At 40.7% G+C, this 215,421-nt stretch overlaps 1 protein-coding gene across 2 annotated transcripts; it reads left to right on the plus strand.

The window, feature by feature from the left end:
- The first annotated feature begins 52,843 nt into the window (after positions 1 to 52,843).
- DENND11 (DENN domain containing 11) lies at positions 52,844 to 212,629 on the plus strand. Of its 2 annotated transcripts, none has more exons than XM_053718996.1 (9): positions 52,844 to 53,114; positions 66,027 to 66,126; positions 68,944 to 69,102; positions 73,961 to 74,114; positions 107,983 to 108,121; positions 121,047 to 121,178; positions 121,858 to 122,008; positions 131,130 to 131,198; positions 211,486 to 212,629. In XM_053718996.1, exons 1-9 carry the CDS (start codon positions 52,901 to 52,903, stop codon positions 211,550 to 211,552), a joined length of 1,185 nt encoding a protein of 394 aa, XP_053574971.1. In that variant the 5' UTR covers positions 52,844 to 52,900; the 3' UTR covers positions 211,553 to 212,629. The 2 variants fall into 2 exon arrangements, with proteins under 2 accessions (XP_053574971.1, XP_053574970.1); XM_053718995.1 differs by lacking the exon at positions 211,486 to 212,629 and adding an exon at positions 172,673 to 177,467.
- Positions 212,630 to 215,421: the final 2,792 nt, after the last annotated feature.

Below are 215,421 nucleotides of genomic sequence, written 5' to 3' on the forward strand. Positions count from 1 at the left end.
TACCGTAGCAGGCGTCTTCCATTTCTTCTCATCATCCAGTTTAATTCTGACAGTTTGTCCCGCATTTAGTTCCTTTAAGGGCCTGACAGAATGTCTCCTGTCGTAGAAGAAACGATAACCCTTTTTGGCCTCTTCATCCCTCCTAAGGACTTCGTCCCGAGGAACAGGGCCAGGCGGCTTGAAGACACCCACTGAGGGTAAAGTGGTGCGAATCTGGTGTCCTAGCATCAGCTGTGCCGGGCTAAACCCGGTAGCTTGAATGGGCATCTCCCTGTATGACAAGAGGGCCAGGTACGGCTCAGATTGCTTTAGAATGAATTTTGTTGTTTGAACTGCCCTTTCAGCCATTCCGTTGGCCTGCGGATAATGTGGACTTGACGTGGAATGTACAAAGTCATATTCCCTGCTGAAAGCACTGAACTCTGTAGAAGCGAACTGCATACCATTATCACTCACCAGCTCCATTGGAAGGCCCCACCGGGTGAACAAGCTCTTCAGGTGAATGATAACGGCTTGACTTGTGATTTCATTCAGGGGTGCAATTTCCAAATACCTGGAATAGTAGTCGATCACAACAAGGAACTTTTTTCCGTGCAGTTCACACAAATCAGCAGCTATTTTCTGCCACGGCCCCGCAGGCAGCGGAGTAGAAATCAAGGGCTCCCTTCTCTGAGTAGGCCGGTGTTCCCGGCAAAAGGCACATTTATACACGTGATTTGCAATGTCGGAGCTGATCCCCGGCCTCCACACAGCTGTAGCTGCCCTTTCTCTGCACTTTGTAATGCCCAAGTGGCCATTGTGAATCCTGTTTAACATCTCCTTCCTCATGCTGACAGGAATTACAATGCGGTCTTGGAACAGCACCAACCCCTCCAGCTCCGTGAGATGCGACCTCTCTGGCTGGTAAGCACTTAAAGACATCCAGGCTGCCCGGCCCTCGGGCCAGCCTTCTTTTATGTACTTTATAACCTCTTGCAGATCTGTGTCCAAATATGTCTCTTTCTTTATTTCCTCCAGTTTCCTTGAAGAAATGGACTTAGAGGCCAGAACTGAATCAACATATACTTTCACATCAGATTCTGTGGAGGATTCTTCAGCAGCAGCCAGCGGGAGCCTGGATAGTGTATCCGCCAGAACCAGTTGTTTTCCCGGCACATGCACTGCCTGAACATTGAACCTGAGCAGTCTCATTAAAAGTCTCTGGTATCTCAAGGGTGTTTTGTTAATGTCATAAGAGTTGATTAGAGGGACTAACAGTTTGTGGTCAGTTTCCAGACTAAATTTCTCCAAACCCACTAGATAACGCTGAAAGCGCTCACAGGCCCAAACTGCAGCCAGGCACTCTTTCTCAATTTGAGCGTATTTTGACTCCGCAGCCGTGTGCAGGAACAGTAGGCGATGGGCTGTAATTTATTTTCATTTAACTGCAGGAGTGCAGCCCCCAACCCATAACTGCTTGCATCGGCACTAACCACAGTCTTTTTTGAAGGGTCGTAGAACCCCAGCACTGGGGCAGACCCCAGCAGGGACTTGGCCTGCAGAAAAGCTTTTTCTTGTGAAGGTCCCCAGACCCAGGCAACGTCTTTCTTAAGCAACTCTGTGATAGGGTGTAAAACTGTTGATAAATCTGTAAGAAACTTGCCCACGTAATTTACAAGGCCCAATATCTGTCTCAGCTCATGTACATCAGAAGGACTTTTCATCTGTTCAATAGCACGAATTTTCTCGGGGTCTGGCTTGATGCCATCCCAGTTGATGATATGCCCAAAGTAACATAATTCAGTTTTCCTAAAATGACATTTTTCTTTATTCAGCTTCAGCCCAGACTATTTGATAGCCTGTAGCACACAACTTAAACGCTGATCATGCTCTTCCATTGTAGACCCATACACTAGAATGTCGTCCATGACGACTGCTGTGCCCACGTGGTCACTCAGGAAAGAACTCATTTCCCTTTGAAAGATTTCAGGAGCGGAGGATATCCCAAAGGGGAATCTGCAGAAGCAGAACCGACCTACCGGTGTGATAAAGGTAGTCAGTTTGCGGCATTTTTGATCCAGTGGGATCTATAAAAAAACGCTAGAAGCGTCTAATGTGGAAAAGAACTTCACCCCAGCCAACTTTGGAGCTATATCTTCTAATGTCGGCAACACAAATCTCTCTCTCTTCACTGCCTCATTCAACCTTTTCGGGTCCACACAGATGCGCACCTTTCCGTTTTTCTTTGCAACTGGAACAATGGGGCACACCAATCAGTCGCTTCAACAACCTCTTCAATAACCCCCATAGACTTCATGCGCATAAGCTCTTTCTCCACTTGAGGCATGAGCGGGAACAGAATTCTACGGGGAGTAGAAATACTGTATGGGACTGCGTCACTTTTAAGTGCTATATGGACTGGTTTGCAATTCAGTAGGCCCAACTTGCCAAACATATCTTCGGAAATCTCATTCACTCTGGCCACGAGGCCCAAGTCACAGGCTGCTTTTCTGCTCAATAAATTAACACACTGACCTCTGATCACATGCACCCACATGGTGAACTTCCTTTGCTTGTACTCACAGCTGGCAAGAAATTTCCCCACACAATCAATGCGGCCACCAGGACTATGGACATTTGTAGTAACCTTCACCAGCTGGGGCTGTCGAGGCAGTTTCATGAATTCAGCAAAAGACATTACAGTGATATCTGCTCCTGTGTCAATCTTAAAATCAACTTTGGCTCCCATTACAGTAAAAGTAACTTTCCAATCTTCCTCTGAGCTTGGCCGTTCCACAACGGACCCCACAAAAGACACTTCCTGACCCTCCTGGTCACAGTCCACCTGCATCTCCTTAATGTATTCAGTTTTACACACCACTTCAAAATGGCCCATTCTGTTACATTTTCTGCATCTTTTATCTCTGACCGGGCATATAAGACTCTGATCATGGGCCCGGTAGCACCGTGTGCATCGGGCATGTTGCGCCCATCCACTTCTAGGCCTTTCCATTACTTTAGATCTACCGCTCACACTGTGCCTTTCACTAGCAGTTTTCCTGGACTGTTGCACTTCATCCACAATACTCTCAGACCTCAGATCAGCACTCTGCTTTTTCACCAGTTCACTCTGGCGGGCCATCCTAATAGCCCCATCTAATGTTAAATCAGGCTCTAACTGCAGCTTCAGTGAGACTTCAGCATCTGCAATTCCAATAACTATTCTGTCTCTGATTTGCTCTTCTTTAGCAACACCAAACTCACAGAATTCAGCTAGTTCATACAGGCTGCGCACAAATGACTCCACAGATTCTCCCACACGCTGGGCACGTTTGTGAAAACAAGCTCTCTCATGAATCACATTTCTTTTGGGCACAAAGTGGGCACTGAGTTTATCCATAACTATATCAAAGTTAAATTCTTCCCCTTCTTGGAAAGTAAAAGCATTGAACACTGGCTCCACATCTTTCCCCATAGAGTATAAAAGAGAATTAACTTGTACATCACCACTCTCCTTGTTCAGTTTGGAAGCAATCCTGAAGCGCTGAAACCGCTGACGCCATGTGGGCCAAGCTGCAGGCTGAGAGAAGTCAAAAGGCTCAGGTGGGGTAAACTTTGACATTGCAATCGATCAGGAACAGAAGCGCAGGCCAGAACTTCTGACACCATTTCATGAGATGCAGGACATATGCAGGACACAGCAATGATGGTACAATTCTATTTTATTACAGAGCACAGAAACATACATCTAGTCAGGTTGATTTCATTAACTAACTGCGACACAGACTACCGGACCTAAGCCCCGCCCCCAACTAGTGAGATCACATCCTGCTCTCATCACAGGACCTACAACCTGCACTAATGAAAGGGTCCCCTGCATTAGGATTGTAAAAATTCTGCACACAACTATGTATAGGCTGGCTGTTATGGGCCCCCCAAGCTCTTGGGCCCTGGTGCGACTGTACCCGCTGCACCAATGGTAGTTCCGCCCCTGGGGACAAACATGCACTTAAATTACATGTCTCAGTGCCCACATCTGCTGCTGCTTTCCTGGTCTTGGGTGAGTTATATACTGATATGTCCAAACACATAGGGCTCAATTTATCAAGCCGTTCACTGCATTACGACTACAGCTTCTCACAAGAGAACCTGCAGTCCGTATTTATCAAGCAGTGGTCATCAGACCGGTGCTTCCTACCATCTTTTTCACCTCTTAGGTGGAGAATTTCAATCTCCCTGGTCTCATACAACCTGGGAGATTGACAGCTCCTGCCCGCGCGTGATTGGCTGTGCGCGGGCATGGGGCAGTGTTGCACAAGAGAGCAAAATAGCGCTCTTGTGCAATGCTGAATTCTGCCAATGAAATTCTGCCCACCAGGGGCGAGCTGCGGCGGACAGGGGCGCATATGTATGTCCCTGTCCGCTGTTGCTTGATACATCGAGCCCTTAGCCATATCTCCTTATGGACTTATTGTTACTACATATTTCCCTATGCCCCCCCGATGGCCAGTCATGAAGTAGCTAGCCACTCCAGCATTGCAGGAAATTTGTGGCTTTTCTAATTCCCAGAACTAAAATAGCACACTGGAAACTTCTCAAGGCTTCTGCAGATAGTAACTAAAAACATTATGACTGTGCCTAGACTTGTTGTCTGCTAACGCAAGCCCAGAGTGCCTCTTCTAAATAAGGCAAGTGGTGGCTGAAATTAAAACCAAAAACAGATCTTAGTGATCTAGCCCTACTTGGCTGGTTTCCAGGTCATTGGATACAAGTGGTAAAGATTCTAGGTCATTTTCCCTATTCAAGAGGTAGTCTGGAGCCCGAGAGAATATAAATCATTTCTAGCGTTAAATGGATTTTATTACAAGGACAGAGACTCCTATTTTGCATAACTTTTTCCTTTACTGCTCATACAGCACTTTAACGAATACATATAATTTAAAAGGAAAAACCATTACAGATAAAGAAAAACATAAACCAATGAGAACATAGTTTGAATGGTTAGTTATAAGTCCAAATGACCATAAACAGTGTGCCAATCTTCCTCTTTTCTCTTTGCTGCTCAGAGAGAAAAGTTAAGTATTCAGTGCTCCATTTCTGTTTTATAATAATAAAAAACTATATATATTTTTTTATTACTTTCATTTTATTCTACTGTATGTCATTTTAATTTTATTTTATTGCTTATTTGCCTGTTAATTGTTTTACATTAGTTTATTTGTTTATCTATTCGTTTTTTCTCTCTTATTTTCTGTTTTATTTTTGTTGGCTACTTTATTTTGTGTCCCTACCTATCTGTTTTCTATTTCAGGTGTTTTTAGAGTGTTTCCTATGTTTTTTCTTACCATTTTCTAGCCCCTCCGTTTTTCCTGTGCACTTCTATTGCAGTAGCCATCTTAGTTTCTCTTCTTCCTTCTTCTTCCTTTTAACTCCTTAAAAAAATTAAATCCAACACCAAAAAGATTTTCAACCAGTTCCAAAGCCTCAGAGAATTTTTGGAAGGGCTGGGAAAGGAAGAGACCGCTTTTCCAGCCGCTTCCCCTCCAATTCAAGGTCTCATTTCCAAAACTTTGTTCCCCAAAATTCCTCATTTACCGGTTTCTTCCCATCAAGATCAAGGTATCAACCATCCAGAAATTTCAGATCATATCGAAACAGATCATCTAGAAGACCCTTCCAGAGTAAGTTTTCTCACCTCTTCTTTCACAAATTTTTACCATCAAAGAATCGGAGTGGCAAAAAATTACAGCAGATCCTTGGGTTTTACAAGTGGTTTCTGGCCTTTCTCTAGACTTTATTCACATTCTTTCCAGGAATTTTTTCCCATACCAATAAAGTTTTCAAAAGAAGACCAAAATCTTCTAGATATAGAAATCTCGGATCTAGTTTCAAAACAAGTCATAGAAATTGTTTACTCCAATGAAAATTCTTTCATAAGCAACATGTTTCTAGTGAAAAAAAAAGAAGGTTCTTTCCGTCCAGTAATAAATCTAAGATATCTCAATCATTTTCTAGTTTACAATCATTTCAAGATGGAAGGCATTCATCTTTTAAGGGATTGCCTGTACATCAAAGATTGGTTAGTCAGATTAGATTTGAAAGATGCTTATCTTGCAGTCCCTATTCATTTAGATTTTCAGAAATATTTAAGATTTTTCTGGAAAAACAACTTTTGGCAGTTCACTTCCTTTTGGTATTTCATCTGCTCCTTGGGCATTTAGGAAGATTCTCAGGCCTGTTGTTGCTTGGCTTCGCAAAAGAGGAATTTATCTTATTATTTATCTGGACGATATTCTAATTATTCATCAATCTCCATCAATTCTCAAGGAGCATTTGAATATTTCTATTCATCTCCTTCAATCTCTAGGTTTCATTATAAATTTCAAGAAGTCTTCTCTTATTCCTTCTCAGATTCTGACTTTCTTGGGTTTCAACATAGATACCTTGACAACAACTCTCAGTTTACCTCTAGACAAGATAAAAAGAATAAAGAAATAGATTTCTTATATTCTATCCAAATACAGTTTCCCTATTCGTCTTTTAGCTCGAATTATAGGTCTCCTGTCTTCATCTATCCAAGCTATTTTTCCTCCGCCTCTTCATTACAGGGCTCTTCAGAGATTGAAGATTCATTATCTTCGGAAAGGTTTCTCTTACCAACACATGATTTCCCTGTCGGAAGAAGCAACAGAAGAACTGAATTGGTGGCTTCTCAATATAGAAGCCTGGAATGGCAAAGCAATTTTCGGCAATACTCCGGATTTAATAATAGAATCCGATGCAAGCAATTCTGGTTGGGGTACAAGATGTGGTTCTTCTATCACTGGTGGGAAATGGTCTCAGACAGAGAAATCTCTTCATATCTGTTTAGAACTTCTTGCAGGAGCGTTTGCAGTGAAAAGTTTTGTCAAATGCAATCATCCTATCTCTATTTTACTTTGTATGGACAACATTTCAGCAGTCCGTTATAACAATCATCTTGGAGGAACGACTTCAAAATCTTTATCAGATTTAACAAGTATTTTCATTCATTATTGTCTTGCTCAAAATATCTCGGTTCAAGCAGAATATATTCCTGGTCTCAACAACCAATTTGCAGATTGGGGTTCGAGATATCTTAAGGATTACAACAATTGGAAATTGAATCATGTAATTTTTCAGAAGTTTGCACAACTAAGAGGTCCTTTTGTAGTAGATCTTTTTGCATCTCGTCTGAATCATCCCTTATTTCAGTTGGAGACTAGATCTGGAGGCTCTATCCATGGATGCTTTTTGTCAAACATGGCCAGTTCAAGGAGCTTATGCTTTCCCTCCTTTTCTGATGATTTTCCTTTTTTGCCAAGAGACATTTGATCTCCCTTCTAATAATTACCCCATTTTGGCCAACTCAAGTCTGGTACCTCTTCTTCTGGAGATGTCTTACCTTCCTCCAATCTTGCTTCCAGTTCAGCCGAATCTTATTACAGATCCCAACGGAGAATTTCATCTCATTCTTCAAGGCAAATTACAACTCGTTGCCTGGATGGTTTCAGGGGTTCTTGGTCAGGCGTCGGTCTTTCGGAAGAGGCTAAACTCCTCCTTCAAGACTCCTGGGCTCCTGGAACCAAAAAATATTACTTATCCTCCTGAATTAAATGGTCTAGCTGGTGCAATCTTAGGAACTTGGATCCCATTTCAGCTTCTTTGAGTGAAGTTATTAATTATCTTTCTTCACTTTATCAAGCTGGTTTGGCATATAGATCTATTAATGTAGCTAGATCAGCTATATCCGCGGGTCATAAACTTTTAAATAATAATCCAATAGGTCAGAATTCGGTCATTTGTAGACTCATTAAATCCATTCGTTTAAAACATCCTCCTTCTTCTAGGTATTCATCTTTTTGGGATGTTGATTTGTTTTTTTCCCTTTTTAAAAATTGGCCAGATAATAATTTTCTTTCTTTAAAACTTACTGTAAAACTAACTACTTTATTATGTCTTTTGTCTTTCAAAAGGGTTTCTGATGTTAAAGCCATTGATTTTAATTCTAAGATTTTTTCCCGTAGAACCAAGACTCTTCTACTTCCTAAGTTATTTGTAGTTCTTTGTTTAAAAAAATATGAAAAAATAACTCTTCCCTTTAGGCTTCCTTCTTCCAATCAATTACTTATTTCTTACGCTGTTCCTCATTTACCAGTTTCCTCTCCTATTATTAATAGATGAGTTAAATGGGTCATGGTTCAAGCTGGTGTGGATAAATATTTTTCTCCTCATTCCATTAGAGGAGCTTCTGCGTCAAAGGCATTTTGTAAATCTGTTTTGCTCCAAGACATTTTAAATGCTGCAGATTGGTCATCTGATAAAACTTTTAGACAATTTTATTTTAAACCAATTAATTCTATTCTACATCAGCTGGTTTCATGATTTAGTTTAATTGTATTTATTTCATGTTATTTTTTATTTAAACTAGCAAAATAGGAGTCTCTGTCCTTGTAATAAAATTCTGATTATCCTAGTGAAAGAATAATCTAGATTTTATTAAAGAGACGAGTATTTTCCCTCCTCTTGTTTGTTGTTCCCTCCCTTATTTTGATATATTATATATTTTTCCTATATTTACATTATCGTTTATGTATTCTAGTGCCAAATCCTTCTAATCCAGGATTCTGAAGATGAATATGATTCCTGTCATGGATTTCATCCTTTCCTGCAAGTAGATTCATCCGATTCTTCAAGCAACTTTACTGGTTCCAGAGAGAAGATTCGTCTCTTCAATCAAATTGTTTCCTGTTCCTGTTGGAGGATTTTTTCACGTTTTATAATTCTGGGACTTGTGTTTCTTTTTTTTGAGATGTTTGTTTATTCATTCGCATCAAAGTTCAAAAAGAAAGATTGGCACACTGTCAGACTGTTTATGGTCATTTGGACTGTTCTCATTGGTTTATTTTATAACTGACCATTCAAACTATGTTCTCATTGGTTTGTTTTTCTTTATCTGTAATGTTTTTTTCCTTTACATTATATGTATTCGTTAAAGTGCTGTATGAGCAGTAAAGGAAAAGGTTATGCAAAATACTCGTCTCTGTCTCTTTAATAAAATCTAGATTATTACTTCACAAAGCTAGGATAATTGGAATTTCTGTCTGTTCTATTATTATTGATATAAACTTTTTTTTTCCCTGTACCGTGAATTTGGTTAAGAAATAAAAATGAAAATAAAGTGGTGGGAGGGGTTTGGCTACTAAAACAATTGCAGCAAGCAAGTTGTTTATTTAAAAAAAGTTTACGCTTGGCTGATGTGTTATTCTAAAGCAAGACAACAAAAGAGTCTTGTAATTACAAGGGGTTCTCTGTCCCTTTAAAGGGACAGTCAAGTCAAAATTAAACTTCCATGATTCAGATAGAGCACACAATTGTAAACAACTTTCCAATTCACTTCCATTATCTAAATGTGCTTAATCTTTAGACCGCTGCTTCATAACCTCTGTTTCCGGCGAGCCTGAAGGCTCGCGCAGAAACAGGGGCATCAAGCTGCTTACAGAGCTTGATAAATCGGCCCCTATATCTGTGTATTAGCTTGGGATTGGTTGGCATTGTTCCTTTGTTCTGGGGGACAGGGAAATCAGTGAAAAGAAAAAACATAATAATATGTTCATGTGACAAAATAAAGCATTGCAAAATTCTTCTCAGAAATGAAGGTACTTTGTTATGCAGCTTACAATTTGTGTTTAATGTCCCTTTTATGCAGCCCATGCCCTTTAAGGTGACAAGTTAGTGTAATTATAAAATGATTTAATTAGATCATTAATATAGCTTTGTAACTAAAAAGTGTAATCCTAAAAAGGAGTTTAATACATATCTAGAATCACTCTCAGTGTGCTGCAGTGTATTGGGGCACTTGCCAAGGACAGGACTGGCTCGGCACTGTTCCTACTGAAGGTGCTTTAAAGGACAGTAAAGTCCAAATTAGACTTTAATGGTTCGGATAGAGCATGACATTTTGAACAACTTTTTGAACAACTTTCCAATTTACATCAATAATCAAGTTATAGTTAACATTAGTTAAAAATCATGCCTTCACCGTCCCTTTAACTATGTGTTTAACCCACTGGTACTGCCAAGCGAGTTACTTTAATTATTGCACCAAATTGTCCCTTTATATATATACCTGGATATAATATTTTCATACACAGTTTAAGCAGGTGTAAGAAAAGCTTAGACTGTGTTTGTGCTTATGCTTGTATACAAAACCTAGATAAGCCGTGAAGCTCCTTTTACATTAGTGATAATCACTAAAATGCTAGGGCGGTTAGTAGACCTTGAGAACTGGATTTTGACACCTCTGATCTAAGATCTGATCCCTTCATGAGTGTGTGTGATCTCTGTCACATGCTGCTTGGTCTAATTAACACTGATCTTTCATTTCCTTGTATTTAGCTGCAGAAGTTATGTTCATATTACAAGGTGTATGTATTGGCTGCGAAATGCGTTGGGGCAAGGAGTGTGTATTACTTATCCCAGTGTCAGGAGAGGAGGCGGGTCTGTTTGGTTTAATTTTGCCGGGTGCTGACGTCACACACCGGCATGGACTATCAACAGCTGACAGACTCAGAGGAACTCCGGACTCCATTAGCAGATTGGGGTATTACAAGCCTGTTTTTATCTATGTTTGTGAGTAGATGAGTGTGAAATATTAAATCATTTGTGTCTTACATATTACACTATTTTAGGGCCTCTTTGTTTGTGCTTTCAGATTGGAGGACAACTGATTAGGAATCATTTGGACTTAAAAGGACATTTGTGAAACAAATTGTATTTGTCCCTTTTGGTCTTTCTAGGGAGCGTGGGACAAAGAACAATATTTTACACAAGGTAAAAGGTGTTTGATGTCCGGTTAAAGGAACATAAACTTGTGTCAGCAAATATTAGGCCTCCCTGATTCTGCACTGAGTTTGCTGAGCCAGCACCCTAACTGTGGGCATTTTCCCCATAATCTTGCCAAGTGAAGAAATGGTTGAAATAAACCAGCGCTGATGTGCACAAAAATCTCCTCCAGTGGAGCATTATGATGAGCTCGTGTGCATAAGCTTTATAGTGAGCTCACAGAATGTATAATGATACATTATAAACAATATGTCATGCGTTTAAAGTCACCTCATCTGCTACTAGTAAAAGTTAGTAAAGTCATTGTGGTTGGAGGTTTTTTTTTTAAATTTCTTTATTTATTGAAAACCCAAATGGGTGTATCACAACAAGAAGTAATAAAGTACATGAAAAAGCAACAATTCAAATTTCACATTAACGGAATCATAGTGAAAAACTTACATCATGGGATACATGCAGGTCATATATGTTCCTGAAGTGACTAGCACCCATCCGGGCATTTTTAATTTTTCTGAATAACCAGGGAAAAAATGGGTGTCTGGAGTTTTCAATGCATGCAAGGCTAATAGCACATTCATAGAATTTCTCATATTGCATTTCTTATATAATGCTTTTGAATTGTTGACCCCCGCCCCCGGGCCGGGAGATTCTGAGATAATTGTGAAAAAAAAAAAAAAAAACAACAAACAAATGTTAAATGCAGTACAGTTTAAATAAATTATATTGGCCCTGATAACAAGTGGGGCTGATAAAATATTATCACTATTGTGCGCTAACATGGATAAATTATTATTATTATTATCAGGTATTTGTAGAGCGCCAACAGATTCCGCAACGCTGAATTACATCAATACCACTATTATTTCGCGCTAAATCCCTCACAAAAAACTTGTGCGCAAAGACGAAGGTGTGCTAAGCTAAAGGAACGCTCCCACATTGAATGAATAAGTCAACAGCTTTATCCAGAGCAGGAGAGCACTACATTAAGGTGAACAGCGCAATCAAGCGGTTTGTGATTTGAGAACAAAAAGGTTCAGCGTCAGACAGGAGCAGAGGCGGAACTGGAAACCACAGGGCCCAGGTGCAAGAATCTAAGAAGGCCCCCCCCCCCCCAAAAAAAAAAAAAGTGAATTTGATACATATCTCTTTTTTTTTTACATTTAACACAGGGAAAAAAAATGTGAGTCAGATTACATGTCTGCAAAAGGAGGTACCCTGTGCCCACAGTCTGTGAGATGGTCTGACCCCCTATTACTGTATATAGTGACACTGTTTAACCCCCCAGTACTATATATAGTGAGTCAGTGACACAGTCTGTAATCTATCGGTGAGATGGCTGCCTGACCCTACCTGACCTATAAAGTGACCACAGTAGTCTGTGACATGGTCCAGCCCCCCCGTACTGTATATAGTGGTACTGTATAGACTGACACGGTTTACCCCCCGCCCCCGCCATGCTGTAGTAACAAGGTCTGTCATTTTCTGGTTCCACAAACATACACACACAGTCACACATACACACACACACACACACATACATGCATAAATACACACACAGTCACACATACACACACACACACATACATGCATAAATACACACACAGTCACACATACACACACACACACATACATGCATAAATACACACACACACAGTCACATACATACATACACACACATACACATAAACACCAATGGGTAAAAAAGACACTAGTGAAGCATCACGTCACACTCACATAATATCAGTGCAGGCATTAGCAGGTCAACATTTTTTATTGAAAAAAAAAAGTTTTATTTTTTAAGCTGGGCCCCCACCCAGTCACAATTGCGACCTCTGCACCCCCTGTAGTTTCGCCCCTGGACAGGAGGACTATAAGCAATATGTTATAGGATTTTTTTTTTTTTTAAAGATAAGACTTTTATCGTGCCTATCATTTGTGCACATACTGCACGATGATCTAAACAATATTTATCATTCACTGGCCCTTTATGTTTACTGCACGTGTGCACAGCGCTAAGTCTCTCTTTTTTTACCCATTCCCATTTAATATCATGGCCCAAGCATTTATAGACTCTGATTGGCTTTATTGACCCTCCCTTCTTTTGAAATAAGATGCCAAAATAGCCCATTGCTGCAGCTATTATTAAAAACATTTTATAACTAAATTGATACTAAACACAAATTTTCTTCATTCTCTTGCTATCTTTATTTGAAAAGCAGGAATGCAAAGCTTAGGAGCCAGCCCATTTTTGGTTCAGCACCACAGTAGTGCTTGTTGATTGGTGGCTAAATGTAGCTACCAATAAGCAAGCACTATCCACGGTGCTGAACCCAAAATGGGCCGGCTCCTAAGCTATATATTCCTTCTTTTCAAATAAAGATGGCAAGAGAACGAAGAAAAATTGATAATAGGAGAAAATTAGAAAATTGCTTAAAATTGCATGCTCTATCTGAATCATGAAAGAAAAAATGTGGGTTTAGTATCCCTTTAAATGCAGCATAAATTATATGTACTGTATCTCTTATAAAGGTATTTATTACTTTAAGCGACATTTAAATTGCTCTCCATACAGATCTATTAATAGGTTCAGAGCTATGTGTGTGAGCTTAATAGTGCCCCTGTTTTTACTCAGTAATGGATTCATACAATATTCATTAGACAGATGCATGTGTCATGTCTGCAGGCCGTGAATGATACTGCATGTGTGCATCAGCTTTGTGATATATTTAGTTTAAGACAGATGAATCTGAATTTAGGGCATATGAATTGAATGCTCTTTCTTTCTCTGTCAATATATCATCTCTTGGTATTTGTTAAACTGTCTATTTAGTTGTCTCTAGAACTGGTGGTCTATCAGTTTGTTTGTCTGAACCAATAAATCTATCTTTCGATCTGTTAATCTGTCAGCATGTCAGTTTATCTATATATCTGCAAAAAGCATAAGAAGTGCCAAAACACGCTTCTCATACGGCTAGATTTGGAGTTCGGCGGTAGATGGGTTGCTAACGCCACGCGTGTTTTATGTCTAACGCACGGCATTGTTTGACTCAGGTATTTAGAGTTCAAAAAAGACCATCTAACGATGCTCCTAACGCGTGTATGTCACACGCGGAATACTGCCCGCGTTAGACAGTCTCCCATAGAGATCAATGGGAAAGCAAAAAAATAGCTTTTTTCACCTAACACTCGATCTCGCGAGAATACGCACAGCTCGGTCATATGACGCATACCACATCATGCACAACAATAACACGCCGCAAATGTCACAACAACAATCAATCAACAAAGCACACAAGCATTACACATTCACAAGCGGGGGGATTTTTAATAAAATTTAATACGGGGAATACGCATATACTTTAAGATGCGGAAATTCGCAAAATAACAACAAGGAATAAAAAATATATACATACACTAGAAAAATAATCGCATTCAATATCACTATATATTAGGACAAACATACATATACAACACTTCACTAATACCACACCATCGCAAATTCACATTTAAAAAGAATACTATTGGACAATGTTAGAGAAAACGACCACTATGACATCATCGCATTCTACACATTCCACAAATACTAACTCCAAATGAGCATGCGCAAATTCACACAACTAATACACATTGCACTAATATTAATTGCTAATAAAGCACACCTGAACACAATTTACAACGGAAATTGGTACATCATTAAACATTTACACAGGGTATATAAGCACCACACAAGCAGGGCTTCTTTGACTGTGTTGCTGTTGGGTCTTTGGAGATTGGAGGTTTAAGATTAGAGAGTTGGTGCATTATTGTGAGTGAGTTAGTGTTAGCGTGAGAGAGTCAGTTGTTAGTGTTATCGTGAGTGAGTTAGTGGGAGTTAGTGGGAGTGGGAGAGAGTCTGTTAGTGGGAGCGTGAGTTAGTTAGTGGGAGTGGGAGTTGTTAGTGAGAGTTGTTAGTGGGAGCGTGAGTTAGTGGTAGTTAGTGAGAGTTAGTGAGAGTGTTTGTTAGTGAGAATTAGTAGTAGTGTGTTAGTGAGAATTAGTAGTAGTGTGAGTTAGCGAGCGAGTGATTTTTCTGTACACGTAACACATTTACACGCAAACACATTCAATACATACATACACTTATCAATAACACTACATACACTCCATACCCCCTACCCCCTCATACTACACTCCATACCCCATTCCCTGTAGTCCCATTCCCTTTCATCCCATTTACTCTTATCCCATACCCCATACCCATCCCATACCCATCCCCTAGTTACATTTAGTTTACATATCCTCCTTTTAGTCGTCTTCTTCTTTTGGTTTATTTAAATACTCCTTACCCTCTTTGTTTTTTTACATCCCTCTCACACTTTCAGCACTTTTTTTGTCTTTTTAGTTCTTTATTTTGACCCCCTTTCATTTCATAATACTCACTTTTTGTTTGATTATTTGGGGTTTAGTTTAGGGAACAGATGGAGGCCAGGCAGGGGAGAGGTAGAGGGGGGAGGAGAGGGAGGGGGAGAGGAACAGGGCAGGAAGGGGGGCAGGAAGGGGGGCAGGAAGCGGGGGTGGAAGCGGTGGGTGGACCCAGCCACTTGGTTCAAGATGAACAAGTGGCTGGGCCCAGTGGCGGACAGAGTAGGGCTTCACAGTCCAGGAAACAGAGGGCATCGTCACAGGGGAAGGCCAAGGCGACTAGGGAGGCGAGGTTTTCGATGGAGGAGAAGGAGGCCCTCGTAGAGGCCTATATGGCCAGGTATAGGAGGCTGCAGCACCAGAAGACTACCCCGACTGACAAGAGGAGGCTCTAGAATGAGATAAGAAATGCAGTCAATGCAGTGGGTGGCCGGAACAGAGATCTGGATTCGATAAAACATCGCTACCGGGACTGTAAGATGGATCTCAAGAAAAAGTTAAGCCTGGAGGCCCGACATGCCGCAGGAACCGGTGGTGGACCTGCCCTGGAAATAGAGTACTGCCGATGGGAGGAAATGTTGCGGCCCAGCATCTCCGAGGTGGAAATAGTCGGTATCGGAGGAATTGATACCGGGAACCTGCCACTCTCATCTGACGGTAAGGTCATTGAACAATAAATTCACATACGAATGTATTTCAAGGGACACTATACGCAAACCTTTACTTTCATGATTGAGGTAGCGAATACAATTTGACAAAACATTCAAATGTACTTATATTACCTAATTTGAATCATTCTTGAGATATATTTTAATGAAGAAATAGCCATGCACACGGTGAAACAATCACAGGAGGCAGCTATATTCAGCTAACAATCAGCATCTTATAAGCATATTTAGATATGCTTTTCAGCAAAGAATATCCAGAGAATGAAGCTAATTAGATAAGAAAAGTACATTAGAAAGTTGATAATAAATGTATGCTTCTAAATCATGAAAGATAAAACATTGGGTTTCATGTCCCTTTAAGGATCAGATTAATGCTATAACGTTGTTTACACGCATTAAATTACTTTGCGGTTACATCAGTATCTAGGCTATAGGTTAGGTGTGCATTTAAACAGACTGAAAACAAAAGCGAAAACATTCAGATTGACCAGAGATATCACAAACACGGTTTAGAAAATGCGGAAATCGTATTGATTGTTTGTTAGATTTCAAAGTGGATTAATGATTCTGCATTTGTAATTGTATCGTAAACTAAGTCATTTAAAGCTTGATTTGCAAATATGCTAATATATACATTTTTTTTTTTTTTTTAAATATACAGAGTCTGGGGAGGAGGCAGCACAAGAAACACAGCCTCATCCATCTCCCCGGGATGAGAGTGGTGGGGAGGAATTTCCACTTCGGAGGGAAGAGGCCCCCGTGACGAAGAGCGCACGGAAGCTGATGAAGAGGCCCCGGAAGCAGAGGCGGAGCCCGCGGAACCAGAGGACCCTCAAGGACCCGCACACCGCCGTGCACGGGCACCCCGCCGTGCACGGGTACCCCGCCAAGCACAACAAGAGGAAATAGCGGAGGTGCAGGCTCTACTGGACTACATAGACCAGATGCGTAACTCCCGGATACAAAATATCGAAGGCCGAACTCGAATTCTTGATGGACAAAATCAAATAATTGAAGGCCAAAACCAAATAATAAACATACTTAATAGAATCGAACAAGGCCAAAACCGAATCATTAATCTGCACCAAGAGATGTTCAATTTTTTCCGGGAGGCGCATGCTGGTCTACCTCCTGGTCCGCCTCCTGCTGCTGGGCCTCCTGCTGCTGGGCCTCTTGCTGCTGGGCCTCCTGCTGCTGGGCCATCTCCTCCTGCCGGCCCATCTACTCCTGCCGGGCCATCTACTCCTCTTCAGCCATCTCCTCCTCTTCAGCCATCTCCTCCTCTTCAGCCATCTCCTCCTCTTCAGCCATCTCCTCCTCTTCAGCCATCTTCTCCTCCTCGGCCATCTTCTCCTCCTCAGCCATCTTCTCCTCCTCACCTTGGTCGTCCCAGTACTCTTCCTTCCACTCTTCCCACAACATCTCCAAGGAGAACTCTTCAGAGTCGGCAGTTGCCCCTCCCAGAGCCTCAGCCCCGTGGGAAGAGGGGAAGGAAGAGGAAGTAAGTATTTCTTTTCATCTTTAATGTTTTTTTTATTTAATGTGTAATGGATAGGTATGTGATGATGTGGTTTTCATACACTTGTGGACCACACTCTGTATATAATCTACTTCTATGGGGCCGGGTCCATGAAGGCAGATTGTTTGCAGAGTGTGGGTTATAAGTGTGTGAAAACCATATCATCACATACCTATCCTTGTTCATGATATTGATTGGTTTCTGTGATGTGATGTCCAAACTGTTTCCCGAATCGCAAACAAAATTACCATTACAATTATCCATGATGGCATATTACTGTTTGAATGCCAATAACACAGCTTAAAGGGACAGTCAGAAAATTATTGATTACAAAGAAAACACTGTATTACGCATTATCAAGTTGGAAACAACAAAACATGGAGAAATACGTGTGACTTATGTGCTTAACCTTGTATCTATGACTAGGAAAAATGACCACTTATTTGTTGTTCTGACATAACAACATTTTAGATATCAATGATCAATACATGGTAAATAATATGCTGTATGAGCACAAGGTTTTACATATACAAATGCTATCCAAATGCCCTCTAGTGGTCAAATTGTATAATGATTACATGCACTCTTCAAGCTCGAAGAAATGAGCACACGAACCTCATAGGTTTAGCTAGCAAATTTAAAGAAACACAGACAAATGATTAATTGGTGAGAAACATTTGATATCATTGATATTACAAAATTGACTTTTAGAATAATGCAAAACATTATTTGTTTTCTAAACTGTCCCTTTAACAAAATTACATATGCTAACACATATTTGAAGCTTGTTGGTATATCTACATGTACTTGTTCAAAAAATAAATATTGAAATCAGATTTATATTGACGTGTTAAATAAAGTCTATTTTCTTAAAGAGACATTATTGTGTTAATTTTTTTTTAGAAAGACATTTGTTTTAACAATGAATATGGTTTAAAGTCCTTTTAGGAGTGGGGGGTGAAAATATGCTAACAATAATATATTTGAAGATTAAACAATGTGGAACTCATACATGATACAAAAATCAACATTTGCATTAAAGGGACAGTATACTATATTTTTAACAGAACTGTATGTAATAGACACTACTACAAACAACAAGATTAACATATACTGATATCAATATTGCAAAGCTTCAAACACTTTCAAAGAAAATCGGGTTAGCTCTATTGAAAATATAGATGAACCCCCATTACAACCGTAAAACAAGACAAAACACCATCATACACAAAACAGGAGAAAGCTGGAAATGGTACTCACATGAAACTTAGAGGCTTGGCGAGGAGTCTGATAATTAATTACATTTTATTTGAACAGAAGCAAAATGAAACGTGTATTTGTTAAACAATGGACTATCTAACTAGAGACCAAATTAAAGATTTCATTTATAATGTGAGTGTCTAATGAACCTTTAATAAAATATACAACGAAATTACATTTAGAAGAAGTCGGCATCATATATTTAGCATATGATAAAGCTAAATGCATATTGATTACTTTATTCTAACACAATAGCGCATATTTATTAATTAGATATCTTTAACATTAAACACAACAGTAATTTTTCTGAAAAAGGAACATATTGTTGACAAACATATTAAACAACATGGACTATAGAGATTTGCACTTGCCTCGAAATATCATATGCATGAAAACATTTTGCTTTCGTTCGTTTATTCAACCAGACATCCAGCAAAAGAGAATGTGGTGGTCTTTATCAGCTACGGGTCAACAATGTAACATGATGCAAATAATACATATTCGCAAGGTTTTTAAAATTGGCTGCAGTCACAAACGTTTTTAACATGCACAAACAAATATTGCGGGACTACGTAATCCAATCAGACGTTTTTTTACCTTTGCATGTGACGTCTTAACATGGCGCTTCCTTGATCACGTAAGAACGCCATCCAATAAAAGGCACATTCTTGATCACGTAAGAACATCAGTCAATACAAGGAATCATTGGACAGCCTGGCAGGTGACGTCTTAAGCAACATGGCGCATCCGAGATCGCTGAAAAACCGCAGCCAATACAAGGACTCAGTTGACAGCTTGGCATATCACTAAGAAACATATTTATATTTTAGGAACTAGTATGTGTTTAGATTGCTATCTAGGAATGTCACCAAATCATGAATCATCTTTTCGGACTTGACTGTCCCTTGAACTATAGCTATGGTGTATATCTTTAACATTTAAAAGATACACATGAGAAATACATATGCCATTGATGTTTTAAGATATGTTTTGATTGTTTTGGAATAACAATAATTATACATGGATTGATTAAACGTGTCATTTATTCAAGTTTAAATATGGTCAGCCTACCTATAGCCATATATGGGAGGAGAAGTATTTTGTTAACATATTTGTTAAAAAATATTCATCATCTAAAATATTTGCATTACACACAGAGATTTATTTGGCTACACTTTTCAAATAAGATAGAATTGAAAATGAAATACATGTGCTGTCAACATTACAATAAGATTGTTTATTAATAAGATTATATGTCCTTGTTTATGTAAAAAGGACAAAAACGCTTTAGAAATGGAAATACATTCATTAACAATTGTGCTCACCATCACTTAAAGGGACATGATTTTGTTTTTAAAAAGAGGATACACATAGACAATACTATTTCAATAAAATGAACCCTTTACAGGAATTATATCATTGTATCAATCCTCAGATCATTTGTTAAAGGTGCATCAATTCATGCAGAGTTTCTAAATACACATATGGATGTGAAAATTGAAATATACATATATACACAAATAACAATCTATATATACATATATAAAACAATTACTATGCTAATCATAATCATGCAATGATAAAGCTAAGAGAAAAATATATAAAGACAAATAATAAGATTACATTGGAGATGTTAATCTTAAAGTCATTTACAATTGTCTTACATATATGATTTTTTATAAAAAAATATTTTTGGTAGGTCCCTTTAAGGATCAACAAGATAAATTAGAGCTTTCAAAAAATAACATGAAGAATGAGGACAAAGAATCGTGCAATGACATGTCTTTTATTAGTATGTAAGAAAACATCAACAACGTTTAGAAATAATCTTGTAAAAATAAGGAATATTTGAGCCATATGACAAGGTAACAGAGTGCATCACAGTCCATGAAGAGAGTTGCCAAGGGCCACCATAGCCCCATTGGAGACATATGACAAGGTAAAAGAGTGCATCACAGTCCATGAAGAGAGTTACCAAGGGCCAGCATAGCCCCATTGGAGACATATGACAAGGTAACACAGTGCATCACAGTCCATGAAGAGAGTTGCCAAGGGCCACCATAGCCCCATTGGAGACATATGACAAGGTAACACAGTGCATCACAGTCCATGAAGAGAGTTGCCAAGGGCCACCATAGCCCCATTGGAGACATATGACAAGGTAACACAGTGCATCACAGTCCATGAAGAGAGTTGACAAGGGCCACCATAGCCCCATTGGAGACATATGAAAAGGTAAAAGAGTGCATCACAGTCCATGAAGAGAGTTACCAAGGGCCAGCATAGCCCCATTGGAGACATATGACAAGGTAACACAGTGCATCACAGTCCATGAAGAGAGTTGCCAAGGGCCACCATAGCCCCATTGGAGACATATGACAAGGTAACACAGTGCATCACAGTCCATGAAGAGAGTTGCCAAGGGCCACCATAGCCCCATTGGAGACATATGACAAGGTAAAAGAGTGCATCACAGTCCATGAAGAGAGTTACCAAGGACCACCATAGCCCCATTGGAGACATATGACAAGGTAACACAGTGCATCACAGTCCATGAAGAGAGTTGCCAAGGGCCACCATAGCCCCATTGGAGACATATGACAAGGTAACACAGTGCATCACAGTCCATGAAGAGAGTTGCCAAGGGCCACCATAGCCCCATTGGAGACATATGACAAGGTAACACAGTGCATCACAGTCCATGAAGAGAGTTGCCAAGGGCCACCATAGCCCCATTGGAGACATATGACAAGGTAAAAGAGTGCATCACAGTCCATGAAGAGAGTTACCAAGGGCCAGCATAGCCCCATTGGAGACATATGACAAGGTAACACAGTGCATCACAGTCCATGAAGAGAGTTGCCAAGGGCCACCATAGCCCCATTGGAGACATATAACAAGGTAACACAATGCATCACAGTCCATGAAGAGAGTTGCCAAGGGCCACCATAGCCCCATTGGAGACATATGACAAGGTAAAAGAGTGCATCACAGTCCATGAAGAGAGTTACCAAGGGCCAGCATAGCCCCATTGGAGACATATGACAAGGTAACACAGTGCGTCACAGTCCATGAAGAGAGTTGCCAAGGGCCACCATAGCCCCATTGGAGACATATGACAAGGTAACACAGTGCATCACAGTCCATGAAGAGAGTTGCCAAGGGCCACCATAGCCCCATTTTAGACATATGACAAGGTAAAAGAGTGCATCACAGTCCATGAAGAGAGTTACCAAGGGCCAGCATAGCCCCATTGGAGACATATGACAAGGTAACACAGTGCATCACAGTCCATGAAGAGAGTTGCCAAGGGCCACCATAGCCCCATTGGAGACATATGACAAGGTAACACAGTGCATCACAGTCCATGAAGAGAGTTGCCAAGGGCCACCATAGCCCCATTGGAGACATATGACAAGGTAACACAGTGCATCACAGTCCATGAAGAGAGTTGACAAGGGCCACCATAGCCCCATTGGAGTCATATGACAAGGTAAAAGAGTGCATCACAGTCCATGAAGAGAGTTACCAAGGGCCAGCATAGCCCCATTGGAGACATATGACAAGGTAACACAGTGCATCACAGTCCATGAAGAGAGTTGCCAAGGGCCACCATAGCCCCATTGGAGACATATGACAAGGTAACACAGTGCATCACAGTCCATGAAGAGAGTTGCCAAGGGCCACCATAGCCCCATTGGAGACATATGACAAGGTAAAAGAGTGCAACAGGCACAACAATAAACTTTGAAAAAGGCCAAATGGCAACAATAAAAAAAAACATCAACATGTGGACGGAGGATTCTTATCTGCCACCTTGGAGCATCTCCAGATCCTCCACTTACTGGTCATCCTCTTCATCGTCCTGTGCATGTCCAGCTCCAGATTCAGGCCTTGAACTTAATCGCATGATTTCACGCAGAGTCAAGTCCTGAACCCGGAGCTAGGCCTGCATGGTGTCGTTCATCCCTCTCAGGACAGCTGCGTTCCTCAACACGGCCTGCTCTACTCTTGCTATACCTTCTAGCATGAGCCATGCTGAATCACAGCCTAAAATAAAGAATAAATTAAATATTAAGGATAATTACACAACAGACGAAAGCAAAGATACATTGTCATCATAAATCATTCTTTACATCAATTAGTTTAAATTGATTCTTTACACATGAAATATGTTATTCAGACAGACCGAAATCATTAAAGGACAGTTTACTCAAACATGTTGTCCCCTTTAATTGGTTTTCGATGATCCACTTATACAGCTTGAGTGTATCAAATCTTGTTAAAGGATTTACATTGTTCTTACATTAGCAATTTAAATATTTTAATTATACTGTGGTAGGCACACCTATCCTTAAACATTTTGGCATTGAGGACAAGCTGTGTAAACATAGCAACCTGAAGAAATTACATTCCCACTGGGTTAGACAAGAGATAATGTATAAACATTTGTACATAAATTGTTGGATCCAAGTAGTGGTGATTGGTATATGTAGTGATATCAAATTAAAGGGACACTGAACCTAAATATTTAATTGACTGATTCAGATAGAGCATGACATTACAAATATTTATAAAATTACACATATTCTTTAAATGTTTGAATTCTATAGCTAGATTTTGAATGCAAGAATGTCGTTTTTTAGGGCAGGCCATATTTGTTTATCAACTTTGTTTGTCCCTGCTGGTTGATGGATACATTCATCCAACAATAAAGAAATGATGTCCACAATTATTTTCTATTTAAAATTAATTATAGGCTTTTCTGTGTTTCAATAAAGATAGCAAGAGAATGAAGAATAATTCATAAGAGTAGTAAATTATAAATTTGATTAACATTGCATGCTCTATTTGAATCACAATAGAAAATATTTACCTTCAGTGTACCTTTAAGTATCTTATAATGTTGATTTTGAATGATACTTACAGCTGTGCCTGGGAAGGACAATCCGACACCCAGGACAATGAAGGTTGAGACAGGGGGGAGGGATGGGATTGGGTTGGGGAGGGATGGGATTGGCTTGGGGAGGGATGAGCTGCTGCTCCGGGGTAGGCCGTACAGCTGGGGAGTGGGGAGTTGGGGTCTGGGCAGCTGTACGGGCCATAATACGGGGAGAGCGGCGAAGGGGGTTGTAGGGGCATTTTTTGGGAGGGGCAGGAAATGATAAATGGGAAGGGCCGGCAGGGGTCTGGGCATGGGCAGTGGTCTGGGCATGGGCAGGGGTCTGGGCCTGGGCAGTGGTCTGGGCATGGGCAGGGGTCTGGGCATGGGCAGGGGTCTGGGCATGGGCAGGGGTCTGGGCATGGGCAGGGGTCTGTGACTGGTCAGGGGACTGGGCAGGGGCGGAAACCAGATGACCAGAAGTGGCGGATCCATCTGAAAATTTAAAAAATATATATTAACATCTCATACATCATGAAATCAAATCAACGCATTTCAAATTGATTATGTTTTCAATATACTTAGAAGTGTGTTTGAATTTGTAAACAATTATGAAATGAGGATATGGTATGCATATAGGCACTCAGATGAATATCAATTACTGTCTGTACAATTATAACATTATTATTGTGTTTTGGCCTGGAATATGCATGTGACATAATGATGGCATGAATTATACATTTTTAAAAAAAATAATATTTTCATGCTGCCTGATATAGAAAGGGGGCAGTAGTGTATTTGAACAGACAAATAATATTCCTTTTTAAAGTGCAAAAGCTGTAGACTTTGAATGTCTTCAATGAAATGATTTCAAAAAAAGCAACATGTTGGAAACATGATAGATATATTTCACATACCATTAGACTCCAAGGCAGCCTCTTCCTCCTCCGTCACATATGTTAAATCAATCTCTGTAAAACATAACATGTTGTGTACACGTTAAGAACAGATATTATAACATATGTTACTGTTGTTCAAAGACACACATCAATGTTGTATTAAAGATATACACACCCAAAGTTATGATTTACATCATTTTGATGGAGCATACAAATTACATTAGATTTGTTATTCTCAATGATTCATATTTTCGATGTATTGTTTGTATTAATTTAAAAATCATAAAAGCATAGTACATAGAACATTTAAGATTTCTCATGTGTGTATCACTTGATGACTGTTGTCAAAAATGAACATGGAAACCAAGATATGCTATACATCTTCTGAATAACAAATGTGTAGACTAATAAAGTTTTAATTATTAATCTTTCAATATTAAAAGAAAATTAATATATAATCAGAAGAGAAAATTATATGTTTGTTTCAAATGTTATGCTTCATCAGAATCATGCTCATAATATTGATTACCAATACACCTTCAATGACATATAAATGAGTCAATGGACTTACCAGGAGACCGCAAAGGCGGCTCTGTGTCACTGCTGGATTCCTGTGGGCTCCCCACACCAACTCTCTCTATGAATGATATAGATATATATTAGTAAACACATTTGGGATATCACTAAATCACATCTGTATCGAATTTTAAGATTAATCAACTTGAAAATGTGAAGAATAGAGCAGTCATTAAACCAAAAAATGCTTGATTGAATCAAGGGGATTCTGTTAAAAATGATGTATTGAACATATGTTTAATTTCAGACTATATTAGACATCAAACTCATCTCATACGATGCTATTGCATATCTAAATATACCCATTGATCAATGTTCTTAAAAGAATACACACAAACCACATTTTGAAGAACAGCTGTTGACAAATCTAAACAAACACATGTGGCACATCGAGCCATTTGTGCAATGTACAGTAATCTTGTTTAGGACACAACACATATTTATCACAATACAAAACCAAATTGATTAGTACAAATATGTAATCATGGTGCTGTTAGAGTATGCTGATATCTATAAAGTAACTCCAACAGTGAATATGTGAATTATATATCAATATTGTTTAATCCAAAGAATGTAAAGATGAATGAATCTATTGTTTATTAAAGGGACACTGACATGATTTATTTAAATCATTGATTTCTCTGTTCAAACTGTTCAAAATGAATTAACATTGACTCCTATTATAATTTGAATGTTGCTACATTTTAATCTTAAAGGCAGATAAACAATATTGTATTCAATAAATATTGTTTGTTGAAGGTATCCACCAATCATCAATAAAAACCCAGGTTGGTCAACCAAAATTGAGATGCAGATAAACGTACATTCTTGATTTTAAAATACATTTAGCAATAGAATATTTCACATATGATGATAGTATTATATTTAAATGTTTATTAATATTGCATACTCTATCTGAATGACAACATTAATAATTGTAGCTCAGTATCCCTTTAATATAAAATTATATTGATTTGACAATGTTGGTGTTAATGAATTCTCTACCATATGTTGATGTAATGAATGGGATTGAGCATGCAATTCAAATCTAATATGTTATTTAAGGATATCCGAAGAATTATTTAATTTTCATCTATTAAAGGGACATTACATATAAATATTGAACAATGTGGATTTAGTATGTAATGTTCTGTCCATGTTTCTAAGACAAATGTCAATTAAAATGAGACATACCATACTGTGACAAGCCCTGCCTTAAGGATCCAGCAGCAACATCCATATCTGTAATATATTAAATGAGGATTGCATATCATTAATACAAATCATGCCATGTTTAAAATCTTTACATTATTAGCAAATCAATTTAAAACTATTAATCCTTTGGTAGTCCCATGAGTTAATTGTTTCCTCAATTAAATTCATGATAAATATATCCTGTACTCTTATTTTCAATCAGTTGTGTTGTTTACTGTAGCTTTAATTATTTTTTGGTGTTATTTCATTCTCATCAATTGATGGGCATATGTTATAATTTATTTGGATTCTTCTTTTTTTATTATGTATAATATTGAAAATAAGAATACTGTATTCTTCACATATATAATAATTAACATTTCATTTTGACCAACATGTATAAAGCAATGCCACTTACAGCAAAGCCATGTTAACGTGTATGCGCAATTCCATTTTCGCGATCATTGCGCAATGATTCAAAGCGGAATTACGCATCCGTCATTTGACCAACATGTATAAAGCAATGCCACTTACAGCAAAGCCATGTTAACGTGTATGCGCAATTCCATTTTCGCGATCATTGCGCAATGATTCAAAGCGGAATTACGCATCCGTCATTTGACCAACATGTATAAAGCAATGCCACTTACAGCAAACCCATGTTAATGTGTATGCGCAATTCAATTTTCGCGATCATTGCGCAATGATTCAAAGCGGAATTACGCATCCATCATTTGACCAACATGTATAAAGCAATGCCACTTACAGCAAAGCCATGTTAACGTGTATGCGAAATTCCATTTTCGCGATCATTGCGCAATGATTCAAAGCGGAATTACGCATCCGTCATTTGACCAACATGTATAAAGCAATGCCACTTACAGCAAAGCCATGTTAACGTGTATGCGCAATTCCATTTTCGCGATCATTGCGCAATGATTCAAAGCGGAATTACGCATCCGTCATTTGACCAACATGTATAAAGCAATGGCACTTACAGCAAAGCCATGTTAACGTGTATGCGAAATTCCATTTTCGCTCTGTGACGCATATTCTGTAGAGCGCAAGACACATCATTCCTATTTCATGTGTCACTAATCTAAAATCAGATATCTAAACATCATATGTAGTGTATGTTGTGAGATCTGTATAGGTTTAGTATCTGACTATATACACATTTTTTGATTAAAAAAAAAATATTAAGATATTATATGAAGTTGGATAATTATCTGGTTCAGATTCTCCATCTCCTCCCAGGCCACCGGACGGAGAAGCAGCTGCCCTGGCCCCCGCGTCAGGACTTTCAGATCCCGCAGCTGGGAGGGAAGAAGAGGAGGCAGAGGATGGCGAGGATCTGAATCTTTTGGGGACCCGGAGATTGAGGAGCTCGCATAAAGTCACCTCATAAGGGAGTAGGTACAGTTTCCGCGGGGCCTCTCTTTTGCCACCTCTTTTACGGGCTTGTACCCAGTCCCTTATGAGGTTGACTTTTTTTGTTAACCGCAACCTCATATCTCCGAATCTCCTCATGATCTGATCCTGGGTCCTCTGGACGTCACACACCAATCTAACCGCATTGGTGATAGACTCCCAGAGGGCCTTCTTAACAGGCGCATCTGTCAACCTCCTCTTGTTCCCAAACAGCTGGGGATAAAAGTCCTTGACGACGTGGACCAGTGCAGCGCTCTCCTCCTTGGTGAACCTGGGAGCTGACATGCCTGCTGGGTTGTAGATCTTTTTTTTTATAAATAATCAGATATACTGCCTGCAGGCATTAGAGAACTGACAAAGATGGCAACGTGTAATGGACTTTTATATGGTGAAGTAAACATGAGATGCACCATGGGACAAGTTATCTGTACATCTGATTGGATAAAAGTTTGAAATATTGTTAGAATGTCTGTGAGACCATCCTGACTCAAGTTGTGTTTGTGTGATGAACTCTGATTGGCCGTTCCTTAATGTTTCATATCTTAGTAACTTCCTTACACATACCTCATGGTGGTGCTGTTACTTCATTTTTCATGTAGACTTATTTGTAACTCATGGGCCTGTCATGCGGATATGTGTGACGCAGATTTAATATCCGTGATCCGTTAAATATTAATGATTAAATTCTCTTTAACATCTAATACTGTCACATTATTAAATGTTGTAGACATTTCTTGGTTTAATACAAATACACATTTAATATTGTATGTCTTTATTGTTCATAAAATCCATTTATTGACTTATTGTGAAGTATTGATATTGCTCTATTAAATGTATTTCATAATGCACATTGATTGTGTGCTATTGCGTGACATTAGACTCTAATGTTTAAAGATGCTAATCTGGTGTTTCAAGATGCGTTTCCCACGCAATATTTCTGAATGTTCAAATTCAGGTTATAAGGTCAGTAACTTGGATAATCTGTTTATAAATGTTAAACTACAGGTTTGTTTGTTATTAGTAAATAAACCTTGAGCTTGTATTTGTCTGAAGTGCTCATATATGTTATTGTGCAATGGCGTCTTTATTTTTAAATAGACATTACAAACAAACAATTGTATCAAATGATCTGTAGAGATAGAAGATTGTTTAGACTTTAAAATGTAAATCAATTTATCTTAGTATTTAGATATCCTCAACAGAAGAAATTTAAATGCACATGGTTGAGCCAATCACATAAGGCATCATTGTGCATCCACCAATCTTCACCTACTGAGCCTATCTCGATATGCTTTTCAAGCAAAGTATGTCAAGATAGGAAGAGAAGTAAATACACTATTTAAATCTCTTAAAGGGACACTGTCCAAACAAATTTAGCGTTGGTGATTCAGATTGAGCATGAAATGTTAATCAACGTTATAATTTAATCCGATTCTCAAATGTTAACAATTATCTTGTTATCTTTCTTTGCAAATCAATAATGATATTTGAGATTACGGACAATTGTTTCAAAAAACCTGGGTTGTCCTTGATGATTGTTGGATACATTAATCCACCACAAAAAACCAAGTTCAGTCCAGAGTACTGAAGCAAATAAATTATCTATTTAATGCATTATTTTTAAAGTAATGATAGCAACATCACAAGGAGCATTCATAATATGAGACAATTTTTAAAGTTGCTTAAAATAGAATACTCATTCAGAATGTATAAATCATTAATTTTTTAACAGTCTCCCTTTAAGTATATTTTTAGTTCATGTCCCTTTAAATAAACATTTCACAATAATGCTTGAAATATCAGAAACCTAGGCACCTTCCTTTTGATAAATTAGTATAACATATGAGTAAATAAAATTTAGATTAACTTCTGGATTGTTTTACACACTGACTGAAATATATATTGTAAAGGAGGTATTTCGGAGTCTTCAGCTTAGAGGGACATTAAGCTATATGTTATGTATGCATTTTGGATAAGATTATAATATTTGAACAACTTAATATGTTTTGGTATTCAATCATTAGATTGTAATTATATATATTTTTGGATTAAATACATATCTACATAGGCTATTTTGATGCTGATTGTTGGTTGCACATAGATACCTTATGTAATTGACTAAGATATGTGCATTGATGTTTTTTTTTCTAAGTATATTTAAAGACTGAATGTAATTCTATAGTACTTTCTAAATATGTTTAAATTATTTTATGAATTATTTAAAAATCAATACACAATATACTTTGTGAATGTCCCTTTAAGGACAAAAACATTTGTAATGTTGATTTAACATTGTCAAAATAAACTAAAGGGGAATGAAAATTATATATAGATATGTGATGTCTAACCCAAGAGGTAAGATTTTAAAAACTACATAATATTATTAACTATAGTTAAATGACTCCACTAGAAAATCAAATCGATTAACCTGCCATCCAATAACTAGCTTGTGAAAAATATCAAGTTAAATGACCTACCATTTATAAATGTAAAAATTAAAATAATTTAGCAAATAATGTTTTGAGATACCTAAGGAAGATACAAGATCTTATAAAATTAATTTTACATTCAACAACACTGTCACTTTAATGTAATTGAACCACTTCCCCTTCTTAAAAGTGAAAACAAATAATTTTTGAGAAATTGACTACATATCCGAAATTATTTTAACATCTAAGAATTTCAAAAGAAAAGCATCGATGGATCTCACTCCCCAATGAATGTTAAAAAAGATAGTTTAATGTAATATTCTCGGAATCAGTGGATTTTCCACAATTAATGCATTATTTGATCTTATGCATGTGCTTGTCAAATAGACAACTACCAGTCATGGGAGTCAAATTGTTTTTTATTGACAGATTATATGGATATTTATTATAATATGTTCCAAAGAGTGTATTTAATACTAAAATGTTTATTATTACCATTTTAAAATTTAATAGTTTCTGAACCAAAAAGAAAAAAATATTCCTGGAAGTCATCAGATGCCAATCTGAAATGTAAACATTTTTTTTTAACAAAGTTAATACACACGTAGTCAAAGATTCATAAAATACATTTACAATCATCTTGTGTCTATGCTCTAACTTTGTTCAACATTTTTTAAAGATATTTATTAATTATATTTAAAAAAAAACAAAAAAAAACCATTATATTGTGTAATAAAATAAAAAAAAAAATCTGATTTTCTAATTATACATAATAATGTATATCACATTTCAATAATATATATGTTGAACATAAATGTCATATTTCATGTCCATTCAAATACCTCTATATCAACTATAATATGTATTCCTTTTTCTGATTGTGATCCCTAAATATCTAATGATGAAATATGTATGACTAATGTATGTAAGCTACCAATAATCAACATTCTTCCTGTGATTCTTAACTAGCATGCATTGGTACACCAACCTGGATAATGCATGGTCTTTGAAAGTCAATTCAGGGGTAAACAGTTGATCTTCAATAGGTGTCTTATTCATCATTTCAAAAATAGAGGACTGAAATTCCATCTAAAAATTAGAAATTCATCTAAGTGTCTGATTGTGATCCCTAAATATCTAATTAAGAACTAAATATGACTAATGTATGTAAGCTACTAATATTCAACATTCTTCCTGTGATTCTTAACTAGCATGCATTGGTACACCAACCTGGATAATGCATGGTCTTTGAAAGTCAATTCAGGGGTAAACAGTTGATCTTCAATAGGTGTCTTATTCATCATTTCAAAAATAGAGGACTGAAATCCCATCTAAAAATTAGAAATTCATCTAAGTGTCTGATTGTGATCCCTAAATATCTAATTAAGAAATAACTATGACTAATGTATGTAAGCTACTAATATTCAACATTCTTCCAGTGATTCTTAACTAGCATGCATTGGTACACCAACCTGGATAATGCATGGTCTTTGAAAGTCAATTCAGGGGTAAACAGTTGATCTTCAATAGGTGTCTTATTCATCATTTCAAAAATAGAGGACTGAAATCCCATCTAAAAATTAGAAATTCATCTAAGTGTCTGATTGTGATCCCTAAATATCTAATTAAGAACTAAATATGACTAATGTATGTAAGCTACTAATATTCAACATTCTTCCAGTGATTCTTAACTAGCATGCATTGGTACACCAACCTGGATAATGCATGGTCTTTGAAAGTCAATTCAGGGGTAAACAGTTGATCTTCAATAGGTGTCTTATTCATCATTTCAAAAATAGAGGACTGAAATCCCATCTAAAAATTAGAAATTCATCTAAGTGTCTGATTGTGATCCCTAAATATCTAATTAAGAACTAAATATGACTAATGTATGTAAGCTACTAATATTCAACATTCTTCCTGTGATTCTTAACTAGCATGCATTGGTACACCAACCTGGATAATGCATGGTCTTTGAAAGTCAAGTCAGGGGTAAAAAGTTGATCTTCAATAGGTGTCTTATTCATCATTTCAAAAATAGAGGACTGTGAAATACCATCTAAAAATTTGAAAATCATCTAAGTGTCTCCAATAGGATGCCTCAACAGCCTTATTCTATCAAATAGTTGGCACTTACCATGTGAACATGTCTTTGTATGGTTTTCAAGGTCAGCAGATTTGAAAGATAATGCCAGACATGATCCCATTGGTATACTTCAATTTCAATCTTGGCTTTTTCCACTGTCAGTCTGGGCAATCTTCACTGTCAGGCTTCTGATTATTCCCTTTCAGTCTTTAGATTAAGTCAGCTCCCTAATGGCATAAAAAGTTTATTCAAAATTACTACAAGTGTGTGAATCATTTCTGTAGCCCTCTCCCACCCCCCATTTCATAAGAAATTTCTGTCACTAGCTTACTGTGTAGCATCTTGTGTTATGTTCTATCAAGTGTGAAGATGAGTCATATTGAGCAGAACAAACCTCTAATGTGTGACATTGAACCATAGTCATGCTAGAGGATCCCTTTCTGAGTATTTACATTTTAAGTAATGTGTAAACTAAATACTAGTTTATAAAATGTATGCCATATGATGTATTTGTGTACAATTCATGCCAGCAACAGTCCAGACATTTATATTTACCAGCTGATGTCCTCTTTAAAAACCAGGTGGCAAAGACTCGCTACAGGACCCAATGGCCAGAGCATCACCTATATTAATAAATGAAACACATTTTTAGCATTTGATGAACAATCCTAACATGTTTGCACAATTCTCTACTTGTCATTTCCCTAGAGTTCACATCTATTGATAATACTCCAGTCTAACTTCTATTCTTTACCGTCTAAATTTGCGGTTGATGATGTCTGCTCTGACATTGAGCCCCTCGTCCCGGAATGGCCCCTCTAGAACAGGATCATCCTCCTCATCTCTGAGGAGGTTTCTGTCCGGCCGGACGGCCTGCAGCATCCCAGCCCGCTGTGCAATATTATGCAGGACGCTACAGGCTACAATGATCTTAGCCACCTTCTTTGGGTTGTACTGGAGGGCTCCTCCCGACCTGTCCAGGCACCTGAACCTCATCTTCAGGAGCCCGAACATCCATTCAACCACCGCCCTGGTTCTCTTATGAGCCCTATTGTAGCGCTCCTCAGACACATCAGTCGGGCTACGCAAGGGGGTAATGAGCCAAGGCCGGCTCATGTACCCAGAATCACCTATAAATTATGAACAGAACATAATTCTAACAGAATCCTCAAAATAGTATTTGTAGTACAATAAAAAGTTTTGTACACGATAATCCATTAACAAATGTTTATTTTAAATTTAAAATATCTAGTTCAATATTATTCTCTATCTTCCCATTTCAGCTAAGACATGCTACATATGCGTATTTCTCCTAAATCAAGCCTTGTGTAAAATGCTAACTACATGGTTACATTACATTCTCTATCTGAGCATTTAAGGTAAGACATGCTACATATCTGCATTGAACTAAAAGACATTTGCGGAAAGAGACAATGACATGGTTAAATTGCATTAGCTAATATCTTCCCATTTCAGCTAAGACATGCTACATATGCGTATTTCTCCTAAATCAAGCCTTGTGTAAAATGCTAACTACATGGTTACATTACATTCTCTATCTGAGCATTTAAGGTAAGACATGCTACATATCTGCATTGAACTAAAAGACATTTGCGGAAAGAGACAATGACATGGTTAAATTGCATTAGCTAATATCTTCCCATTTCAGCTAAGACATGCTACATATGCGTATTTCTCCTAAATCAAGCCTTGTGTAAAATGCTAACTACATGGTTACATTACATTCTCTATCTGAGCATTTAAGGTAAGACATGCTACATATCTGCATTGAACTAAAAGTAGACATTTGCGGAAAGAGACAATGACATGGTTAAATTGCATTAGCTAATATCTTCCCATTTCAGCTAAGACATGCTACATATGCGTATTTCTCCTAAATCAAGCCTTGTGTAAAATGCTAACTACATGGTTACATTACATTCTCTATCTGAGCATTTAAGGTAAGACATGCTACATATCTGCATTGAACTAAAAGACATTTGCGGAAAGAGACAATGACATAGTTAAATTGCATTAGCTAATATCTTCCCATTTCAGCTAAGACATGCTACATATGCGTATTTCTCCTAAATCAAGCCTTGTGTAAAATGCTAACTACATGGTTACATTACATTCTCTATCTGAGCATTTAAGGTAAGACATGCTACATATCTGCATTGAACTAAAAGACATTTGCGGAAAGAGACAATGACATGGTTAAATTGCATTATCTAATATCTTCCCATTTCAGCTAAGACATGCTACATATGCGTATTTCTCCTAAATCAAGCCTTGTGTAAAATGCTAACTACATGGTTACATTACATTCTCTATCTGAGCATTTAAGGTAAGACATGCTACATATCTGCATTGAACTAAAAGACATTTGCGGAAAGAGACAATGACATGGTTAAATTGCATTAGCTAATATCTTCCCATTTCAGCTAAGACATGCTACATATGCGTATTTCTCCTAAATCAAGCCTTGTGTAAAATGCTAACTACATGGTTACATTACATTCTCTATCTGAGCATTTAAGGTAAGACATGCTACATATCTGCATTGAACTAAAAGTAGACATTTGCGGAAAGAGACAATGACATGGTTAAATTGCATTAGCTAATATCTTCCCATTTCAGCTAAGACATGCTACATATGCGTATTTCTCCTAAATCAAGCCTTGTGTAAAATGCTAACTACATGGTTACATTACATTCTCTATCTGAGCATTTAAGGTAAGACATGCTACATATCTGCATTGAACTAAAAGTAGACATTAGCGGGGGGAAAATATATGGTTAAATTGCATCCTATAGCTGAACATTACGCTAACATTTTAAAACTACAGTGGCAATTGTCAAACTAATTAACCATGTTGTGCACAAATACTCACCAACGAGATAACCAGGGGGCATTTGTCTTTCCTCAAACTGTCTCCACAGGGACGACAGAGAGAGGATGCGGGCATCATGACAAGCCCCTCCAAAATTCGCACACACATGCATAATCCTCATCTGTGCGTCACAAACATACTGCACGTTGAGGCTATGAAAATGTTTGCGATTTCTGAAGGGCGAGTCATCAATTGGAGCATGCAGCGCAATGTGGGTACAATCTATGGCTCCCAAGACATTGGGCAATTGAGCAATATCAAAGAATTCCCGCTTCAGGCGCCTCCAATCACCATCATTCTGTGGGAATCCTATGTATTGCTTACTGATACGTACCATGGCGTCCAGAAAGTTATCAAACACCCCAGAGAATGTACCTTGAGCCAGGCCATGCATGTACAGTTCTCCGGATTGAAAACTCCCAGAGGCCAGGACGTATAGACAGCTTAGCATCTTACTCATGGCGGGAACAGCAGTCCTTATTCTTATACGTGGCTCCAAATGAGGTTTAAGAAGATCGTAAAGGCCAATGAGCTGTTCGCGATCGAGCCGATACTTATCATAAACCTCAAAGTCGCTCATGTTTTCCAAGGTGGGTCTCACCCTGTAGACACGAGGACCTCGAACCAGATGACCCCTTCGTCTCAGTCTGAGCCGCCGAGGCTGCCTGATTCGACCAACAGCTAGTTCGCCAATAGCAGCACCAGCAGCGTCTACCATGTCATCGTCATCCATCTTTCAAAACAGCGTAACAAGGTAAGCACTTGATCTGATGTGGATCACAAGTGATGCATTGGCCATGTTGTTTGGGGGATTTATAGTACAATTAGTCCAATGGTAGTGAGTTTGTAATGATTGCTGATTGTATTCACCTGTTTGTATGTGAGCGGCGCGAATGCTTTCACAGTGGGCGTTTATTTGTTGTTTGCTGAAATGTTATTTTCAAACAATGAATCTCAATGTGAAAGTGTCAAATATCACACATACAGTGCATGTTTGTAATGTTTGTTCATATGCGTAATCAATATTTCTTAAACGCGATCTTATAGTAACAAGCACACGTCCAGGCTAACATGAATGAAAGTGCATAGTTGTGTATAATGTGCATCGAATGTGATCGATCAATGTTGCTGCAATATTGTTTGTAAACGATAAAGTAACAGCTGCCATCTGTAGTATTGTATATATAAGTGATTGCCGAGCTGTCAATATTGTATGCGTCCCTTTAAAATCGCAATAATAATTCCGAACTTCCCGTGTGCCATCTGTAGTATTGTATATATAAGTGATTGCCGAGCTGTCAATATTGTATGCGTCCCTTTAAAATGGCAATAATAATTCAGAACTTCCCGTCTGCCATCTGTAGTATTGTATATATAAGTGATTGCCGAGCAGTCAATATTGTATGCGTCCCTTTAAAATCGCTATAATAATTCCGAACTTCCCGTCTGCCATCTGTAGTATTGTATATATAAGTGATTGCCGAGCTGTCAATATTGTATGCGTCCCTTTAAAATCGCAATAATAATTCCGAACTTCCCGTCTGCCATCTGTAGTATTGTATATATAAGTGATTGCCGAGCAGTCAATATTGTATGCGTCCCTTTAAAATCGCAATAATAATTCCGAACTTCCCGTCTGCCATCTGTAGTATTGTATATATAAGTGATTGCCGAGCAGTCAATATTGTATGCGTCCCTTTCAAATCGCACTAATACTGAATAACTTCCGGCTGTCATCTGTAGTATTGTATATATAAGTGATTGCCGAGCTGTCAATATTGTATGCGTCCCTTTCAAATCGCACTAATACTGAATAACTTCCGGCTGTCATCTGTAGTATTGTATATATAAGTGATTGCCGAGCTGTCAATATTGTATGCGTCCCTTTCAAATCGCACTAATACTGAATAACTTCCGGCTGTCATCTGTAGTATTGTATATATAAGTGATTGCCGAGATGTCAATATTGTATGCGTCCCATTCAAATGTCACTAATACTGAAGAACTTCCGGCTGTCATCTGTAGTATTATATATATAAGTGATTTGCGATCTGACAATATTTATTAATTGTCCCATTGAAATCGCCTTAATAATGCTGTTCCAAACTGTTGTTTACGTATATGTTGTATTGTAGTATTGAGTGTTAAAGTTCCGAAAGGGGCGGTACAGTCGTGAATCTGTGATGTGTATGGTTGAATCTTCTAATGACGTCATGATATTATTAACCTGCCTATGTAGTTCTGAAATCCTCATTGTGTTGTTGTATTTGACTACATTGTTATTGTGTGCTGAATAAAATCTAAATGTGTGCTTTGTGGTTGCGTGATGGGTGATGCGTGTTATGTACATATACGTATATATTGTGATTGTGTCCCACATATGCTGACTTCTATATAGCGGTCTGGCATTGTTGTTCCTTCCCATAAAGTGACATCTGTAATCTGGTGTACTGATGTTCTTGTTGTACGTAATTCCTAATGGTTTCTGGTGATGGAATCATGATGTTAAAAGTACAGTAAAATCCATATGTTGTGTTTTGTGATTCCTCGAGAGAATGTAATGTGTTTTTCCACCATCATTTGAATGCACATGTATGAGTGAATGTTAAAAGTAATGTATGTGCATCCATGACTGATCATGTGTTAAGCCTATGGGCGCCATGTACTAAGGCGTCAATTTTTTCGCACAGACCGTATCGAAATAACCCGCCGGCATTCGCACCATGCGGATGGCACTTCGTTACATGAATGTACTAAAAACCAAGCCGTAAAATTTTGCGTCTATTGTGTGTCGAAGACAATCGGATTATTGATAACTTTGAAGCTTCGTTCGGCGCGAAAGAGCAAAGTTAAGAAGCAGCCTGCGACCTGATTGGTTTAGTTCTTTACCCACGTGACGATCTAGGTGTCATAATCGCCAGACAAGCGGCAACGTCTGGCTGCTGACATGTATAAGAATGTGCATTTTGCCAGAAATCTTAGAATATTGTTTATTTACTTTTCGGTATTCGCTGATGCCAATTATAACGCTAGACACAGCTTGGAATGAACCGGTGGCAAAAAAGTGTAAGGCTGCCAACAGTTTTAATAGTCTGGGTATGGCTTGTGAACGCGCTGTCATTGGTTCAAGGTATTCTGCTATTTCATTGTAAAGTTGCATAATAGCTTCTCTGTCCAAACGGAATCTCTGGATAATCTCTCGATCAGAAATGCTTTCCAAACCCATACGTGGAAGGAAAACTCTAGGGACTCTAATTCTTCTACCTCTCCTTCTTTGCAAGTTGTCAACCGGTGCCTGTATAGCCCTTCTTCCTCGTAATTGAATTAATCGGAAAAGAAACATGTGTAAAAGTGTCTCCATCTTCATTCACTGATCCAAAAACCAATAATGCTACAATAGTAGTCTAGTCCTTTCACTTAAGTACTTCTACCTGGCGTCAGGTTGATACCCCCTATAGTTTTCTATTGTATTCGCTACCTAAATGGTCGCGAAGCAAATCACGCGAAGTTACAGTGAAAGTTGGAGCGGGCGGATTAGTTGTAACATTCATAATTTCCGATTACAGCGAATTTACGTGCGATCGAACATGTAGTAAGTGGAAAAAGGCTTCGGAACGATGAGTTGAGTAAAATTACGATCGCTGATGAAAATAGTGTTTTTTCGAGCAGATCGCAGATTGGTACATACGAGAAGCAGATCGTGAGCAAATTTTGACGCGGAAATACAGACGGACGGTCACTTCGAAGCTTAGTACATGGCGCCCTATGTAGATATGCTGTTGCTGCAAGCATATGAGTTGAATAACTGAAATGCAATAATAAAGGTAAATGAGAATTGTTTCCCATTGTGTAGTGTTTGTGAATCCTGAAAAGTTGACATTATTTTTGTGTCCGTTTAAATGTAATATTTTTAAAACAAAAATGTTGTTACTAGTGATGTTGATTTGTAGTTGATGTAATATAAAAGTCTGAAAGAATTTAATGGTGTTGTGAATATTCAAACAGTAAAATCCATAAATCCACCATAGGGAAATAGTCATTTCTTGATCTATTCATCATAGCTGTGTCTAACGCATGAAATCATGTCTTTTCTAGCGCTGGTATTTGGAGTTTTTCTGTCTACGCTATTTGCGTGCGTTAGGGAAATGAGGGTTTCGCGTGCACAAGCACGTCTTCCCAATAGAAGTCAATGGAGGCTCTAAAGTTTGTTCATTTTTTTTTTCTAAGACTGGTTTTCCTCGTAAAGTGAGTGACGTCATGAGCTTGTGTGAAAAAGTAACTAAATTGTGTTCTTTTTGTGATAAATAAATATTTTGGGTATGTCATGTGGTGTATATTGTTTGTATGCATCGATGAGTGTATGTTTGTGATAATGTTATTAGTTAGATGTAGGTATATGAGGGTCTTTTCCCGTGTGTCAATGTAAGTCAATGGGAAAATGGATTTGTGTTGTTTTTTTTCTAACACCCGAGATCTCGCAACTTTAATCCTTTGTATTTTGATGAAAAATTATTAAATATGAAAATTAAATAGTGTCGTGTTTGTATGAGTGTAAGTGTACTTTGTGCAATATTTGTTTTGTGATTCGTGGATTTTTTTTGTCGGTATATGTTTACTACTGGTTCTGAGGTGTCGGTAGAAATTTGAGCGTTAGGTGATTTTTGAGTGTCGGTAACTGAACTCTAAATACCGGAGTCCGTAAGAAACCCGCGTTAGGAGCCTCTAACGCTGGTTTTCACGGCTAACGCCGAACTCCAAATCTAGGCCATAGTGTGCTTATCTACAGAAGCAGTTTAAAGGAACATCAAACTCAGAATGTAATTCCCCGTGAAAGATTTAAATGGTTAAAATGTAAATGTTTCTGAGTATAATTGTATATTTCCCCCTGCTTACTTCATAGAAGCTGGGGAAAAAAATCAGAATGCTGACCTTAAAGGGACACTCAATCAAAATTAAACTTTCATTATTCAGATAGAGCATGCCATTTTAAACAACTTTCCAATTGACTTCCATTAACTAAATGTGCACTTTTTTTTTTATATTTAAACTTTTTGAGTCAACAGCTCCTACTGAGCATGTGCAAGAATAAGTGTGTATGCATTTGTGAATGGCTGATGGCTGTCACATGGTACGTGTATGCATTTGTGAATGGCTGATGGCTGTCACATGGTACGTGTATGCATTTGTGAATGGCTGATGGCTGTCACATGGTACGTGTATCCATTTGTGAATGGCTGATTGCTGTCACATGGTACAGGGGGAGTGGAAAAATAAATAACTTTTAAAATTGTCAGAAAAAAAATCTACTACTCATTTGAAGTTCAGACTAAGTGCTATTGCATTGTCTTGTTATCTTGCATTTGTTGATTATGCAAATCTACTGTGTTGATCTGTACATATATGGCCACAGCAAAAGTGATAAGATAAATACCCAAAAGGGGTGTGTCTGTGGACGGCAAAACTTTACTCATTTTGCTAACAAAAAGGCCAATTTTAAAACCTTTTAAAATATTTTGGGCAAGAATACAAGTGGGGCGCTATTTTAAAGTGCGCCAGTAAAGAGGCAAAACTATCCGTTTACAGGTGCACGTTAAAGGGATACTAAACCTACATTTTTTTCTTTAATGATTCAGATAGAGCATGCCATTTTAAGCAACTTAAGCTGGCTCCTAAGCTTTACAATCCTGCTTTTTAAATAAAGATAGCAAGAGAATGAAGAAAAATTGATAATAGAAGTAAATAAGAAAGTTGTTTTAAATTGCTGCTCTATCTGAATCATAAAAGAAACAATTTGGGTTTAGGATCCAAAATGCACGAAGCAGGATGTAGGGTGTTAGAAAATAAAACGGCACTGAAAAGTGCCTTCACATTTAAGTCTATGGGGACTGTGTTTTTAGTTAAAATAAATATATATACGCTTATATACATATATTTTTAATTTGCTGCCCAAAGCTGCATTGTGCTGGGTTCTTTGCCGTGTTTCACGGCATGAGAACAAGGCTCCCATTGGAGCCTATGGAAGCGCGCTCTAGTGAGCGCAAGGCTTCCAGGCAATCCGAACGCAAGGTCTCATTCGCATTGCACTTAACTTGTAATACCAGCGCACTTTTGCATGCGCTAGTATTACTGAGTGGAGTGTGCATATCGTGCTTGCAAAAGCTCAATTTTTCACTCCACTCGTAATCTAGGTCTTATTTGGTATACAGGTATTTTACAATACATTGATGCATTTATTTAATGTCCCTTAAATATAACAAAACCCCTTATAGATTTGTTGTTAAGTGCTGCAACTTGTACTAAGAGAAAGTTTAAGTGTCTTTTAGATTATAAGAGGTGCAGGATAAATTGCCAGAATCACTCATTAATTAAGATAATAAGAAAATTAGATGTTTTATAATTAATAGACATGAGGTACTTAAGAATTAGCACTTTACAAACAATAGAATATTATCACACAGTTGACAAGGGGGGCCTAAATGTGATCTTTAAACAGAATTTCTTCAGAAAATTTAAGAATGAAACTGAGGCTGCAACTGAAGTTCTGATTGGCTGATTTGCTTGTCATATATTTTAATTTTGACAATATTATTATTATTGTCAGTTATTTGTAGAGCGCCAACAGATTCCGCAGCGCTATAAGCATAGTCATGGGATGCTAGGTAACATTTATAGGGATCAAATGGGTAGAGGGCCCTGTTGAGAGTTTCACTGTTGTAGCCATCTCTTATGAAGGTGATCTGCAAACAGCTGGGCTCATAAGCTTACCTTCTAATGGGGGTTCAAGGGGATAACAAAAGAGATGAGGAACTGAGGTTAGGAAAGTTTATTGTAGGTTGTATGCATCCCTGAACAGTAGAGTCTTTAGGGAGTACTTGAAACTTTCAAAACTAGGGGAGAGTCTTGTGGAGCGAGGCAGAGAGTTCCACAAAATGGGAGTCAGTCTGGAGAAGTCCTGTAAACAGGAGTGTGAGGAGGTAACAAGAGGAGGAGAGTAGGAAGTTGTGAACAGAGCAAAGGGGATGGGAGAGAGAGTATCTGGAAACAAGGTCTGGAATATAGGGTGGAGCAGTGCAGTTGATGGCCTTGTATGTCAGAATTTTGTGTTTAATTTTGGAGACTAGAGTTGCAGTAGTCGAGGCGGAATGGATGAGAGAGTGGATTCAAATCTTAAAGGGCCATAATACCCAAATGTTTAAACACTTGAAAGTGATGCAGCATAGCTGTAAAATGCTGTCTACAAAATATCACCTGAACATCTCTATGTAAAAAAGAAAGATATTTTACCTCAAAAGTTCCTCAGTAGCCACCTCCCATTGTAAAGGATTTCTAAGCAGCATTTTAGTGTGTCTGTCCTAGGACAGCAGAAGGGATGAGCATTGTGCACGCTCATATTATTTCACCAATCAGGTAAAGGACGCTTACTATGAAATCTCATGAGAGTTAAGTCAAATCTCATGAGATCACAGTAAAAGAGTTCATGACCTCAGCACTGCTGATGCTGATTGGCTGCTGTTCATTTCTTCATTTTTTTTTTATTTTTTTACCTGCAGCTGGGAGCAGCTGAGTATAACTTTTTACACAGAACTTACTCTCCTGAGCTGAGGAGATTGTGAGGTAAAATATCTTCCTTTTTTACATAGAGATGCTCAGGTGATTTTTTCCTGTCAGCTTCTTACAGTTATACTGCATCAGTTTCAAGTGATTTAGCATATGAGTATTATGTCCCTTTAAATGTGTCTTGTGTAAGGAAATGTCTAATTTTAGAGATGTTTTTTTAAGGTGGAAACAGCAGGAATTGGCCAGAGACTGAATGTGAGGAGTGAGAGAAACATCGGAGTCAAGTGTGACCCAAGACATCGGGCATGCGGGGTAGGGATAATGATGGAGTTGTCGACAGTTATAGAGAGATTGGGTGGTGGAGGTTTTGGAGGAAGGGGGGGAATAAGGAGATCAGTTTTGGAGAGATTTAGCTTAAGGTAGTGAGAGGGCATCCAGGATAAGAAAGATAAAGATATTTAGTGACACGCGTTAGCAAGGCAGGAGCTAGGGCTGGTGCAGAGAGGCAGATTTGGGTGTCATCAGCATATAAATAATATTGAAACCCATGCAACTTTATTAAGGAACCTAATGATGACATGTAGATTGAGAAGAGACGGGGACCAAGGACAGAGCCTTGCAGAACCCCAACAGAAAGTGGTAAAGGGGCAGAGGATGCACCAGAGAAGTCTACACTAAAGATACGGTTTGACAGGTAAGAAGAGAACCACAAGGAGGCTGTGGGGCATATGTATCAAGCTCCATATGGAGCTTGATGCCCCGTGTTTCTGGCGAGTAATCAGACTCGCCAGAAACAGCAGTTATGAAGCAGCGGTCACAAAGACCGCTGCTCCATAACCTGTCCTCCTGCTCTGTGCAGGCGGATAGGCATCTCCGGAAATCAACCCGATCGAGTACGATCGGGTTGATTGACACCCCCCTGCTGGCGATTGGCCGCGAGTCTGCAGGGGGCGGCGTTGCACCAGCAGCTCTTGTGAGCTGCTGGTGCAATGCTGAATACAGCGAGCGTATTGCTCGCCGTATTCAGCGAGGTCTGGCGGACCTGATCCGCAGTGTCGGATCAGGTCCGCCAGACCTTGATAACTATAGACCTGTGTCTCAAATGCCAAAGGATTGGAGGGTTTGGAGCAAAAAAGGTGTACAACAGTGTCAAAGACTGCAGACAGATCGAGGAGGGTTAGCAGAGAGAAGTGACCTTTCGATTTTGCTGTAAGTAGGTCATTGGTAACCTTAAAGGTATACGAAACCCACATTTTTTCTTTCATGATTCAGGTACAGCATGCAATTTTAAGCAACTTTTTAATTTACTCCTATCATCAATTTTTCTTCGTTCTCTTGATATCTTTATTTGGAAAAGCAGGAATGTAAGCTTAGGAGCCGGCCCATTTTCGGTTCAGCACCCTGGGTAGCGCTTGCTGATTGGTGGCTAAATGTACCAGCCTGATTAAGGTGTCCTAGTTCTCCACAACTCTAATACTGTAATAATAAGGTATATTTTGCTGTTAAAGGACCAGTAAATGCAGTAGATTTGCATAATCAACAAATACAGGATAAAAAGACAATGCAATAGCACTTAGTCTGAACTTCAAATGAGTAGTAGATTTTTTTCTGACAAATTTCAAAGTATAGAACAGGCCAACAATATTATTGAGCTGGTTGTTCATTCCTGTGAGTGCGCTTCTCTCTGTGTGTATTAAGTCTCTCTAATGGATAAAGGGTCAACCAGACGTAGACTCCTTGCTCAGTGTGCTTAGAGGAATATGGCTGCACCTCACTGACGAGGCCCAATGAATGCCGAAATTATCGTCTGGGGTTGTTGTGCTCCTTGTTCAGAGAGGAATTGCCTGGTATTTCGGTGCTGGACTGACTGTAAAAGGCGGGATCAGATTGATATACTATAGGAAAGTTCTACTCTGTGAAAAGCATTACTGGGCTAAAAAGCTGCACCCAGGTGGTTAATTTGCATAGAACATGATAACAATGTTATTGAGATGGTTGTTTGTTCCTGTGAGTGCGCTTCTCTCTGTCTATATTAAATTTCAAAGTTATGTCTATTTCCCCTGTCCCTGTTTCATGTGACACCCATTAGCCAATCACAAATGCAGATACATATATTCTGCAAATTCTTGCACATGCTCAATAGGAGGTGGTGACTCAAAAAGTGTAAATATAAAAAGACTGTGCACATTTTCTTAATGGAAGTAAATTGGAAAGTTGTTTAAAATTGCATCTGAATCATGAAAGTTTAATTTTTGACTTGAGAGTCCCTTTAAGATGTACTCATCCATTAGTCAAAGGAACACTGACAAGATAAGTGTTGCTAGGAAACAGTTAATTGTAACAAATGTGAGGTTGATCACAATCTTGCACTTGATTTCAGCAGATAACGATTTCTGAATGCAGGACAGTATTGTCATTGTGTTTTTCCAACTCCAAATGATTCTGCAGTTAAAGGGACATTAAACACTAAATAAATGCTAGATAGAATGATGCATTCAAAGAAAAGATTAGTCTGAGAATAAGATGTAAATGTATTTTTTAAAGTTTAATTAGCTGTTTAAATATTGACAAAATAAGTGTAAAGTTTTAGGCCTAGATTTAGAGTTCGGCGGTAAAAGGGCTGTTAACGCTCCGCAGGTTTTTTTCTGGCCGCACCATAAATTTAACTCTGGTATCGAGAGTTCAAACAAATGCTGCGTTAGGCTCCAAAAAAGGAGCGTAGAGCATTTTTACCGCAAATGCAACTCTCGATACCAGAGCTGCTTACGGACGCGGCCGGCATCAAAAACGTGCTTGTGCACGATTCTCCCATAGGAAACAATGGGGCTGTTTGAGCTGAAAAAAAACCTAACACCTGCAAAAAAGCAGCGTTCAGCTCCTAACGCAGCCCCATTGTTTCCTATGGGGAAACACTTCCTACGTCTGCACCTAACACTCTAACATGTACCCCGAGTCTAAACACCCCTAGCCTTACACTTATTAACCCCTAATCTGCCGCCCACGCTATCGCTGACCCCTGCATTACACTTTTAACCCCTAATCTGCCGCTCCGTAAAACGCCGCCACCTACGTTATCCCTATGTACCCCTAATCTGCTGCCCTAACATCGCCGACCCCTATGTTATATTTATTAACCCTTAATCTGCCCCCACAACGTCGCCGACACCTACCTACACTTATTAACCCCTAATCTGCCGAGCGGACCTGAGCGCTACTATAATAAAGTTATTAACCCCTAATCCGCCTCACTAACCCTATCATAAATAGTATTAACCCCTAATCTGCCCTCCCTAACATCGCCGACACCTACCTTCAATTATTAACCCCTAAACTTCCGATCGGAGCTCACCGCTATTCTAATAAATGGATTAACCCCTAAAGCTAAGTCTAACCCTAACACTAACACCCCCCTAAGTTAAATATAATTTTTATCTAACGAAATAAATTAACTCTTATTAAATAAATGATTCCTATTTAAAGCTAAATACTTACCTGTAAAATAAATCCTAATATAGCTACAATATAAATTATAATTATATTATAGCTATTTTAGGATTAATATTTATTTTACAGGCAACTTTGTAATTATTTTAACCAGGTACAATAGCTATTAAATAGTTAAGAACTATTTAATAGTTACCTAGTTAAAATAATAACAAATTTACCTGTAAAATAAATCCTAACCTAAGTTATAATTAAACCTAACACTACCCTATCAATAAAATAATTAAATAAACTACCTACAATTACCTACAATTAACCTAACACTACACTATCAATAAATAAATTAAACACAATTGCTACAAATAAATACAATTAAATAAACTAGCTAAAGTACAAAAAATAAAAAAGAACTAAGTTACAGAAAATAAAAAAATATTTACAAACATAAGAAAAATATTACAACAATTTTAAACTAATTACACCTACTCTAATCCCCCTAATAAAATAACAAAGCCCCCCAAAATAAAAAATTCCCTACCCTATTCTAAATTAAAAAAGTTACAAGCTCTTTTACCTTACCAGCCCTGAACAGGGCCCTTTGCGGGGCATGCCCCAAGAATTTCAGCTCTTTTGCCTGTAAAAGAATAAATACAATACCCCCCCCCCCCAACATTACAACCCACCACCCACATACCCCTAATCTAACCCAAACCCCCCTTAAATAAACCTAACACTAAGCCCCTGAAGATCTTCCTACCTTGTCTTCACCATCCAGGTATCACCGATCCGTCCTGGCTCCAAGATCTTCATCCAACCCAAGCGGGGGTTGGCGATCCATAATCCGGTGCTCCAAAGTCTTCCTCCTATCCGGCAAGAAGAGGACATCCGGACCGGCAAACATCTTCTCCAAGCGGCATCTTCGATCTTCTTCCATCCGGTGCGGAGAGGGTCCATCTTGAAGCAGGCGACGCGGATCCATCCTCTTCTTCCGATGTCTCCCGACTAATGACGGTTCCTTTAAGGGACGTCATCCAAGATGGCGTCCCTCGAATTCCGATTGGCTGATAGGATTCTATCAGCCAATCGGAATTAAGGTAGGAATTTTCTGATTGGCTGATGGAATCAGCCAATCAGAATCAAGTTCAATCCGATTGGCCGATCCCATCAGCCAATCAGATTGAGCTCGCATTCTATTGGCTGATCGGAACAGCCAATAGAATGCGAGCTCAATCTGATTGGCTGATTGGATCAGCCAATCGGATTGAACTTGATTCTGATTGGCTGATTCCATCAGCCAATCAGAAAATTCCTACCTTAATTCCGATTGGCTGATAGAATCTTATCAGCCAATCGGAATTCGAGGGACGCCATCTTGGATGACGTCCCTTAAAGGAACCGTCATTAGTCGGGAGACATCGGAAGAAGAGGATGGATCCGCGTCGCCTGCTTCAAGATGGACCCTCTCCGCACCGGATGGAAGAAGATCGAAGATGCCGCTTGGAGAAGATGTTTGCCGGTCCGGATGTCCTCTTCTTGCCGGATAGGAGGAAGACTTTGGAGCACCGGATTATGGATCGCCAACCCCCGCTTGGGTTGGATGAAGATCTTGGAGCCAGGACGGATCGGTGATACCTGGATGGTGAAGACAAGGTAGGAAGATCTTCAGGGGCTTAGTGTTAGGTTTATTTAAGGGGGGTTTGGGTTAGATTAGGGGTATGTGGGTGGTGGGTTGTAATGTTGGGGGGGGGGGTATTGTATTTATTCTTTTACAGGCAAAAGAGCTGAAATTCTTGGGGCATGCCCCGCAAAGGGCCCTGTTCAGGGCTGGTAAGGTAAAAGAGCTTGTAACTTTTTTAATTTAGAATAGGGTAGGGAATTTTTTATTTTGGGGGGCTTTGTTATTTTATTAGGGGGCTTAGAGTAGGTGTAATTAGTTTAAAATTGTTGTAATATTTTTCTTATGTTTGTAAATATTTTTTTATTTTCTGTAACTTAGTTCTTTTTTATTTTTTGTACTTTAGCTAATTTATTTAATTGTATTTATTTGTAGCAATTGTGTTTAATTTATTTATTGATAGTGTAGTGTTAGGTTAATTGTAGGTAATTGTAGGTAGTTTATTTAATTATTTTATTGATAGGGTAGTGTTAGGTTTAATTATAACTTAGGTTAGGATTTATTTTACAGGTAAATTTGTTATTATTTTAACTAGGTAACTATTAAATAGTTCTTAACTATTTAATAGCTATTGTACCTGGTTAAAATAATTACAAAGTTGCCTGTAAAATAAATATTAATCCTAAAATAGCTATAATATAATTATAATTTATATTGTAGCTATATTAGGATTTATTTTACAGGTAAGTATTTAGCTTTAAATAGGAATAAGTTATTTAATAAGAGTTAATTTATTTCGTTAGATAAAAATTATATTTAACTTAGGGGGGTGTTAGTGTTAGGGTTAGACTTAGCTTTAGGGGTTAATCCATTTATTAGAATAGCGGTGAGCTCCGATCGGAAGTTTAGGGGTTAATAATTGAAGGTAGGTGTCGGCGATGTTAGGGAGGGCAGATTAGGGGTTAATACTATTTATGATAGGGTTAGTGAGGCGGATTAGGGGTTAATAACTTTATTATAGTAGCGCTCAGGTCCGCTCGGCAGATTAGGGGTTAATAAGTGTAGGCAGGTGTCGGCGACGTTGAGGGGGGGAGATTAGGGGTTAATAAATATAATATAGGGGTCGGCGGTGTTAGGGGCAGCAGATTAGGGGTACATAGGGATAACGTAGGTGGCGGCGATTTGCGGTCGGAAGATTAGGGGTTAATTATTGTAAGTAGCTGGCGGCGACGTTGTGGGGGGCAGGTTAGGGGTGAATAAATATAATACAGGGGTCGGCGGGGTTAGGGGCAGCAGATTAGGGGTACATAAATATAACGTAGGTGGCGGTCGGCAGATTAGGGGTTAAAAATTTTAATCGAGTGGCGGCGGTGTGGGGGGACCTCGGTTTAGGGGTACATAGGTAGTTTATGGGTGTTAGTGTACTTTAGGGTACAGTAGTTAAGAGCTTTATAAACCGGCGTTAGCACAGAAAGCTCTTAACTCCTGATATTTTCAGGCGGCTGGAATCTTGTCGTTAGAGCTCTAACGCTCACTGCAGAAACGACTCTAAATACCGGCGTTAGAAAGATCCCATTGAAAAGATAGGCTACGCAAATGGCGTAGGGGGATCTGCGGTATGGAAAAGTCGCGGCTGAAAAGTGAGCGTTAGACCCTTTAATCACTGACTCCAAATACCAGCGGGCGCCCAAAACCAGCGTTAGGAGCCTCTAACGCTGGTTTTGACGGCTACCGCCGAACTCTAAATCTAGGCCTTAGTGTCTATAAAACAATGGGAGCTGCCATGTTGTAACTTAGGTTACCTTCTCTGCTGTGGCCAATTAGGGACAGTTATAAATAGGTCACTAGAGGGTGCAGCCAATGGCTGTGTGGAATATAACAGTGTTCTGCTCTTCCATTTCTAACAGGAACTGAAAAGCTCACAATTTCAGAATGGAATTACAGGATACCAAATAAATAATGAAAATATATTGCAGACTTATTTATATATACAGTTACCTCCTGAAAACAACGGAAAATCATTATCTTCTTCGTTAATCTCCCAATTGTGTATATGTTATTTGATCCCTTTCGATAGTGTACAGTGAGGCTAACAGATGACGTGTGCACTGTTGTGCTACAAAAGATATATGTGTGTGCATCTTTTTAAATGATTTGAAGAGGGGCATAATTAGTATAGTTTGCATGTGTGTTTCTTTGGTTATGGATCTGGCTATTTTTTTTATTTTCGTGCTTATTATTATTATTTTCTTTAACTTTATAATTGATTGAGTAGGTAGCAGTGACATTGCTTCATACTGTCGTCCAAAAGGATGGGGTAATGCCAGTGAGTTTTGCTTATGTACAAAGCCAATGTTCAATTCTAATAGGTTTTGTGGTACTCAATCATTCTGGCACATATTAAGTACAAGATTTATTATGAGGCGAATGCCCCCATTTATGAAGAAGAGGTTTAAACTGCTGCTTCATAACTCCTCTCCACCAAACTGGAGTTGGCGGATGGAAATCACCCTAGTTTCATTTGCCTAGGGTGATTGACAAGCCCTGCTCTCACGCAATTGGTTGCGTGAGGATAGGGGGCGGTATTGCACAAGTGTTCCCTTGTGCAATGATAAATATGGGGAACACATTTGCCCCACAATTTGTGAAGAGATGCGAACAGTTTCACAACATGTGAATCCTGTCCGATCGCAAATTCATAAACCTTGCCCTAAGTATAGGGCCATTTTTCACAAAACCAAAAATAAAAAAAAATTGTTGAAGATAAACAATATTTTTGATCATGTGACATTTAAAAATAGCTTATTTGCAGCCATCAACATGCAGATAAATTAGCAAATGATAGATTGTGATCTATATATAATATTTATTAACATATGTGTGGGTTAAAAGGGAGATAGAAATCAAAATTAAAGAGATAATCTGGGAAATAAATGATATGCTATAATTTGTTACAACAATGAAATGTTTGCATTAGTGACCTCCAAATCTATGTGTTTAACTCCTGCAAAGGGGTTAAACACATATGTAAAGTCATGTCCAGGAGCTATAAACTTTGCAGAACTATAGGCAAGCTCATACAGTGATTAGCAGTGATTCTTATTGGCTCACTTGCTTTCTGGTGCTCAGTACAAGCAATTCTCTATATCTCAAGGAGAGGAGTTATGTTTTGAACCCCTTTGCTAGGCTTAAACACAAAGAGCTGGAGGAACAGGAGTGCATACATTACGAGAGCATTTAATTTTTGCACTAAAATGTAGCACTGAATATTCATGATGCAGGCAGAGTGTATGGCCCCATTGTGTGCAACAATGCTATACATTTAGTTCTCCATCCATGAGCAAGCATTTAAAGGGACATGAAACCCAAAATATGTATTTCATGATTTAGATAGAACATACAATTTTAAACAACTTTCTAATTTACGTCTATTATCTAATTTGCTTTGTTCTCTCTTCTTTATTGGAAAGGATATCTAGGTATGCTCAGAACTGTGAGCTAGCTGCTGATTGGTGGCTGCACATTTTTGGCTCTTGTGACTGGTGTACTGATATGTCCAGCTAACTCCCAGTAGTGCATTGCTACACCAAAAATTAATGATACCAAGGGAATGAAGCAAAATTCATTACAGAAGTAAATTGGAAAGTTGTTGAAAATTGGATTCTCTGAATCATGAAAGAACATTTTTGGGTTTTATGTCCCTTTAAGGCTACCTAGGTATGCTATTAAGGGATGGAGCTAACAAAGGATACCAAAAGAAAGGTGTTCATTTTATAATAGAAGTGAGTTATTATAAACATGCGGCATAGGAAAGCGTCTGGCAAACAGATAGAAACTGTGCAGTATTTAAACAGATCTATAAGTGCAAAAAGAAAATGCACTGGACAGTTCACCCAAAAACTTTCTCCCCTTTAAATTATTCCCAATGATCCTTTTTACCTGCTAGAGTGTATTAAATTGGTTGCAAGTAGCTCCTTTACTCCTATTTTAGCATTTGAAATAGCTGATTTAGCTTGTGGTTTCCCAACCTATACTGAAAGTTTTGATACTGGAGTATATGCTATTGAATAGCCTAAGTAAACACAGTCAGCAGAAGAAGTTACAATCTCAGTGGGATGCAGGATTGTTAAGTAATAAAATGATCATTTTCCATTGTTCTGTCTTTGTATTGAGCTATGCTGTTCCAGACAATTATAAGATAAGGAAGCAAGTCTGTGTACACAAAGTGATAACATAAAGAGATCTGATATTACCTTAAATTCAGCCCATTGTAATAGGCTGTGGTTTCAAAGCACAAAACCAGCTACTTCCTATACACAAATAAACCTGAAAATGCAATTTCTCAAATATTTTATACTCTGCAGGTGGTATAACAAGTCATTTAAAATACATTAATGGAAAAACAATTTTACAGTGTACTGTCCCTTTAATTCACTATTGTTTGCATACAAGTTTGTGTTTAATGCCTGAAAGATGATGTCAACCTCAGAGCAGCAGTGCACTATAGATCACATCTGGTGAGTCAATGACAAGAAGAGTATGTGGGTGCACACTGATGCTCCTGAGCCTACCCATGTATGCTATTCAATAAAGGATACCATGAAAACAAAGTAAACGAATAAAATAAGTATATTGGAAAGTTTATTGTTGTTCTCTAGCAGAACCACTTAAGTTTAATTTTGGCCATTTAATTGCTATTGTTGTGAACTCGCCTATACCCACCCCCATATCTGTTTTAAAGAGGTGTACAACAATGTAACTATTAAACGCGGTATAAGTTTATCTTCTGATGCAGCTGTTTCCAATTGCAACCTTTCCCTTTATACACAAGACACATGTTACTAGGAGGCACCGCGCACTGTGGGTTTTCTCAGCACTGACGGCTCCTTTGTGTCTCTGAATCACACGTAGCTTTGTGCTGTACAGCTGATAGCTTCGATGCACAGCTGGCTCCCGCCGGAAATGACGCAAGTACCTGAAAATGCCCTATCTTTTACTGTATTAAACACCAAAAAGAATAGGATACAGACGTTTCTATAGTACTGACTACACGCAGTCTCATATCGGATGTGACGACAGAGCCTGAAAGTGGTCTATCTCTGATAATGTACACTAGCCACGACATGGACTAGAGTGTAATCCTAGGTATCCTGATACCGCCCCCTGGCTTCCGCCGCCTGGGCTGGACTCAGCTCTCCGCGGAATGGCCGGGCGGACGGACCGGGCGCCGCTGCTGGACTGGGCTGAGGGTCCGGGTTTGAGTCCGGTTCCCGAAGTCGAGCAGACGGACAAGTGGCCCCGTGGCTACGGAGCTAGCTGGAGTCGCCAACCCGCGGGGGAGGTATCCCCGCCACTGCCGCAGCTAGAAGACGATCACATAATAGCGGTTTTTGTGGTCACCTTCGATCCACGCAGCGGTGAGTGATGAGCCCTAAGTGTGCAAGGGAATTCCTTTGTTTGTCCAAATATTACATCAATGTGATAGTGTAATGTAAATATTATATGTATAGGTATGTGAACATTAATGGTCTATGAGAGACCTGAATCTGGTGGTGCCCCTGTTGCTATCGTTGTGTGTTGGCTTTTCTACAGTAGTCTGAGTGATATGGCGTGTTTGTGTCTGTGCCCATGTTCTTGCGTACCAGGTGTCTGCACCTCTGTGTAGTTGTGCTCGTGTGTGTCATATTGCCCCTGTGCGAGCGGTGTGACAGTTCACCTCTATGTGTGTGACAGTGCACCTGTGTGTGTGTGTGTGTGACAGTGCACCTGTGTGTGTGTGTGTGTGACAGTGCACCTGTGTGTGTGTGTGTGTGTGACAGTGCACCTGTGTGTGTGTGTGTGTGTGACAGTGCACGTGTGTGTGTGTGTGTGACAGTGCACCTGTGTGTGTGTGTGACAGTGCACCTGTGTGTGTGTGTGACAGTGCACCTGTGTGTGTGTGTGACAGTGCACCTGTGTGTGTGTGTGACAGTGCACCTGTGTGTGTGTGTGTGTGTGTGTGTGACAGTGCACCTGTGTGTGTGTGTGTGTGACAGTGCACCTGTGTGTGTGACAGTGCACCTGTGTGTGTGACAGTGCACCTGTGTGTGTGTGTGTGTGTGACAGTGCACCTGTGTGTGTGTGTGTGTGTGTGTGACAGTGCACCTGTGTGTGTGTGTGACAGTGCACCTGTGTGTGTGTGTGACAGTGCACCTGTGTGTGTGTGTGTGACAGTGCCCCTGTGTGTGTGTGTGTGTGTGTGTGTGACAGTGCACCTGTGTGTGTGTGTGTGTGTGTGTGTGACAGTGCACCTGTGTGTGTGTGTGACAGTGCACCTGTGTGTGTGTGTGACAGTGCACCTGTGTGTGTGTGTGACAGTGCACCTGTGTGTGTGTGTGACAGTGCACCTGTGTGTGTGTGACAGTGCACCTGTGTGTGTGTGTGTGTGTGACAGTGCACCTGTGTGTGTGTGACAGTGCACCTGTGTGTGTGTGTGTGTGACAGTGCCCCTGTGTGTGTGTGTGACAGTGCACCTGTGTGTGTGTGTGTGACAGTGCACCTGTGTGTGTGTGTGACAGTGCACTTGTGTGTGTGTGACAGTGCACCTGTGTGTGTGTGTGTGTGTGTGTGACAGTGCACCTGTGTGTGTGTGTGTGTGTGTGTGACAGTGCACCTGTGTGTGTGTGACAGTGCACCTGTGTGTGTGTGACAGTGCACCTGTGTGTGTGTGACAGTGCACCTGTGTGTGTGTGACAGTGCACCTGTGTGTGTGTGTGTGTGACAGTGCACCTGTGTGTGTGTGTGTGACAGTGCACCTGTGTGTGTGTGTGTGACAGTGCACCTGTGTGTGTGTGTGTGACAGTGCACCTGTGTGTGTGTGTGTGTGTGTGACAGTGCACCTGTGTGTGTGTGTGTGTGTGTGTGTGACAGTGCACCTGTGTGTGTGTGTGTGACAGTTCACCTGTGTGTGTGACAGTTCACCTGTGTGTGTGTGACAGTTCACCTGTGTGTGTGTGACAGTTCACCTGTGTGTGTGTGACAGTTCACCTGTGTGTGTGTGTGACAGTTCACCTGTGTGTGTGTGTGACAGTTCACCTGTGTGTGTGTGTGACAGTTCACCTGTGTGTGTGTGACAGTTTACCTGTGTGTGTGTGTGACAGTTTACCTGTGTGTGTGTGTGACAGTTTACCTGTGTGTGTGTGTGTATTACAGTTTTACCTGTGTGTGTGTGTGTGTGTATTACATTTTTACCTGTGTGTGTGTGTGTGTGTGTATTACAGTTTTACCTGTGTGTGTGTATTACAGTTTACCTGTGTATTTGTGCTTCAATACAGTACTGGAACCTAGCTGAACCCATCTGGTAGCCAATTACAAGAAGAACATATCCACCAATCAGCAGCTAGCTCCCAATAGTTAATTGCTGCTACTATACCTATCTATGCTTACTCTTCAACAAAGGATAGCAATATAACAAATCAAATTTGATAATAGAAGTGATTCGGAAACTGTGTTTTTTTTTTTTTAATTGTATGCTCTAGGTGAATCATAAAAGTTTTTAATTTTGAGTTTAAATCAGTCACTATTTCATTTTTCAAGAAGCAGGATTGAAATAACAAATTTATTTAATCCCCACTACACTGTCTAGGTGCATTATTCTGATTATGTTTTAGAAAAATGTAAGAGCAAATTACATGCAATGGGGCTCTAGGAGTTTTTGCTTCCCTTTGTTGGACTGAACAGACAATTTTTTTTTTGTTTTAAATATAATTATTATGTTAATGTAGAGATGAAATTAAAACTGCTACCTCCTGAGTGCCTCATATATTGGGCAAAACTAAAATGTTCTATAGTCCCCTATCTTTGTACAGGTTAATACAAATTGTGCAGTACCCTTTCTTCGAGATAAATAAACATGCCATTGAGTTTTAAATTGGAATTCTGCCCTCTCTGACTTTTTTATTATTAATAATAATAATAATAATAATAATAATATCATCATCATGATCATTTATTTGTATAGGGCTGTTAAATTTCATAGTGCTGGGTACAGACATAGGGGTATACAATGACAAAGATTTTTATTTTTTTAACCCTTTCATACCGCCATGTGTTTAACATTGGAACAAAGTTCTGTTTTAAACACTTGCTTGAAAAATGAAACCACGCGATCGTCAATGTGATCATGTGGTTTTAAAGCAGAGATCATTGGGGACTGCCTACAATGCTAGACACGACCCCCCAGTCGGATTTGCTTTTGCTTAAATGGTGGATCCTGCATGACACCAAAAAAGGTAGGACGTTCCATGCCGTCCTGACGATGTTAAAGCCCTGCGCTGTTAGGGCGGCATAGAACGTCCTAACGGCTTGAAGGGGTTAAGATTTTATGATACGACACCAAAACATAACAGTCTAAACAAAACTAGTACAGGAGTAGGAGGGCCCTGCTCCTAAGAGCTTACAGTCTACACGTTGAGGGCGCAGAAAACATCAGGTTCTGGGTAGCTTGTCATATGGATTTTAGTTGCAGCAGTGAGTTAAAGGGACAGTCTACACGAAAATGTTTGTTTAAAAAGATAGACAATCCCTTTATTCCCCATTCCCCAGTTTTGCATAACCAACAGTTATATTACTATACATTTTACCTCTGTGATTACCTTGTATCTAGGCCTCTGAAGACAGTGTTTTTTTTTTTTTTAACAGACTTGCATTTTAGCCAATCAGTGCTGACTCCTAGGTAACTCCACGTGCATGAGCACAACGTTATCTATATGGCACACAGGAACTAACACCCTCTAGTTGTGAAAAAAAATCAAAATGCATTAACATAAGAGGCGGCTTTCAAGGCTTCCTAGATTTAGCTTTCAACTAAGAATACCAAGAGAACAAAGCAAAATTGATGATAGAGCTAAATCTCAATCATGAACGTTTTTATGTTTGACTAGACTATCCCTTTAAAGCAGTTAAAGCTTTACTTTGGGCAGGATGAAAAACAGCGGATATAGGTGAGGTTTTAAAGAGTGTCTGAAGCTGTGCAAGGTTAGAGGCTGTCTGATGGGTAGAGAGGTCCAGGGGACAGGAGCAGCGTGTAGTGCAAGTGACCGTTGTCCCTCTGATCAGGTGTGCCGCCCACGTGGCTGGCTGACTCTCTGTGTCTCCTTTGTTTGCCAGTAATCGGTATCTGATCTTATCTGGCACCTGTTCTTTGTGCTTCCGCTACGTGTTCTTTTAAGGCTTATGGAGAATTTTCACCTCGAGGCAGAGGAAACATGCTGCTGAAGGATTACTGCCTGACATTCAGGGGTTAACCAGCTCCCGGTGCACTATAAAAAAAACACAAGCACCGTTAACTGTCTAATTACCAGACATGTTGGATTCCTGCATTTGTACTTCAGTGATCAGTCATTTAATATAACTTAGTACTTTACACTCATTAAGTATTTTCTGATCTGCTATTTCCTAAATTAAAATGCCCTTTGGCTGCTTTCCTCATGCTGACCCTAGACAGCTCACAGTGGAACTGAGAATATGTAATGTTCAGTGATTAAGCTGGAATCACACTTGTTGCTGTTTTTTCATTAAAAAGCCACTTAATGGGACATGAAACCTTCCATGATTCAGATAGAGCATGTCATTTTTCAATTTATTTCTATTATCTAATTTGCTTAATTTTTTTGGTTTCCTTTGTTGAAAATAATGCTTAGGAAGGCTCAGGAGTAGCAATGCATTACTGGGAGCTAGCTGCTTTTTGGTGGCTGTACAAATTTGTCTCATCATTCGCTCACCAGCTGTTATCAAACAGTGGCCAGTAGTGCAATTTTGCTCTTTCAACAAATGATACTAAGAGAAGGAAACAAATGAGATTATAGAAGCAAATTTGAAAGTTGTTTAGAATTGCATGATCTGTCTCAATCATGAAAGAACATTATTGGGTTGCATGTCCCTTTAAGAACTAAAGGGTGTTGAACTCAGGACTCTTCCCCCCCGCCTCACGAAAGTGTTAAATATGTATGTATTAAGGAGGCTGTATTTAAAGTACACAGAATTAATTTATCTGAAACATATTAACAATATGCAAAGCTGGGGAATGGGTAGTAACAATCAAGTAGATTTTTTCCTTTAACGTAGAGAATGATACAGCTCCAAAATCACACAATTTTGTGCCAAAACTCATCATTTCCTTTGTAAGCAAAAGAGTAATGAATAGATATCACAGCCTCTGTAGCAGCCCATGGGTTACACATAGTAATGAATAGATATCACAGCCTCTGTAGCAGCCCATGGGTTAAACATAGTAATGAATAGATATCACAGCCTCTGTAGCAGCAGCCCATGGGTTAAACATAGTAATGAATAGATATCACAGCCTCTGTAGCAGCAGCCCATGGGTTAAACATAGTAATGAATAGATATCACAGCCTCTGTAGCAGCAGCCCATGGGTTAAACATAGTAATGAATAGATATCACAGCCTCTGTAGCAGCAGCCCATGGGTTAAACATAGTAATGAATAGATATCACAGCCTCTGTAGCAGCAGCCCATGGGTTAAACATAGTAATGAATAGATATCACAGCCTCTGTAGCAGCAGCCCATGGGTTAAACATAGTAATGAATAGATATCACAGCCTCTGTAGCAGCAGCCCATGGGTTAAACATAGTAATGAATAGATATCACAGCCTCTGTAGCAGCAGCCCATGGGTTAAACATAGTAATGAATAGATATCACAGCCTCTGTAGCAGCAGCCCATGGGTTAAACATAGTAATGAATAGATATCACAGCCTCTGTAGCAGCAGCCCATGGGTTAAACATAGTAATGAATAGATATCACAGCCTCTGTAGCAGCAGCCCATGGGTTAAACATAGTAATGAATAGATATCACAGCCTCTGTAGCAGCAGCCCATGGGTTAAACATAGTAATGAATAGATATCACAGCCTCTGTAGCAGCAGCCCATGGGTTAAACATAGTAATGAATAGATATCACAGCCTCTGTAGCAGCAGCCCATGGGTTAAACATAGTAATGAATAGATATCACAGCCTCTGTAGCAGCAGCCCATGGGTTAAACATAGTAATGAATAGATATCACAGCCTCTGTAGCAGCAGCCCATGGGTTAAACATAGTAATGAATAGATATCACAGCCTCTGTAGCAGCAGCCCATGGGTTAAACATAGTAATGAATAGATATCACAGCCTCTGTAGCAGCCCATGGGTTAAACATAGTAATGAATAGATATCACAGCCTCTGTAGCAGCAGCCCATGGGTTAAACATAGTAATGAATAGATATCACAGCCTCTGTAGCAGCAGCCCATGGGTTAAACATAGTAATGAATAGATATCACAGCCTCTGTAGCAGCAGCCCATGGGTTAAACATAGTAATGAATAGATATCACAGCCTCTGTAGCAGCAGCCCATGGGTTAAACATAGTAATGAATAGATATCACAGCCTCTGTAGCAGCAGCCCATGGGTTAAACATAGTAATGAATAGATATCACAGCCTCTGTAGCAGCAGCCCATGGGTTAAACATAGTAATGAATAGATATCACAGCCTCTGTAGCAGCAGCCCATGGGTTAAACATAGTAATGAATAGATATCACAGCCTCTGTAGTAGCCCATGGGCTAAACATAGTAATGAATAGATATCACAGCCTCTGTAGCAGCAGCCCATGGGTTAAACATAGTAATGAATAGATATCACAGCCTCTGTAGCAGCAGCCCATGGGTTAAACATAGTAATGAATAGATATCACAGCCTCTGTAGCAGCAGCCCATGGGTTAAACATAGTAATGAATAGATATCACAGCCTCTGTAGCAGCAGCCCATGGGTTAAACATAGTAATGAATAGATATCACAGCCTCTGTAGCAGCAGCCCATGGGTTAAACATAGTAATGAATAGATATCACAGCCTCTGTAGCAGCAGCCCATGGGTTAAACATAGTAATGAATAGATATCACAGCCTCTGTAGTAGCCCATGGGTTAAACATAGTAATGAATAGATATCACAGCCTCTGTAGTAGCCCATGGGCTAAACATAGTAATGAATAGATATCACAGCCTCTGTAGCAGCAGCCCATGGGTTAAACATAGTAATGAATAGATATCACAGCCTCTGTAGCAGCAGCCCATGGGTTAAACATAGTAATGAATAGATATCACAGCCTCTGTAGCAGCAGCCCATGGGTTACACATAGTAATGAATAGATATCACAGCCTCTGTAGCAGCCCATGGGTTAAACATAGTAATGAATAGATATCACAGCCTCTGTAGCAGCAGCCCACGGGTTAAACATAGTAATGAATAGATATCACAGCCTCTGTAGCAGCAGCCCATGGGTTAAACATAGTAATGAATAGATATCACAGCCTCTGTAGCAGCAGCCCACCGGTTAAACATAGTAATGAATAGATATCACAGCCTCTGTAGCAGCAGCCCATGGGTTAAACACAGTAATGAATAGATATCACAGCCTCTGTAGCAGCAGCCCACGGGTTACACATAGTAATGAATAGATATCACAGCCTCTGTAGCAGCAGCCCATGGGTTAAACATAGTAATGAATAGATATCACAGCCTCTGTAGCAGCAGCCCATGGGTTAAACATAGTAATGAATAGATATCACAGCCTCTGTAGCAGCAGCCCATGGGTTAAACATAGTAATGAATAGATATCACAGCCTCTGTAGCAGCAGCCCATGGGTTAAACATAGTAATGAATAGATATCACGGCCTCTGTAGCAGCAGCCCATGGGTTAAACATAGTAATGAATAGATATCACGGCCTCTGTAGCAGCAGCCCATGGGTTAAACATAGTAATGAATAGATATCACAGCCTCTGTAGCAGCAGCCCATGGGTTACACATAGTAATGAATAGATATCACGGCCTCTGTAGCAGCAGCCCATGGGTTAAACATAGTAATGAATAGATATCACAGCCTCTGTAGCAGCCCATGGGTTAAACATAGTAATGAATAGATATCACAGCCTCTGTAGCAGCAGCCCATGGGTTAAACACAGTAATGAATAGATATCACAGCCTCTGTAGCAGCAGCCCACGGGTTACACATAGTAATGAATAGATATCACAGCCTCTGTAGCAGCAGCCCATGGGTTAAACATAGTAATGAATAGATATCACAGCCGCTGTAGCAGCAGCCCATGGGTTAAACAGTAATGAATAGATATCACAGCCTCTGTAGCAGCAGCCCATGGGTTACACATAGTAATGAATAGATATCACAGCCTCTGTAGCAGCAGCCCATGGGTTACACATAGTAATGAATAGATATCACAGCCTCTGTAGCAGCCCATGGGTTAAACATAGTAATGAATAGATTTCACAGCCTCTGTAGCAGCAGCCCATGGGTTAAACATAGTAATGAATAGATATCACAGCCTCTGTAGCAGCCCATTGGTTAAACATAGTAATGAATAGAAATCACAGCCTCTGTAGCAGCCCATGGGTTACACATAGTAATGAATAGATATCACAGCCTCTGTAGCAGCCCATGGGTTAAACATAGTAATGAATAGATATCACAGCCTCTGTAGCAGCAGCCCATGGGTTAAACATAGTAATGAATAGATATCACAGCCTCTGTAGCAGCAGCCCATGGGTTAAACATAGTAATGAATAGATATCACAGCCTCTGTAGCAGCAGCCCATGGGTTAAACATAGTAATGAATAGATATCACAGCCTCTGTAGCAGCCCATGGGTTAAACATAGTAATGAATAGATATCACAGCCTCTGTAGCAGCCCATGGGTTAAACATAGTAATGAATAGATATCACAGCCTCTGTAGCAGCCCATGGGTTAAACATAGTAATGAATAGATATCACAGCCTCTGTAGCAGCAGTCCATGGGTTAAACACAGTAATGAATAGATATCACAGCCTCTGTAGCAGCAGTCCATGGGTTAAACACAGTAATGAATAGATATCACAGCCTCTGTAGCAGCAGCCCATGGGTTAAACATAGTAATGAATAGATATCACAGCCTCTGTAGCAGCCCATTGGTTAAACATAGTAATGAATAGATATCACAGCCTCTGTAGCAGCCCACGGGTTAAACATAGTAATGAATAGATATCACAGCCTCTGTAGCAGCAGCCCATGGGTTAAACATAGTAATGAATAGATATCACAGCCTCTGTAGCAGCAGCCCATGGGTTAAACATAGTACTGCCACTTCAGGTCTAAATGTCACAAAACGTAACTGTGCCACTTTCTCTGTACAGTTCTCATGTAATATTTACTCTCACATCAGCCAGTGATGACATAACTCACACTAGCTGCTGGCTTCCTCATGACTTGGTTCCTGTTTGAGGTCAGTCAGAAGAGGAAACTGCTTTCTAATCTGAGGAGGATGGTTATTGTGGCTTAGCTGGTGTTTGTAGCTTGTGTATAACGCTGAGATCATTACTTCATTATAGAAATGTTATGGTATAGCTAAATAATAAGACTGGGTGTGGGACTAGTGCTGCTTATTGGATCAGTACTTTAACTATGAGTTTATCGCCTTTGTGGGGGGGTTAAACACAATGCTTTGCAGCATTGCTAGATAAAATGACATGCTCTAGTAACTCAGGGGTTAATAAAAAGTGGTGAAACATAGTTATGTTCAGCTCCGTAGCAGTAATTCACTACTGGGAGCTAGCTGAAAATATCTGGTGAGCCAACGACAAGAGGCATATGTGTGTAGCCACCAATCACCAGCTAGCTACTAGACGTGCATTGCTGTTCCACAACCTACCTAGGTATGTTTGTCAATAAAGGATACTAAGAGATGGAAGTAAATTAACAGCAACAAATTTAAAAAGTAAGAATGTTTAATTTTTACTTCCATATCACTTTAAAGGTCTGATTCAGATAAAGAATACAATTTTAAACAAATTTCCAATTTCATTTATCTAATTTCCTTCTTTCTGTTGGTATTCTTTTTTTAAAGGAGAAGCAATATACTATTGGGAGCTAGCTGAATGCATAGGGTGAGCCAATAGCATGAAGCATATATGTGCGGCCACCAATCAGCAGCTCCTGAGCCTACCCAGGTATACTTTTTGACAAAGGATGCCAAAGAACAAAACAAATTAGATAATAGAAGTTAATTGCAAAGTTGTTTTTTAATCAAACGCTTTGTCTGAATAATGAAAGAAAATATTTTCTTTCATGATTCATATTGAGTGTGCAATTTTACACTTTTTATTTACTTCTACTTTCACATTTTCTTCGTTCTGTTGGTATTTTGTCTTGAAAATCAGGGACTTAAGCTGAGGAGCGTGCACGTGTCTGAAGCACTATATGGCAGCAGTTTTATAAGAATATTATCCATTTGCAACAGCACTAGAGGGCGGCACTGTTTCCTGCCATGTAGTGCTCCAGGCGCCTATCTAGGTATCTCTTCAACACAGAATATCATGGGAGCAAAATACGTTTTATATTAGAAGTAAATTGGAAACGTTTTTACAATGTTATGCTCGTGTTACTTTAATACATTACCCTGTGTGTTACACGTCATTGTCACACGTCTAATTAGCGGCCTTCTTTCCCCTGCACCACTGCTTGTCTGTGTGTTACACGTCATTGTCACATGTCTAACTAGCGGCCTTCTTTCCCCTGCACCACTGCTTGTCTGTGTGTTTACGCGTCATTGTCACACGTCTAACTAGCGGCCTTCTTTCCCCTGCACCACTGCTTGTCTGTGTGTTACACGTCATTGTCACACGTCTAATTAGCGGCCTTCTTCCCCCTGCACCACTGCTTGTCTGTGTGTTACACGTCATTGTCACATGTCTAACTAGCGGCCTTCTTTCCCCTGCACCACTGCTTGTCTGTGTGTTTACGCGTCATTGTCACATGTCTAACTAGCGGCCTTCTTTCCCCTGCACCACTGCTTGTCTGTGTGTTTACGCGTCATTGTCACATGTCTAACTAGCGGCCTTCTTTCCCCTGCACCACTGCTTGTCTGTGTTACGCGTCATTGTCACACGTCTAACTAGTGGCCTTCTTTCCCCTGCACCACTGCTTGTCTGTGTGTTACGTGTCATTGTCACATGTCTAACTAGCGGCCTTCTTTCCCCTGCACCACTGCTTGTCTGTGTGTTACGCGTCATTGTCACATGTCTAACTAGCGGCCTTCTTTCCCCTGCACCACTGCTTGCCTGTGTGTTTACGCGTCATTGTCACACGTCTAACTAGCGGCCTTCTTCCCCCTGCACCACTGCTTGTCTGTGTGTTACGCGTCATTGTCACATGTCTAACTAGCAGCCTTCTTCCCCCTGCACCACTGCTTGTCTGTGTGTTTACACGTCATTGTCACATGTCTAACTAGCTGCCTTCTTTCCCCTGCACCACTGCTTGTCTGTGTTACACGTCATTGTCACATGTCTAACTAGCGGCCTTCTTTCCCCTGCACCACTGCTTGTCTGTGTGTTTACGTGTCATTGTCACACGTCTAACTAGCGGCCTTCTTTCCCCTGCACCACTGCTTGTCTGTGTGTTACACGTCATTGTCACATGTCTTACTAGCGGCCTTCTTTCCCCTGCACCACTGCTTGTCTGTGTGTTTACGTGTCATTGTCACATGTCTAACTAGCGGCCTTCTTTCCCCTGCACCACTGCTTGTCTGTGTGTTACATGTCATTGTCACATGTCTTACTAGCGGCCTTCTTTCCCCTGCACCACTGCTTGTCTGTGTGTTTACGCGTCATTGTCACACGTCTAACTAGCGGCCTTCTTTCCCCTGCACCACTGCTTGCCTGTGTGTTTACGTGTCATTGTCACATGTCTAACTAGCGGCCTTCTTCCCCCTGCACCACTGCTTGTCTGTGTTACACGCCATTGTCACACGTCTAACTAGCGGCCTTCTTCCCCCTGCACCACTGCTTGTCTGTGTGTTTACACGTCATTGTCACACGTCTAACTAGCGGCCTTCTTCCCCCTGCACCACTGCTTGTCTGTGTGTTTACACGTCATTTTCACATGTCTAACTAGCGGCCTTCTTCCCCCTGCACCACTGCTTGTCTGTGTGTTTAGACGTCATTGTCACATGTCTAACTAGCGGCCTTCTTCCCCCTGCACCACTGCTTGTCTGTGTGTTACATGTCATTGTCACATGTCTAACTAGCGGCCTTCTTTCCCCTGCACCACTGCTTGTCTGTGTGTTACACGTCATTGTCACATGTCTAACTAGCGGCCTTCTTTCCCCTGCACCACTGCTTGTCTGTGTGTTACACGTCATTGTCACATGTCTAACTAGCGGCCTTCTTTCCCCTGCACCACTGCTTGTCTGTGTGTTACACGTCATTGTCACATGTCTAACTAGCGGCCTTCTTTCCCCTACACCACTGCTTGTCTGTGTTACATGTCATTGTCACACGTCTAACTAGCGGCCTTCTTTCCCCTGCACCACTGCTTGTCTGTGTGTTTACGCGTCATTGTCACACGTCTAACTAGCGGCCTTCTTTCCCCTGCACCACTGCTTGTCTGTGTTACATGTCATTGTCACACGTCTAACTAGCGGCCTTCTTTCCCCTGCACCACTGCTTGTCTGTGTGTTTACGCGTCATTGTCACATGTCTAACTAGCGGCCTTCTTTCCCCTGCACCACTGCTTGTCTGTGTGTTTACACGTCATTGTCACATGTCTAACTAGCGGCCTTCTTTCCCCTGCACCACTGCTTTTCTGTGTGTTTACGTGTCATTGTCACATGTCTAACTAGCGGTCTTCTTCCCCCTGCACCACTGCTTGTCTGTGTGTTACATGTCATTGTCACACGTCTAACTAGCGGCCTTCTTTCCCCTGCACCACTGCTTGTCTGTGTGTTACACGTCATTGTCACACGTCTAACTAGCGGCCTTCTTTCCCCTGCACCACTGCTTGTCTGTGTTACACGTCATTGTCACACGTCTAACTAGCGGCCTTCTTCCCCCGGCACCACTGCTTGTCTGTGTGTTTACACGTCATTGTCACACGTCTAACTAGCGGCCTTCTTTCCCCTGAACCACTGCTTATCTGTGTGTTACACGTCATTGTCACACGTCTAACTAGCGGCCTTCTTCCCCCTGCACCACTGCTTGTCTGTGTGTTTAGACGTCATTGTCACATGTCTAACTAGCGGCCTTCTTCCCCCTGCACCACTGCTTGTCTGTGTGTTACGTGTCATTGTCACATGTCTAACTATCGGCCTTCTTTCCCCTGCACTACTGCTTGTCTGTGTGTTTACGCGTCATTGTCACATGTCTAACTAGCGGCCTTCTTTCCCCTGCACCACTGCTTGTCTGTGTGTTTACGCGTCATTGTCACATGTCTAACTAGCTGCCTTCTTTCCCCAGGTAACATTGTAGAATGGTGCTTGCCTCAAGATATAGATCTAGAAGGTGTCGAGTTCAAGTCCATGGCCAGCGGCTCCCATCGCGTTCAGTCCGATTTCATGTAAGTGAAGGAGCGGTAAGATGACAAATGGGACATGAAAGCCATGTTTTTGTTTGCCATTCAGATAGCGCGTGTCATTTTAAACAATTCTCCAATTTATTTATATTATCCAATTTGCTTCAGTCTCTTGGTATCCTTTGTTGAAAAGAATACCTAGGTAGGCTCAGGAGCAGAAATGAATTACTAGCTGCTGATTTGGTGTCTACATGTCGTATATGCCTCTTCTCATTGAAGCTGGCTGAACGCTTCAGCTGAACCAAGTAGTGAAGTGCTGCTCCTTCAACAAAGGATACCAAGAGGACAAAGCAAATTTGATAAGTAAATTGGAAAGTTGTTTAAAATTATATGTCCTATCTGAACTATGAAAGAAAAATGTTGAGTTTTGTATTTCTTTAATTAAGGAAAATGCACATATATTAAAGTCAATACTTGTGATACTGTGATTTAGACATAACCTTTGTGTTAAGTGGAACAAATATAATTAGTAATGTTAGCTTTTGCTAAATTATTTCTCTTGACATAAATAGTTTATTTATTCATGTGGATATATTTCTATACGATTTAATAGTAAAGATAGATCTCTATGTAAATGCGCGGTTTTTATTCTGTTACTATGATTAAATAGTATTATATCATAGGTATTATAAATCTGGTTTATTCTGTTAGGTTCACATTAATTGTAGGGACAATGTACTTTAAAATGTTCTCCTTTTTTTTTTTTTTTAAAAAAGGTGCTTTTCCAGGGGGAAACCGCCACCTATACTGGATACTTCTGTACTGCAGTATTAGCTATAGAAAGCTATGTGAACAAGAGGCAGCAACAGAATTCAACCCCTGAGTGTGTGGGTGGGGGCGAGGAGAGGAAAGCACCTACCTGATTGCCTGAGAAATTGTTTCATTAGAAATGTTACGTATACTATTACTTGTGAAATCGGTTAATGCATCTCTTGCTAAAAAATATGGGCATTTTATTGAGGATTTTTTGTTATAGATTTATTTTCATTTAGTTTCCTATAATATTGCTGATATGTATGATTGTGCTTTATGACGACGTGGGTCTCATTGATGATGTCATATGTAACATTGGACGTTAGTGACGCAGCTGGTGATATCACTAGTGACAAACATGACACAGTGTGAGGGGCGTATGTAAAATTTTGAACGATAACGTTGTATTAAACGGTCATGAAACCCAAAAAAAATCTTCTCATTTTATTCTGTGTTGAAGATATATTTATGTAGGTAGCGTGCACGTGTCTGGGAAATCGTGCTGCCATCTAGTTCTCAATGTATAACATTGTTGTAATCGAATTTGCTTCATTTTTTCCGATATCCTTTGGGGTCGATTTATCAAAGGCTTCACAATCCTTTTCGACCCATTCGGCTGCAGGTTCTCACAAGAGAACCTGAGCGCCGTATTTAACAAGCAGCAGTCATGAGAACGTTGCTTCCCTAATCTTTCGCCACCTCTAAAGTGGCGAAATTCAAACTCCGCGGTATAGGCCGACCAGGGAGACTGACAGCTCCTGCCTGCGCCTGATTGGCTGTGCGTGGGCCGGGGGCAGGATTGCACGCGAGCGCAAAATAGCGCTTGTGTGCAATGCTGAATTCTGCCAGGAGAATTAAGCCTGCGCCCCTGTCTGCCTCCGTTTGATAAATTGCCCCTTTTTTTTTAAAGAAATAGCAATGCACATGAGTGAGCTAATCACACAAGGCATCTGTCTTTGTACAGCCATTAATCAGCAGCTACTCAGCCTATCTAGATTTCAGCAAAGAATATCAAGAGAATTAAAGGGATAGGAAAGTCCAAATAAAACTTGCATGATGCAGATAGAACATGTAATTTTACGGCACTTAAAGGGACATGAAACACAATTTTCTTTTCATGATTCAGATACAGCATACAATTTTAAACAACTTTCTAATTTACTTCTATTATCTAATTTGTTTCATTCTCTTGGTATCATTTGTTGAAGGAGCAGCAATGCAATAATGGTTTCTAACTGAACTCATGGGTGAGCCAATCACATTCGATATATATATATATATATATATATATATATACAGCCACCAATCAACAGCTAGAACCTAGGTTCTCTGCTGCTCATGAGCTTGCCTAGATAAACCTTTCAGAAAAGGATAACAAGAGAAGGAAGCAAATTAAATAATAGAAGTAAATTAGAAAGTTGTTTAAAATTGTATTCTCTATTTGAATCATGAAATAATTTTTTGGGTTCCATGTCCCTTCAAGTTCACTTCTATTTTCAAATGTGCTTCGTTCTCTTAGTAACCCTTGTTGAAAAAGAAACCGCACACATCATACACTAGTGGTAGCCAGCTGCTGATTGGTACCTGCACACATTTGTCTCTTGTGATTGGCTTACTAGATGTGTTCTGCCAGTAGTACAGTGCTGGTCCTTCAGCAATGGATAACAAGAGAATGAAGCAAATTTTATAATAGAAGTTAATTGGAAAGTTGTTTAAAATTGTTTGTTCTATCTGAATCATAAAATGTTTGGGTTTACTATCCCTTTAAGCAAATGAGATAATAGAAGTGAATGTAACATGTTTACTTATGATTCTGTGGATTTTAATCACATTTGTTTGTGCAGCAGATTCCGTTTGTGAAGTTGTTGCTGGCAGAGTGAATGCAACTTGCATTTAATAACGTAATAGATTTTCCTTATGTGTGACACCTGCCAGATGGTGTTGTCTGAGTGCTTTGACTCATTTGTAGCACAGCTATATATATGTTTCCTCATAGCCGGAAGCCATCGCATTATAAGTTACATGTGTGTTTTTTTTTTTTTCTCACAGTTACTTCCGTAAAGGTTGCTTCTTCGGCCTGGCATGTTTTGCCAATATGCCTGTGGAGAGTGAGCTGGAGAGAGGAGCTCGTATGAAGTCAGTTGGCATCTTGTCTCCGTCCTACACACTTCTGTACCGCTACATGCACTTCCTAGAGAATCAAGTTCGGTAAGACCTTGTGGGGATAGGCGTATTCATACTGTGGGGGCTGCAAGCGCTGCACTTGTGCACTAGAGATATTGTGGGTGATGTGTACTGCAGGGTGAGGGGTGGCAATGCTAGTAATATCCTGCAGATTGAGAGTGAAATTATCATTAATGGGGAAGCTGCAGGATTAGGGGTGTCTGTGAGGATGCGGTTAGGGAAGCTGCAGGATTAGGGGTGTCTGTGAGGATGCGGTTAGGGAAGCTGCAGGTTTAGGGGCGTGTCTGTGAGGATGCGGTTAGGGAAGCTGCAGGATTAGAGGTGTCTGTGAGGATGCGGTTAGGGAAGCTGCAGGTTTAGCGGGGTGTCTGTGAGGATGCGGTTAGGGAAGCTGCAGGTTTAGCGGGGTGTCTGTGAGGATGCGGTTAGGGAAGCTGCAGGTTTAGCGATGTGTCTGTGAGGATGCGGTTAGGGAAGCTGCAGGTTTAGCGGGGTGACTGTTAGGATGCGGTTAGGGAAGCTGCAGGATTAGAGGTGTCTGTGAGGATGCGGTTAGGGAAGCTGCAGGTTTAGCGGGGTGTCTGTGAGGATGCGGTTAGGGAAGCTGCAGGTTTAGCGGGGTGTCTGTGAGGATGCGGTTAGGGAAGCTGCAGGTTTAGCGGGGTGTCTGTGAGGATGCGGTTAGGGAAGCTGCAGGTTTAGCGGGGTGACTGTGAGGATGCGGTTAGGGAAGCTGCAGGATTAGGGGTGTCTGTGAGGATGCGGTTAGGGAAGCTGCAGGATTAGGGGTGCCTGTGAGGATGCGGTTAGGGAAGCTGCAGGTTTAGCGGCGTGCCTGTGAGGATGCGGTTAGGGAAGCTGCAGGTTTAGCGGGGTGACTGAGGATGCGGTTAGGGAAGCTGCAGGTTTAGCGGGGTGACTGTGAGGATGCGGTTAGGGAAGCTGCAGGATTAGGGGTGTCTGTGAGGATGCGGTTAGGGAAGCTGCAGGATTAGGGGTGCCTGTGAGGATGCGGTTAGGGAAGCTGCAGGTTTAGCGGGGTGTCTGTGAGGATGCGGTTAGGGAAGCTGCAGGTTTAGCGGGGTGACTGTGAGGATGCGGTTGGGGAAGCTGCAGGTTTAGCGGGGTGTCTGTGAGGATGCGGTTAGGGAAGCTGCAGGTTTAGCGGCGTGCCTGTGAGGATGCGGTTAGGGAAGCTGCAGGTTTAGCGGCGTGTCTGTGAGGATGCGGTTAGGGAAGCTGCAGGTTTAGCGGGGTGACTGTGAGGATGCGGTTAGGGAAGCTGCAGGTTTAGCGGGGTGACTGAGGATGCGGTTAGGGAAGCTGCAGGTTTAGCGGGGGTGTCTGTGAGGATGCGGTTAGGGAAGCTGCAGGTTTAGCGGGGTGACTGAGGATGCGGTTAGGGAAGCTGCAGGTTTAGCGGGGTGACTGTGAGGATGCGGTTAGGGAAGCTGCAGGTTTAGCGGGGTGTCTGTGAGGATGCGGTTAGGGAAGCTGCAGGTTTAGCGGGGTGACTGAGGATGCGGTTAGGGAAGCTGCAGGTTTAGCGGGGTGACTGAGGATGCGGTTAGGGAAGCTGCAGGTTTAGCGGGGTGTCTGTGAGGATGCGGTTAGGGAAGCTGCAGGTTTAGCGGGGTGTCTGTGAGGATGCGGTTAGGGAAGCTGCAGGTTTAGCGGGGTGTCTGTGAGGATGCGGTTAGGGAAGCTGCAGGTTTAGCGATGTGTCTGTGTGGATGCGGTTAGGGAAGCTGCAGGTTTAGCGGGGTGTCTGTGAGGATGCGGTTAGGGAAGCTGCAGGTTTAGCGATGTGTCTGTGTGGATGCGGTTAGGGAAGCTGCAGGTTTAGCGATGTGTCTGTGTGGATGCGGTTAGGGAAGCTGCAGGTTTAGCGGGGTGACTGAGGATGCGGTTAGGGAAGCTGCAGGTTTAGCGGGGTGACTGTGAGGATGCGGTTAGGGAAGCTGCAGGTTTAGCGGGGTGACTGTGAGGATGCGGTTAGGGAAGCTGCAGGTTTAGCGGGGTGACTGAGGATGCGGTTAGGGAAGCTGCAGGTTTAGCGGGGGTGTCTGTGAGGATGCGGTTAGGGAAGCTGCAGGTTTAGCGGGGTGACTGAGGATGCGGTTAGGGAAGCTGCAGGATTAGGGGTGTCTGTGAGGATGCGGTTAGGGAAGCTGCAGGATTAGGGGTGCCTGTGAGGATGCGGTTAGGGAAGCTGCAGGTTTAGCGGGGTGACTGAGGATGCGGTTAGGGAAGCTGCAGGTTTAGCGGGGGTGTCTGTGAGGATGCGGTTAGGGAAGCTGCAGGTTTAGCGGGGTGACTGAGGATGCGGTTAGGGAAGCTGCAGGATTAGGGGTGTCTGTGAGGATGCGGTTAGGGAAGCTGCAGGATTAGGGGTGCCTGTGAGGATGCGGTTAGGGAAGCTGCAGGTTTAGCGGGGTGTCTGTGAGGATGCGGTTAGGGAAGCTGCAGGTTTAGCGGGGTGACTGTGAGGATGCGGTTGGGGAAGCTGCAGGTTTAGCGGGGTGTCTGTGAGGATGCGGTTAGGGAAGCTGCAGGTTTAGCGGCGTGCCTGTGAGGATGCGGTTAGGGAAGCTGCAGGTTTAGCGGCGTGTCTGTGAGGATGCGGTTAGGGAAGCTGCAGGTTTAGCGGGGTGACTGTGAGGATGCGGTTAGGGAAGCTGCAGGTTTAGCGGGGTGACTGAGGATGCGGTTAGGGAAGCTGCAGGTTTAGCGGGGGTGTCTGTGAGGATGCGGTTAGGGAAGCTGCAGGTTTAGCGGGGTGACTGAGGATGCGGTTAGGGAAGCTGCAGGTTTAGCGGGGTGACTGTGAGGATGCGGTTAGGGAAGCTGCAGGTTTAGCGGGGTGTCTGTGAGGATGCGGTTAGGGAAGCTGCAGGTTTAGCGGGGTGACTGAGGATGCGGTTAGGGAAGCTGCAGGTTTAGCGGGGTGACTGAGGATGCGGTTAGGGAAGCTGCAGGTTTAGCGGGGTGTCTGTGAGGATGCGGTTAGGGAAGCTGCAGGTTTAGCGGGGTGTCTGTGAGGATGCGGTTAGGGAAGCTGCAGGTTTAGCGGGGTGTCTGTGAGGATGCGGTTAGGGAAGCTGCAGGTTTAGCGATGTGTCTGTGTGGATGCGGTTAGGGAAGCTGCAGGTTTAGCGGGGTGTCTGTGAGGATGCGGTTAGGGAAGCTGCAGGTTTAGCGATGTGTCTGTGTGGATGCGGTTAGGGAAGCTGCAGGTTTAGCGATGTGTCTGTGTGGATGCGGTTAGGGAAGCTGCAGGTTTAGCGGGGTGACTGAGGATGCGGTTAGGGAAGCTGCAGGTTTAGCGGGGTGACTGTGAGGATGCGGTTAGGGAAGCTGCAGGTTTAGCGGGGTGACTGTGAGGATGCGGTTAGGGAAGCTGCAGGTTTAGCGGGGTGACTGAGGATGCGGTTAGGGAAGCTGCAGGTTTAGCGGGGGTGTCTGTGAGGATGCGGTTAGGGAAGCTGCAGGTTTAGCGGGGTGACTGAGGATGCGGTTAGGGAAGCTGCAGGTTTAGCGGGGTGACTGTGAGGATGCGGTTAGGGAAGCTGCAGGTTTAGTGGGGTGTCTGTGAGGATGCGGTTAGGGAAGCTGCAGGTTTAGCGGGGTGACTGAGGATGCGGTTAGGGAAGCTGCAGGTTTAGCGGGGTGACTGAGGATGCGGTTAGGGAAGCTGCAGGTTTAGCGGGGTGTCTGTGAGGATGCGGTTAGGGAAGCTGCAGGTTTAGCGGGGTGTCTGTGAGGATGCGGTTAGGGAAGCTGCAGGTTTAGCGGGGTGTCTGTGAGGATGCGGTTAGGGAAGCTGCAGGTTTAGCGATGTGTCTGTGTGGATGCGGTTAGGGAAGCTGCAGGTTTAGCGGGGTGTCTGTGAGGATGCGGTTAGGGAAGCTGCAGGTTTAGCGATGTGTCTGTGTGGATGCGGTTAGGGAAGCTGCAGGTTTAGCGATGTGTCTGTGTGGATGCGGTTAGGGAAGCTGCAGGTTTAGCGGGGTGTGTGTGTGGATGCGGTTAGGGAAGCTGCAGGTTTAGCGGCGTGTCTGTGAGGATGCGTTTAAAGTATTTAGTGATAGACGTGCATTTTCGGAAGAAGGTGACTGCGCGCGGCTTTCCGCTCTTTTCGGAGCCGTATTTCTTCTTGTGAAAGTGCAACACACTAAGATCTGGATTTCCCTAGAGTAAATCCGTCTCTGAAAAGACCTGAATGCTGCTAGCGGCTACCTTTTTCCAAATGCACCTATGTATTCGGTGACAACATCGTAGCTGGAAGGATGCAGGTGATAACTTTAGAGGTTGGTAAATGGCAAGATCTGGATTTACAACTTCAGCTTTTGTTATGGTAAAAGATGGTAACTCTGTAGGTTTAGGGGATTTCAGGGGTGACCTTGTTATAGATGAGAATGTTGCAGGGTTGGGAGATTCATGACACAGTAAGTATAAGGATACAGGTGAACTTGTTTTGGGGTTGGCATGATGCAATATGATGATTGTCAGTTTCAGGTTATATTATGGTTAGTGTTGGGGGTGCTGCGCAGTGAAGACCTGGAGATGCAGTTGATAACCTTTTTGGGCTGAGGACTTTGAGATGAGATCTTGGGAGTGGGATGGGAGCTGTGGGCGGGATGGGCATCTGCTTGGGGGGTGGTTCATTTCTTCAGACTACCCCTGCAGTGTATCTATTACCATTGTTATGAAATAAAATCAGGGCATTACTTTTTAGTCTTTAAACCTGGCCTATTAGGGAGGACAGGTTTAAAAAACAGTTTTATATATAGATGACTTCCCTCCCTGTTCTTGTGATTTAGACCCCTCCATGAACTACACGGAGCAGTTTTGACTAATCAGTCTCACATTTATCTCTCAGACACCAACTGGAAATCCCTGGGCACTACACGCCATTGGAGGCCTTCTATGAAGACAAGAAGGGGATCTTGCCAGCTGGGATGGGCACACAAGGCTGCCAACCTACAGTGCATTGGCTATCATCTATCCACAAGCATATGTACCCAGAGATGAAGGTTAGATTCCCTGCTGACCACACCTTAGATAAGCCTTGAAAATGATAAAATGTGTCCTTCATCAAATGAACGTAACATTATATAGTGCTACATGTCACAACTACAGATGTTGAATCAACAGAGATCTCAGGGGTGATATTTCAGTTTAAAAGTGTTATGTGAAATATAAAGCAACATAGTGTAATAAAATCAAATGCTTTGTTTATAACATTTCATAGTTAATGTCACACTCGGAAACCCAAAGTTCAGGTACAAACTTATGATGAGATGAAAAATGTTTAAATTTTGTTTAAAAATGTTAACAGGAAATTTATATTCCACTTCATGGCAAATGGGGATTTCTTCTGTTATGTGTGATCAGTCCACGGGTCATCATTACTTCTGGGATATAACTCCTCCCCAACAGGAAATGCAAGAGGATTCACCCAGCAGAGCTGCATATAGCTCCTCCCCTCTACGTCACTCCCAGTCATTCTCTTGCACCCAACGACTAGATAGGATGTGTAAGAGGACTATGGTGATTATTCTTAGTTTTTATGACTTCAATCAAAAGTTTGTTATTTTACAATGGCACCGGAGTGTGTTATTGCCTCTCTGGCAGAGTTTGAAGAAGAATCTACCAGAGTTTTACTATGATTTTAGCCGGAGTCGTTAAGATCATATTGCTGTTCTCGGCCATCTGAGGAGAGGTAAAGCTTCAGATCAGGGGACAGCGGGCAGATGAATCTGCATAGAGGTATGTAGCAGTTTTTATTTTCTGACAATGGAATTGATGAGAAAATCCTGCCATACCGATAATATGTCATGTATGTATACTTTACTCACTGGAATTACTCTGTAAAAAGTACATTAAACCTTTAATAGGTATTAATTATGTTAAACGTTTTTGCTGGAATGTAGAATCGTTTGCATTTACTGAGGTACTGAGTGAATAAATGTTTGGGCACTATTTTTCCACTTGGCAGTTGTTTATTCTAATTGTGACAGTTTCGTTTCTCTCTCACTGCTGTGTGTGAGGGGGAGGGGCCGTTTTTTTGGCGCTCTTTGCTACGCATCAAAAATTTCCAGTCAGTTACTCATTGTATTTCCTGCATGATCCGGTTCATCTCTACAGAACTCAGGGGTCTTCAAAACTTCTTTTGAGGGAGGTAGATTCTCTCAGCAGAGCTGTGAGACTTATATATTGACTGTAATAAATAACATTACAAGATATGGCTACTGTTATGACTGAAGTTTTGGCTAAATTACCAGAACTAAGAGGCAAGCGTGATCACTCTGGGGTGAGAACAGAGTGCGCTGATAATACTAGGGCCATGTCTGATACTGCGTCACAGCTTGCAGAGCATGAGGACGGAGAGCTTCATTCTGTGGGTGACGGTTCTGATCCAAACAGATTGGATTCAGATATTTCAAATTTTAAATTTAAACTGGAGAACCTCCGGGTATTACTAGGGGAGGTTTTAGCGGCTCTGAATGATTGTAACACAGTTGCAATACCAGAGAAAATGTGTAGGTTGGATAAATATTTTGCGGTACCGGCGAGTACTGATGTTTTTCCTATACCTAAGAGACTTACTGAAATTGTTACTAAGGAGTGGGATAGACCTGGTGTGCCATTCTCACCCCCTCCAATATTTAGAAAAATGTTCCCAATAGACACCACCACACGGGACTTATGGCAAACGGTCCCTAAGGTGGAGGGAGCAGTTTCTACCTTAGCTAAGCGTACCACTATCCCGGTTGAGGATAGCTGTGCTTTTTCAGATCCAATGGATAAAAAACTAGAGGGTTACCTTAAGAAAATGTTTGTTCAACAAGGTTTTATATTGCAACCCCTTGCATGCATCGCGCCGGTCACGGCTGCTGCAGCATTCTGGATTGAATCTCTGGAAGAGAACATTAGTTCAGCTACGCTGGACGATATTACGGACAGGCTTAGAGTCCTTAAACTAGCTAATTCTTTCATTTCAGAAGCCGTAGTACATTTAACTAAGCTTACGGCTAAGAATTCAGGATTCGCCATTCAGGCACGCAGAGCACTGTGGCTAAAATCCTGGTCAGCTGATGTTACTTCTAAATCTAAGTTGCTTAATATACCTTTCAAGGGGCAGACCTTATTCGGGCCCGGGTTGAAGGAGATTATCGCTGACATTACAGGAGGTAAAGGCCATGCCCTGCCTCAGGACAAAGCCAAAGCTAAGACTAGACAGTCTAATTTTCGTTCCTTTCGTAATTTCAAAGCAGGAGCAGCATCAACTTCCTCTGCACCAAAACAGGAAGGAGCTGTTGCTCGCTACAGACAAGGCTGGAGACCTAATCAGTCCTGGAACAAGGGCAAGCAGGCCAGGAAACCTGCTGCTGCCCCTAAGACAGCATGAATCGAGGGCCCCCGATCCGGGACCGGATCTGGTGGGGGGCAGACTTTCTCTCTTCGCCCAGGCTTGGGGAAGAGATGTTCAGGATCCCTGGGCGCTAGAGATCATATCTCAGGGATACCTTCTGGACTTCAAATCTTCTCCCCCAAGAGAGAGATTTCATCTGTCAAGGTTGTCAACAAACCAGATAAAGAAAGAAGCGTTTCTACGCTGCGTACAAGAACTTTTATTAATGGGAGTGATCCATCCGGTTCCGCGGTCGGAACAAGGACAAGGGTTTTACTCAAATCTGTTTGTAGTTCCCAAAAAAGAGGGAACTTTCAGGCCAATCTTGGATTTAAAGATCCTAAACAAATTCCTAAGAGTTCCATCGTTCAAAATGGAAACTATTCGGACAATTTTACCCATGATCCAAAGAGGTCAGTACATGACCACAGTGGATTTAAAGGATGCTTACCTTCACATACCGATTCACAAAGATCATTACCGGTATCTAAGGTTTGCCTTTCTAGACAGGCATTACCAATTTGTAGCTCTTCCATTCGGATTGGCTACGGCTCCAAGAATCTTCACAAAGGTTCTGGGTACTCTTCTAGCGGTTCTAAGACCGCGAGGAATTTCGGTAGCTCCATACCTGGACGACATTCTGATACAAGCTCCAAGCTTTCAAACTGCCAAGTCTCATACAGAGTTAGTACTGGCATTTCTAAGGTCGCATGGATGGAAGGTGAACGAAAAGAAGAGCTCTCTCTTTCCACTCACAAGAGTTCCTTTCTTGGGGACTCTGATAGATTCTGTAGAAATGAAAATTTACCTGACAGAAGACAGGTTAACAAAGCTTCAAAATGCATGCCGTGTCCTTCATTCCATTCAACACCCGTCAGTAGCTCAATGCATGGAGGTGATCGGCTTAATGGTAGCGGCAATGGACATAGTACCTTTTGCTCGCCTACATCTCAGACCTCTGCAATTGTGCATGCTAAGTCAGTGGAATGGGGATTACTCAGATTTGTCCCCTACTCTGAACCTGGATCAAGAGACCAGAAATTCTCTTCTATGGTGGCTTTCTCGGCCACATCTGTCCAGGGGGATGCCATTCAGCAGGCCAGACTGGACAATTGTAACAACAGACGCCAGCCTACTAGGTTGGGGCGCTGTCTGGAATTCTCTGAAGACTCAGGGATTATGGAATCAGGAGGAGAGCCTCCTTCCAATAAACATTCTGGAATTGAGAGCAGTTCTCAATGCCCTTCTGGCTTGGCCCCAGTTATCAACTCGGGGGTTCATCAGGTTTCAGTCGGACAACATCACGACTGTGGCTTACATCAACCATCAGGGAGGGACAAGAAGCTCCCTAGCAATGATGGAAGTATCAAAGATAATTCGCTGGGCAGAGTCTCACTCGTGCCACCTGTCAGCAATCCACATCCCGGGAGTGGAGAACTGGGAGGCGGATTTCTTGAGTCGTCAGACTTTTCATCCGGGAGAGTGGGAACTTCATCCGGAGGTCTTTGCCCAAATACTTCGACGTTGGGGCAAACCTCAAATAGATCTCATGGCGTCTCGTCAGAACGCCAAACTTCCTCGCTACGGGTCCAGATCCAGGGATCCGGAAGCAGTTATGATAGATGCCTTGACAGCACCATGGACCTTCAGGATGGCTTATGTGTTTCCACCCTTCCCGATGCTTCCTCGATTGATTGCCAGATTCAAACAGGAGAGAGCATCAGTGATTCTAATAGCACCTGCATGGCCACGCAGGACTTGGTATGCAGATCTAGTGGACATGTCATCCTGTCCGCCTTGGTCTCTACCTCTAAGACAGGACCTTCTGATTCAGGGTCCATTCAAATATCAAAACCTAACTTCTCTGAAGCTGACTGCTTGGAAATTGAACGCCTGATCTTATCAAAGCGTGGTTTTTCTGAGTCAGTTATTGATACCTTAATACAGGCTAGGAAGCCTGTTACTAGAAGGATTTACCATAAAATATGGCGTAAATACTTATATTGGTGCGAATCCAAAGGTTACTCTTGGAGTAAGGTTAGGATTCCTAGGATATTGTCTTTTCTACAAGAAGGTTTAGATAAGGGTTTATCGGCTAGTTCTTTAAAGGGACAGATCTCAGCTCTGTCCATTTTGTTGCACAAGCGTCTGTCAGAAAATCCAGACGTCCAGGCCTTTTGTCAAGCTTTAGCTAGGATCAAGCCTGTGTTTAAAACTGTTGCTCCACCATGGAGTTTAAACCTGGTTCTTAACGTTTTACAAGGAGTTCCGTTTGAACCCCTTCATTCCATTGACATTAAACTGTTATCTTGGAAAGTTCTATTTTTAATGGCTATTTCTTCGGCTCGGAGAGTCTCTGAGTTATCAGCTCTACATTGTGATTCTCCTTATTTGATTTTTCATTCGGATAAGGTAGTTCTGCGTACAAAACCTGGGTTCTTACCTAAGGTAGTCACTAACAGGAATATCAATCAAGAGATCGTTGTTCCTTCCTTGTGTCCGAATCCTTCTTCAAAGAAGGAACGTCTTCTGCACAATCTGGATGTAGTTCGTGCCCTCAAGTTCTATTTGCAGGCAACTAAGGAATTTCGACAAACGTCTTCCCTGTTTGTCGTGTACTCTGGGCAGAGGAGAGGTCAAAAGGCTTCGGCTACTTCTCTCTCCTTCTGGCTTCGTAGCATAATTCGTTTAGCCTATGAGACTGCTGGACAGCAGCCTCCTGAAAGAATTACAGCTCATTCTACTAGAGCTGTGGCTTCCACTTGGGCCTTTAAGAATGAGGCCTCTGTTGAACAGATTTGCAAGGCTGCAACTTGGTCTTCGCTCCATACTTTTTCCAAATTTTACAAATTTGACACTTTTGCTTCTTCGGAGGCTATTTTTGGGAGAAAGGTTCTTCAGGCAGTGGTTCCTTCTGTATAATGAGCCTGCCTAGCCCTCCCGTCATCCGTGTACTTTTGCTTTGGTATTGGTATCCCAGAAGTAATGATGACCCGTGGACTGATCACACATAACAGAAGAAAACATAATTTATGCTTACCTGATAAATTCCTTTCTTCTGTTGTGTGATCAGTCCACGGCCCGCCCTGTTTTTTTAAGGCAGGCAAATATTTTCTAAATTATACTACAGTCACCTCTTCACCCTTGGTTTCTCCTTTCTCGTTGGTCCTTGGTTGAATGACTGGGAGTGACGTAGAGGGGAGGAGCTATATGCAGCTCTGCTGGGTGAATCCTCTTGCATTTCCTGTTGGGGAGGAGTTATATCCCAGAAGTAATGATGACCCGTGGACTGATCACACAACAGAAGAAAGGAATTTATCAGGTAAGCATAAATTATGTTTTTTTTTATACTATAGTCTTAAATTGTGTGGATTGAGGAAGTTTAACTTTAGAATTCAATTAGGACCCTTAAATACTGTAGAATTGCATAATCAACATGTTCATAATAAATAGACAATGCCATAGCACTTATTCTGAATTTCAAATGAGTAGTAGATTTTTTTTTTTTATGACAATATTCAAATTTCAGTTTGTCATCCCTCTGTATCATGTGACAGCCACCATCCAATTAGATTCATAAGCATAGTCACTGAACTCTTGCACATGCTCAGTAGTAGCTGGAGCCTTAGAAAGTGTGAATATAAAAAGACTGTGCACAATTTGATATTGGGAATAAACTGTCATAAAGCTACATGCTCTATCTGAATCGCACAAGTTTCATTTGAACTCTAGTGTCCTTTTAACCTCTGACTTTAATGCCAGTGTCTTTTCCTTTTTAACCCTTTGAGTGCTAAGCACTTTCCCACCTGGGTGCTAAGGTTTTTTTAAAGTTTTTTTTTTATTTTATATTTTTAAAAATATTTTTTTAAAAACTTTTTTTATTATTATTTCAGATCCCCATAACATACACTGTTGGAAAGGTTAGGCAATTACCTTTCCAACGGTGGGTCTTGGGGGTCTGTAGCTGCTTAGATGCCTGAGATACAGGCTTCTAAGCAGCATGCCCCCTGCTCCTATATTTAACATAGTTAATGTTGAATAAAGTTGCGCTGTGACGTCATGCGTAACGTGAAGCCCCGGCGATGCCTGTCACTATGCAGGCCCGATCGCCGGGTTAGGAGCCGGTGGGAGCCCCCAGATCTCCCTCAAAGTGGAAGAGTGCTAGTGACGGCTCTGAGCCGTCATTAGCACCTGACTGAGACAATTTGTGACGGCTCAGAGCCGTCATTAGCGCTCAAGGGGTTAATATAAGGAGAGTCCACGGCTTAATTCCTTACTGTTTGGAAATACTGAACCTGGCCAACAGGAGGAGGCAAAGACATCCCAGCCAAAGGCTTAAATACCTCTCCCACTTCCCCCATCCCCCAGTCATTCTTTGCCTTTCGTCACATGAGAATGGCAGAGAAGTGTCAGAAGATTCCGGAGTTGTTCCTCAGGAAAGGGATATGCCCTTCGATATGGGACTGGAGTTTTAAGTAGTCTTGTCAGACTCTCAGTGAGAGCATTGATGTAAGTTAGTCTGGAGATGCAGGGAGAGTCTTTCTGGGAACCCATCCAGACTGTCTGCTAACAGCTCCTTAAGCAACCAGTGTTGACGAGTTTCACTGTCTGCTTTTTCTTCACTCAAGTACATGTCAGGAGCGATGCTACAAGCCTGTCACACTTGAGAGGCTATGTTTCTGTTCCACAGCATGGACTGTGGTAAGATTGTTTCAATTTCTACATATGTTTAAAACTCTGAAAACAGGGTCACAGTGTGGCTCCTTTTATCTTAATAGAGTCTTGGGTTAATATCTCCTGAGGGAGGTTATTGAACAGTGGGGATTAATCAAATGTGATACTTTGATTTTATGCTGCTTTTGGTGTGAGATTTATTTGGCTCATAGACTGTTGTTATGTGGTAACGGAACATACAGGTTTTTACTTTCACTTTGAAAGCTGCTCAGCTTGTAGCTTGGAGTGCTTTTTCTAATAGCAGGGGCGGTCCTGCCTTGCACACCACGTGACCACTTGTGGTCACACTTTCGTTTTCTCTTTCCTGACCGAGCTAGCTGTAGAAGAAATTTCTCTGTTTGCCTGGGTCTAGGAGGTGGTGAGTATCCCAGTCATTTTTTTCTGTGTCCTACTGTTATTAGCGCAAGCTATGGAGGATTCTGATATGCTTGAGGGTACTCCCTCTATTCCTAATAGTAATACGTGTCTATATTGTAAGGTGGCCTTGGTATGCCCGCCCTCCCAACTATGTTCCATATGCATCAACAAGGTTATTATTCTAAGAAGGTTAACCCCTTTAGTACTACTGAGCCGTCCAACTTTGAGGTATCGCTGTCCCGTGAGGTGCATACCCATCAGTCATCTCCCTCATCACATGCAGCTTCCCTTAGCACGCCTGATCCTCTGTCTGGAGGGAGCCTTTTACCATCGGACTTTACCGCGCAGTTAAAGACTGCAGTGTCTGAGGCTCTTTAGTGCTTTACCTCGCCCTGCCAAGCGCAACTGAAAGGTTAAACATAGCTCTCCGGTCCAGGGGTCATCCAGTGATTTATTAGATTTGTCTGTTTTTCAAATATCCAAGGATGGGTCACACTCTGAGTCTTCAGAGGGTGAACTTTCTGGATACGATTCCGCTACCTCTAGGCCTCCGGCTGCAGAGGAGCTAGCTTTTAGATTTAAAATGAACACTTACGTTTTCTTCTAAAGGAGGTTCTGTCGACATTAGAGGTTCCAGAGGCCAAGTTACCTGATGAACCTTTGATCCCTAAATTAGACAGAGTGTACGAGGACAGGGTAGTGCCGCTAACTTTTCCTGTACCTGTAAAAATGGTGAACATTATTAAGAACAAGTGGGATAGAATTGGATCTTCACGCTAGCCAAGCGTACTACTATCCCATTTGAGGATAGCTCGTCATTCAGAGAGCTGATGGATAAGAATGTTTCAGCATGCGGGATACTTATCTCAAACGGCAGCGGCTGTTGCCTCAGTTGCTGGAGCTGTGGCCTACTGGTGCGACTCCTTAGCTGGGTCCCCTCAATGTTATCCAAGAAAGAATTAAATCCTTGAGAATTGCTAATTATTTTATCTGTGATGCAAACATGCAGAGTATTCGCCTAAATGCTAAGATTTCTGGTTTCTCAGTACAGACCTGTCGGGCTCTCTGGCTGAAGTCCTGGTCTGCGGACATGACAAAGTCTAGACTACTTCCCTTCCCTTTAAGGGAAATATTTTATTTGGTCCAGACCTCGACGCCATTATCTCTACGGTTACAGGAGGCAAGGGTGCCTTCGTACTGCAGAATAAAAAGAACAAATGTAAGGGACAAGGATCTAATTTTCGTTCTGAAAAGTATCAACGTCAGCAGTCCTTCTCTAAGCCCAAGCAAACCAAGAGCACTTGGAAGCCTGCTCAATCCTGGAATAAATCCAAGCAGAACAAGTAGCCCGCCGAGATCAAGTCGCCATGAAGGGGCGGCCCCCGATCTTGTGCTGGATCATGTAGGGGGCAGACTGTTGCTGTTTTCAGACTCTTGGTTCAGGGATGTGCAGGACCCATGGGTCCTGGAGGTCATAGATCAGGGATACAAGATAGGTTTCAAATCTCATCCACCCAAGGGCAGATTTCTTCTCTCAAGCCTGTCTTCAAGACCAGAAAGGAGGGAAGCCTTTCTGGGGTGTGTGCGGGATCTGCACTCCTTAGGGGTCATTGTCCCGGTTCCTATCGCAGAAAGAGGTTTGGGATACTATTCAAACCGGTTCGTGGGCCCAAAGAAGGAGGGAACTTTCCGCCTGATTCTGGACCTAAAGTGCTTAAACAAACAAGTTTCTAAATGTCCCCTCGTTTAAGATGGAGACAATAAGGTCCATCCTTCCTATAGTTTAGGAAGGACAGTTCATGACTACTATAGATGTGAAGGATGCCTTCCTTCACCTTCCAATCCACAGGAACCTTGTTGCTTGTTGTTTATAGATGCAGATACGTAGAGTGAATATAATCCAAGAAAATATTTACTTAGTGGCTAAATTATAAATTATTTAACAAACTGCCAGCAATTTGATTTTGAAATAAGTTGCAATAGACATACAGACCACTGTTTAAATACTCTGTGAGCAGCCGTTAAAAACTTTACGATTATATATTTTGGATCAAAACCAGATCTGAATTTGCAATATTTCAATGTAAACGGCTCATTACTAACAGTGACCAAGTGGTATTTAAATTGTTGCCCTTTAAATAGATAACATACGTTAATCTCAAGTTACATTACTATTTAATTTTAAAGCTATATAAAAACAGCTCACGGAATAATCGCAGAGAATCCCCTGTATCTTACAGATTTGAATACTAACACTGATATTAAAAATGACACACAGTGTAAAACTGACTCAATTCAGTAAGTCAAGGGTGTAAAGATGCACTGAGTTTGAGGAAACATCACATAATATTAGTATCTGCTCAATTTAATAATTTTGTATCCAAAATCCTTTAATATTTAGCTGTGAGTTACATAGTAAAAATATGGTAACAAATGTGGAATATTAATTCATAAACCTATTCACTTACTGTATTCACAATTATGATAAGAATGTTATCTAAATAAAGAGACATCAAATCCTTATTGCAACTTTATTCCACCAATTTACATGAGGTGAATAATAAACCCTTATAACATTTACCCTATTAAAGGGCCAGTAGATGAGATAAAAGATTCACCACTTTAACAGTGTAAAATACCATATCCAGCAGAATTTTGTAAGTCTGGAAATATGTAAATATTAATCCCTTTTTATTAGCAATTCAACTAAGGGCATCTTTATCCTAGTACCGAATTATAAATCCGTGAACTACTCATTAGTTGTTCACAAATTCAGGATAGGTCACTCATGTTATAAAATGTGAATTTAAACAATCAATCTATGCTGCATATTGTAGTAAATTTACCTATTACTGAGCCCTTATTCTACATTATCTGGAGTAAGAGAATTTCTCGATTCCCCGAATACCCAAGTGCTATTACTCGTGAATGCCCTTGTTCTGTTTGTGTTTTTAATCTTTGTGTTATAATTTTAAAAAAATGTTGAAATAAAAGTTAAATTTTAACTGTATTTCCTAACCTCCATTCCATATTAATAAGATGCTTCAATATTAACATGGGAGAGGGAGGAGCTAATAGATGCATTAGCAGTGCCTTGGAGGTTCAGTCTGATCTACCTTTTTCCTGCCGTTCCCACTCCTTCCTCTGGTAGTGGCCCACATCAAGCAGGAGCAGGCGTCAGTAATACTGTTTGCTCCATCGTGGCCGAGAAGGATGTGGTTTGCGGATCTAGTGAGGATGTTATCCTCTCCTCCCATGGAGGTTACCTTGTCACAGGGATCTCCTGGAACAAGGTCCTTTTGTTCATCAAAATTTAGATTCTCTGAGGCCGACTGTGTGGAGATTCAAAGCTTAGTCCTTGCCAAGAGAGGGTTTTCTGAGAGGGTTATTGATACACTCATTAAAGCTCGTAAGCCGGTTACTCATCTATCATAAGTTGTGGAGAACCTACTTATTCTGGTATGAAGAGCGTAGATTTCCCTGGCATAAAGTTAAGGTTGCCAGGATTCTATTGTTTCTCCAGGATGGTCTGGAGGAATGGTCTTTCAGACCGTTCCCTGAGAGGACAGATTTCGGCCTTGTCTGTTTTACTGCATAAGAGGCGCTCGGAGCTTCCAGATGTTCAATCTTTTGTTAAGGCTCTGATTAGGATCCGACCTGTGTTCAGATCTTCGACTCCTCCTTGGAGTCTGAATCTAGTTCTTAAGGTTTTGCAACGGGCTCCGTTTGAGCCTATGCATGAAATTGACATTAAAGGGACAATCAACACCAGAATTGTTGTTTTAAAAGATAGATAATCCCTTAATTACCCATTCCCCAGTTTTGTATAACCAACACAGTTATAATACACGTTTTACCTCTGTGATTATCTTGTATCTAAACCTCTGCAGACTGCCACCTTATTTCAATTCTTTTGACAGACTTGCATTTTAGCCAATCAGTGCTCACTCCTCAGTAAATTCACATGCATGAGCTCAATGGTATCTATATGAAACTCATGAACTAACACCCTCTAGTGGTGAAAAACTGTCAAATGCAGAGGTGTCCTTTAAGGTCTAAGAAATTAGCATATGAACCTCCTAGGTTTAGCTTTCAACTAAGAATACGAAAAGAACAAAGCAAAATTGGTGATAAAAGTCAATTGGAAAGGTGTTTAAAACTACATGCCCTATGTGAATCATGAGGTTTTTTTTTTTGGACTTCACTGTCCTTTAAGTTGTTGTCCTGGAAGGTTCTTTTTCTACTGGCTATTGCTTCTGTGCGCAGAGGTTCTGAGATTGCCGCTTTGCAATGTGAGCCTCCTTTTCTGGTGTTCCACTCTGATAAGGTTGTCCTACGTACTAAGTTAGGGTTTCTCCCTAAGGTCGTGTCAGACCGCAACATCAATCAAGAGATTGTGGTTCCTTCCTTGTGTCCTAATCCTTCTTCCTCAAAGGAACGTTTTGCTTCAAATTTGGATGTGGTTCGTGCCTTGAAGTTTTATCTTCAGGCTACTAAAGATTTTAGACAAACTTCTTCCTTATTTGTTTCCTATTTTGGGAAGCGTAAGGGTCAAAGTGTCTCTTCGACTTCCTTAACCTTTTGGTTGAGGAATGTTATCCACTTAGCTTATGAAACAGCAGGACATAAACCTCCTCCGAGAATTACGGCTCATTCCACTAGAGCAGTGGCTTACTCTTGGGCTTTTAAGAACGAGGCCTCTATGGATCAGATTTGTAAGGCAGCTTCCTGGTCCTCCTTACATACTTTCTAAATTTTACAAGTTTGATGTTTTTGCTTCAGCTGAAGCAGCCTTCGGGAGAAAGGTTTTGCAGGCTGTGGTGCCCTCAGATTAGGGTCCGCCTCTCTTTTTGTCCCTCCAGTTGTCATTCAGTGTCCTCTAGAGCTTGGGTATAAGTTTCCCTACAGTAAGGAATGAAGCCATGGACTCTCCTTATATTAAGAAGGAAAACATAAATTATGCTTACCAGATAATTTCATTTCCTTCGGTATAAGGAGAGTCCACGGCCCCGTCCGTGTTCTCCGATGGCCGGCCCCTAAATTGTATTTTCTTCTGGCACCTTTTATACCCCGATATTTCTCCTACTGTTCATTGTTCCCTCGGCAGAAGGGATGGGGAAGGTATTTAAGCCTTTTGCTGGGGTGTCTTTGCTTCCTCCTGGTGGCCAGGTTCAGTATTTCCCAACAGTAAGGAATGAAGCCGTGGACTCTCCTTATTCAGAAGGAAATGAAATTATCTTGTAAGCATAACTTATGTTTTTTTTGTCATTGTATTTCCTAGTTTATTGTAAAAACGTGTGTATGATTTACATGTGTAGTCTGACTTTCTCTTACATACATGCTAGAGAAAACGGCTGTAGGTTCTCGCTACCCTGAAAGCTATAGCACCATACAGATCACTATCTGGCACTACAACTTTCACAAACCTCTGCTACCAAATTACTACTAAGCATGCTGAATATATATATATTAAAAAGGGACTTTAAACCCTCTACATATCACCAACCACTCCTTGTTTTTTTCTGCAAATAAAATGAGCACATATTAGGCAATAAAATCTGCATGTAAAAGTTCATAAAGATTAACCACTTAATGACAGATACGTACTGTCATAAGGGTCTGCCAGGGTTTTAACAGCACGGATCTCTCCAACAACAGCAGGACCCTCTTTATTTCTGCATGCTTTTTTTTTTTTCCTTTAGGTTTGGCTAAATTTCAGTGTTAATACACACATGTATGTGTGTGTATGTATTTATAATGTGTGTTCTATATCTATCAAAATTTCCACTAGCCATTGGCGAGTGAAAATTAGTTAGTGAATGCTGGGCTACCTGCTACAAATATTATCTAAAGGGATATTATATATGCATGAAAGGGCAAGGATATGATATTCCGCTAGGGCTATAGGGACCCCATTAGTGCTTAGACTGTTACTTCTGAAAGGGTAAACAGGGGCAGAGGAAGAGAGGAGTGGAGAAAAAGATAACGTTAAGAAAGAGATATGAGAGAGGAGAGAGAGTGAAAAGATATGGCCTAAGGGAGAAGGGAGGGGGTAAAAAGAGAGATTGGAGAGAGAAGGCGGTGGAGAAAGATAGATGAGAGATAATTATAAAACAATGTTTCCAGGTCTGCTATGACCTCACATTAATGTCAACACTCTCTGCACTCTCTCAGTTCTACAAAATGTTTCTCTCCAGCTGTTGTCTTCCCCAGAACCCTAGTTGATGTTGCTAAATGCTATGCACTTATTTTTATTCATTTATTACTGTATGTAGCATTATTTAACCCCTTAACGACCGAGGACGTGCAGGGTACGTCCTCAAAAAAAAAAAAAGGCAGTTAACGCCTGAGGACGTACCCTTGCACGTCCTCGGTGTGGAAAGCAGCTGGAAGCGATCCTGCTCGCTTCAAGCTGCTTTCCGGTTATTTCAGTGATGCCTCGATATGGAGGCATCCTGCAATAACCTTTGGTAGCCATCCGATGCAGAGAGAGACACTCTGTGGCTCTCTCTGCACCGGAGATCGGTGGCTTTCCTCTTTGGTGGGTGGGAGCCTGTGTGGGAGGCGGGTGGTGGCCATCGATGGCCCAGGTTATGTTGAGGTGGGCGGGGATGTCCGGGGGTGCACGAGGGTGCACGCACGTGCACGAGGGGGCGGGGGTGGGTGCGTGCACGGGGAGGGGGCGGGTGGGAACCGCTACACTACAGAAAAAATGTGTCCCAAAATGAAATAAAAGTGGGGCAAAAAATGTTAAAAAACCAATCAGTTAGGTGATGGGGGTTGGTCTGTGGGGGAAGCTACACTACAGAAAAAATAAAAATAAATAAACATATTTTTTTTGCAAACTGGGTACTGGCAGACAGCTGCCAGTACTCAAGATGGCCCCCAATAAGGCAGAGTGGGAGGGTTAGAGAGCTGTTTTGGGGGGGGATCAGGGAGGTTGGGGGCTAAGGGGGGATCCTACACAGCAGCATATGTAAATATGCTTATTTTTTAAAAAAAACACTTTTATTTCTCTTGTTAAGTGTGTTCAGTCCACGGGTCATCCATTACTTATGGGATATATTCTCCTTCCCAACAGGAAGTTGCAAGAGGATCACCCAAGCAGAGCTGCTATATAGCTCCTCCCCTCACATGTCATATCCAGTCATTCTCTTGCAACCCTCAACAAAAAAGGAGGTCGCGAGAGGAGCTGGAGTTTTTACTTAACTATTCTTCAATCAAAAGTTTGTTATTTTAAATGGCACCGGAGAGTGCTGTTTTTCTATCTCAGGCAGTATTTGGAAGAAGAAACTGCCTGCGTTTTTTTTCTATGATCTTAGCAGGCGTAACTAAGATCCACTGGCTGTTCTCGACATTCTGAGGAGTGGGGTAACTTCAGAAAATGGGAATAGCATGCGGGGTCCTCCGCAAATGAGGTATGTGCAGTACATTATTTTCTGGGAATGGAATTGACTTAGAAAATACTGCTGTTACCGTATGATGTAAGTACAGCCTTAAATGCAGTAGTAGCAACTGGTATCAGGCTGATAAATGTATGCGCAGTCGAGTTATATTCTAGGGACTAGAATTTGACTGAGAAAATATTGTTAAAACTGAAATAATACTTAAGCCTTATCTGCAGTGGTAGCGACTGGTAGCAGGCTTAGTGATAACTTTGCATGACATTGGAAAATGTTATTTTTTAATAAAACGTTTACTGGCATGTTATTCGTTTTTGTGAGGTACTTTGGTGATAAATCTCTTTGGGCATGATTTTTTTCCACATGGCTGACATATTTCTTCTGTTATGTGTGATCAGTCCACGGGTCATCATTACTTCTGGGATATAACTCCTCCCCAACAGGAAATGCAAGAGGATTCACCCAGCAGAGCTGCATATAGCTCCTCCCCTCTACGTCAGTCCCAGTCATTCTCTTGCACCCAACGACTAGATAGGATGTGTGAGAGGACTATGGTGATTATACTTAGTTTTTATGACTTCAATCAAAAGTTTGTTATTTTAAAATAGCACCGGAGCGTGTTATTACTTCTCTGGCAGAGTTTGAGGAAGAATCTGTCAGAGTTTTTTTACTATGATTTTAACCGGAGTAGTTAAGATCATATTGCTGTTCTCGGCCATCTGAGGGAGGTAAAGGCTTCAGATCAGGGGACAGCGGGCAGATGAATCTGCATTGAGGTATGTAGCAGTTTTTATTTTCTGAATGGAATTGATGAGAAAATCCTGCCATACCGTTAAAATGACATGTATGTATACACTTCAGTATTCTGGGGATGGTATTTCACCGGAACTACTCTGTTAAAGGTCACTAATCCTTTTTAATAACTATTTATCATGTTAAACGTTTTTGCTGGAATGTAGAATCGTTTACATTGCTGAGGTACTGTGTGAATAAATATTTGGGCATTATTTTCCACTTGGCAGTTTTTTTGCTTTAATTGTGACAGTTTCGTTTCTCTTCACTGCTGTGTGGGAGAGGGAGGGGCCGTTTTTGGCGCTCTTTGCTACGCATCAAAAAATACCAGTCAGTTACTTTTATATTTCCTGCATGATCCGGTTCATCTCTGATAGATCTCAGGGGTCTTCAAACTTCTTTGAAGGGAGGTAAATTCTCTCAGCAGAGCTGTGAGAATTCTTATAGTGACTGTGAATAAAAACGTTGCTTTGTATTTTTTATGTCAAATTTAATTATTGTTATTTTACTAATGGGAACAAACCTTTGCTAAAAGTTTTGTTGTTTTAAAGTTTGATGCTATAACTGTTTTTCAGTTCATTATTTCAACTGTCATTTAATCGTTAGTACCTCTTTGAGGCACAGTACGTTTTTTTGCTAAAAAAGATTATAACCAAGTTGTAAGTTTTTTGCTAGTGTGTTAAACATGTCTGACTCAGAGGAAGATATCTGTGTCATTTGTTCCAATGCCAAGGTGGAGCCCAATAGAAATTTATGTACTAACTGTATTGATGCTACTTTAAATAAAAGTCAATCTGTACAATGTGAACAAATTTCACCAAACAGCGAGGGGAGAGTTATGCCGACTAACTCGCCTCACGCGGCAGTACCTGCATCTCCCGCCCGGGAGGTGCGTGATATTTTGGCGCCTAGTACATCTGGGCGGCCATTACAGATAACATTACAAGATATGGCTACTGTTATGACTGAAGTTTTGTCTAAATTACCAGAACTAAGAGGCAAGCGTGATCACTCTGGGGTGAGAACAGAGTGCGCTGACAATGCTAGGGCCATGTCTGATACTGCGTCACAGCTCGCAGAGCATGAGGACGGAGAGCTTCATTCTGTGGGTGACGGTTCTGATCCAAACAGATTGGACTCAGATATTTCAAATTTTAAATTTAAATTGGAGAACCTCCGTGTATTACTAGGGGAGGTCTTAGCAGCTCTCAACGATTGTAACACCGTTGCAATACCAGAGAAACTGTGTAGGTTGGATAAATACTTTGCGGTACCGGCGAGTACTGACGTTTTTCCTATACCTAAGAGACTAACTGAAATTGTTACTAAGGAGTGGGATAGACCCGGTGTGCCGTTCTCACCCCCTCCAATATTTAGAAAGATGTTTCCAATAGACGCCACCACTCGGGACTTATGGCAAACGGTCCCCAAGGTGGAGGGAGCAGTTTCTACTTTAGCTAAGCGTACCACTATCCCGGTGGAGGATAGCTGTGCTTTCTCAGATCCAATGGATAAAAAATTAGAGGGTTACCTTAAGAAAATGTTTGTTCAACAAGGTTTTATATTACAACCCCTTGCATGTATCGCGCCGATTACGGCTGCGGCAGCATTTTGGATTGAGTCGCTTGAAGAGAACCTTAGTTCATCTACGCTAGACGACATTACGGACAGGCTTAGAGTCCTTAAACTAGCTAATTCCTTCATTTCGGAGGCCGTAGTACATTTAACCAAACTTACGGCTAAGAACTCAGGATTCGCCATACAGGCACGTAGGGCGCTGTGGCTAAAATCCTGGTCAGCTGATGTTACTTCTAAGTCCAAATTACTTAATATACCTTTCAAGGGGCAGTCTTTATTTGGGCCCGGTTTGAAAGAGATTATCGCTGACATTACAGGAGGTAAGGGCCACGCCCTACCTCAAGACAAAGCCAAAGCTAAGGCTAGACAGTCTAATTTTCGTCCCTTTCGGAACTTCAAAACAGGAGCAGCATCAACCTCCACTGCACCAAAACAGGAAGGAGCTGTTGCTCGTTACAGGCAAGGCTGGAAGCCTAACCAGTCCTGGAACAAGAGCAAGCAGGCCAGGAAACCGGCTGCTGCCCCAAAGACAGCATGAACCGAGAGCCCCCGATCCGGGACCGGATCTAGTGGGGGGCAGACTCTCTCTCTTCGCCCAAGCCTGGGCAAGAGATGTTCAGGATCCCTGGGCACTAGAGATCATATCTCAGGGATACCTTCTAGACTTCAAATTATCTCCCCCAAGGGGGAGATTTCATCTGTCAAGGTTGTCAACAAACCAGATAAAGAAAGAAGCGTTTCTACGCTGCGTACAAGATCTGTTAATAATGGGAGTGATCCATCCGGTTCCGCGGTCGGAACAAGGACAAGGGTTCTACTCAAACCTGTTTGTGGTTCCCAAAAAAGAGGGAACTTTCAGGCCAATCTTAGATTTAAAGATTCTAAACAAATTCCTAAGAGTTCCATCGTTCAAAATGGAAACTATTCGGACAATCTTACCCATGATCCAAGAGGGTCAGTACATGACCACAGTGGATTTAAAGGATGCTTACCTTCACATACCGATCCACAAAGATCATCACCGGTATCTAAGGTTTGCCTTCTTAGACAGGCACTACCAGTTTGTAGCTCTTCCATTCGGATTGGCTACGGCTCCAAGAATCTTCACAAAGGTTCTGGGTGCCCTTCTGGCGGTACTAAGACCGCGAGGGATTTCGGTAGCTCCATACCTAGACGACATTCTAATACAAGCTTCAAGCTTTCAAACTGCCAAGTCTCATACAGAGTTAGTTCTGGCATTTCTAAGGTCGCATGGATGGAAAGTGAACGAAAAGAAGAGTTCTCTTTTTCCTCTCACAAGAGTTCCATTCTTGGGGACTCTTATAGATTCTGTAGAAATGAAGATTTACCTGACAGAGGACAGGTTAACAAAGCTTCAAAATGCATGCCGTGTCCTTCATTCCATTCAACACCCGTCAGTAGCTCAATGCATGGAGGTGATCGGCTTAATGGTAGCGGCAATGGACATAGTACCTTTTGCACGCCTACACCTCAGACCTCTGCAATTATGCATGCTAAGTCAGTGGAATGGGGATTACTCAGATTTGTCCCCTACTCTGAATCTGAATCAAGAGACCAGAAATTCTCTTCTATGGTGGCTTCATCGGCCACACCTGTCCAGGGGGATGCCATTCAGCAGGCCAGACTGGACAATTGTAACAACAGACGCCAGCCTTCTAGGTTGGGGCGCTGTCTGGAATTCTCTGAAGGCTCAGGGACTATGGAATCAGGAGGAGAGTCTCCTTCCAATAAACATTCTGGAATTGAGGGCAGTTCTCAATGCCCTTCTAGCTTGGCCCCAATTAACAACTCGGGGGTTCATCAGGTTTCAGTCGGACAACATCACGACTGTAGCTTACATCAACCATCAGGGAGGGACAAGAAGCTCCCTAGCAATGGTGGAAGTATCAAAGATAATTCGCTGGGCAGAGTCTCACTCTTGCCACCTGTCAGCAATCCACATCCCGGGAGTGGAGAACTGGGAGGCGGATTTCTTGAGTCGCCAGACTTTTCATCCGGGGGAGTGGGAACTTCATCCGGAGGTCTTTGCCCAAATACTTCGACGTTGGGGCAAACCAGAGATAGATCTCATGGCGTCTCGCCAGAACGCCAAACTTCCTCGCTACGGGTCCAGATCCAGGGATCCGGGAGCGGTTCTGATAGATGCTTTGACAGCACCTTGGAACTTCGGGATGGCTTATGTGTTTCCACCCTTTCCGCTGCTTCCTCGATTGATTGCCAAAATCAAGCAGGAGAGAGCATCAGTGATTCTAATAGCGCCTGCATGGCCACGCAGGACTTGGTATGCAGATCTAGTGGACATGTCATCCTGTCCGCCTTGGTCTCTACCTCTAAGACAGGACCTTCTGATACAGGGTCCATTCAAACATCAAAATCTAACTTCTCTGAAGCTGACTGCTTGGAAATTGAACGTTTGATTTTATCAAAACGTGGTTTTTCTGAGTCGGTTATTGATACCCTGATACAGGCTAGGAAGCCTGTTACCAGAAGGATTTACCATAAAATATGGCGTAAATACCTATACTGGTGCGAATCCAAAGGTTACTCCTGGAGTAAGGTTAGGATCGCTAGGATATTGTCCTTTCTACAAGAAGGTTTAGAAAAGGGTTTATCGGCTAGTTCATTAAAGGGACAGATTTCAGCTCTGTCCATCTTGTTACACAGGCGTCTGTCAGAAAATCCAGACGTCCAGGCCTTTTGTCAGGCTTTAGCTAGGATCAAGCCTGTGTTTAAAGCTGTTGCTCCGCCATGGAGTTTAAACTTAGTTCTTAACGTTTTACAGGGTGTTCCGTTTGAACCCCTTCATTCCATTGATATAAAATTGTTATCTTGGAAAGTTCTGTTTTTAATGGCTATTTCCTCGGCTCGAAGAGTCTCTGAGTTATCAGCCTTACATTGTGATTCTCCTTATCTGATTTTTCACTCAGACAAGGTAGTTCTGCGTACCAAACCTGGGTTCTTACCTAAGGTAGTCACTAACAGGAATATCAATCAAGAGATTGTTGTTCCATCCTTGTGTCCAAATCCTTCTTCAAAGAAGGAACGTCTTCTACACAATCTGGATGTAGTTCGTGCCCTCAAGTTCTACTTGCAGGCAACTAAAGATTTTCGCCAAACTTCTTCCCTGTTTGTCGTTTATTCTGGACAGAGGAGAGGTCAAAAAGCTTCTGCTACCTCTCTCTCTTTTTGGCTTCGTAGCATAATACGTTTAGCCTATGAGACTGCTGGACAGCAGCCTCCTGAAAGAATTACAGCTCACTCCACTAGAGCTGTGGCTTCCACTTGGGCCTTTAAGAATGAGGCCTCTGTTGAACAGATTTGCAAGGCTGCAACTTGGTCTTCGCTTCATACTTTTTCCAAATTTTACAAATTTGACACTTTTGCTTCTTCGGAGGCTATTTTTGGGAGAAAGGTTCTTCAGGCAGTGGTTCCTTCTGTATAATGAGCCTGCCTATCCCTCCCGTCATCCGTGTACTTTTGCTTTGGTATTGGTATCCCAGAAGTAATGATGACCCGTGGACTGATCACACATAACAGAAGAAAACATAATTTATGCTTACCTGATAAATTCCTTTCTTCTGTTGTGTGATCAGTCCACGGCCCGCCCTGTTTTAAGGCAGGTTAATATCTTTTAAATTATACTCCAGTCACCACTTCACCCTTGGTTACTCCTTTCTCGTTGATTCTTGGTCGAATGACTGGGACTGACGTAGAGGGGAGGAGCTATATGCAGCTCTGCTGGGTGAATCCTCTTGCATTTCCTGTTGGGGAGGAGTTATATCCCAGAAGTAATGATGACCCGTGGACTGATCACACAACAGAAGAAAGGAATTTATCAGGTAAGCATAAATTATGTTTTTCTGCATAGAAACCGTTATATCAGGGCTCCCACTGTTGTGATAGGAGTGGGAGGGACCTTGTTTTAGCGCCTTGTTGCGCAGTTATAATTCTAGTACAGTCTTTCTGCTTCTTCCTCCTTGATCCAGGACGTCTCTAGAGAGCTCAGGGGTCTGCAAAATTCATTTTTGAGGGAGGTAATCAGTCACAGCAGATCTGTGATTAAAAGCGTTAAATCTTAATTGATATCCGTTTTATCCGTTTTGAGGGGTTAATCATCCTTTTGCTAATGGGTGCAATCCTCTGCTAATATTACACTTCTTGTTAAGAATTGTTTAATTATATCTGTATTTTTGAAGCGCTTCAGCGTTTTTTATATTGCTTGTAAACTTATTGAAAGTGATTTCCAAGCTTGCTAGTTTCATTGCTACGTCTGTTTAAACATGTCTGATTCAGAGGAAACTGTTTGTTTATCATGTTCAAAAGCCAATGTGGAGCCCAATAGAACGATGTGTACCAATTGTATTGATATTGCTTTGAATAAAAGTAATTCTGTACCGATAGAGAAACTATCACCAGACAACGAGGGGGAAGTTATGCCGCCTAACTCTCCTCACGTGTCAGTACCTGCGTCTCCCGCTCGGGAGATGCGTAGGATTGAGACGCCAAGTACATCTAGGCCCTTACAAATCACTTTACATGATATGGCTAATGTTATGAAAGAAGTATTATATAATATGCCCGAATTAAGAGGCAAGCGCGATAGCTCTGGGTTAAGGACAGAGCGCGCTGATGACACGAGAGTCATGTCTGATACTGCGTCACAATTTGCAGAACATGAGGACGGTGAACTTCATTCTGTCGGTGACGGTTCTGATCCGGGGAGACCGGATTCAGAAATTTCAAATTTTAAATTTAAGCTTGAGAACCTCTGTGTGTTACTAGGGGAGGTATTAGCGGCTCTGAATGATTGCGACACGGTGGCAATCCCAGAGAAATTGTGTAGGTTGGATAGATACTATGCGGTACCGGTGTGTACTGACGTCTTTCCTATATCAAAAAGACTTACAGAAATTATTAGTAAGGAGTGGGATAGACCCGGTGTGCCTTTTTCCCCTCCCCCGATATTCAGAAAAATGTTTCCTATAGACGCCACCACACGAGACTTATGGCAGACGGTCCCTAAGGTGGAGGGAGCAGTTTCTACTTTAGCCAAGCGTACCACTATCCCGGTGGAGGATAGCTGTGCTTTCTCAGATCCAATGGATAAAAAATTAGAGGGTTATCTTAAGAAAATGTTTGTTCAACAGGGTTTTATTTTGCAGCCTCTTGCATGCATTGCGCCTGTCACGGCTGCAGCGGCATTCTGGTTTGAGTCTCTGGAAGAGGCGATTCGCACAGAGCCATTGGATGAGGCTTTGAGCAAAGTTAGAACCCTTAAGCAAGCTAATGCGTTTGTTTCAGATGCCGTAGTACATCTAACCAAACTTACGGCTAAAAATTCCGGATTCGCCATACAGGCGCGCAGAGCGCTCTGGCTTAAATCCTGGTCAGCGGATGTAACTTCCAAGTCTAAGCTACTTAACATTCCTTTCAAAGGGCAGACCTTATTTGGGCCCGGCTTGAAGGCAATTATTGCTGACATTACAGGAGGTAAGGGCCACGCCCTTCCTCAGGACAGGGCCAAACCAAAGGCCAAACAGTCTAATTTTCGTGCCTTTCGTAACTTCAAGGCAGGAGCAGCATCAACTTCCTCCGCTCCAAAACAGGAAGGAACTACTGCTCGTTACAGACAGGGTTGGAAAGGCAACCAGTCATGGAACAAGGGCAAGCAGGCCAGAAAGCCTACTTCCGCCCCTAAGACAGCATGAAGACAGGGCCCCCTATCCGGAGACGGATTTAGTGGGGGGCAGACTTTCTCTCTTCGCCCAGGCTTGGGCAAGAGATGTGCAGGATCCCTGGACGTTGAAGATTATATCTCAGGGATACCTTCTGGATTTCAAAACCTCTCCACCACAAGGGAGGTTCCATCTTTCGAGGTTATCAACAAACCTAGTAAAGAGAGAGGCATTTCTACAATGTGTACAAGACCTCTTAATCATGGGAATGATCCACTCAGTTCCGCGATCGGAACAGGGACAAGGATTTTACTCAAATCTATTTGTGGTTCCCAAAAAAGAGGGAACCTTCAGACCAATCTTGGACTTAAAGATCTTAAACAAATTCCTAAGGGTACCATCGTTCAAGATGCAAACCATTCGAACCATCCTACCCATGATCCAAGAGGGTCAATATATGACCACAGTGGACTTAAAGGATGCTTACCTTCACATACCGATTCACAAAGATCATTATCGGTACCTAAGGTTTGCCTTTCTAGACAGGCATTACCAGTTTGTGGCTCTTCCCTTCGGGTTAGCCACGGCCCCGAGAATTTTTACGAAGGTTCTGGGCTCACTTCTGGCGGTACTAAGACCACGAGGCATAGTGGTGGCTCCGTACCTAGACGACATTCTGATACAAGCGTCAAGTTTTCAGAGTGCAAAGTCTCATACGGAGATGGTTCTTGCATTTCTGAGGTCGCATGGGTGGAAAGTGAACGTGGAAAAGAGTTCTCTGTTACCTCTCACAAGGGTTCCTTTTCTAGGGACTCTTATAGATTCTGTAGAGATGAAGATTTACCTGACGGAGTCCAGGTTATCAAAGATTCTCAATGCTTGCCGTGTCCTTCATTCCATTCCAAGCCCATCAGTAGTTCAGTGCATGGAGGTAATCGGCTTAATGGTCGCGGCAATGGACATAGTGCCATTTGCGCGCCTGCATCTCAGACCGCTGCAACTATGCATGCTCAGTCAATGGAACGGGGATTACTCAGATCTGTCCCCTTTGCTAAATCTGGACCAGGAGACCAGAGATTCTCTTCTCTGGTGGTTGTCACCGGTTCATCTGTCCAAAGGAATGTCCTTTCGCAGACCAGATTGGACGATTGTAACAACGGATGCCAGCCTTCTAGGCTGGGGAGCAGTCTGGAATTCCCTGAAGGCTCAGGGTTCGTGGACTCAGGAGGAGAAACTCCTTCCAATAAACATTCTGGAATTAAGAGCAATATTCAATGCTCTTCTAGCTTGGGCTCAGTTAGCAAGACTGAGGTTCATCAGATTTCAGTCGGACAATATCACGACTGTGGCTTACATCAATCATCAAGGGGGAACCAGGAGTTCCCTAGCGATGTTGGAAGTCTCGAAGATAATTCGCTGGGCAGAGTCTCACTCTTGTCACCTGTCAGCGATTTACATCCCAGGCGTAGATAACTGGGAGGCGGATTTCCTAAGTCGCCAGACTTTTCATCCGGGAGAGTGGGAACTTCACCCGGAGGTATTTGCTCAACTGATTCGTCGTTGGGGCAAACCGGATCTGGATCTCATGGCATCTCGCCAGAACGCGAAGCTTCCTTGTTACGGATCCAGGTCCAGGGACCCGGGAGCGGTGCTGGTAGATGCATTAGCAGCACCTTGGGTTTTCAACATAGCTTATGTGTTTCCACCATTTCTGTTGCTACCTTGACTGATTGCCAGGATCAAACAGGAGAGGGCATCGGTAATTCTGATAGCGCCTGCGTGGCCACGCAGGACCTGGTATGCAGACCTAGTGGACATGTCGTCCTGTCCACCATGGTCTCTTCCTCTGAGGCAGGACCTTCTAATTCAGGGTCCTTTCAACCATCCAAACCTAATTTCTCTGAGGCTGACTGCCTGGAAATTGAACGCTTGATTCTATCTAAGCGGGGGTTTTCGGATTCGGTTATTGATACATTAATACAGGCTCGGAAACCTGTGACCAGAAAAATTTACCATAAGATATGGCGTAAATATTTATATTGGTGCGAATCCAAGAGTTACTCATGAAGTAAGGTTAGGATTCCTAGGATATTGGCTTTTCTACAAGAGGGTTTAGAAAAAGGTTTGTCCGCTAGTTTGCTAAAGGGACAGATTTCAGCTCTGTCTATCCTTTTACACAAACGTCTGGCAGAGAATCCAGACGTCCAGGCCTTTTGTCAGGCTTTGGCTAGAATTAAGCCTGTGTTTAAAGCTGTTGCTCCTCCGTGGAGCTTAAACTTGGTTCTTAAAGTTCTTCAGGGTGTTCCGTTTGAACCCCTTCATTCCATTGATATTAAGCTTTTATCTTGGAAAGTTTTGTTTTTGATGGCTATTTCCTCGGCTCGAAGAGTCTCTGAGTTATCTGCCTTACATTGTGATTCTCCTTATCTGATCTTTCATTCAGACAAGGTAGTACTGCGTACTAAACCTGGGTTTTTACCTAAGGTTGTTTCTAACAGGAATATCAATCAAGAGATTGTTGTTCCATCATTATGTCCTAATCCTTCTTCAAAGAAGGAACGTCTTTTGCATAATCTGGACGTGGTCCGTGCTCTGAAGTTCTACTTACAGGCAACTAAAGATTTTAGACAAACTTATTCTCTGTTTGTCCTTTACTCTGGACAGAGGAGAGGTCAAAAGGTTTCGGCTACCTCTCTCTCTTTTTGGCTTCGTAGCATAATACGTTTAGCCTATGAGACTGCTGGACAGCAGCCTCCTGAAAGAATTACAGCTCATTCCACTAGAGCTGTGGCTTCCACCTGGGCCTTTAAGAATGAGGCCTCTGTTGAACAGATTTGCAAGGCTGCAACTTGGTCTTCACTTCATACTTTTTCCAAATTTTACAAATTTGAAACTTTCGCTTCTTCGGAGGCTGTTTTTGGGAGAAAGGTTCTACAGGCAGTGGTTCCTTCTGTTTAATGTTCCTGCCTTGTCCCTCCCTTCATCCGTGTACTTAGCTTTGGTATGGGTATCCCATAAGTAATGGATGACCCGTGGACTGAACACACTTAACAAGAGAAAACATAATTTATGCTTACCTGATAAATTTATTTCTCTTGTAGTGTGTTCAGTTCACGGCCCGCCCTGTCTTTTTTTAAGGCAGGTTCTAAATTTTAAAATTATAACTCCAGTCGCCACTGCACCTACCTTATAGTTTCTCCTTTCTCGTCTTGTTTCGGTCGAATGACTGGATATGACATGTGAGGGGAGGAGCTATATAGCAGCTCTGCTTGGGTGATCCTCTTGCAACTTCCTGTTGGGAAGGAGAATATATCCCATAAGTAATGGATGACCCGTGGACTGAACACACTACAAGAGAAATAAATTTATCAGGTAAGCATAAATTATGTTTTTAGTACTGGCAGACTCTGCCAGTACTAAAGATTGCGGGGACAATTGTGGGGTGGGGGAGGGAAGGGAGCTGTTTGGGAGGGATCAGGGGGTGGGATGTGTCAGGAGGGAGGCTGATCTCTACACTAAAGCTAAAATTAACCCTGCAAGCGCCCTACAAACTACCTAATTAACCCCTTCACTGCTAGCCATAATACACGTGTGATGCGCAGCAGCATTTAGCGACTTTCTAATTACCAAAAAGCAACGCCAAAGTCATATATGTCTGCTATTTCTGAACAAAGGGGATCCCAGAGAAGCATTTACAACCATTTGTGCCATAATTGCTGTTTGTAAATAATTTCAGTGAGAAACCTAAAATTGTGAAAAATTTAACATTTTTTTTAATTTGATCGCATTTGGCGGTGAAATGGTGGCATGAAATATACCAAAATGGGCCTAGATCAATACTTGGGGTTGTCTACTACACAACACTTAAGCTAAAATTAACCCTAGAAGCTCCCTACATGCTTCCTAATTAACCCCTTCACTGCTGGGCATAATACACGTGTTGTGCACAGTGGCATTTAGCAGCCTTCTAATTACCAAAAAGCAAAGCCAAAGCCATATAAGTCTGCTATTTCTGAACAAAGGGGATCCCAGAGAAGCATTTACAACCATTTATGCTATAATTGCATAAGTTGTTTGTAAATAATTTCAGTGAGAAACCTAAAGTTCGTGAAAACATTTGTGAAAAAGTGAACAATTTTTTTTATTTGATCGCATTTGGCGGTGAAATGGTGGTATGAAATATACCAAAATGGGCCTAGATCAATACTTTGGGATGTCTTCTAAAAATAAATATATACATGTCAAGGGATATTCAGGGATTCCTGAAAGATATCAGTGTTCTAATGTAACTATCGCTAATTTTGAAAAAAAGTGGTTTGGAAATAGCAAAGTGCTACTTGTATTTATTGCCCTATAACTTGCAAAAAGAACGTGTAAACATTGGGTATTTTTAAACTCAGGACAAAATTTAGAAACTATTTAGCATGTTTTTTTTTTTTTTGGTGGTTGTAGATGTGTAACAGATTTTGGGGGTCAAAGTTAAAAAAAAGTGTGTTTTTTTTTCCATTTTTTCCTCATATTTTATATATTTTTTTATAGTAAATTATAAGATATGATGAAAATAATGGTATCTTTAGAAAGTCCATTTAATGGCGAGAAAAACGGTATATAATATGTGTGGGTACAGTAAATGAGTAAGAGGAAAATTACAGCTAAACACAAACACCGCAAAAATGTAAAAATAGCCTTGGTCCCAAACGGACAGAAAATGGAAAAGTGCTGTGTTCATTAAAGGGTTAATTTATGGTTTAAAGCAAACAATGTTATAAAATTACTTCACAATAAGAGAGAGAGAGAGATGCACTCTCACAAACCTGTTTCCTTGACCAGGGGGCTGAGTGCAATTTCAAATATAAACGGAAGAAAGCAGCACTCACTGGGCTTGACAGCAAAAGATGTCCTTTATTCAAGTGACGTTTCTGGGCATACACCCCTTCATCAGACCACAGTGGTCACTTGAATAAAGGACATCTTTTGCTGTCAAGCCCAATGAGTGCTGTTTTCTTTTGTGTTATATATCTATATCTCACCCTATTATTCATTTTACAGTATTTTCGCTAGTGTTCATATGTCCTTACACAACTTTCACATAACTGATAAGTATATGCTTTAACAAATCAGTACTATTTATAAGAGAATAGGAGACAAAGGAACATTACACATGCTCTGGGTACTAGCTATGAATCTCTGAGATTTAGTCATATATTTTCAGTCCTGCACTGATGTAGCATTAAAGTGAAACTTTGATGAATGAAAGTCCGTTTTTTAAAAATACTATTAAAAACAGGGACACTTTCATTTATCAAAGTTTACAAAGCAGCCGTTTTGATTAAAAACTTACCTCTCTTCTTTGCACAGCCAGAGCAGCTTCCCCCACCCGGAGATCCTCTCTTCACATGTAATCAATGACTAATCCACCTTCCTCCAATCATGGCTTTCCCTGCCGTGATTGGAGGAAGCTGGATTAGTCATTGATGACGTGTGAAGAGAGGATCTCCGGGTGGGGGAAGCTGCTTTGGCTGTGAAAAAAACAAAGGTAAGTTTTTAATCAAAATTGCTTCTTTGTAAACTTTGATAAATGAAAGTGTCCCTGTTTTTAATAGTATTTAAAAAAAACGGACTTTCATTCATCAAAGTTTACCTTCACTTTAACAGAGTCTTTAATAAATAGAGATTGGGGTTTTCTTCAGTAGATTTCTCTGAGTTGTCGGTGACACCGAGAGGAAAACTCCAGTTAAGCCTAAATGTAAAGCATATAGTCGCCAGGGACTTGTATTAACAAAGGGGGTGGATCCCGGGGAAGTCTGGCATTTTGAAATGCAATAAACATGATTGCGTTGGCAGATGTTCATTTGTAAATACTGACAGCAGAACATCACCCAGATATGCAGATCCAATCATCACATTTTTAATGCTGAGATACATTTTGAATTTTTTTTTTTTGGAGGGGGAATAATCGTGAATCTTCTCACCCCATCATACATTTACTATTTTAAGTCAGTGAAGCAGCCTGTACCATATAAAGAAATTTCACTCACCCTTCCCTAAACAAATGTCACAAATGACGATGCACTGTCACCAACTTCCAGCAGCTGCCAGGGTGCTGTAGGAAAAATGTTGTAAGTTATATGTATATAGCTGCATTTGCAAATAGTCATGAGGCCTTTGTTTTGTTGGAGGGTAACATATATGGCTGTAAGGGAGGGACACCGGTAAGAAGAGTCCTTGATGCGGTACATATTTGCTATAAGTATTCATTTCATGCTTTTAATCTGGCCGAGTGCTGATTATTTTGTGCTGTACTTGACATATATATATATATATATATATATATATATATACATATACAGTGGATATAAAAAGTCTACACACCCCTGTTAGAATGTCAGGTTTCTGTGATGTAAAAAAATTAGACAAAGATAAATCATTTCAGAACTTTTTCCACCTTTAATGTGACCTATAAACTGTAAACTCAATTGAAAAACAAACTGAAATCTTTAAGGTGGCGGGAAGTAAACAAAAAAAAACTAAGATAATGTGGTTGCATAAGTGTGCACACCCTCTTATAACTGGGGATGTAGCTGTGTTCAGAATTAAGCAATCACATTCAAAACCATGTTAAATAAGAGTCATCACACACCTGCCTCTGATTAACCCTGAATAAAGTTCAGCTGTTCTAGTAGGTATTTCCTGACATTTTCTTAGTCGCGTCCTACACAAAAGCCATGGTCCGCAGAGAGCTTCCAAAGCATCAGAGGGATCTCATTGTTAAAAGGTATCAGTCAGGAGAAAGGTACAAAAGAATTTCCAAGGCATTAGATATACCATGGAACACAGTGAAAACAGTCATCATCAAGTGGAGAACATATGGTGCAACAGTGACATTACCAAGAACTGGATGTCCCTCCAAAATTGATGCAAAGACGAGAAGAAAACTGGTCTGGGAGGCTACCAAGAGGCCTACAGCAACATTAAAGGAGCTGCAGGAATATCTGGCAAGTACTGGCTGTGTGGTACATGTGACAACAATCTCCCGTATACTTCATATGTTTGGGTTTTGGGGTAGACGGCAAGACGGAAGCCTTTTCTTACGAAGAAAAACATCAAAGCCCAGCTTAATTTAGCAAAAACACATCTGAAGTGTCCCAAAGGCATGTGAGAAAAGGTGTTATGGTCTGATGAAACCAAGGTTGAATTTTTTGGCAATAATTCCAAAAGATATGTTTGGCGAAAAAACAACACTGCACATCACCAAAAGAACACCATACCCACAGTGAAGCATGGTGGTGGCAGCATCATGCTTTGGGGCTGTTTTTCTTCAGCTAGAACTGGGGCCTTTTTCAAGGTAGAGGGAATTATGAACAGTTCCAAATACCAGTCAATATTGGCACAAAACCTTTAGGCTTCTGCTAGAAAGTTGAACATGAAGAGGAACTTCATCTTTCAGCATGACAATGACCCAAAGCATACATCCAAATCAACAAAGGAATGGCTTCACCAGAAGAAGATTAAAGTTTTGGAATGGCCCATCCAGAGCCCAGACCTGAATCCAATCGAAAATCTGTGGGGTGATCTGAAGAGGGCTGTGAACAGGAGATGCCCTCATAATCTGACAGATTTGGAGTCTTTTTGCAAAGAAGAGTGGGAAAATCTTGCCAAGTCAAGATGCGCCATGCTAATAGACTCATACCCCAAAAGACTGAGTGCTGTAATAAAATCAAAAGTTGCAACCATATTATTTTATTTTTACTTCCCTTCACTTAAAAGATTTCAATTTGTTTTTCAATTGAGTTGCATAGTTTATAGGTCACATTAAAGGTGGAAAAAGTTATGAAATGATTTAGCTTTGTCTCATTTTTTTACATCACAGAAACCTGCCATTTTAACAGGGGTGTGTAGACTTTTTATATCCACAGTATATATATATGTGTGTGTGTGTGTGTGTTGTGTTTGTGTGTATATATATATATATATATCTATATATATGTATATCTGTATATCTGTATATATATATATATATCTGTATATCTATATATATATATATATATATATATATATATATATATATATATATATATGTATATATATATATATATGTGTGTGTGTGTGTGTGTGCAGGGTGAATTATTAAACAAAGCTGGGAAAGACAAGCGGTTAACCTCAAACAAGTCTGGTATTCTCTTGCAAGCACACAGCAGTGAAAGGCTCAGGACCACATCAAGGTCTCTTCCTCCCTGGGTGCCTTCAATCAAACACATTGAGATACAAACAAGGATGGCACAGGCCCTTTTGTAATTCCCCTAGATATATTCAAAACACAGAAATGGACTGCACTCTCAAACCGGACTGGGTACAAATCCCATGACCCTGCAAAACTCACAGCTTTGGGTACTCACCAGCACTCGGACATCTGTCCAGCTTTCAGTGACTTGGGTAGTTGAACCCATAAAAACCTAGGTGCATACTCATATGGAAGATTAAAAAACAGAAATATAAACACAATACATAGGTCTGACACTCTCTTGCAAGCACACAGCTAGATTAAAAGCAAAATGGAATAGTTAGTTATTTTAGCCAAATGGTAATAAGGCTTGGCTACCTATTTGGAGCAATTTTCTTGGTGTTAGGGTCTTGTTTGGCTTTTTATACAGTGAATTTGAGCACATTCTGTTTGTCTGCTAAAACGTCAAATTTGTTTGCTACAATACATTTTGTTACCTATTTTTGCATATCAAACCTTTACTAACAAAATAACTTTAACATGCTTTTAAAAATGTATAGATACAGATAGAAGATACAACTTTAAACAACCATCTAATTTACTTCTATTATCTGATTTGCTTCATTCTGTCTGTTTCCTTTTTTGAAAAGCAAACACCTAGGAGTTGAGACATAGCTACTGATTGGTGGCTGCACATATGTCTCTTGTCATTGGCTTAATAATTATGCTCAGCTAGCTCCCAGTAGTGCATTTTTGCCCTTTCAATAAAGTATATAAACTCCAGCACCTGGGAAAAGTTCAGTAAGGTGTGCCAGCTATTGGGGTTAAGCATCTCCAGCAAAGAAAATAGCAGCACCACCTACCCCTTAGAGAATGTTGTTTGTCTGGCTGAATAAATAACTTCTCTAAGGGGTTGGTGCTGCTGCCCCTTCAATAAAGGATACTAAGAGAATGAAAACAAAATTGATATTAGAAGTAAAAGTTGCTTACAAATCTACACGGTATCTGAATCATAAAACACAAATTTAGTGTTTTATGTCCCTAAGTTTATATAAGATGCTATTTCCTTTATGTCCTCTTAAAGGGATAGTATAGTCAAAATTAAACTTTTATGATTCAGATAGAGGATGCAATTTTCTAATTTACTCCTATTATCAATTTTTCTTTGTTCTCTTGATATCTTTATTTTAAAAAGCTGGAATGTAAGCTAAGAAGCCAGCCCATTTTTGGTTCAGCTTCTGGATAGCGCTTGCTGATTAGTGTCTAAATGTAGCCATCCAATCAGCAAGCGCTATCCATGTGCGGAGCCAAAAATGGGCTTTCTCCTAGACTTACTTTTCAGCTTTTTTAAAATAAAGATACCAAGAGAACAAAGAAAAATTGATTATAGGAGTAAATTAGAAAGTTGCTTAAAATTGCATGCTCTGTCTGAATCATGGACGATTATTTTTGACTAGACTATCCCTTTAAGCAAATGTTTTTAAAAGTGCATCAAGTGCAACATTATGGGTTAGTTCCCAAGCTTACATTCCTGATTTTAAAAATAAAGATACCAAGAGAACGAAGAAAATAATATATAATAATGATAATAGGAGTAAATTAGAAATATGCTTAAAGGGACATTAAACACTAAATACATGCTAGATAGAATGATGCATTCAAAGAAAAGATTAGTCCATGACTAACATGTAGATGTATTTTTTAAAGTTTCATTAGTTGTTTAAAAAGTGACCAAATAAGTGTAAAGTTTTAGTGTCTATAAAACACTGGGAGCTGCCATGTTGTAACTTGTGTTACCTTCTCTGCTGTGGCCAATTAGGGACAGTTATAAATAGGTCACTGGAGTGTACAGCCAATGGCTGTGTGGAATATAACAGTGTTCTGCACTTCCATTTCTAACAGGAACTGAAAAGCTCACAATTTCAGAATGGAATTACAGGCAAAGAGGACAAAATAAATAATGAAAGTATATTGCAGACTTCTTTTTATATATGTGATTTATCATTTTAAATTACCATCTCAAAGTGTGTAATGTCCCTTTAAAATTGCTGCTCTATCTGAATCATTAAAAAATAATAATTTGGTTTCATATCCTTTTAACCCCTTAATGACCACAATGTACCCTGTATGTCACTGGTCGTCAAGGGTTTTTTTCCGGGCATAATAGCACAAGTCTAGCAAGAACACGCTATTAATGCCCTCCCTCCAGCAGGCTTTGTGGAATAGAGCAGTCTCAACGCTGGTGGCAAGACCGCGCTATAAAACAATCAAGTCCCAAAAAAAGGCCAGTGACATACAGGGTACGTCGCTGGTCCTTAAGGGGTTAAACTCTTGATGTACTAAACAGCAATGCAGCCATTGTTGATTCCTAGGTTTTAACATAAACCTCTGATCAAGGATAAAATTCTTAGACTGCCGATATAATCACATTTTACCTAATAAGTTTCTCAGTATCTGCAGAGAACACAATTGAATTGAAACACTTTTCAGACATTTATTTTTTATGCTGATATATTGCAAGACAATGATACATTGCTCTTCGTGTTACACTTTATTTGTATCATTATAAAATCTATAGTGAATTTGGTTTCCCTTTATAATGGCTGGTATGTACTATATAGTGTTATTACAGTTTAATGAAAGAATGAATATAAAGCTGTGAAGTAAGAACATTTGTATGTAAAGTTGTTTATACTTTATCTTTAGATTACACATCCTGCCGGCTGCATGTCACAGTTTATTAAGTTTTTTGGGGAGCAGATATTCGTCCTCTGGAAGTTTGCTCTGCTCAGGAAACGCATCCTCATATTTTCACCCCCTCCCGTCGGTGTTGTATGCTATCGAGGTGAGAGGCGCTCTAAGATCACTAATGCTGGTTATTGTATCGGTGTTGTATACTATCGAGATCACTAATGCTTGTTATTGTATCAGAGTTGTATGCTATTGAGGTGAGAGGTGCTGTAAGATCACTAATGCTTGTTATTGTATCGGTGTTGTATGCTATCGAGGTGAGAGATGCTATAAGATCACTAATGCTTGTTATTGTATCGGTGTTGTATGCTATCGAGGTGAGAGGTGCTCTAAGATCACTAATGCTTGTTAATGTATCAGTGTTGTATGCTATCGAGGTGAGAGGTGCTCTAAGATCACTAATGCTTGTTATTGTATCGGTCTTGTATGCTATCGAGGTGGGAGGCGCTGTAAGATCACTAATGCTTGTTATTGTATCGGTGTTGTATGCTATCGAGGTTAGAGGTGCTCTAAGATCACTAATGCTTGTTATTGTATTGGTGTTGTATGCTATCTAGGTGAGAGGCGCTGTAAGATCACTAATGCTGGTTATTGTATCGGTGTTGTATGCTATCGAGGTGAGAGATGCTCTAAGATCACTAATGCTTGTTATTGTATCAGTGTTGTATGCTATCGAGGTGAGAGATGCTGTAAGATCACTAATGCTTGTTATTGTATCGGTGTTGTATGCTATCGAGGTGAGAGGTGCCGTAAGATCACTAATGCTTGTTATTGTATCGGTGTTGTATGCTATCGAGGTGAGAGATGCTCTAAGATCACTAATGCTTGTTATTGTATCAGTGTTGTATGCTATCGAGGTGAGAGATGCTGTAAGATCACTAATGCTTGTTATTGTATCGGTGTTGTATGCTATCGAGGTGAGAGGTGCTGTAAGATCACTAATGCTTGTTATTGTATCAGAGTTGTATGCTATCGAGGTGAGAGGTGCTGTAAGATCACTAATGCTTGTTATTGTATCGGTCTTGTATGCTATCGAGGTGAGAGGTGCTGTAAGATCACTAATGCTTGTTATTGTATCGGTGTTGTATGCTATCGAGGTGAGAGCTGCTGTAAGATCACTAATGCTTGTTATTGTATCGGTGTTGTATGCTATCGAGGTGAGAGGTGCTCTAAGATCACTAATGCTTGTTATTGTATCGGTGTTGTATGCTATTGAGGTGAGAGGTGCTCTAAGATCACTAATGCTTGTTAATGTATCAGTGTTGTATGCTATCGAGGTGAGAGGTGCTGTAAGATCACTAATGCTTGTTATTGTATCGGTGTTGTATGCTATCGAGGTGAGAGGTGCTGTAAGATCACTAATGCTTGTTATTGTATTGGTGTTGTATGCTATCGAGGTGAGAGGTGCTCTAAGATCACTAATGCTTGTTAATGTATCAGTGTTGTATGCTATCGAGGTGAGAGGTACTGTAAGATCACTAATGCTTGTTATTGTATCGGTGTTGTATGCTATCGAGGTGAGAGGTGCTCTAAGATCACTAATGCTTGTTATTGTATCGGTGTTGTATGCTATCGAGGTGAGAGGTGCTGTAAGATCACTAATGCTTGTTATTGTATCGGTGTTGTATGCTATCGAGGTGAGAGATGCTCTAAGATCACTAATGCTTGTTATTGTATCGGTGTTGTATGCTATCGAGGTGAGAGATGCTCTAAGATCACTAATGCTTGTTACTGTATCGGTGTTGTATGCTATCGAGGTGAGAGGCGCTCTAAGATCACTAATGCTTGTTACTGTATCGGTGTTGTATGCTATCGAGGTGAGAGGTGCTCTAAGATCACTAATGCTTGTTATTGTATCGGTCTTGTATGCTATCGAGGTGAGAGATGCTGTAAGATCACTAATGCTTGTTATTGTATCAGTGTTGTATGCTATCGAGGTGAGAGGTGCTGTAAGATCACTAATGCTTGTTATTGTATCGGTGTTGTATGCTATCGAGGTGAGAGATGCTATAAGATCACTAATGCTTGTTATTGTATCGGTGTTGTATGCTATCGAGGTGAGAGGTGCTCTAAGATCACTAATGCTTGTTATTGTATCGGTGTTGTATGCTATCGAGGTGAGAGGTGCTCTAAGATCACTAATGCTTGTTATTGTATCGGTGTTGTATGCTATCGAGGTGAGAGATGCTATAAGATCACTAATGCTTGTTATTGTATCGGTGTTGTATGCTATCGAGGTGAGAGGTGCTCTAAGATCACTAATGCTTGTTATTGTATCGGTGTTGTATGCTATCGAGGTGAGAGGTGCTCTAAGATCACTAATGCTTGTTATTGTATCGGTGTTGTATGCTATCGAGGTGAGAGATGCTCTAAGATCACTAATGCTTGTTATTGTATCGGTGTTGTATGCTATCGAGGTGAGAGGTGCTGTAAGATCACTAATGCTTGTTATTGTATCGGTGTTGTATGCTATCGAGGTGAGAGGTGCTCTAAGATCACTAATGCTTGTTATTGTATCGGTGTTGTATGCTATCGAGGTGAGAGGTGCTGTAAGATCACTAATGCTTGTTATTGTATCGGTGTTGTATGCTATCGAGGTGAGAGGTGCTCTAAGATCACTAATGCTTGTTATTGTATCGGTGTTGTATGCTATCGAGGTGAGAGGTGCTCTAAGATCACTAATGCTTGTTGTTGTATGCTATCGAGGTGAGAGGTGCTGTAAGATCACTAATGCTTGTTATTGTATCGGTGTTGTATGCTATCGAGGTGAGAGATGCTATAAGATCACTAATGCTTGTTATTGTATTGGTGTTGTATGCTATCGAGGTGAGAGATGCTCTAAGATCACTAATGCTTGTTATTGTATCAGTGTTGTATGCTATCGAGGTGAGAGATGCTGTAAGATCACTAATGCTTGTTATTGTATCGGTGTTGCATGCTATCGAGGTGAGAGATGCTATAAGATCACTAATGCTTGTTATTGTATCGGTGTATGCTATCGAGGTGAGAGGTGCTCTAAGATCACTAATGCTTGTTAATGTATCAGTGTTGTATGCTATCGAGGTGAGAGGTGCTGTAAGATCACTAATGCTTGTTATTGTATCGGTGTTGTATGCTATCGAGGTGAGAGCTGCTGTAAGATCACTAATGCTTGTTATTGTATTGGTGTTGTATGCTATCGAGGTGAGAGGTGCTGTAAGATCACTAATGCTTGTTATTGTATCGGTGTTGTATGCTATCGAGGTGAGAGGTGCTGTAAGATCACTAATGCTTGTTATTGTATCGGTGTTGTATGCTATCGAGGTGAGAGGCGCTCTAAGATCACTAATGCTTGTTATTGTATCAGTGTTGTATGCTATCGAGGTGAGAGGTGCTCTAAGATCACTAATGCTTGTTATTGTATCAGTGTTGTATGCTATCGAGGTGAGAGCTGCTGTAAGATCACTAATGCTTGTTATTGTATCAGAGTTGTATGCTATCGAGGTGAGAGCTGCTGTAAGATCACTAATGCTTGTTATTGTATCAGTGTTGTATGCTATTGAGGTGAGAGGCGCTCTAAGATCACTAATGCTTGTTATTGTATCGGTGTTGTATGCTATCGAGGTGAGAGGTGCTGTAAGATCACTAATGCTTGTTATTGTATCGGTGTTGTATGCTATCGAGGTGAGAGCTGCTGTAAGATCACTAATGCTTGTTATTGTATCGGTGTTGTATGCTATCGAGGTGAGAGATGCTCTAAGATCACTAATGCTTGTTATTGTATCAGTGTTGTATGCTATCGAGGTGAGAGGTGCTCTAAGATCACTAATGCTTGTTATTGTATCGGTGTTGTATGCTATCGAGGTGAGAGATGCTATAAGATCACTAATGCTTGTTATTGTATCGGTGTTGTATGCTATCGAGGTGAGAGGTGCTCTAAGATCACTAATGCTTGTTATTGTATCGGTGTTGTATGCTATCGAGGTGAGAGGTGCTCTAAGATCACTAATGCTTGTTAGTGTATCGGTGTTGTATGCTATCGAGGTGAGAGGTGCTCTAAGATCACTAATGCTTGTTATTGTATCGGTGTTGTATGCTATCGAGGTGAGAGGTGCTCTAAGATCACTAATGCTTGTTATTGTATCGGTGTTGTATGCTATCGAGGTGAGAGGTGCTCTAAGATCACTAATGCTTGTTATTGTATCGGTGTTGTATGCTATCGAGGTGAGAGGTGCTCTAAGATCACTAATGCTTGTTATTGTATCGGTGTTGTATGCTATCGAGGTGAGAGGTGCTGTAAGATCACTAATGCTTGTTATTGTATCGGTGTTGTATGCTATCGAGGTGAGAGGTGCTCTAAGATCACTAATGCTTGTTATTGTATCAGTGTTGTATGCTATCGAGGTGAGAGCTGCTGTAAGATCACTAATGCTTGTTATTGTATCAGAGTTGTATGCTATCGAGGTGAGAGCTGCTGTAAGATCACTAATGCTTGTTATTGTATCAGTGTTGTATGCTATCGAGGTGAGAGATGCTGTAAGATCACTAATGCTTGTTAATGTATCAGTGTTGTATGCTATCGAGGTGAGAGGTGCTGTAAGATCACTAATGCTTGTTATTGTATCGGTGTTGTATGCTATCGAGGTGAGAGCTGCTGTAAGATCACTAATGCTTGTTATTGTATCGGTGTTGTATGCTATCGAGGTGAGAGATGCTCTAAGATCACTAATGCTTGTTATTGTATCAGTGTTGTATGCTATCGAGGTGAGAGGTGCTCTAAGATCACTAATGCTTGTTATTGTATCGGTGTTGTATGCTATCGAGGTGAGAGATGCTATAAGATCACTAATGCTTGTTATTGTATCGGTGTTGTATGCTATCGAGGTGAGAGGTGCTCTAAGATCACTAATGCTTGTTATTGTATCGGTGTTGTATGCTATCGAGGTGAGAGGTGCTCTAAGATCACTAATGCTTGTTATTGTATCGGTGTTGTATGCTATCGAGGTGAGAGGTGCTCTAAGATCACTAATGCTTGTTATTGTATCGGTGTTGTATGCTATCGAGGTGAGAGGTGCTCTAAGATCACTAATGCTTGTTATTGTATCGGTGTTGTATGCTATCGAGGTGAGAGGTGCTGTAAGATCACTAATGCTTGTTATTGTATCGGTGTTGTATGCTATCGAGGTGAGAGGCGCTCTAAGATCACTAATACTTGTTATTGTATCGGTGTTGTATGCTATCGAGGTGAGAGATGCTATAAGATCACTAATGCTTGTTATTGTATCGGTGTTGTATGCTATCGAGGTGAGAGATGCTATAAGATCACTAATGCTTGTTATTGTATCGGTGTTGTATGCTATCGAGGTGAGAGCTGCTGTAAGATCACTAATGCTTGTTATTGTATCGGTGTTGTATGCTATCGAGGTGAGAGGTGCTGTAAGATCACTAATTGCTTGTTATTGTATCGGTGTTGTATGCTATCGAGGTGAGAGGTGCTGTAAGATCACTAATGCTTGTTATTGTATCGGTGTTGTATGCTATTGAGGTGATAGGCGCTGTAAGATCACTAATGCTTGTTATTGTATCGGTGTTGTATGCTATTGAGGTGAGAGGCGCTTTAAGATCACTAATACTTGTTATTGTATCGGTGTTGTATACTATCGAGATCACTAATGCTTGTTATTGTATCAGAGTTGTATGCTATTGAGGTGAGAGGTGCTGTAAGATCACTAATGCTTGTTATTGTATCGGTGTTGTATGCTATCGAGGTGAGAGGTGCTGTAAGATCACTAATGCTTGTTATTGTATTGGTGTTGTATGCTATTGAGGTGAGAGGCGCTGTAAGATCACTAATGCTTGTTATTGTATCGGTGTTGTATGCTATTGAGGTGAGAGGCGCTGTAAGATCACTAATGCTTGTTATTGTATTGGTGTTGTATGCTATCGAGGTGAGAGGCGCTCTAAGATCACTAATGCTTGTTATTGTATCGGTGTTGTATGCTATCGAGGTGAGAGGTGCTGTAAGATCACTAATGCTGGTTATTGTATAGGTGTTGTATGCTATCGAGTGAGAGGCGCTCTAAGATCACTAATGCTTGTTATTGTATCGGTGTTGTATGCTATCGAGGTGAGAGGTGCTGTAAGATCACTAATGCTGGTTATTGTATAGGTGTTGTATGCTATCGAGTGAGAGGCGCTCTAAGATCACTAATGCTTGTTATTGTATCGGTGTTGTATGCTATCGAGGTGAGAGGCGCTCTAAGATCACTAATGCTTGTTATTGTATCGGTGTTGTATGCTATAGAGGTGAGAGGTGCTCTAAGATCACTAATGCTTGTTATTGTATTGGTGTTGTATGCTATCGAGGTGAGAGGCGCTCTAAGATCACTAATGCTTGTTATTGTATTGGTGTTTGCGATATGATGTTAGAATAACAAAAGGAGTATTCATGTCAGGGGGTATGTGCAGATAAATGTGTTGGTATCTGATACTTACTTTTTGCACTTAGTTTCATACTAAATGTATTTTCTGAATGTTTCCTATTGTATAAATAAGTGCTTCATGGAATAAACAAACAGAAGTAGCGTTTTAAATAAAGGAAAAGTTATAAAAAAAGTTCAAAACTTGTGGTTAAACCATTTTTATTCCTAAAATCCACACATTTGAATCTGATTGTAATAAATTATGTGAAGAGATAAACTAGGACTGAAAAAATTATATACCTCTACTTCCATGAATAAAATTGTCTATAATAATTTAGGGACATTTTAACCAAAAAAAAATTATTTCTTCTGTTATGTGTGATCAGTCCACGGGTCATCATTACTTCTGGGATATAACTCCTCCCCAACAGGAAATGCAAGAGGATTCACCCAGCAGAGCTGCATATAGCTCCTCCCCTCTACGTCAGTCCCAGTCATTCTCTTGCACCCAACGACTAGATAGGATGTGTGAGAGGACTATGGTGATTATACTTAGTTTTTATGACTTCAATCAAAAGTTTGTTATTTTACAATAGCACCGGAGCGTGTTATTACTTCTCTGGCAGAGTTTGAGGAAGAATCTGCCAGAGTTTTTTACTATGATTTTAACCGGAGTTGTTAAGATCATATTGCTGTTCTCGGCCATCTGAGGGAGGTAAAGGCTTCAGATCAGGGGACAGCGGGCAGATGAATCTGCATTGAGGTATGTAGCAGTTTTTATTTTCTGAATGGAATTGATGAGAAAATCCTGCCATACCGTTAAAATGACATGTATGTATACACTTCAGTATTCTGGGGATGGTATTTCACCGGAACTACTCTGTTAAAGGTCACTAATCCTTTTATCATGTTAAACGTTTTTTACTGGAATGTAGAATCGTTTACATTGCTGAGGTACTGTGTGAATAAATATTTGGGCATTATTTTCCACTTGGCAGCCTTTTTTGCTTTTATTGTGACAGTTTCGTTTCTCTTCACTGCTGTGTGGGAGAGGGAGGGGCCGTTTTTGGCGCTCTTTGCTACGCATCAAAAAATTCCAGTCAGTTACTTTTATATTTCCTGCATGATCCGGTTCATCTCTGACAGATCTCAGGGGTCTTCAAACTTCTTTTAAGGGAGGTAAATTCTCTCAGCAGAGCTGTGAGAATTCTTATAGTGACTGTGAATAAAAACGTTGCTTTGTATTTTTTATGTCAAATTTAATTATTGTTATTTTACTAATGGGAACAAACCTTTGCTAAAAGTTGTGTTGTTTTAAAGTTTGATGCTATAACTGTTTTTCAGTTCATTATTTCAACTGTCATTTAATCGTTTAGTACCTCTTTGAGGCACAGTACGTTTTTGCTAAAAAAGATTATAACCAAGTTGTAAGTTTTTTTTTTTTTTTTTTTTTTTGCTAGTGTGTTAAACATGTCTGACTCAGAGGAAGATATCTGTGTCATTTGTTCCAATGCCAAGGTGGAGCCCAATAGAAATTTATGTACTAACTGTATTGATGCTACTTTAAATAAAAGTCAATCTGTACAATGTGAACAAATTTCACCAAACAGCGAGGGGAGAGTTATGCCGACTAACTCGCCTCACGCGGCAGTACCTGCATCTCCCGCCCGGGAGGTGCGTGATATTATGGCGCCTAGTACATCTGGGCGGCCATTACAGATAACATTACAAGATATGGCTACTGTTATGACTGAAGTTTTGTCTAAATTACCAGAACTAAGAGGCAAGCGTGATCACTCTGGGGTGAGAACAGAGTGCGCTGACAATGCTAGGGCCATGTCTGATACTGCGTCACAGCTCGCAGAGCATGAGGACGGAGAGCTTCATTCTGTGGGTGACGGTTCTGATCCAAACAGATTGGACTCAGATATTTCAAATTTTAAATTTAAATTGGAGAACCTCCGCGTATTACTAGGGGAGGTCTTAGCAGCTCTCAACGATTGTAACACCGTTGCAATACCAGAGAAACTGTGCAGGTTGGATAAATACTTTGCGGTACCGGCGAGTACTGAAGTTTTTCCTATACCTAAGAGACTAACTGAAATTGTTACTAAGGAGTGGGATAGACCCGGTGTGCCGTTCTCACCCCCTCCAATATTTAGAAAGATGTTTCCAATAGACGCCACCACTCGGGACTTATGGCAAACGGTTCCCAAGGTGGAGGGAGCAGTTTCTACTTTAGCTAAGCGTACCACTATCCCGGTGGAGGATAGCTGTGCTTTCTCAGATCCAATGGATAAAAAATTAGAGGGTTACCTTAAGAAAATGTTTGTTCAACAAGGTTTTATATTGCAACCCCTTGCATGTATCGCGCCGATTACGGCTGCGGCAGCATTTTGGATTGAGTCGCTGGAAGAGAACCTTAGTTCATCTACGCTAGACGACATTACGGACAGGCTTAGAGTCCTTAAACTAGCTAATTCTTTCATTTCGGAGGCCGTAGTACATTTAACCAAACTTACGGCTAAGAACTCAGGATTCGCCATACAGGCACGTAGGGCGCTGTGGCTAAAATCCTGGTCAGCAGATGTTACTTCTAAGTCCAAATTACTTAATATACCTTTCAAGGGGCAGTCTTTATTTGGGCCCGGTTTGAAAGAAATTATCGCTGACATTACAGGGGGTAAGGGCCACGCCCTACCCCAAGACAAAGCCAAAGCTAAGGCTAGACAGTCTAATTTTCGTCCCTTTCGGAATTTCAAAACAGGAGCAGCATCAACCTCCACTGCACCAAAACAGGAAGGAGCTGTTGCTCGTTACAGGCAAGGCTGGAAGCCTAACCAGGCCTGGAACAAGAGCAAGCAGGCCAGGAAACCTGCTGCTGCCCCAAAGACAGCATGAATCGAGAGCCCCCGATCCGGGACCGGATCTAGTGGGGGGCAGACTCTCTCTCTTCGCCCAGGCCTGGGCAAGAGATGTTCAGGATCCCTGGGCACTAGAGATCATATCTCAGGGATACCTTCTAGACTTCAAATTATCTCCCCCAAGAGGGAGATTTCATCTGTCAAGGTTGTCAACAAACCAGATAAAGAAAGAAGCGTTTCTACGCTGCGTACAAGATCTGTTATTAATGGGAGTGATCCATCCGGTTCCGCGGTCGGAACAAGGACAAGGGTTCTACTCAAACCTGTTTGTGGTTCCCAAAAAAGAGGGAACTTTCAGGCCTATCTTAGATTTAAAGATTCTAAACAAATTCCTAAGAGTTCCATCGTTCAAAATGGAAACTATTCGGACAATTTTACCCATGATCCAAGAGGGTCAGTACATGACCACTGTGGATTTAAAGGATGCTTACCTTCACATTCCGATCCACAAAGATCATCACCGGTATCTAAGGTTTGCCTTCTTAGACAGGCACTACCAGTTTGTAGCTCTTCCATTCGGATTGGCTACGGCTCCAAGAATCTTCACAAAGGTTCTGGGTGCCCTTCTGGCGGTACTAAGACCGCGAGGGATTTCGGTAGCTCCGTACCTAGACGACATTCTAATACAAGCTTCAAGCTTTCAAACTGCCAAGTCTCATACAGAGTTAGTTCTGGCATTTCTAAGGTCGCATGGATGGAAAGTGAACGAAAAGAAGAGTTCTCTCTTTCCTCTCACAAGAGTTCCATTCTTGGGGACTCTTATAGATTCTGTAGAAATGAAGATTTACCTGACAGAAGACAGGTTAACAAAGCTTCAAAATGCATGCCGTGTCCTTCATTCCATTCAACACCCGTCAGTAGCTCAATGCATGGAGGTGATCGGCTTAATGGTAGCGGCAATGGACATAGTACCTTTTGCACGCCTACATCTCAGACCGCTGCAATTATGCATGCTAAGTCAGTGGAATGGGGATTACTCAGATTTGTCCCCTACTCTGAATCTAAATCAAGAGACCAGAAATTCTCTTCTATGGTGGCTTTATCGGCCACACCTGTCCAGGGGGATGCCATTCAGCAGGCCAGACTGGACAATTGTAACAACAGACGCCAGCCTACTAGGTTGGGGCGCTGTCTGGAATTCTCTGAAGGCTCAGGGACTATGGAATCAGGAGGAGAGTCTCCTGCCAATAAACATTCTGGAATTGAGAGCGGTTCTCAATGCCCTTCTGACTTGGCCCCAGTTAACAACTCGGGGGTTCATCAGGTTTCAGTCGGACAACATCACGACTGTAGCTTACATCAACCATCAGGGAGGGACAAGAAGCTCCCTAGCAATGATGGAAGTATCAAAGATAATTCGCTGGGCAGAGTCTCACTCTTGCCACCTGTCAGCAATCCACATCCCGGGAGTGGAGAACTGGGAGGCGGATTTCTTGAGTCGCCAAACTTTTCATCCGGGGGAGTGGGAACTTCATCCGGAGGTTTTTGCCCAAATACTTCGACGTTGGGGCAAACCAGAGATAGATCTCATGGCGTCTCGCCAGAACGCCAAACTTCCTCGCTACGGGTCCAGATCCAGGGATCCGGAAGCAGTTCTGATAGATGCTTTGACAGCACCTTGGAACTTCGGGATGGCTTATGTGTTTCCACCCTTCCCGCTGCTTCCTCGATTGATTGCCAAAATCAAACAGGAGAGAGCATCAGTAATTCTAATAGCACCTGCATGGCCACGCAGGACTTGGTATGCAGATCTAGTGGACATGTCATCCTGTCCGCCTTGGTCTCTACCTCTAAGACAGGACCTTCTGATACAGGGTCCATTCAAACATCAAAATCTAACTTCTCTGAAGCTGACTGCTTGGAAATTGAACGCTTGATTTTATCAAAACGTGGTTTTTCTGAGTCGGTTATTGATACCCTGATTCAGGCTAGGAAGCCTGTTACCAGAAGGATTTACCATAAAATATGGCGGAAATACCTATACTGGTGCGAATCCAAAGGTTACTCCTGGAGTAAGGTTAGGATCGCTAGGATATTGTCTTTTCTACAAGAAGGCTTAGATAAGGGTTTATCAGCTAGCTCATTAAAGGGACAGATTTCAGCTCTGTCCATCTTGTTACACAGGCGTCTGTCAGAAGATCCAGACGTCCAGGCTTTTTGTCAGGCTCTAGCTAGGATCAAGCCTGTGTTTAAGGCTGTTGCTCCGCCATGGAGTTTAAACTTAGTTCTTAACGTTTTACAGGGTGTTCCGTTTGAACCCCTTCATTCCATTGATATAAAATTGTTATCTTGGAAAGTTCTGTTTTTAATGGCTATTTCCTCGGCTCGAAGAGTTTCTGAGTTATCAGCCTTACATTGTGATTCCCCTTATCTGATTTTTCACTCAGACAAGGTAGTTCTGCGTACTAAACCTGGGTTCTTACCTAAGGTAGTCACTAACAGGAACATCAATCAAGAGATTGTTGTTCCATCCCTGTGTCCAAATCCTTCTTCAAAGAAGGAACGTCTTCTACACAATTTGGATGTAGTTCGTGCCCTCAAGTTCTACTTGCAGGCAACTAAAGATTTTCGCCAAACTTCTTCCCTGTTTGTCGTTTATTCTGGACAGAGGAGAGGTCAAAAAGCTTCTGCTACCTCTCTCTCTTTTTGGCTTCGTAGCATAATACGTTTAGCCTATGAGACTGCTGGACAGCAGCCTCCTGAAAGAATTACAGCCCACTCCACTAGAGCTGTGGCTTCCACTTGGGCCTTTAAGAATGAGGCCTCTGTTGAACAGATTTGCAAGGCTGCAACTTGGTCTTCGCTTCATACTTTTTCCAAATTTTACAAATTTGATACTTTTGCTTCTTCGGAGGCTATTTTTGGGAGAAAGGTTCTTCAGGCAGTGGTTCCTTCTGTATAATGAGCCTGCCTATCCCTCCCGTCATCCGTGTACTTTTGCTTTGGTATTGGTATCCCAGAAGTAATGATGACCCGTGGACTGATCACACATAACAGAACAAAAAATAATTTATGCTTACCTGATAAATTCCTTTCTTCTGTTGTGTGATCAGTCCACGGCCCGCCCTGTTTTAAGGCAGGTAAATATTTTTTAAATTATACTCCAGTCACCACTTCACCCTTGGTTACTCCTTTCTCGTTGATTCTTGGTCGAATGACTGGGACTGACGTAGAGGGGAGGAGCTATATGCAGCTCTGCTGGGTGAATCCTCTTGCATTTCCTGTTGGGGAGGAGTTATATCCCAGAAGTAATGATGACCCGTGGACTGATCACACAACAGAAGAAAGGAATTTATCAGGTAAGCATAAATTATGTTTTTTCGTGATTTAGATTGAGCATACATATGTTAAAAACTTCCCAATTTACGTCTATTATCAATTTTGTTTCATTCTCTTGAAATCCTTTCTTGAAGAAGAAGCAATGCACTACTGGGAACTAGCTGAACACATTGGTAAGCCAATCACAAGAGGCTATCTGTAGCTAGTGCCCATATCCTGAGCATATCTAGATATGCTTTTCAACAAAGGATACCAAGAAAACAAAGCAAATTCTATAAAAGAAGTACATTGGAAAGTTGTTTAAATTAGTGTGCTCTGTCTGAATCACGAAAGAAACGTTTTGGGTTTCATGTCCCTTTAATTTCCCCATTTTCTTCTAATGGTTTTTGCATAACTTTCTTTTTTGTCTCTGCAGTATATTGCTGCTGCTGTCTTGCTAATGTTACCCTCCCGGGCATTGGAGTGACTGCCCCGGAGTGCAAGCCATTCTTCTATGTGAACGTGGCAGACATAGAGACTTTAGATGACGAGGTTTCTTATGTAGCTTGTGAGTATGGTGATAAAATAAATACATGAAAAGAATCTCTTGCGTAAATTAAAATGACATTGATGTAAGTTCTTAAACTATATATCTTGGCTCACCCTAGTAGCATTCACCAACAAAGATCTCCTTTTAACACTGGGCTGTTCAGAAAACCCAGTGCTTGAGACCCCATATTTTCCTGCTAAAATAAGAAATCTCCTCTGCCATTGCCTGTCCTTAGCTTTACCCCCTATCACAGATCCCTTTTTGCTGCTTTAGCTATTGAGAAAATGCTAGGTAATTGGGGTTTCGCTACTGTAAAACCTCTTCAGAATTTGTTACCTTTTTTCTAACTTTTAGTTTGTTACAAATATCCATTTTTCACCTGATGGTGCCACTGCAACAAACAAGAATCTGGTGTCATCTTTTCAACAAACAAGAACCTGTAAAAGTTTTTCGCACACTGTTTTAGAAACAATAAGTAATGATTTTAATGGCGTTTAAATTTACAGCAAATAGACACCAAGCCGTTTCATGTGGCAGCCTTCTCTGGTAGTTAAGGGGTTAATTATTAGAATTAAATATTTCGTATATTCTTAAAAATAACTAATTCTGTATTGTTCAAGGGAATAATTTTGTTTTAATTTCAGAACTGACAAGTAGTCTGTATACTTTATTTATTTGTCCACACACTGATCCGCAGGTACCACAGAGAAGATATTTGAACAGAAACAAGATCTCTATGATGTTTACGTTGACAACCAAAATGTGAAAACGCACGTTGACCACCTCCAGCCCCTCCTGAGGATCAACAGCGCTGATAAAGAGAAGTATCGAAGGCTTAACGACCAGAGGTGACTTCACATAACTGTTCTGTCCCCCTCCAACCAAATGCACAACTGAAATCTCAAGTCTTCTATTCTGCAGATTTATAGGATGTTTTAAGTAGTGATCTTAAAGGGAACATTGTTTTCTTGTGGGATTCAGACAGAATATTCAATTTAAAACAAAAGTTCCTATTTACTTCTATTATTACATTTGATAATCTTTGTTGAAGAACATTGCTAGGTATGTAGAGTGTATGTACATGGCATCAAACACTGCCGCCATCTAGGGCTCTTGCAGATGTACAGCATTGTTAAAAGAATTCTTTCAAAACTGCTACCATATAGTGCTCCAGACTTGTGCCTGCTCCTGAGTCTACCTACCTGCTTTTCAACAATAGATACCAAGAGAACCAAGTCTGATAATAAATGTAAAATAGGATTTCTCCAACATAGGTGTGTCCGGTCCACGGCGTCATCCTTACTTGTGGGATATTCTCTTCCCCAACAGGAAATGGCAAAGAGCCCAGCAAAGCTGGTCACATGATCCCTCCTAGGCTCCGCCTTCCCCAGTCATTCTCTTTGCCGTTGTACAGGCAACATCTCCACGGAGATGGCTTAGAGTTTTTTGGTGTTTAACTGTAGTTTTTATTCTTCAATCAAGAGTTTGTTATTTTAAAATAGTGCTGGTATGTACTATTTACTCTGAAACAGAAAAGTGATGAAGATTTCTGTTTGTAAGAGGAAAATGATTTTAGCAACCGTTACTAAAATCGATGGCTGTTTCCACACAGGACTGTTGAGAGGAATTAACTTCAGTTGGGGGAAACAGTGAGCAGACTTTTGCTGCTTGAGGTATGACACATTTCTAACAAGACGATGTAATGCTGGAAGCTGTCATTTTCCCTATGGGATCCGGTAAGCCATTTTTATTACATAAGAATAAAGGGCTTCACAAGGGCTTTTAAGACTGGTAGACATTTTCTGGGCTAAAACGATTGATATATAAGCATTTTTAATACTTCATAGCTTTGAGGAATTATTTTATTCTTGGGAATTATGTAAAATAACCGGCAGGCACTGTATTGGACACCTTATTCTCTAGGGGCTTTCCCTAATCATAGGCAGAGCCTCATTTTCGCGCCTCTATTGCGCACTTGTTTTTGGGAAGCATGACATGCAGATGCATGTGTTGAGGAGCTCTGATACATAGAAAAGGCTTTCTGAAGGCGTCATTTGGTATCGTATTCCCCTTTGGGCTTGGTTGGGTCTCAGCAAAGCAGATACAAGGGACTGTATAGGGGTTAAATATAAAAACGGCTCCGGTTCCGTTATTTTAAGAGTTAAAGCTTTCAAATTTGGTGTGCAATACTTTTAAGGCTTTAAGACACTGTGGTGAAATTTTGGTGAATTTTGAACAATTCCTTCATACTTTTTCACATTTGCAGTAATAAAGTGTGTTCAGTTTAAAATTTAAAGTGACAGTAACGGTTTTATTTTAAAACGTTTTTTGTACTTTGTTATCAAGTTTATGCCTGTTTAACATGTCTGAACTACCAGATAGACTGTGTTCTGTATGTGGGGAAGTCAAGGTTCCTTCTCATTTAAATAGATGTGATTTATGTGACACAAAATTTAGAGAAAATGATGCCCAAGATGATTCCTCAAGTGAGGGGAGTAAGCATGGTACTGCATCATCCCCTCCTTCGTCTACGCCAGTCTTGCCCACACAGGAGGCCCCTAGTACATCTAGTGCGCCAATACTCCTTACTATGCAACAATTAACGGCTGTAATGGATAATTCTATCAAAAACATTTTAGCCAAAATGCCCACTTATCAGCGAAAGCGCGACTGCTCTGTTTTAGAAAATACGGAAGAGCATGAGGACGCTGATGATATTGGTTCTGAAGTGCCCCTACACCAGTCTGAGGGGGCCAGGGAGGTTTTGTCTGAGGGAGAAATTTCAGATTCAGGGAAAATTTCTCAACAAGCTGAACCTGATGTGATTACATTCAAATTTAAATTGGAACATCTCCGCGCTCTGCTTAAGGAGGTGTTATCTACTCTGGATGATTGTGAGAATTTGGTCATTCCAGAGAAATTATGTAAGATGGACAAGTTCCTAGAGGTCCCGGGACCCCCCGAAGCTTTTCCTATACCCAAGCGGGTGGCGGATATTGTAAACAAAGAATGGGAAAGGCCCGGCATACCTTTCGTCCCTCCCCCTATATTCAAGAAATTGTTTCCTATGGTCGACCCCAGAAAGGACTTATGGCAGACAGTCCCCAAGGTCGAGGGGGCGGTTTCTACTCTAAACAAACGCACCACTATACCCATAGAAGATAGTTGTGCTTTCAAAGATCCTATGGATAAAAAATTAGAGGGTTTGCTTAAAAAGATGTTTGTTCAGCAAGGTTACCTTCTACAACCAATTTCATGCATTGTTCCTGTCCCTACAGCAGCGTGTTTCTGGTTCGATGAACTAGAAAAGGCGCTCAATAAAGATTCTTCTTATGAGGAGATTTTGGACAGAATTCATGCTCTCAAATTGGCTAACTCTTTCATCTTAGACGCCACTTTGCAATTGGCTAGATTAGCGGCGAAAAATTCTGGGTTTGCTATTGTGGCGCGCAGAGCGCTTTGGCTAAAATCTTGGTCAGCGGATGCGTCTTCCAAGAATAAATTGCTTAACATTCCTTTCAAGGGGAAAACGCTGTTTGGCCCTGACTTGAAAGAGATTATTTCTGATATCACTGGGGGTAAGGGCCACGCCCTTCCTCAGGATAGGTCTTTCAAGGCTAAAAATAAACCAAATTTTCGTCCTTTTCGCAGAAACGGACCAGCCACAAGTGCTACATCCTCTAAGCAAGAGGGTAATACTTCTCAAGCCAAGCCAGCCTGGAGGCCAATGCAAGGCTGGAACAAAGGTAAGCAGGCCAAGAAACCTGCCACTGCTACCAAGACAGCATGAGATGTTGGCCCCCGATCCGGGACCGGATCTGGTGGGGGGCAGACTCTCTCTCTTCGCTCAGGCTTGGGCAAGAGATGTTCTGGATCCTTGGGCGCTGGAAATAGTCTCCCAAGGTTATATTCTGGAATTCAAGGGGCTTCCCCCAAGGGGGAGGTTCCACAGGTCTCAATTGTCTTCAGACCACATAAAAAAACAGGCATTCTTACATTGTGTAGAAGACCTGTTAAAAATGGGAGTGATTCATCCTGTTCCATTAGGAGAACAAGGGATGGGGTTCTACTCCAATCTGTTCATAGTTCCCAAAAAAGAGGGAACATTCAGACCAATCTTAGATCTCAAGATCCTAAACAAGTTTCTCAAGGTTCCATCGTTCAAAATGGAAACCATTCGAACAATTCTTCCTTCCATCCAGGAAGGTCAATTCATGACCACGGTGGATTTAAAGGATGCGTATCTACATATTCCTATCCACAAGGAACATCATCGGTTCCTAAGGTTCGCCTTTCTGGACAAGCATTACCAGTTTGTGGCACTTCTGTTCGGATTAGTCACTGCTCCAAGAATTTTCACAAAGGTACTGGGGTCCCTTCTAGCGGTGCTAAGACCAAGGGGCATTGCAGTAGTACCTTACTTGGACGACATTCTGATTCAAGCGTCGTCCCTTCCACAAGCAAAGGCTCACACGGACATCGTCCTGGCCTTTCTCAGATCTCACGGGTGGAAAGTGAACGTAGAAAAAAGTTCTCTATCTCCGTCAACAAAAGTTCCCTTCTTGGGAACAATAATAGACTCCTTAGAAATGAGGATTTTTCTGACAGAGGCCAGAAAATCAAAACTTCTAAACTCTTGTCAAGTACTTCATTCTGTTCCTCTTCCTTCCATATCGCAGTGCATGGAAGTAATAGGTTTGATGGTCGCGGCAATGGACATAGTTCCTTTTGCGCGAATTCATCTGAGACCATTACAACTGTGCATGCTCAGTCAGTGGAATGGGGATTATACAGACTTGTCTCCGACGATACAAGTAGATCAGAGGACCAGAGATTCACTCCGTTGGTGGCTGTCCCTGGACAACCTGTCACAGGGGATGAGCTTCCGCAGACCAGAGTGGGTCATTGTCACGACCGACGCCAGTCTGGTGGGCTGGGGCGCGGTCTGGGGACTCCTGAAAGCTCAGGGTCTTTGGTCTCGGGAAGAATCTCTTCTCCCGATAAATATTCTGGAACTAAGAGCGATATTCAATGCTCTCAAGGCTTGGCCTCAGCTAGCAAAGGCCAAATTCATACGGTTTCAATCGGACAACATGACGACTGTTGCGTACATCAACCATCAGGGGGGAACAAGGAGTTCCCTGGCGATGGAAGAAGTGACCAAAATCATTCAATGGGCGGAGTCTCACTCCTGCCACTTGTCTGCAATCCACATTCCAGGAGTGGAAAATTGGGAAGCGGATTTTCTGAGTCGTCAGTCATTTCATCCGGGGGAGTGGGAACTCCATCCGGAAATCTTTGCCCAAATTACTCAGTTGTGGGGCATTCCAGACATGGATCTGATGGCCTCTCGTCAGAACTTCAAGGTTCCTTGCTACGGGTCCAGATCCAGGGATCCCAAGGCGACTCTAGTAGATGCACTAGTAGCACCTTGGACCTTCAAACTAGCGTATGTATTCCCACCGTTTCCTCTCATCCCCAGGCTGGTAGCCAGGATCTATCAGGAGAGGGCATCGGTGATCTTGATAGCTCCTGCGTGGCCATGCAGGACTTGGTATGCAGACCTGGTGAATATGTCATCGGCTCCACCATGGAAGCTACCTTTGAGACGGGACCTTCTTGTTCAAGGTCCGTTCGAACATCCGAATCTGGTCTCACTCCAACTGACTGCTTGGAGATTGAACGCTTGATTTTATCAAAGCGAGGGTTCTCAGATTCTGTCATTGATACTCTTGTTCAGGCCAGAAAGCCTGTAACTAGAAAAATCTACCATAAAATATGGAAAAGATATATCTGTTGGTGTGAATCTAAAGGATTCCCTTGGGACAAGATAAAATTTCCTAAGATTCTATCCTTTCTTCAAGAAGGTTTGGAGAAAGGATTATCTGCAAGTTCTTTGAAGGGACAGATTTCTGCTTTGTCTGTGTTACTTCACAAAAAGCTGGCGGCTGTGCCAGATGTTCAAGCTTTTGTTCAGGCTCTGGTTAGAATCAAGCCTGTTTACAAACCTTTGACTCCTCCTTGGAGTCTCAATTTAGTTCTTTCAGTTCTTCAGGGGGTTCCGTTTGAACCCTTACATTCCGTTGATATTAAGTTATTATCTTGGAAAGTTTTGTTTTTGGTTGCAATTTCTTCTGCTAGAAGAGTTTCAGAGTTATCTGCTCTGCAGTGTTCTCCTCCTTATCTGGTGTTCCATGCAGATAAGGTGGTTTTGCGTACTAAACCTGGTTTTCTTCCGAAAGTTGTTTCTAACAAAAACATTAACCAGGAGATAGTCGTGCCTTCTTTGTGTCCGAATCCAGTTTCAAAGAAGGAACGTTTGTTGCACAATTTGGATGTAGTTCGTGCTCTAAAATTCTATTTAGATGCTACAAAGGATTTTAGACAAACATCTTCCTTGTTTGTTGTTTATTCTGGTAAAAGGAGAGGTCAAAAAGCAACTTCTACCTCTCTCTCTTTTTGGCTTAAAAGCATCATCAGATTGGCTTACGAGACTGTCGGACGGCAGCCTCCTGAAAGAATCACAGCTCATTCCACTAGGGCCGTGGCTTCCACATGGGCCTTCAAGAACGAGGCTTCTGTTGATCAGATATGTAAGGCAGCGACTTGGTCTTCACTGCACACTTTTACTAAATTTTACAAATTTGATACTTTTGCTTCTTCTGAGGCTATTTTTGGGAGAAAGGTTTTGCAAGCCGTGGTGCCTTCCATCTAGGTGACCTGATTTGCTCCCTCCCTTCATCCGTGTCCTAAAGCTTTGGTATTGGTTCCCACAAGTAAGGATGACGCCGTGGACCGGACACACCTATGTTGGAGAAAACAGAATTTATGTTTACCTGATAAATTACTTTCTCCAACGGTGTGTCCGGTCCACGGCCCGCCCTGGTTTTTTAATCAGGTCTGATAATTTATTTTCTTTAACTACAGTCACCACGGTATCATATGATTTCTCCTATGCAAATATTCCTCCTTTACGTCGGTCGAATGACTGGGGAAGGCGGAGCCTAGGAGGGATCATGTGACCAGCTTTGCTGGGCTCTTTGCCATTTCCTGTTGGGGAAGAGAATATCCCACAAGTAAGGATGACGCCGTGGACCGGACACACCGTTGGAGAAAGTAATTTATCAGGTAAACATAAATTCTGTTTTTTGGGGTTTATTTGTATTGTATTCTCCGGCTAAATAACGAAAGAAAAAAAAATGGGTTTCCTGTCGCTTTAATTCTACATATATGGCAGCACATGTTGTAGCAGATCACCACCACTCTCAAATCCTCAGCATGGTGGTCACATCTCTGCCCAGACGAAAACATTGTACGGCGTATTACTCTCAGCTGAACATCGGGATTTGTTTTATTAAAACTGGAGAAGGTTGTGTTTAAAAAAAAATGTGTAATTCTTAAAATGTAAAACGAAATAATCAGATTTAGGCAAAAGCTTTTTAGTCTTAAAGGGGCAGTAAAGTCAAGTTCAGACAGGTGCAATTTTAAACAGCTTTCCAATTTACTTCTGTTATAAAATGAGCTTTGTTCTCTTGGTGCCCTTTTGTTGAAGTGTAAAGCTAGTTAGGCTAATAGGAGCTTAGGAGTGCGCACTGGTCTTAAGTCTTTGCAACCATTTATAACATTTCTATAAACATTGTTGCAAACACTGCTGATATATGGCTAAAGACGTGCACGCTTCACTTTAACAAAGCAAACAGAACTGATAATAGAAGTAAATAAGAAAGTCGCTAAAAATCCATGCTCTATCCAATCCATTTAAGTTTAGTTTTTAATTTTTTTTAATAAAAAAATTACTTTATTTAAATGTTTAAAGCATTTTCCTGCAGGAACAAGAAAAAAAGATTTAAAGTAAGTTTAAGTTAGTGCATATTTTGTTATCCATCCCATCTACTTGTTTATAACGTTTACATTTTTATTAGTAATAAGCGACGTGTCCCACCGCTAGCAAAAAAATAATTACATGAATATGTAGGCAATTTCCACCTTGTTTCCCTGAAATGTTTCTCTCCAGCTACTGCCATTTTTCTACCTGGATTGTAAAATGTTATGGGCAACTATTAAAGTGATGAATGTAAATCCTCTAATCTTATGTCATTGTGATTTAAGGCTGTGACACACTGCAAGCAATGTGGCACGAGGTGAAGCTGCTGCTTCGCACCGCGTCGCATCGCTTATGAAGTTCAAATATTTCAACTCTGAGCGCTCAGCTACGCAACCTGACGCGGCTGAGCGCGCAGGGATGAAAAGGCAGGACACACTGAGTGCACACAGTCGCACCATCATGCTGCACGCCACACCGCTCTGTGTGTCGCAGCTTTTCTCCTCACCACCTTACAGGTGGCGTAGAGTGTAAGAAGCAGCGGTTTAATCACTGCGGGAAGCAGGCTCCTGTCTTGCAAAGGCTCCGGAGCGGCTTCGTACATGGAGCCCTGTATATCATGGCAGTTTGCTGATACTGGTCCATGATAGACAATATCCAACCTCAAGTAACAGAGTTTAAGGATGTTCCCAGTTAAACCTATGTTAATCCCTTCCCCGTCCAAGTTTTACTGTATTAGCGTCACTTAAAGGGATAGTCTACTCCAGAATTTTTATTGTTTGAAAAGATTGATAATCCCTTTATTACCCTTTCCCCAGTTTTGCATAACCAATACCGTTATATTAATATGTTTTACCTCTGTAATTACCTTGTATCTAAGCTTCTGCAGACTGCCCCCTTATCTCAGTTAGTTTGGCAGACTTGCATTTTAGGCAATCAGTGCTGACTCCTAGGTAATTCCACATGTGTTAGCACAATGTTATCTATATGACACACATGCACTAACGCCCTTTTGCTGTGAAAAGCTGTCAAAATGCCCTGAGATAAGAGGTGGGACCTTCAATGACTTAGAAATTAGCATATGAGCCTACGTAGGTTTAGCTTTCAACAAAGAATACCAAGAGAACAAAGCACATTTGATGATAAAAGTAAATAGGAAAGTTGTTTAAAATGACAAGCCCTATCTGAATCATGACGGTTTAATTGTGACTAGACTGTCCCTTTAAAGGGTCATGAAGCAAACATTTTTCTTTCATTATTGAGATAAAGCATAACATTCTGAACAACTTTCCAGTTTTCATCGATTATGTAATTTGCTTACTTTTATTGGATACCTAGGTAGGCTTGGGAGCTGGGAGCTAGCGCATGTCTGTTGTCATTGGCTCACTGATGTGTTCAACTAGCTCCCAGCAGTGCTTTGCTGCTCCTTTATTAATGCAATAAAATACTTCATATAAAATACAGCAATTATTTAAAGTGTTTTATTGCATTAAATAACTGATGCTCACAAGGATTACATTTTAGTCATTTTTAAACCTAGACTTGATTTGATTGTAACATTTAGTTTATTTGTAGTGTAGTAATATAGATGTTTTTCTTTTGTTCTTATTCAGTTATATAGGGGATAGAGGACCCCCTTCTCTAGTCTATATTGTTTTTTACAATAGCTTCCAGCGCGTAACATTTACTCTTTATAATATGCTCCTTTAACCCCTTCCTGCCAGGTCTTATTTGTCTACATTGGAACAAACTTCCAATGTAAACAAATAAGTAAAACGTCTAAATCGCGCAATCGTTTCATGCATTTGTGTGATTTCAATGATGGGATTGTGTCAGGGGAAAGTGCCTATGACGCTAGGCACGCCCTCTAGCTCGCAATCCCATTCAGGAAGCCCTGATGACTTCAGTACAGCCAAATGGCTAGGATATTCCATGCCTTCCTATTGGTGCTAAAGCCCAGTGCAGTTAGGACAGCATGGAACGTCCTAACGGCAGGAAGGGGTTAATAAAGAATACCAAGAGAATTAATGCTAAATTGATAATATCCTTTAAGGATGGCCTTTCCTGCCCTTGCACTAGGTCTATTAATGGCATTATTTCATGAACTCATTGGCTTTCATTCTAACATATAACCCTATTTTCTGCAGGCAGCTTCTGATGTACACACAAGAAGTGGATGGTGACTGCAGTTCCTGTGAGGAGGATCTTTTTATTCTGTGAGTGTCCTTGAGCTCTCCCATTATATTTATATGGTCGTTGACGCAAACCTGAACCTCAATAGCAAAAAACATTTGTTAATGCCGAGTTTAACCCTTTGGTGCCAGGGTTAACGTGTCTACATCGGAACAACTGTTTCAGTGTAAACAAATTGAAATCTCGCGATGGTGCACGTGATCACAAGATTTCAATAATGGGATTGCGTCAGGGGGGCATCTATATGATGCTAGGCATGTCCTCCAGACCACAAACCCATCAGGGAAGTGCCAGTGGCTTCAGGAAAGCCAAGCGGTTATGACATTGTATTCCGTTCTTCGGCACTAAAGCCCAGCAAAATTTGGACGGAATGCAACGTCCTAACGGCGTTAAAGGGACATAAAACAGTGTTATTGCAAAACATTTCTGTTGCCTTTTAACCCTTTGGCTGCTAATCCATTTCCCACCTGGGTGCTAATATTTTCTTTTTCTTTTTTAAATTTTTAAATTTATTTTTTTTAACTTTATTTTTTTTTTTTTACAGACCCCCAATACTTACCCTGTTGGAAAGGGTAGGTGATTACCTATCCAACGGTGGGTCTTGGGGGTCTGTAGCTGCTTAGATGCCTGAGATACAGGCTTCTAAGCAGCATGCCCCCTCCTCCTATACTTAACATTGTTAAGTATAAATAAAGTTGCGCGGTGACGTCACCGCGCATCACGTGAAGCCCCGGCGATGCCTGTCACTCTACAGGCACGATCACCAGGGTAGGAGCGGTTAGGAGCCCCCAGATCTCCCGCAAGGTGGGAGTGTGCTCATGACTGCTCTGAGCCGTCATTAGCACCAGAGTGAGAAACTCTGTGACGGCTCAGAGCCGTCATTAGCACTCAAAGGGTTAATAGATTAAAATATAGGTAAAGTGCTAACATTTTCAGAATATTTTCTGCAGTTGGTTTTCAATAGCCAAACTCCCCTCAACAATTAATAGAACCCGCAAAGTTTTGCAGTTATCGTATCACCTCTGCTGTAGCCAATCAGCTGTGAGGGTTAGACTGGGGAAGTCTGCAGTGTGAACTTAAAGGGACATTAAACACTTTGAGATAGTAATATAAAATGATAAATCATATTTATGACACCTTTTAATAAAGGCTCGGCGAAATACGTCGGGTGACGCGAGAGTGCATCGTAAGTATTTCTTTCTCACTCTCTATGAATACTGCATCATCCAGGTCTGTGACTTTTTATTATGTACTTCACAAAGAAATTTTATGATTTACCTAAACACAGCTTGAGACTCTGGAAATCTATGAAGTCCGTATTCTCTGCATACATGGATCTAATTGCCTATATGTGATACAGTTGTTACAAGCAAGTCTTTGACTAAGGCCCTACAGCAGTATTTACCCTTCTTGTGTGTGTAATATTTTGAATGCATCATTCTATCAAGCATTTATTTAGTCTTTAATTTTTTTTTAAATTCTCAGAATTTCATTAAAGGGACAGTCTACACCAGAATTTTTTAAAAAGATAGATAATCTCTTTATTACCCATACCCCAGTTTTGCATAACCAACACTGTTAAATTGAATATACTTTTTACCGCTGTGATCACCTTGTATCTAAACCTCTGCAGACTGTCCCTTATTTCATTTATTTTTTATTTAATTTTTTATAACTGATTTTATTTAGAACGTAAAATGTTACAGTTTTGGGAGGCGCAGTTCCCCAATGTCTACATAGTTACACCAGTTGGTTTACATCAAAGTAATCAAAACATGGAGTTTGATAGAAACAAGGGGACCTTCTTTCACATATCTGTAGAGTATAGCTTTGAAGATATTTTGAAGGTAGGGGAGGGAGAGAGGGAAAAGAAAAGAAAGATAGGGAAGGTGAGGGGAGAGTAAAGAGCGGCTACTTTAATAGCTGTTCAAGAAGTTGTATTGTAACTAGGAAGAAATGTTACGTAATCCTGTCTTGATGAATATATTATTTGACTACACAGGAGCGTTAGGTTTTTCTGTTTTTGTTAAACGAGATTGCCCTTTGTTGGCTTATTCCATAAGGTTGAGTAATATTTACAGTTGGAGTTGTTATACCTGGTTCTCTAAATTAATGGCTTTGTGTTTGAGGTAGTGTTCCCAAGGACCCCTCACTTCAACATAGATGTCCATTTTGGCATTTTTCATATAATAATATTCCTCTAGATCTAAAAATTCTGAAACTCTGTGTTTCCACATAATCAAATTAGGGGCATCTCTACTTCTCCAGTTCTTAGCTATCAAATATTTTATGCTATTTATCACTACGTAGAATAATTTTATGTGGGGTTTGTGTTTAATTTTTGGAGGATTGTTTAATAACCATAGCAAAGGGTCCAGACTGAATTGAGTATCCAGTATTATTTCAATTTTTTATATGATCGTTCTACAGAAGTTTTGGATCACATTACACCACCACCACATGTGTGCCATGTTGCTACCTCCTATGACCGCATCTCCAACAGTGGTCCGGTTTAGTATGGAAAAGGTAGTGGAGTTTTCTCGGGGTCAAGTACCATCTATGTAAAAGTTTTAGATTTATCTCTATCAGAGATAAAGATATGGATGTTTTTGTTATGTTGTGGAATATAGAGACACCCGTTTGTGGTAGGATAATTATTCCCAGGTCGTCCTCCCATCTTTCGAGGTAAGTTGAGATATAACCGGGAGTATTCGTAGTTAGTATTTTATAGATCGATGAGAGGGTATGTGTGATTGGTGGTTCTCTAATGCATAAGATTTCGAAATTTGTTAACGGTCTGACCATATTTCTGTTTTGTGCATGCTGGGTGACGTAGCGGTAGGTACGGTGGTATGTGAACCAATTATGGAAACACGCATATCACCTTTCTATAAGCTCTACTTGTTGGAGAATTTTCCCCCCAGCTTTTATCATGTGGATTGAGATATCGCGGAGGGGTTTGTTCGGCATGGCTGGGATAGCATTGTAACCTAATGTGAATTGCACATTTTCTATCAATGAGGTTAGAGGGGATGGTTTAGACGAAATGTTAATGTGTGTAGTTATGATGTGCTCCCACATAGAGAAGATTTCCACTATCAGTGGTGCGTTGTTTATCAATGTGTTTTTGGACCTCTCCATGCTCCAGCATAGTCTCCCCAAATGGGGGGTATCAGTTAATAGGTGTTCTATCTGGACCCATCTATTGTGGTCATAGTGTATTTGCCAATCATCTATTCTTTGCAAAAAGATGGCTTGCCTGTAAAATGTTATGTTGGGTATACCCAACCCACCTTGAAGCCTGGGAGTTTGCATGATTTTGTTAATGATTCTATGGGGCCTTCTGTTCCAGACAAAATCACTAAATGCTTTTTGTATGCATGGGATATAATTTTTGGGTAGTGGGATCGGTAGGGCTTGAAGGATGTACAGTAGTCGGGGAAAGATATTCATTGTGATGACATTTATTCAGCCCATCCATGATAATTTTTTTGACAGACACGAGGAAAGATCTCTTATAATGGTGGTTCTAATCGGTTCATAATTTCTGCTGAATGTGCCTTCTATTGTTTTTGCTAGTTCAATGCCTAAGTAATGGAGTGTATGTTTGCACCAAGTGAAAGGGGTCAAATTTTTGACTTTGTGTATAGTCTGTTCGTCAAGGTTAATGTTTAGCATCTCTGATTTAGCTGAATTAATTTTAAAGTGAGTAGAACGTTTGAAATTCTAGTAACAAGGCGGGAATAGAAGTTTCTGGCTCAGTGAGTGAGAAAAGAATATTGTCTGTGAAAAGAGACATTACATATGTTTTCTGACCAATTTGGATGCCTTTTATGTGTGTGTTATGTCTAATATTGATCGCTATAGTTTTGATAAACAGGCAAATAGGAGGGGGAGAGGGGACAACCCTGGCAAGTTCCGTTAGTTATTGTAAATGTGTCTGACAGTGTGCCTTTGATTATTTGTTTAGCGTTGGGGCAGGAATATGGGGAAACAATTATATTTAACATCTGAGGACCCAGCCCCATATGTGTTTGTGTTAGGTGGAGGAATTCCCAATCAACACGGTCAAAGGCCTTTCTGCGTCTATGGACAGAAAGAGTCCTGGGATTTCTCTCTCTTGCACGTATTGAATAAGGTTTAAGTCCCTGACCGTATTGTCTTTAGCTTCACGTTTGGGTATAATTCCCACTTAGTCTCGATGGATTAGCTCATGTATGTGGTTCAATCTATTTGCCAGTATTTTTGCGAAGACTTTTACGTCCGAATTTATCAATGAGATTGGTCTTTAATGAGATGGATGATCAAATGATTTGTTTGGCTTAGGTAACAATATAATATGCGCTTCTAGTGAACTAGGGCATAAAGATTTAGATTTATCTATATAGTTAAAAAGGTTGGTGAGGTGAGGAAGTAGGTCCTCTTGATATGGTTTTGGCAACGGGTACTATAAACAATCTGGGCCTGGTGCTTTGCCTATTGGGAGATCTTTTAAGGCAAGTTTAATTTCCTCAGAGGTTATGGGGTCCTCTAATTGATCTTTTTTGAGAAGTGGGAATTTGGGGGAGGGGAAGGGAAGTTAAATGAGTTTATTGTAGCGACTTTTTTTCTTTTTCTTGGGGCAACAGTGTGGGTTGGTCATTTAAGTTATATAGTTTTCTATAGTATTTTCTAAAGACATTTCATATGGCCTTAGAGGAGAAGAGTTCTTTATTTTGGTCATCTTTGATATTTAAAATGTAAGATTATTTTTTTGCTTTTTGTTTCAGGTATCGTGCCAAAGCTCTACCAGCTTTGTTGCGACCTTCGTAGTGTAATTAGAAGGCCGCTAAATGCCACTGCGCACCACTCGTGTATTATGCCCAACCGTGAAGGGGTTAATTAGGGAGCTTGTAGGGTTAATTTTAGCTTTAGTGTAGAGATCATCCTCCCACCTGACACATAACATCCCCTGATCCCTCCCAAACAGCTCTTTCCTCCCCCACCCCACAATTGTCTCTGCCATTTTAAGTACTAGCCCCCAACCTTCCTGATTCTCCCCCCGCCCAAACAGTTCTCTAACCCTCCCCCTCTACCTTATTGTCCTCTGGCTTGTAACCCACACCATGCTTTTTGCTTTTTTATATTTAAACTCTGGCATACTTTTTTTGCCATCTAATTTTAAGTTTATTTTTTATAGGGTGCTATGAATTTTCATCTTAGTCATAAAAACTTTTTATTGTTATTGGAGACATAACACTTTTTTGTATTGCACATTCCAATTTTGTATTTGTTTTGCTTTCAAGTTTTAACAGTGGAATAATTCAATGACAAAATACTGCTAGGTTCATTCTATCAAGGATGTTGCTGAAATCTCATAGGAATACAAAAAATAGTGCCCCTAGTGTAACGTCCCAAATAATTGAGATGACGACTTCCATTTTCAAAATTACTCAACTTTATATGAATCTTTTATATGAAATGCTTCTATATGTTTTTATATGATATACTTCTGTATTATGTTTTTATATGATATACTTTTATATATGATGTTTTTATATGATATACTTCTATATGATATTTTTATGATATGCTTCTATATCATATGTTTTTATATGATATACTTCTATATGATTTTTTTATATGATATGCTTCTATATCATATGTTTTTATGATATACTAATATATCATATGTTTTTATGATATACTTCTATATCATATGTTTTTATATGATATGCTTCTATATGATGTTTTTATATGATATGCTTCTATATGATATTTTTATATGATATGCTTCTATATCATATGTTTTTATGACATACTAATATATCATATGTTTTATGATATGCTTCTATATGATATTTGTATATGATTTGCTTCTATATCATATGTTTATATGATATGCTTCTATATGATATTTTTATATGATATGCTTCTATATCATATGTTTTTATATGATATACTTCTATATGATATTTGTATATGATATGCTTCTATATCATATGTTTATATGATATACTTCTATATGATATTTTTATATGATATGCTTCTATATCATATTTTTTTATATGATATACTTCTATATGATATTTGTATATGATATGCTTCTATATCATATGTTTTTATGATATACTTCTATATCATATGTTTTTATATGATATTCTTCTATATGATGTTTTTATATGATATTCTTCTATATGATGTTTTTATATGATATTCTTCTATATGATGTTTTTATATGATATACTTATATATGATGTTTTTATATGATATACTTTATGATATTTGTATATATGCTTCTATATCATATGTTTTTATGATATACTTCTATATCATATGTTTTTATATGATATGCTTCTATATGATGTTTTTATATGATATACTTCTATATGATGTTTTTATATGATATACTTCTATATGATGTTTTTATATGATATACTTCTATATGATGTTTTTATATGATATACTTATATATGATATTTTTATATGATATGCTTCTATATCATATGTTTTTATGATATACTTCTATATCATATGTTTTTATGATATGCTTCTATATGATGTTTTTATTTGATATGCTTCTATATGATATGTTTTTATATGATATGCTTCTATATGATATGTTTTTATATGATATACTTCTATATGATATGTTTTTAAAGGACACTTGAAGTTTTTGATTCTAGAGGACAGACTCACCTCTAGTCTCATAAACCTCATGTTCCTTAAACACATATCTTTTCAATGACACATACAACTTACTGTAAGATGTCTCTCCTACCTGTCCCTCAACTTCCCTTTGTATCTCCTTTAGATTTTAAGCTTGAGAGCCTCTCTAACTGTAGCTCACTTTGTATAAAGAGCATCTACAACTGATTTAAGGGCAGGGCACTCCTCTCCTTTTACTTACGTTTGTCAATGTGAGTGTAGAAATATACAGTGTATTGTCTTACACAAAGTCTCATTGTAAGTTTCCTTCCTTAATTACTTGTGGGAATACAGAACCTGGCCACCAGGAGGAGGCAAAGACACCACAGCCAAAGGCTTACATACCTCCCCCACTTCCCTCATTCCCCAGTCATTCTTTGCCTTTCGTCACAGGAGGTTGGCAGAGAAGTGTCGGAAGTTTTTTCGGAGTAGTTCCTTATGAGGGGTACCTGCCCTTTGGGATGGAACTGGAGTTTTAAGTAGTCTTGTCAGCCTCTCAGTGAGAGGATTATTGAAAATTAGAGTCTGGAGATGCAAGGAGAGTCTTTCTGCGAAACTATTCAGGCTCAGATTAACAGCTCCTATAAGTAATCAGAGTTGACGAGTTTCGCTGCTTGCTTTCTTCACTCAAGTCCATGTCAGAGGCGCTGCTACTATCTGTCAAACTTGAAGAACTGTGTTGATGTACCATTTTATACGTTTATCGTTTCATTTTATACACACATGTTAACGATAGCAGACAGGGTCTCAGTAGGACTCCTTTATCTTTATGGAATCAAGGGTTAATATCTCCTGAGGGGGATTGTTGAACAGTGGGGTCTTATTTATCATATTTGTTATGTGATTTTGAATGCGTATGTGTAAGGAGACATTTTAGGCTCTTTGGCTGATACGGAACATACAGGTTACAGAGCTGCATAGTTTTATTAAGCTGACACGCTTTTTCTAGCAGGGGCGGTCCTGCTTGAGGCCCCATGTGACTGAGTGTAGTCATGGCTTGTCTTCTGTTTCCTGACCGAGTGGCTGCGGAGAAGAGTTCATTTCTCCACCTGTCTGGGTCATAGGAGGTGGTGAGTGCCCTAGCCATTGGGGGTGTAGGTGCCAGTTTGTTTGTTTTTTGTCTAAAACTCTTAATTGAAATAATGGAGGTGTCTGTTATTCTATAGGATTCCTCTGATACAGATTTTGATACCTGCGTATGTTGTGAGGAGGACTGTGTAGACCAGCCTGCTCAATTATGTTCCGTATGCTGCAATAGGGTGTTCTCTTCTAACAATGTTGAGATGTTGGAGACCACTGAGCCGTCTACCTCTGAGGATTCCTCGTCTCGTGAGGTGCGTACCCTAGATTCTTATCCTACACATGAAGTTTCCTTAAGTGCCATTACTCCTTCGTCTGAGGGAGACTTATTTTCTACCGGAGGCTACGAAGCGAAGGGTTAATCCGTGCTCTCCTACACATGGGCCGTTATGTAAAATGACGATTGGGCTAGATCTGTCATCCGGGGTGCAGTTCCCTCTGAGGCTTCAGAGATAGAACCTCCGGGATCGGAATCACCTGAATTGACTTAGAGTGGCACGCCTACGTTTACTCCTGAGAGAGATTTTGGCGATGTTAGAGGTTCCCAGTTCTGATCCGTCAGGTGGATCTCAGTCCTCTATATCAGATAACGATTTTGATTAGATGAGTGGAGAGGGTTGGATCCTCTCCTTTATCGTCTCTATGTATATAGTTATAGAATCCCAGTCCCGAGCTCTATGGGGGGTTTGTGTTGTACACAGGCAGGACCTGTTCGTTTGAACACCCTTTTGAATCCCTTTTTATGTGTTTAACCATTTTCTTTTCTAATCCGTCTCAGATAGTTTTTGTTTTAGGAGCTCAGGGTTCTTGTGGAAACTCTCTTTTGGAGTTTCGTCTCTTGGATTGTTTCTAGTTATATTGACTTTGATGGTCGAGATGGATGTCTTCCGATGGAAGCTTCTGAATCTCTGGTCGGGGTGATGTTCCCTCAATTTTATAGATATGAAAGTTTTAAGCCTCTGAGCTTGTTTTTATATTTGTTTATTTTCAGTTCCTAGCGCTGCAGGAACTTAAGTTTTTTTGTTCGTCATAACAGACGTGTCGTACCCTTGATGACGGGTAGGACCTGTTTTGGGTAATAGTTCAGTCTGTTATTCCTTTCTCATATAGAGAAGGAGCCTTTCTAATTATTCTAGTCCGGGCAAAGTGGGCCCTTCTATACTGAAGGACAGGCAGGACCTGTCTTCGGTTCTTCAGGATGGGCACTTGATGCTGGATCATATGGGTCCGGCGGTCCTAGAGGCCAGAGTTGAGCTGTTCATTCTGTTTTTTTCTGGACTAGGGGACATTTGGAGTTTTGTCCAGGTACTCTTCGCATTGTCATACACTGTGGGTGAATGGCCCAATTAGGAGAGGGGTTCTCTCGTCCTTCTGGGTCCGATGATCTTTAAGCAGAGCTTAATACATGGTTTTCTCTACCTGGATTTAGGAAGAAGGTTATCTTTCCTGTCCAAAACGGTCCAGTGTAGTCTGGTAGTTTTCTCTATGGAACTAGAAGGTGGATGATTAGAATCTGCCGGCTGTCGCTGGATGTTCATGTAAAATCATGCTTGTTTAAGCAGGTCCGGTTCTTATGGACCGTTTTTCTTCCGGAACCTCGATTCGATCCTTAATTTTGGGATCTGGGGTTTAATGTGACAGTAGCCTATTTCTAGGTGTTGCGGTGGCTCCTGAGTCTTGGCGTTTCTGGTTTTTCCAGCATCTTCTAGTAGACCTTTTGGGATTTGCTTCCTGCCGGTTCCATCCTCAGAGGTGGACCTAGACCTGAGTTCTGGGGTTGTCACCAGGTTGGATCCTTTAGATGCGGCTTTAGAGCTTACGAAGTTCAATTCACTTCATCGGGTTCTGCCCTCCAATTCACCTTCAGGCCCTAGTTGGCGCTGTGTGAATTCAGCCCAGGCCGAGTCTTCGACATGGCTTGGGTTCTTGACTATGTCTAGAGTCTTTGTGGTTTACTGGTTGGGGACTTGTTCTCTGGTGTTGAGGACTTTTCTCCTAGTCCCCCTGGGGAAGTTTTGTCTTGGTCTCTTCCCTGTCAGCAGGGAGAGAGTGGTTTCTGGGGTATGTGAATCAAGATTTTCCTTCCAGTCATCCTTGGGTTTTTTTTTCAGTCGAGCATTTGGCTCTGAGGTCTGGTCTTCTGGATACATGCCAGCTGAGACCTCTTGATGGGTGGATTATTTCTGAGTTAGTGAGGGAGGGTCTCGAATTTGGTGGTGGGCGAAGGCCCACTACGGCTCTTGACTGTAATCCATTCTCTGAGCGTGCTCTTCCGGAACGGTTGTTCCTTACGGTCATCAGTTTGATTTAACTTTCCAGAAGTTTTCAAATGTGTATCTAAGAAAGCAGAGCTTCTGAGTCGAGGTCCGCAGGACTATTTGCCCGAGGGGATTATTTTCAGGCCTAGCAAGCTGTCGGCTTGGAGTTTGAATTCTGCTGTGGCAGTTTTCTTCCTTCTGAGGAGGTCTATTTTAACCTTCTCCTTTTCGGCCATGTCACTTTTTTTCAAGGATGGCTCGATTCTATCTGGAGTGGGCGTCTGCGAGACGTTTGCTCCATTTGTTATCCGTGGGTTCGTAATCCCGGGTTAGAGGCTTGCTGTCATGAGAGTTCCCTTGTTGCAGGGATCTACCGGGTCAGAGTCACTTTTTTGCCTGGGATCCTTTCTTCCGGGGCGAATTGCGAGGTATCGCTGGGACCTAGAGTTTTTTTTTTTATGAAGGGTTTAGTCCTTTCCTTCAGCTCGTTCCTGGTTCCTCATCACCTATTTTAAGCGTGGAGGACTCCCTCTCTTTTTGTCGGGAGAGCTAGCTTGTCCATTCTCTCTTCTGGATCCTCGAGTTCTCCTCTTCCCCTCTAGAATGAGCTGGTGAAGGGTTTTTCTAGCTAGTTCTTGTTCAAAGGGGTAACCTGCCAGGATAGCCTGTCGGTTGACTTAGCTGCCTGACATGCGGAGGTTTCAGATGGTTACCAGCTGTGGTTCCTTTCTCTGGTATGCTCTTACGCAAGCAGTTTTTGCTCTCCGTTTGTGCTCCAGTTCCAGAGATTGATTGATCTTCCAGGTATCAGTTGTGTGTGCTAGGGCACTGCCTGCGACAGGGCAGGCAAGTCCATTCCTTGCTCCATTTGGGGTTGGTTCTTCCTTCAGGAGTTACATCGGGTACCTTTGTACCTGTTCTGGAGGTGGTCTTTGAATCTTATTCAAGGACCTATTTAGTCTGTAGATTGTTTTTCTACTTGTCATAGGTTCCTGTGTTGCAATTTGCAACACGTTCTTCTTGCTTGTGGTCTTCCCTTTAATCGGGCTATCCAAGTTATTCTCCCTAAGATGGTCATATCATTGTCCAAATGGGAAGAGGTTCTTAGTTTTTAGGGGAATCTTTCCTTGAGGTTCTGTCAAACTTAATCAGAGTAGTCAGTTCTTACTTTATGTTGTTCATACCTGGGGGGGTGCTAGGTTTTGGAAGCTGATTATCTTCCTCCTTGTTAGTGGAGGAGTGTTCTATGCTGGCTCTAGGAGACAGTGGGACACTAGCCTCCTCAGAGGTTTATGGCTCGGTTCGAGTGCAGTGACATTTTTTTGGGTCTCTGACATGAGATCCTATGGTTCTGGTTGTTGGGTGGCTGCTTGGTCCTCCTAACATTCTTATTATTTTTATTATTTTTGCTTCTATCAAGGAAGCCTTCAGGAGTTTGGTTTTCTTGCAGGCTGTGGTGCCCTCAGGTTGAGCTGCCTCTTATTTGTACCCTCCTATTAGCATTCAGTGTCCTCTGTAGCTTGGGTATAATTTTCCCACAAGTAATGAATGCAGCTGTGGACTCTCCCTGTATTTAGAAGGAAAACATAAAATTATGACTTACCAGATAATTTCCTTTCCTTTGATACAGGGAGAGTCCACAGCTCCTGCCCATGCTCTCTGGTGGGTTGCCCTAAATTTAAGTTATTTTTCTTCTGGCACCTTTTTCACCCTGATATTTCGATATTTCTCCTACTGTTCCTTGTTCCCTCGGCAGAATGACTGGGGGATGAGGGAAGTGGGGGAGGTATTTTAGCCTTTGGCTGGGGTGTCTTTGCCTCGTCCTGGTGGCCAGGTTCTGTATTCCCACAAGTAATGAATGCAGCTGTGGACTCTCCCTGTATCGAAGGAAAGGACATTATCTAGTAAGTCATAATTTGATTTTTATTGTATTGTACCCTTATGATTTTAATAAACCTTTTGTACAGCATTGCATAAAATGTTGGCGTTTTATAAATAAAGAATAATAATAATCTAAAACTGCCATCTCCCCTCTGCAAAAGAAATCTATTTCTTTCTAATGACACGGTGAGTCCACGGATCATCATCAATTTCTGTTGGGAATATCACTCCTGGCCAGCAGGAGGAGGCGAATAGCACCACAGCAAAGCTTTTAAGTATAACTTCCATTCCCACAACCCCCAGTCATTCTCTTTGCCTGCATTACAGGAAGAGATGAAGATTTTGGTGTCTGAATTATTTCTCTTCAATCAAAATTTTATTATTTTGAAAGCAGAGTAGGATTGCTCTGATATTTCCTTTCAAGAGGCGGTATAGCCGTGCTCCACGTTAGTCTCTTCAATAGGGCAGTGGTGGCTTTAAAGCAGTTAGGAACTTGTAAAGTGGGCTTTGCTGTGTTTTCCTAACAGGTTGCTGCCCTGGTATAGAAAGCCTGAGTAAGTTTACTCTTTCTTTTTTCCACAGGTCTCTATGAGGAGAGGCATCCTCTCATACTTTGTGAGGTTGTCTGACTGCCGGGCGACTGGAATGCAGGTAAGTGCCTTTTTTGTCTTCTGGGGCTAGGAGGCTGGCACTGAGAGTTGAGGACCCTCTGCAGTTAAGGGACAATATATCATTAGTTAGGATGTTAAGGCAGTGGCAGGCACTATATTGCTGTGACCTGGAGACAACATGGAAGGGTTAACTCTCTAATTGAGGGCTCAGAGTTCCATTGTTTACCCTTAAACAATTGTTTACCCTTTATTTTTTGTGGGCAGAAGTTTTAGATAGCTTTGTGGCTTAGCAGAATTAGAAAATCACTGTTTATGCTTTTGTTCTCAGTCTGAGGATCGAGACTGGTTTATATGTGTTTGCTATGCCGGGACTTGTTAGAAGAGCGCAACATTTGTTAGTGGCGTTCTTCCTACGGGGCTGAGTGTTCCTCTAGAGAAACGCAGCGCTTTATGTTTAACTTAAATTTTTAATTCTTCATGTTTTTGTGGGAGTTGGGGCTTCATAGCGCAGTCAGTGTTTGGCAGCATGAAGAAGGCTGTTTCTCCAACATAGGTGTGTCCGGTCCACGGCGTCATCCTTACTTGTGGGATATTCTCTTCCCCAACAGGAAATGGCAAAGAGCCAGCAAAGCTGGTCACATGATCCCTCCTAGGCTCCGCCTACCCCAGTCATTCTCTTTGCCGTTGTACAGGCAACATCTCCACGGAGATGGCTTAGAGTTTTTTAGTGTTTAACTGTAGTTTTTATTATTCAATCAAGAGTTTATTTTAAAATAGTGCTGGTATGTACTATTTACTCTGAAACAGAAAAGAGATGAAGGTTTGTATGAGGAAAATGATTTTAGCAACCGTTACTAAAATCCATGGCTGTTCCACACAGGACTGTTGAGAGGAATTATCTTCAGTTGGGGGAACAGTGAGCAGTCTTTTGCTGCTTGAGGTATGACACATTCTAACAAGACGATGTAATGCTGGAAGCTGTCATTTTCCCTATGGGATCCGGTAAGCCATTTTTATTCAGACAGTAAATAAGGGCTTCACAAGGGTTTATTAAGACTGTAGACATTTTCTGGGCTAAATCGATCATATTTACACATATTTAGCCTTGAGGAATCATTTAATCTGGGTATTTTTTGTAAAATAATATCGGCAGGCACTGTTTTAGACACTTTATTCTATAGGGGCTTTCCCTAATCATAGTCAGAGCCTCATTTTCGCGCCGGTATGGCGCACTTGTTTTTGAGAACAGCATGGCATGCAGCTGCATGTGTGTGGAGCTCTGATACATAGAAAAGTCTTTCTGAAGGCTTCATTTGGTATCGTATTCCCCTTTGGGCTTGGTTGGGTCTCAGCAAAGCAGATTCCAGGGACTGTAAAGGGGTTAAATATAAAAACGGCTCCGGTTCCGTTATTTTAAGGGTTAAAGCTTCCAAATTTGGTGTGCAATACTTTTAAGGCTTTAAGACACTGTGGTGAAATTTTGGTGAATTTTGAACAATTCCTTCATACTTTTTCGCAATTGTAGTAATAAAGTGTGTTCAGTTTAAAATTTAAAGTGACAGTAACGGTTTTATTTTAAAACGTTTTTTGTGCTTTGTTATCAAGTTTATGCCTGTTTAACATGTCTGAACTACCAGATAGATTGTGTTCTGACTGTGGGGAAGCCAAGGTTCCTTCTCATTTAAATAGATGTGATTTATGTCATAAAAAATTTAGTAAAAATGATGCCCAAGATGATTCCTCAAGTGAGGGGAGTAAGCATGGTACTGCATCATCCCCTCCTTCGTCTACACTAGTCTTGCCCATACAGGAGGCCCCTAGTACATCTAGCGCGCCAATACTCCTTACTATGCAACAATTAACGGCTGTAATGGATAATTCTATCAAAAACATTTTAGCCAATATGCCCACTTATCAGCGAAAGCGCGACTGCTCTGTTTTAGAAAATACTGAAGAGCATGAGGACGCTGATGATATTGTTTCTGAAGGGCCCCTACACCAGTCTGAGGGGGCCAGGGAGGTTTTGTCTGAGGGAGAAATTTCAGATTCAGGAAAAATTTCTCAACAAGCTGAACCTGATGTGATTACTTTTAAATTTAAGTTGGAACATCTCCGCGCTCTGCTTAAGGAGGTGTTATCCAATTTGGATGATTGTGATTATCTGGTCATTCCAGAAACACTATGTAAAATGGACAAGTTCCTAGAGGCCCCGGGGCCCCCCGAAGCTTTTCCTATATCCAAGCGGGTGGCGTACATTGTTAATAAAGAATGGGACAGGCCCGGTATACCTTTCGTACCTCCCCCCATATTTAAAAAATTGTTTCCTATAGTCGACCCCAGAAAGGACTTATGGCAGACAGTCCCCAAGGTCGAGGGGGCGGTTTCTACTCTAAACAAGCGCGCCACTATACCCATAGAAGATAGTTGTGCTTTCCAAGATCCTATGGATAAAAAATTAGAAGGTTTGCTAAAAAAGATGTTTGTTCAGCAAGGTTACCTTCTACAACCAATTGCATGCATTGTCCCTGTCACTACAGCCGCGTGTTTCTGGTTCGATGAGCTAGAAAAGGCGATTATTAGTAATTCTTCTTCTTATGAGGAGATTATGGACAGAATTCGTGCTCTTAAATTGGCTAATTCTTTCACCCTAGACGCCACCTTGCAATTGGCTAGGTTAGCGGCGAAAAATTCTGGGTTTGCTATTGTGGCGCGCAGAGCGCTTTGGTTAAAATCTTGGTCAGCGGATGCGTCTTCCAAGAACAAATTGCTTGACATTCCTTTCAAGGGGAAAACACTGTTTGGCCCTGACTTGAAAGAGATTATCTCTGATATCACTGGGGGCAAGGGCCACGCCCTTCCTCAGGATAGGTCTTTCAAGGCCAAAAATAAACCTAATTTTCGTTCCTTTCGCAGAAACGGACCAGCCCCAAGTGCTACGTCCTCTAAGCAGGAGGGTAATACTTCTCAAGCCAATCCAGCCTGGAGACCTATGCAAGGCTGGAACAAAGGAAAGCAGGCCAAGAAACCTGCCACTGCTCCCAAGACAGCATGAGATGCGGGCCCCCGATCCGGGACCGGATTTGGTGGGGGGCAGACTCTCTCTCTTCACTCAGGCTTGGGCAAGAGATGTTCTGGATCCTTGGGCGCTAGAAATGGTCTCCCAAGGTTATCTTCTGGAAGTGATTCATCCTGTTCCATTAAGAGAACGAGGGATGGGGTTCTACTCCAATCTGTTCGTAGTTCCCAAAAAAGAGGGAACGTTCAGACCAATCTTAGATCTCAAGATCCTAAACAAGTTTCTCAAGGTTCCATCGTCCAAAATGGAAACCATTCGAACAATCCTTCCATCCAGGAAGGTCAATTCTTGACCACGGTGGATTTAAAGGATGCGTATCTACATATTCCTGTCCACAAGGAACATCATCGGTTCCTAAGGTTCGCATTCCTGGACAAGCATTACCAGTTCGTGGCGCTTCCTTTCGGATTAGCCACTGCTCCAAGGATTTTCTCAAAGGTACTAGGGTCCCTTCTGGCGGTGCTAAGACCAAGGGGCATTGCTGTAGTACCTTACTTGGACGACATTCTGATTCAAGCGTCGTCCCTTCCTCAAGCAAAGGCTCACACGGACATAGTCCTGGCCTTTCTCAGATCTCACGGATGGAAAGTGAACGTGGAAAAGAGTTCTCTATCTCCGTCGACAAGAGTTCCCTTCTTGGGAACAATAATAGACTCCTTAGAAATGAGGATTTTTCTGACAGAGACCAGAAAAACAAAACTTCTAAACTCTTGTCGGATACTTCATTCCGTTCCTCTTCCTTCCATAGCGCAGTGCATGGAAGTGATAGGTTTGATGGTAGTGGCAATGGACATAGTTCCTTTTGCGCGCATTCATCTAAGACCATTACAACTGTGTATGCTCAGTCAGTGGAATGGGGACTATACAGACTTGTCTCCGAAGATACAAGTAAATCAGAGGACCAGAGACTCACTCCGTTGGTGGCTGTCCCTGGACAACCTGTCACAAGGGGTGACCTCCCGCAGACCAGAGTGGGTCATTGTCACGACCGACGCCAGTCTGATGGGCTGGGGCGCGGTCTGGGGATCCCTGAAAGCTCAGGGTCTTTGGTCTCGGGAAGAATCTCTTCTACCGATAAATATTCTGGAACTGAGAGCGATATTCAATGCTCTCAAGGCTTGGCCTCAGCTAGCGAGGGCCAAGTTCATACGGTTTCAATCAGACAACATGACGACTGTTGCGTACATCAACCATCAGGGGGGAACAAGGAGTTCCCTGGCGATGGAAGAAGTGACCAGAATCATTCAATGGGCGGAGACTCGCTCCTGCCACCTGTCTGCAATCCACATCCCAGGAGTGGAAAATTGGGAAGCGGATTTTCTGAGTCGTCAGACATTGCATCCGGGGGAGTGGGAACTCCATCCGGAAATCTTTGCCCAAATCACTCAACTGTGGGGCATTCCAGACATGGATCTGATGGCCTCTCGTCAGAACTTCAAGGTTCCTTGCTACGGGTCCAGATCCAGGGATCCCAAGGCGACTCTAGTAGATGCACTAGTAGCACCTTGGACCTTCAAACTAGCCTATGTATTCCCGCCGTTTCCTCTCATCCCCAGGCTGGTAGCCAGGATCAATCAGGAGAGGGCGTCGGTGATCTTGATAGCTCCTGCGTGGCCACGCAGGACTTGGTATGCAGATCTGGTGAATATGTCATCGGCTCCACCATGGAAGCTACCTTTGAGACGAGACCTTCTTGTTCAAGGTCCGTTCGAACATCCGAATCTGGTCCCACTCCAGCTGACTGCTTGGAGATTGAACGCTTGATCTTATCAAAGCGAGGGTTCTCAGATTCTGTTATTGATACTCTTGTTCAGGCCAGAAAGCCTGTAACTAGAAAAATTTACCACAAAATTTGGAAAAAATATATCTGTTGGTGTGAATCTAAAGGATTCCCTTGGGACAAGGTTAAGATTCCTAAGAGTCTATCCTTCCTTCGAGAAGGATTGGAAAAAGGATTATCTGCAAGTTCCTTGATGGGACAGATTTCTGCCTTGTCTGTGTTACTTCACAAAAAGCTGGCAGCTGTGCCAGATGTTCAAGCCTTTGTTCAGGCTCTGGTTAGAATCAAGCCTGTTTACAAACCTTTGACTCCTCCTTGGAGTCTCAACTTAGTTCTTTCAGTTCTTCAGGGGGTTCCGTTTGAACCCTTACATTCCGTTGATATTAAGTTATTATCTTGGAATGTTTTGTTTTTGGTTGCAATTTCTTCTGCTAGAAGAGTTTCAGAATTATCTGCTCTGCAGTGTTCTCCTCCTTATCTGGTGTTCCATGCAGATAAGGTGGTTTTACGTACTAACCTGGTTTTCTTCCAAAAGTTGTTTCTAACAAAAACATTAACCAGGAGATAGTCGTGCCTTCTCTGTGTCCGAAACCAGTTTCGAAGAAGGAACGTTTGTTGCACAATTTGGATGTTGTTCGCGCTCTAAAATTCTATTTAGATGCTACAAAGGATTTTAGACAAACATCTTCCTTGTTTGTTGTTTATTCGGGTAAAAGGAGAGGTCAAAAAGCAACTTCTACCTCTCTCTCTTTTTGGATTAAAAGCATCATCAGATTGGCTTACGAGACTGCCGGACGGCAGCCTCCTGCAAGGATCACAGCTCCTTCCACTAGGGCTGTGGCTTCCACATGGGCCTTCAAGAACGAGGCTTCTGTTGATCAGATATGTAGGGCAGCGACTTGGTCTTCACTGCACACTTTTACCAAATTTTACAAGTTTGATACTTTTGCTTCTTCTGAGGCTATTTTTGGGAGAAAGGTTTTGCAAGCCGTGGTGCCTTCCATCTAGGTGACCTGATTTGCTCCCTCCCTTCATCCGTGTCCTAAAGCTTTGGTATTGGTTCCCACAAGTAAGGATGACGCCGTGGACCGGACACACCTATGTTGGAGAAAACAGAATTTATGTTTACCTGATAAATTACTTTCTCCAACGGTGTGTCCGGTCCACGGCCCGCCCTGGTTTTTTAATCAGGTCTGATAATTTATTTTCTTTAACTACAGTCACCACGGTATCATATGGTTTCTCCTATGCAAATATTCCTCCTTAACGTCGGTCGAATGACTGGGGTAGGCGGAGCCTAGGAGGGATCATGTGACCAGCTTTGCTGGCTCTTTGCCATTTCCTGTTGGGGAAGAGAATATCCCACAAGTAAGGATGACGCCGTGGACCGGACACACCGTTGGAGAAAGTAATTTATCAGGTAAACATAAATTCTGTTTTTGACTCGTTGGTTTTGTGTCTATCTATTAGGCGCATTTTTTCTCTGTGCTGGCTTGGGTTCCCGCCCCCTTCTTTTCCTTGTGGAGGATAAGCGCCATTTTTGGCTCTTCATGAGCTGATCATGTGAGCACTCCCCTTTTTCTCCAACTTGGATTTTTTCTCGTATTAGTATGCCCCTGCATTTTTAGAGACATTAAGACTTGAAGCTTCCTTGCCTCTGATAATTGCTCACGATAATGGATATTGTTTACCTTATTCAGTAAACATTTTTTGAGGACACGTTCATTGTACCCTTCTGTGTATTGCTAGAAGGATTTATTTATAATGTTATTGTACGTTTTTCTGAAGGAAACGTTCATTGAATTCCTTCTGTGTACTGTACATTTTGCCCTAGTAGTATATCCACTGTATATGTATATGTATAGTGGTAATAATTCTATTTAGGCATTTTGACTAATCCAGCCTAAGATCCTATATATTGTTCATGATTTTGAAACAACGGCTTGTTCCTATTTGAGACATGTTTTGTTCTCCTCTGGGTTTCAGAATAGTAACAGAGAAGTCAAAGAAACTCATTTTAAGACTTAAAATTAAATTTGATTGAGCCATCATGTTTCCCAGGATGAGGCTGTTTAGGCAATGCCACAGCTCTCTCCTTTATTGTCCCATACCTCTATGGTGTCACATGCAGTGCCCTGCGGTTCCTCTAAATCTCCTGGAGGAGTATAATTGCCGGCAGATTTTACAGCTCAGGTATCCTCGGCGGTATCTGCAGCCTTTTCTGCTTTTCCTTTCTTATTGGGGAAACGCAAGACATTTAAAGATTCAGATAGTAATGTTCTGCTCCACTTTCTGCTACTCAGGTTGTTCTCTCTCCTAAAGCTAGCAAGGAAGATTCTCTGGTAGTTCTGAGAGTGAAATCTCAGATTGAGACAGTATAATTCCTTCATCTGATGCTGCGGTCATCTTCAGCTGTATGCTTGCACACCTCGTGTACTGTTATAGGAGGTTTTAGCTACTTGGACTACATCGATATCCCTGTCGTTGTCAACCCTTAGAAGTTTTGTGAACTTGATAATTTCTATGATGTTCCTTCCTTGAGGAAGGTTTCTGGACGTGCTATTGAAGTTTTCACAGGTGTAGGAGAAGCTAGAGATTCCTTTCTCCTTGTCTCCCGTCCTTTATAGGATTTCCCTGTTGCCGACACCATTAAAATGAACGGTGCCCTAAGTAGTTGATCCCTATGGAGGGTAACTGCTTTTTATGGATCCATGGATAAGGAGCTGGAGGTTTAATTGTTCTTTTAGAACAATACCTTGTCTTATTAGCCTTGCTGTCCTAGCCCGCCGGGCATTGCGGCTGAAATCTATGGTCGGATGAGAAGCCTACCTGTGGTTTAGTGGTACAGCTTAGGCTTTATAGTTCTGCAGTGGCAGGTTTATTTCCTTGAAATCCACGCTTCTGGTTTGGACTTGATCCAGCAGAAATTTCCTCTGACTTTAAGGATACGAAAAGGGTTTTCCTACCTCATGTCAAGAGAGTAAGACTAAAGGAAAATTTAATTTTCCTCTTTCTGCAGGGGATTTTCTTTCTAGAGTATCGGCATCCAGGTATGATGAGAAGATTTCCTTGAACCGGTTCAGGATCTTCATCTCTGGGAGTGAAAGTTCCTGTCCCGGTTTAGGAACGGGATCTAGGTATTTACCTCCGGTAACTCAGATCTAACCTTCAAAGTAGTATCCTATTTTTCCTTTGGTTCTAGAGGGCCTGTTCATAACATGACCGGACTGATTTTTCTCCTACATTGGTGTGTCCGGTCCACGGCTTCATCTTTACTTGTGGGAATATTCTCTTCCCTAACAGGAAATGGCAAAGAGGCACACAGCAAAAGCTGTCCATATAGCCCCTCCCCTGGCTCCGCCCCCAGTCATTCTCTTTGCCTGCTCTGAACAAGTAGCATCTCCACGGGGATGGTAAAGAGTATGTGGTGTTAGTTGTAGTTTTATTATCTTCTATCAAGAGTTTGTTATTTTAAAATAGTGCCGGTTTGTACTATTTACTCTGCAACAGAAAGTGATGAAGATTTCTATTAAAGAGGAGTATGATTTTAGCACCAGTAACTAGAATCCATTGCTGTTACCACACAGGACTGTTGAAACCAGAGAACTTCAGTTGGGGGTAACAGTTTGCAGACTTATCTGCTTCAGGTATGACCAGTCTATTTTCTAACACATGATAATGCTAGAAGACTGTCAGTTTTTTCCCTCAGGGGACCGGTAAGCCATTTTTCTTAGACTGAGTAACAGATTACAGGCTTACATATTGGGCTCTATACTGGTTGACACTGCTTGAGGGCTAAATCGATTGAATTATATCATAATTTTATGGCACTTGGAGTGTTTTATCAACTTAAAGACACTTTTGGAGACGTTATAACTATACCTGGCATTGGTTTAGACGCCTAATCTAGTCAGGAAGGCCCCTTCACTCTGGTATGCAGAGGGAGGAGGCCTCATTTTCGCGCCTCAGTTGCGCAGTTAATTCTAAAGGCAGTGCATGCAGCTTCATGTAAGAGGGTCCTGTGGCTAAGAAACAGACTCCGGAAGGCTTATTTCAGTGGTGAATTACCCCTAAGGAAGGTAAAAGCCGCAGCAAAGTCTGTGGCTGGGATTGTAGTGTGTCAAAACGGTTAAATTGATTAATTAGCTCCGGTTTGCTTATTTAGGGGTCTAGAGACTCCATATTTGGTGTGCAATACTGTCAAAGCATTAAGACACTGGGGTTTAAATTTTATTAAAATCGTATATTGCCTTCATAGTTTTTTGAACATTCAGAAATAAAGTGTGTTCTGTTTATTATTTAAAGAGACAGTAACGGTTTTGTTTAAAATCGTTTTTATTGCATTAATAGTCTGCCTAAATCTGCCTAACATGTCTGTGCCATCAGATAGCTTATGTTCTGTGTGTATGGAGGCCAAGGTGGTTCCTCCTCTAAATGTATGTGATAATTGTGCCACAGCGTCCAAACGAAGTAAGGACAGTACTGTCACATTTAATAAAATTGCCCAAGATGATTCTTATAATGAAGGTAGTGGGGATAGTTCATCATCCTCTCCTTCTGTGTCAACACCAGTTTTGCCCGCGCAGGCGATACCTAGTACAGCTAGCGCGCCAATGCTTGTTGCTATGCAACAATTAACAGCAGTAATGGATAATTCTATAGCAAATCTTTTGTCCAAACTGCCAGCATTTCAAAGAAAGCGTGATTGCTCAGTTTTAAATACAGATGAGCAAGGAGACGCTGACGATAACTTATCTATTTTACCCTCACATCAATCTGAATTGGCTGTGAGGGAGGGACTGTCTGAGGGAGAAATTTCTGACTCAGGTAAAATTTCTCAGCAGGCAGAACCTGATATCGTGGCATTTAAATTTAAGCTAGAACATCTCCGCGCCCTGCTTAAGGAGGTACTAGCTACTCTTGATGATTGTGATTCTTTGGTGATTCCAGAGAAGTTGTGCAAAATGGACAAATTCTTAGAGATCCCAGTGCACGCTGATGCCTTTCCAATACCCAAGAGGGTAGCGGACATAGTGAATAAGGAGTGGGAGAAACCGGGTATACCTTTTGTTCCACCTCCTATATTTAAGAAAATGTTCCCCATTGTAGACCCCAGAAGGGACGCATGGCAGACGGTCCCTAAGGTAGAGGGGGCAGTTTCAACGTTAGCAAAGCGCACAACTATTCCTATAGAAGACCGTTGCGCTTTCAAAGATCCTATGGATAAAAAATTGGAAGATCTTAAAAAGATTTTTGTTCAGCAAGGTTTCCTTCTTCAACCAATTTCCTGCATTATTCCTGTCACCTCGGCGGCGTCTTTTTGGTTTGAGGAATTAGAAAGTTCGCTACAGAAGGAGACTCCATATGATGAAGTCATGGACAGAATTCACGCACTAAAGTTGGCTAATTCCTTTATTTTGGATGCCGCTTTTCAAATGGCGAAATTAGCGGCAAAAAACTCAGGTTTTGCTATAGTGGCGCGCAGGGCGCTTTGGCTAAAATCCTGGTCGGCGGATGTGTCGTCCAAGACTAAATTACTTAATATTCCTTTCAAAGGTAAGACCCTTTTCGGGCCAGAATTGAAGGAGATTATTTCAGATATCACTGGGGGAAAGGGCCATGCCCTCCCACAGGATAGGCCTTTCAAGGCTAAGAACAAGCCTAATTTTCGTTCCTTTCGCAATTTCAGGAAAGGACCGGCCTCTAACTCTGCAGCCTCTAGACAAGAGGGTAACCCTGTCCAGCCCAAACCTGCATGGAAACCCTTGCAAGGCTGGAACAAGGGTAAACAGGCCAAGAAGCCTGCTGCTGCTACCAAGACAGCATGAAGGGGTAGCCCCCGATCCGGGACCGGATCTAGTAGGGGGCAGATTATCTCTCTTTGCTCAGGCTTGGGCAAGAGATGTTCCGGACCCCTGGGCACTAGAAATAGTGTCTCAGGGGTATCTTCTAGAGTTCAAGGAACTTCCTCCGAGGGGAAGATTCCACATGTCTCGCTTATCTTCAAACCAGATAAAGAGACAGGCATTCTTACATTGCGTAGGAGACCTATTAAAGATGGGAGTGATAAACCCAGTTCCAACAGCGGAACAAGGTCTGGGGTTTTACTCAAACCTGTTTGTAGTTCCCAAAAAAGAGGGAACTTTCAGGCCAATTCTGGATTTAAAAATTCTAAACAAATTCCTCAGAGTTCCATCATTCAAAATGGAAACCATTCGGACGATTTTACCAACAATCCAGGAGGGTCAATATATGACTACCGTGGACTTAAAGGATGCGTACCTGCATATTCCTATCCACAAAGATCATCATCAGTTCCTGAGGTTCGCCTTTCTGGACAAACATTACCAGTTTGTGGCTCTTCCATTCGGTTTAGCCACCACTCCTAGAATTTTCACAAAGGTGCTAGGGTCCCTTCTAGCGGTCCTAAGGCCGAGGGGCATTGCTGTAGCACCTTACCTAGACGACATTCTAATCCAAGCGTCGTCTCTTTCCAAAGCAAGGGCTCATACAGACATTGTTTTAGCCTTTCTCAGATCTCACGGGTGGAAGGTGAACATAGAAAAAAGTTCCCTGTCCCCGTCCACAAGGGTTCCCTTTCTGGGAACAATCATAGATTCTGTGGAAATGAAGATTTTCCTGACAGAGGTCAGAAAGTTAAAACTTCTAAAAACTCGTCGAATTCTTCATTCTATTCCTCAGCCTTCCATAGCTCAGTGCATGGAAGTAATAGGACTAATGGTTGGAGCAATGGACGTGGTTCCTTTTGCTCGAATTCATTTAAGACCATTGCAGCTGTGCATGCTCAAACAGTGGAATGGGGATTATGCAGACTTGTCTCCCCAAATTCATTTAGACCAGGTAACCAGGGACTCACTCCTCTGGTGGCTGACTCAGTATCACCTGTCTCAGGGAATGAGTTTCCGCAGACCGGAGTAGGTCATTGTCACGACCGACGCCAGCCTCTTGGGCTGGGGCGCGGTCTGGGACTCTCTGAAAGCTCAAGGTCTATGGTCTCGAGAAGAGTCTCTTCTCCCGATAAACATTTTGGAACTGAGAGCGATTTTCAATGCGCTCCTGGCTTGGCCTCATCTAGCGAAGGCCAGGTTCATAAGATTTCAGTCGGACAACATGACGACTGTAGCGTATATCAATCATCAGGGGGGAACAAGGAGTTCCTTGGCGATGAGAGAGGTATCCAAGATCATCAAATGGGCGGAGGATCACTCCTGCCATCTATCTGCAATTCACATCCCAGGAGTAGACAACTGGGAGGCGGATTTTCTGAGTCGTCAGACTTTCCATCCGGGGGAGTGGGAACTCCACCCGGAGGTCTTTGCCCAGTTAACCCAACTATGGGGCACTCCAGAGATGGATCTGATGGCGTCTCGTCAGAACTCAAAGGTTCCTCGTTACGGGTCCAGATCCAGGGATCCCCAGGCGGCACTGGTGGATGCATTAGTGGCGCCCTGGTCGTTCAATCTGGCTTATGTGTTTCCACCGTTCCCTCTACTTCCCAGGCTTGTAGCCAGGATCAAACAGGAGAAGGCCTCTGTGATTCTAATAGCTCCTGCATGGCCGCGCAGGACTTGGTATGCAGACCTGGTGAAGCTACCTTTGAGGCAGGATCTTCTAGTTCAAGGTCCATTCAGACATCCAAATCTAGTCTCTCTGCAACTGACTGCTTGAAAATTGAACGCTTGATTCTATCTAAGCGTGGGTTTTCAGATTCGGTTATAGATACTCTGGTTCAAGCCAGAAAACCGATGACTAGAAAAATTTACCATAAGATATGGCTAAAGTATATCCGTTGGTGTGATTCCAAAGGATTTTCTTGGAATAAAATCAAAATTCCTAGAATTCTTTCCTTTCTCCAAGAGGGTTTGGATGAAGGTTTGTCAGCTAGCTCTTTAAAAGGACAGATATCTGCTCTGTCTGTTTTGTTGCACAAACGACTGGCAGCCGTGCCAGACGTACAGGTGTTTGTACAGGCGTTAGTCAGAATTAAGCCTGTCTACAGACCTTCAAGGGGTTCTGTTTGAACCCTTACATTCCATAGATATTAAGTTGCTATCTTGGAAAGTTCTGTTTTTGGTTGCTATTTCTTCTGCTAGAAGAGTTTCTGAATTGTCTGCTTTGCAGTATACTTCACCCTATCTGGTGTTCCATTCAGATAAGGTAGTTTTACGTACCAAGCCTGGTTTCCTTCCAAAAGTGGTTTCCAACAGGAATATTAACCAGGAAATAGTTGTTCCTTCTTTGTGTCCGAATCCAGTTTCGAAGAAGGAACGTTTGTTACATAACTTAGATGTGGTACGTGCTTTAAAATTCTATTTGGAAGCAACTAAGGATTTCAGACAAACATCATCTCTGTTTGTCGTTTATTCTGGTAAGAGGAGAGGGCAGAAAGCTACTGCTACCTCTCTTTCCTTTTGGCTGAAAAGCATCATCCGATTGGCTTATGAGACTGCCGGACGGCAGCCTCCTGAACGAATTACAGCTCACTCTACTAGGGCTGTGGCTTCCACATGAGCTTTCAAGAACGAGGCTTCTGTTGATCAGATTTGTAAGGCTGCGACTTGGTCTTCACTGCACACTTTTACCAAATTTTACAAATTCGATACTTTTGCTTCTTCTGAAGCTGTTTTTGGGAGAAAGGTTTTGCAAGCCGTGGTGCCTTCCGTTTAGGTTGTCTGACTTGTTCCCTCCCTTCATCCGTGTCCTAAAGCTTTGGTATTGGTTCCCACAAGTAAGGATGAAGCCGTGGACCGGACACACCAATGTAGGAGAAAACAGAATTTATATCTTACCTGATAAATTCCTTTCTCCTACGTTGTGTCCGGTCCACGGTCCGCCCTGGCTTTTAGTCAGGTTTAAAATTTCTTATTCTACACACTACAGTCACCACGGCACCCTATGGTTTCTCCTTTTTCTCCTAACCGTCGGTCGAATGACTGGGGGGTGGAGCCAGGGGACGGGCTATATGGACAGCTTTTGCTGTGTGCCTCTTTGCCATTTCCTGTTAGGGAAGAGAATATTCCCACAAGTAAGGATGAAGCCGTGGACCGGACACACCGTAGGAGAAAGTAATTTATCAGGTAAGATATAAATTCTGTTTTTGTTCCCTTGATTTGGGTCCTTCTCAAGGCCGGTGAGGTAGCTTAGTTGGTAAGTGCCCTGACTACAAGAGCTTGTTCAAAGGTCACAGGTTCATATCCGATAGGGTCGAACCAGCCTTCAGCCTTTCAAGGTCAATTAAATGTGTACCATTTAATATTAAGAGAAAAATCTTCTTTCTCTAGTAAGGTGTATCCAGTCCACGGATCATCCATTACTTATGGGATATTCTCATTCCCAACGGGAGTCCTGTTGGGAATGAGAATATCCCATAAATAATGGATGATCCGTGGACTGGATACACCACTAGAGAAATAAATTTATCAGGTAAGCATAAATTGTGTTTTCTCTAGTAAGGTGTATCCAGTCCACAGATCATCCATTACTTATGGGATATTCTCATTCCCAACAGGACTCCCGTTGGGAATGAGAATATCCCATAAGTAATGGATGATCCGTGGACTGGATACACCACTAGAGAAATAAATTTATCAGGTAAGCATAAATTGTGTTTTCCAAGGAAATGAATCTGGAGGAGTGTTCCCTTGTTCTATCCACAAGGTTTTTGTAGTTGGGTCTACCACCTCAATACCCTGAATGCACCGATTCCATCTGATCTCGGAAATTATGCAGGGTTACACCTGGTCAGTACCTGACTTGGAGACCACCTGGGTACACCAAGTGCGGTATGCCTTGTCTTTAATAGTTTCTCTATCTAGTTGAAGGTTTTTCTTCTCTCTGCAGTCTACTGTCCGGCCAACAGCGGGCCTAAGCAGCCAATGTAGCCTAGTGGTTAGCCTTGTGGCTTAGCAAATCAAAGGCTGTTGGTTCAGATCCTGCTACTGGCGCTGGATGTCCATTAGAGTTAGGATCTAGCTGCAGCTGAATTTCCTTCGCTTTTCTGTGATCGTTATAGCAGGGAATTGGTCTAATTGTTCCCATGGACATCATTCCTTTTGCTATTTTACATAGAATGGAGAACTTTCAGATCTGTCTCAAAGGATAGATCTAGTTCAGTCTAGAGTCTATCTCTTGTAGTATTTTTCTATCTCAGGGCACGTGCTTCTGGAGATATTCCTGGTTGATGTGACCAAGTTGCCAATCTGCTGGGCTAGTAAGCGGTCTGGGTTTTGTTTAAGGATTATGGACTCGGAAGTGTCTGCTCTCCTTTTCTTTCATGTAATTAGCAAGAGTCCATGAGCTAGTGACGTATGGGATATACATTCCTACCAGGAGGGGCAAAGTTTCCCAAACCTCAAAATGCCTATAAATACACCCCTCACCACACCCACAAATCAGTTTTACAAACTTTGCCTCCTATGGAGGTGGTGAAGTAAGTTTGTGCTAGATTCTACGTTGATATGCGCTCCGCAGCAGGTTGGAGCCCGGTTTTCCTCTCAGCGTGCAGTGAATGTCAGAGGGATGTGAGGAGAGTGTTGCCTATTTGAATTCAATGATCTCCTTCTACATGGTCTATTTCATAGGTTCTCTGTTATCGGTCGTAGAGATTCATCTCTTACCTCCCTTCTCAGATTGACGATATACTCTTATATATACCATTACCTCTACTGATTCTCGTTTCAGTACTGGTTTGGCTTTCTACTACATGTAGATGAGTGTCCTGGGGTAAGTAAGTCTTTTTTTCTGTGACACTCTAAGCTATGGTTGGGCACTTTTATATAAAGTTCTAAATATATGTATTCAAACATTTATTTGCCTTGACTCAGAATGTTTCAGACAGTCAGTTTCATATTTGGGATAATGCATATGAATAAATCAATTTTTTTCTTACCTTAAAATTTGACTTTTTTCCCTGTGGGCTGTTAGGCTCGCGGGGGCTGAAAATGTTTCATTTTATTGTGTCATTCTTGGCGCAGACTTTTTTGGCGCAAATTTTTTTTTCTGTTTCCGGCGATACGTATCGCCGGAAGTTGCGTCATTTTTGAAGTTTTTTGCGCCAAAAGTGTCGGCGTTCCGGATGTGGCGTCATTTTTGGCGCCAAAAGCATTTAGGCGCCAAATAATGTGGGCGTCTTTTTTGGCGCTAAAAAATATGGGCGTCACTATTGTCTCCACATTATTTAAGTCTCATTATTTATTGCTTCTGGTTGCTAGAAGCTTGTTCACTGTCATTTTTTCCCATTCCTGAAACTGTCATTTAAGGAATTTGATCAATTTTGCTTTATATGTTGTTTTTTCTATTACATATTGCAAGATGTCCCAGATTGACACTGAGTCAGAAGATACTTCTGGAAAAACGCTGCCTGGTGCTGGATCGACCAAAGTTAAGTGTATCTGCTGTAAACTTGTGGTATCTGTTCCTCCAGCTGTTGTTTGTAATGAATGTCATGACAAACTTGTTAATGCAGATAATATTTCCTTTAGTAATGTTACATTACCTGTTGCTGTTCCGTCAACATCTAATTCTCAGAGTGTTCCTGTTAACATAAGAGATTTTGTTTCTAAATCCATTAAGAAGGCCATGTCTGTTATTCCTCCTTCTAGTAAACGTAAAAGGTCTTTTAAAACTTCTCATTTTTCAGATGAATTGTTAAATGAACATCATCATTCTGATTCTGATAATGGTTCCTCTGGTTTAGAGGATTCTGTCTCAGAGGTTGATGCTGATAAATCTTCATATTTATTCAAAATGGAATTTATTCGTTCTTTACTTAAAGAAGTCTTAATTGCATTAGAAATAGAGGATTCTGGTCCTCTTGATACTAAATCTAAACGTTTAAATAAGGTTTTTAAATCTCCTGTAGTTATTCCAGAAGTTTTTCCTGTCCCTGATGCTATTTCTGAAGTAATCTCCAGGGAATGGAATAATTTGGGTAATTCATTTACTCCTTCTAAACGTTTTAAGCAATTATATCCTGTGCCATCTGACAGATTAGAGTTTTGGGACAAAATCCCTAAAGTTGATGGGGCTATCTCCACTCTTGCTAAACGTACTACTATTCCTACGGCAGATAGTACTTCCTTTAAGGATCCTTTAGATAGGAAGATTGAATCCTTTCTAAGAAAAGCTTACTTATGTTCAGGTAATCTTCTTAGACCAGCTATATCTTTAGCGGATGTTGCTGCAGCTTCAACTTTTTGGTTAGAAGCTTTAGTGCAACAAGTAACAGATCATAATTCTCATAGCATTGTTAATCTTCTTCAACATGCTAATAACTTTATTTGTGATGCCATCTTTGATATCATTAGAGTCGATGTCAGGTATATGTGTCTAGCTATTTTAGCTAGAAGAGCTTTATGGCTTAAAACTTGGAATGCTGATATGTCTTCTAAGTCAACTTTGCTTTCCCTTTCTTTTCAGGGTAATAAATTATTTGGTTCTCAGTTGGATTCTATTATCTCAACTGTTACTGGAGGGTAAGGAACTTTTTTACCACAGGATAAAAAATCTAAAGGTAAATTTAGGTCTAATAATCGTTTTCGTTCCTTTTGTCACAATAAGGAACAAAAGCCTGATCCTTCACCCACAGGAGCGGTATCAGATTGGAAACCATCTCCAGTCTGGAATAAATCCAAGCCTTTTAGAAAACCAAAGCCAGCTCCCAAGTCCACATGAAGGTACGGCCCTCATTCCAGCCCAGCTGGTAGGGGGCAGATTACGTTTTTTCAAAGAAATTTGGATCAATTCCATTCACAATCTTTGGATTCAGAACATTGTTTCAGAAGGGTACAGAATTGGCTTCAAGATAAGGCCTCCTGCAAAGAGATTTTTTCTTTCCCGTGTCCCAGTAAATCCAGCGAAAGCTCAAGCATTTCTGAAATGTGTTTCAGATCTAGAGTTGGCTGGAGTAATTATGCCAGTTCCAGTTATGGAACAGGGGCTGGGGTTTTATTCAAATCTCTTCATTGTACCAAAGAAGGAGAATTCCTTCAGACCAGTTCTGGATCTAAAAATATTGAATCGTTATGTAAGGATACCAACATTCAAAATGGTAACTATAAGGACTATCCTGCCTTTTGTTCAGCAAGGGCATTATATGTCCACAATAGATTTACAGGATGCATATCTGCATATTCCGATTCATCCAGATCACTATCAGTTTCTGAGATTCTCTTTCCTAGACAAGCATTACCAGTTTGTGGCTCTGCCGTTTGGCCTAGCAACAGCTCCAAGAATTTTTACAAAGGTTCTCGGTGCCCTTCTGTCTGTAATCAGAGAACAGGGTATTGTGGTATTTCCTTATTTGGACGATATATTGGTACTTGCTCAGTCTTCACATTTAGCAGAATCTCATACGAATCGACTTGTGTTGTTTCTTCAAGATCATGGTTGGAGGATCAATTTACCGAAAAGTTAATTGATTCCTCAGACAAGGGTAACCTTTTTAGGTTTCCAGATAGATTCAGTGTCCATGACTCTGTCTCTGACAGACAAGAGACGTCTAAAATTGATCTCAGCTTGTCGAAACCTTCAATCACAATCATTCCCTTCGGTAGCCTTATGCATGGAAATTCTAGGTCTTATGACTGCTGCATCGGACGCGATCCCCTTTGCTCGTTTTCACATGCGACCTCTTCAGCTCTGTATGCTGAACCAGTGGTGCAGGGATTACACAAAGATATCTCAATTAATATCTTTAAAACCGATTGTACGACACTCTCTGACGTGGTGGACAGATCACCATCGTTTAGTTCAGGGGGCTTCTTTTGTTCTTCCGACCTGGACTGTAATTTCAACAGATGCAAGTCTGACAGGTTGGGGAGCTGTTTGGCGGTCTCTGACAGCACAAGGGGTTTGGGAATCTCAGGAGGTGAGATTACCAATCAATATTTTGGAACTCCGTGCAGTTTTCAGAGCTCTTCAGTCATGGCCTCTTCTAAAGAGAGAATCGTTCATTTGTTTTCAGACAGACAATGTCACAACTGTGGCATACATCAATCATCAAGGAGGGACTCACAGTCCTCTGGCTATGAAAGAAGTATCTTGAATACTGGTATGGGCGGAATCCAGCTCCTGTCTAGTTTCTGCGGTTCATATCCCAGGTATAGACAATTGGGAAGCGGATTATCTCAGTCGCCAAACGTTACATCCGGGCTAATGGTCTCTTCACCCAGAGGTATTTCTTCAGATTGTTCAAATGTGGGGACTTCCAGAAATAGATCTGATGGCTTCTCATCTAAACAAGAAGCTTCCCAGGTATCTGTCCAGATCCAGGGATCCTCAGGCGGAAGCAGTGGATGCATTGTCACTTCCTTGGAAGTATCATCCTGCCTATCTCTTTCCGCCTCTAGTTCTTCTTCCAAGAGTAATCTCCAAGATTCTGAAGGAATGCTCGTTTGTTCTGCTGGTGGCTCCAGCATGGCCTCACAGGTTTTGGTATGCGGATCTTGTCCGGATGGCCTCTTGCCAACCGTGGACTCTTCCGTTAAGACCAGACCTTCTGTCGCAAGGTCCTTTTTTCCATCAGGATCTCAAATCCTTAAATTTAAAGGTATGGAGATTGAACGCTTGATTCTTAGTCAAAGAGGTTTCTCTGACTCTGTGATTAATACTATGTTACAGGCTCGTAAATCTGTATCTAGGAAGATATATTATAGAGTCTGGAAGACTTACATTTCTTGGTGTCTTTCTCATCATTTTTCCTGGCATTCTTTTAGAATTCCGAGAATTTTACAGTTTCTTCAGGATGATTTGGATAAAGGTTTGTCTGCAAGTTCCTTGAAAGGACAAATCTCTGCTCTTTCTGTTCTTTTTTCACAGAAAGATTGCTAGTCTTCCTGATATTCATTGTTTTGTACAAGCTTTGGTTCGTATAAAACCTGTCATTAAGTCAATTTCTCCTCCTTGGAGTTTGAATTTGGTTCTGGGGGCTCTTCAAGCTCCTCCGTTTGAACCTATGCATTCATTGGACATTAAATTACTTTCTTGGAAAGTTTTGTTTCTTTTGGCCATCTCTTCTGCTAGAAGAGTTTCTGAATTATCTGCTCTTTCTTGTGAGTCTCATTTTCTGATTTTTCATCAGGATAAGGCGGTGTTGCAAACTTCTTTTAAATTTTTACCTAAGGTTGTGAATTCTAACAACATTAGTAGAGAAATTGTGGTTCCTTCATTATGTCCTAATCCTAAGAATTCTAAGGAGAAATCATTGCATTCTTTGGATGTAGTTAGAGCTTTGAAATATTATGTTGAAGCTACTAAGAATTTCCGAAAGACTTCTAGTCTATTTGTTATCTTTTCCGGTTCTAGGAAAGGTCAGAAGGCCTCTGCCATTTCTTTGTCATCTTGGTTAAAATCTTTAATTCATCATGCCTATGTTGAGTCGGGTAAAACTCCGCCTCAAAGGATTACAGCTCATTCTACTAGGTAAGTTTCTACTTCCTGGGCGTTTAGGAATGAAGCTTCGGTTGATCAGATTTGCAAAGCAGCAACTTGGTCTTCTTTGCATACTTTTACTAAATTCTACCATTTTGATGTGTTTTCTTCTTCTGAAGCAGTTTTTGGTAGAAAAAGTACTTCAGGCAGCTGTTTCAGTTTGATTCTTCTGCTTATAATTTCAGTTTTTTTCATTATAAGATTTAAACTTTATTTTGGGTGTGGATTATTTTCAGCGGAATTGGCTGTCTTTATTTTATCCCTCCCTCTCTAGTGACTCTTGCGTGGAAGATCCACATCTTGGGTAGTCATTATCCCATACGTCACTAGCTCATGGACTCTTGCTAATTACATGAAAGAAAACATAATTTATGTAAGAACTTACCTGATAAATTCATTTCTTTCATATTAGCAAGAGTCCATGAGGCCCGCCCTTTTTGTGGTGGTTATGATTTTTTTGTATAAAGCACAATTATTCCAATTCCTTATTTTTTATGCTTTTGCACTTTTTTCTTATCACCCCACTTCTTGGCTATGCGTTAAACTGATTTGTGGGTGTGGTGAGGGGTGTATTTATAGGCATTTTGAGGTTTGGTAGGAATGTATATACCATACGTCACTAGCTCATGAATTTATCAGGTAAGTTCTTACATAAATTATGTTTTTTACATCTTAGTAGAGAGCGATTGGCAATGCTCTGATGTCTTGACCTTTTGGTCTCAGTCATTCTTGACTTTGTTCCAGTCGGGTATTATCACTTCAATGGTTTATTTCAACCACCAGGATGGAACTAGGGATTCCTTAGCCATGTAGGAGGTGATTTGGATTGTTCAGTTGGCAGAAGCTCACAGTTTATGTCTGTCATCCTTTTTCAGGGGGGGACAATTGGCTTCTGAACAGACAGATATTTAATTCCGGGGAGTGGGATCCTCTTCCGGAGGTGTTTTCTAGGTGAACCCTTGAATGGGGGGTACGGAATTGGCTTCTGAGGGCGTTTCGACAGAACGCCAAGTTTCCAAGGTATGGTTAGTGGTAAAGTTATCCACTGACCGCCCGGATAGATGCTGGCGGTTTTCTTGGTGTTCAGTCTGGCATACCTATTCCTCTGTTTGTTCTCTTTACATGAGTCATTACTCGTATTCAACGGGAGAGAGCGGCGGTGTTTTCTATTAGCCTCTTCATGATCTCGCAGGGCCTGGTATGCTGACTTAGTGGTAATGTCATTTCTCCACTTTGGAGAATGTCCCTAAGGAAGGACCTTCTGAGCAGGGTCCCTTTTTTCATCTAATTTTCATTTCTCTGATGCTGCCTGCTTGGAGATTGATCGCTTTGGTTTTGTCTAAGCGTGGGTTTTCTGAGTCGGTCACTGGGACCATGACTCAGGCTTGCAAGCAAGTTTTTAGAAGTTTTATCATAGATTATGGCGTACTTATTTTATTGGTGGGAATACTGGACTACCCTTAAGGAGTGGGGTCTGGATTCCTAGAATTTTGTCCTGTCTCCGGGATATCTAGAGAAGAGTTTGTCTGTAAGTACCCTGAAGGGTCAGATTTTTGCATTGTCTTTTTTTTTGCTACATAGGCATCTGGTGGACGTGCCGTATGTGCAATCTTTTGTCAGGTCCTGGTCGGAATTAGGCTGTGTTTAAGTCGGGGGTTCCACCTTGGAGCCTAACTTTGTTCTTAAGGTTTGCGGCAGGCTCTGTTTGAGCCTTTTCCATAGATATTAATTTTGTTATCTTGGAAGGCTATTTTTTCTGCTCAGAAGAGTCTCGGAATTCTCAGCTTAGCAGTATTATTCGCCTTATCTTTTTTTGCCGATGAGGCGATTTTTTTTTGTACTAACTTAGTACAAAATCTATCTTCAGGTGACTGAGAGTTTTTGCCAGTCTTCTGTGGGTTTGTTTTTTCTGGGACTTGTAAAGCTCAGAAAGCTACAGCTACGTTTCTTTCCTTTGGTGAGAAGTATAATTAGTTTGTCTTAGGAGACTGCTGGATAGCAGCCCCCTGAGAGAATCACAGCTCATTCCATTAGGGCTGTTCGGCTTCTTGGGTTTTCAAGAAGGAAGCTTCTGGGGTTCAGATTTGCAGGGATGCAACTTGGTCCTCTCCGCATACTTTTTCAAAATTTTATAAATTTAATACTTTTGCCTCGGCTGAGGTTTCTTTTGGGAGAAAGGATCTTCAAGCAGTGGTGCCTTCTGTTTCTTCTGTTATGTGTGATCAGTCCACGGGTCATCATTACTTCTGGGATATAACTCCTCCCCAACAGGAAATGCAAGAGGATTCACCCAGCAGAGCTGCATATAGCTCCTCCCCTCTACGTCAGTCCCAGTCATTCTCTTGCACCCAACGACTAGATAGGATGTGTGAGAGGACTATGGTGATTATACTTAGTTTTTATGACTTCAATCAAAAGTTTGTTATTTTACAATAGCACCGGAGCGTGTTATTACTTCTCTGGCAGAGTTTGAGGAAGAATCTGACAGAGATTTTTTACTATGATTTTAACCGGAGTCGTTAAGATCATATTGCTGTTCTCGACCATCTGAGGGAGGTAAAGGCTTCAGATCAGGGGACAGCGGGCAGATGAATCTGCATTGAGGTATGTGGCAGTTTTTATTTTCTGAATGGAATTGATGAGAAAAGCCTGCCATACCGTTAAAATGACATGTATGTATACACTTCAGTATTCTGGGGATGGTATTTCACCGGAACTACTGTGTTAAAGGTCACTAATCCTTTTAATAACTATTCTCATGTTAAACGTTTTTGCTGGAATGTAGAATCGTTTACATTGCTGAGGTACTGTGTGAATAAATATTTGGGCATTATTTTCCACTTGGCAGTTTTTTTGCTTTAATTGTGACAGTTTCGTTTCTCTTCACTGCTGTGTGGGAGAGGGAGGGGCCGTTTTTGGCGCTCTTTGCTACGCATCAAAAAATTCCAGTCAGCTACTTTTATATTTCCTGCATGATCCGGTTCATCTCTGACAGATCTCAGGGGTCTTCAAACTTCTTTGAAGGGAGGTAAATTCTCTCAGCAGAGCTGTGAGAATTCTTATAGTGACTGTGTATAAAAAACGTTGTTTTGTTTTCTTATGTACAAATTTAATTAGTGTTGTTTTTTACTAATGGGAACAAACCTTTGCTAAAAGTTGTGTTGTTTTAAAGTTTGATGCAATAACTGTTTTTCAGTTCATTATTTCAACTGTCATTTAATCGTTAGTACCTCTTTGAGGCACAGTGCGTTTTTTTGCTAAAAAAGATTATAACCAAGTTGTAAGTTTTTTTGCTAGTGTGTTAAACATGTCTGACTCAGAGGAAGATATCTGTGTCATTTGTTCCAATGCCAAGGTGGAGCCCAATAGAAATTTATGTACTAACTGTATTGATGCTACTTTAAATAAAAGTCAATCTGTACAATGTGAACAAATTTCACCAAACAGCGAGGGGAGAGTTATGCCGACTAACTCGCCTCACGCGACAGTACCTGCATCTCCCGCCCGGGAGGTGCGTGATATTTTGGCGCCTAGTACATCTGGGCGGCCATTACAGATAACATTACAAGATATGGCTACTGTTATGACTGAAGTTTTGTCTAAATTACCTGAACTAAGAGGCAAGCGTGATCACTCTGGGGTGAGAACAGAGTGCGCTGACAATGCTAGGGCCATGTCTGATACTGCGTCACAGCTCGCAGAGCATGAGGACGGAGAGCTTCATTCTGTGGGTGACGGTTCTGATCCAAACAGATTGGACTCAGATATTTCAAATTTTAAATTTAAATTGGAGAACCTCCGTGTACTACTAGGGGAGGTCTTAGCAGCTCTCAACGATTGTAACACTGTTGCAATACCAGAGAAACTGTGTAGGTTGGATAAATACTTTGCGGTACCGGCGAGTACTGACGTTTTTCCTATACCTAAGAGACTAACTGAAATTGTTACTAAGGAGTGGGATAGACCCGGTGTGCCGTTCTCACCCCCTCCAATATTTAGAAAGATGTTTCCAATAGACGCCACCACTCGGGACTTATGGCAAACGGTCCCCAAGGTGGAGGGAGCAGTTTCTACTTTAGCTAAGCGTACCACTATCCCGGTGGAGGATAGCTGTGCTTTCTCAGATCCAATGGATAAAAAATTAGAGGGTTACCTTAAGAAAATGTTTGTTCAACAAGGTTTTATATTACAACCCCTTGCATGTATCGCGCCGATTACGGCTGCGGCAGCATTTTGGATTGAGTCGCTTGAAGAGAACCTTAGTTCCTCTACGCTAGACGACATTACGGACAGGCTTAGAGTCCTTAAACTAGCTAATTCTTTCATTTCGGAGGCCGTAGTACATTTAACCAAACTTACGGCTAAGAACTCAGGATTCGCCATACAGGCACGCAGGGCACTGTGGCTAAAATCCTGGTCAGCTGATGTTACTTCTAAGTCTAAATTACTTAATATACCTTTCAAAGGGCAGTCCTTATTCGGGCCCGGTTTGAAAGAAATTATCGCTGACATTACGGGAGGTAAGGGCCACGCCCTACCTCAAGACAAGGCCAAAGCTAAGGCTAGACAGTCTAATTTTCGTCCCTTTCGGAATTTCAAAACAGGAGCAGCATCAACCTCCACTGCACCAAAACAGGAAGGAGCTGTTGCTCGTTACAGGCAAGGCTGGAAGCCTAACCAGTCCTGGAACAAAAGCAAGCAGGCCAGGAAACCTGCTGCTGCCCCAAAGACGGCATGAACCGAGAGCCCCCGATCCGGGACCGGATCTAGTAGGGGGCAGACTCTCTCTCTTCGCCCAGGCCTGGGCAAGAGATGTTCAGGATCCCTGGGCACTAGAGATCATATCTCAGGGATACCTTCTAGACTTCAAATTATCTCCCCCAAGAGGGAGATTTCATCTGTCAAGGTTGTCAACAAACCAGATAAAGAAAGAAGCGTTTCTACGCTGCGTACAAGATCTGTTAACAATGGGAGTGATCCATCCGGTTCCGTGGTCGGAACAAGGACAAGGGTTCTACTCAAACCTGTTTGTGGTTCCCAAAAAAGAGGGAACTTTCAGGCCAATCTTAGATTTAAAGACTCTAAACAAATTCCTAAGAGTTCCATCGTTCAAAATGGAAACTATTCGGACAATCTTACCCATGATCCAAGAGGGTCAGTACATGACCACAGTGGATTTAAAGGATGCTTACCTTCACATACCGATCCACAAAGATCATCACCGGTATCTAAGGTTTGCCTTCTTAGACAGGCACTACCAGTTTGTAGCTCTTCCATTCGGATTGGCTACGGCTCCAAGAATCTTCACAAAGGTTCTGGGTGCCCTTCTAGCGGTACTAAGACCGCGAGGGATTTCGGTAGCTCCGTACCTAGACGACATTCTAATACAAGCTTCAAGCTTTCAAACTGCCAAGTCTCATACAGAGTTAGTTCTGGCATTTCTAAGGTCGCATGGATGGAAAGTGAACGAGAAGAAGAGTTCTCTCTTTCCTCTCACAAGAGTTCCATTCTTGGGGACTCTTATAGATTCTGTAGAAATGAAGATTTACCTGACAGAAGACAGGTTAACAAAACTTCAAAATGCATGCCGCGTCCTTCATTCCATTCAACACCCGTCAGTAGCTCAATGCATGGAGGTGATCGGCTTAATGGTAGCGGCAATGGACATAGTACCTTTTGCACGCCTACACCTCAGACCGCTGCAATTATGCATGCTAAGTCAGTGGAATGGGGATTACTCAGATTTGTCCCCTACTCTGAATCTGAATCAAGAGACCAGAAATTCTCTTCTATGGTGGCTTCATCGGCCACACCTGTCCAGGGGGATGCCATTCAGCAGGCCAGACTGGACAATTGTAACAACAGACGCCAGCCTACTAGGTTGGGGCGCTGTCTGGAATTCTCTGAAGGCTCAGGGACTATGGAATCAGGAGGAGAGTCTCCTTCCAATAAACATTCTGGAATTGAGAGCAGTTCTCAATGCCCTTCTGGCTTGGCCCCAGTTAATAACTCGGGGGTTCATCAGGTTTCAGTCGGACAACATCACGACTGTAGCTTACATCAACCATCAGGGAGGGACAAGAAGCTCCCTAGCAATGATGGAAGTATCAAAGATAATTCGCTGGGCAGAGTCTCACTCTTGCCACCTGTCAGCAATCCACATCCCGGGAGTGGAGAACTGGGAGGCGGATTTCTTGAGTCGCCAGACTCTTCATCCGGGGGAGTGGGAACTTCATCCGGAGGTCTTTGCCCAAATACTTCGACGTTGGGGCAAACCAGAGATAGATCTCATGGCGTCTCGCCAGAACGCCAAACTTCCTCGCTACGGGTCCAGATCCAGGGATCCGGGAGCAGTTCTGATAGATGCTTTGACAGCACCTTGGAACTTCAGGATGGCTTATGTGTTTCCACCCTTCCCGCTGCTTCCTCGATTGATTGCCAAAATCAAACAGGAGAGAGCATCAGTAATTCTAATAGCACCTGCTTGGCCACGCAGGACTTGGTATGCAGATCTAGTGGACATGTCATCCTGTCCGCCTTGGTCTCTACCTCTAAGACAGGACCTTCTGATACAGGGTCCATTCAAACATCAAAATCTAACTTCTCTGAAGCTGACTGCTTGGAAATTGAACGCTTGATTTTATCAAAACGTGGTTTTTCTGAGTCGGTTATTGATACCCTGATTCAGGCTAGGAAGCCTGTTACCAGAAGGATTTACCATAAAATATGGCGGAAATACCTATACTGGTGCGAATCCAAAGGTTACTCCTGGAGTAAGGTTAGGATCGCTAGGATATTGTCTTTTCTACAAGAAGGTTTAGAAAAGGGTTTATCAGCTAGTTCATTAAAGGGACAGATTTCAGCTCTGTCCATCTTGTTACACAGACGTCTGTCAGAAAATCCAGACGTCCAGTCCTTTTGTCAGGCTTTAGCTAGGATCAAGCCTGTGTTTAAAGCTGTTGCTCCACCATGGAGTTTAAACTTAGTTCTTAACGTTTTACAGGGTGTTCCGTTTGAACCCCTTCATTCCATTGATATAAAAATGTTATCTTGGAAAGTTCTGTTTTTAATGGCTATTTCCTCGGCTCGAAGAGTCTCTGAGTTATCTGCCTTACATTGTGATTCCCCTTATCTGATTTTTCACTCAGACAAGGTAGTTCTGCGTACTAAACCTGGGTTCTTACCTAAGGTAGTCACTAACAGGAACATCAATCAAGAGATTGTTGTCCCATCCTTGTGTCCAAATCCTTCTTCAAAGAAGGAACGTCTTTTACACAATCTGGATGTAGTTCGTGCCCTCAAGTTCTACTTGCAGGCAACTAAAGATTTTCGCCAAACTTCTTCCTTGTTTGTCGTTTACTCTGGACAGAGGAGAGGTCAAAAAGCTTCTGCTACCTCTCTCTCTTTTTGGCTTCGTAGCATAATACGTTTAGCCTATGAGACTGCTGGACAGCAGCCTCCTGAAAGAATTACAGCTCACTCCACTAGAGCTGTGGCTTCCACTTGGGCCTTTAAGAATGAGGCCTCTGTTGAACAGATTTGCAAGGCTGCAACTTGGTCTTCGCTTCATACTTTTTCCAAATTTTACAAATTTGACACTTTTGCTTCTTCGGAGGCTATTTTTGGGAGAAAGGTTCTTCAGGCAGTGGTTCCTTCTGTATAATGAGCCTGCCTATCCCTCCCGTCATCCGTGTACTTTTGCTTTGGTATTGGTATCCCAGAAGTAATGATGACCCGTGGACTGATCACACATAACAGAAGAAAACATAATTTATGCTTACCTGATAAATTCCTTTCTTCTGTTGTGTGATCAGTCCACGGCCCGCCCTGTTTTAAGGCAGGTAAATATCTTTTAAATTATACTCCAGTCACCACTTCACCCTTGGTTACTCCTTTCTCGTTGATTCTTGGTCGAATGACTGGGACTGACGTAGAGGGGAGGAGCTATATGCAGCTCTGCTGGGTGAATCCTCTTGCATTTCCTGTTGGGGAGGAGTTATATCCCAGAAGTAATGATGACCCGTGGACTGATCACACAACAGAAGAAAGGAATTTATCAGGTAAGCATAAATTATGTTTTTAGGTCACTTGTCTTGTCCCTCCCTTATCATCTGTGTCCTCTGGCTTGGGTGTTGATTCCCAACAGTAATTGATGATGATCTGTGGACTCACCGTGTCATTAGAAAGAAAACAAAATTTATGCTTACCTGATAAATTTATTTATTTCTTGACATGATGAGTCCATGGCCCGCCCTGTTTTTCAGACAGTTTTTTTGTTATATGAACCTCAGGCACCTCTGCACCTTGTGTTATTTCCTTTCTCTCCTTTTCCTTTGGTCGAATGACTGGGGGTTGTGGGAAGGGAAGTGATACTTAACAGCTTTGCTGTGGTGCTCTTTGCCTCCTCCTGCTGGCCAGGAGTGATATTCCCAACAGAAATTGAAGATGATCCGTGGACTCACCGTGTCAAGAAATAAATAAATTTATCAGGTAAGCATAAATTTTGTTTTTGGGCAGATAAAAAAAAAAATCACCTTGAAGTTAAAATTATTTTCAGGTGATATTTACCATTTTCCTGTTAGAATTAGTGCTTTGTACAGTATTTTGTTGATTTTATTGTATACATTTTATTTATTTTTTTACCCTCATTCAATCCAATTTGTTTTTACTACAGCTTCTTTATGGAGCAAAACAACCGAATATTTCAGACCCTCCTGGAGGTAGCAGCTAGCCAGGACAAGACTCTGACAGCTGACCATGCTCGCAGCATGGGCCTAGATCCACAGGGTGACCGATGCTTCCTCATGGACCTTCTGGAAGTTTATGGCTTTGATCTCATGCTGGTTATTGACAACCCCTGTTGTCCGTGACACTCCTCCAAGGGACCAATGTGGAGAGCCTCCTCTTCTTTCTTGTAAATAATCTGTGTATGTGAAACACTCAGACTGCGCCACATATGAAGATGAGATGCTTGATGGGAGCACCTTCACCTGCCCTGGAGTTGAACACACACGACATGCAATAATAACACTCCAGCTGCTAGGATCCGACAGATAATTCCACTATTAAATATTTATTTAAGGGAACAATCATCTTAAAAGGCACAAGTTGTAAGAATGAATTTATAGAGATTTTTTTTTTGTCACCTAAATACTTCAGTCATTCTGGCATCAACATTTCTGCATCAAATGTACATATTTAATATTATTATTACATTAAATCCAACAAATGAAACGGGCAGATAACTCACAGCCTTACTAAATAAATAAATATGAGTCCATTTTTTTCTTAATATTTTATAATGGATTCAGGAAGATAGTTAAGTAAGTGAAGTATATATTAAAGAGAACAGACTGTGGCTGTGTCCAACGGTATTAATTACTGAAAATTAATATAATATCTTAGCAATTTTTCACATATCGCCTGCAGAGAGAGCTGGTCTGGCCCTATGTCCAATACTGTCTGTCCTGCCACGTGGATTCAATTGCAATTATATGATCGAGTACCCAGGAGCGAGGTAAAACTATATGTAAAGTTTATGAAAGAGAAAGTTATATATTTTGGCCAGTGTCCATATTTATTTGCTTTGTGCTCTTTAAATCCCATCTCTCTCCTCTTTTAAATGTAGATATTTTAAAAACAAAAATGCAATTTCGACATTTGTTAGCAGAACTGAGCCTATGATTTCTGATCTACTAAACTTATGCTTCAATATGTTTTCAAGGAACAAAGAGCCTAATGTATTTTGTCACCCTGTTTGAGTTTACAAACATAATTTATTACGATAGATCTAAGAGATGTCATTAATATTTGTTTTAACACAATTCTAAATCCATCTTTCTGCATTCCTTGTGAATACAGCAAGGCATTGGGTAGTATATTTTAATGTAAATAGTCACCATTAGTGATCTAATTATTTCATTAACAAGTCTGTTCCATAATCGAGTTTGAGGAAAATTGCATCCACGATGATCTTTGGCGAATATGTAGCCTTAGTGACCTTAGGCCAGTGGCTGAATTGACTGTTACAGTGAAGTTGTATATATTTAATGTCTTGATTAATGGGCCGCACCTGTCATCTCATTTTTTATTTGATGCCTATCTTGTGGATTTTTAACAGAATATGAAATCTTTCAACAACTTCTGCACTTTTAAGATGGTTTAATTTAATAAGAGTAAAGGTGGAATTATCTGTCTGCAATCAGTGATCTCTGTGCTCTGACCAGAGCTGTCAGACTCATCCATAAACTGAGAAATCGGTCTGAGCAACCACAAGGACCAAATTGATTGATTTCCCAGTGCAACACGGGAGCTAAACCACTGGAATTTGTTTACTTTTTGAGATTTTATGTCTATAAAATGTACATGGTTTTTACAGAGAAATATCTTGAGATGAAGGGATAAATTAATTTATTGAAATAATTATAATACTATGTGCTGCTCTCTTCTTATTCTAATCAAGTTCTGCACTGTGCTTGCATCAGAGGGAAGGGTTCTAAGCGGAATATTTGTAGAGCCTCTTCTACTGCCTATACACTTACTATATTCCTATTCAGTTGCTGAAGAAATCTAATGCCTTTCCAAAGAGGAAGAAAGTATATAAATACATTATTTTTAAAGAGTTGGCAGAAACCTTTTATGTAATCTAGTTGTGATATGAGGTCATTCTTTATGTCAAAATGCTTAGAAACAAGCAGATGGATGCAGTTTAAGTGATAGCATGTTATTTTTCCCTAAAGAATGTTAGATTGGAGTGGAAACAAAGCTATGAAAAGAAAAAAAGAAAAAATGAGAACGGTTAATATAGTGATTTAAGACTAGAAATCTAGAATCTATATTTTGCTGGTTTATTTATTAAATAGCAATAGTTGTATGTTAAATGTTAGCATTTGTCACTGTCTAGGCCCTCACCTTAATGTAAGTATCATGAGCCAAGTACTGCATCATATCCAGCTTAAGCATTGAAATGTCAGAGCAAATCTGCTTTTTATTTTAAAATATGGCATTTCAAATGTGGGGATTTTAAATGTTGCAAAGATAAGGTTAAGTTTAACCCCCAGGCTAGCAAATGACCCAAAACATATGGTTTATTAACTAATTTACTGAAATTAAGATTTAATGTTATAATATTTTATAACCAAAGAATTCAGATAAATGCTTAGACCCCATACTTTTTAATATGTAGCTTTTACTTTTGTGAATAAATTTCAATGTCTCCTACAAAAAAAATCAATATTTTTTATACCTAAATATTTCAAGAGATTAATCACTGCTGTCAAAATGTATAAGAATGTAGGTTTCTTCATTGCATTCCAGGTTCAAATGTTACCTGTGATATTGATAATATATGGAAAAGTTTAACCTGTCTATTGAGTATTGAAGAAAATAGGCATCCTTACAAGAAACAAGAAAGCGACCCATATCTAATATATCTTTTCGATACCTTTTTCTAAGCGTAGTTGTTTAACTATTGACCTTTAGTAGTGATATCACATATTCTAGGAGAATTTGTTATACAGCTGCCTTTGTAAATAATATGGTGTCTATAATTTTATGTTGCACAATAATATACTGTTTAATTATTGCTAAATTATTTCAGCATAAAAGAGACTACAGTTTGTGGATATTCTTTGTCATCATGCACATACTGTTTTAGTAGTCAGGGGCAAGTTGTTGCCCAAAGGCAGAGAATTTCCAGACTCTCTTATTTATGTTCTAGATTCCGTATAGTTCCAGCCACTGACGTGTGTACAATGGTTACGCCAGCTTTTTGTTACTTGCGGTACAAGTAGGGATTGTATTTTATGTAATGTGCCTGATATCACGCGGGTGAAAAATAGTTGGAAACAGGGTTATGAATGTAAATATGAAGTGTGTTTGGATATTTCATGCAACTGTGCATAGCATGTGCTGTTGTCAGAGTATTAAAGAAACTACTTCTTTTTTTTGTAAGGGACTAAAATGTCTAAACACTTATGATTAATGGTCTTTTTTTCATGGTGTGTGCACTTTGCCTTACATCTGTGAACATTTTAAATTTAATCAATGCCACAATTTCTTTTAATGGAATTGGGGTGTTATTGTACACTGTCCCTTTAAGTCAAAACTAACGAGTCTTCCCTTTAATTTGTTACCTGCTGGTGTGTATTAAAGGACCACTAAACACAGAAGAATAGCATGATCAATAAATGCATAATAAATAGTTCATGCAAAAGCACTTGGTTTGAATTTCATGCAAATAGTAGTTTTTTTCTCTTCCCTCTGCATCATGTGACAGCCATCAGCCAATCACAAAATACATATACCTATAGTCTGTGAATCTTGCACATGCTCAGTAGATGCTTGTGTCTCAGAAAGTGTGCATATAAAAAAAATGTGCCTATTTAGATAATGGATATGAATTGAAAAGTTGTTTAAAATTGTGTTATATCTGAATCACGAAAGTTTAATTTTGACTTTATTGGTCCTTTAAATTGTTTACAGACAGCCCTTTTACCTTTATTTTATCATTAGAAATAGCAGATTTTGCCTTTTGTATCCACACCTATGCTGTAAATTTAAATTCTAGTTATAGAAAGGCTATGTAAACAAGGGTTAACAATTCATGCTCCCTGGTGTGTGGCAGGCAGAGAAATACTAACGTTAATTTTCCATTGTTTTCTCTACGTATTTGTCTCACTGTGTATACAGTGAGAGAAGGAGAATTTTGTGTAAATGTAGAGAGATAACCTTATGCATTCTCCTCTCCTTCCAAGCACAGCTTTTTTGAGGTTGTAGTTTATTTTTGTATATGAAATGCCTGAAGTCAAACTAAAATTTGCATGAGTGCATTTACATTTTAAATAAAAATGTATTTGCAATATACTTTAGCAAAAATGCTAGTAAAAGCAAAGATGGTTTGTGGCATATGCACATATCCTGCTATGCTGTCTGCACCATTCTTGCATAAACAGTGCATATGTGGTGGTGTGTATGGCATCAGCAATGATTTCATTTGTATGATACAATACTGAGCATGCCTGGTGAGTGTGCACATTGCATTCCCAGTAGACATTCATATGTCATTGCAAAAATGCTTCTACACAAAATCGAAATACTCGTGCACATTTCAGTTTTGACTATAATGTCCCTTTATTCAGTGTGCCACAGTCTGAATTTTGTTCTTTATACAATGAAGCTGTAACTCAAAATTACATTTTTGATTGGCGTGAAGTTTTCTTTTAGACCTCTTTAAAGCTGTCCGAAACGCCCGCGGCTGCACTTTGTAATCCTGTCACAAACATCGAAGATAATCTAGCCAATTAATCGATTAATCCTTTCCCCTTGTCTTGTATATATCATTAATTCTATATACACACATTTCCTGTTCAGCTCTAATAATGTACATAAACCTTTTGTGTTGTCTTATTGATTAAAATATGTAAAGTGTAACAGAATCTTATTTATAAAATGTGTATATTTTGAATAGAGATATTTTTGAGAGATATTTTGTCTCATGTTCACTAAGCAGTGCTAAACTACTGACTACGTATATAAATGATTGTCTACCAAGCTATGATCAATGCTAATCTAATTCCTGTTATTTTATGAAATGTTTGCACCAAATTGTAAGCGATCCCTTCACATTTGAATGCAGTGTTGGACAATTTCTATTACTCAGTGGGCCCAACTCCTAAAGAGGGCCACACAGTGCATTTAATGGGACATTAAACACTAGCTACATTTCAAGCACCTCCCTCTAATTATGGGTGCAGCCATTTTGAAACCTAGGTTTCACTGCAGGTATCTGAAGGGAAGTTGCTGCAAAAATGCAAATCAGCACTAGAATGAAGAGAGAGCTAGATTTTAACATGGTTGCAGCTATTACTATGGAGGTGGAGAATAAATACAATAGTATGCCTATAAAATGTATTTAGTCTTTTAATGTCACATTAAAGCGTCATTATAATCTACAAATTACATAACTATTTACCCCGCAGCCATGTGTGTTTAACCCCTGCTATGGGTTTAAAGGGACAGTCAAGTCCAAAAAAAACTTTCATGTTTCAAATAGGGCATGTAATTTTAAACAACTTCCCAATTTAATTTTTTTCACCAATTTTGCTTTCTTCTCTTGGTATTCTTAGTTGAAAGCTAAACCTAGGAAGGCTCATATGATAATTTCTAAGCCCTTGAAGGCTTATCACATGCTTTTTTTTATTTGTTTTTCACAATAGGGGATAGCTAGTTCATGTGAGCAATACAGATAACATTGTGATCACGCCCGTGGATTGTGGCAGACACTGCGCTAATTGGCTAAAATGAAAGTCAATAGATAATAAAATGTCATGTGATCAGGGGACTGTCAGAAGATGCTTGGATACAATGTAATCACAGAGGTAGAAAGTGTATTAATATAACAGTGTTGGCTATTTAAAACTGGGGACTGGGTAATAAAGGGATTATCTATCTTTCAAAACAACAAAAATTCTGTTGTTAACTGTCCCTTTAAATACATAGTATAAATACCGCTTGAAACTTGCAGTGCACTGCTGGTCCTGAGCGGAACTTGCCGCTGATCTAATCAGCAGTGCTAGTCGCACAACTCAGATGTGTAACTAGTGCTGCTGATTTGATCGGCAACGTTTTCCGCTTGTGACCAGCAGTGCACCGCGAATCCTGAACGGTATTTCTACTGTACTGTACAGTACTGCAGGGTCTTAAAATTACATTCTTTAACAGATTAGAGCTTTTTTTTTTGTCTAATGGCCCTTTAAGCATTTTTTTTATTTATATGTTTAAAGGGACATAAAAGGTCAATAATAAAATGCTCTGTGCTGCAGCCTATTTTTAATAGACGTGCACAGAAAACAAATATTTTATTTTGGATGAATCAATTTGTCATAATCTGAAATTCAATCATGGGTTAATTTTGACATGAAACCACAAAATTTTCTTTCATGATTCATATACAACATACAATTTTAAACAACTTTCCAATTTACTTCTATTATCTAATTTGCTTAGTTCTTTTGATAGCCTTTGTTGAAAAGCATACCTAGTTAGGATCAGAAGCGTGGAGCTAGCTGATGATTGGGGGCTGCACATATATGCCACTTTTCATTGGCTTACTGATGTGTTCAACTAGCTCCCAGTTGTGCATTGCTGCTCCTTCATTTAAGGATACCAAGAGAATGAAGTAAAATTTTAAAGAAGTAAATTGGAAAGTTGTTTAAAATGTATGCTCTATCTAAATCATGAAAGAAAAAAAAATTGTGTTTCATGTCCCTTTTAACACAAAGATCCATTTCCTGGGTACATCCTATGGGGACATTTTCAGGACAGCAGAAGAACAGCTGGACAGCAGCCTAAAGTTAAAGCAGTAGCTAGTGCTATTGCTACATAATATGTTTAGTGTTTACAATCAATGCCATGAATATGGAAAATTTATCGTTGTGTTTTTTTTTATTCATATTTATCCATATCCAAATTATCAGGTCTATTTATTACTTAGTTAAAATGTACTCTGGAGTAGCAATGGAATGTCGACCTTGTGTTGAACACAGCAACTACACACATATATACTGGCCCTGATTGGTTCATCTCAGAGCATTACTGCTCTAATGCTTTGTGGTACACACGTCATTCTGTGCAAGAAATAGTGCAGTAATGCTCTAACCCATTGCAGTGTTTATTATTAATCTTTTATGTCCCATTAAAAACACTGTGGATAAATGTGTAGGGGACTGTACGTGCTTGTGGGGTAGAACAGAATATTATTATTTTTTTGTCTGGGACATTTGTACCATTTCAGGGTTTGGCCATATACAGCTTCCAGACCACAAATTCTTAACTGGCTTAACCTTTAAAGTAAAGGTCCATTTTGATGAATTAGTGCCCGGTTTTTAATAAACCTATTAAAAACAAGGGCACTTTAATTCATCAAAATTGACACTTCACTGTTCTCTTCAAAAACTTACCTTTTAATCCTGATTGCCGCTTCAGCGATTCCCCCGGCCGTCGGAAGCCTCTGCAGACGTCAGAAACGCTGTAATTGGAGGAAGCCGGATTTGTCATTTTGGACCCGCGAAGACGGCTTGCGACGGGCGGAGGAAGTGCTGGAGCGGCTGTCAGGATTAAAAGGTAAGTTTTTGAAGAAAACAGTGAAGTGTCAATTTTGATGAATTAAAGTGCCCTTGTTTTTAATTGGTTTATTAAAAAACGGGCACTAATTCATCAAAATGGACCTTCACTTTAAAGGAAGATGAAACCCAAATTTTTTCTCACATTATTCGGAAAGAGAATACAATTTAAAAAAAGTTTCCAATTTACTTCTATTATCAAATGTGCTTCATTCTCATGTTGTTCTTTGTTGAAGAGATATCTAGATGGGTAGCATGCACATGCCTGAACACAATATCAGAGGAAATAGTGCTGTCATCTAGTGCTTTTGTTAATCTATAACATTGTTGCAAAAGTGCTGTTTTCTAGTGCTGCAGACGCATGCACACTCCTGAGCTTATATCTCTGCTTTTTCAGAAAGGATAACAAGAAAATGTTTGGGTTTTATGTCCCTTTAAGCTCCATATAATAATCTCAGTTTAGACGTTTTGTATCGGATTGTATCTAGCAGCAACATGAGTCAGTAACCATTATGCTAATCATTTGTTCTACAATATCATGAAATAATCTGTACAAATGGTGCAGATCCTTTTAGTAAATTATATCCAAATATGAAATCCAGAGCTCTGTTTATGCCAACTCTGCTACATAATCGTAAATAACTAAAGGAAGCCTGACAGATGACACATTGTACATAAACTCTCGCATGAAAATGATTTGGTTTCAGATCTCTTCATAAATTGTACGGCTCCTTACAAATATTCAAGGTCATCTTTTCTGCACATGTTCTTACATTGGATCGCTAAGCTTTGCCGTAATTACAAAAGGTACTACTACTACTGTTCTTCAAATGCCCTAACATGAGCGTTACTAGAGACTAACAGGACCTTACTATTGCAATTAATAACAGATGTGGTACAATAGTGTTGAAAATACATTAAAAATAAAAAGTGGTGTGTGAAGATTATCATATAAAGATTTAACAAAGCGATTACAAAAATGATTTATCTCAGTGCTGCATTCCTGAAGAAGTATCAATTGATTACACTATTTTACTATTTTTTAATAAATTATAAAAATAAAACAAGTTAAAGTGATGGTAAACTTTAACTAATCAAATGCCATATATGTAATCTTTGCCATTAAAAAAAAAAGTCTGTGTGTACCTTTTTTGTTTTGTTTTTAATCCATCTGTGAAAGGGTTAAATTAGTGCATATAGTAATGCTTCTATTGCAATATTATGCCGGCCAACTGGGATGAACGTTTTTTTGACATGAACATCCAATCAACATGTGTGTCATATGACAATCTTGAAGTCCAGCCCCTTTAAAGCCCTTACAGTGGATGTGACTGCTCTATACATCACAGCCCAGCCAACGGAGGAAAGGAAGGGGGGTGGAGGAAAAGACAATGCCAATTAGGATTATAAATCTTTTATTATAAAATATATATACACTTTAAAAAAATTTATGTGGTTTTGCTTGCAAACTAATTTATATGTTTTATTGCATAGTCTGAAATTTACCATCGCTACCCTACTGGTTCTTTCTCCTAATACAAATCAGTCAAGCTTCCTTTCCGAGGGGTATATGCTAGACTCTAGAGTGATCAAAGTCAAACAGTGGGCCCTCCTGATTGGTGGAATTTTAATGCAGTCAGAGCAGTTTCAATAGACAAAAAAAGTTAATGTCAGGTGGGCATGTTGAGAGGATCACCTCTAGATTTAAATCTGTTGCCCACAGTCCAAAATAATTACCCAGGATGGAAATGGATGAGACAGTCAACACCAGAATTTGTATTGTTTAAAAAGATATTGTTTATTAGCCATTCCCCAGTTTTGCATAACCAACACAGTTATATGAATACACCTTTTACCTATGTACTTATCTTGTATCTAAGTCTCTGCATACTGCCCCCCTTATTTCAGTTCTTTTGACAGACTTTAATTTTAGCCAATCAGTGCTGACTCCTAGGTAACTCCACAGGTGTGAGTACAATGTTATCTATATGGCACACATGAACTAATGCTCTCTAGTTGTGAAAAACTGTCAAAATAAATTCAGATAAGAGACGGCCTTCATGGGCTAAGAAATTGGCATATGAGCCTACCTAGGTTTAGCTTTCAACTAAGAATACCAAGAGAACCAAGAGAAAATAAAAGTAAATTGGAAAGTTGTTTATAATCAAATGCACTATTTGAATCATGAAATTGTAATTTTGACTTGACTGTCCCTTAAAAGATAGGGTGATCCCAGATGTGGCTAAGGACATTGTGTTTCCAGTTTAATGGTAGAGTCTAGGGGGCCCATTTATTAAGCTCCGTAAGGAGCTTGAGGGCCCGTGTTTCTGGCGAGTCTTCAGACTCGCCAGAAACAGCAGTTATGAAGCAGCGGTCTAAAGACCGCTGCTCCATAACCTGTCCGCCTGCTCTGTGCCCGTGCTGGCGGCCCATTGGGAATCGGCAGGGGGGTGGCGTTGCACCAGCAGCTCTTGTGAGCTGCTGGTGCAATGCTGAATACGGAGAGCGTATTGCTCTCCGCATTCAGCGAGGTCTTGGGGACCTGATCCTCCGTGTCGGATCAGGTCCGCAAGACCTTTAGTAAATAGGCCTCATAGTCTCTGATGCTATGTTAAGGGCCATCTTCAAGTTTTATTTATCTGGAATCGCTATGAAAAAGGCAGAGAAGCTTATGAGCTACCAACAAGCTTCACACTGCAAAAAACACTGCCCAACACACGTCATAAAGCATGTTCTATCAAAGAACTAACAAGTGCACTTATGATCCTTAGAAAGGACTTCACTGATAAGGAGTTGCTGAGGGTCAACATCTATCTTCAATGGTTGAATCACCATTTCTATTATAAGGGGAACAAAGCAGATTGTTTTTTGGCAAATATGTTGAGGCAGAGTTGTTAACATGATAGCTGCTATCAACAAGGAATAGGGGATATGCGTCCAAGGCCATAAGGGTACGTTTACCTTCTCCTACCACTAATAGCATCTGACCACCTCTTTACCCAACAAAGATCTTAATCTGAATGAAGTTTTTACTTCTATGTGGTCCTTAAGGGGTTAATCCCCCTCCCCATTGCCTTGCTTAAATGACAGACAATTTTGGATCCCCCCCTCATTCTCTCTTTTGTTAAGTGCACCAATACATATTACACACCCTTTTTGTTTAAACGACAGGCATTTTTAGTGATACAATATTTGGGTTTATAAAACCACAATAAATAGGAATTTAATACTGAAAAATGGGGAAAAAATAAAATTATACAAAATTAGTGTAGCTAAAGACAAACACTGCCAAAGAGATTCATTATGTTATCCTGATTTTAGGAATACCCCTTATGTCTATGTTCCAAAGTAATTTATAGAAAATCTAGGCTACATACTACAAAGATGGAAGTATTGGATTAACACTAACATTTCTTATGCTTGGACTGTAAGCAAAATAGCCATCACCCAATTCAAAACTGCTGCACAAATTTATTAAAAATAATTAACATTTTATTAAAATACATTTTACACTTTTATCACTTTACGTGTTCACTTGAGACAGAAGGGGATGGACCAAGACCAGTCATTGTTAAAGGGACAGTATACACCAATTTCTTTCATGTAATTGGCAAGAGTCCATGAGCTAGTGACATATGGGATATACAATCCTACCAAGAGGGGCAAAGTTTCCCAAACCTCAAAATGCCTATAAATACACCCCTCACCACACCCACAATTCAGTTTTACAAACTTTGCCTGCTATGGAGGGGGTGAAGTAAGTTTGTGCTAAGATTTCTACGTTGATATGCGCTTCTCAGCATTGTTGAAGCCCGATTCCTCTCAGAGTACAGTGAATGTCAGAGGGACGTGAAGGGAGTATCTCTTATTGAATACGATCATTTCCCTAACGGGGGTCTATTTCATGGGTTCTCTGTTATCGGTCGTAGAGATTCATCTCCTACCTCCATTTTCAGATCGACGATATACTCTGTTTACCATTACCTCTACTAATAACTGTTTCAGTATTGGTTTGGCTATCTGCTATATGTGGATGGGTGTCTTTTGGTAAGTATGTTTTTTTATTACTTAAGACACCTCAGCTATGGTTTGGCACTTTATGCAATTATATAAAGTTCTAAATATATGTATTGTACTTATATTTGCCATGAGTCAGGTTCATGTATTTCCTTCTGCAGACTGTCAGTTTCATATTTAAGAATTTTATTTCTTACCTGGGGTTTAGTCTTTTTTTCAATTTGACTACTTTTTTGCAATTGCGGGTGTTAGGCCTGCGGGTGCGTCAAATGCTAGACTTTATTGCGTCATTTTTGGCACTAACTTTTTTTGGCGCAAAAAGATACGTTTATGACGCAACTTCGTCATTTCCGGCGTCATACGTGACGCCGAGACCTTTCACACGGCGGCGTCATTAGTGACGCAAGTGTGTCATTTCCGGTCATTTTTGGCGCCAAAAAAAATGTTTGCCTCCTGCTTTCTTCTCTATCAAGAGGCCTATGCTTTTGCATTTTTTCCAATTCCTGAAACTGTCATTTAAGGAAATAGATAATTTTGCTTTATATGTTGTTTTTTCTCTTACATTGAGCAAGATGTCCCAATCTGATCCTGTCTCTGAAGTTTCTGCTGGAACATTGCTGCCTGACATCGGTTCTACCAAAGCTAAGTGCATTTGTTGTAAAATTGTAGAAATTATCCCACCGAATATCATTTGTAATAGTTGTCATGATAAGCTTTTACATGCAGATAGTGTATCCATCAGTAATAGTACATTGCCAGTTGCAGTTGCTTCAACTTCTAATGTGCATGATATACCTGTAAATTTTAAAGAATTTGTTTCTGATTCTATCATGAAGGCTTTGTCTGCTTTTCCACCTTCTAATAAACGTAAAAGGTCTTTTAAAACTTCTCATTTAGCTGATGAAATTTCAAATGACCAACAACATAATAATTCATCCTCTTCTGATGAGGATCTATCTGAAAAAAGAAGATCCTTCCTCAGATATTGACACTGACAAATCTACTTATTTATTTAAAATAGAGTATATGCGTTCTTTATTAAAAGAAGTGTTAATTACTTTGGATATTGAGGTAACCAGTCCTATTGACGTTCAGTCTAATAAACGTTTAAATGCTGTTTTTAAACCTCCTGTGGTTTCCCCAGGTGTTTTTCCCATTCCTGAGGCTATTTCTGATATGATTTCTAGGGAATGGAATAAGCCAGGTACTTCCTTTATTCCTTCTTCAAGGTTTAAGAGATTGTATCCTTTACCAGCAAAATCTATAGATGGGGCTATTTCTACTCTTGCTAAACGTACCACTATTCCTATGGAAGATAGCACTTCCTTTAAGGATCCTTTAGATAGGAAGCTTGAATCTTATCTAAGGAAGGCCTATTTATATTCAGGTCATCTTCTCAGACCTGCTATTTCTTTGGGTGATGTTGCGGCTGCATCAACTTTCTGGTTGGAAAATTTAGCGCAACGTGAATTGGATTTTGACATATCTAGCATTGTTCGCTTACTGCAACATGCTAATCATTTTATTTGTGATGCCATTTTTGATATTATCAAAATTGATATTAGATCCATGTCTTTAGCTGTATTAGCTAGAAGAGCTTTGTGGGTTAAATCTTGGAATGCTGATATGACATCTAAATCTAGATTACTATCCCTTTCTTTCCAAGGTAATAATTTCTTTGGTTCTCACTTTTATTCTATTATTTCAACTATCACTGGTGGAAAAGGAGTTTTTTTGCCTCAGGATAAAAAAACCTAAGGGTAAATCTAAGGCTTCTAACCGTTTTCGTTCCTTTCGTCAGAATAAGGAACAAAAACTCAATCCTCCTCCTAAGGAATCTGCTTCCAGTTGGAAGCCTTCCTCAAATTGGAATAAATCCAAGCCATTTAGGAAACCAAAGTCTGCTCCTAAGTCCGCATGAAGGTGCGGCCCTCATTCCAGCTCAGCTGGTAGGGGGCAGATTAAGGTTTTTCAAGGATTTTTGGATAAAATCAGTCCAAAATCATTGGATTCAGAGCATTGTCTCTCAAGGGTAACGAATAGGATTCAAAGTAAGACCTCCTGTGAGAAGATTTTTTCTCTCACACATCCCTGTAAATCCAGTAAAAGCTCAGGCTTTTCTGAAGTGTGTTTCAGACCTGGAGTCTTCAGGGGTAATAATGCCAGTTCCTCTTCAGGAACAAGGTTTGGGGTTTTATTCAAACCTATTCATTGTACCAAAGAAAGAAAATTTGTTCAGACCAGTTCTGGATCTGAAAATTTTGAATCGTTATGTAAGAGTACCAACTTTCAAGATGGTGACTATAAGGACTATTCTGCCTTTTGTTCAGCAAGGACATTATATGTCCACAATAGACTTGCAGGATGCATACCTTCATATTCCGATTCATCCAGAACACTATCAGTTTCTGAGATTCTCTTTTCTAGACAAGCATTACCAATTTGTTGCTCTTCCATTTGGCCTAGCAACAGCTCCAAGAATCTTTTCAAAGGTTCTGGGTGCCCTACTATCTGTAATCAGAGAACAGGGTATTGCGGTGTTTCCTTATTTGGACGATATCTTGGTACTAGCTCAGTCTTTACATACTGCAGAATCTCACACGAATCAACTAGTGTTGTTTCTTCAGAAACATGGTTGGAGGATCAATTTACCAAAAAGTTTCTTGATTCCTCAGACAAGGGTCACCTTTTTTAGGTTTCCAGATAGATTCAGTGTCCATGACTCTGTCTCTAACAGACAAGAGACGTTTAAAATTGGTTGCAGCATGCCGGCACCTTCAGTCTCAGTCATTCCCTTCAGTGGCTATGTGCATGGAAGTTTTAGGTCTCATGACTGCAGCATCGGACGCGATCCTCTTTGCTCGTTTTCATATGAGACCTATACAGCTTTGCATGCTGAATCAATGGTGCAGGGATTATACAAAGATATCACAATTAATATCCTTGAATCCCAATGTACGACACTCTCTGACATGGTGGATAGATCACCATCGTTTGGTTCAAGGGGCCTCTTTTGTTCGGCCAACCTGGACTGTGATCTCAACAGATGCGAGTCTTTCAGGTTGGGGGAGCTGTTTGGGGAGCTCTGACAGCACAAGGGGTTTGGAAATCTCAAGAGGCGAGATTACCAATAAATATTTTAGAACTCCGTGCAATTCTCAGGGCTCTTCAGTCTTGGCCTCTGCTAAAGAGAGAACCGTTCATTTGTTTTCAGACAGACAATATCACAACCGTGGCTTATGTCAATCATCAGGGTGGGACTCACAGTCCTCAAGCTATGAAAGAAGTATCTTGGATACTTGCTTGGGCAGAATCCAGCTTCTGTCTAATCTCTGCGGTGCATATCCCAGGTGTAGACAATTGGGAGGCGGATTATCTCAGCCGCCAGACTTTACATCCAGGGGAGTGGTCTCTCCATCCAGATGTGTTTTCTCAGATTGTTCAAATGTGGGGTCTTCCAGAGATAGATCTCATGGCCTCTCATCTAAACAAGAAACTTCCCAGATACCTGTCCAGGTTCAGGGATGTTCAGGCGGAAGCAGTGGATGCACTGACACTTCCTTGGTGTTATCATCCTGCTTACATCTTCCCGCCTCTAGTTCTCCTTCCAAGAGTGATCTCCAAAATCATCATGGAACAGTCTTCTGTGTTGCTGGTGGCTCCAGCATGGCCACACAGGTTTTGGTATGCGGATCTGATGCGAATGTCCAGTTGCCCGCCTTGGCCACTTCCGTTACGGCCGGACCTACTATCTCAAGGTCCGTTTTTCCATCAGGATCTCAAATCATTCAATTTGAAGGTATGGAAATTGAACGCTTGATTCTCAGTCATAGAGGTTTCTCTGACTCAGTGATTAATACTATGTTACAAGCTCGTAAATCTGTCTCTAGAAAGATTTATTATAGAGTTTGGAAGACTTACATTTCATGGTGTTCTTCTCATAAATTCTCCTGGCATTCTTTTAGAATTCCTAGAATTTTACAGTTCCTTCAGGATGGTTTGGATAAGGGTTTGTCTGCAAGTTCCTTGAAGGGACAAATCTCCGCTCTTTCTGTCTTATTTCACAGAAAGATTGCTATACTTCCTGATATTCACTGTTTTGTACAGGCTTTAGTTCGTATTAAGCCTGTCATTAAATCAATTTCTCCTTCTTGGAGTCTTAATTTGGTTCTGAAGGCGTTACAGGCTCCTCCATTTGAGCCTATGCATTCTTTGGACATTAAACTACTTTCCTGGAAAGTGTTGTTCCTTTTGGCTATCTCTTCTGCTAGAAGAGTTTCTGAGCTATCTGCTCTTTCTTGTGAGTCTCCTTTTCTGATTTTTCATCAGGATAAGGCAGTTTTGCGGACTTCTTTTCAATTTTTACCTAAGGTTGTGAATTCTAACAACATTAGTAGAGAAATTGTTGTTCCTTCTTTATGTCCTAATCCTAAGAATTCTTTGGAGAGATCCTTACATTCTTTGGATGTGGTAAGAGCTTTGAAATATTATGTGAAAGCTACTAAAAATTTTAGGAAGACTTCCAGTCTATTTGTTTTATTTTCTGGTCCTAGGAAAGGTCAGAAAGCTTCTGCTATTTCCTTGGCTTCTTGGTTGAAACTTTTGATTCATCAAGCTTATTTGGAGTCGGGTCAGGCCCCGCCTCAGAGAATTACAGCTCATTCTACTAGATCAGTCTCCACTTCGTGGGCTTTTAAGAATGAAGCTTCAGTTGATCAGATTGGCAAAGCAGCAACTTGGTCCTCTTTGCATACATTTACTAAATTCTACCATATTGATGTATTTGCTTCTTCGGAAGCAGTTTTTGGTAGAAAAGTTCTTCAGGCAGCTGTTTCAGTTTGATTCTTCTGCTTTTGATTTAAGTTTTTTTCTTTCAAATATGAAATAAACTTATTTTTTTGGGTTGTGGACTAATGTTTTCAGCGGAATATGGCTGTTTTTATTTTTATTCCCTCCCTCTCTAGTGACTCTTGAGTGGAAGACTCCACATCTTGGGTATTAATATCCCATATGTCACTAGATCATGGACTCTTGCCAATTACATGAAAGAAAACATAATTTATGTAAGAACTTACCTGATAAATTCATTTCTTTCATATTGGCAAGAGTCCATGAGGCCCACCCTTTTTATGGTGGTTATGATTTTTTGTATAAAGCACAATTATTTCCAAATTTCCTTTGTTGATGCTTTCTACTCCTTTCTTTATCACCCCACTTCTTGGCTATTCGTTAAACTGAATTGTGGGTGTGGTGAGGGGTGTATTTATAGGCATTTTGAGGTTTGGGAAACTTTGCCCCTCCTGGTAGGATTGTATATTTTGTATATCCCATATGTCACTAGCTCATGGACTCTTGCCAATATGAAAGAAATTAATTTATCAGGTAAGTTCTTACATAAAACAGAATTTATGCTTACCTGATAAATTACTTTCTCCAACGGTGTGTCCGGTCCACGGCGTCATCCTTACTTGTGGGAATATCTCTTCCCCAACAGGAAATGGCAAAGAGTCCCAGCAAAGCTGGCCATATAGTCCCTCCTAGGCTCCGCCCACCCCAGTCATTCGACCTACGGACAGGAGGAAAAATATAGGAGAAACCATATGGTACCGTGGTGACTGTAGTTAGAGAAAATAATTCATCAGACCTGATTAAAAAAACCAGGGCGGGCCGTGGACCGGACACACCGTTGGAGAAAGTAATTTATCAGGTAAGCATAAATTCTGTTTTCTCCAACATTGGTGTGTCCGGTCCACGGCGTCATCCTTACTTGTGGGAACCAATACCAAAGCTTTAGGACACGGATGAAGGTAGGGAGCAAATCAGGTTACCTAAACGGAAGGCACCACGGCTTGCAAAACCTTTCTCCCAAAAATAGCCTCCGAAGAAGCAAAAGTATCAAATTTGTAAAATTTGGCAAATGTGTGCAGTGAAGACCAAGTCGCTGCCTTACATATCTGGTCAACAGAAGCCTCGTTCTTGAAGGCCCATGTGGAAGCCACAGCCCTAGTGGAGTGAGCTGTGATTCTTTCAGGAGGCTGCCGTCCGGCAGTCTCATAAGCCAATCGGATGATGCTTTTAAGCCAAAAGGAAAGAGAGGTAGAAGTCGCTTTTTGACCTCTCCTTTTACCAGAATAAACAACAAACAAAGAAGATGTTTGTCTGAAATCTTTTGTAGCCTCTAAATAGAATTTTAGAGCACGGGCTACGTCCAAATTGTGTAACAAACGTTCCTTCTTTGAAACTGGATTCGGACATAAAGAAGGTACAACTATCTCCTGGTTAATATTCTTGTTAGAAACAACCTTTGGAAGAAAACCAGGCTTAGTACGCAAAACCACCTTATCTGCATGGAACACCAGATAGGGCGGAGAACACTGCAGAGCAGATAACTCTGAAACTCTTCTAGCAGAAGAAATAGCAACCAAAAACAAAACTTTCCAAGATAGTAACTTAATATCTATGGAATGTAAAGGTTCAAACGGAACCCCTTGAAGAACTGAAATAGCTAGATTTAGACTCCAGGGAGGAGTAAAAGGTCTGTAAACAGACTTGATCCTAACCAGAGCCTGAACAAATGCTTGAACATCTGGCACAGCTGCCAGTCTTTTGTGTAGTAAGACAGATAAAGCAGAGATCTGTCCCTTTAGAGAACTTGCAGATAATCCTTTCTCCAAACCTTCTTGTAGAAAGGAGAGAATCTTAGGAATTTTTATCTTATTCCATGGGAATCCTTTGGATTCACACCAACAGATATCTTTTCCATATTTTATGGTAAATCTTTCTAGTTACCGGTTTTCTGGCCTGAACCAGAGTATCTATCACAGAATCTGAAAACCCACACTTTGATAGAATCAAGCGTTCAATCTCCAAGCCGTCAGCTGGAGGGAGACCAGATTTGGATGTTCGAATGGACCCTGAACAAGAAGGTCCTGTCTCAAAGGTAGCTTCCATGGTGGAACCGATGACATATTCACCAGGTCTGCATACCAAGTCCTGCGTGGCCACGCAGGAGCTATCAAGATCACCGAGGCCCTCTCCTGATTGATCCTGGCTACCAGCCTGGGAATGAGAGGAAACGGTGGAAATACATAAGCTAGGTTGAAGGTCCAAGGTGCTACTAGTGCATCTACTAGAGTCGCCTTGGGATCCCTGGATCTGGACCCGTAGCAAGGAACCTTGAAGTTCTGACGAGACGCCATCAGATCCATGTCTGGAATGCCCCATAATTGAGTTAGTTGGGCAAAGATCTCCGGGTGGAGTTCCCACTCCCCCGGATGAATGTCTGACGACTCAGATAATCCGCTTCCCAGTTTTCCACACCTGGGATGTGGGATCGCAGACAGGTGGCAGGAGTGATCCTCCGCCCATTGAATTATTTTGATCACTTCTTTCATCGCCAGGGAACTCCTTTTTGCCCCCTGATGATTGATATACGCAACGGTCGTCATGTTGTCTGATTGGAATCTTATGAATCTGGCCTTTGCTAGCTGAGGTCAAGCCCTGAGAGCATTGAAGATCGCTCTTAGTTCCAGAATGTTTATCGGGAGAAGAGACAGGGATTCCCAGACCGCGCCCCAGCCCACTAGACTGGCGTCGGTCGTGACAATGACCCACTCTGGTCTGCGGAAGCTCATTCCCTGGGATAGATGGTCCAGGGTCAGCCACCAACGGAGTGAATCTCTGGTCTTCTGATCTACTTGAATCATTGGAGACAAGTCTGTATAGTCCCCATTCCACTGTTTGAGCATGCACAGTTGTAATGGTCTTAGATGGATTCATGCAAAAGGAACTATATCCATTGCTGCAACCATCAACCATACTACTTCCATGCACTGCACTATGGAAGGACGTGGAACAGAATGAAGAACTTGACAAGTGCTTAGAAGTTTTGACTTTCTGACCTCTGTCAGAAAAATCTTCATTTCTAAGGAATCTATTATTGTTCCCAAGAAGGGAACTCTTGTTGACGGAGACAGAGAACTTTTTTCTATGTTCACCTTCCATCCGTGTGATCTGAGAAAGGCCAGAACGATGTCTGTATGAGCCTTTGCTTTTGACAGGGACGACGCTTGTATTAGAATGTCGTCCAAGTAAGGTACTACTGCAATGCCCCTCGGTCTTAGAACTGCTAGAAGGGACCCTAGTACCGTTGTGAAAATCCTTGGAGCAGTGGCTAACTCGAATGGGAGGGCTACAAACTGGTAATGTTTGTCCAGAAAGGCGAACCTTAGGAACTGATGATGTTCTTTGTGGATAGGAATATGTAGGTACGCATCCTTTAGATCCACGGTAGTCATAAATTGACCTTCCTGGATAGTGGGTAGAATCGTTCGAATGGTTTCCATCTTGAACGATGGTACCCTGAGAAATTTGTTTAGGATCTTCAAATCCAAAATTGGTCTGAAAGTTCCCTCTTTTTTGGGAACTACGAACAGATTTGAATAAAATCCCATTCCTTGTTCCTTTATTGGAACTGGGTGTATCACTCCCATCTTTAACAGGTCTTCTACACAATGTAAGAACGCCTGTCTCTTTATTTGGTTTAAGGATAAGTGAGACATGTGGAACCTTCCCCTTGGGCGTAGTTCCCTGAATTCCAGAAGATAACCCTGAGAAACTATTTCTAGTGCCCAGGGATCCTGAACATCTCTTGCCCAAGCCTGAGCAAAGAGAGAGAGTCTGCCCCCTACTAGATCCGGTCCCGGATCGGGGGCTACTCCTTCATGCTTTTTTTTTTTTTTGTTAGCAGCAGCAGGCTTCTTGGCCTGCTTACCCTTGTTCCAACCTTGCATCGGTTTCCAGGCTGGTTTGGGTTGTGAGGCATTACCCTCTTGCTTAGAGGATGCAGAATTAGAGGCCGGTCCGTTCCTGAAATTGCGAAAGGAACGAAAATTAGACTTATTCTTGGCCTTGAAAGGCCTATCTTGTGGAAGGGCATGGCCCTTTCCCCCAGTGATGTCTGAGATAATCTCTTTCAATTCTGGTCCAAATAGAGTTTTACCTTTGAAAGGGATGTTAAGCAATTTTGTCTTGGATGACACATCCGCTGACCAAGACTTTAGCCAAAGCGCTCTGCGCGCCACGATTGCAAACCCTGAATTTTTCGCCGCTAATCTAGCTAATTGCAAAGCGGCATCTAAAATAAAAGAGTTAGCCAACTTAAGTGCGTGAACTCTGTCCATAACCTCCTCATATGGAGTCTCTCTCCTGAGCGACTTTTCTAGTTCCTCGAACCAGAACCACGCTGCTGTAGTGACAGGAACAATGCACGAAATGGGTTGTAGAAGGTAACCTTGCTGTACAAAAATCTTTTAAAGCAAACCCTCCAATTTTTTATCCATAGGATCTTTGAAAGCACAACTATCCTCGATAGGAATAGTAGTGCGCTTGTTTAGAGTAGAAACTGCCCCCTCGACCTTAGGGACTGTCTGCCATAAGTCCTTTCTGGGGTCGACCATAGGAAATAATTTCTTAAATATAGGGGGGGAACAAAAGGTATGCCGGGCTTTTCCCCCTCCTTATTCACTATGTCCGCCACCCGCTTGGGTATAGGAAAAGCGTCGGGGTGCACCGGAACCTCTAGGAACTTGTCCATCTTGCATAATTTCTCTGGAATGACCAAGTTTGTCACAATCATCCAGAGTAGATAACACCTCCTTAAGCAGTGCGCGGAGATGTTCTAATTTAAATTTAAATGTCACAACATCAGGTTCAGCTTGTTGAGAAATTTTTCCTGAATCTGAAATTTCCCCATCTGACAAAACCTCCCTCATGGCCACTTCAGATTGGTGTGAGGGTATGACAGAACAATTATCATCAGCGCCCTCCTGCTCTTCAGTGTTTAAAACAGAGCAATCACGCTTTCTCTGATATGTAGGCATTTTGGATAAAATATTTGCTATGGAGTTATCCATTACAGCCGTCAATTGTTGCATGGTAATAAGCATTGGCGTGCTAGATGTACTAGGAGCCTCCTGCGTGGGCAAAACTGGTGTAGACACAGTAGGAGATGATGTAGTATCATGTTTACTCCCCTCATCTGAGGAATCATCTTGGGCAATTTCATTATCTGTGGCAGTACTGTCCTTACTTTGTTTGGACGCTATGGCACAATTATCACACAAATTTAAATGGGGAGACACATTGGCTTTCATACATATAGAACATAGCTTATCCGAAGGGCACAGACATGTTAAACAGCTTAAACTTGTCAATAAAGCACAAAAAAAACGTTTTAAAACAAAACCGTTACTGTCTCTTTAAATTTTAAACAGAAAACACTTTATTACTGAATATGTGAAAAAGTATGAAGGAATTGTTCAAAAATTACCAAAATTCACCACAGTGTCTTAAAGCATTAATAGTATTGCACACCAAATTTCAGAGCTTTAAACCCTTAAAATAACGGAACCGGAGCCGTTTACAAATTTAACCCCTATACAGTCCCAGCTATAGCCTTTGCTGTGACCTAACCAAGCCCAGAGGGGAATACGATACCAAGTGACGCCTTCTAGAAACTTTTCCAGCTACTTTCAGATCCTCACACATGCATCTGCATGTCTTGCTCTCAAAAACAACTGCGCAGTAATGGCGCGAAAATGAGGCTCAGCCTACAACTGGGAAGGCCCTCCCTGGCTGGAAAAGGTGTCTAACATAGTGCCTGCCGTTAAAAAAACGTTCCACAAGTTTATAAATGTGAATTATCAGCATAAACATGTATAAAATGCCCAAATAAAGCAATCGATTTAGCCCATAAAAGTGTCTACCAGTTTTATAGCCCATATTAAGCCCTTTATTCTGTTTGCTTGACTAAGAAAATGGCTTACCGGTCCCCATGAGGGGAAATGACAGCCTTCCAGCATTACATGGTCTTGTTAGAAATATGGCTAGGCATACCTTAAGCAGAAAAGTCTGCTAACTGTTTCCCCCAACTGAAGTTACTTCATCTCAACAGTCCTATGTGGAAACAGCAATCGATTTTAGTTACTGTCTGCTAAAATCATCTTCCTCTCACAAACAGAAAATCTTCATCCTTTTCTGTTTCAGAGTAAATAGTACATACCAGCACTATTTTAAAATAACAAACACTTGATAGAAGAATAAAAAACTACATTTAAACACCAAAAAACTCTTAACCAACTCCGTGGAGATGTTGCCTGTGCAACGGCAAAGAGAATAACTGGGGTGGGCGGAGCCTAGGAGGGACTATATGGCCAGCTTTGCTGGGACTCTTTGCCATTTCCTGTTGGGGAAGAGATATTCCCACAAGTAAGGATGACGCCGTGGACCGGACACACCAATGTTGGAGAAATTATGTTTTTCATATAATTGCGTGCAATAGAAACTACTATAAAGAAGAATATGCACAGATGCTGATATATAAATCCAGTATAAAACCGTTTAAAAACTTAAGAGGCTCCCAGTAGCACTGTTGGTGAGGTTAGGCTGGGACAGCCTTTGAAAGGGGCTTGGGAAATAAGAAGAGCAGACACTCTCCCCACCCCTTCCCCGCATATGAAAACACAGATAACATAAACAGGAGCCAGCAGGAGTCTGTAAACGTGTGTATACATGTGACACTTTGGGGCTTGGTTAGGAGTCTGAAAATCAGCACAATATTAAAAAAATAATAAGCAAAACTATACATGGTTACAAAAATACACACAGATGGGCTATATAAATGGATCATCTACAAAACATTTATGCAAAGAAAAATCTAATGTACAATGTCCCTTTAACAAACAATGGGTTGTCATTTTTGACATGTGCTCACTGTGACTGGCTGTCACAGGGATCACATGACCGTGGATCACTTTTTTGTGCACCACTGGACTGCCTTACTCCTGAGGCATTCAGTGACTGGCCACTGAGCCTGATACCAGCATGCACTGGGGCATTCTAGACTCCATTTTAAGTATACAATCTCTGTGACTGGTTGTCACAGTGATTGAATACACTGTACCTGTCATTTTTGACAGTTACTGTACTGCTGCCTGCTAGCCTCACATGCAGCATGAGATACACACCAGGATAGACTTGAGATCACAGGGAAAATATATAATATGATTAGTCAGTAAATCAGCAATCTATAGGTGGCCATATTAAAGAGGGGATTAGCAGATTAGCTTTTCTTTGGGGGTGCACCAAAAAACTCATGTCGGCTCTCAGCGTTAACCAATGGTGCTCTAACATTCCTCTCAAGTTGTGGTGTTCTTCAATTAGATATTAACCATGGTGTTGTATTGAAATGTAAGTTTAAAAAACTGCTCACACACATATATATATATATATATATATATATATATATACTAACACACACACACACATATCATTTTTACCATCACGCATATAACAGGTTTGCACTATATATAAAACAACTTTAAAATCATGAGGGCCTGTGAAAAGCGAGTTTACAATCCTCCACGTTGCACAAAATGTAGAGAGAATAACTAATTGTGTAGCTCAGCGGTTCCCAAACTTTTTTCTCTCCTGTACCCCTTGATTAGGCTTTTCATTTATGAGTACCCCCTCTCTTCATTACCCCCACCCGTCCCCTCAAAATAAAGGAAGCACTTTTTTATAGGGGGAGGTACGACTACGTGTATCAACAGGATTAAAGCTCAGATCTTATTCTCAGGGAGTCCTGCTGGTGCCCCTGGCAGCTGCCTGGTTGCTCCTAAACAAGGCCCTGGGGGGGAGTCAAAGTGTAATGATAATAAAAATAAATATTTAAATTTGTGAGATCAGATCGATATTAACCACCCAGCCACTATGAACGTTTTAGTTGGAAGTGAAGCAGTCTGAGTCAAGCAAGCACTAGAAGCAGTACTTACTTACCGGCACTGACTTAGACCTGCCTCGCCTGTGTGACTCGCAATCTCAAAGGCTCTATCACACGTGTCCACGTAGCTATGCTGCTGCAGTGCCGCTTCTATTTGAGCACTTGCAGTCAAAATTGTGTGCATGGGACAGAGGTGGGTGGAGCAGGAGGCTAAGCTGTCTGGTGACACAGGGTGATCATTAATATGTGGACCGGAGTCATCCACACCCGGTCCACATATTTCAGGGTGCAGGGGCTCCCATCTGCCTATATGCCAGGCCAGGACTTCATTTGTCACTTTCCCGGTTAAATGCTCCTTCCTTCCACAGTTCCACGATGCTTATTAGTTGATGACCCATTGAGAGTGCCCCCCCGACCCCTCTCCCCGCATCTTCCACCATTACCAACAATATTTTTGCGTACCCCCAACCGGCCCTGCCAAGTACCCCCAGGGGTACACGTACCCCAGGTTGGGAAACCACTGGTGTAGCTCATTATCAAATCTAGAAAAGTCACAAGGCTTGCTTTTCCCAAAGAAAATCTTTAGATACATGGTTTCCAATGCTGCAAAGGATTCTGGGTAAGACATGCAAATGAGGTTCACAATGACTCACTTTTTACTTCTGCCTTTAGGCAGATTCCCTTTATGCCATAGAATTGCTTTATACACAGCTTTTAAAGTGAAGGTCAATTTTGACGAATTAGTGCCCGTTTTTTTTAATAATCCTATTAAAAGCAAGGGCACTTTAATTTATCAAAATTGACATTTCAAGCGTTTTCATCAAAAACGTACCTTTTAATCCTGAGAGCCGCTGCAGGGCTTCCTCCGCCCGTCGCAAGTCCTCTTCGCGGGTCCAAAATGACGAATCCGGCTTTATCCAATCATGGCGTTCCCTCAGGCCATGATCCCCCCGGGGGGAACGCCGTAATTGGAGGAAGCCAGATTTCATCATTTCTGACGTAAGAAGAGGCTTCCGACGGCCGGGGGAATCAATGGAGCAGCTTTCAGGATTAAAAGGTAAGTTTTTGAAGAAAACACTTGAAATGTCAATTTTGATGAATTAAAGTGCCCTTGTTTTTAATAGGATTATTAAAAACCGGGCACTTATTTGTCAAAATTTACCTCCACTTTAAGCTTACAGTGATTCTCTCGCTCCTCTCTCTCATTATAATACTGACCGTGAAAAAAGAAATTAAATGACCTTTCCATGCTAAGAGCAGTTTATAAAATGCTTGATTTTAAATGTATGTATAGTGAAGGAGATTGGAAACTAAATGTTTAGATATTTGCTACATTCAAATTTAAAAAAAAATAATAATCTGAAATCAAATCTTACCCAACAACATCTAATAATCACTGCGTGGGGAGATAAATATGGTCTCATATGATGTAAATGTCACTTAGGAAGGCCCCTAGGGGGTGCTGTTGTTTCAGAGATGACATCCAGGTTAAGAGACATCTTGCTAAATACGTCTCTAGTATTAATTTTTTTCTTTCTCATAATTCCATAGATATTGTCCTTATTATTATTATTATTATTTTTTTCTTAGATTTTCAGGACAACATCTAAGTCCTTACTGATGATTATATAATTTCTTATTATTTAGAGCAAGGTTAAAATCCCACAGATATCTATTAAAGGGGCATTAAAAACTAAATATGTTTTATATTCATCTTACTGAGGTTATTTCCTGCCTCCCTCTAGTCATGACTTGTTTGCACATGTGCAGCAACTCTCCTTCAGATACCTAATGTGTAACCTGGGTTTCAAAATAGCAGCACCCATAATTAGAGGGAGGTGCATGAAATGTGTTTAGTGTCCCTTTAAGACCTCTCCTTTATATATCTGCCTGTTCCTGTTAGATTGAGTTGCATTTCTGCCCTTAAAAGTCTGCTAATAGGAGCTGTAGTTCTGCTTCAAGTCTGAAGGTTTTGTTGTTTTGTATAGATGGTAGAATCTAGAATTGGCTTTTTCTAGACGGTAGTTGCCTGCTGTATAGATGATCAGAACAAGAACATGGTTTGTCTGCCTTTTCACATGTGATGTGTCAGGGCTGGTACTTAAAGGGACAGGGCTGCTGTGACAACTCACTTTTTTGCCAGGGTGCTGGTTTAGATTCTAACTGTACAACTTAAGAGACTGAATTATATACAACACTTGTACCATATTCCCTGTATTTGTTCTGTCTACTGTACAACCTTACAGGGGTTAAACACGTGCAATAAAATAAAGTATTTTTGCACTTTTATGTCTGTTTAACTCTGAAACTTTAGTGATTTCACTCCCCCCACCCAGAGAGACTGGAGTTCATTCTATGGAACGGAGAAACCTGACATTCCTTTATGCTGCACAGTGATTGGCTGATAAATGTACAGGAGCTCAGTTATATCTGGTCCTATTGGGCACAGCAAAGGAAGCAAGATAAACAACATTCAAGAGGCTTTTCACTTTAATGTTTTACGCTGGAGACAATGCACTAGTCGCGATCGTAAAAAAGTAAAAAATACTGCAATCGTGACTCAAAACGGTGCCGATTGGCTCCTGGGGGACTGCCTGCACCATTCTTACAAGTAAGGGAGCAGGACGCGGCAAAAGCTAGGACGTTCCATACAATCCTAAAGGTGTTAAAGCCCAACGCTTTTAGGATGGCATGGAACATCCTAATGGTGTCTAGGGGTTAAATACCATTTTTACACATTGGTGTAAAAAAATTATAGTAAAATATAGTATACGTTGTTGTCTCAAATTCACTAATAAATATGCAATCCTACATGCATTAACCAGTAGTTTTTCTTGTCTTATGCTACTCAAGGTCTTTCTATAGAGGCACCAGGAAAGAATTCGACCAGAACATTTATACAAGTTTGCAATATCTGTTATAAATCCTTCGCTAGTATCACTTATTTTAGCACCACAGGTTCTGTAGCACATGCACAGTTCATATGCAGCCTCTCTGTGCTTCTGAGATCTGCAGGATGTGCCAAAAACAGGTCCAATCTCGTTGGAGACTTTGGGTATTTGGAGATAAATTGTTTTCTTATAGTAGTATATATTGTAAAGTTGTATTAATGATTATGCTAGGGTTCAACAGACCGTTTGCTATTTATGTCCCTTTAAGGAAATAGTAAAAAAGTTGAATATAGTGCACGCCCCTTTAATGCCAGGGATAAACATAAAAGGCTTTTTTACAAGAGGAGTGCAAAGACTTTATGGTACGTTTACATTGCTAGAGCACGACAATCTATTTGCATTCTTGTGCTCACAGAACAAGTTCAAAGTTCTGTTTTATTGCACAAGCTCAATACTAACATCTGTATTTCAGGTGCATTAAAGAGACACTGAACCAAATTTTTTTCTTTCATGATTCAGATAGAGCATGAAATTTTAAGCAACTGTCTAATTTACTCCTATTATCAATTTTTCTTCATTCTCTTGCTATCTTTATTTTAAAAGCAGGAATGTAAATCTTAGCAGCCATCCCATTTTAGGTTCAGCACCATGGATAGCGCTTGCTTATTGGAGGCTGACATTTACCCACCAATAAGCAAGCATAACCCAGGTTTTCAACTAAATATGCATCACATTCCTGATTTTTAAATAAAGATAGCAAGAGAAAGAAGAAAAATTGATAATAGGAGTAAATTAGAAAGTTGCTTATAATTGCATGCTCTATCTGAATCATTAAAGGAAAAAAAGATGTGTTTAGTGTCCCTTTAATACCCTCACTTAAAGGAATATTCCAGTTAAAATTTAAATGCACATAAATGAATAACATCTTTGAATAGAAACATATTTGCAATATAAATGTATTGGCAAAAATGCTTCTAGTAAAAGTCATCATTGTTTTAGTGTTAACATTTTTCTCTGCACGTGCATGTGAAGCATAACTAGATATTCTCAGTGCACTAGCATTTTAAATACTGCAACTGCGCTGAGCACCAGTGGGGCTTGTATCATGTCAGCAATTAACAAACTGAGTCATTACCAGATGGTACAATCACCTTAGGCTCTATAAGCAGGTATTGTTTTTAAAATGCTGGTGCACAGAGCATACTTAAATACACTGTTGAACCATCTATAGCTTTTATTAGAAGCATTTTTACTAATACTTGTATATTACAAAAATGCTTCTATTAAAAATGGAAATAGATCCATGTGGATTCCAATTTTGTCTGGAAGGTCCCTTTAATAAACTTCTGTGGGGCTGCACAGTAAAATCCATGTGGGATAATGCTCCACCCGTGCAGAGCAAAAACATCTTCTCAAGTAGAGCAGTTCATGTAGTTCTGTGCTAACTATTTCAATGAAACGTTATACAACTTTATACATACAAATATATACACACTAGTATATATATATATATATATATATATATATATATATATATATATATATATATATATATAAATGGATAATATTTAAAAATTTGTTAAATAAATATACATATCAATACATACCATATGGTTATAAAAATAAAAATAAAAAAAATAAGCCGTTATGGCTAAATAAAAATGTGTTAAAAGAAATTAGGAAAAAACGTAGGGCATTTAAATTATTAAAAGAAAATAGTACAGACTCAGCATACAATATTTATAAGGAATGTAACAAAGCATGCAAAAAAGCAATCAAATTAGCCAAAATTGAAAATGAAAAATTAATTGCCAAGGATTCTAAGTCTAACCCTAAAAGGTTCTTTAAGGTACATAAATAGCAAAAAATCTAAGAAGGATAATATAGGTACATTAAAATGTGTGGAGGGTAGCATGATAAATAATGACAGGGAAAAGGCTGAGGTACTAAACCAGTTTTTTTCTTCAGTATACACAAGAGAGGAACCATTGAATGATACTTTGGAACAGAATAGAACATGCCAGTCCATACCACTAACTGGGTTTTGTTTAGAGGATATCAGGAAAAAACTAAAAATATTAAGGTAAATAAAACTCCAGGCCCAGATGGAATACACCCAAGGGTGTTAAGTGAACTTAGCACTGTTATAGACAAACCTTACTCTTAATTTTTCAAGACTCATTATCCTCAGGCATGGTACCCCAGGATTGGCGTAAAGCTGATGTGGTGCCACTCTTCAAAAAGGGAAGCAGGGATGATCCAGGAAGCTATAGACCAGTTAGTCTGACATCAATAGTGGGGAAGATATTTGAAGGGATTATAAGGGATTATATTGATGAGCATATTCGTGTAGACAAGATTATGAGTTCTAATCAGCATGGCTTTAGGAGAAATAGATCATGTCAAACTAATCTAATTAGATTCTACGAGGAAGTAAGTAAAAATATAGATAAAGGGGAATCAGTTGATGTGATATACTTAGATTTTGCAAAAGGCATTTGATACAGTGCCACATGAGAGATTAATACACAAAATTAAGGGACTAGGGAATAGCTGAAAATGTTAGCTCATGGATAAATAACTGGATAAAAGATAGGGAGCAACGAGTAGCAGTAAATGGATCATACTCAGATTGGACAAAGGTAATCAGTGGCGTCCCCCAGGGATCAGTACTGGGCCCTGTTCTTTTTAATATTTTTATAAATGACTTGGAGCAAGGATTAAATAGCGACATCTCTATTTTGCAGATGATACTAAGTTAAGTAAGGTCATTAGGTCAGAGCAGGATGAACTCTCTTGCAAAGGGATTTGCTAAAATTAGAACTATGGGCAAGTGAATGGAAAATGAGATTTAATACGGAAAAATGGTAAGGTTCTACATTTGGAAGTAAAAATAAGCAGGCTATGTATTTTTTAAATGGGACAAGACTTAGCCAAACACAGGAGGAAAGGGATTTGGGTAGTAGTAATAGATAACAAGCTAAAGATGATGTGCACAATGCAGGGCAGCGGCTTCAAAGGCTAATAAGATACTAGCATGTATTAAAGAGAGCATTGATTCAAGGGAGGAAAGCATAATTCTGTCATTATATAAAGCCCTGGTAAGACCTCACCTTGAGTTTGGAGTGCAGTTCTGGGGACCGATTGCTAAAAAAGATATTGCAGAACTAGAAAAAGTTCAGAGAAGGGCCACAAAGCTAATAAGGGGATTGGAGAAATGAACCTATGAGGAGAGGCTAGCCAAACTGGGTCTGTTCTCTTTAGAAAAAAGGCGCTTGAGAGGTGACATGATTACTTTATATAAATATATTCAAGGCCCATATACAGAGATGGCAGAAGCTCTTTTTATTCCAAGAAAATTGTTTCTGACAAGAGGTCATAATTTAAGGTTGGAGGAAAGGAGATTTAATCTCCTGCAACGGAAACGTTTTTTCACTGTAAGAGCAATAAAATTGTGGAACTCATTACCAAAGGAGGTAGTGAATGCCAATACCATAGATACATTTAAAAATAGTCTGGATAAATTTCTGTATATAAACATAATTCATGGATATGATTGCTAGTATAAATGGGTCACATTTTAATGGGTTATTTAAGCTTAACTGGAGCTTTTTGTAAGTATTTTAGATTTGTATAGGTTGAACTCGATGGACTTCAGTCTTTTTTCAACCTTATCTACTATGTTACTATGTATATATATATATATATATATATATATATATATATATAAAATCAGCCAATCGGATTGAAACATGAATCTGATTGGCTGATTCAATCAACCAATCAGATTTTTCTACCTTAATTCCGATTGGCTGATAGAATCCTATCAGCCAATCGGAATTCGACGGACGCCATCTTGGATGACGTCATTTAAAGGTACCTCATTCCTCGTTTAGTCTTCGTGCCGGATGGATGCTCCGCGGCGGAGGAGCGAAGAAAGAAGATTGAAGATGCCGCTTTGCTTGAAGACATCGCCGGATGGAAGTAGACATCGCCGGATGGAAGAAGACTTCACTGCCGCTTGATTGAAGACATCGCCCGGATGGAAGAAGACTTCGCCGGATGGAAGAAGACTTCACTGCCGCTTGATTGAAGACATCGCCCGGATGGAAGAAGACTTCACTGCCGCTTGATTGAAGACATCGCCCGGATGGAAGAAGACTTCACTGCCGCTTGATTGGACATCGCCCAGATCGGATGAAGAGTTCTGCCCGGCTGGGTGAAGACAAGGTAGGGAGATCTTCAGGGGGGTAGTGTTAGGTTTTTTTTAAGGGGGGTTTGGGTGGGTTTAGAATAGGGGTATGTGGGTGGTGGGTTTGTAATGTTTGGGGGGGGGGTATTGATATTTATTTCAATGCAAAAGAGCAGAATTCTTTGGGGCATGCCCCGCAAAAGGCCCTTTTAAGGGCTGGTAAGGTAAAAGAGCTTTGAACTGTTTAAATTTAGAATAGGGCAGGGAAATTTTTTATTTTGGGGGGGCTTTATTATTTATTAGGGGGCTTAGAATAGGTGTAATTAGCTTAAAAATCTTGTAATTTTTTTTATTTTTTGTAATTTAGTGTTTGTTTTTTTTGTAATTTAGTTTAGGATTATTTTATTGTATTTTAGTTTAGATATTTGTAGTTTTATTTAATTTATTGATAGTGTAGGTGTATTTGTAACTTAGGTTGGGATTTATTTTACAGGTAAATTGGTAATTATTTTAACTAGGTAGCTATTAAATAGTTATTAACTATTTAATAGCTATTGTACCTAGTTAAAATAAATACCAAGTTACCTGTAAAATAAATATAAACCCTAAAATAGCTACAATGTAATTATTAATTACATTGTAGCTATCTTAGGGTTTAATTTATAGGTAAGTATTTAGATTTAAATAGGAATATTTTAATTAATAATATTAATATTAATTAGATCTATTTTAATAAGAATTTAGTTAGGGGTGTTAGCGTTAGATAGGGTTATTATACTTAATATATATATATATATATATTATAATAACGATATTAACTATATTAACCCTAATATAATTAGGGTTAATATAGTTAATATATATAATATAATAACTATATTAACTATATTAACCCTAATATAATTAGGGTTAATATAGTTAGCGGCGGTGTAGGGGGATTAAATAGGGGTTAATATTTTTAAAAATAGATGGCGGCAGGGTAGGGGGCTCACTTTAGGGGGTAGGTAAGATAGATGGCGGCGGGGTAGGGGGCTCACTTTAGGGGGTAGGTAAGATAGATGGCGGCGGGGTAGGGGGCTCACTTTAGGGGGTAGGTAAGATAGATGGCGGCGGGGTAGCGGGCTCACTTTAGGGGGTAGGTAAGATAGATGGCGGCAGGGTAGGTGCTCACTTTAGGGGGTAGGTAAGATAGATGGCGGCGGGGTAGGGGCTCACATTAGGGGGTAGGTAAGATAGATGGCGGCGGGGTAGGGGCTCACTTTAGGGGGTAGGTAAGATAGATGGCGGCGGGGTAGGGGCTCACATTAGGGGGGTTATAGATTAATATAGCTGGTGGCGGGGTCCGGGAGCGGCGGTTTAGGGGTTAATACATTTATTGTTAGTATAGTGAGGGGGGATAGAGGGTTAGACGTGTCGGGCTATGTTTGGGAGGCGTGTTAGACAGTACGGGGGATTTTATAACTTTAGTCAGGTTTTGTAGGCGCCGGCAGTTTCTAAAGTGCCGTAAGTCACTGGCAGATTTCTGGACATCGCTGGTTTGTCAGACTTACGGCACTTTAGCCTCTGACGGCGCTGTATATAGGATAGCTCGAGTTGCGAGCTGAAACTGTGGGCGGCGGGGGTTCCCTCGCTTGCGCCGCAAACTACGATCTTTATCGGATTGCGCCCCTAATTATGACTGTCCTGTCCCTTTAAGTCTAAACACAACTTAAATCCTTTATTTCCATAGCATTTGTATGTGTCTCATGCAGACTAGCAAGCCATAATTATTTACTTTTCATGATTCAGATAGGGCATGCAATTTTAAACAACTTTCCAATTTACTTTTATCACCAACCTAGCTAAACCTAGAAGGTTCATATGCTAATTTCTTAGACCTTGAAGGCTGCCTCTGCATTTTGACAGTTTTTCACCACTAGAGGGCGTTAGTTCATGTGTTTCATATAGATAACATTGAGCTCACGCACGTGTAGTTACCTAGGAGTGAGCACTGATTGGCTAAAATGCAAGTCTGTCAAAAGAAGTGAAATAAGGGGGCAGTCTGCAGAGGCTGATACAAGGTAATTACAGAGGTAAAAAGTGTATTAATATAACTGTTGGTTATGCAAAACTGGGGAATGGGCAATTAAGGGATTATCTATCTTTTAAAACAACAGAAATTCTGGTGTAGACTGTCTCTTTAACAACCACTTGAAATCCATGCTGAGAGTGCACTAATACCGTTCTGCACAATCTAGTACAAGCATAGGGTGAGCTAAAACGTATTGGGGGCAGTAAGATGCTTTACTTACATTTTTTTGGGGCGTCACTCTCAACCTTCTTATCAAGTAGTGAGCTTCTATCCCCTTGACCAGTTGTGCACATATATACACTTCCTTTAGCTTTAACAGCAATTCAAACAGTTTTAACTTATTTTGCTAAAATAAAAATATTTGAAGGGACAGTCAACACCAAATTTTTTGTTGTTTTAAAAGATAGATAATCCCTTAATTACCCATTCCCCAGTTTTGCATAACCAACACAGTAATAATAATACACGTTTTACCTCTGTAATTACCTTGTATCTAAGCCTCTGCAAACTGCCCCCTTATTTCAGTCCTTTTGACAGACTTGCATTTTAGCCAATCAGTGCTCACTCCTCTCTAAATTCACGTGCATGAGCTCAATCTTATCTATATGAAACACATGAACTAATGCCCTCTAGTGGTGAAAAACTGTCAAAATGCATTTAGATTAGAGGCGTCCTTCAAGGTCTCAGAAATTAGCTTCTGAACCTCCTAGGTTTAGCTTCAACTAAGATACCAAGAGAACAAAGCAAAATTGGTGATAAAAGTAAATTGGGAATTTGTTTAAAATTACATGTCCTATTTGAATCATTAAAGTTTTTTTTTTGGACTTGACTGTCCCTTTAAAGGGTGCCATTTCATGTGCAAGATATTTTTATGAGTTTTATTTCCCTTTAAGGAATAGTTTCAGTGTAGTCAGAGATACAATTCCTTTAGTAGGCAGAATGTGTTCTCTCTTTTTCTATAGATAAAATTCCATGCGCTGCCTGGGGTTACATGTCCTTATCCAAAACAGTCCTCTGAAACCAGGAAGTGACGTCACAGCATAAACAACAAACGCTGCAGTTAAGTGTGGAGCTGTCTCTTCTGATGCACCTTATACTGCTTTTCCGAGTTCCTGATCTGTGAAGATACTACTCCATATGAGCCTTTATTTATTATTATTTTGTTTAGATCTTGATGATTGTGGATGTATAAATAGTGGTTTGTGAACGTAACAAAAAAAAGAGAGAAGTTGTAAGAATATAATTCTGTGTGTTTACAGTTATCTAACACAACTGTTTTAAATGAAAGCCATGTAGTTATGGTAAAGGAACATAAAAGTCGAAATTAAACATTCATGATTCAGCGCAGCGCGTGGAATTTTTAATTAACTTTCTGGTTTACTGCTATAATCACACTTACTTTGATCTTTTGGTATCTTATGTTGAAGACCATACAGTAGGTAGGGTCAGAGTCCTGAGCACTATATGGCAACAGTGTTTGTAACAATGTTAGTACTATACTAGTACTATAGGACAGCTGGACAGCAGTGTTTGCAACAATGTATAACCATATAAAAAATATAGCGCTATATTCAAGCCCATTTAGATTACTATATGCACAAAACAAACAGGTCTTAGCGTTTTCAGGTAAGCTTGTTCACAGAAAACGCAACACAAGTTGTTCTTTATATAGTGAGTAATTAACTCAATTAGCAAGATAAGTGTGACCAGAATAGCTGTTAGTTGGGATAATCATATGAGATGTAATATTAATGGGCTTGAATAAAGTGTTCTTTATAACTGTATACTAACAGCATGGGCAGCTGATCTTTTGGATACACCGGGGGTGCCTAATAATTCCTAAAAGCAGCTGGGTTGAGCTGTAACCTCCAGGGTTGATTACCCCCCTCCTATTCATCTCAAGCAATTGCTGCCTGTTTCAGCCTCAAGAAAGTTACAGGTCATTGGATGGTAGCGTCTACAGTGTGTCCGGGCCGGATACAGAGGCTTGAAATAATGTAACTGATGCCTGCAAATGAAGAATCAGGGTTGAGCCCAATAACAAGAGCAAAGATTGCAGCCACCAATCAGCAGCTAGCTCCCAGTAGTGTATTGCTGATCCTGAGCCTACCTAGTATGCTTTTCAATAAAGGATACAAAGCAATATCATGAAGAAATGTTATAAATAGGTTTAAAATTACATGCACTAGATCAGGAAAAGAAACATTTTTGGGGTTTTCATGTCCTTTAAGCAAAGTATGAATGACTTGACAACTCAGTAGCCAAGTCGATTGTTTCAACCTCTGAGGCTTCAGATGAAGAAAAAGTCCCCTCCTATAAGTCTCCTGGAAAGAGATGAATCATACAGGGAGGTTTCCAACACTTTTTGGGAGGAAGCATGCAAGTTGGCATCCCACTTCTCTGATGACAGGACATGTAGCTGTCCAATAACATGAAAGCTATCTCTGGAACCGCCCCCAAGTTTCCCTAGCTGCAGAAAAACTGTTCAGTGGCAGCTGCTATTCTGTACCTGATGCATTTGAGTGTTCTGCAAATCAAGATGATGGACCATTCTAAGATTAAATGTATCAGAGCCCAGGGAGAACAAATGTGCCATATTCTCTAAGCAACTGGATACTTCTCCTGTCGCCCCCTTATGCTTGAGATATATGCAATTGTCATGCTGCCTGAGATTTTCACAGATGTTAAATGGGACAGTAAATACTTTAAATATTGCAATATGAAAGGCTTATAGGACATTAAACACTTGAGATGGTAATATAAAATGATAAATTGTATATATAAATACAACTCTGGCAATAGTACTTTCATTATTTATTTTTGTCCTCTTTGCCTGTAATTCCATTCTGAAATTGTGAGCTAGAAATGGAAGTGCAGAACACCGTTATATCCAGCACAACCATTGGCTGCACACTCTAGTGACCCTATTTATAACGGTCCCTAATTGCCACAGCTGAGAAGGTAACACAAGTTACAATATGGCAGCTGCAGTGTTTTATAGACACTAAAACTTTACGCTTATTTTGTCACAACTAATGAAACTTTAAAAAATACATCTGCATGTTAGTCATGGACTAATCTTTTCTTGAATGCATCATTCTATCTAGCATGTATTTAGTGTTTAATGTCCCTTTATTATATAAAGTAAAACAACTTTTCTGTTGTGCTCTACAAATAAACCATAATAATAACTTTTGGTGTAGTTTGTCTGAAATTTGTGGGCGTCTCCAGTCCTGATAACTGAAAGTGCGCATAACAGGGCATCACATACCTATACTTGCCACATATCTGTCCCTAATTTACAGTTTGTTATCATTACTTCTGAAGCCAAACAATGGAGATTTGTGTTTACACAATGATAGTCGCAGAATCAAGTCTGGATTGTCTGCTCCAATGTTTCTCTATTGCGGTCCTCAAGTACCTACAACAGGCCAGGTTTGCATAACAGCTGAACCAGTGCACAGGTGAAATAATCAGCTGATGGGTGAGAGCAGGTTAGTAACCATGGTTACTGATCAACTGATTACTTCACCTGTGTACCGGTTCAGGCTATAATGAAAACCTGGCCTGATTGGGATACTTTAAGGTACTTTCATGATTCCAATAGGGCATGCAATTTTGACACCCTTAGATAACCGACGACGTATGTCCTCTAAAAAAACTTGTTGGTCTTGGAAAGCGGTGGAATGTGATCCTGATCGCTTCCAGCCTAATTCCGGTTATTGCAGTGATGCCTTGATATTCAAGGCATCCTGCAATAACGTTTTTAGCCATCCGACGGAGAGAGAGACACTCTGTGGCCCTCTCTGCACCGGACATCGATGAACGCAATCATTGGTGGATGGGATCCGGATGTGGGACGGGGCCATCAATGCATATGGTAAGAGGGGGGCGGGATCCCTGGTGGCACTCACGGGGTTGGGAAGCCGCTACACTACAGAAAAATATTGTTGTAATAAGTGGGTAGAGAGTGGGGAGAGAATTGGTAAATATAAGATCTAAGGGATCTAGGAGGGAAACTACTAATATAGAAAAAGCAAAAAAAAAAAAAAAAAAAAATTTTTTTGTAAACTGGGTACTAGGGCAGACAGCTGCCAGAACCCAACATGGCTCCCAATAAGGTAGAGGGGGAGGGTTAGAGAGCTGTTGGGGGGGGGGGGATCAGGGAGGTTGGGGGCTAAGGGGGATCCTACATACATGCAAATAATTTATATTAAAAAAAAACTTTTATTTTAGTACTGGCAGACTTTCTGTCCAGCACTTAAGGAAGGCGGGGGACAATTGTGGGGTTGGGGTGGAGGGAAGAGAGCTTTTTGGGAGGGATCAGGGGGTCTGAGTGACGAGGTGGGAGGCTGAATCTCTACACTAAAGCTAAAATTAACCCTACAAGCTCCCTAATTAACCCCTTCACTTGCTAGACAAATACACTTGTGATGCACAGCAGCATTTAGCGGCCTTCTAATATACCAAAAAGCAGTGCCAAAGCCATATATGTCCTGCTATTTCTGAACAAAGGGAATCCCAGAGAAGCATTTACAACCATTTGTGCCACAATTGCACAAGCTGTTGAGTAAATAACTTCAGTGAAAAACCTAAAGTTTGGTGAAAAAGTTTGTGAAAAAGTGATTTTTTTTTTTTATTTGATCGCATTTGGCGGTGAAATGGTGGCTTATGTCATGGTACAGGTAAATATATATATTATATATATATATATATATATATATATATATATTAGATATATATATATATATATATATATAATATATAAATATATATATAAATAGGACATGGGAATGTGTTTATGTATGAAACCATCTTTTTGTCAGATATTACTAAAGTAAGGGCTGCAATTCTGATGTCAGGATTGATTCAGGGCCCCATGAGTTGAATAAACATTTCAGGACTAAATTGCAGACAGGATGTCTCCAGAGACTTTGACATTAAAGCATTTGCTCTTTAGTTGGAAGTGCAAATTTCATAGCACTCTTTACCCCATGCAGTGAATGAAGACAAAGTGTCTGGGAACTTTCTTTAAGGTAGGATGAGATTTGGGGGAAGGAGCAATGTTGGGGGAAGAAATAACTTCACAGCTATGTGTAAATTATCTCCTGTGAAATCTATACGTGCAGGAAGCAAACAAGTCAACATTTGCTGTCCCTATATGGCATAAGTAAAATTAATTACATTTTGAAAAATAAATAATGCCAATAATTTCATGTGTGTTATATATATATATATGGAATTGGAAAATATTATATTAAATGAATAATTGCTGCAGTGAATAGATATATGAATAAATAAATTCAAATCTGTAATAGATTAAATGGAAATTACAATAAACCAATTGTTAAAAAACAGCATAGAAATTAATACATGTGTGTGCATATATATAACATCATTTTTCTATCTTTCAGATGGACCATAGAGGAATTCATGCAGGCAGAACTTGTTGGAGATGTAGAACAGGCTGTATCTGTGTAGATACATACATATAACAGATGTATAAATGCCAGGAAACTGATAAAATTGTAATGGATTTTAAGCTAATAATTAGCAATATAATTCTTTTAATATAAATTAATATTAAAAAGAATTTGATGTTTCATATTAAAATAATCAGGAAAATGATGTGTTACTACCCCATTTACAATTAATATTGTAATTTATTAATGAAATAAATTATAATATGTTTAACAGGGAAAATTAAATTAACAGTATTAAACTGCTTTGATATAGTATAATGCTAAAGGCACATGATGTATCATATCAAAACGATCAGAAAATTGATATGATGTTGCACCATCTATAATTAATATTGTGAGTGATTGATACAGGAAGTTATGATCAAATGAATAACCATTTCATAGAAATAATGAGTTGTTTAAAATGTTGGATAATAAATGTATTGCTGTGTTGTATGTCTACTGCCACCCGAGGGCCGGAACCCGGTATGACAATTAAAAGATTTAACTGTTAAAAGATGCGTTTCCATGGTGACCGAGGGCCAATCCAAATAGACATCCCATCTAACCAATGGGATGGTCAGATCTCGTAGGGCCGCCCCATGGTTTCATAAATGAGTGAAAACTTATATAAGTATTAAGCAGGAGAGAGAAAAGGGACAGACACAGATTGCTGACTTGAATGATCTACTGCTGGGCGTTTGAAATACATTCATTCTGAGCAAGCTGATCTACCTTTCTCATTGATTGCAAAATGTACTTATATGAGATGAAACAAGGAGTTCTTGATAACTGAACTATCAATTTTGGTAACGTATATATGTGTATATATATATATATATATAAAAAGAAAGAGGGTTGTGGGTAAATAGCTGAGTATTTTACTTAGAATCCCATTATGTTAATTGAATGAAAGGTTATTTGTAAATAAAGCTGGTTTTAAAGGTAAACTTTTTATGGGCTTTGTAAAAAGTATAGCATATCTTAATAGTCTTCTTAAACGTATATAATATTGTGTCATATTCTGGTATTACAAATATATTCCAATATGTTCATAGATATTAACTAAATAAAAGAATTCAAATATTTATATTAATTTTATGGTTTCTAGTAGATGCATATAGATTGAGGGTTTATATTTTAAAGGATAATTATTAAATGTATTGTATTATAGCCCTGCCATAGACTGATATATTATTTGGAGAGCACTACTGAAGATTTTTATAAATATACTGACACATGAAATATACCAAAATGGGCCTAGATCAATACTTTGGGTTGTCTACTACACTACAATTAACCCTACAAGCTCCCTAATTAACCCCTTCACTGCTGGACATAATACACATGCGGTGAGCGGCGGCATTTAGCGCCTTCTAATTACCAAAAAGCAACGCCAAACCCATATATGTCTGCTATTTCTGAACAAAGGGGATCCCAGAAAAACATTTACAACCATTTGTGCCATAATTGCACAAGCTGTTTGTAAATAATTTCAGTGAGAAACCTAAAATTGAGAAAAATTTAACGTTTATTTTAATTTGATCGCATTTGGCGGTGAAATTGTGGCATGAAATATAACAAAATGGGCCTAGATCAATACTTGGGGTTGTCTACTACATTAAAGCTAAAATTAACCCTACAAGATCCCTAATTAACCCCTTCACTGCTGGGCATAATACACATGTGGTGCGCAGTGGCATTTAGCGGCCTTCTAATTACCAAAAAGCAACGCCAAAGCCATATATGTCTGCTATTTCTGAACAAAGGGGATCCCAGAGAGACATTTACAACCATTTGTGTCATAATTGCACAAGTTGTTTGTAAATAATTTCAGTGAGAAATTTGGCGGTGAAATGGTGGCATGAAATATACCAAAATGGGCCTAGATCAATACTTTGGGATTTCTTCTAAAAGATATAAGTGTTCCAATGTAACTGACGGTAATTTTGAAAAAAACAGAATTTATGTTTACCTGATAAATTTCTTTCTCCAACGGTGTGTCCGGTCCACGGCGTCATCCTTACTTGTGGGATATTCTCTTCCCCAACAGGAAATGGCAAAGAGCCCAGCAAAGCTGGTCACATGATCCCTCCTAGGCTCCGCCTACCCCAGTCATTCGACCGACGTTAAGGAGGAATAATAGCATAGGAGAAACCATATGGTACCGTGGTGACTGTAGTTAAAGAAAATAAATTATCAGACCTGATTAAAAAACCAGGGCGGGCCGTGGACCGGACACACCGTTGGAGAAAGAAATTTATCAGGTAAACATAAATTCTGTTTTCTCCAACATAGGTGTGTCCGGTCCACGGCGTCATCCTTACTTGTGGGAACCAATACCAAAGCTTTAGGACACGGATGATGGGAGGGAGCAAATCAGGTCACCTAAATGGAAGGCACCACGGCTTGCAAAACCTTTCTCCCAAAAATAGCCTCAGAAGAAGCAAAAGTATCAAACTTGTAAAATTTGGTAAAAGTGTGCAGTGAAGACCAAGTCGCTGCCCTACATATCTGATCAACAGAAGCCTCGTTCTTGAAGGCCCATGTGGAAGCCACAGCCCTAGTGGAATGAGCTGTGATTCTTTCGGGAGGCTGCCGTCCGGCAGTCTCGTAAGCCAATCTGATGATGCTTTTAATCCAAAAAGAGAGAGAGGTAGAAGTTGCTTTTTGACCTCTCCTTTTACCTGAATAAACAACAAACAAGGAAGATGTTTGTCTAAAATCCTTTGTAGCATCTAAATAGAATTTTAGAGCGCGAACAACATCCAAATTGTGCAACAAGCGTTCCTTCTTTGAAACTGGTTTCGGACACAGAGAAGGTACGATAATCTCCTGGTTAATGTTTTTGTTAGAAACAACTTTTGGAAGAAAACCAGGTTTAGTACGTAAAACCACCTTATCTGCATGGAACACCAGATAAGGAGGAGAACACTGCAGAGCAGATAATTCTGAAACTCTTCTAGCAGAAGAAATTGCAACTAAAAACAAAACTTTCCAAGATAATAACTTAATATCAACGGAATGTAAGGGTTCAAACGGAACCCCCTGAAGAACTGAAAGAACTAAATTGAGACTCCAAGGAGGAGTCAAAGGTTTGTAAACAGGCTTGATTCTAACCAGAGCCTGAACAAAGGCTTGAACATCTGGCACAGCTGCCAGTTTTTTGTGAAGTAACACCGACAAGGCAGAAATCTGTCCCTTCAGGGAACTTGCCGATAATCCTTTTTCCAATCCTTCTTGAAGGAAGGATAGAATCCTAGGAATCTTAACCTTGTCCCAAGGGAATCCTTTAGATTCACACCAACAGATATATTTTTTCCAAATTTTGTGGTAAATCTTTCTAGTTACAGGCTTTCTGGCCTGAACAAGAGTATCGATAACAGAATCTGAGAAACCTCGCTTCGATAAAATCAAGCGTTCAATCTCCAAGCAGTCAGCTGGAGTGAAACCAGATTCGGATGTTCGAACGGACCCTGAACAAGAAGGTCTCGTCTCAAAGGTAGCTTCCAAGGTGGAGCCGATGACATATTCACCAGATCTGCATACCAAGTCCTGCGTGGCCACGCAGGAGCTATCAAGATCACCGACGCCCTCTCCTGATTGATCCTGGCTACCAGCCTGGGGATGAGAGGAAACGGCGGGAACACATAAGCTAGTTTGAAGGTCCAAGGTGCTACTAGTGCATCCACTAGAGCCGCCTTGGGATCCCTGGATCTGGACCCGTAGCAAGGAACTTTGAAGTTCTGACGAGAGGCCATCAGATCCATGTCTGGAATGCCCCATAGTTGAGTGACTTGGGCAAAGATTTCCGGATGGAGTTCCCACTCCCCCGGATGCAATGTCTGACGACTCAGAAAATCCGCTTCCCAATTTTCCACTCCCGGG

Source organism: Bombina bombina, chromosome 6 (assembly GCF_027579735.1).
Source record: "Bombina bombina isolate aBomBom1 chromosome 6, aBomBom1.pri, whole genome shotgun sequence".
Lineage (NCBI taxonomy): Eukaryota > Metazoa > Chordata > Amphibia > Anura > Bombinatoridae > Bombina > Bombina bombina.

Excerpts from the sequence above, each read along its gene's own strand:
- DENND11 (XM_053718995.1), top strand. The coding sequence starts at position 52,901 with ATGGCCGGGCGGACGGACCGGGCGCCGCTGCTGGACTGGGCTGAGGGT. Across the intron at positions 74,115-107,982 it reads ATATGTACCCAGAGATGAAG|ATTACACATCCTGCCGGCTG; the intron begins GTTAGATTCCCT and ends CTTTATCTTTAG. Across the intron at positions 131,199-172,672 it reads GAGGAGGATCTTTTTATTCT|CTTCTTTATGGAGCAAAACA; the intron begins GTGAGTGTCCTT and ends TTTTTACTACAG.